The sequence below is a fragment of the Agelaius tricolor genome, unplaced genomic scaffold (genome assembly GCF_023055355.1).
Source record: "Agelaius tricolor isolate 1412-34295 unplaced genomic scaffold, bAgeTri1.0.p SCAF_10, whole genome shotgun sequence".
Classification (NCBI taxonomy): Eukaryota; Metazoa; Chordata; class Aves; order Passeriformes; family Icteridae; genus Agelaius; species Agelaius tricolor.
In genome coordinates, this window is record NW_027269270.1 from 34,731,769 (window position 1) to 35,018,713 (window position 286,945).

The window sequence follows — 286,945 nt, forward strand, 5'->3', positions numbered from 1 at the left end:
AACTGCACTGTCCTGCAACAGGAGCTAAAATCACACTCATCTGATTTGCTGTTTGCAGAATGAGTGTCTGGCAATGCAGAGGGGAAAAAAAACAAACAGGTTTTTTGGGAAAAGTTCTGAAAGAAAGCTCATGAACTGTGAGCAGGTTGTGTTTGCTCCAAAAGGATGTGATGAAAAACTGCTTTATTTCCCCACATCTCTGGGGGAAATGAGCTCCCTGTGGGAAGAGTTTGCAACACTCAGTGGTGACCCCAGAATGGAACCCAGGATGGACAACTGGGCCTGAATTTGGATAAGAAAATATTCCAGACTCTACCTCCAGGTTTGAGGAATGTGATGACACCTGTCCCAGACCCCTTGTTGTAGGTCACTTTTTCTATTTCTCCTCCTCCTTCTGCCTGCTCAGTTTTGTAGAAATACAGCTCAAGTTTGTCTCTCATCCATTCTTCAGGAATAGGAAGCTCAGGTATGTCTGAAACGTTGATCTTCTTTCCAGAGACAGTGATATGGAGCTAAAAATATCAAATTTTTGTGCACTTTGTGACTGAAAACACTGAAAAAAAAAGAACCTAAAGCTTTGAAAAAGCTCAGATTTTGAGAGTTGCATATTTCAGCTGTTTACCTCAAACTGGAATCCCATGTCGAGTTCAAAAGGCTTCACTGTCACATTTGCTGTTCTGTTGTCCAGGTTCACATAGTGCTTGCTCATCTTTGTCAGCTTCTGGGCAACTAAGGGAAATCAGATATGGAAAGCTTTGTTTAATCATTATAAATCCCAAATTATTCCCCAGTCTCTTAAAAAAAATCTCCCTTTGCATCAGCAAAGGAGAAATTAATAATAACTAGGCAACCAGATCCCAAGCATCCATGTCTACTTCCATAAAATCTCTGTGGTTTTATGTAGGCCAAATAATATAATAACAAAATATTATATCAATAATTTAAATAATAAATAATAAATAAGTTTAATAATAACAATGAACAATAAACAATGTTATTAAATAATATACAATAAATATAGCAAATATATTAATTAATTATACATATAAAAATAGATTTTGAGTGGGACTAGTAGAACTTTTAAGCTGATGAAAGATGCTCTTATTGTATAAAATATGATAAGATTTTTTTCCTGTCCCATTCAAAACACCCTTGGGGGAAAACCACACCACCACCAGGTGAAATACATCAGAGACATTAATTTTATAATTAAAATACACATCCTACCTTCTTCATCTTCAAAAGTCAGCAGTGCTTGGCTCTGGTTGAGTCTGAAGGGGGTTTTTGTGGCCACCCCAAAGACACAGTGGGTGTCCATATCCACATCTGCCCCACCATCCTTCATCTCTTTCAGGTGAGTGAACTTCAATTGCATTTCTGCCACCTTCTTTTTAATCTCCAACTTTAGAATTGACACAAGAGAAAGAAAACTTGTAAATTACCAATGTTATGAATATCTTTGATTCCACTGCCTTCCATTTCATCAATGTTTGCTTGTTTTCATTCCTCTCCCACTTCCAGTACCTCTTGGATTTATTTCCATATCCTCTCCCTGCTTCAAACTGGCTTGCCAGGAAAAGTAAGAAACTTTCAGCTTTATTTCATATTGAAATTATAGAGGTTCAAATGCTGGACAAGTGGCCCCAGCAGCCTTTAAGAGGGACAGATTCAGTGGGGAGGCTCAACTTCCCAGAGCAGCTGGGGCTGCCCCTGGATCCCTGGAAGTGTCCAAGGCCAGGCTGGATGGGGCTTGGGGATAGGGGAAGGTATCCCTGGGGTTGGAATGAGATGGGATTTAAGGGCACTTCCAACCCAAACCATTCTCTGAAAATAAAAATCTGCCCTCCTAAAAGACCAATTTCCAAATATTCCACCTCCTTTACCGGATTATCCTGGGAACTGTGTTCTTTCAGGTCTTCTTTGAGCTTTTCAATCTCCTTTTTCAGCTCAGTGTTTTCTTGCTTTAGCAGCAAGAATTCCTGCCACAGGCCAAAAAGATGAAATGCAAAATTAAACACTTAAATAAAGACAGAAATATATTTCAGCAACATCTGGGCAGTTTCTGCCATGCTGCTACTCTTCCCTCTTCATGTCCTTCTCCTTCCTCCTGTCTGCTCCATAATTCCTCCAGAACAAGGAATCCTGCTTGGACACAAAGCTCTGTGAGCAAATCCAGGATTTCCTGGACAGGGAATGTGAGAGGATGAGAAGGAAGCAGAGCAGATACTGTCAGCTCCAGCCAGCCACCATCACAGGGTGGCTCCTGGGAAGTCAGCAACCACTGCAGACACTTGGAGCATTTCCCATCAGCTGGAGGCCAAAGCCAGATGGTGACCATGACCTTTCCTGGCTACAAACCCAAACTTTTGTGATTACAGAACCAAAATCAGCTTCCACAAAATCTCCCCCCGACCTGAGTGTGTTTAAGCTATTAATTATAGTGTAATGGCTTGAAGCTGTAATTTCTCATCAGGGATCCACCAAAGCTCACTGGAAGCACCTCCCTGGCAGCCTGTGGAACGTTCTGCTGTTCCTGCACATGGAACATTGAGGGAATGAACCAAGGGGTTCTGCAGCCAAGCAGTTCTAGAAGGAAAAACCCTCTTCAGACAGGCCCTGGCTCTTGCCCAGCTCACTGGCACTTAAGAAATGCTGATCCTTTGGGTACTGTGACCTCTCATAGAACAGGGAGCTGGCAAAGCAGTGGAATCACCCCACTGGGCTTCATCCCCTTCACCCAGACCTGAAACTCATCCCAAGGGGAGAACCTTGCGAGAGGAAGATTGGTTTTGGCAGGTTTGTTTTTGTTTTGTCATCCCAAAACAGATTCCGTTTCTTGCACTGTCTCTTTTGCTGCCACTGAAAAACTGAAGTGCAGCAAAAAACCACGTGGAACATTTGACCAGTACAGCTGCACACTGGTAAAGCCAGGGAAACTGGGAATGTTGCTCCCATTTTCCCAGCCCCCAGCTCCCTCCCAGCCCTGCAAACAGCAGCAGCCCCCTCCACACCTCACAGCTGGTGATTCTCCCCTTCCTCTGCTTCTCCTGCTCCTTCAGCTCTGTCAGCTGCTTCTCTGCTCTGTCACACTCGGCCTCTGCTCTTGATTTGGAGGAAATGAGGTCAGCTTTTACCTTTTGAGCGTCTTCAACTCTTATCTGCCGAGCAAAAAGAAGATTTTCAATGTTTTAAAGGGTTATTTCTAGAGGAACAAACAAAACCTCGAGTAAGCCCTTTGCACTAAGTAATTTTTAACACTTTGGGTAAATATTCAACTTACAAGAGTGCCATCAACACAAGCACAAAGCTTGGAAGAACAGAACAAATTCAAGGTGTTATAAATGTGGGGGATTTGATCTGGTTTTAGAAGGATGCACCAGTCTTTGTATTTTAGCAAATTTCCATGATTCCATGTGCTTTACAGAACTTGCCTTCCATATCCTCAGCTCTTCCTTGAGGTTATCAATTTCTTCCAGGGATGCCCCAGGTGGAACAATGGGTACCATACTCTGCAGAGGGAAGAGGAACACATTGGTTTTCTCCTCCATTGGCCAACAACTGAGACACCCCAAACAATTCTAAAACAATCTTTAAAAAATTAAAAAGTTTAACCAAAAGAAATTTTAAAACATCATTATTCCCTTAGGTCAAATTGTTGAATTATTTTAATGGCTGGACAGGACAAAAATCAATGAAATTGCAAATTACTGGCCAGCCATTATTATTTGCTAATTATCTAGCTGCTAAAATGCACAGGTGAATATTCAGCTAAATAATGAATCAAGTTGTCTCCATGTTCTTCCACACAGAATGAAGCCCCTCAAACCCACAAATGTTTAACTCTGTGCTTTCTCAGCAGTTCCTCCAGGAGGAGGTGTCAATAAAAAGAAAAATAAAAGTGAAAATGGGATTTTAATCTTCCAAGCTCAGGGAGATTGGATAATAAAAGGTAGTATCAAGGAAGGTGATAAAAGAACCATTTCAGAATTGAAATTCAGGGCACAAGTTCACAGGGGCAGGGAAACTACAAAGCCCAAAGAGAGGGAAAATCTCTGTTCTGTTTTGTTTCTATGGCTGCAATGTTCTGCAGGAAAAAAAAAAATCAAAAAAGATCTGCTGAAATATTTTCTCCCTTTTTACTCAAGATTACAGAAAGCTTGAATGGGAACCATGAAATTTAGGCATAGCAAAAGATCTGAATTAGATAATCCATGGAAAAGATCTGAATTAGATGATCTTGCCAGTTCTCTTGATAATGCTGGGTATTTTCTAAAAATGACAAAATAGAAAGTATTTCTTCCAGTTTCAAATTAAGCAAGAGGGAAATACCCATCTGTGTCTTAGTTACAATGGGAAAAATACTCCTTTACTCCAGGGACTGAGTGCAGGAAATAAAAAGGATGCACGTGCCAACAGCTGGAAGATAATAACAAAAAGGATTTTTTACTAAAAGAATGGGTTCACACAGCAGTTTCCATCCTGAAAGAAGGAAAAAAATAACCAAGAAAACACAAGAAAGGCCAGGGAAAGTCCCATCCAAACCACTTGTGCACTGCTGGAGCTGAATCCCAGGAAAAGGGAAATTCCCCTAAAATCCTCCACAAAGACAGAGGAGCAAGAGAGGCAGGACAGAAAGTTCTGGGAGGATCTGTGATGCAGAACCCTGGGAATGGGATTCTCCCCATGGAAACAGGAGGTGGAAATGGGGAATGCCCCAAGTATTAAAGGGTGGAAGAAGGTGAGACAAGCAGGAGCAGAAGGGAGCACAAACCTTCAGTCAGAGATACAAAAGTCAAATACAGATTTCACTCCCAGGCAGCACATCAGGAAATACTTACAAAACCATTGTCTTGTAGAGGTAATGGAGGGCTGGTAAAATCCATGGAAACCTGAGGGACCAGGAAAAAAATGACAACATTGTGTGTATCGTTTGGGGAGTTTTTATGCAACAGAGTATCAGGAATACCAAAAGCTGTGCTAAGCTGGAAGAGTTTTTAAACACAAATGTGTAATTCCACAAGCAAAAATGACAGATACTGGATATCTGAAGCCTCCTTCCCTACAAGGAAATAAAAGCCAGAGGCAGATGTGAGGAATTCTGCAGCACACAACTCGATTTTGCTGCTCTGGTAGTTCTGTACTTCCCTTTAGGCCACTTCTGTGCTGTTACACACCTGGGAACAGCCTGTGTGTTCTGTGCTTGAGAGCCTGGAGAAAAAGGGACCTCAGAGAGGGCCTGAAGGGCTCCAGGAGAGCTGGAGAGGGACTGGGGACAAGGCATGGAGGGACAGGAGCCAGGGAATGGCTCCTACTGGGAAAGGGGAGATTTGGGTGGGATATTGGGAGGGAATTCCTGCTGGGAGGGTGGGGAGGAGCTGGAATGGATTGCCAGCTGCCCCTGGATCCCTGGCAGTGCCCAAGGCCAGGCTGGAGCACCCTGAGACAGTGGGAGTGTCCCTGTCCATGGCAGGGCTGGCACTGGATGGGTTTAAATGTCCCTTCCATCCCAAACCATTCTAGGATTCTACAAAACCTGCTTAACACAAATGGAAACACATTCACACAGCACATAATTTAAAATTTGGAATCCATTGCCACAGCATTTTGTGGACACAGATAAAAAGGGATTTGGGCAAGCTCCCAGGCCGCTGACCAGGAGGAGCTGCCAAGGTACAGAGGCTTCCAAGCCAATCTGTGGCTGCCAGGGCAAGGTTTGATCCTCTAAGGTTTAGCTTGTGTGAAAAATGCCTACTTTATGATTGGCTTTTCACAAATATTAAAATGAATATCATATGTGTTGTGTTAGAAAGTAATGCTGTATTAATTCTCTTAAGTAGTGTATTAAATGTAGTTTTAGGGTATAACAAAATGTTAAAATAGAAACTGTGCTATGTAGGATACTTTTTCTCTAAAGAAAGGACTCACACTGTGATAGCAGCCACGGGACACTTGAACCTTTCAGAGAAAGAGAATTTATTGCTCCATTATCAGGAGAAATGAATTCTTCCTGCCTTGCTCAGGCAAGATGACGCCTTTAGGATTATGAGGAAGAAGCTGACACTGCCCAGACAGAATCCTGAGTTTGAATGGAATTTATGCATCATGTATGAGATGTATGAATATGCAACAGGCTGTTGTTTATAAGGGTTAATCCTTTGTTAGCGTGTGTCCTTTTTCGGATTTATGCTGCCCAGAAAAAGGTACCCGGACGTCCATGACTCTTTGTTTCTATTGTCTCATATTCTCCTAATTCAAATTGTCCAAATTATTATTACTCTAACTGTATTACTATTTTTACAACCATTTTATTACTACTAAACTTCTAAAATTTTAAAAACAAGCGATTGGCGTTTTTCCACAGTTGGATACTCCACAGGCCTGACCTTGAAATCCCAGCGGGAGCAGCCCAAATTTCCGAGCCAAATTCCCAAACTCCCGAGTTCTGACCCTCTCACCTGGGAATCCTCACCTTGATTCTGAGGCGACACCACCTTCACTCAGAGGCTTGAAACTGAGGTGTTGGATCCCGGAATCCCTTTCTGGTTTGGATCGGGCAGCGAAAATTCAGAGACTTTTGTACAGTTTTCTGTGGGGGAAAAAAAGGAAAGTGAAAGCAGAAATGAACAACAGTTGTTCTCTGGTTTACCCCCGACTCCTCCAAGGGACCCGAGGCCTCCCTCACCGCTCGGCTCCGGGCACTGAGCTGGGGGGCACGGCCGGGACGGGCTGGGGGGCACGGCCAGGGCTGCCGCAGCTGCCGGCGGCTCCTCAAAACCTCCGGAGCCGGCCCGGGGCCGCCTTTCGCTTTCGCTTCCCACCCCGGGGGCAGGAAGGAAGGAAGGAGGGGCCGCGGCCCGGCCGGCCCCCTCACACACCGGGGAGCTGCCGGAGTTAAGGGAGGAGCTGCCCCTCAGCCGAATTCCGCTGAGGCTAACGGGCACAAATGTGGAGCAAACGGGGAAATCCCCGTTTTTCCCCCAGGAAGAGGCGGGGAAAGGGCGCTGGGGCAGCGCCCTAAGGGCGGGCGTGAGGGCGGCCATGGCCTCGCGGCGGAGCCGCTGCTCGCCCGTCCCGGCTGCGCCCAGCTGTGAAATCAAATAGCACAAACTTAGCGGACTCTGCTGAGTTTGGCTGTGTATTTATTTACTTGTAATTCTCTGGGATTACGTGGTGTAATATAAGGACTGTGGTTTCCTTCTGTGGCAAAAAGCATCCTGGACAGAAAGAGCCCTTGCGGATGGAGATGCCGCAGTCCAAGAAATTAACGCGTCGAAGAATTCTGGATAACCGAGTGTCGGCTTGTCACTGAAATTTGACCTCTAAAGAGGTTTCTGAGAAAAATCAACCCCCTTGGATTTCAGTGGTGTTGAGGAAGTGGTGTTAGTCGTGTTGAGGAAGAGAAAGCACTTGGTTCTCATCCAAGGGAGGGTAAAAGGCTGCAGAGGGACTGGGGACAAGGGCTGGAGGGACAGGACACAGGGAATCCCAGAGGGCAGGGACGGATGGGAGATTGGGAATTGGGAATTCCTGGCTGGGCTGGGATTCCCAGAGAAGCTGGGGCTGCCCCTGGATCTCTGGCAGTGCCCAGGGCCGGGCTGCATGGAGCTTGGAGCACCTGGGACAGTGGGAGGTGTCCCTGCCATGGCAGGGATAGAATGGGATCTTTAAGTCCCTTCCAATTCAAGCCATTCCATGATTCCACACAGACAACTAAAAGAAAGAGTCCATATCCTAGACGAAGAAGAAAAATGAAGTATATTACTTAGTATATTACTTGCAGGTTTCCTTTCAAACTAAGCTGACGGATCTTTTAGTGTGTTCCCCTCAAAATTGCAAACAGACTTGTACTCGTAGGCCGAAGGATTTTGTCTGGGTTGCAGTCAAACAGCGCGGACTGTTCACGAAATTAATCCTCAAAAATTCAAAATATGCCAAATAGTTGGTGCAAGTGTAAACGCTGACTTTGTCACTTTGCAGAAGTGGACTCTGCTTTTGGAGGAAAAGCAGACGGAGCTGGATAACAGCGGAGCTCCTTGGTGGAATTGGTTGGGCTCTGTGAGCACACTCGAGGAGGTCTGGCAGGAGCAGCCAGATTAAGGGCTTCAGAATTTTTGTTTTCACTGGCTCCACAAAGGGGATCTTGGATTGCCCCCTGCTTGGATAGTGATCACCTCATGCCACCAGATTCACTAGGAATTTTACCCACAGCGTGATTGTTATGGCAGCTTCAAAAGTCCTTATCTGTTTTTCCAGATAAGGGGATGAAACTCTGACCCTGCGCTTGAGGGTTTATTATTATTGTTTTTGTTATTATTTTCTGCCTTGACAATGGCTAATAATGTTTACTATTGCTTTATAAACACAAAGTTGGTTACCAATGAGTAAAAGGGAGAGGTTTGCTGGAGTAGCCAGGGAGGAGGAGGTGGTTCTGTTATGACCTAAGCCCTGCAGATTTTCAGATTCAAATGTCACAGTGGTGGGCTGCTCTCCAGTGACCGTGCTCATGTTGGGATCTGAAGGAGCTTTATTTCCCCGAACTCCAGGGAACGAGCAACGTCAGCCTGGTTTGGGATTTGAGCTGAACAATGTGTTTGTGCTTGTTTGGTAAAGGAAATTTATTGGAGATGCTGGCCTGGGCCAAGTTCCTGAACTGAAATGGGGTTGCCTTGGAGTTGATATCTTAGTGCATTTCTGGGTGTTGTGGATTTATGGTGTTAACCACATGTGGAGCAGAGTAAAGGGAAAAGTGTGGATTTCATAACTCTGAGGAGTTTTGCCAAAGGGGAAAATCGAGGAGTAAAATACAGCATGGAGTATAAGAAGCTTTACAACTCTCTGAGCTGCCTGCATTGATTCCAAACTTGCTCTTCAGGAGCCTGAAAAACTCTGGACGAGCCCAGGAAGCTGAACTGGAAACTTGAAACGAAAATCATGATCAGGACTCATCTGCAGCAAGAGATACTCTGATTAAGCTGGAGGAAGTTTCACAGCCACAAGGTACCTTTTGTTGGTGCCAAAACTGTTTCACAGTAGCTCAGTTAAGAATCTCATGGAGTTACCTCCAGAGGGAGAAAATTTGGGTTCTTCTAAAGTTACAACAGATTCAAAGAGGAAAGTAAATGGAAATTAGATGCCTGGGGATTAGTGGTGTCTTCCCTGCTCATCTCCAGGATGTTCAGTCCGGAAAATGGGCCTTTTTAAGTTTGTGGTGCTTTTGTATTTTATTAGTACCTGGGAAAAAGGAAATAAATGTCCATGTTCTTCTTTAAGGAGCTGCAGTTTTCACACAGGCAGGACAATCATGGTGACTGCTGCATCACCTCCCATCCTCAGGACTCCCAACTAAATTACTGAGAAAAAACCCTACAGACCTCAGGCAAGCAAAGAAATCTTTCTGTCCTTAGTGCTGTTCCAGCGTTGAGGAGCAGATTGGGATCATCCATTTATTGTGCTCTGTAGGTGATAACTTACCCTTCAAAAAGCAGCATGAAAATCCATCAGGACACGAGTTCTGGATCTCACTGCTGAGGCACCAAAATCTGGAGTTATCACACCTTGATGTCAACGGGACTCCAAAACCACATGGATCCTTCAAGAAGTTTCCAATCCTTCAGCTCCCTGTTTCTGCTGAGTGTTCATGCAGCCAGCCCAGGCTGGGAAATGAACCAGCCTCAAGGTTAACCCAGAATGGAGCTGGCTTTAGCTGGCTGGTTTCTCCACTCCAGCTCAGGGAGGGTGAAGGATAACTCAGTTCAGGGTGACAGGGCTTCAGTCTCCTCTGAGGAGGGACAGGGGACCCAGCCCAGGTTCCAGATTGTGTCTTATGGGGCCAACATTGGAGGCAGCACAAACCCAATCCTTTTTTCAACCCTTTTTATTTCTAGCAAGGCAAAGGAGGAAAACAGACCTGACAAGGAACACCCTGAGTTTAGGTGAATTTATTCTGCAAATTGCAATTGCCTTCCCAACCCAAGCAGGAGGATGAAATGAACGCTCTTTACCAATCTCTGTGGTTGCCAGGAAGGGTTCCAGCAGGAGCTGGGGGTGTTCCAGCTTCCCTGGGCTGTGTGCTTCCAGGGAAGCAGCGCTGTGAGGCAATGCCCTGGGCTAGGAATGAATCCCAGCTCTGCTGCTGAAAGCAAACAATGCAGAGGGAATCCTCTGAGATGCACATTGGATCCCGTTGCTGTTCTTTGGAAAATCACTGCATGTTAATGAAATAATGGATTAAACTCGCTGCAAATGGCACTGCTGGTGTTGCAGGGAGGATTAGTGGCTCACTGAGGCAGAATAAATTCCAAGTGCAGCCTGTTTTGTGCTGAGAAGATGGAAATGAGAGGGCAGGGAAAGCAGGAGAGCAGGTGTGGAGATGTGCCTGACAAAATTTTCATTCTGTGGGACACGGGGAATGGCTTCCCACTGCCAGAGGGGAAAGGATGGATGGGATATTGGGAATTGGGAATTCCTGGCTGCGAGGGAATTCCCAGAGAAGCTGTGGCTGCTCCTGGATCCCTGGAAGTGCCCAAGGCCAGGTTGGACAGGACTTGGAGCAGCCTGGGACAGTGGAAGGTGTCCCTGCCCATGGTCTTCAATGTCCCTTTCAACCCAAACTACTCTGGAATTCCATGATCCTATTAAAAAAAAAACAACACATTTTCTGTTTGTTGCCAAACTTTGTAGTCAGCAGGATTTCTGAAAGATTATAACTCTGAATGAAAACTACCAAGATAATATTTTTGGTAATATTTAAATAAGTGCCTCAGTCTCTAGAAATTATTTTTGAAAGCAGTTGTGACATTTACACCCCCCCTTTTTTTCCCCCAAAAATAATTTTATACAATCCATTCTTCTTGAAAGAAACATTCAGAGTGTCAAGCAAAGTCCTAAATGGAGAGCCATGGTGCAGCTGAGATGAATTAAAAAGCGAATATGTGCAAGATAAAACATGGGAATTGCTCGTGTAGATATTTCTAGGAAGGAGAGTAATCCCAGTGATCCAGAGCTTTGTCCTTGACACGTTCCTGGAAAAGCTCTGAGTGGTGAGGAAAGGTCATTTCTGAGAAGCTGCTAATGAGAGCTGGGTGTGCTGGTTCATTAACAGCCCTGGTTTAGTTCAGCCCATTCCCCAGTCCCGGCTAACCCTGGGGTCTCTCCCTGTATCCTGACATTCCAGACTCATCTCCCACCTTACCAGCCCTGACTGGTTCAGGGGATGCAGCTCCCAAGTTCTGGGGATGCAGCTCCTCCTTGCAGCTTCCCCTTTTCCCTGTTCTCTTTTCCCTTTCCCTTCTTAACCCTTTCCCTTTTAATTTTTTCCATTTTTTCCCAAAACAACCCAGAGCTGAACTGTTTTGGATGCACTCATATTTCACTTTCTCCCCTTCACTCATGTACATAAAGCACCTTATGAGCATAAAGCACCACCAGCTCTCAGCCCAGCTCATTTCCAAGTGTTACCAACTCCTAAAAACTGTTTTATTTTTACAGGATTTCTTTAAACTCTGTTTTTTTATGGCACTGATTCTGGCTGAAGATACTTTCCTGTGTCCAGCTCTAAAAGAAGTGGCTCCTAATCCTTGATTTTCTGGTTTAGATCTGACAAGTTTCACATTAATTCAACATTAAGTATCTACTCTGATGTTATTCACAGCCTTAAAATTCACTGAATGAATTTGTGTTTTTATTATTTCACCACACAAAACTGATTAAGTTTTAGGGAGGAGAAAACTTTTTAAAAAGTAGGGTAAAAAGCTGTTATGCAAAGAAAGAAGATATATTGAAATATATTGAATTCCTCAGGAATTACCTTTCCCAGGATGAGTGTGCTGGCAGGAGGAATCCTGCATCAAAGCCTCGGATATTCCACAGGCGGGAAATTTTGGTAAATTTGTATCACCAGCTTTTGGGGAAAGATGATTCATGGTGCTCTCATCGCCCTGCTCTAAATTTGGGATATTGATTTATTTAATGGGATGCAGCTGCTACTATTCAGGGAAGAGAGAGAATGGAGTTTCTGGGGTGACGCTGCCAGCTGGGGAGCTTTGGAAATCTGCTCAAGTTGGGCTGGGATTCCAGGAAAAAACCTGGATCTGGTCTGCAAACCACTGAATATCAAACTCCACACATGTTCCACCAGGATGGAAGCACGAACATGAAAAAAAATAGGAAAACTGGAATAAAACAGAAGGAAACAAAAATTAATGTAATTTTCATTAGGGTAGTCCATTGTGGCAATGATGTCAAGGAAAGCTTTGATGATCAGTTTTTCTGTGGCTGAATTTGAATGTTTTGAGGTCATGGGATCATAGAAAGGCTTGGGTTGGAAGGATCTCAAAGATCCTCTCGTTCCAAGATCCTGAATTCAGGCTGAAGTTCCCTCTGGCTTTTGGCCTGGATGCAAACCCCAGTTTGTCACTTGAGCCAGCCACACTGGGTTTGTGACAATGCAAAGTTTGCCTAAAATTGTAAACTCATGAATATCCATCTTTAAATGCAGTAATTCACACCCCACCGGGGCACTTTGGTGCTGCTTAAAAACTCCTCACACTGAGAAAAGAAATCCTTTTCACTTATTTTGTGAGAGCTGCAAGAATTCTTGTTTTACCTTTTCATCTTCAAGTGGCAAGAAATATAATTTTCCATTTATTATCCCGCTGATATTTTTTTTCCACAGTGCCTGGTGTGGTGTTTAATAATATTTACTCCTGGGCCAGATAAATATCAGAGGAATAATAACCAATTCTATTGTAAATAACAGGGAAGTTGTGTTTTGCATTCACAAATGAAGCCTCAGAATGACTGGGAATGTTTAAGAGCAATTAGTTGGGTTATTTTGGTCCATTTTTGACCCTTTGGATGTGGTGTTGATTTACAAGAACGTGAGTTCGTGGATGTATTTGTACAATGGAATTAATCTCACTGAAGGGGATTGGTTTGCCTTTGGAATTGTTATTTAGGAGTGAAGTGTTCTAATGGCTCTCAAGCTGGCAGATTAAGAGAAGCACAGTCAGAGCATGAAAAATAAAGACAAATTAATGTTGTAAAAATGAAATGTGATCAGTCACAGCCTGCCAAGTGTGTGAGCAAAGCAAAGGGGAATTCTAATAAATGTGTAAAGAGCAGGTTGAGGCCACAGTCGTGTAAAAATGACTTTAATGGAGTGATGTTACCATGGGATAGGCTATTCCATTTTATTTCATACTCAGAAAGACAGGAGAGAAAATAGACTTTAAAAAAGAAGTAAAGGAAGGGAAATTCCAACTCCATAAAAAACCCACGCACACCAGGATAATCTGGGAAGGAGACAGTGGCTCACAGGCACAGGAAATAAAGAAATATCTGAAGCACAGGATGATGAGAAGAGGAACGTGTGAGTTACCCACAGCAAATAATTTACTCGGTAAATCATCGGGCTGGAAAGCTGGGATCGCCTCCTTTGGAAGCCCAGACCTCCAGCAGGGCATTCCCTAGGGAAGATGCTGAGTGGGACCACCTAGAGGAGAAACTCCAAGCATTGTTTCAGAAGAAGATGGAATAATGCAGACTTCATGAGCCCATTTCCAGCCAAGTTGTGCAAGCAGCAATTTCCAGGATTAGGAGGCAACACCAGGAGCATGAGTTGGCACCACTGGATGCTGCAATCGCGGAATTCCGTGTGCGAGGCCACGCCAGAGACAGCAGCTGGCTCCTCCCGAGCCCATGGCTGTAAGGAAACCCACAGCCCAACCCTCCACAGGAGTTAGGCAATGCTGACAGAGATCACACTAAAATAAATAAAGAGTACCCCCCAAAAAAGCTGATAAAACCCTGAGTCATTAGGAAAAGACAGCAAGTTCATTTCCTCTGCAGCTGGAGCACACAGCTGGAGGGAGGAGAGAAATCCATGGGCAGGGGGTGGGAAATGAGTGTGCAGACATGAAGGGACATCCTAGGCAATGCTGCTGAGACCAATCCCAGTGTGTTACCACCAACTCCATCTCACTGGGATTCAGGAGGAATTCAAACTGCAAAGACATCAGTGTGTGAGCTTGATTTTTGTGGAGCTGGAGGTTCTGCCCTTGAGCTGACCTTGTACAAGGACAGATTCCTCCACCACCACCATAGCAGTGTCCAGGCTGATGAGATAATATCTGGATTTTCCCTGTGGAGGATCCCTTGATTTAGCCACAAACTTTGGAATAGCAGGGGAGCCTGGTGATGGCCGTGCTGGGAGACCAGGACGTGGCACAGGGAGGGTTTGTCCTAAACTGCGACCATCCTCTTCAATGAGTGTTGCAGACATGAAGGGACATCTTCAGCAATGCCTGCTGAGACCAATCCCAGTGTGTTACCCCCAACTCCATCTCGCTGGGATTCAGGAGGAATTTAAACTGCAAAGACATCAGTGTGTGAGCTTGATTTTTGTGGAGCTGGAGGTTCTGCCCTTGAGCTGACCTTGTACAAGGACAGATTCCACCACCACCATAGCAGTGTCCAGGCTGATGAGATAATATTTGGGTTATCCCTGTGGAGGATCCCTTGATTTAGCCACAAACTTTGGAATACCAGGGGAGCCTGGTGATGGCCGTGCTGGGAGACCAGGACATGGCACAGGGAGGGTTTGTCCTAAAATGAGTGTTGCAGACATGAAGGGACATCTTCAGCAATGCCTGCTGAGACCAATCCCAGTGCGTTACCACCAACTCCATCTCGCTGGGATTCAGGAGGAATTTAGCCTCAAACTGCAAAGACATCAGTGTGTGAGCTTGATTTTTGTGGAGCTGGAGGTTCTGCCCTTGAGCTGACCTTGTACAAGGACAGATTCCTCCACCACCACCATAGCAGTGTCCAGGCTGATGAGATAATATCTGGATTATCCCTGTGGAGAATCCCTGGGTTCAGCCACGAACTTTGGAATACCACACAAGGTGAGGAGTGAAGGAACCTGGTGATGATCTCCTGGAGGACCAGCCCAGGACATGGCCCAGGGAGGAGTTTGTCCTAATAATCCCCCTTTTCCAGACCTAGGTGACCATTGTCCAGCTGGGATTCCCAGTGTGGCTGGACACCTTGTCCCATGGTGGAAGAGGACAGCAGCTCTTAGCCTGCTTTTTGTGGAAGGAGCTGCTGGCTGTGCTGGAATTCTGCATCCCAAGGCGTTGGAAGGCGTTAGGCTCAAGGAATCCCGAGGAAAGAGAGAGCCTGAACAGGCAGCTCCTGGAGACTCAGGGATTCTCCCTTTTCCCTGCACTCCAGATCTTTCTGTGTTTTCCACAGCTGTGTTTTTATGGTTGGACTCGATGATCCTAAAGGTCTCTTCCAACCTTGGTGATTATGGATTCCTCTGGAAAAAACACCCAAGGAGTTCAGTGCCCTCCAGCTTTTCCAAAATGCAGACTTCAGGGAGGAATGATGGAATGTTGGGCTATCCAATTATATCCTGAGGCTAATAAATTCCCTTTTTAATCCATCTACCAGGAATATTGATAAGGAACAACACATCAAGAACACAGAACAGGAGACATTTGGATGATGGCTAAAAAGACCAATTTTTCCAAAGTATTCATGGACCTGTCTAAATTTTCTCAATTATCATTCCCAAAAATAGCATTTTCTCAATTCCTCATTCCCAAACTCATGGCAATATTTTGCTTCTGACTCCCAACCTGCCAATGCACAGCTTAGGGGATGAATGGAATTGTTATCATTCCTTTCTCAGAAGTAATTATTCCTTGCAGTTTATTTATGCCTTTGTTGGCACAAATAATTATCTCTACTATTTCACACATGGGAGGATTTCTTAGAATTCCCTATTTTTAAAGCTTGGGAGCTTATAGGAATATTGATTTCCCCAAACTCCTTGAACAGAGAGTATTTTTCCCAAAAATTATCTCCACGAGCTTGAATGCTCACCATTGCTTCAACTCCAACCTTCCTTTCAGCACTGTGAAAATAATTAATATAAAATGCTTTAAAAATTCCTGCAATGTAAATCCCAGATGTTTCATGCACGTCTGCCAGGCAGTAATATTTTTATTTGTATATATAAAAAAACATAATATATATTATATAAATATATATTACATTAGGCCTGCCAAGTCCCATTGGGTGCTTTCATTTTGGATGCATTTTCCTGCTTAAGGCATCTCCTTGTCAAAGTCATTTTAAGTGAAAGAGGTGCTTTCAAAACCTGACTTATTCCTAAAGGACATTTCTCCAGCAGCAAATAAATGTTTATAATATTATATATTTATAGATAGATGATATATAAAGAAAGAAATAATACATAATACATTTTGTGAAAGGACATAATTTTTAAATCTCTGATTCTTTGGTGTCTATTTAATACCCAAGGGACAAATCTCACATCTCCTACCTGTGCTGCCAAAGGCCTAAATCCTGTACATCTGACCCTTTGCATACATTAATTTTGCACTTGAACATTCATATTTTCATAAACCCCCCAAGCTGTTGCAGTTGGCTTTGCCCTGGCTGGAGCTGCGAGTTGTTTTTAGTTTTCAGTGTTTCTTGGCAATCCTTGGAGCCTGTTTGTCTTGGCACCCCCTACCCCATTACCTATTCCTCAGTACCACAGGCTCTGTTTACAGCATTTTGTCCTTTTTGACTGGATTTCTGCAGTTTTAAAATGGAAACACAGAAGGACATCCCCGAGCCATTTGTTAATTTTATATCTATTTTATATCTATCCAGTATATACATTTTAAATGTTGATAGGTTCGTCTCTTTTCTGGAGAGCAACTGTCACTATAGGACTTCAAATATTTGCACTTGGCAAAATTTCAGGTTTTTTATGAGTGAATCCATTCTTCTCTGCTCACATCTGCTCTTAATAATCCCAAATGTTTGGGGTTTGTTCAGCTTTCACATGAAGGTTTTTGTTTGCTTTTTCTAAACCAAAGCACCACTACACACAATGGTCCATTCTTGTCTCTCATTGATGTTGCTGATAAAAATGGGAACCGATTTCAAGGAGAATTCAACTGCAAGACAAAGGAGAGAAGGTTTAAAAATATTTAGTTCTGAGAGAAAATCCTCCCTGAAAGATTAACTTAACCCTGGGACAGTAAATAGCAACATCATTGGCCAAGAAGTTCTCACGTTATCAAATTCTTCTGAAATCGCATCATCTGGAGCCTATAAGGGACAGAAAAAGTTGGGAAATATCATTAAAAATTCTCCTGTCTTTCCTTAAGTACAACAAATGTGTGAAAAATTTAGAAATCTTGTGTCTAAACAACAAGATATCCGTAAATATTCATCGACAGGGCCCGGCCTTGGTTGGAGCTCTGTGTTCCCTTCTTGGCACGGCCCTTGCAGAAGTGTTGGAATCTGAAATGCAGGGAATTCTCAGAACTTGGGGTCTGTAAGGTAAAGTTCAGAATTAAACACAAAATTTGATCTGAAACTTTAGAAAAGGGCTTCTAAACTTAGAAGTGTTAGAAGTGAGAATGTGGATTTATGGTTTAAAACAAAAAACACGTTAAGAAGGAGAAAATTTAGAGTTTTAGAGAAAAAATAAAAAGTAGTTGTAAAAAAGAAGTTTAGAACGCAGCACTGTAGGTTTGTGTGTCATAACATGATTAAGAAAACTTACACTGTAGTATAAGTCTGTAAGATGAAATATTTAAACATTAAGTCAAAAACATAAATACCTTTGTTAGCAGTGGTTTATTGGTCAATAAACTTTTAAAAGGTCCTGTAATTAAGGTTCTTGTGACTTTCTGAGCTATGTGATAAAAATGTGAGCTGAACTTACTCTTCCTAGCTGTATAAAAGATTAAAAAAATAAATTGCATCATCTAAAAACTCAAAAGTGCCATCTCTAACTTAATTCAAAATTCCTTCTAAAATCCCCACGCAGAAGGAGGCAGGACACCTGGGAAAGGAGCAGGGACAGGAAGGAGAATGACCCCAGAGTCTGGAAAATATGAGCTGCAGCAAGGATGGAAAGAGCAGCCTGGTGGTTTTTAAGGACATCTAAAACATAAATACCTTTGTTAGCAGTGGTTTATTGGTCAATAAACTTTTAAAAGGTCCTGTAATTAAGGTTCTTGTGACTTTCTGAGCTATGTGATAAAAATGTGAGCTGAACTTACTCTTCCTAGCTGTATAAAAGATTAAAAAAATAAATTGCATCATCTAAAAACTCAAAAGTGCCGTCTCTAACTTAATTCAAAATTCCTTCTAAAATCCCCACGCAGAAGGAGGCAGGACACCTGGGAAAGGAGCAGGGACAGGAAGGAGAATGACCCCAGAGTCTGGAAAATATGAGCTGCAGCAAGGATGGAAAGAGCAGCCTGGTGGTTTTTAAGGACATCTAAAACAAGAGACAATTAAAGTTGCAACATAATTTTCCTGCTATGAAGAGGCACTAAAAAATGTGTTAAATTGCTAAAGGAAAAAAAGAAGAAATAAGCTGAAGTTGCAGCAGGACAGATTGAGTTAAAACCAGATGTTCTGGGGAAGGAAGGTTTGAGTATCCAGCAGGAATAATTCATGATTATTTCTGCCATTGATGTATATAATGATCATTATTAATAATGATGATATCATTATGAATGAATGAATGAATGAAGAATCATTATTTATAATGATTAATAATCATCATCATCATCATTATCAATAGTGATGATTATTTCTGCCACTTGGTTGGGATCTAAGGGTTCTGAAGTTCTCCAGGAGGTCCTGGGACAACCCTTGAACTTGAACCTCAGTTTATGGAAAAAAGTTTAAAATAAAATCAAATTGGTTTAAAATGGGATAAAGATAAGGGAGGTGGATGTGGCCTCTTTTTAAAGAACATCAAGTCCAAGTTCCTCCTCAAACATCCAGAATAAAACAGGTGTTCTTTTTGTTTGGCTGTTCTAAAACTTATCCCAACTTCTGGTTTGAAATTATCTTCAGCTTTTCAGCCTAAATTTAACTCTCAGTGGGATGGGATGGGATGGGATGGGATGGGATGGGATGGGATGGGATGGGATGGGATGGGATGGGATGGGGATGATTTTATTGTCAGGCTTTTCCCTCTTTTTAGGTTAAATAGCTCTTCCTCCATTCCCAGGTTTTCCCCCAAATAAATTCAAATAGTAAATTCAATTCACAGCAGCTATTTTTAGTTTTCTCCCACTCCCTCTTTCCCTGCACTCCTTTCCCTACACTTTCCTCCAAGTAATTTTTTCTGAATGAGATTACAGTTTCTTAAAAAAAAAATCCCAATGAAAGGCTTTTCACTGCATTCCTTCCATTTAAATCCATCATTTTTGGGATTGTTCTTGGGATCATTCTCAAGGCCATAAATGATGTAATTGTAATATCTTCTATACCACCAATGATAAGATATGAATACAAAATATTAATATAAAAGCTAAACTTTGTCTATAAATATTCTCCCTGTCTATACAAATAGGAGAAGAAAGAAAAGTTTAGGTGTTTGATATTTAAATGAATGCAAAGAGATTCATGACCCACATACACTTATTTTTTAAAAATTCCTTCTTCCTCAGTGGATGAAGGAATTAAACTTCATTCATTAAACTCCTCTGTGGTTTTTTCCTCTCTTTTGTCATTGTGGGTGTCACACCAGTTTGGAAATCATCAAGATGATTCCCAAAGGTGGTTTAGGGTGGTTTAGGGTGCTTTAGGGTGCTTTAGGGTGCTTTAGGATGGTTTAGGTGGTTTTGGGTGTTTTAGGATGGTTTAGGGCAGTTTAGGATGGTTTAGGATGATTTAGGTTACTCCCAAAGGTGGTTTAGGATGGTTTAGGGTGGTTTAGGGTGGTGCAGGATGGTTTAGGTGATTCCCAAAAATTATTTAGGGTTTACTCTGAGTGCTGGTGAAACCCAGAGAAAAACTTTCCAACTATTTCCTAATGAGGAAAGAGTTAAGGAAAGAGTTAAGGAAAGAGTTAAGAAATCCCACTGCAGTTTCTGTGAGATTTGTCTGGGATATATTTAAATGTGGGAAACTTGGAAGAGAGCTGAAGAATGTCAGCTGGATGCTGTGTCCAGCTGTGGAACGTCTTCCTGGTGGTGAGAGGCTCTGCTGGGGTTTGCAGGTAGAAAATTTCCTTTGCAGCTGCCTGGGGAGGGCAGGCCTGGAGGTGTAGAGCTCCTCCAGAACTTTACACCAATATTTACACTAAAAATTTTGGAAAGCAAATCAAATCAAAACAAATTTGATCCCATACCTTCCTGAAACACCCTTGGAACCCCAAGAATTAGAGCTCCTGGGTTCTGTGAAAATGCATTTTTGTGTTCATTTTAAATAGATCAGTCTAAAGCTTGGGATGTTTCTCCCTATCATCCTGTGTATAAAAATCAAACCTTTTGGTGCAATTCTTCTCCTGGCAGCCTTTCTAAATCCAGTAATGCCCCCCTGCAGCTGCCATCAGGAATGGTTTTAGTTTATAAAGATCAAGCCTGAGCCTTTAATTGCTAAGGTTTTTTAATTAAAAGATTCTTTTTAGTGTGGGTATGTATGTGGTAATTTTATAATAATTGTATTAATCATGATACCTTTCAATGTGTGCAGAGATTATTTATTAAGGCCATTAAACAAGGGGGTTTGGTGGAAAAGAGAATCCCCAAGGCTTTTCCCAGAAGGGAATATCCATCAATCCAACCCCCAGCAGCAGAGGTGTCCCTGCCCCAGCCCCTTCTGGCAGGGAACATTTTGTGTTCCCCAATCTCCTCACACCAACAACAGAAGAGAAGCCCTGAAAGTCCTTCAAGTCCCGTTTTTGCATTTTGGGGGAAAATTCTTCCTGGCAAGGGTGCCCAGGCCAGCAACGGAAAAGGAGCCCTGAAAGTCCTTCAAGTACCATTTTTGCATTTTGGGGGAAAAATTCTTCCTGGCAGGGGTGCCCAGGCCTTGGCAGGAGCTGCCCAGGGAGGTTTGCAGTGCCCATCCCTGGAGGTGTCCCAGGAATTCTGGAGGTGGCACTGAGGGCTCTGGGCTGGGGACAGGGTGGGCATGGCCACAGCTGGGATTCCCTGGGCTGGGAGGGATTTTCCAGCCTCAGAGATCCTGGGATTGTGTAGAGCAGAAAACAAGCACAGATGAAGCACCAGGCCTGGCTGCTCAGCACCCACCACTTGAGGGCTGGAGTGCTGAGGAACGTTCCTCAGTGGCACAAATCATCTGAGTGGGCACAGACACCTCCACCCTTCCCTTCCCTTTCCATCCATCCATCCATCATCCATCATCCATCCATCCATCCATCCATCATCCATCCATCCATCATCCATCCATCATCCATCCATCCATCCATCCATCCATCCATCCATCCATCCCATCCATCCATCCATCCATCATCCATCCATCCATCCATCCATCCATCATCCATCCATCCATCATCCATCCATCATCCATCCATCATCCATCCATCCATCATCCATCCATCCATCCATCCATCCATCATCCATCCATCCATCCATCCATCCATCCATCATCCATCCATCCATCCATCCATCCATCCATCATCCATCCATCATCCATCCATCCATCATCCATCCATCCATCCATCATCCATCCATCCATCCATCCATCCATCCATCATCCATCCATCCATCCATCCATCCATCCCTCCATCCATCCATCCATCCATCCATCCATCCATCCATCCATCATCCATCCATCCATCATCCATCCATCCATCCATCCATCCATCCATCCATCCATCCCATCCAGCTGGGTGTTGCCTGGTGATGAGCACAGCTCTGTGCACAGCCCCTGACTCAGGAGCTGTGTTATCACAACTGGAGGGCAGAGTTTTCCAAGGACAAAGGTTTCCAAGGACAAAGGTTTCCAAGGGCTGCTCACGAGCGTGGAGCCCAGACCATTTCCCACCCCCTGGTCTCCCGCATTCCCTCTCCCAGGCTGCAGGAGCAGCTGCAGGAGGCAGGGCAGCCAGGAGGAAGGCAGGCAGACAGCTGTCAGCCTGTGAATCAGCCCCTGCACCCGCTCTGGAGGAGAACTTTGGGCTCCCGCTGCAGAACAAAGAGCAGCTGCTTCTGACACTTGCAGCTTTCCTCTGATGAGGGAGTGGGATTTGCAATTGCAGATCCCGTGTAGGGAAAATGAACTCAAACAATCCGTGGAAAATATTCTCTCCTGCCTTCTCTTCATTGATCAGGTCACTGTGAAAATAGAGCCACTGAGAAAATGAATCCTCTAGGAGAATAAACCCTAATTTTCTGTAAAAGGAGAGCCAAAACCCTTCCTGATGGCAGCTGCAGGGGGGGCATTACTGGATTTCGAAAGGCTGCCAGGAGTAGAATTGCACCAAAAGGTTTGATTTTTATACACAGAGGGATTGGGAGAAACATCCCAAGCTTTAGACTGATTTATTTAAAATGAACACAAAAATCCATTTTTTACAGAACCCAGGAGCTCTAATTCTTGGGGTTCCAAGGGTGTTTCAGGAGGGTATGGGATTAAATGAGAATGAGAGGGAGTGTGTGGGATCCCTTGAAGGAGGGAATGAGGATTACAGGGGTGTGTGGGATCTCCTGAAGGAGGGAAAGTTGAAATGAGGATGAGGGGGATGTGTGGGATCTCCTGAAGGAGACAATGAGTGTTACAGGGGTGTGTGGGATTCCTTGAAGGAGAGAATGTTTCAATGGGGATCAGGAGTGTGTGGGATCTCCTGAAGGAGGGAATGTTGAAATGAGGATGAGGGGGATGTGTGGGATCTCCTGAAGGAGAGAATGCTGAAATTAAGATGAGGGGGAGTGTGTGGGACCTCCTCAAGGAGAGAATGTTTCAATGGGGATTAGAAGGAGTGTGTGGGATCTCCTGAAGGAGGGAATGAGGATTAGAGGGGGTGTGTGAGATCTCCTGGAGGAGGGAATGTTGAAATGAGGATGAGGGGGATGTGTGGGATCTCCTGAAGGAGGGAATGTTGAAATGAGGATGAGGGGGTGTGTGAGATCTCCTGGAGGACGGAATGTTGAAATGAGGATGAGGGGGAGTGTGTGGGATCTCCTGAAGGAGGGGATGTTGAAATGGGGACGAGGGGGAGTGTGTGGGATCCCGTGGCTGCTGTAAATGTAAGAGGACTGGAACAGTCCCGGCAGATAGGCGGGCTCCTGGTTTCATTGTGTGCGGTTTGAAGGCAGCGAGTGCTGAGGAAGGAGCAGAGCCTGGCTGGGGCAGTGTCTGTGTGTGCTGCAGCACTGAGGGACGGGATGGGGCGGGACGGGACGGGACGGGATGGGACGGGACGGGACGGGACGGGACGGGACGGGACGGGATGGGACGGGATGGGACGGGACGGGACGGGACGGGATGGTTTCTTGGCCAGGCTGGGAAGGAGCAGAGCTCGGCTGGGGCAGTGTCTGTGTGTGCTGCAGCACTGAGGGACGGGATGGTTTCTTGGCCAGGCTGGGAAGGAGCAGAGCCAGCCGTGAGTCACTGCAGCCACCACAGAGGTTGGGTAAGAAGCGCAGCAGCACAATTGGAGCAGCCCCGTGACCTCAGAGCCGAGCTCTGTATTTAAGATCTGGCTCGCAGATGTTGCAGGAGGCTGGGGCCGTGCGGAGCAGCTGCAGAGGCACAGCCAGCCCCGAGATGCTCGCACTGCTGCTCCTCTCTGCCCTGCTCTGGGACCGGGCTGCAGCCTGGGGCTTCAGGGATGGCGTGCTGCACAACTCCATCTGGCTAGGTAAGAAACCTGCCCCTCGTCACCCGGCCCGTGCTGCGGGCTCGCTGCGTTTGCCCGGCAGCGCAAAACTCAGCTGCGCATCCATACCAATATTTATCTGCACTGAAATTCATTGAAATAGCTTCATCTGAATAGCAACTGGCCCTTTTTACAACCTTACAATTTCACTGAACTGCAGGAAATGGTATTTATTTATTTTAGAAAGGTAATTATAAAACATATAATCTGAATGTATTTTCCTGCAGGAAGAGTTATTTATTTATTTTTAAAAAGTAATTATAAAATATATAATCTGAATGCATTTTCCTGCAGGAAAAGTTATTTATTTATTTTTAAAAAGTAATTATAGAATATATAATCTGAATGTATTTTCCTGCAGGAAAAGTTATTTATTTATTTTAAAAAGTAATTATAGAACATTTCATCTGAATGTATTTTCCTGCAGGAAGAGTTATTTATTTATTTTTAAAAAGTAATTATAAATATATACTCTGAATGTATTTTCCTGCAGGAAAAGTTATTTATTTATTTTAAAAGGTAATTATAGAACATATCATCTGAATGCATTTTCCTGCAGCGGGAGGTAAAGTGAAAACCGCGTTCATTAAATAACAGTGGCTTTGTTTTGAGGGAAAAGGAGCCTGAAAAGAAACATTTGCCAAAGGAATGAATTACTTTCTGCATGAACATACTTCCCATGCCTGGGGTCCAGCATGTGAAACTAAATGATGTGGAAATAACAGTGATAACATTTCCTGGCTCTCTGGAAGAGTGCAGAAACGGGGATGTTTGGGCTGTTCACGTCGTTTGGGGAAGGTTTCAAAAGGGCAAGACAAAAATGCTGTGGGAAGGTTTCTGGTACCTCCAGAGGGTCTCCAGAGCTCTGAGGGCTCTTTTATAGCTCGCTGTAATTATCCATTACAGCAGAGAGCGAACCCAGCCTAGAGCCCGCCAGAGGATGCCAAAATCAAGGCACGCAGCGAGCGCTCTGTTTTCCAGACAAATGCTTCCAAATCCCCCATCCCCACAGTGTGCTGTGGATTTCCCTGAGGATTTCCAGGAATCCCTGGAGCTGGCAGTGCTCAGGTGTCTCTTGAGCCACCACCACGTGGCTCCAGCCCCTCTCAGAGGAGTCTGCAAAGCCCCAGGAGCACAAACGAGGCACAGAAAGGATCCTTTTCCATTGGGCTGCTGTTTTGGTTTGGAAAGACAGGTGCCTGCTGAGGAAGGCAGGAGCTTCCCCTGAAATGGAGAATGTAACCCACCCCTCTCCAAATTGCTATAAATTTTAAATTAAGGGGCTCTCAGGCAAAAAATATGGGAGCAGGAAATAACAATAAGTAGTTATTAATAGTTATTGTTAGAAATAACAATATATAGTTATATAACTTATATATATGAAGTCATAAGTTCTTAAGAAATAACAAATAAGTTCTTTAATAGAGAAGAAAATAAAAGGACAAAATAAACAATGCAGTAAACTGAAAACAACACTGCCAGAGTCAGAACACAACCTGACACCCTGTGGGTCAGGGTGCTGGCAGCAGAACCATTGGAATTGTGGCTGCAGGGCTGGTTCTGCTGGAGCAGGGATCCTGTAGAATCCAATGGGAATTGTGGCTCAGCCCTCCTGCAGTGTCAGGGCTGGTTCTGCTGGAGCAGGGATCCTGGAGAAAGGTGCAGTCTCTTCCTCTGAAGATCCAGGGCAAGAGGCAGCTGCTGCTCCTCTGGGGAATCCAGTGCAGAAGCTGTGCTGGTGTCTCAAAATCTCCAGATTATATCCAGGCAGGAATGCTTGGCTGGTGTTCCAGAATCTCAGATTATATCCGGGTAGGAATGCTTGGCTGGTGTTCCAGAATCTCCAGATTATATCCGGGTAGGAATGCTTGGCTGGTGTTCCAGAATCTCCAGATTATATCCAGGCAGGAATGCTTGGCTGGTGTTCCAGAATCTCCAGATTATATCCAGGTAGGAATGCTTGGCTGGTGTTCCACAATCTCCAGATTATATCCAGTTAGGAATGCTTGGCTGGTGTTCCACAATCTCCAGATTATATCCAGGTAGGAATGCTTGGCTGCTGTTCCAGAATCTCCAGATTATATCCAGGCAGGAATGCTTGGCTGCTGTTCCAGAATCTCCAGATTATATCCGGGTAGGAATGCTTGGCTCCTCCCTCTGGGCTCACATCTCCCAATGGGATGCTGTAGTTGTTATCAGCCATGCAGGGACATTCCATGGCTGTTATCAGCAGGTGTCCCCCCAGAGGGAGGAGGGATTGTGGAAGAGATAAGGAAACTGCTCTTTTAATGGCTTCTCCTTCCCCCCAAAGCTCGGGCCCTGCCTGCTGTACCTCACAATTCCTGAGGCTGCTCAGGTGGGGAGGGCTCCAGGAAAGAGCAGCCTGGAAGCTCCAGGCTCCACCTCTGCTGGTCAGAAATTTGGGATAACAGCCATCATTTGAGCAGTTTCATGAATTTGAAGGCAAATCTTTTTAAATGCCTTAAAATGGAGCGACTGTGTGCTAATTGGAATGCATCATAAAATTCTGTTTGGCTACGCCTCTACGCATTTAGCAGGAGAGTAAACAAAAATAAACCAGGGGGTAAAAAACCTGATGGCTTTTGCTAAGTAAACAAACCAAAATAGAAATGCACCATCTTGTGTAAGTGCAGCAATAACATTGCTGAAATGAACCTCAGAGTGCAGTTAATTCAGTTACCAATGGAATTCAGTGACTCTGTATATAAATGAAGATAAAATTGGCAAATTCGCAGCCATCCAGTTCATGCTTCTTTGCATTTAAAATAAAATAACTTGAATAGTAAAGGAAGTCACCCCAACCTCAGCCTCCCCGTGCTTGAGCATCAGAGGAATAAAATCTGGGGATGCACAGTGACATCTGAGCTCTGCTTTTCTCCTCTTCTGATAAAGAGCCAAAACCAAAATTCAGGAAAATTTCCATTTTAGCTTTTTCCTCCGCAAACCCTTAGCATATATAAATATAATATTGATGTAATGTATAAACATATAATAAATATATAAAGATATAATATGTACATTTTATTTTATACATAATTATATGTACATAAGTATACATTAATATAAATAATTATGTACAAATATTTATATATAAATATATAATATATAGATAAATAATAAATTTATAATAAATATATAACATTATGTATATAATAGATATAAATATATAAAGATATTAAAATATTATATATATAATGTTTTAATATATGTTTTTATTTTATATATATATATATATATATATATATATATATATAAAAATCTTGAATTGCTGTCACTGGAAACACTCCTTTTACCTTTCACCTTTTTCCTTTTTCCTTGTCCCAAAGCCCCTCCTGCTCTTCAGGCAGTGCTGCTGCAGCTGCTCCTTGGGGATGTGTTCCTGGTGCCACTGGAATTTTGGTGCTGCTCCCTTTTGCCACCAGCCCATTGTGAGCAGGGGTTTTTTGCCAGCTGTGGGAGGGTTGGCACAGCCTTGCCCAGATTTGCTCCTGGGCTCATCCCAGTGCCAGTTCTCAGAGCTGTGGGGTTTTCCAGGCCAGCTGCTGCCCTCTGTTCACAATTCCAATTCCTTTCCCATTCCCACTCCCTGTCTCAGGGCGTTTAGGTGCTGCACCAACCCTGTTTGGTGAAGTTCTCTGAGCAGCAGACGCCCCTGCCAGGAGCTACGTGGCCACCCTCTGCTTAAAAGTGAAATATTCCTCTTTATCTAGCACTTACCAGGGGTCTCATGCATAGTGCAGGTCCTTTATTGGCCAAATTTCGTGCTGCCTGTGTTTGTGCAGCAGAGGCTGGCTGCACTTCAGCCCCTCCTGCTGCTGTGGGTGAGCTGAGGGTCACTGTCCTGGCAGGATCCCACTGTCCTTGGAGAAGTGGGACCCATGGCCCCATGGCACGTGCTTGTGCTTGCCAGAAAAATCAGCATTTCCTGCAGGTTCATCCTCAGAGCTCCATGAACAGCAATTCCTGTGCATTTTCCTGTCAGTGTGGGCATGGAAACACGTCCAGAGCCATAAATATGGAAATGAGGAGTTCACCCTGCTCTGACCCAGCTCTGTGGCTGATGCTGAGTTTGTCTCCCTGCACAGTGGAATTAAGGAGGGATGGGGGGGAATAGTGCCAGAGCAAGATCCCATCAGTTAATGGGGATTTTCTGTCAGTGTCACTGCCTGGGACACCCAGAGCTGGGGCAGGACTCTGTGGGGTCTGTTTTCCCAAGGCTGTTTTGCCATGTTGCAGAGGAATAAAAGGGATGGAGGCTGCTTGCTCCTCACAGGCTGCTGCTGCTGCTGCTGCTGCTGCTGCTGCTGCTGCTGCTGCTGCTGCTGCTGCTGCTGCTGCTGCTCTCAGCCTTGCAGACTCTGTGAAGGGCTGACCTTCCCAGAAATATATCCATTATTTGGCTTCTTTTCTTCCAAGGTCAGGATTAAATGTGTGAGATGGGATTTCTTGTTCGGACTCAGGTGTTTGTTGGTTCTTGTCTCTGTCACAGTCTCACAAACCCTGAGTTCTGCAGCACTTCACTCTGACACTCTAAAAATGGAGCCCTGTCTCTCTCTACAAGGCCTTTTAAGGATAATTAAGAAATGACACATCAATTATTTCCAATTTAACCCAATAACTAATCACTGATGTCCTGCAATGGGGACTTTTTTATCCAATTACACAAAACAACCCAAACCTGTGAAGAAGAAGGCGAAGAAGGAGCAGCCTCTGCCCTAAACCCTCCACCTTGCTCTCTATCTATTCCTGTACTCTAAACCCTTAAACTCTGAGTTTCCCCCCCTGTGATATCACACACTTCTATCCAAACTGCACACCCACAATCCCAGTTCCACCATTCCATTTTGGAAGCTTCCCCACGGCCCCAGGTCAATGCAGTGTTCTCCTGGGGGTCAGTGCCTGCCAGCACAGAAATCCAAAATTCCCAGCAGCCAACAGAAATATTCTGGAAAACCTGCTGCCTGTCCATAGTGACATTCCAGCAATAAGTGTGGGGAGGTACCTTTAGAGTGATAAGATCTGAAAATAACATTGCCAGGTGAAAAAATAACCAACTAAAATGGTGAGGTTTTAGTGGCAGCACTGAGAGCTCAGGGAATACAATCAGTGGTTTCCAATCCCCTTCCCATGCTCTGCAAGGATCAATGATGGGGATTCCAGGCTTCCAGGCCAATGATTGGTGTTCCTCATCCTCAGAACTAAGAACAAATTCTTGCAAAATTTAAAACTTTAAAAAGTTTAGAAAAAAATTTTGAACTTTCTGAAATTCTTCAGAACTTTTGTCCCCAGTCCTTGTCCCTCACACTGTGCTTTAAAATCACTGATGTGTTGAATTCTCTAAGAAAATCAACACAATTTTCTGTGCCTCAGACATTTCCAGGACCATTTCTTGCTGCCTTCTGCATATCCTTCCCCAGTCTGATAAACATGGCAAACATGGGGAAAAAATCATTCCAACTCTTTAAATTGTCATCTGAGAAATAGATTTATAGGAAATTAAATTATTTTTATAGTGTATTGTAATTAAAAAATAGTTATCTTGTAATTATAATAATGTGAATTATAACATCTGTGTTGTCTCACCCTTCTCATGAGACTGAAAACGGAATAAAAGTTTTTAAAACGCCTCTGAGTCAGAAAAGGGCCTAATCCAACAAGAGAGAGTAAAAGCATAATTTATACCTCGAGCAAACTATCAGCTTTTTTATCATCTGCACCTGTGAATGCCAACTTCCAGTTAAAATAGAAATATTTGCAGAGCCTGCAGGCAGGCCCAGCACTGAGCTGGCTCCTGGGGGACTCAGGGATTCCCCAGCCCTGCATTCCCAACCCTGCTCACACACACACTGAGCTGATTTATCTTGATTTCTCATGGGCTCAGCCATGACAGACTGCTGAGTGACTGAAAACTAATACTTCCTGTGAATAAATCAAAAGTTATGTTTCTGCTTTTTTCGCTCTGCGTGCTTTGAGCCGTGCAGATTTCCCAGTTCGCCAACCTTACCCAAATGTTTGGGTGACTTTGGCAATGCTTCAGGTTTAGATACCAAATGTTTGTCCAACACAGCCCCAAAAAAAACCATTTCCCACCTGCTTAAATGGTGTTCCAGTGGGTCTTTGACCAATCCCAAAAGATATTCAAAAAGCTGTAGCAGGCACATTTATGGGATCATCCCAAACCATCTTTGGATTCTGGTGGAGGCATGGGAACAGTGTGTTCCTCACCTTCCCAAGGCATCTTCTGGCCCTCAAGCTCTGGAGATCCCTGGCTCCATGTACACGACCTGTTGTGTCAAATTGAATTATCCAGGCAAAGATCCATCTTTAGTTATGGGTGTTACTCCCTTTCACAGTGTACTTAAAAATCAGGCCTCATGAATGAATTCCTATGAATAAATTCTTAGTTTAAAAGGAGTGCTTGTACCAGAACACGCCACAGTCCCCCAGCTGTGGGTTGTGAGGCTCCTTCAGGAAGGTTTTTCTGTGGAGGAGCTGTTATCCCATGCCAGTGACATTCCCAGGGACGCTCTCCCTCTCCTCAGACTGCTGTCAGCAATATCATTTATTTCTCTGGGCACAAAACCCACCCTGGCAAACATCATCCTGGGTCTATTAAGGGCTCTCACCATTCCCAACCACAATTCAGTGGCTTTTAAAAAACCCTCCCCTAAACCCAGCCAAAAGCACCAACCCCAAGCGTGTCCCTAGAAAATAGATTCTTTATTTTTATGCTGCAAATAACTACTGTAAAAATCCTGCTTTCCATCTTTTCTCAGCCACGTTGGCTGGGCAGAGCTGCAAACAGCCATTCCTCCCAGATTCTGCTAAATATAAGTGAGACCTAAACAAAAAACCCCTCAGATGAGATATGCAGATTGCTGCTGAGACAGATTTCCATACATATGGCACCAGACAAGCTCAACATGCAAAGATTGTAAAACTTGTAGCAGCACTGGCAGTTTCTAGGTTTCCTTGGAAAGCTGTTTTGTCTCGGGATTGCCACGGCAAAGTAAAAAATAATGAAGAAATTGCTTTAATTTTCCGTGCAGCAGAAATGTCAGCCAGCAATTGTTCTGGTCCTGCCCTTTGTGACACACGCTCGGATATTTTTATTTGACATTTTCCCCCCTTTAATTCCTGCCTCTCCTCTATCCAAGTAGCTGTGATTTCACTTCTCTGGAGGTTCAAAACAAGGCTCTGATTCATCTTGCAGAGGCTCTGGGAGTTCCAGCCAGAAGGATGCTGTGAGAGGGATCCAGGAGGATTCCCCTGGGTCAGGCAGGACACACAGGGCTGGGGCTGCTGGCTCCAAACTGTTCCCAAACCTCTGCCCCTGGAGCAGCCCGGGGGAGCCTCCCCAGCTCTTGTTGATTTTCTGTTCTTCACAAACTCTCCCAGCACTGACTGGCCCTGGCCTAAACTTCCCCCACCCCAAATCCTGGCTCTGGGTGTCACACACACCCCATGGGGGTCACACACACCCCTTGGGGGTCACACACATCCCTTTCTGGGCTACCTAAAAACAGAGGCCAGACAGAATTAAGGCAATAAAAAGCAGTTTATTTATTGAAGGCCTTCAGGTACGTTCAGGGCAGACAAAGCCCCCCAGGGGCTACACTCAAAATGGACAACTGGTCACAGGTTTCACACTTTTATAAGATTGGTCCATTTATATACTGGGGGTTGATCTGTTCCAATTCCAGCTTCAGGTCATAAAGTCATTTACCCCAAGTTTGCTGCCCCCAACTCACTTCTGTCTCCATCTCTCAGGGCCTGAGGCAGTGAGGTGTCCTTGATTCCCAGGCCTGGAGAGGAATTGTTGGTCTGACAAAACGGGAGAACAGCAGCTGACACTGGACATGGAGTTTCTACACTAAAGAATTGCAGGATTACAAATACATGAAAAATATAAAAGCTAAAATCCTAAGGCATCACATACATCCACCCCTCTGGGTGTCACACACATCCCTGTGGGGTCTGCAGGTCTGAGCTTTCCTGATGCTTCCTGTGTGGCACAGGTGAACGTTTCCCCTTCACCTGGGTTATAGATACAGGTGAAATTAAAATATTGGCTTTTTGCAATAATTAAAATAGATTGCATATGTATCGTGTTAAAGTAACTTGGTTATAAAGATGTAGGTTTTATTTCTGTTGTTGATTAAGCTTAGACATAAAGTTCTCAGAAGGCTGATACACTGTACTATACTATACTATACTATTTTATATTATATTATAACACATATTATAATATAATATATTATAATATTATATAACATATTATAGTATACTATAATATATATATATAATTATATAACATATATAACATACATAACATATTATAGTATATAATATGTTACATATTATATATATGTAACATATTATATATAACATATATAACATATATGTTATATAACATATTATAGTATACGATACTATATTATACTATATTCCTATACTAAAACTATACTAAAGAGAAAGGATACATCAGAAGGCTAGAAAAGAATGAACAATAAAAACCCAGACTCCTCAGAGAGTCACTCACAGCTGGCTTTGATTGGTCATTAAGTAAAAACAATGCACATGGAACCAATGAAACAATGACCAGTTGGCAAACAATGGCCAAACCACATTACAAAGCAGCAAAACACAGGAGCAGCAATCAGATAATCGTTGTTTTCATTCCTCTCCGAGGCTTCTCAGCTTCCCAGGAGAAAATTCTGGGCAAAGAGATTTTTCAGGAAATATCCGAAAATATTTTTTTTCAGAAAATATTGAGCGCATCCAGAGGAGGGCAACAAGGCTGGTGAGGGGCTTGGAACACAAACCCCGTGAGGAAGGTTTGAAGGAGCTGGGGCTGTTTAGCCTGGAGAAGAGGAGGCTCAGGGGTGCCCTCATTGCTCTCTACAATTCCTGAAGGGAGGCTGAGGACAGGTGGGGTTGGTCTCTGACAGAAGCAGAGGACACAGCCTCCAGCCACGGCAGGGAAGGGATGGGTTGGATTGTAGGAAAGATATTCTGTGCTGTTCCTGTGAGCCAGCAAAGGCCTCCTGAAGATAAAGGGAAGCCCCATATCTCTCCTGAGGAAGACACCAAGGCTGTCACCATGGAGAGGTGATGAAGGAGAGAAAGATAAAAGATACGGACTCCAGCTGGCTCACAGAATGATGTGGCTCCTTGGTCACCCACTGTCGGGTCCGTCTGTCTGTCTCTGCCCTGACATGGGCCGGGTGGTTCTTGGGTGGCACGCGATGCAAAGGACGAGTCTGGACTCTTCAGCTTTTCGATCTTCAGGTTGTTTATTGTTTCTTATCTACAGAATTTTCTGTCTGCCCAACAGAGGTCTGATCTGCAAGGCAGCCAAGGGCACTCTGACCACCCACGGGGCGGTCATGTCTTTTTATACTAAAATCTACGTACACAATATTTACCTTTATTTTCCAATACTTTTCACCCATGTTAGCAAGTGCACCTTCACCAGAAACCAATCCCCAAGTGCCAACATCACCACAGGAGATGGAGGACAAGAAGAAGAAAGAAGAAGGACAAGACACGCCCTGATCCCTCCATCTTGTCTCCATAACCCCCCTGTACCAAAAACCTTAAAGTCTGTATTTCACCCTCTAAATGTGTCTCTTTTACACCCTTCACTCTAAAGTGATTCTCTTGTCCTCAAACTGCTGTCACTTCTGTGGATGGATCAAAATCAAGCCACCAAACACTCTTGGCAACATTCCAGGATTTCCAAGACCCCCAAGGGTTCTCCTGGCATCTCTGGACATCGGGAACGATGTGCTGAGATCCCACAACCCACTGAGAACTTTGTTTCTTTCTTGTGACCAACGAGCAGTGAATGTGTCTGTTAAGTAAATGTGGATATCTTGAAAAGCTATAAAAGCAACGTGTTGCTATAACAAATCCCTCTTATGCACCCTTCTGATGGAGTCCTGGTACTTTGTACTGTGTCACGCTCTATAGTGACGTGGATATTAAGAAGAAATTTTTCACTGAAAGAATAATAAAGTACTGTGATAAGACCAGGATCTTCAGATTGGCCTTATCCCTGAGCACTGCAGGATGGTCAGGATAGCTCAGTCCCTGTGGGAGACAGAGTGCCCAAATCCCCCTCAGCTCTCAGCCGTGGCCACCCTTGGCAAGCTCAGTGATTCCAGCTCTTTAGTGATTCCAGCTCTTTAGTGATTCTCAGCTCTCTCAGTGATTCCAGCTCTTTAGTGATTCCCAGCTCTTTAGTGATTCCAGCTCTTTAGTGATTCTCAGCTCTCTCAGGATTCCAGCTCTTTAGTGATTCTCAGCTCTCTCAGTGATTCCAGCTCTTTAGTGATTCTCAGCTCTCTCAGGATTCCAGCTCTCTCAGGATTCCAGCTCTTTAGTGATTCCAGCTCTCTCAGGGTTCCAGCTCTCTCAGGATTCCAGCTCTCTCAGGATTCCAGCTCTCTCAGGATTCCAGCTCTTTAGTGATTCCAGCTCTCTCAGGATTCCAGCTCTTTAGTGATTCTCAGCTCTCTCAGGATTCCAGCTCTTTAGTGATTCCCAGCTCTTTAGTGATTCTCAGCTCTTTAGTGATTCCCAGCTCTCTCAGGATTCCAGCTCTTTAGTGATTCCAGCTCTCTCAGGATTCCAGCTCTTTAGTGATTCTCAGCTCTCTCAGGATTCCAGCTCTTTAGTGATTCCAGCTCTTTAGTGATTCTCAGCTCTTTAGTGATTCCCAGCTCTCTCAGGATTCCAGCTCTTTAGTGATTCTCAGCTCTCTCAGGATTCCAGCTCTTTGTTGCTCGCTGGGTCACCTTTGGCTGGGGCAGAAGCAGACGGGAGAGAGGAGAAGGAGAGGTCCTGGTGTTCCACAGCCATGGTTTATTGAGGGATCTCTGAAGGGTTCCATGACCGCTCTTCTCCTGCCAAATGGGCTAAACCAGCCCCTTTTTATAGGGTATAGGGGGATCCAAACTTGTCCAATAGTGAGGGTCAGGGAAAAGGTGACCTGTGGGGTTACAGAGATAAGCTATGGGGCGAGACAGAAGACAGGAGCTTATTTTGCTGTCTCATCATCACTCAGCAGTTCCTGCTGTTGAGTCTCAATCCTCCATGGAGCTCTGGCCAGCTCCATGGAGTCTGCTACAGTACTGGAATGCTCTTCCCAGGGAGGTGGTAGAATCACCACCTCTGGATGTGTTTTATAAAGGACTGGACACGGCACTTGGCGCTATAGTTGAGGTGTTTGGGCACAGGTTGGACTCGATCCTAGAGGTCTCGTCCAACCTCATTATTCTGTGTGATTCTGTGATTGTGTGATTCTGTGATTGTGTGATGGTCTGTGATTGTGTGATGGTGAGGCACAGGCGCTGGCTGACGCTGTGTCCCTGTCCCTGTCCCTGCAGAGCGGGCGGCCGGCGTGTACCACCGCGAGGCGCGCTCCGGCAAGTACCGGCTGACCTTCGCCGAGGCCAGGGCCGTGTGCGAGTACGAGGGAGGACACCTGGCCACGCTGCAGCAGCTGGAGGCAGCTCGGAAAATAGGTCTGGGGAAACACAGGGGCTGAGGGGGCTGGCTGGGGGTTGGCGTTTCTGTCCCGAGCTCTGGGGCTCGTTGGGAACTCCACGGGGTTTTGGTAAGGAGCAGGAGGAGTGCCAGGGTGTCCCCACCCTCCCAGCCAGGAGTTCCCAATGTCCCATCCATCCCTGCCCTCTGGCACTGGGAGCCATTCCCTGGCTCCTGTCCCTCCATGCCTTGTCCCCAGTCCCTCTCCAGCTCTCCTGGAGCCCCTTCAGGCCCTGCCAGGAGCTCTGAGCTCTGCCTGGAGCCTTCCCTTCTCCAGGGGAACATCCACAATTCCATGTGCAGCTCTGGTCCAGCATCAGGATTTGGGAGGCACCATGGGGAGAAGGCAGGGAGGGGTAAAAAAAGGAGATCTTTGGAACAATTATTTTGCTGCATTTTGTCTCCAGAGAGAATCTCCAGTTCTTGGGGCATCTCCATGGCCTCCTCAGGACTCACTCCAGAGCTTCTCTGTGCCAGGGCCCCACCACCCTCAGCCAGGAATTCCCAATTCCCAATGTCCCATCCATCCCTGCCCTCTGGCACTGGGAGCCATTCCCTGGCTCCTGTCCCTCCATCCCTTGTCCCCAGTCCCTCTCCAGCTCTCCTGGAGCCCCTTCAGGCCCTGCCAGGGGCTCTGAGCTCTGCCTGGATCCTTCCCTTCTCCAGGGGAACATTCCCAGCTCTCCCAGCCTGGCTCCAGCTCTGGGAGCATCTCCCTGACCTCCTCTGGACTTGCTCCAACCACTTTTATTTCCATCAAGATATTTTGTCTACAAGGGAATGAGTTCTGTGCTTGGTGTGAAAAGTGGAGCTGAGTGAGATCTCCCCTGCATTTCCAGCTGATTCCTAAGAAGTTCTTCATTCATTCAGAGCACTGGGAAAACAATGGAAAATATCCTCCACTCCAGACATTTTTTCACTCTGCTGTTGAGTCAGAAGCTGGCTCCCAGCAGCAGCACATGTGAAAAGGGTACTTTTGTTTCTTCTGAGGAGCTCTGAGCCCTAAGATGCCACAAATATGTTCCAGTTCCTCTCCATGAAAACATTGGATGGGTCTCTACAACATTGCATTCTTTGGCTGTTGGTGTTGAGTTCTCAGCCACAAAATGCATTAAGGGGATCTTTTTGTTTGGCAAGAAATCCCTGAGGCATTTCAGGTATTTAAATTTAAATTGAAAGTGTTTTAAGCAAACGCTTGGGGATTTTAGCTGTCTGTAGTATTATATTTATTTTTAGAACTTAATGCTGAGAACCCTTGAGATGGGATTGAGTAAATTTGTCTGACTTCAAAAGGGAAAGAGAGAACACCCTTGGAAAACCCATCCTATGGCTAATTTGATTACAAGTGCTGGTAGAGCGCTTAAACCTGACTGTGCAGTCCATCTGCATTCGATTTGGGGCTTCAGATGAAGAACCAGTAATCACATCGTGGAGAACACAATTCAATTTTACCCTCTGCATTTCAAATTATCCTCTCAACGTCCTGTTCCCCCCTGTAGCTCAGTTTCTATCAGGCCAATCACACCCAGGCTGTTGAGTCAGACTTGGTGCAATAAGGGCAGCCCAGGACTGAGCATTTTCTGCCTCCTTTGCTGCAGGTTTCCACGTGTGTGCTGCTGGCTGGATGGCCAAGGGCAGAGTTGGCTATCCCATAGTAAAAGCTGGAGCCAACTGCGGCTTTGGCAAGACTGGGATTGTTGATTATGGAATTCGCCTCAACAGGAGCGAGAGGTGGGACGCCTACTGCTACAACCCCAACGGTGAGGAGCAACCACAGGGCTGTCCTGCTGTCCTCTTCTGTCCTCTTTTCTCCTCCTTTGTCCTCTTTTGCATCTAGCCCAAAATTTCTCTGAATAATCTGAGGGCTTTCTGCCCATAATCTGAGGTATTCTGCCTGCAACAGGGTAAATTTAAGGTTAAACCTTCTTTTCTTTGGTCTGAGATGGAACAGCTCTGAAAATGAATGCCTTGCCTGGGACTGGCATTCTTAGGAGGATTGTCCTAGGGGGGAGCTGGGAGGAATTCCTAGGGAGGAATTGTTCCCTGGGAGGGTGGGAGGGTCTGGCACAGGGTGCCCTGGATCCCTGGCAGTGCCCCAGGACAGGTGGGATGGGGCTTGGAGCAGCCTGGGACAGTGGGAGATGTCCCTGCCATGGCAGGGGTGGATGGGATGAGTTTTAATGTCCCTTTCCATCCAAACCATCCTGTAACTCTGTGATTCTCTGAGTGGAACTCCCACCAGCAGCGCTCTGTGTGTAATTGGAGGAGGAGAAGCGGCTCTCCAGAGCAGATCAGAGTTCCAACAGGACTGACAAGAAGCCCAGCAGAGACATCTCCCCATCTCCTGCACGCTGCTCTGCAGGTGACTGCAGCACCCACGTGGGCACTTGGTGTCCCTTCAGCCAGAGGGGACAGGCAGAGGTGGCACCAGGCAGGGCAGCAAAGCTCAGCCTGGCCCCGCTGCTGCTCCCTGGCCTGGCAGAGCCAGGCTCAGGCTGGGCCATGACGTCTGCACAGCTGTGCACATTTTGTTTGTGCTCCCAGGGCTGGGGCTTGTTTATGTTCATCAAATAGCTCTGTGGGGTGGGGGCCCTGCCAGATGTTCCACACAGAGCTGAAGGGACACTCCTGCCCTCGGAATTTCGGCGTGGGACCGTTCCTTTGTCTGCTCTGGGCCACAGGGAATTGCTGTCCAGTTTGGTCAGAGCTCCAAAGGAAACCAGAGCTGCCAAAAGTGCAGAGCCACGAGCCTGCAGCACTACAGGGATTGGTGTCCAGGGGCTGTGCAGCCTGGCTGGGCTGTCAGGAAGGCGGGACATGAGCAGCTGGGGGGACAGGGACAAAGCCCTGGCAGAACTGAGCCCGTGCTCTGCTCCAGGAGGCCAAAGAGGGCAGGAGGAACTTGTGGAACTGTTGAGGTGTTTGAAGTGTTCATCCCACCCAGCAGTGATCATGAAATGATGGAATGGGCTGGCTTGAAAGGGACTTTAAAGCCCATCCAGTGCCACCCCTGCCATGGCAGGGACACCTCCCACTGTCCCAGGCTGCTCCAGCCTGGCCTTGGGCACTGCCAGGGATCCAGGGGCAGCCCCAGCTGCTCTGGGAATCCCAGCCCAGCCAGGAATTCCCAGTTCCCAATGTCCCATCCATCCCTGCCCTCTGGCACTGGCAGCCATTCCCTGGCTCCTGTCCCTCCATCCCTTGTCCCCAGTCCCTCTCCAGCTCTCCTGGAGCCCCTTCAGGCCCTGCCAGGGGCTCTGAGCTCTGCCTGGATCCTTCCCTTCTCCAGGGGAGCATTCCCAGCTCTCCCAGCCTGGCTCCAGAGGGGCTCCAGCCCTGCAGCAGCTCCTGGCTCCTCTGAACTCTCTCCAGCAGCTCCAGGTCTTTCTTGTGTTGCAGCCCCTGAGCTCTCCAGGTGCTGGGGTGGAGATGAGCTGGGAAGTTCTGGGCTTGTGGACAATGTACAAACTCAGGGGGTTAATGGGGTTAATCCATCTTATTGCTCCTAATTCCCGTGCCCTGAATCTCCTGACACAGCGCCTCCCTCTCCCCAGCTCTAAACTGGGATAAATCCTAAATTCAGGCAGGAATTCCCAGTTTGGTCAGCCCCACTGGCAGGGAGCTGGCAAAGTCCAAAAGGCCACTGGATCAAAGCAGGAGTGGTTTTATCCCAAAGGGGATGTGGAGCAGCAGGAACAGCAGGAGTACAACAGCAGGTCTGTGATCACGAGCTGGTTTTTGTTTGAGACACGCTTGCAAGGGGTTTTGAAGAGAGGATGAATGTGAGTGTCAGTGTGACTTGCAAGTACAGCTGTAAAGCTGGAGAGAGCCAGAAATCCCAAATGCATCTCACATAAAACACAGCTCTGGCCCCAAACCCACTGAAGGCAATGAAAGCTTTTCCTGTGAATTCAGTGAGGTTTGGATCACGCCTCTTGCTTCCAAAATATCTCCTTCCAAAATCTGGGTGTCTAGGTTTGAAAAGCCAGGTGTCTGCTAAGGAAGGCAGGAGCCTCCCCTGAAATGGAAAATGTAAACCCCCTCCCTCTGAATTATTGTAATTTTGAAATTAAGGGGGGCTCTCAGACAAAGTTATGGGAATAGGACTAACAGTTCTTTACTAGGAAAAATTAAAAATACAAATACAATTGTACAAAAAAAGAAAACAAAACATTGACAGAGTCAGAGCAGCCCCTGTCCCCTGTGTGTCAGGGGGTGGCACAGCCCCATCCCATGGGGGCTCAGCCCTCCTGCAGTGCCAGCTGTGGCTCTGCTGGAGCAGGGATCCTGCACAAGGGGGGAGTTTTCCTCTGCAGCTCCAGGGCTGCTGGAGATGGGCCTGGGCTCCTCTGGGAATGCAGGGCAGCAGAAGCTGCTCCTCTGGGAATGCAGGGCAGCAGAAGCTGCTCCTCTGGCAATACAGGGCAGCAGGAAGCTGCTCCTGTGGGAATGCAGGGCAGCAGAAGCTGCTCCTCTGGCAATGCAGGGCAGCAGAAGCTGCTCCTGTGGGAATGCAGGGCAGCACAAAGCTGCTCCTCTGGGAATGCAGGGCAGCAGGAAGCTGCTCCTCTGGCAATGCAGGGCAGCACAAAGCTGCTCCTCTGGGAATGCAGGAGAGCAGGAAGCTGCTCCTCTGGCAATGCAGGGCAGCACAAAGCTGCTCCTCTGGCCATGCAGGGCAGCAGAAGCTGCTCCTCTGGCAATGCAGGGCAGCAGAAGCTGCTCCTCTGGGAATGCAGTGGGCAGAGGCTGCTGTGCTGTCCCAAACCTCAGATTGGATCCAGGTAGGAATGCTTGGCTCCTCCCCTGGGCAGAGCATCTCCCAATGGGATGATGGAATTTTATCAGCCATGCAGGGACACTCACTGGCCATGGACAGAAGATAATTAATAATTAGTGGCCCATGAACAGCAGAGATCTCCTGGAGGGAGGATTGGCTGTGGGAGAGATAAAGAAAAACTGCCCAATGGACAGAGGATAACTGCCCCACCTCTGACAGATGGGGATCGGATACACCAAGTCATTAGTTACATCAAAATAGCTCATTATATTCATTGGACAAAGCAATAGCTTATTGTGTTTGATTGGTACAAAGCAATTAACATCAATAATTAATTGGCAGGAGTTTTCAACAAATTTTTAAGGCACGAGTGCTGCTCACTAAGGCTGCAAATATCCCTTATGTGTCTATTTTATCAGTTTCCATGCGAACAGCCTTGCTTTCTTCCTTGCTGTGGATAAATTCCTATTTTATTGATTTCTTCTGCTGCTAACTCAGTTGTTTGGCCTGCAGAGCAGCTGCTAAGCCTGTCCACAAGAATCTTTGTCACTCTGGATGTCCCCGTGTGATTCCCTTGGAAAATCTCCAGCTCCAAGTGTCTGAAGATTCAAACCACAGCCAGAATTAAAACTCCAACTCTCCCTGCTTTTACCTCCCCCTTAGGAAAAGAGTGTGGTGGAGTCTTCACGGATTCCAAACACGTTTTCAAGTCTCCAGGCTACCCGAACGAGTACGAGAACGAGCAAGTGTGCTACTGGCACATCCGGGTCAGGTACGGGCAGAGGATCCACCTGCAGTTCCTGGAGTTCGATGTGGAGGATGACACGGCCTGCCTGGCTGACTTCCTGGAGGTCTACGACAGCTATGATGATGTCAATGGATTTGTGGGCAGGTAAAGCACATTTGATATGCAAATTTATGGTAAATTGGTCCCCCCCTTCAGAAAAATGCTGTTGATTAATTATAAATTGTAACATTTTTGAGATACATGTAAAATGAATAATATATCATATATAATTTATAATATATAATGCATAAGATGTAATGCATTATATATTGTCTATTATATATAGTATATAGTATATCGTATATGGTATACTATAGTATATATGCCATATAATATATAGTATATTGTAATATATAATAATATACTATATATAATATATACTATATACTATACATACTATATATTACAATATACAATAATTATTAATACTATATTAATAGCATCGTATTGTTATTGCTATATTATTATTAATAATATATGATATAATAATGATGTAATAATAAAATAATATATATTATAGTATACTATATATTGTCATATATACTATATTATATATGGTATAATATATATACTGTATATATAGTATATATTATAATATATGCTATATATTATAATATGCAATAATTAATACTATATTACTGGTATTATATTATTATTTCTATATTATTATTAATTATACAATATATTATAGTATACTATATATTATCTATACTATATATTATAATATATTACATATTATATGGCATATATACTATAGTATACTATATGCTATATATACTATAGTATATTACATATTATATATGATACATATTATATATACTATAGTATATTATATACTATGTACTATAACATGTTACATACTATATACTATATATATATATTATATATACTATAGTGTACACTATATGCAATATATACTACAGTATATGACATTAATCACCAGCATTTCCTATTTTTCCAGGTTTTGTGGAGATGAGTTGCCAGATGACATCATTAGCACAGGTAAATTATTTGCACGCTTTGTGGGAACTGAAAAAACTTAAAACCAAAATATATGGGACAAAAAATTAAATGCCCAAGATATATCTGGAAAAAAACCCTGAAATTATTTTTTTTTTAATGGTAAAAAATTAAAATTAATTAATTAAATAAAGAAAATGAATACTGCCCTAAAATATTTCCCAAAAAAAACCAAAATAGATGTGAAAACAATTAGAAAACCCCCAAAATACACGTGAGACCCCCCCATTTTTCTGCCCCCCAGCCAATAAAATTTGATTTTTCCTGTTCAGGGAATGTGATGACGCTGAAGTTCCTGACGGACGCCTCGGTGACCGCAGGGGGGTTCCAGATCCGCTACTCCACCCTGGACACGCCTGCCCCGGCCAAAAATGCCTCAGCCCAGGGCAAAAGCACCTTCGTGGCTGGAAAATTTGGGATTATGTGAGCAGAACTCCAGGCACAGAAAGGGGCTCTAGACTGAACACTATTCAGATTTTTTTCTGACATTTTTTTCATCTCTTTCTGAGATTTTTTCATGTCTTTCTGAGATTTTTTCATTTCTCTTTCTGAGTTTTTCTCTTTGGCTTCTCTATGTTTTGGTAATAAACTACACTTAGGGAATAAATTATAAGATATACTTACATGGATAATAGAGAATTATTTTTAGAATACAAGTACTGTAAAAATCGGAAGAATTCATTGCCACCAAAGACTTAAAATTTATTTTTTTTCTGTATAAACTGCTCCTTCTCCTCATTTCTTGCACCACTTGAACAAACTTTTTGTGTGTCTGTCCTGATTATTTTTAAACTTAACAGGCTCTTCTCTCCTTATTTCCCTTGATTTCCACATATTTATTTTTTAGCCTGTTGCTTTTTTTCCTGTTCTTTACACATTATTGTTTTTTTAATTAACTGGTCTTCTTGAACTGGAAGGGCCTTCAGTGTAAGGTTATTTTGAAGACAAAAATTCATCTTGTGGATGGCCTGGCAGCCACCAGGTGAAGATTGGGAAGCAGCACAGAGAGCACAGGATCAGCTGGATCCACACTTCAATTTTCCTGTCAGATCCAGGGGTTCTGGCAGGGTTTCCTCATCCAGAGAACGAAGTCCTTTCAGAAAAATTAAAGGAATTACTTGGTAAAGAGAATAAAAGTGGTGAGAGGAAGCAGCAGGAGGAACTTCTCACCAAGCACGTTCAGAAGACACCATCGAGGTTCTGGACCTTGTTTACACGGGTTGGAGACTGCTCTAGTTGAAATTGCTGAATTTAAATCCTTTAAGACTGTTCTAGTTGAAATTACTGAATTTAAAATTCTTTAAGATTGTTCTAGCTGAAATTGCTGAATTTAAATCCTTTAAAACCGTTCTATGAATTTAAATCCTTTTAGACTGCTCTAGTTGAAATTGCTGAATTTAAAATCCATTCAGACTGTTCTAGTTGAAATTGCTGATTTTAAATCATTTCAGACTGTTCTAGTTGAAATGGCTGAATTTAAATCCTTTAAAACCGTTACCGTTCTATGAATTTAAATCCTTTTAGACTGTCCTAGTTGAAATTGTTGAATTTAAAATCCTTTAAGACTGTTCTATGAATTTAAAATATTTTCAGACTGTTCTAGTTTAAATTGCTGAATTTAAAATCCTTTAAGATTTTGAGTTGAAATTGCTGAATTTAAAATCCTTTCAGACTGTTCTAGTTTAAATTACTGAATTTAAAATAATTTCAGACTGTTCTAGTTTAAATTACCAAATTTAAAATCCTTTAAGACTGTTCTAGGTGAAATTGCTGAATTTAAATAATTTAAGACTTTTCTAGTTGAAATTGCTGAATTTAAAATCCTTTCAGACTGTTGAAATTGCTGATTTTAAATCCTTCTCCAAATGTTTTTACCTGAAGCAGCATTAAAGCTACCTCTGGTCTAATCCCACCAAGCTTGCAGTGAGTTATTTTTGTTTCTTGCATATGCAATTAATTGTATTAATTTAAAGGAGTAAATAAGTTTTGTTTCTGAGTGTTTTGTTGAGTCCAGCTCTGCTGAAATTTAATGCCCACTAAGAATTTTCCTGTGAATTCCATTTTGTTTGCAGCATTTGTATTCCTCATCACCTGAATTCATCAGGAATGGTTTTGTGGTGGAATCTGAAATGCAGGGAACTCTCAGATCTTTGGGCCTGGAAGCCAAAGTTCAGAATTAAACCCAGGGTTTGATCTGAGACCTTGGAAAAGGCTCCCAAACTCAGGTGCTAGAAGCGAGAATGTGAATTTATAGCATAAAGCAGAGACATGTTAAGCTAAGGAAAGTTTAGAGTTTTAGAGTTTAAGATATAGAGAAAATAAAAGCAGTTCCAGAGGTGAACAAGGAGTTTAGGATGCAGCACTGTGGGTTTGTGTGCCATAACACGATGGCTAAGAAAGCTCACACACGAGTCCATAAGATGAAATATTTAAAGATTGGGTCAAAACCATAAATATCCTTGTTGGCAGTGCTTTATTGGTCAATAGATCCTTTAAAAGTCCTGTGACTGAGGGTCTTGGGACCTTCTGGGCCATGCAGTGAAGATGTGAGCCCAACTCACCCTTCCTGCCTGTGTAGAAGAAAAATAAACCACATCATTTAAAAAACTCAGAGCTCCCATCTCTAACTCATTTGGAATTCCTTCACAAATCCCCATCGTTTGCACAAGGAAGATCTTAGCCCCATTTTTGCTTTATTTCTTCTAATTTATTTCATTTCTGAGCTTTTATTGTCATTTCACTGGGAATATAATTTGGCTGTACTGAAGAACAACATTGCAGCTCCTCTCCTGGTTATTTCCAACACTCTATTTGTGCTCCACGAAACGAGTTTGGTATCACCACATTTCTGGGATGTAACTGGATTTAAAATGTGCTTTTTAATCCTGCCACCTTGTGTTCACAGCGTCTGTTGTACAACAGCATTCCCATTTTCCAGGATCAGCCACAGCGCTCGTCCATAGGGAAGGGAATAAGGAAAAGCATGGGGAGAATATAAATATTTTATTTATGACCTCGGCGTGGGGCTTTTGTTGTTGTTGTTTCTTTAACCGGGAGGAGACAGGATGGATAGGGATGAGAAGCAGGGAACACCAGGACTCCCCATGGGATAATTTTTGGGGAAGAAACCCAGGGGATCCGGTTCCGCTAGGCATGGCCGGTGGCACAGGGACGCCCTGGAGGTGACAGAGCCTCAGCCATGCCCGGCTCTGTCCCGCAGCTCCAGGGCTTTCCAATTTTGGGTTCGGGATTTCCTATTTCACCCCAGGGCCCTCAGGGAATTCCGGCTTGTGCTCCCACGGAGCTGGAGTTCATTTCCAGTCATTAATTGGGGATTTGACCCCACGTGCTTCCTCCCGAGGGTCACCTCCGGCCTCGTGACCGGGGACAGGAGCCCGGGAACAGCCGGAGCTGTGGCGGGGCGTGTTTAGGTGGGAAATGAGGGAAAGGCTCTCCCCGCACAGCGTGGGCTGCCACTGACCAGGCTCTCCGCGGAACGGTCACGGCCCCGAGGCCGCCACAGCTCCGGGAGCGTTTGGACAGCGCTCTCAGGGTGGGATTGTCGGGAAGCGGCCATGGATGATCGCCCCTTTGCGCCGCTATTCCCGGATCCCGGCACCCGCGGGCCGCACCGCCCGCTCCGCCCGAGCGCCCTGAGCACCGCCCCGGCCCCGCCCCCCGAGCGGCCCCGCCCTTCCCGCCGCGCCTCCTCCAATCAGCGACGAGGGGCGGGGCTGCCGCGGGGCGCGGGAACCTCCGGGCCGCGCTCCCATTGGCCGGAGCCCGCGCGCCGCCGGGCCCGCCGCGCGCGCCGCCATCTTAGCGCGGGAGGCGCGCGGCGCTGAGGGGTGGCCGCGCCGGGGGGAGGCGGCGGAGGTGGTGGTGTCGCCATGAGCGCTCCCGGCCCCCATCCCGAGCCCGCCGCGCCCGGCCCCGAGCCCGAACCCGCCGCTCCCCAGCCCGCCGCCGGCTCCAGCCTCGGCCCGCTGCTCCACACGCTGGAAGACCCCGGCGCGCCGCTGGGAGAGCTGACGGACGCGCACCTCACCATCGTCAGGTGAGCGCGGGGGACGCGCACGCTGCCCGAGGGGAGCGGGCGGCCTGAGGGATCGGGGCGGGCGTGCGGAGCGAGAGAGCCGGGAGCGCCATCGGAGCGGGACCTGCCGGCCTGGCTGGGGCAGCGTGGCCGCGGGCAGACCGCGGGAGACATGCGGGGCTGGGGGGAGGGAGGAGGAAGGGAGAGAGGGAGGAGTGAGCGGAGGAAGAGGAGGGAGGAAGGAGCGCATGTCCGCAGGGTCTGCGCATCGCAGAGCCTCCCGACCCCCTTGGATTCCTGGGCCAGAGGTACGTTGGGAAATAAGAACTTTCTTGTAATGATAAAGCTTTGCGGCTTTATGATTGGAAGGGTGAAGTTTTTTAGTTGGCGTTTGCCGCGTTTTCACTGCATTTCTTTCTGGAAGGTGCTTCTTGCCCATGAGGTTGTGCCTTTACCTGCACCTGGCCGGTTTTACCATGTGCAAAGGCACGATCTCTTTCTCTCAGTTTCTCCCTTCGGTCCTGCAGTGAATTTAAAACTGTAGCTACTCACATGGCAGATTTTACAGGTTTCTAGAAATAACTGACAGCAAAAAACCCTCCTGATGTAAGTATTAAACATCAACAGGTTTCTTAGTTGCTGAACTCAGCACGGTTTGGGTTTTGCAGTGAGGAGCAACTGATGATTAACGTTTTATGGGCTAATTGCAGCTTTTCTGCAAGAATGTTCCTCACATACGTGCAAAGTCATCCTTGCTGCTTGTCAGACCAGGATTTTCCTGCATTCTGGAACTGCTTGTGAGGAAGGTGCTTTTGCAGCGAGTCATTTAAAGTTTGCCTGCTACATTTTAATGTTTTTATAGGAGCTGACCGAAAAATGAAAGCCCTTAACGTTTCCACGAGTGTTCTTTAGGCAGAAAAGGAGTCATTACTCACTTTGTGCAATATGCAGGATTTTGCTGCTGGCTCAGACCTTGTGCAGGCATTTCTGCTCTTCAGCTCCTTCAGAGTTTTGTTAATTGCCTTCAAGAACATGTGCTGCTGTGTATCAGAAATTTAAAATTGAGTCAGTTACAAGGTATTTAACCTGGAAATATTGTTTGTTTTCCCTCCTGCTCCTTGCAGTCGCTTGAGTGGTGAAGGAGGCAAAGCCTTCACTGCAGATTTCAGGAAACACTTCCCTCAACTCTGCAAGGTGTTCAAGGTATGGTTTTTACGCTCAGTTCTCTTACACTTCAGTGAACAAAGATATATTTTGGTGGGCAAGGTCAGTGGGCATTGAAAGACTCGAATTTCGGTTCATTTATAGAGTCACAGAATCATTAAGGTTGGAAAAAACCTCTGAGTCGTGGAATCCAACCCTTAATGAGAATGCAGGGTAGTGGCAGAGCAGGACAGGGGTTTTTGGGCCAAATAGATCTTCCTTGTGATGAGGAATTACTGCATTAAAAACCAAAATGCTGGGACTCGGATGTATTCAGGCAGCATCCTACAGTTCAATCTAATCTTCCAGCCAGGAGAGATAGTGTGTTGTGGCTGCCTTAGAAACATTTCACAATATGCAGAAAATGTCAAGGGTTTGTAAGCAGTAGTGTAAAGGTTGTTCTTAGCCATTTTTCCCTCTGTTTCAGAAGCCTAAAAACAATTGGAGAGTCAAGTGAGAGAACCTAACATACACAGCCAAAGTGAAAAACTTGGGATGTTTGGGATTTATTCCATTAAAGGTGTTTTTATTACAGAGAGCAAAGATGCCCTCAGCACCTCAAATTGTTTCACTGATTTGGTGTGTACAGAATTCAGGGAGGGTTTCCTGCCTAGGTGGGTTTTTCACTTTTTTGTTTGCTTTTTCCAGCTTCCCAGCAGTGTTGGTATTCAGACAATAAACTCAATATTTCTCAGTTACTTTTCTAACCTGAGATTCTGTGGATTTGGGTTGTGTTTTTCTTTTCCAGGCACACATTTCCAGTCCAAACTTGGAGCTCAGTAATGCAGCATTGCAGGCCTTGGGCTTCTGCACTTTTAATTCAAACAACACAGCTGAATTATCTGGTAAGCAAACAGAATGTGACTATAAATATACACATCAGAGCTCTTTCTTTATGCTTTTCTTAGCTTTTGTTTTAATTTTGGCCAGGTTCTGTCTGTAATATGAGCAGTGTGATCAGTTCATTAATTGCATCATGTTCACAAGTGGTGATGGTTTTTCATGGTGTTACACTAATTCTGTTTCACTAACTCCTGGTTTCATTAAATGCTTTGGTAGCAATTAGTACAGTAATTAGTTGTGTGGAATTAGTGATCAAAAAAAGATATTCTTGTGGGAAAAGAGTGAAGAACCTATTTGTAGGATTTCTGAGTGCACAGTAGAGCTTTTCCATATTTTCCAGCTTTTTTCTTGGAGATTTCTTTGTTCCATCAAATCATGGAGTGGTTTGAGTTGGAAGAGACCATTAAAGGTCACCTAGTCCAGCCCCAGCTATTTCAAATTAATCCAAAATCTTATGATCTGCATTCCTAGAAAGTGCTGAATCCCTTTGACAAAAGGTTTTGCTTTTGAGAGCTTGGGGCTTTGCCTCAAGGTAAAACCACAGGGTTTTGGTACCAGGGGAGAGGGCGTTTTTCCTGTTTGAAGTTGGTTTTTTTTGGTTCTTCTCCTCCACTTTTTCAGTGTCTTCTGCTTTCCTGTTGTGCAGAATTCCCCCTGATTTCCTGTGAGAGCAAGGCATTTCTAATAATGTCTGTCTGCTGTCTTTCTTTCCTCTCATTTTTTCGAACCAGTTGATAAATGACAATTTTATTGCAGAATGTCAGGCCCCAGAAGTCACAAAGCCCTGGAAACAATGGGGAGTTGGAAAGGGAGGGAGGACAAGCAGCTCCTGTACCTTTGAGTGTACTTGGACTGGGGGAGAGGAGTGAAAGTGTCCTTCCATTTCTGTGATTGTGAGATCATTCACCCACAAAGTGCGGATTTGCAATAAATCAGACTTTTACCCTTGAATTCCAAAGGAACACATGATTTCTCCATCTAAGTCCTGTATTAACCTTATTAATTTTAATATAATGACTTACAAATTTACCACCTTCAGTAACAAAAATTTACCACAAATTTAGTAACAAAAATTTTTATATAATGTAACAAAACATTTATATAATGACCTACAAATTTACCACCTTCAGTAACAAAATTTACCACAAATTCAGTAAGAAAAATTTACCTACAAATTTACCACCTTCAGCCTCTTGTAGGCTCTAAAATAGATTTATGTCAAGTTACGACCAAAGTGCTGCTAAATTCACTTAAAATCCGAGAAGTTTTGAATAATTGAATATTCATCTTTAGCTCAGGTGTATTTAACTGAAGCTGTCTTCTAATATTATGGGTTCTTAAAAAGGTAATACAGATGCACTGCTTTATTATATTAATTTCATTATTTTATTTATATATATATTTATATATAAATATATATTTTATATATATTTTCATATATAAATATATATTTTATATATATTTATATTATATATTTCTTATATATTTTAATATCTTCTATATGTATTTTTATATTTTTCTATATTTTATCTAGTAATATTTATTTTTATATTATTTATAGTATTTATATTATTTATTTTATTCTATTATATTATACTAATATTTATATTAATAAAGATATTAATAAAGAATATTAATAAAGAATATTAGTATATTAATTTGTATATTATTAGTGTTAATTCACAACATTTTCAGCTTTCTGGCTACTTTAGTAGGACAGAAACTGCTCCAAAGTGCTGTTTAAGGCAGTCAATCACTGGGACTTGCAGCTGAATGGATTCTGGGCAATGTAGGTGAGCAGAATGACCTGGGGTGTGAGGGTTTGTGTGCTCTGCTTGCAGGCACTGAGATGCAGGAGCTGCTGGCAGCAGTGAACAGCGTGGCTCTGAAATGCTCGGACAAGAACACTCGCACTCGGGCCCTTTGGGTCATCTCCAAGCAGGCATTTCCTCCTGAAGTTGTCAGAAAGGAGGTGAGTTTCTGCACTGCTCTTGTAGTGGCCTCCTTTCTCACAGAGAGGAGGCTTCAGAAATTGTTTTAAAGAGGGTGAGTTCCTTCATTTCTCATTTCGCTGCTGTCTTTTCCTAGGGAGAGGAGGCAAATTGGTTCTCACTCTGCACTCAGTAGCTTTTGAATCTGAATGTTATTTTGTTATTTCCCATCAAATCTGACAGCCAGCTATCAATTCTTGGAAAACCTGAGCCATGAATTAGTGCTCTCCTTGAGGGGAAAGCTGCAATGTGAGCAGTTCTATCAGAAAGCAATGAAATAGCACAGGGCAGAAAAGTTAGGAATATTCCAGTTTAAAACAACACCTGGCACAATCCTGGAAAATGAAATGTCACAGTTCCAGCTCCTCCTGGAATTCTTTGTATGCAGGTGCTCACTGTGCTGTTCTCCTGTTTCCTCAGGTGTCCAATATTCTCTGTACCCTGGAAACAATCCTGACTAAAGGAGAAGTTCAGTCTGTTGTGGTTGAATATGAAGCACTTAATGTCATTATACGGTGAGTGCTTGTGGGATCTCAGCACATCGTTCCCGATGTCCAGAGATGCTAAGAGAACCCTTGGGAGTCTCGAAAATCCTGGAATGTTGCCAAGAGTGTTTGGTGGCTTGATTTTGACCCATCCACAGAAGTAACAAGAGTTTGAGGACAAGAGAATCACTTTAGAGTAAAAGGTGTCAAACAGACACGTTTAGAGGGTGAGATATAAACTTTAAGGTTTTTGGTACAGGGGGGTTATGGAGACAAGATGGAGGGATCAGGGCGTGTCTCGTCCTTCTTCTTTCTTCTTCTTGTCCTCCATCTCCTGTGATGATGTTGGCACTTGGGGATTGGTTTATGGTGAAGGTGCACTTGCCAACATGGGTGAAAAGCATTGGGAAATAAAGGTAAATATTGTGTACGTAGATTTTAGTATAAAAAAACATGACTGACCCGTGGGTGGTCAGAGAGTGCCTGTGACTGCTTGCAGGTCAGACCTCTGTTGGGCAGACAGAAAATTTTGTAGATAAGAAATAATAAAGAACAAGTGCTCTGCAATATTCCATTGCCAGCCTTTATTTAAGGGGGGAAACTCTCAGGCAACACCCAAGTGGCACTGAATGTTCTAAAGACAAAAACTCTACAGCTCCTTGGGTTGTTAATTCTGTTCAGGGTTGTTTTCCTCCAGGGCTGCCCTGGTTTTCTCTGGGCTGGAGGCTGTTGCTGAGTGCTGTGGGTGGGATTTGGGATGGGAATGGTGCTGATAACACCAGGGCTGTTTTCGTTAGTGCTGAGCAGAGTTTGCTCTGAGTCAAGGACAAGGGGACACAGCTGATCCCAGCTGACCAGGGGATATTCCATGGAATTGTGCCCAGGGTGAGCTAGGGAGCTGCTGGGCTGTGCACCACTTGTTTTGTGTGTTATAATTAATTCAAACACTGCCTTCATCATAATGTCATCATTCTGAAGCAGAATTTTGACAATATTGCTTTCATTGTAGTGGCTCTTTGGGAATTATTTCCCACCTCTCACCTGTGCTTCCCAAGTCATGTTCTTACATTTTGTTTCCAGAACCTGCCTGCTTGAGAAATTCTCTGCCATTATTTGGGGGTTTATTCAGAGTTATCTCATTTAGAAATAACCCCTTGGCAACACATTCTAGTGCAATGGTTCCCATAACACTGTTGAAATTTCTGTCTAATTCCAAAAGTGACTTTTTAGGACCATCACTGTGAGCACATTGTTCTGGACAGCAGAACTGAAATATTCAAATTTTTATCTGTACTTAGAGCTAATTTAATTCCTGTACTAGTAAATACATTGAGCTTGTATCTTCACTCTTTTTGAAGCTTTCTCTTAGACTTTTGGCATCTGGTTTGAGCTGCAGATCCATTTAAAATAGTTCTTTTAAACAGTTCTTGTCCTCTGGCTTTAATAAAATGGCTTGAAAGGCAGAACTTTCCCTTAGTGCAGCAAATTCTCCATAATCTGCAGGGATGGGGATTTGATTTTCCTGGGGAAAAGGGGGACTTCAAAAAAATTCCAGGATTTCTGGATTCAAGCTAACTTGAATATCTGCCAGATATTCCCATTTTTGCACATTTTTGGTGTGGGTGTGCTGGTGGAAATGTGTGGAATTTTGTCATGCTGTGCTCTGACAGTTTGGGAATAGGAGGATGAAATCAGAGCTCTGACCAGCTCAGTGTTGATGGAGTTTGTCCAGAGCTGGCTTGGGATTTGTCCAGAAGCTTCTGGGAGTTGTTCCCAGCTGTGTGGGAGCTGCCTGGGAGCTCCCAGGGATTCTTCATGGCCAGACCTGTCCTGGGCTTTGTGCATTCCTGGCAGGCTCCTGTGCCCAGGTTGTTGGGATAACATGGAAAGCACAGCTCTGCAGTCAGGCTGTTGTGCTTTGGGAGAGGTTTGTGGGAAATAACACTTGAACTTTGCTGGTTTAGTACAATCTCAAAATAAAATTCATTAAAAAAATTTGGGATGGTTTGCTATAAATCCTGGATTGAATTAGAGCATTTATGGATGGAACAAAGATTGATACAAAGATAACTTGAGTGCCTGAGCTGCTGCTGGAGATCTGTAATCCCTCTTTTTTTGGGATTAAAAATTTTAATCCCAAAAATTTTTGGAATTTTAAAAATTTGGGATGGTTTCCTATAAATCCTGGATTGAATTAGAGCATTTATGGATGGTACAAAGATTGATACAAAGATAACTTAAATGCCTGAGCTGCTGCTGGAGATCTGTAATCCCTATTTTTTTGGGGATTAAAAATTGATTTTAAAGATTTGGAATGGTTTCCTATAAATCCTGGATTGAATTAGAGCATTTATGGATGATACAAAGATGGATACAAAGATAACTTAAATGCCTGAGCTGCTGCTGGTTTCCTATATATCCTGGATTGAATTAGAGCATTTATTGATCATACAAAGATTGATACAAAGATAACTTGAGTGCCTGAGCTGCTGCTGGAGATCTGTAATCCCTATTTTTTTGGGATTCAAAATTGATTTTAAAAATTTGGAATGGTTTCCTATGAATCCTGGATTGAGTTAGAGCATTTATTAATGGTACGAAGATTGATACAAAGATAACTTGAGTGCCTGAGCTGCTGCTGGAGATGTGTAATCCCTGTTTTTTTGGGGATTAAAAACTGATTTTAAAAATTTGGGATGGTTTCCTATAAATCCTGGATTGAAGTAGAGCTTTTATGGATGATACAAAGATAACTTGAGTTCCTGAGCTGCTGCTGGTTTCCTATAAATCCTGGATTGAATTAGAGCATTTATTGATGGTACAAAGATGGATACAAAGATAACTTGAGTTCCAGAGCTGCTGTTGGAGTTATGTAATCCCTCTTTCTTTTGGGTTTTTTTGGATCCAGGCTGATGGAGCAAGCCCCAGCCCAGATGGGAGAAGAGGCTGTGAGGTGGGCCAAGCTGATCATGCCCCTGGTTGTCCACTCAGCTCACAAGGTGCAGTTAAGAGGTGCCACTGCCCTGGAGATGGGGATGCCCCTGCTCCTGCAGAAGCAGCAGGAGGTGGCAGCTGTCACCGAGCACCTGATGACCACAGTGAGTGCCAGTGCTGGGCTCTTGGGGAGCATGAATTTCATTTTCTGTGCATTGATAGCAGTTTCTTCATCTCAGTGGGTTCAGTGGGAAAAAAATGGAAATGGAAATATTGACTGCAAAGCAGTGCCCAGCAACAAAGGGGATGGGAGACAGAATTTGGAAGCCTGAGTGTGGAGAGGGGGCAGAAAAGCAGGGGATGCTCAGCATTTTCCATGGCCTTTAGGGGTCCCCATCCTGTGCAGCAGCAGCCCCTGGGTGTCTTTGATGAAACTTTGCATGTTCCCCTTCACTTCCAGGACTGGCCTTGCTTGGCTCATTTATTTTGCCTTATTTTCTGCTGAAAAACCCAGAACCCAACCAAACAAGGTGTTTTTGGGAGCAGGGCATGTTTTGGCTTTAGAGCTGGAGGAAATGCAAATATTTGAAGAGATGAATTTTGCTCTGTTGGTTGCCTCTGTCAATAAGAGCCATAAATTTCAAGTGAAAAGGGACTCAGGTGGTGGCAAATGCTGTGTGGTACAGAATGGAATCCTTCTGATGTACAAACATCAGAAATGCTGCTCCACTTCCTCATGGCACCAAAAGCTGTGGATTTTGTTAAGCAAAACAAACTTGTGCTTAGTTTGGGTATATAAGTTATATCTATTTAATTGTAAAAAATATATTTCTATAATCTCAAATCTTGTCTGTTGGTTGTGTCCCCAGACATTGGTATGAGTGTGTCGTTTTTAGAATATTTTAAATCCATTTCTTGCAGAAATTCTGTTTTCTTTCTGCCTGCAGAAATTAATCTCCGAACTCCACAAATTGTTTTCTTCCAAAAACGAGACCTTCGTGTTAAAGCTGTGGCCCCTGTTTGTCAGATTGCTCGGCAAGGTGAGCAGAAATGGAATAAATCCTTGAGCAGAGGGGTTTGGAAGAGCAGGAATCCCTTTTAATGGTGACTTTCTTCCTGCTCAGACCCTGCATCGCAGCGGCAGCTTCATCAACTCCCTGCTGCAGCTGGAGGAGCTGGGCTTCCGCAGCGGCTCCCCCGTGGTGAAGAAAATTGCCTTCATTGCATGGAAGAGCCTCATTGATAACTTTGCTCTAAATCCAGGTAGCTTTCAAAAAAAAAAAAAAAAAAATATTTAGCCTGGTTTGTTTGTTTGTTTTAATCCAAGTCGTACATAGCTGGAGAAATACACATACTGGAATGAATGATAAATACGTTATGTGTGTTAATGCAGAACTGGAAAAAAGAATATATCTGTTAGATATTTGTAAAAAAAAATATATCTGTTAGATATTTGTATATCATCATCTTGCAGAAAAATTGATAGTCTGTGTGCATAACTAAAATTCAGATTTTTGTTGGTTTTTTTCCTTGTTTTTGTTTTTCTTTTCGAAGCAAGGTGATAGTTTGATCATTTGTTCTGTCCCAATTTTTCTGCTGGCAATGCTAGAAATAGGATAAAATCAGTAAATCGTGTTTTGTAGTGCTATAAATGATCCAAACAGCAGTGAAATAGAGAATAAAATATTCTGTATGTTTTATTTTGGATGGTGTGGTATAACTGGAGAAAGGCAACACCTCAGGATTCCAGAAGTGTTAAAAAAAAGTTGTTTTAAAAGTGTAACCTGAATCTGGACAAGTTTTTAGTCTACCTTGTGTCAAAATGCAATATTTTTTACCTTGATTGTGCTTCTCTGTTCTGAAGAGAAAACTCAGTGTTTGATTTTTCTGTCCCTGGAGCAGATGGGACCTAACAGAGCAGGCAAGAGGGAATTTCTTCTGTTTATCACAGAATCCCAGCGTGGGTCAGGTTGGGTCCAGCCTCCCTCCTGGAGTGGGGTCAGGTTGGAATGCAGAAAATTGAATTTCAGTCTTTGTATTGAAAAGAAATACTTGATTTTTTTCAGAGCTGTTTTAAGCAATAATTAGAGCAGTAAGAGAATTTAAAAGCTTGGTGTGGTTGAGTTTTGCAAATTACTGTTAATTGAATTTGAAGCTAAAAGATATCGGGGAAAAAAAACCCCAATGATTTAATCAAATTTTGCTGAGCTGTGGTTGAATAATCTGTGTTGTTTAAAATGCACCTTTTGGATCCCCCAGACATCCTGTGCAGTGCTAAGAGGCTGAAGCTGCTGATGCAGCCCCTGAGCTCCATCCACGTCAGGACAGAGGCTCTGGCCCTGACCAAGCTGGAGGTCTGGTGGTATTTGCTGATGAGACTGGGGCCTCACCTGCCCTCCAACTTTGAGCAGGTAACCCATGGGACAGCAATCCTCATCCCTGTGCAGCAAAATGTAAAATATTTCTGCTGCTTCCATTTCTGCTTTGTTTCTGAAATCAAACTCCCTCCTCCCTCAAGGAGCCAATTTGTGCTTGGGTGTGACTTACAGGTTGTGTAGAAGGGATATTTGGGACTCACAGCCCCAAAATTTTGGAGAGTCTGTGGCAATGTCCTTTAGCATCTCTGAAAACCTGCCCTGAGTGCAGTCATGGACTATAAATGTGTTAAATAAAGGCTCTTTTCTCCTTTAAATAAAGGCTCTCTCCTCCTTTCACCAAGGAGGTGTGGGCTTGGAAAAGGCTGCCACAGGAAAACTGGTGAAAGACCATAAATATTTGGGAAGATAGAAAGAAAAGTGGTGCAGGTGTTGCATTTCTAGTCACACTGTAAGTGGAGTGGGCCTGTTTCTATTCAACACCTGGACTCCATTAAATTAATCTTCAAGATTGGGAATAAAGGGAGGGAAAAGTATTTTCTTAGGCTTATTAAAATACACTGCATCCACCAGGAATTTTTGTTAGATTTAGACATTCTAATTCATTCTAAATACCCAGAAACTCTTGATTTGTGAGCAGCAGCCCAGTCTGTGCTGACTGCAATGAGGTTTTTGTGTCCCTTTGCAGGTCTGTGTCCCTCTAATCCAGAGTACCCTGAGTGTGGACCCTGCTGCCTTCCCAGGAACGCCCTCACGGCCCAACAACCCCAGCCTGGGCCCAGCAGCCCCTGGGCAGAAACCAGGTACTGAAACATCAACCTGTGGGAATTCCAGCTCCATTTCATGTGCAGGGACTCACCTCTTCTGTTTGTCATGTTCTGCTTTCCCATTTCTAATTCTTGCTCTTCAGAACACTGAGTTTGCTGCATGGTCACTGCATGATTCATATGGGGGAAAGTGAGGCTGTTGCAGTCACTGTTTAAAGTTTTTAAAGTTGTGCCAGTCACAGTTTGAGGACCAGTTTTAATGGCCTGAATTGTGTTCTCTGTTGCAAGGGAGCTCTGGTTTGCAATCCTCTTTTTTCATTTATATGTGCCCCTTTATTTCTGTAGCATTTTTAGTTTCTGCCTGAATAGTAGAAAACCTTGGGATGGTTTGGGTTGGAAAGAACCTTAAAGCTCATCCAGGGACATCTCCCACTGTCCCAGGCTGGCCTTGGGCACCTCAGGGATGGGCATCCCACTCTGCCAGCCAGGAATTCCTTCCCAATATCCCAGCTAACCCTGCTCAGGGCTGATGATCCATCAGGAATTTTAATGCTTTAACCACATGTGAAACCACCTCTAGTTTGCATTATTAACTTTATCCTGGACATCCCTTGGATAAAGGACATTATCCAAGAAAAGTCCAGAATATACTCAATAATGCAAACTTTTTTATTGAAAATCAAAATGCCACCTCTAAATATCCAATAGGGAACTCCTGGTTTTCCTTCCCTTTCTGGAAGCCTCCATGGCTTGTGCCATTCTGTTCTGCTCTCATCAGGAGCCACAGGGATCCTGGGTTTGGGGAGTTCCCTGTTCCAAAGAAAAGTTCATCTTGGTCGAAGTATTTTGCCAAGTTCTCTTAAATTTGTGTTCCAGGTGACAGAGTTGGCCAAAATATTTTGCCAAAACCTCTTAAATTTCTGTTCCAGGTGACAATTTCCAATGGAAGCTGTTTTGTAGCAGCAGATTTATACAACTGCTCAGTGGCTGTGTAAGCACAGCTTCCATGGAGATTTGTATTGCCAAAAACAAAAAATTTGGCATCCCAGAATTTACAATTTTGGGGCAGATATTTAAAAAACTGGGGAAAATATGGCAGTGATGGCAAACCCCAGTTAGCTGAGAATCCTGGCTGTCAGAGGTGCCTTCCAGCCAGCAGCACTCCGTGATTTGCCCTTTTCCTGGGGAATTGGGGCCTTTTCCCTGGAGTTTCTGTGATGTTCCCTGTCTGTGTGCCCTCCCTCAGGTCCTTTGCTGTTGGTGAGCCCAGGTACACCCAGGGTGGCCCTGAACAGCCCGGCAGGAGGGCAGCTCTTCCCTTCCATCCAGCTCCTGGCCATGGAGATGCTGCTCCACTTCCTCCTGGGACCGCAGGTCGTGGACTTTGCTAAGCACAACAAGCTCGTGCTTAGTCTAGGTAGATGAGTTTTCTATTTCTATTTACAAATATATGGTTTATAATTGCATATTTCCATTTACAAATATGATTTATATTATATATATTTATATTTACAAATATCTATATCTATTTCTATTTACAAATATATGGTTTATAATTGCATATTTCCATTTACAAATATGATTTATATTATATATATTTATATTTACAAATATCTATATCTATTTCTATTTACAAATATATGGTTTATAATTGCATATTTCCATTTACAAATATGATTTATAATTGCATATTCGTATTTACAAATATATGATTTATAATTGTCTATTTGTATTTACAAATATGATTTATAATTGGCTATTTCTATTTACAAATATATGATTTATAATTGTCTTTCTATTTACAAATATATGATTTATATTATATATTTATATTTACAAATATCTATATCTATTTCTATTTACAAATACATGATTTATAATTGCCTATTTATATTATTTATAATTGTCTATTTCTATTTGCAAATACATGATTTATAATTGCCTATTTCTATTTACAAATATATGATTTATAATTGCATATTTCTATTTACATATATATGATTTATAATTGTCTTTCTATTTACAAATATGTGATTTATATTATATATATTTATATTTACAAGTATCTATATCTATTTTTATTTACAAATATATGATTTATAATTGCCTATTTCTGTTTACAAATACATGATTTATAATTGCCTATTTCTGTTTACAAATACATGATTTATAATTGCCTATTTCTATTTACAAATACATGATTTATAATTGTCTATTTCTATTTATAAATACACAGTATATATTTATATCTATTTAACTGTAAAAACTATATTTGTGTCATCTCAAATCTCATCTGTTAGAATGAAATTATTTAAACTTATAACTGTTGTCAGTTTTTAGATATCCTTATGTTTAAAATGCTGTAAACACACAAAGAATTTATTATTTTTAAGGCTATTTTCCCAGTACACTGCAAAGTAAGAGGTTTATGGGATGTGTTTTTTTGTTCTTGTAGAGCCTCTGCAGTCCCCACTGATCAGTAGCCCTTCTTTTTTTTGTAAGCATGCCAGCACTCTGATAAATGCAGTTCAGGATGGCTTTCTTGCCATTGGAAAAGAAGTTCCTGGTAAGGATTCAGTGCTGACACTGAAACATTTTCTGGGGAATCAAGTGGGCGAGGGGAACATTAGAAATCAACATTTTCTGTGATGTCCTGATGTTAGCAAAAGTAGAACTGCTCTGACTTGCATTGAAATTTGAGTTCTGGCTTCAATCCAAATCTGTCTTTTTACACAATTGGTATTTTACTGCAGTTTTGTTGAATATTTTTATTGCAAACTGAGTAAAACCATTGTTGCCTTGCAGATTGTTTGCTGAACGTTATCTGGAAGGACATGAATGGATATGTAAAAACAGCAATTGAAGCAGGTAAAAAGGGGCATTTTCTTGGATTTGGCATTGCTCACCAGTCAGAGGTGGTTTATTTTTACACCAGACCAGAAATTGTTCATTGTCCATTGCTTGGGTTTAGTCTGAACCAATAATTCTGTTCTGTTTGAAAGCAATTTCAGAAGGAAAACAGCCCCTCCTCAAGTCTTGAGTATTGAGGAATGGAGACAAAAAAGCTTTTGACTCTTTTTTTCTTCATTGAAACTTTCATAGTAATCTGTAGAGTCTGCAGATGTACAAAAGTTGTTTCCTATTTGAAAAATATTCCTTATCCAAGGAAAGTCCAGAATATGCTCAATAATGCAAACTTTTAATTGAAAATAGAAGCATTCTTTGGGTGAATACAAAATTCCACAACTTTAATGTCTCAAAATTCAAATCCTTAATGAAAACAAAGGTGTTTCCATTTCTTAATTAAACTTTAAAGGATTTTTATTCTTTGTTATTTAATCCTTGAAAGGATTTTTATTGAAACTTTAGAATCTCATTTGTTATGACCTGAATCTCTGAAGGATTTGGTGAATTTTTCCAAATTTACACCGAATTTTTTTGCTTTTGCACTAAAAGTTTGATTGATGCTCAGACTGACCATGGTGTTCTGACTGGAAATGTTCTTTATTTTAGGAAATAAGAAGGAGAAGGGAGGCTCAGAAATCCTGACCATGTTGCTCCAGGCCTTAAAGAACATTGTGAGATCCAATGCTCTGCCTGTGCAGAGAGTCCTGGTGAGTTCTGCCTGAAAAGCACCTGCAGGGTGGCAGCAGAGCTGGGCCCATGGCTCTTCAAAAACCACCCTGGACACCTTCCTGAGGGGATTTTTTATTGCTTTTAACTGAAGGGAATTGTTTCACTTTGACTTTTTTTTTATTATTATTTTTTGTCATTTTTTGGTATTTCTTTCTAATTTTTGGGGGGTATTTTTGGTGAATTTTTTTTTTTTTTTGGTGAATTTTTTTTGGTGAATTTTTTTTTTTGGTGAATTTTTTTTTTGGTGAATTTTTTGTTTGCTTCATAAATATTTTTTATAATTTTTGTATTTTTTGCGGGCACTTGGGATTTTTTTGTATTTTTGGGGGGGTTGGTGTTTTTGGTTTTTTTTTGTTGTGGGTTTTGTGTGTTTCGTATTTTATTTGTGGGGTTTCGTATTTATTTGGGGGTTTTCGTATTTTATTTGTGGGGTTTCGTATTTATTTGGGGGTTTTCGTATTTTATTTGTGGGGTTTCGTATTTGTGGGGTTTCATATTTGTGGGGTTTTCGTATTTTATTTGTGGGGTTTTGTATTTGTGGATATTTGTATTTTATTTGTGGATATTCGTATTTTATTTGTGGGGTTTCGTATTTTATTGTGGGGTTTCGTCTTTTATTTGTGGGGTTTCGTATTTGTGGGGTTTTTGTATTTTATTTGTGGGATTTTTGTATTTTATTTGTGGGGTTTTTGTATTTTATTTGTGGGGTTTTTGTATTTTATTTGGGGTTTTTCGTATTTTATTTGGGGTTTTTCGTATTTTATTTGGGGTTTTTCGTATTTTATTTGTGGATTTTCGTCTTTTATTTGGGGTTTTTCGTCTTTTATTTGGGGTTTTCGTATTTTATTTGGGGGTTTTCGTGTTTTATTTGGGGGTTTTCGTCTTTTATTTGGGGGTTTTCGTGTTTTATTTGGGGGTTTTCGTCTTTTATTTGTGGGTTTTCGTCTTTTATTTGTGGGTTTTCGTCTTTTATTTGTGGGGTTTCGTATTTTATTTGTGGGGTTTCGTATTTTATTTGTGGGGTTTCGTATTTTATTTGTGGGGTTTCGTATTTTATTTGTGGGGTTTCGTATTTTATTTGTGGGGTTTTCGTATTTTATTTGTGGGGTTTCGTATTATTTGTGGGGTTTCATATTTTATTTGGGGGTTTTCATATTTTATTTGTGGGGTTTTGTATTTGTGGGGTTTCGTATTTTATTTCTGGATTTTCATATTTGTGGGTTTTGTATTTGATTTGTGGGGTTTTTGTATTTGATTTGTGGGGTTTTTGTATTTGATTTGTGGGGTTTTTGTATTTGATTTGTGGGGTTTTTGTATTTGATTTGTGGGGTTTCGTGTTTTATCTGGGGTTTTTCGTGTTTTATCTGGGGTTTTTCGTGTTTTATCTGGGGTTTTTCGTGTTTTATTTGTGGATTTTCGTGTTTTATTTGTGGGTTTTCGTGTTTTATTTGGGGCTTTTCATGTTTTATTTGGGGCTTTTCGTATTTTATTTGGGGTTTTTCGTATTTTTGGGGTTTTTCGTATTTTATTTGGGAGTTTTCGTATTTTATTTGTGGGGTTTCGTATTTTATTTGTGGGTTTTCGTATTTTATTTGTGGGGTTTCGTATTTTATTTGTGGGGTTTCGTATTTTATTTGTGGGGTTTTCGTATTTGATTTGTGGGGTTTTCGTATTTGAATTGTGGGCTTTTGTCTTTTATTTGTGGGCTTTTGTCTTTTATTTGTGGGGTTTCATATTTTATTTGGGGGTTTTCGTATTTTATTTGGGGGTTTTCGTATTTTATTTGTGGGGTTTCGTATTTTATTTGTGGGGTTTCGTATTTTATTTGTGGGGTTTCGTATTTTATTTGTGGGATTTTCGTATTTTATTTGTGGGATTTTCGTATTTTATTTGGGGGGTTTCGTATTTTATTTGTGGGGTTTTGTTTCGTATTTTATTTGTGGGGTTTTCGTATTTTATTTGTGGGGTTTTCGTATTTTATTTGTGGGGTTTTTGTATTTTATTCATAACTTTTCGTGGTTTTCTATTTTGGGGAGGTTTTTATATTTTTCTCTATTTTTTTTTTGTATTTATTTTTTTATATGTATTTTTTATATTTTTGGTGGAGGCATTTTGGGGAGGTTTTTTGGGCTTTATTTACATTTTATTTGTATTTAATGTATTTTGCTTAAAGGATTAGAACCCTCAGCAAAAACACATTTAAATGTATTATTTTTCTCTTCCCCTCCCCAGTCTCTCATTGACATCACAGTCAAGGAGTTGCCCCCAAAAGTGCTGGGATCCCCAGCTTACCAGGTTGCTGATATGGATCTTTTAAATGTAAGTCTGAATTCATTCTGGGACTTCTTTAAGCTTCTGGGAAGTCAAATTATTTCAAATTTCTCATAACTTTGTTTGCAGCCTCATTAATTGAACTGTGTCTCATTAATGAAATTACTGCAGGAAAAGGGCTGGTGTTGATTAGTGAATGCCATGTTCTGTGTGCTGCATCCAAAGATAATATTTATATATTTCAGCTTTGCCAATGCTGAGAGTACTCAACAAAACGTATTTAATATCTGCTAATTAAAACTTTAATGAGGAGCACACTCCTGCCTTCTCAGGCTGCTCCTCACTAAACAAAATTTCAGAATTTCCCACCAAATTCCAGAAGCATTTCAGCCTCTTTTCACAGCGTTTTGTGATTTTATATATATAATATATAAATATAATATAATATAATATAATATTATATTATATTATATTATATTATATTATATTATATTATATTATATTATATATATTTATATATATTTATATATATTATATAATATATATTATATATCATATATAATATAATATATAATATATTTTTAGATATTTATATATATTATATTATATAATATATAATATATTTACATATATATTTCTATATAATATATAATATATGATATATATATGTTATATATTATATATTATATAATATATATTTATATATATTTTTATATAATATATGTATTTATATATAATATATAATATGTATTATATAATATATATAATTATATTGCATAATATAATATATAATATATTTTATATAATATATGTATTTATATGTAATATATAATATATATTATATAATATATATAATTATATTACATAATATAATATATAATATATTTTATATAATATATGTATTTATATATACTATATATTATATAATATATATAATTATATTATATAATATAATTATATATTTATATATATTTATATATTTATATATAATATATTATATTATATATATATTATATATTTATATATAATATATATATAATCACAAAAAGCTGTGAAAAGAGGCTGAAATGCTTCTGAAGTTTGGTGGGAAATTCTGAAATTTTGTTTAGGGAGGAGCAGCCCGAGAAGGCAGGAGTGTGCTCCTCATTAAAGTTTTAATTAACAGATATTAAATACATTTTGTTGAGTACTCTCAACACTAACAAACCTGAAATATTTCTGGTAAATTTGACCAGAGGTTGCCCAAAAGATCTCTTGCTGTAAGCTGGAAATGAGCACCTCAGGTTTCCAGTTTTCCCTCTTGTTTTTATGTTCAAGTGTCAGAATTGACAATTTTGGACAACTTTTAATGACTCTGAATTTCTGGCTAATAGTAATACTAATAATGGTAATGAATTTCTAGCTAATAATAATAATAATTGTGATTTTCTGGCTGATGATAATAATAGTGAATTTCTGGCTAATAATAGTAGTGAATTTTTGGCTAATAAAAACGATAGTAATAGTGAATTTCTGGCTAATAAGAATAATAATTGTGAATTTCTGGCTAATAATAATAACAACAATAATAGTGAATTTCTGGTTAATAATAATAATAGTGAGTTTCTGGCTAAGAACAATACTAATAATAATAACAATAATAGTGAATTTCTGGCTAATAATAGTAGTGAATTTTTGGCTAATGATAATGATAATAATAGTGATTTTCTGGCTAATAATAATAATAACAATAACAGTGAATTTTTGGCTAATAGCAATAGCAGTGAATTTCTGGGTAATGATAATAATAGTGAATTTCTGGCTAATAATAGTAATAACAATAATAGTGTCTTTCTGGCTAATAAGAATAATAACAATAAAAGTGAATTTCTGGCTAACAGTAATAATAATTTTGAATTTCTGACTAATAAGAATAATAATAATTGTGACTTTCTGGTGAATAAGAATACTTGTGACCTGGCTAATAAGAATAACAATAATAGTGCATTTCTGGCTAATAAGAATAACAATAATAGTGAATTTCTGGCTAATAATAATCATAATAATTGTGAATTTCTGGCTTACAATAATAGTGCATTTCTGGCTAATAAGAATAACAATAATAGTGAATTTCTGGCTAATAATAATCATAATAATTGTGAATTTCTGGCTTACAATAATAGTGCATTTCTGGCTAATAAGAATAACAATAATAGTGAATTTCTGGCTAATAATAATCATAATAATTGTGAATTTCTGGCTTACAATAATAGTGCATTTCTGGCTAAGAATAACAATAATAGTGAATTTCTGGTAATAATAATCATAATAATTGTGAATTTCTGGCTTACAATAATAGTGCGTTTCTGGCTAAGAATAACAATAATAGTGAATTTCTGGTAATAATAATCATAATAATTGTGAATTTCTGGCTTATAATAATAGTGCGTTTCTGGCTAAGAAGAATAACAATAATAGTGAATTTCTGGTAATAATAATCATAATAATTGTGAATTTCTGGTTTACAATAATAGTGCATTTCTGGCTAAGAATAACAATAATAGTGAATTTCTGGTAATAATAATCATAATAATTGTGAATTTCTGGCTTACAATAATAGTGCGTTTCTGGCTAAGAAGAATAACAATAATAGTGAATTTCTGGCTAATAATAATCATAATAAGTGTGAATTTCTGGCTTACAATAATAGTGCGTTTCTGGCTAAGAAGAATAACAATAATAGTGAATTTTTGGTAATAGCAATAATAGTGAATTTTTGGTAATAGCAATAATAGTGAATTTTTGGTAATAGCAATAATAGTGAATTTTTGGTAATAATAATAACTCTGATTTTCTGGCTAATGATAATAAGAATAACTCTGAATTTCTGGCCAATGATAATAAGAATAACTCTGAATTTCTGGCTATTGATAATAAGAATAACTCTGAATTTCTGGCTAATGATAATAATAATAACTGAATTTCTGGCTAATGATAATAATAATAACTGAATTTCTGGCTATTGATAATAACAATAACTCTGAATTTCTGGCTATTGATAATAACAATAACTCTGAATTTCTGGCTATTGATAATAATTGTGACTCTGGCTCAGAGTGGAATGCAGCACAGAGACCCTGGTGGAGGTGAGGCAGCCATTGCATTTTCCCAGTGCTGTTTTAACCCCTTCCATTTGTGTTCCAAGGGCACTCCAGCTCTGTTCCTGATCCAGCTGCCCTTCCATAACAACCTCCTGGAAAGCTGTGTGGCAGATGAGAGGTACCTGCAGCCCTGAGCATCCCTCAGAAAACACCTCACCATTTTTATTTCTTTCCCCTCTCATTCCAGCTGGGGACAAAGCCAGCTCTGACCTGTGGCATTTCCTCCCCCAGGTTTTTTGGGATCCTGGAAGCTCTGGTGGGTTTTGCCCTGTCTGGGCCCACCTCTGCCCTGGCTTTCAGTGAGTCTGTGCTGTGTGTCATTGATCAGAGTGCAGGGCAGGTGGGCAACAAGGAGCACCTCTGCAGGATGTGGAGCATTGTTGTTAATCCTCTCACAGAGTGGATTAATCAGGTAATTCATTCATTCTTTCATTCATTCATTCATTCATCATGAATAAATCACTCTGCAGTGAATTTGGTTCTCCTCCCCATACCCACACCCCCACTGGAGCACTTTACTGAGCATTTAGCTGAATTTTTCAAGGAATTCCATGTCTTTGAAGTGATGCTGGAATTGGATAGCTTGGCATAATCCTGCTGGTGAAAACCATGGAAAGGTTCCCCCAGGAGCTGTTAATTTTTAAATACCATGGCTTGGTTTGCTTGGTGTGAAAATCAAATCAATCCCAGATTGGGATGTTCAGGATGTAATTAGACCAGAGTTCTACTCATGTGAGACATCTTTAGTGTAATGAAAGCCTTATAAATGATAATAGCTGTGAGATTTAGCACCTTATTTAGTGGAAATAAGGTGATTGCAATGTAGGAGTTACTGAATTAATTAATCTTCATTATTCATTAGATGTAAAAATCATAGAATTTATGAAGAAAGTTTTAGATGCTGTGACTATTTCCAGCAGCAGGGAATGGCTGGGACAGGGATGGAGGGGATATTGGGAATTGGGAATTCCTGCCTGGGAGGGTGGGGAAGGGCTGGGCTGGAATTCCCAGAGGAGCTTTGCCTTCCTGAAATCTGTGTTACTGACCAGCAAATGTGAAATTTGGTGTCCAGGAGGTAAAATGTCCATGGAGAGGAATTCCTGCTTCAAGTTCTGTTCTCCACATTTTCAGAGTGCTCAGTGAGGGAATGCTGTGGCCAAGCCAGGGCCTGATCCCAAACTGGAGCAACAAGAACTGACTTAAAAATTAATTACACCTCATTACCAACAGCCTGATTAACAACTATTTCCTTATGGTCCTTGGCTGTGGGGCCTTTTTGCCTCTCCATGCCTTGAACACCCCTGGCAGTGCCCAAGGCCAGGCTGGAGCAGCCTGGGATGGTGGGATGAGATCTGTGGGATGAGATCTGTGGGATGAGATCTGTGGGATGGTGGGGTGAGATCTGTGGGATGTGGGATGAGATCTGTGGGATGTGGGATGAGATCTGTGGGATGAGATCTGTGGGATGAGATCTGTGGGATGAGATCTGTGGGATGAGATCTGTGGGATGTGGGATGAGATCTGTGGGATGGTGGGATGAGATCTGTGGGATGTGGGATGAGATCTGTGGGATGTGGGATGAGATCTGTGGGATGTGGGATGAGATCTGTGGGATGGTGGGATGAGATCTGTGGGATGTGGGATGAGATCTGTGGGATGAGATCTGTGGGATGGTGGGATGAGATCTGTGGGATGTGGGATGAGATCTGTGGGGTTGGGATGAGATCTGTGGGATGTGAGATGAGATCTGTGGGGTTGGGATGAGATCTGTGGGATGTGGGATGAGATCTGTGGGATGGTGGGATGAGATCTGTGGGATGTGGGATGAGATCTGTGGGATGTGGGATGAGATCTGTGGGGTTGGGATGAGATCTGTGGGGTTGGAATGAGGTGAGGTTTAAGGTCCCTCCCAGGGTTCCCTGAGGTGGTCATCACTTACTGCAGCTGAAATGAGTGAGGAGCACAGCAGACATTCCTAGATCAGCTTTCTTGGAATATATTTTGGCTTTTAGAAACAGAGTTTTGTACCCTTTGCTAGCAGGATCCTCCTGAGCTCTTGAAAGAGCAGAATATCTGATTTCAAACTGTATTTAACCAGGAACAGCCCAATTTTGCAGCTTTAGCTTTGCTAAACATAATTTAGCAGATCTCTTTTAAATGAGATACAAAAACGTGTTGTAAATTCCAGTGTGGTGATTTCTGTAGCGTGGAGTGCTTTGGGTGAGACTTGAAGCTTTAAGAATTGGTTTTGCTGACTGGAGTTGCTAAAGAAATGAAAAAAGGGAGTAGAAATAAGTATAAAGCTTAAGTATTCAAATGTCCCAGTTTGGGACAAATTTGGGAGGCATCTTCCCCGTGGGGTCTCTTCTGAAATAGCAGATTTTAGCAGCTCCTCTCCCACAGGATAATCTGGGAGGTAATGGTGTTTGGGAGATAATCTCCTTGGAGAAGAGCAGAAAAAAATGTTCCTTTAACAAGCAAAGTATTCACAGGTGTGAGGAAATGAATCCTATTGACCCATAAAACTCTTTTCTTGTTGCAGAATAACGAGGTGAACCAGGGGGATGCCCTGGAACACAACTTCAGTGCTGTGTACAGTGCTTTGATGCTGCCAGTATCCCACATTTTCCCCTCTCAGGGATTCCCACAGGTAACAGCAAATGAATCAAATGAATCAAATTCAAATTCAAACCAATGTGGGATTTATCAAATCTCTGAACTCTGAGCTGACTTTGGGTTCAGTCAGCTGGGTTTGGGGTTCAGTACAACACCAGAGATTGAAAATACCAAACCTCCAAATTAAAACCTTAAAGAATCCCCTAGGTTTTGACAGCAGAAGGAAACACAAAGCAAGTTGTTCTCTGAGCACAGATATTGATATTTACCACCTTTCTCTGTCCAAGGCCACTCTGAAATCCTTGCTGCGCTCCTGGTCTGACCTGTACCGGGCTTTTGCTCGCTGTGCTGCTCTGGTGGCAACAGCAGAAGAAAACCTGTGCTGTGAGGAGCTTTGTGCCAAAATAATAGCTGGGCTAGAAGGTGAAACTCCAGTAGTGAGTATAAAACTGATCATTTAGCAGATCTCTTCCTAATTACATCTGAGAACGTGTGTATGAATTCTGATGTGTGATTTCTGCAGCATGGAGGGCTTGGGGGAGGCTTGGAGCTTTAAGAGTTCTCTTTTGCTGGCAGGAGTTGATAGAGAAATGAAAGAAATTGTAAATTTCTTTAATAATATTCAAATAGTTAAACAGATTTTCGCTTTATCTTCTAATTAATAATAATAATGATTACTGAGTGCCATTGTGGTGGTAAATGGAATTTGTCCAGCTGAAATGTGTTTATGAATACCACAAACCCACAGGCACTGCAGTTAGGAAGGAGAACATGGAACCATCAGCCTTGTACACCAAAATTTAAGGATTTTATTCCTAAAGCTGTGTAAAAAAGAAAGATTTTGAAAGAATCAGTGGTTTTGTTGCCTAAATTTCCTATTCCCAAACTCACACCACAAGAGGAGGGGGATGAACATTGAGTTTGGGATATAAAGTCCTTCATGCATAAAGGAAAAAATACTGTGAAAAAGACAAAAAAATGGCATTAAAAACCCTGGAATTGAGAGGACTGCATCATTGTAACTTACCTTGGATGCTGCTAAATAAATAAGTGATAAATATCACTTTTAAAAATCAGTAATTAAACTAAATTAATTAATCGGTAATTAAATCAATCAGTAATTAAACTAAACAAGACAATTTAAAAGTTAAAAAAATGGCATTAAAAAACCTGGAATTGAGAGGATGGCATCATTGTAACTTACCTTGGATGCTGCTAAATAAATAAGTGATAAATATCACTTTTAAAAATCAGTAATTAAACTAAATTAATTAATCAGTAATTAAATCAATCAGTAATTAAACTAAACAAGACAATTTGAAAGTTCAGTGGGAAGTTATATTGCAACTTCTTTTAGCTCACAATATCAGCGTTCCTTTTAAAGCAAGTTGGGCCTTATTTAGGAAAATTTGGATGGATTGAGAGGCTAAAAAACCAAATTTGATTATCTTTTTCTATGCACTCAAAATTAATTGTGCTTTTGGCTGTTAATGACAACTTAATTGTTGTGCCTGTAATGACTTTTGTGGCAACCAGGCTTTGTCCTTGAGCACACAGGGAGCCTTGAACCTTAACATTATTGATTGATCCTAAATGTGGATAAATGATTTGATAAATGATCAATTGAGAAATTTGAAAAACTGATCAACTTGATAAATGATTTTTAATTGATTTATCCTAAATGTGACCCCTTCTCCCAGCTGCCTGCCACTGTTGGCTGCTTTAGACACTGTTTATTTTAATTATTAGAATTAATAAGCCCATCCTCAGTGTAAATGTGTATTTAAAATGGAATTTTATCAGCCTCACCTGATCATGCAGAACAACTTCACCCCCCTTTAATTTAATTTAAAGTTTCTGTGCTGTCCTGCACACCAAGGGTGGTTTTTTCTGTCATTGTTGCTCTTCTGAGGATTGACTTCTGGTTTTGCTGCTTGGTTTCTCTTTTTCCTGCTTGATTTCTGGTTTTGCTGCTTGATTTTTATTTCTTCTGGTTTTTTTTTCTTTTTTTTGCTGACTGGTTTCTGTTTCTGTTTCCTGCTCAGGTGTTCTCCATGCTGGAAGGTCTCACCCACCTTGTGTCAGTCATGGTTGACTGCATCAACTTTGCACCCTATGGCACTAAATTCCAGCCCAAAAACAGATGTAAGGAAATAACTTCAATTTTGGGGGTTTTGTATGTGGCTTCAAGAGTTGGTTAAAAATTAGAGTTTAACAGAAGACATGGGGTCATTGTGTACAAAATATTCTTTGGTTTTTTTTTTTTCCTATTCCCACTTAAACTGTTAAAGCTGAAGAAATAATTTCCAAAAAAGCATAATTCAGTAAAAAAAGGAGTTAAAATTTACCTGCCCCATGGGAATTTGTTAGGGTGGTAAAATGCAGTGTTGGGCTGCTGGAGGAGTGAAATGGTGATGAGGGAATAACAGAATGTAAACTTCACTTGCAAATAAATAAACTAATTTAAAAAATCTACTCCTTCCCTCCTGTTCACTGTTCCAGGATTTGTGTGTCAGGTGCTATCTGAGGAGTGGATTTTTATTTTCAAGTAGGCATTCAAACCTTAAATAGTTCAAGTAAAAAATTTCAAGTTCATTAAAACCTCGAAAATTTCAAGCAGGCATTAAAACCTGCAGAGTCTGAGCAGCCAGAAATATAAATAAGAAGACTAGAAATCAGATAAAATTACACATTAGAATGTGGCTAAGTTGTTAAATCAATTTTTCAACTGTTTATATGTAGATGTAGTTTGGGAATCAGAGTCCTTCCTCTCTTGCAGCCTCAATGTTCAGCTGTCTTTTCATGTCGGTTAAGGGAAAAAATGCAGTTTGTAATTGAATTTTTGAACCTCAGCTCCCCAGACCCCCACGGACTGGGCTAAGAAGAAGAAGGAGCCCCTTGGCAAGCTGAGCTCTCTGCTGAAGCTGCTGCTGCTGCTGCTGAACTCCTTCCACGAGCTGAGCTGCACGGAGCAGCCGGCGGAGCCGCTGCTGGCGCTGGGGCTGGCGCTGCTGGCGGCCCTGCACGGCCTCGTCAGCCACATCTCACTGCCCTCCCTGCTGGGCACCGCCCTGGGCACCTTCTCCAGAGCCCTGGCACTGTTCTATGAGAAAACCAGGTCAGCACTTGGAGGGTGCTGGGAGCTTGGGCTGGGGAAACCCCAGAGTGGTGTGGGATGGGGTGAGGTGATGCCAGGAGGAGGCCAGGATCTGACTCCGTGTTTCACAAGGCTGATTGATTATTTCATTGTATATATAATATTGAAACTATACTAAAAGAATAGAAGAAAGGATTCCATCAGTAAGCTTGCAAGGAAAGGAATGGAATGATAATAAAATCTGGTGGCTGACCAGAGAGTCCGAGCCAGCTGGGCTGTGATTGGCCATTAATTAGAAACAACCACATGAGCCCAATCACAGATGCACCTGTTCCATCCCACAGCACAGATAACCATTGGTTATTTGCATTTTGTTCCTGTTGCATTCCACAGCACAGATAACCATTGGTTATTTACATTTTGTTCCTGTTCCCTCCCACAGCAGCAGATAACCATTGGTTACATTTTGTTCCTGTTCCATCCCACAGCACAGATAACCATTGGTTATTTACATTTTGTTCTGTTCCATCCCACAGCACAGATAACCATGGGTTATTTACATTTTGTTCTGTTCCACCCCACAGCACAGATAACCATTGGTTATTTACATTTTGTTCCTGTTGCATTCCCCAGCAGCAGATAACCATTGGTTATTTACATTTTGTTCTGTTCCATCCCACAGCACAGATAACCATTGGTTATTTACATTTTGTTCCTGTTCCATTCCCCAGCAGCAGATAACCATTGGTTATTTACATTTTGTTCTGTTCCATCCCACAGCACAGATAACCATTGGTTATTTACATTTTGTTCTGTTCCATCCCACAGCACAGATAACCATTGGTTATTTACATTTTGTTCCTGTTCCCTCCCACAGCAGCAGATAACCATTGGTTACATTTTGTTCCTGTTCCATCCCACAGCACAGATAACCATTGGTTATTTACATTTTGTTCCTGTTCCATCCCACAGCACAGATAACCATTGGTTATTTACATTTTGTTCCGGTTCCATCCCACAGCAGCAGATAACCATTGGTTATTTACATTTTGTTCCATCCCACAGCACAGATAACCATTGGTTATTTACATTTTGTTCCTGTTGCATCCCATAGCACAGATAACCATTGGGTACATTTTGTTCCTGTTCCATCCCACAGCACAGATAACCATTGGTTACATTTTGTTCCTGTTCCATCCCACAGCACAGATAACCATTGGTTATTTACATTTTGTTCCTGTTGCATCCCACAGCACAGATAACCATTGGTTATTTACATTTTGTTCCATCCCACAGCACAGATAACCATTGGTTATTTACATTTTGTTCCTGTTCCATCCCACAGCACAGATAACCATTGGGTACATTTTGTTCCTGAGGCCTCTCATCTTCTCAGGAGGAAAAATCCCTAAGGAAAGGATTTTCCATAAAATGTGTCAGTGACTGGAGCTCAGGTTTTGCAGGGTTGAAAAAAATTTCAAATTTTAATCTCTTCAGAGTGACTCTGTTGGCATCTCTGCCAGATTCCAACACCCTTTACCTTCCACACCCTGCAGTAAAGATATTTATTGATAAAAATAAAGAAAATTTTTTAGGAAAAAAGTTTTTGCATTAAATTTTCTAGGAAATCAGTGATAATTTCTTGATGTGCACCAAAATCCTGGAAGTTTTGAAGCAGAAGGAAATACTGGGAAAAACTTTGCTTGGTGCTTTTTTTTCCTGAGCATTGTGTTTTCCTTGCACTTATTCATAAAAACGGAAAACATTATTTCCTGAACATCATTTTTTTTAAAGATTTATTGCCAAAAAGGGAGAAGTTGGATAAATATTTTTGAAGAAAGACATGTGGCAGCAAATAAAAATTTGGGAACCCCTTCAGCTTGGAGATCACAGGCTTAGAAAATGAGTTAAAAATGGGGTTTGCTCACATTGTTCTGGCTAATTGTACCTAAGGATTTTTTGTACATGGAGTATATTTATTTACATGGAATATAATTACTTATGTATTTATTTATATATATTTATTTTTATATATAATATATATTTATATTTATGTAAATTTTATATTTTTATTTATATTTAGTTTATGGAACTGCTTAGTGGTACTTAAGCTTTTTAATGCCAATATTTCAGCTTTTTAATGCAAATGTGTTTAAGGAGAGCCTTTAGAGTGCAATTAGAAGTTCATTTATAAGAAAAGCTTTAATTTCAAATTTGTGCTAATTACCAACGACTTCTCCATTAATTCCTCCTGAAGTCAGCACATCAGTATCCATGGAATTTAAAGGATGCTCTGGGAAACTCCATCAGGAAATGGTTTAATCCCCAGCTGAGGCTCATTGCACAAAGTGATTCCATCAAGTTACTCACCAAACCCAGTATGCAGTGCTGGAATTGATTCCCTGTTACATTTTTATGCTTGGGAGAAATGAGAAAAATAGAAATGAATTGAATTTGTTTTTTGGCAGGCTCCCTGAGGCACCCAAAGTCTACAGCAACCTGAGCAACAAGGTAAATCTGCTACAGAAATCACTGGGGCTTGGGGCAGGTGGGGAACAGCAGAGTGCTGCCAGTTCTTCTGGAATAAAATAAAAAATGGCATGAGGGTAGAGATTGGATTTTAAAATTCTTAAAAAAATAATTTAAATTTAAATTCAATTATTTGAATTTAAAAAAAATTAAATTCTAGAAGTAAGGATTTGGGGCAGGTGGGGAACAGCAGAGTGCTGCCAGTTCTTCTGGAATAAAATAAAAAATGGCATGAGGGCAGAGATTGAATTTTAAAATTCTTTAAAAAATTAATTTAAATTTAAATTCAATTTTTTGAATTTAAAAAAATTTAAATTTAAATTCTAGAAGTAAGGATTTGGGGCAGGTGGGGAACAGCAGAGTGCTGCCAGTTCTTCTGGAATAAAATAAAAATTGGGATGAGGGCAGAGATTGAATTTTAAAATTCTTTAAAAAATTAATTTAATTTTTTTTTAAATTTAAAAAAATTAAAATTTAAATTCTAGAAGTAAGGATTTGGGGCAGGTGGGGAACAGCAGAGTGCTGCCAGTTCTTCTGCAATAAAATAATAAAATGGGATGAGGGTAGAGATTGAATTTTAAAATTCTTAAAAAAATTAATTTAAATTTAAATTCAATTTTTTGAATTTAAAAAAATTTAAATTTAAATTCTAGAAGTAAGGATTTGGGGCAGGTGGGGAACAGCAGAGTGCTGCCAGTTCTTCTGGAATAAAATAAAAATTGGGATGAGGGCAGAGATTGAATTTTAAAATTCTTTAAAAAATTAATTTAAATTTAAATTAAATTATTTGAATTTAAAAAAATTTAAATTCTAGAAGTAAGGATTTGGGGGAGATGGGGAATAGCAGAGTTCTGCCATTTCTTCTGTAATAAAAAATGGGATGAGTGTAGAGATTTAATTTTTAAATTCTTTTAAATTAAAAAAATTAAAAATTTAAATTCTAGAGGTAAGGAGATGGGGAATAGTGGAATTCTGCCAGTTCTTCTGTAATAAAATAAAAAATGGGATGAGGCTAGAGATATAATTTTGAAATTCTTTTAAATTAAAAAAATTAAAAATTTAAATTCTAGAAGTAAGGATTTGGGGGAGATGGGGAATAGCAGAGTTTTGCCATTTCTTCTGTAATAAAATAAAAAAATGGGATGAGGGTAGAGATTGAATTTTAAAATTCTTAAAAATTTAATTTAAATTTAAATTCAATTTTTTGAATTTAAAAAAATTTACATTTAAATTCTAGAAGTAAGGATTTGGGGCAGATGGGGAACAGCAGAGTGCTGCCAGTTCTTCTGGAATAAAATAATAAAATGGGATGAGGGCAGAGATTGAATTTTAAAATTCTTAAAAAAATTAATTTAAATTTTTTTTTAAATTTAAAAAAATTAAAATTTAAATTCTAGAAGTAAGGATTTGGGGCAGATGGGGAACAGCAGAGTGCTGCCAGTTCTTCTGGAATGAAATAAAAATTGGGATGAGGGCAGAGATTGAATTTTAAAATTCTTAAAAATTTAATTTAAATTTAAATTAATTTTTTCTAATTTAAAAAAATTAAAATTTAAATTCTAGAAGTAAGGATTTGGGGGAGATGGGGAACAATGGCATTCTGCCACTTCTTCTGTAATAAAAAAAAAGGGATGAGGGTAGAGATTTAATTTTAAAATTCTTAAAAAATTTCTTTAAATTTAAAAAATTTAAATTAAATTAAAATTTAAATTCTAGAAGTAAGGAGATGGGGAACAGCAGAATTCTGCCATTTCATCTGTAATAAAATAAAAAAATGGGATGAGGGTAGAGATTGAATTTTTAAATGTAATTTCAATTTAATTTCAATTTAATTTCAATTTTTTAATTTAAAAAAATGAAAATTTAAATTCTAGAAGTAAGGAGATGGGGAACAGCAGAGTTCTGCCATTTCTTCTGTAATAAAAAATGGGATGAGGGTAGAGATTTAATTTTGAAATTCTTTTAAATTTAAAGAATTAAAAATGTAAATTCTAGAAGTAAGGAGATGGGAAACAGTGGCATTCTGCCATTTGTTTTGTAATAAAAAAATGGGATGAGGGTAGAGATTTAATTTTGAAATTATTTTTAAATTAAAAAAATTAGAAATTTAAATTCTAGAAGTAAGGAGATGGGAAATTGCGGCATTCTGCCAGTTCTTCTATAATAAAATAAAAAATGGGATGAGGGTAGAGATTGAATTTTAAAATTCTTTAAAAAATTAAGTTAAATTTAAATTAAATTTTTTAAATTTAAAAAAATTAAAATTTAAATTCTAGAAGTAAGGATTTGGGGGAGATGGGGAATAGAGTTTTGCCATTTCTTCTGTAATAAAATGAAAAAATGGGATGAGGGTGGAGATTTTATTCTAAAATTCTTTTTAAATTAAAAAAATTAAAAATTTAAATTCTAGAAGTAAGGAGATGGGAAACAGCGGAATTCTGCCAGTTCTTCTGTAATAAAATAATACGGGATGAGGGTAGAGATTTAATTTTTAAATTCTTTTAAATTTAAAGAATTAAAAATTTAAATTCTAGAAGTAAGGATTTGGGGGAGATGCAGAACAGTAGAGTTCTGCCATTTCTTCTGTAATAAAAAATGGGATGAGGGTAGAGATTTAATTTTGAAATTCTTTTAAATTCAAAAAAGTAAAAATTTAAATTCTAGAAGTAAGGAAATGGGGAACAGCAGAGTGCTGCCAGTTCTTCTGTAATAAAATTAAAAATGGGATGAGGGTAGAGACTTAATTTTAAAATTCTTAAAATTAAAAAAATTAAAAATTTAAATTCTAGAAGTAAGGATTTGGGGGAGATGCAGAACAGCAGAATTCTGCCATTTCTTCTGTAATAAAAAATGGGATGAGGGTAGAGATTTAATTTTAAAATTCTTAAAAATTTAATTTAAATTTAAATTAATTTTTTTAATTTAAAAAAAATGAAAATTTAAATTCTAGAAGTAAGGATTTGGGGGAGATTGGAAGCAGCAGAGTTGTGCCATTTCTTCTGTAATGAAATAAAAAATGGGATGAGGCTAGAGATTGAATTTTTAAATGTAATTTCAATTTAATTTCAATTTAATTTCAATTTTTTTAATTTAAAAAAATGAAAATTTAAATTCTAGAAGTAAGGATTTGGGGGAGATGGGGAATAGCAGAGTTTTGCCATTTCTTCTGTAATAAAATAAAAGAATTGGATGAGGGTAGAGATTTAATTGTAAAATTCTTTTAAATTTAATTTTAAAAAATTAATTTTTTTAAATTAAAAAAAATTAAAATTTAAATTCTAGAAGTAAGGAAATGGGGAACAGTGGAATTCTGCCATTTCTTCTGTAATAAAATAAAAGAGATGAGGGTAGAGATTTTATTCTAAAATTCTTTTAAATTTAAAAAATTAAAAATTTAAATTCTAGAAGTAAGGATTTGGGGGAGATGGGGAACAGCAGAATTCTGCCATTTCTTCTGTAATAAAAAATGGGATGAGGGTAGAGATTTAATTTTAAAATTCTTGAAAATTTAATTTAAATTTAATTTAAAAAAATGAAAATGTAGATTCTAGAAGTGGGGAGCACTCAGCCCTGGGGCTTGGCTGTGGTGTGACATTTCGGGCTGTACAAACCCAGTAGGAAATCACCTCGTCCCTGCAACGTTCCACGTTGTAGCTGGGAGTTTGCATTGAGGCCGCTGTGCTCTGTCCTCCCCCAGCTGGAGAAGCTGCTGGCAGAGATCCTGCAGTGCCTGCAGTGCCACTGCCCGGGCTCCTGCGACTCGGAGCTGCTGCGGCAGCTGAGCCCCGTGCTGTGCGCCGCCTTCCAGCACCGGAGCAAGCAGATCCGCCAGCAGAGCGCCCAGCTCTGGAACTGCACCTTCGCCAAGGCCTCCGCCCTCGCCTACCCCGAGGAGCTCAAGTGAGAAGCAGCTTTTATTAAATATTAAACCCCAAATGTTTCGGGTGTGTCCTGCCTGGCTCTGTCTGGCCTCGCTGCTGGGCCAAAGGCGGCAGCTGTGGCGTTTTCACCCCAGAGATGCCTTTGGCCGGCTGGGCGCTCAGAACAAGTCCAGGCAAAATAGGAACTCAGTTTACCTTTGGTGGAAAAGGTTCAGGCAACGGTGAAGAGAAAAGGAGCGGGTTCTGCCGTGGAGCTTAGATCCAGAGTTTATTGTAGCATGGTAGATTTCTGAATGTGGTATCAGCTCCAGCCAGAGCTGGCAGAGACACGGCAGAGACCCCAACCCCATGGTCTCGTGTCCTTTTTAAGCCCCGGGGACAGGGGAGGGGAGGGACAGGTGAGGGCCAGCCAGGTGTGAGCAGGGAATGGGCCAGGGGATGTGGACACCAGGACAAACCAATGAGCCCAGGCCTGGGGGGCATCTGCCAATCACTCAATGCCTTGCTGGAAGGTGCCAGGCAGGAGGGCACAGGGGAGGGGGAAAGGTTGGCATCCTTGAGGGGGATGGCATAGGTGAGACAGGAAATGGCGACACACTGCAACAAGCTTTTTGTTCCTGACATCCCTCAGGCAGAGCTCACCCATTCTGCTTCCCTGGGCATGTTTGTGTGAGAGCTGCTGCTCTTTCTCTGCACCTTTCCCCCTCCCATCAATCCAAAATTGTGTTCTGTTGTTGGGCAGGTCTGTGTTAAGTCAAGCCAAAAAGAAAATCCCTCTGCTGCTGCCTGGTTTTGAAAGCATTGAGGTGTCTGAGGAGTGCAGCGGCCCCTTCTCTGACCTGGTAAATGTTTGGTTGGGATTTCATGGGAATTGCTCAGTTGGGATTCACTGACCTGCAGTGATTTCATGCTTAGGATGATAAACTCTGCTGGGTTAGCACTGGCAAAAGACTCACCTGGTTTTTACCACTTCCTACATTGTAAATTTAGAGTGCTAGGAATTTCTTTGAAAGAATTAATTGTTTAAGTTGTCCTCTGCACAGTTTAGAGGAAATTTGTGAGCGTGGGATGGTTTTATTCTAGAAATTACCACAGGGTGGGTTTGTGAGCCTGGAGCTCTTCCCACAGTGCATTCAGTGTGGTTTTGTCCGAGCAGATGGAGAATTCCCAGCTGGATGCAAAGATCAGTGGAATGGAGGTGAAGGTGGGACAGAAACGAGATTCAATCTTGGCACAGACAAGTGAAGCCAAAAGTGATGGCAAAGACAAGTCCAGCAACGGGCAAGCAACACCTGCCAAGGTAAAGTGATCCCAGAGAGGGGTCCTGCAATCCAATCCAGGATCTTCAGGACCAAATCAGCACTTTGGGGATGCTGAAATGTTTTCCTTTCCAGCTTGGTCTGCCCAGCAGAGTCAGGGTTAATATTCCTGTCAGAATTCTCTGCTGAGCTTTGGGGAGGGTGGCAGGAAAGAGCCCAAGTCCTCACTCTGTGGAGACTGTGACAGATTTGGGTTTTGGTGGGCTCTGGGGTGGGCAGATCTCTCACAGAGATAGGCCATGTCCTTCAGAAATTCCTGATTTCCAGTTCCTCTCCTGTTCCTAACCAAGCATTTGGGGTTTTTTATCTCTTTGCAGTTAAAACTAGAATTTCCATCTCCTAAGACAACAAGTGAGACGCTTCTGGAAGAGGAGAAATCTGTTGATTTTGTGTTTATTCCTCCAGAAACAAAACCAAGAATATTGACAGAACATCAGAAGGAAGTGCTTAGGTCCAAGAGGTCTGTCATTTATTGTTTTAAACTTATGTGAAATGTCATTCCTTGAGTGGCTGAGCCTGACTTAACTTCAGTTCCTATTTCTTACACCAACACAGGTCGTTGAGTCTTGTTCCTCCATACAAGTTATGAAGTTCAAAGCTAAGGGAGTTCCTTGATTTGCTGTTTTATAGCAACCAAATTATTCTTGCAATTGCATTTCCCCTTCTGGTTAAATACACTCCCTCTAGTCTGTTTGGAGTTTGGGAATTTGGAGTTCAGATTTTTACCTGGGGACTCAAGAGTGTGAAATCAAAGGTGTCATTTCTCATAAATCATGGAAATGAAAGGATTGGGTAAAACAATCTGAGGAAGGGATTTCTTGAGTCAGCAGCAGGTCAGGAATTAGGGTGTTCCCAAGGCTCATCTTGATGGCAGAAGAATCTTTAGAATGATCTGTTTTAATGAGAGAGGATGATATTGGTGTGTTTTCTGTGCTTAGGCAGCAGGAGCAGGACGTGAGGCAGGAACTCCTCTGGGTTGGGCTGAAGTCTGCAGAGTGGGATCCCAATCGCAGCTTTTATTCCCCAAAAATAAAGATTTAATGCAGCTGAAAAGAAAGGCCTTGAAATAAGGAGATAATAAATCCAAAGAGGAGTCTGACTGCTATTCCTGGTGTTGTTGCAGGGCTGACATTCCTGCCATGTACAACAACTTGGATGCTTCCCAGGACACCAGCACGTTTTCCCAGTACAGCCAGAGCCAGGAGGATTCTTTGTGAGTAGTTGTGGTTGTTGAAGGGTTCTCCTTTGGCAGGTTTAAGGGTGAGCCCAGTTGTGGTTGTTTAAGGGTTCTCCTTTGACAGCAACACTGATTTCAGTCATTCTCTTCTAGGGAAATGCCACCTGCAGTAGAAAATGCCAAAGAAGACCCTGCAAACCAACCTCAGGTAATTTCCCGTTGTCTGATAGTGACTAAAAGCAGTTTCTACCAAATGTGAAAGGTTTTGTGGTTTGTTTGCCATTCTCAACACCAAGTGAGAGAAATTTTAACACCATTGCAGTGCTGTGTTCTGCCTTATATCATTTATTCCTTTAGGATTATTTAGAATATCATTTAGGCCAAATCACTGTGTGTTTGATGTTGGAATGGGAGAATTTATGTGAGCAGTTTGTGATCACCCACGTGCCCGTGCTGCCACAGTATTTTACTGGGGTAAAGACTGTAATTCCTGAATTCCTTTTGGGGAGAACTTGCCTGAACAGCTGCTGTGCTAGCAGTCAGTCAGACCAGGTGAAATACAGCAAAACTTGAGCATTTTTGGAGTTCTTCATTTTGGGATTAAATGGTTTTAAAAAGTGTCTTTCATAGCTATCAAAGCCCAGATAATAAATCATTTGGTGGTTGGAAAAACCTCGTGAGTGTGCTGTTTTCTATTGCACCAGGACTGCAGTTGACTATTGTATAATATTATTGTATAATATTATTGAGTAATATTATTGTATAATATTATTGTATAATATTCATAGGACAGGTACAACTGTGTCCATTTGATCCCTGGGACAAACCTTTTGCTGTTGATGTTTTTGGGACAGGAGGAGAAGGTGGGCAGTGAAGGATGTCGCTCAGAGGAGAGCCCGGCCTGCACCAGCGCGGAGGAGACCAAAAACGAGAGCGCTGAGATGATCCCAGAGGAAACCTCCATTGGAGAGGCCTTGGAGACGAGTTCTGTGGAAGCAGCTCCCCAGGAGGCCTCAGCAGGGAAGGAGGACACCTCAGATGTCCCCAGCAGCTCAGCAGGGAAGGAGGACACCGCAGATGTCACCAGCAGCTCAGCCTCCAGTGACATCGTCTCTGGCACGCCCCAGCCCGTGAGCCGGCGCCAGTCCTTCATCACCCTGGAGAAATTCGGGGCTGCAGAGAGCCGGCCCTTCAGCCCAGCCCCTCTGAGCTCCGTGTCAGAGCTGGCTGGGACTCCTGCTGAGGCAGCACAGGAGAGCAGCAGTGACAGCAGGGCTGGAGCTAGAGCAGAGAAACCTGGAGAGGAGGACAAAAACCCTCCAAAAGCCGAGGGGGCCGCGCGCAGGATGACGCGCCGGCAGAGCAGGATGGAGCTGCAGGGCAGCAAACCCAAGGTGCAGGGCAGGCCAGAGGAGCCCCTGGCCCCTGAGAGCCTGGAGAGCGGTGCTGAGCTGGGCTCTGCAGTGCAGGACGTGGAGCACATCCTGCTCAGCCACTCCCAGGCTCTGCTCTCCACGGAGGCCGACATCCAGAGAGCCGAGGATGCCATCGCAGAAATGGAGAAGGCCCAGGGGCTGGACACGGACTCCAAAGAAAACACCCCCCCAGAGAGCAGCAGCTGCCCTGAGCAGGCCCCAGGGGAGGACAGCCAGGTGCCACAGGTGTCCCCTCAGCAGAAGCAGCTGAGACGTTCCTCCAGGAGACGCTCGGAGCCTGCGGAGAGCTCCTCGGGCAGCCAGGAGAGGGAGGATGGGCTCCCCAAGAGAGACAGGAGGAAAGAGGAGGAGAAAGCTGGGCAGAAGAAGCTGTCCCAGGGGAAAGCTGATGGGTCCCAAAAGCAGAAAGGAATTCCTGGGAAAGCCGCAGAGAACACAAAAGAGAGCAGCCAGCCTGAGAGAGTGGCAGAGGAGTGGAGCTCCAAGGACTCTCCTGCTCTCAGGGGCCTGGAGGAGGAGGGCAGCAGAGGGGGCAGGAGGGCAGAGGATGCCCCCAGGGCAGAGGGGGAAGGTCAGGGCAGCCTGAGCACAGCGGGGCAGAAGGTGGAGCGCCCACGGTACCACACCAGGAGATCTTCCCAGGGGTTACTGTCCAGCATAGAAAACTCTGAGGCTGACAGCTCTGAGGGCAGGGAGGAGAGCACCAAGAAGAAAAAACCCGTGAAAGTGAGGAGCAGGAGCAATTCTCTTGAAGGGAAATTGAAAGAGGGACAGGCAGGGAGCCAGAGCCCTGAGGGCTCTGCCCAGGGAAGTGAAACTAAGAGTGCACAGGAGGCCAGTAAAGCTGAGCCTGAGGTTGGCACAGGTGCTGCAGTGCCAGCTGAGCCAGGTGGCCTGGAAAAGCAGGAAATTGCTGCAGCTGCTGGGGAAGCTGTGGGCTCTGGCAGCTCTGAGCACCCAGGCGCTCTGCAGGACACCAGCGTGGAGCCAGGCAAGGGTGATGCACCCATGGAGTCACTGTGCAGCCCCTGCGTGTCTGAGCAGGATGGCAGAGCAGCAGAGGAGAGGCACAGCAGCACAGGGGACTCCTCTGTGCAAAGCCCCGAGTGCCACAACAAGAGAAGCAAAAGGGTGAAAAAAATCAAGAGCTGTGATTGCTGCTTCAAAAAGCCAAAGCAGCAGGTGACTGAATCGAAGCTCTCTGAGTCAAAAAAGGAGAAAGGCCCTGAGCTGGAGGAGCCTGAGATGACCCCAGCACAGAGCCCAGCTCAGAGCCCAGCTCAGAATGTTTCTGCTCCCTCAGATCTGGAGGAGAGCTTGGCCCTGGCTCCCTGTGGAATGAGCACCCCATTGCATCCTCCCGAGGAACCCAGCACCTTCAGCTTGGACAGGCAGGAAATGGATGTGGAAAACCTGCAGGGAAGCAGTGTGGGGGTGGAGGAGGAGAATCCAGAGGATCCAGAGGGTTCAGCACCTGAAATCACTGAATCCATGGAGGAAATAGAGGAACCTGCTGAGCAGAAGGAGCCCACAGAACAGGTTCTGCCTGAGAGTGTTCCTGAAGAGCCCAGGGAGAGCGGCCTGGACTCAGGGGACCAGGGGGAAGAACCAGCAGCTGCAGAAGAGGAGGAAATAAAGGAGAATGGGCAGCTGGAGGAGGAGCCTGAGGAGCTGGATGTTGACAGCAAACCTGAGGAAAAAGAGATGAAGGGGCTGGAAGGAAATCAGGAGGATAAAGGAGAAGCTGAGAACTCTGCTGGGGAAACTTGTGTTATTCCAGACCAAGAGATGAAGGAGGAATTGTTGGAAACTGAAATCAAAGTGCCTGAAAACGTGGCCTTGGCAGATCAGAGTGTGGATTCCCCCCTGAAGGTGGAAGGGGAGCCCCCAGTGCAGGTGGCTGAAAGCCCCACCAGCCTCCAGGCCCGCTGCACCTGGTCCCCCTCAGCCTCCCCATCCACCAGCATCCTCAAGAGAGGGGTCAAGAGGAGCCAGGAGGATGATTCCCTGTCACCTGCCAACAAGGTACTCCATGGGGATTGTGCTGCTCGCTGCAAAACTGGCACGGGGAGCTGAAATCATTCCCAATCTGTTGAGTTACTGGGGACTGGTGTGAGTAATCTTACAGGAATGCTGAGGTTTGGGTTTGCAATGTGCCAGATTTGCATTGTGAGGGGTTTATTTTGAAGCAGAGCACCCTGGGTCACTGCACAGGCAGGAGCAGCACGCTCAGGGTAGTACACAGAGAATCCTGAGGGAATTCTCACAGTCTGTCCTTGGCTCAGACATTCCCTGGGTCATTCAAGAACTTCACTGATTCCAAACTGATTTTGGTTTTTTTGTCTCCTCAGAGTGGCTTCCCCAGGCTGTGCTGGGTTGAGTTCCCACTCTAAAACCTCCTTCTCTCCTCCCCAGATCCGCCGAGTGTCTTTTGCAAACCCCATTTTCCAGGAGGGCCTGGCAGACGACATCGACAGGAGGAGTCCTGTCATCAGATCCCATTCCTCACCCTCCTCCAGGAGTCTTAAAATCCTCTCTAACATGCAGGTCAGGGTAAAGCCTGGAACAATGTTCTGTTGTATTTGTGTATTTATCATAAACAGCATGGCTTTAGTGCATGTTTGCAGTTGCTTACACACAGTTGTAAGGGCTGAGGAGCAGAAGTGTAAGAAACAAAACTGCTTTAGCCTGACTCATTCTGTTACTGTGAACTCCAGTGAACTCTGAGGTTTCAGGGGCTAAAATCTCACTATGAACTGAATTCCTGCTGTTAACTGAATTCCTACCATTGACTCAATTCCTACCACCCTGAGATGTTTTTTTCCTCTTTTTCTATCCAGCACATTACCACTCCAACCAAAGGATTTCTGTCCCCAGGATCTCGTACCCTTAAATTTAAGAGCTCAAAGAAGTGTTTAGTAAGAAGTGCTTTGGTTCATGTTTCTCTTCTATTTTTTTTCCCTGTATTCAGTGGGTGACAGTTAATTTAACACTTTGCCTGTGTTACCCCAGATCACAGAGATGGCCAAGGAGTCCCTGCCGTGCCTCTCGGAGTTTGTGTACCCTGCCTTGGCTGGCTGCAAGGCCCCTGTGGATGTCATTTTACCTCAGATCACATCCAACATCTGGTCAGTGGCTCCTTGCTTTTGGAGGTGACATTTCAGTAGAAACTGAGCTCTGACTGAGCCCACCAAACCACAATTTTAGCCTGAATTCTTTAAAGGGATTGGGGTTGGTTGGGTGTGGAAGAAGAGACTTGTGAATATTTTGGCATTCTTCAAGTACTTATTTGATGACTGGAAAGCTCCCCAGGGCTGGGGAGTTGGTGCAGGGCCAGGAGCTGGATTGATGAGCCTGTGGGTCCCCTCCAGCTGGGGATATTCCCTGCCTGTGTGCCAATAACCCCATTTTGCCTCCCCTGCTGCAGCGCCAGGGGCCTGGGGCAGCTCATCCGAGCCAAGAACATCAAGACCGTGGGAGACCTGAGCACTCTGACAGCTCTGGAGATCAAAACTCTCCCCATCCGCTCCCCCAAGGTCTCCAATGTCAAAAGAGCTCTGAAGGGATACCACGAGCAACAGGTAAAGTGGAATTCCAGCAGTGATCTCATTACTGCAGCAGGAATGGTGTCCTTTTTTCCTTCATTAAAAACAGCACTTTAAACCTAATCCCTGCCTGCCTCAGTACTGTTGAGTTTAAGATACAGATGACTTGGTTAAACTGTTATTATTAACAGGAAAAGTGATTGGATTTATTATGGGGCTAAAATATATCTTAACCCTGTAATTTATTTATATTTTTTTTTCAATCTGAAAATGTTTTCTCTCCCCAAAAAACGCCCAGGTGAAATCTCGAGTGTTGGAGGAAAGCACAGTGCCTGAAGATGCTGAGAAGCCTGGAAATGATGTGGAGGAGAAATCTCTGAGTGGAGAAGAGGAAAAACTTGCAGCAGGTACCTGCTGGTGGCTTTTTGCTTTGGGTTTGGAGGGTTCTGCTGTGCTGTCTTCATCCTCTCCCGCTGGGGACACCTCATCCTTTAGTTTTTATTTTGGGTTGAGTTTTCTCCTAACCCCGAGGAAGGGCAGGGTGTGCAGTGCCTCTCTGGGAATGTTTCCCACGGAATAAATGCATTGCAGGCTGCTCAGAGATGGGGTTTTGTACAGAAGCAGCTGGAATTCTGCTCAGCTCTCCCTGCACTTGTCTCCTTTCCCTCCCTGCAGATCTGCTGGACACAGGCAGCAGCAGCAGCAGTGGTGAGCAGCCCCCCATGGATCTGCTGGGGCAGGTGCAGGCCCTGGCAGCCCAGCTGAGCTGCCAGGATCTCCGTGCCTACTCTGGCAGGCAGCTCCTGGAGATGCAGGAGAAGCTGCTGGCCATGGCCTCGAGCATCACCAGGAGCCTGCAGGCCCAGGGCCCCGAGTAGCTGCCCCTGCTCAGGGAGGAGGAGCCGCTCCAGCACTGCCCCACGGGCCTTCCTTGCTGCTCCCTCACTGCTTCAGGCTGCTTCTTGGCTACAGGATATGTTCTTAACATCTTCATGGATTTATCATCTCTTTTTTTTTTTTTTTTTCTTTTTTCGGTTTTTTTTCCTTTTTATTATTTTTTCCTTTTTTTCCCTTTTTTTTCTGTTTTTTCCTTTTGTTTTTTCCTTTTTCCTTTTTTTTCCTTGTTTTTCCTTTTTTCCTTTTTTCTTTTTTTCCTTTTTTTTCCTTTTTTTCCTTTTTTCCTTTTTTCCTCTTTTTTCCTTTTATTTTTTCCTTTTTTCTTTTCCTTTTTTTTCCTTTTTTTCCTTTTTTTCCTTTTTCCTTTTTTCCCCGTTTTTCCTTTTTTTTCCTTTTTTTTTTCCTTTTTTTTTCCTTTTTTTTCCTTTTTTTTCCTTTTTTTTCCTTTTTTTTCCCTTTTTTTTTCCCTTTTTTTTCCTTTTTTCCTCCCCTTTTTTTTTTTTTTCCTTTTTCCATTTTACCTTTTTCCTTTTGCTGTTTTTTTTTTTTTTTTGTTTTGCCCTTTTTTTTGCCTTTTATTTCTTTGCCTTTATTCCCTGCTGGTTCCTCCCCCTCCCAGAGCTGTGGGGCTGTTTCCTCCCTGGCAGAGCTGTTCCTGTGGGATTGCTATGCATCTTTCTTTCGGGCCGTGAAAGAAAAACCTGACAAAGCCGTGCAATAGCAGAGACTGTGAAAAACCAAACCAACAGAGTAATTAAATTATTTTTTTCCAAACCCAAAGTGTTCTTACTGCTGCAGACTCTTGCTGAGAGGGGGCTGAGAGCTGCAGCTGCCCCTCCTGCCCCAGCTGCCTCCTCTGGAGCTCTGGCAGCGCCTGTGAGGTGAGCTGGGCTCAATTCCCTCCAGCAGGAGCCTGGGATTTGTACTGGATCTATTTTTCCATGTATTTTTGTACGACTCAAGCTCAGAGGAAATGTGCTTGCACGGGAGAGAGACTCTGCAGAGCCTCCCAGGCTGTGCCCTGGCCCTTGCTGGCAGCAGCTCTCCTGGTGGGAAGACTTTTCCGTGAGGAAATGATGGATTGGACAAGAGCTCTTTGTATATTGTGTACAGACTCACAGCAGATGTTGGGTAATAATTTATGGAGTTTTAATTGCATGGACTGCATTGCTGCTGCTTGGAGACCTTCAGCCAGAACTCCCAGGTTTTCCCTCTGGGATTCTGATCTGTATATATTGTACTGTAGCTATCCAGATGGGTGTTTATTGAAAGGAACTGCTGCAGGTGGTTTTCCAACTTTTACATGGGCAAATAAAAGAGCTGATAGTTCCCAGACTTGGTTGTGGCCTCGTGCTTTGGTGGCTTCTGGGCTTTTTCTCTCTCCAGCTTCCCCTCAGGTTTGGATTCCCGAGGCTGGGAGGGACCTTGGAATGTCACCGGTGCAGGTCCTTGAGGACAGGGTGGGATCTGGGCTGCCAAACTCTCAGTGTTTTTTGCCCTGTTTGTGTCTCATGGAGAAAAGGGACAGGGCAAACAGCCTGGAGCTACAAGGGGAAGAAGCTCTGTGGCTTTTTGTGGTTGTTTTGGTTCCAGATCTGCCTCCTTAGGAGAGTTCAGCTCTCCAGGTAAGGATGTTCCTGACCCATGGGACGGGTTTTGATCCCAACTCCCAGTGCTGGACCTGCCTTGGGAAGGTTGGGACATTTCCCTTCCAGGCTGCCCCTGCTGGGAATTCCCTCTGGACTCTGAATTCCTCAGGGGTGATGCTGCAACCCCTGCTGTTAACTTGGATTTAATCTATGGGAGATAGAATATCCAGGGGTTTTTATTCCCTTCTTTCCTGTGGAGTGGCTGCTGCCAAGTGCTGCGGTAGATGAAGCAAAAATTGATGTTCAGATATGGAATGACCCCAGCTCTGGGTCCTTTCCTTCCTCAGCAGTTTGTGGGGTGAATTCCCTTTTCCAGCACCACAGCACCCATCCATCCATACTGCAGAAACCTCAGCTTTATTCATCACTAATTTACAAGAAATCACAGCTTTTGCCCCCAGAACAGTTGCAGCAGAACACATTCATGAGAGCTCAGCAAGCAGGAGAGGGGTGCCTGCTTTTTCCCTCCCCAAATAAATCGGGTTGAAATCCAAAGCTTAAATGGAAAACCAAGTGAAGAGATTGAAACGTTTCAGAACAGCCCAGTAAAATTCTCTTTGTGGCAGAATGAATCATATAATGTGTGTGGTGGAATTGTGGAGCTGTTGTGTAGTGTCTTAGTGTGCGACGAAACGTTTGAAATCCCAGACAACAGCTGGGCCTGTTTGGCGCTGGGAGAAGGGCAGGATGTGCTTAGAGGCACTTTAGGAAACGTTGTGTGAAATACTCCAGGTGTGTTTTGCTCTGCAGTTGTTTCTGGTGTGGCTGAGAGGGGCAGGAGGGCTCACACGGCCTCCACGTAGTTGGCGGGCAGCATGCCGGTCTTGCCGGTTCTCTGCACGGTGCCGTACATCCAGCCCTCGTCGATGGCCTGCACGTTGACAATGGTGTCCCCGTCCTTGAAGGACACCTCGTCTGCGTCCGCCGCCGTGTAGTCGTACATGGCCCGGAACGTCTTCTGCAGGGACAGCAGGGACAGGGTCAGAGCCTTACAGGGACACAAGGGACACGGCCACACCCTGACAGAGATCAGAACTTCTGCAGGGACAGGAGGGACAGGGTCAGAGCCTTACAGGGACACAAGGGACACGGCCACACCCTGACAGAGATCAGAACTTCTTCTGAAGGGACACAAGGGACATGGCCACACCCTGACAGAGATCAGAACTTCTGCAGGGACAGGAGGGACATGGCCAGAGCCTGACATGGCTCAGAACCTCTTCTGAAGGGACACAAGGGACATGGTGACACCCCGACATGGGACAGAAGGGATGTGGTCACACGGTCACACCCTGACATGGCCGGGGCATCTTCTGCAGGGACACAGGACAGAAGGGACATGGTCACACTCTCACTTGGCCCAGAAAGGACACAAGGGACAGAAGGGACACGGTCACACCTTGACATGGGACAAAAGGGACATGGGCAAGCCCTGACATAGCCTGGAATGTTTTCTGCAGGGACGGAAGGGACACGGTCAGAGCTTTACAGGGGACACGATGTCTTCAGGGACACAAAGGGACGTGCTCAAACCCTGAAATGGCCTGGGATGTCTTCTGCAGGGACAGAAGGGACATGGTCAAACCCCAGGGGCTGGGATTGGTGTCATGGCAGGGTCTGGCTGCTCCTTCAAACCTGGCTGTGGATTCTCCTCCCTCCCTGAGCCCCTTGGGTGCCTGAGTGCCACAGCCCCGGGGGCTGCTGGTGGCACTGAGCCTGAGCAGTGTCCCCACAGCGGCCTTGGGCACCACCAGCTCCAAGTGTCACTTTCAAGTTGTTGCCTCCCAGCAGTTTTTGGGGACGATGCCATTCCCACTGTCCTTGACTCCAGAGGCAGTCCCTGAAGGAGCACTTCCTCCCACCCCTCACTTTTCAAGGGCTGAGGAGGAAGAAGAGCCCATTCCAGGTTTCCAAATGCCCATTCCAGGTTTCCAAATGCCCATTCCAAATTTCCAGGTGCTCATTCCAACTTTCCAGGCCCAGGGGAGGCTCTGTCCCCCTCAAGTCCCTGTCACACCTGGTTTCATACAGACGCTCAGCCCCATAGACTGGAATGCCACCAACTCGGTCTTGGATTAACACTATTAATAGTGTTAATTAATTATTAATCAGTGGCTGTGACCCCTCCAGGTGCCCCAGGGTTACTCACCCCAGCAGTGGAGGGGTGGGAAGGCACTGAGGACACCGTGGTTTGCTGGGTGGCCACTGAGGATGAGCGTTGCTGTGGCAGCTCAATGGTCTTGACCTGCTTGTAGCCCACTGCAGAGAGAGGGTGGGGTTATTATGGGATGGACAAAGATCATTGCGTAGGGCTTTTGTTATGGGATTGTGATGGAGGTAGTTGGGATAGAGATCATTGTGTGGGGTTTATGGGATTGTGATGGCGCTGATCTGGAGAAGGATCATTGTGTAGGGTTATTATGGGATTGTGATGGAGCTGGTTGAGATAGAAATCATTGTGTGGGATTATTATGGGATTGTGATGGAGCAGGCCTGGATAGAGATCATTGTGTGGGGATTATGGGATTGTGATGGAGCTGGTTGGGATAAAGATCAGGGATGTGTCATGGGGGTGGGTTAAGGTCAGTTTAAAACACATTTACGGCTGTTTCTTGTGTGCGACTCAGCATTTTGGAGCCGTGTTTTTCCCTGGCTGCCACGAGCAGTGGGGAGCCCGTGTGTCCCCCCGGGCTGGCTGTACCTGTGGCCGTGGTGGTGAAGAAGCCCCCGTTGCTGTAGTAGGACAGGCGCTGGTCGGTGCCCTCCGAGGGCTCGGATTTCTCGTCGGCCGCGCCGCTGATGCTCAGGGCGCTGGCGGAGCGCGAGTGCTCACGGCTGCGGCGCTGAGCCTGGACTGGGGGCACCGCGGGGACTGTCACCCTGGGGCTCACAGCCACCACCCTGGGGCTCACAGCCACCACCCCTGGGGCTCTCAGAGCCACCACCCTGGGGCTCCTGGAGCCACCACCCCTGGGGCTCAGAGCCACCAAACCCAGGGCTCACAGCCACCACCCTGGGGCTCCTGGGGCCACCACCCCTGGGGCTCAGAGCCACCACACCCAGGGCTCACAGCCACCACCCTGGGGCTCCTGGAGCCACCACCCCTGGGGCTCACAGCCACCACACCCAGGGCTCAGAGTCACCAAACCCAGGGCTCACAGCCACCACCCTGGGGATCCTGGAGTCACCACCCCTGGGGATCCTGGAGCCACCAAACCCAAGGCTCAGAGTCACCAAACCCAAGGCTCAGAGTCACCACCCTGGGGCTCTCAGAGCCACCAAACCCAGGGCTCAGAGTCACCACCCCTGGGGCACTTGGAGTCACCAGTCCCAGGGCTCTCAGAGTTACCAACCCTAGAGCTGAGTCCTCATAGAACCCAGCCCTGCTAAGCTCAACTTTTCCACAATCCCAGCGTACCATAGTGGGATTTCCCAGTGCTTTTTTTAAGCAGTCCATGCTGAAGTCCTGCTCTTCAATATTTACAGTATTTTATCCTTTCTCCAGCCTCTTTTCCCTCAGTTCCCGTAACTTACAAAATTTTTATTCTAATTATCCTGTGATTTTCTTCCTGACACAGCACAGGGCTATCCCCACGATTTTCTACCATCCAGGTATTTTTCCTCTCAGACAGGAAATAAAAAAAAAGGTCACTGAGAACAGCCTGCTCCGTAATTCCAAAAGGAAGCACAGGTTGTACCATGGCACCTGTGGATCATATAAACAATCCTCCTCCTGCCTCTGCTGGATCCTTTTACAAAAGGAAAATTAATAATGTATTTTTTGGCCATTAGTTACACTGGTGAGGAGCAGCTACAGCCAATTTCTCCTCTGCCCCCTGTGTCCTTGGGGTCTCAGCTCTGTTTGGCACCCAGACCCCACCCTTGCAGGAGTTCAATCCCATCTTGCCCCTGCAGCCCCTGGGACACACCTGAGATCATGTGCAGGCTCCGGGACTGGATGTTGTCCTCGGCGGGGTCGTAGTCGAAGACGGAGCCGGGGTTGGTTCTCCACACCCGGAGCCCTGCAGGAAAAGGGACATTTCCTGAGGAGAGGCTGAGCAGCACAGGACAGCAGGACAGGACGTGTGTCCTCCTCACACTGGGAGTGGCCAAGGCCGGGCTGGATGGGGCTTGGAGCTCCCTGGGATAGTGGAAGGTGTCCTGCTCATGGCAGGGTGAGACTGGATGGGCTTTAATGTCCCTGCACCCCAAACCAGTCTGGAATTCTTCGAAAAATCACCCTGCTTTTATAATTTAGTGCTTCTCAATTCTATAGCATAAATTTGGCTTTTTCACAATCAATCTACAGCAAAGTATTTCTCTAATAGATAGAGATGGAGTTCAAAATAGAAGAATCACAAATGCAATGTGACATTATCAAGGTGGGGACAGCAGGTCACAGGTCATTTACAGCTGCTGGCAGAGAATATTTCCAAAAAGGACTTGGATAGAACATCACCAAGTAATGATGACTGGAATTGATGTGGCTGAGCTTAAATGAGACCCCTCCTGTAGCAGATGTGCCCAGGTCTCCTGACCTGTGAGGTTCTCCTGGTCCTGGTCCACGCGCTTCCGCTCCATCTCCACCACCCTCCTCTGGATGCCCCTGTAGCTGATGTCACTGAAGTCCTGCATGTTCTTCTTCACGCGCTCCGTGATGGGGTCGGTCACCACGGGCGTGAAGCTCCCCTTGCTCTTCTCAAAGTCCTCGTGGTACTTCACCTGCAATTCCAAAGGATTGTGATTCCTGCTTCCCTCGGGGGCATTGCCAGCTCCTGAGCTTTGCCCTTCCCAACCCGAATCCCAGACTTGCTTTAGCATCAACGCCTTGAGTACCCAAAGCTGGTAGGACACGTCGTCCTTGCTACCAGGCAGGGTTAGTTTTATACTGAACTCCTTTTCTATTGAACTTCATATTGAACTCCTTTCCTACTGAACCCCCAGGGGAAGGCCACCTCTGGCAGAGCTCTTACAGTGGAGATGTGCTTCTGGGTCTCCCGCACGCGCCGCATCTCCGGCGTGTCCAGGACGTAGGCAGCTTTTCCTTGGACTTGCTTGCGGAAACTGTCAGAGTAAAGAACCTGCCAGGGGAGGAGAAGCACAGGAGTCACCCCTGGAGTCACCTCTGGAGCACCAGGCTGCCAAAGAAGGGCTAGTCCCAGATTTTTATACAATTTTTTTATAAGTGACTCTTACTGAAGAACCATAATTTTATATGTCACGGGGTACTACGGCCGTAACTTGAAATTTAACTGCTTAAAAACTCCCCAAGAGAACCCAATTCACCACAGAAATACTTGATTGCACCAGGAAGTTTTGAAGAATCCCACATCCTTCCAAACCTCTCCTGTCTGAGCGAGGGTTTCAGGGATGAAAAGTCCCTCTCCTGTGTTGCACCCACCGAGCTGATGTTCTCCTGGTTGCGTTTGGCTCTCTCCATCTCCGGGGTCAGCGGGGTCGGAGTTCCCTTGGCCATGTGCTCCTTGTACAGCACCTGCAGGGCACAAACACAGCTCAGGCTGGGAGAATTCCAGCTTTTCCAGGGACTGGGGTTAATGTTCAAGCAAACTCAGCCCTGCAGAGTGGAAAAGATCTCGGGAAACAAAGCAGCTGAAACGTTATTGGCAAAAGGTAAAAAAAAATAATTTAAAACATCAAAGGGAAAATAGGCAAAAATAAGGAAGACTGGGGAAATAAGGCTGAATTAGGTGGAGTTTGGCTGAGGATGGTTATTTTTGACACAAGGCGCTTGCGGTGCTCTCAGTACCGAGCTGATTTGTTCTTGGTTCCGCTTGACTCTCTCCATCTCCGGAGTGACCGGGCTGGGAGTGGCCTTCCCTAAACCTTCCCTGTATGCAACCTACAGACCACAGAGGAACTCAGTCACAGGGCAGAACTACACACCACACCTGGGTGTTACTGGGTTTGCACTCAACACCAGCCGTTAGGAGGAAAAAAAATAAAAAAAAATAATAATAATTAGGGAAAAATCGTATTAACAAGTTAAATGACAAAAAAAAATCCTTTCAAATTAGGAAAGGGTGGGGGAAAAAGTCAGGAAAAATCGTATTAACAAGTTAAATGACAAAAAGGATCCTTTAGAATTCCAGTACTTAAGAGGTGACTTTTGAAAGAAAAGATTAGAGGGTTAAATAAAACCAGGCAGAGTGAGGTTATTCAGAAGAGCTCCTGGCCCTCCTGGGGTGTTAAGCAGGGCGGTGCGAGGTCTGGGCAGGGTTTTCCTGCGGGAATACCGAGCTAATCTGCTCCTGGTTGCGTCTGACTCGCTCCATCTCGGGAGTGACGGGCGTGGGGGTCGCCTGCCCCACGTTCTCTTTGTACAACACCTGCGGGACAAACACGAGCCGGGCTCTCAAACAGCCCCGAAACACCGCGGCTCAACGCAAATTATTGCTTTGTTACCGGATTTCAAAACCTCAAACGTTTAGTGAGGAACAAGGAGGGGAAAAGTGGGATTTGGGGTGAAGGGCTCTATCCAGGTGGCTCCCGAGGCTCAGGAAGTGCCTCTGGCTCTAAAAAGCTGTGTCAGAAATGCTTTATCTGCTTTATTTAATCTGTATTTGGAGCAATTCCTGATCTGTTTAGGAGGGAGGTGGAAGTTTTGTTGCCACACTGCCCCAGTAATGATGTCAGGAATGGGTGCTTTTACCTGAAGTCAAATCCACCTGAAAATCCAATGGAAGGTGAAGCACTGAATACAGAGAGAAGCCTGAATATCCCTGGAAAACCTGGGCTAGTGAGAGGTAGGGGAATGAATGAGCTCTGTGTCCCTTCCAACCCAAACATTCCCTGATCCCCACCAAGGGATCTGAGCTCCTGAGATGGTCTGGATAGAACCCACAAATTCACAAACCAAGTTGTAAAAAAGGCCTAAAACTCTGGATCACACCGTTAACACCAAAGTAATTTGGGTTTAGAAAGAGCAATTAATGCGCAGGAAAAAAAGAAATCCATCTCTTTTTAAATTAAAACCAGCTCTGAGTGGGAGTTAGGCTGTTACTTGATTAAGTTGAAGCACAGAGGAAAGCAGGAATTTCTGGGAAGGTACCGAGCTAATGATCTCTTGATTGCGTTTGACTCTCTCCATCTCGGGGGTGATGGGGGTCGGGGTCACCTTCCCCACATTTTCCTTGTACAAAACCTACAGGATACAAGGGAGTACCCAAACATCATTGAAAAGGAAAAGAAAAACAACAAAAAAAGCCCAAAAAGCAGAACAAAGAGCTTGGGAGCCGTCCCACCGAGTTAGGGCTGGGGCATGGGGAGGAGTTGGAGCTTTGCCATTAATTAATCTGGGATGCAGGAATGGCGGCAAAGCACAGGGGGAGTAAGAAAGGGTTTAAAAAATTCAATCAGGACAACACCACCCATCCCAAAAAGGGATTTTTTGTTTTTTTCTATTAAAACCCTGCCTGGGGCAGCGTTCAAGGGAAGCCGGTGCGGTTTGTGTGTGCGCACGGGGCCTCGGGGCAGAGGCGTTTCAGGGGTTAATAAGCGCAGGTTGCTGAGGCTCCAGCCGGGTTAAACGCTCCGCTGCGGGTTTTGGGGACTTTTCCTGCCGCAAGTACCGAGCTAATGATCTCCTGGTTGCGTTTGACGCGCTCCATCTCGGGAGTGACGGGCGTGGGGGTGGCTTTCCCTATGTTCTCCTTGTACAACACCTGCGGGATGAGAGAAGCCGGAGAAAGGCACAGTCAGCACCAGCTCTCCCCACGCCTTCCTCGGCCCTCGGATTTAGTCCACAGGTGATTTTAGAGCAGGTCCTGGGCACTGGTTTAGTACTGGAGTAGTTTGGCAGCCTGGCTTGAACAGCTGCTGATAAATGGGGTAAGTACCAAAGAGCACAAAACCCCCCTGGAGGGGCTGAGCACGGCAGAAAACCCAATTAACTGCTAAAAGAAATTAGCAATTAAACCCAATTAAAAGAAATGGCAGCACTGCAGAGAAAAGGAGAGGAGAGGGTTTAGGATTAGAGCAGGACATTAAAATCACTCTTAAAACCAAGATCAACTGGCCCGAGTTAACATTCCAGCTGGAGAAAGCCACGAGTGAGGAGCGAGCTCTGCTCTGAGCTGCATTGTTTTGGGACAAATCCTTCTCCAAACGGTTAAAAAGGGCTTGGAAAGAGTTAAAAGCTTTCAGCTCTGGGTTTAAAGAGTTAAAGGGGAGTTTTGCTCTTGGCAAAGTACCGAGCTGCAAATCTCCTGGTTGCGTTTGACCCTCTCCATCTCGGGGGTGACAGGAGTGGGGGTCCCTGTCCCCACGCTCTCTTTGTACAACACCTGCACAACAAGAAACCATCCAAAGCCATCAGCACTCATCAAATCCAAATTTTCTTGTGGAATGGGAGCTTTTAAACCCCCACTGCAGCCTCCTGAGAAATCACACCCTCCCTCTTCCATGGTTAAAACAATGCATGAAGAATTTTAGATATAAAAGATATAAAACATAAAAAGGGAAGATGGAACAGGGAACAAAATGGTTAAAAACGTTAAGAATAATGTAAATACTTGTAAATAAATCCGAGCAACGTAAATATTTGTAAATAATTCCATCAGTGAAGAAGTGGGAGGTCAGTAACACAAGTAAGGAAGAGAGGATAGATTATGAGGATGTGTTTGTGGAGATGCGCTTGTGGTGTTCATGAGGATGTGTTTGTGAGGATGTGTTTGTGGGGATGTGTTTGTGGGGATTGTTTGTGGTGTTTGTGATGTTTGTGGGGATGTGTTTGTGGTGTTTGTAGGGATGTGTTTGTGGTCTTTGTAGGGATGTGTTTATGAGGATATGTTTGTGAGGATGTATTTGTGAGGGTGTGTTTGTGAGGATGTGTTTGTGGTGTTTGTGGGAATGTGTTTGTGGGGATGTATTTGTGGAGTTTGTGAGGATGTGTTTATTAGGATGTGTTTGTGGTATTTGTGGGGATATTTGTGAGGCTGTGTTTGTGGGGATGTGTTTGTGGTGTTTGTAGGGATGTGTTTGTGAGGATTGTTTATGGTGTGAGGATGTTTGCAGGGATGTGTTTGTGAGGATTATTTGTGGTGTTTGCAGGGATGTGTTTGTGGGGATGTGTTTGTGAGGATGCGTTTGAGGGATGTGTTTGTGAGGATGTTTGTGGGGATGTGTTTGCGGGGATGTGTTTGTGGTGATGTGTTTGTGAGGATGTTTGTGGGGATGTGTTTGAGGGATGTGTTTGTAGGGATGTGTTTGTAGTGATGTGTTTGTGAGGATGTTTGCAGGGATGTGTTTGCGGGGATGTGTTTGTGAGGATGTTTGCGGGGATGTGTTTGAGGGATGTGTTTGCGGGGATGTGTTTGCAGGGATGTGTTTGAGGGATGTGTTTGAGGGATGTGTTTGAGGGATGTGTTTGCGGGGATGTGTTTGTGAGGATTGTTAGTGGTGTTTGTGAGGATGTTTGTGGGGATGTGTTTGCGGGGATGTGTTTGAGGGATGTGTTTGTGAGGATGTTTGCAGGGATGTGTTTGTGGGGATGTGTTTGTGAGGATTGTTAGTGGTGTTTGTGAGGGTGTTTGTGAGGTTGTTTGTGGGGATGTGTTTGCGGGGATGTGTTTGCGGGGATGTGTTTGAGGGATGTGTTTGTGAGGATGTTTGCAGGGATGTGTTTGAGGGATGTGTTTGCGGGGATGTGTTTGTGGGGATGTGTTTGTGAGTTGATGAAGCAGGAGGAGGAGAGGAACTGTGTGTTTTAAGGGAGGTTAAGGAGCACAGTCAGAGGGAGCACTCCTGCTGCCCACGGTACCGAGCTGAGCTGCTCCTGGTTGCGCCTGACCCGCTCCAGCTCGGGGGTGACCGGGATGGGGGTGCCCGTGCCCAGCTCCTCCCGGTACAGAACCTGCGGGAAAACCGGGACAGAAATCCGGGATGGGAGGGAGGAAAGCTGGAATCCTGCTCCAAACAGCAGCGCCGCTCACGCCTGGACACAAAACCGGGCAGGAAAAGCTGTGAAAGCACCAAACAATCCCCAATAAAGCAGCTCTGGATCCTCTCCCAGCCCAGCACATCCCACCCAGGCACGGTTTGGTTCTCCAGGGTAAAATCAGGAAAATCGGGAAAATTCACTCCACGGAACAAAACTGAACGGGGATTACATAAGGAAAAGAGGGTGGGTTTTTAAGAGTTAAAAAAAAAATTAAAAGTGTTGGCACTAACTAAGGAAAGGGGGTGAGGTTTTATGAGTTAAAAAAAGGAATTGTGGTGAATAAATTAGGAAAACATGGTGGGTTTTTAGAGTTAAAAAAAAAGAATTGTCGGAATGAAATAAGGAAAGAGGGTTGGTTTTTATGAGTTCAAAAAACCCAGGATGGTTGGGGCTAAATAAAGGAAACAGCGTGGGTTTAAGAGTTTAAAAAAAAGAGGATTCTTGAGACTAAATAAGGAAAACAGGGTGGGTTTTTAGTCAAAAAACCAGGATTGTTGGGGCTAAATAAGGAAAATAGGGTGGATCTTAAGAGTTAAAAAAAGGGGGTTGTTTGGATTAATAAAGGAAATAGGGTGACTATTTTAGCATTAAAAAAGGGATTTCTGAGACGAATTAAGCAAAACGTTGTGGGTTTTTAAGACATAAAAAAATAGGCAATCACACTCCAAAAGGTGGGATTCAATTACTAAAATTATGTAATTAAAAATCAAGGGAATAAGAACAATGTAAGTAATAATTATAAAGGAAAAAAATTTCTGAGAGGGACCAGGATATTATTTTTTGGGTAAGTCAATTATAAGCAAACAAAAATATTGCTTTGTTGGTTAAAAAGCCTTTTAAAATCGATTAAAGGGGATGGGTTTTTTTGGCTTTTGTAATTCCAATCTACCGAGCTAATGTGTTCTTGATTGCGTTTGACCCTCTCAATCTCGGGGGTGACAGGGGTGGGGGTTCCTGTCCCCAGCTCCTCCTTGTACAACACCTGTGGGATGAGGGGCAAAAAACAGAATCAAAGCAGCACCAAAACCACCCCGAGCACCAGAGAGGGGCTGCTGACACAGCCTGGGGGGAAAAATCCCTTGGGATAAAAAACTCATTTAAACCCTGCTAGGACTGAGGCTGAAGGAGGGTGGATTTGGGTGGGATATTGGGGAAAAAATATATATATTTACATATAAATAATATTCTATATAATATATTATAAATAATTATATATCATATATAAAATGCATATTAATCAATTAATATATAATGCTATATTAAAAATCTATTATGTATTACATACATATTATTTCCAGTGCTCTCCTGGTTTTAGTGGCCCTTCCCTCACCTTTCCACACATTCCAACCCTCCCAGAACACTTCCAGTGCATCCCTGCCACATTTGCTACAGGAAAAGGCACCAAACCCACAGGAATAGGCTCCAAACCCAAAGGAAAAGGCTCAAACCCAAAGGAAAAGGCTCCAGACCCAAAGGAAAAGTTACCAAATCCAATGGAAAAAGGACCAAACCCAAAGGGAAAAGGCTCAAACCCAAAGGAACAGCACCAATCCCAAAGGAAAAGGCTCAATCCCAAGGCAGGAGGATGCAGGCACCAATCCCAGCTGATTTCCCATCCCACACCCATCACAGCCACAGCTTTGGATCACACAAGGAATAGTTTGGGTTTTATACATGGCAAAATCAGGGGAAATCAAAAATAATCAAGGATTGAAGTGATTAATGAAAGGAAAAGCAGATCACAAAAAATATGGCAGGAGAAAAATGGGAAGAAGGGATCCAAACTCATTAGTGATGGATCTAATCAACATAAGTCAGGGATTGCCGAGGGAAAAATGGCAGAACACAAGGGATGGGATGTTCTGGTGTCAATCAATTATTTTGGGGTTAAGATTTTTTTTAAATCGATTAAGAGGGATATTTTTTTGGCTTTTGGAATTCCAATCTACCGAGCTAATGTGTTCTTGATTGCGTTTGACCCTCTCAATCTCGGGGGTGACAGGGGTGGGGGTTCCTGTCCCCAGCTCCTCCTTGTACAACACCTGTGGGATGAGGGGCAAAAAACAGAATCAAAGCAGCACCAAAACCACCCAGAGAGCACCAGAGAGGGGCTGCTGACACAGCCTGGGGGAAAAATCCCTTGGGATAAAAAACTCATTTAAACCCTGCTATGTCTGAGGCTGAAGGAGGGTGGATTTAGGTGGGATATTGGGAAAAAATATATTTATATATAAATAATATTCTATATAATATAAAAAATTCTATATAGTATATAAAATGCATATTAATCAATTAATATAGAATTTTATATTTTAAACATTTAAAAATATATTTTGTATTACACACATATAATTTCTAGTCCTCTCTGGGTTTCAGTGGCCCTTCCCTCAACTTTCCACACATTCCAACACCCCCAGAACACTTCTAATGTATCCCTGCCACATTTGATAAAGGAAAAGGCACCAAACCCAAAGGCAAATTCACCAAACCCAAGGGAAAAGGCTCAAACCCAAAGGAAAAAGCTCCAACCCAAAGGAAAAGGCTCAATCCCAAGGCAGGAGGATGCAGGCACCAATCCCAGCTGATTTCCCATCCCACACCCATCACAGCCACAGATTTGGGTCACACAAGGAATAGTCTGGATTTTATACATGGGAAACCAGGGGAAATCAAAAATCATCAAGGATTGAAGTGATTAATGAAAGGAAAAGCAGATCACAAAAAGTATGGCAGGAGAAAAATGGGAAGAAGGGATCCAAACTCATTAGTGATGGATCTAATCAACATAAGTCAGGGATTGCCGAGGGAAAAATGGCAGAACACAAGGGATGGGATGCTCTTGTGTCAATCAATTATTTTGGGGTTAAGATTTTTTTTAAATCGATTAAGAGGGATTGTTTTTGGCTTTTGGAACTCAAATCTACCAAGCTAATGTGTTCTTGATTGCGTTTGACCCTCTCAATCTCGGGGGTGACAGGGGTGGGGGTTCCTGTCCCCAGCTCCTCCTTGTACAACACCTGTGGGATGAGGGGCAAAAAACAGAATCAAAGCAGCACCAAAACCACCCCGAGCACCAGAGAGGGGCTGCTGACACAGCCTGGGGGGAAAAATCCCTTGGGATAAAAAACTCATTTAAACCCTGCTAGGACTGAGGCTGAAGGAGGGTGGACTTGGGTGGGATATTGGGGAAAAATATATTTACATATAAATAATATTCTATATAATATATTATAAATAATTCTATATCATATATAAAATGCATATTAATCAATTAATATAGAATTTTATAATTTATATATTAAAAATCTATCATGTATTACATACATATTATTTCTAGTGCTCTACTTGTTTTACTTCCCTCACCTTTCCACACATTCCAACCCCCCCAGAACACTTCCAATGCATCCCTGCCACATTTGCTAAAGGAAAAGGCCCCAAACCCAAAGGCACAGTCACCAAACCCAAGGGAAAAGGCTCAAACCCAAGGGCAAAGTCACCAAACCCAAAGGAAAAGGCCCCAAACCCAAAGGCAAAGTCACCAAACCCAAAGGAAAAGGCTCAAATCCAAAGGTAAAGTCACCAAATCCAATGGAAAAGGCACCAAACCCAAAGGAAAATGCACCAAACCCAAAGGAAAAGGCTCCAAACCCAAAGGAAAATTCACCAAACACAAAGGAAAAGACTCAAACCCAAAGGAACAGCACCAATCCCAAAGGAAAAGGCTCAATCCCAAGGCAGGAGCGATGCAGGCACCAATCCCAGCTGATTTCCCATCCCACACCCATCACAGCCACAGATTTGGGTCAGAAAAGGAATAGTTTGGGTTTTATACATGGGAAACCAGGGGAAATCAAAAATAATCAAGGATTGAAGTGATTAATGAAAGGAAAAGCAGATCACAAAAAATATGGCAGGAGAAAGATGGGAAGAAAGGATCCAAAATCATTAGTGATGGATCTAATCAAAATAAATCAGGAATTACAGAGGAATAAATGGCAGAACACAAGGAAGGGGATCTTCTGGTGTCAATCAATTATTTTGGGGTTAAGATTTTTTTTAAATCGATTAAGAGGGATTTTTTTTTGGTTTTTGGAACTCAAATCTACCGAGCTAATGTGTTCTTGATTGCGTTTGACCCTCTCAATCTCGGGGGTGACAGGGGTGGGGGTTCCTCTCCCCAGCTCCTCCTTGTACAACACCTGTGGGGCAACAGGGCAGTCAAAAAGGGGGAAAAAGAAAAGAAAAAAATCTGCATTTGACGGAGGGAATTAATGGAATTTTATGCCCACTAAATGTACTAGAAAGCAGGAAAAATTAGGGAGCATAAATCAGTTATTAATTGTGATAAATTCAGCTGGGAATACAAATCCAACTGCCTGGGTAGGCTCCAGCAGAGGAATAAAGTATTATAGGAAGGGGATTCAGCAAATTATTTTTAAAAATAGGTTTAAAAATGCAAAATAGCTTAAAGTTCAGGGGAAAAAATAATGCACATGAAACATTGAGAGTTAAATTATAAGAAAAATATTTTTAAAAAAAAGTATATAAAATATGGTGCTAAAAACATAAGAGCAGAAAGGCAATTTTTTATGAGTTAATTTGAGGAGATTTAAAGTTTGAAGGTGTTAAATAGTTACAGAAATGGAGTTTTTCCCATAATGATAAAAAGATACCGAGCTAAAATTCTCCTGGTTACGTTTGACCCTCTCCATCTCAGGAGTGACAGGAACTGGGGTGCCAACCCCCAGCCCCTCCTTGTACAACACCTGTGGGCAGCAGGAGTGTGGAAATTAAAACAAAATACAAAATAAAATAAAATAAAATAAAATATAAAATAAAAAAATAAAATAATAAAAATGGAAGGAAAGGGGAGGACAGGGAGGTCAGGGAAGAGAGAGAGAGAGAGAAGAGAAATAATATTGTGAAACTGCAAAGTGTGGAAAAAAAAGAGTTTTGCTTTGGTCAAAGCTCAGCACAAAACCCTCAAGGAAAAGAACCAGGTGATGATGCTGTCACCTCAGCCAGGGCCAGAGCTGCTGGAATGTTCCAAGGCACCTGGAAATTCCCTGGCAAAGACTTTTCCCTACTCCAGCTCCAGATGTTCTGCCAGGATTGCAGCCAGGCTCAGATGCCTGTCCCTGTCCCAGGGATCTCTGCCAGGGCTGAACTCCAGGTGGGATTTGGGCAGAGTGACCCCAAGAGGTCACAAATTCAACCAGAACTGAGGAACAAAGTGGTGGCACGGTGCTATTCCGAGTGGATGTGTCGGGAGGGGGAATTCCAGACAGGAATTCACTCCTGCCGCACTTTTCCCATCTCTACTGGATGTTCCTGGTGTTCCTTCACTGCCATGAGCTGGGAATGCCACCTGAGCTCCTCACAAAGCCCTGGGGACACAGCAGAGCCCCAGCAGGACAGGGACAGGGACAGGGACAGGGACAGGGGCAGGGACAGACCTCTCACTGCTTCCAACCCAAAGCATTCCCTGTCCTGTGACTCAGGAAGGGCTGAGAGTCCATTTCCCTTTGGCAGGAGGTGCTGGAAGGGTGGGCTCTGCTCCTGAGGAGCAGTGACACCATTCCCACAGGGAATATGTCCTTGGGAAGCAAAGGAAGGCCCTGCTCCAGGGCTTTAATTCCTGGGGTTAAAATCTTCCATCTGGAGCAATGGCACAAGTCAACTCGAGGGGAAAATGGAAACTTGAGGATCCTGCCAGGGCTTCAGGGGGTTGATAAGGAAGGATTGCTCCCAAGGATGTGACATGGAGGAGTTACAGGGGCTGGGTGTGGGTTTGGAAGGGGAGCAGGGGTGCAGATCCCTCAGTACCGAGCTGATGTGCTCCTGGTTCCGTCGGACCCGCTCCATCTCCGGCGTCACCGGCGTGGCAGTGCCAGCCCCTAAACCCTCCTTGTACAACACCTGCGAGGGACAACAGCAGTGCCACAAAAACCCCACTCAGCACAGGCCAGACCCATCAGATCCCACTGTTACGGGATTGTGTTTAGAGTTAGGATCACTTGGGGTTCATCGCACGCTTGTTCCAGAGGCAGGGATTAAGGAAGAGGCTGTGGGGGATTATTCTGTGAATGGGTCACTGCAGAGAGGAGATAAAGGCTCGGGGCAAAACAAACGTGGGGAGAAACACCACAACTCCACAGGGATGTTCTGCTGCCCAGTTTAGCTCAGGAAATGCCAGGATTATTTTCAGGCAGGTTTGTTCTTAGAAGAAAAGCGCGTGAAGGTGTAAATCCCCCGAAAGCACAAACAGTGGAAGATCAATGAGTTAAAACCCAGCCGGGACTACGCCCCCGAGGAAAAACAAGGTTAGGGTGTTAGGAGCACAGGATTATAACAAGAGCCCGTTGTTATAAGTCCTGCAGGGTGGAAATACCGAGCTAATCTGCTCCTGGTTGCGTTTGACCCGCTCCATTTCTGGGGTCACGGGCGTGGGGGTGCCTGTGCCCAGCTCCTCCTTGTACAACACCTGTGGGACACAAGCAGGGTCAGAGCAGCCCTGGGACACCTCTGACCTGCTCACTGCCGTTGCAAACTGGGATTGTACACAAGGGAAAACACAATTCACACCCCTCAGGATCTTCCTCAGCACCAGCTCAGAGTAATTTCCCTTCAATTCTTCATTTAAAGGACACAAATTCAAATATTCTGCTGACCCCGCCCTGAGAGGGATATTTTACTTCTCATCTTAGTTCAGGAAATATGATAGAATTACTTTTTAGGCAGTCAGCATTTCTTTATAGGATTAATAAATAGCTTAGCCTTTTCTGGAATTGTTCAGTGTACAAAGACTTCATTGTGGGTTTTATTAATTTTCACATCTGTTTGTTTGCACCACTATTTTACTTTGGGTTAAACCTCTAGGAAACAAAAACAACTGAGTGCCATCACTCATGTTGTGAGGTTTAACTTAACCTGTAGTTATTTGATTTTTAAAAATGGTATTTTTCATGAAATGAGGTGTTTCTGGAATAACCCCAGAATGAGGGGGTTGAAATGAAATGAGGTGTTTCTGGAATAACACAAAAGGTGTTTCTGGAATTCCCCCCCCATGTGGGAATACCTGACAAGTGTATTGCTACATTTTGACTCACAGCTCCTCTTGCAAGTAGGAAAATCCTTGTACCAAAAGAAAACTTGCACCAAAACAAACTAACAAAAAAAAATTCACTCCTTTGTGTCATTGAAACAAAAAAAATCAATTACAGTGAAGGAAAATAACTTGTGGTGAAGGTTAGAAAAAATGAGGAATCATTTGGAAAAACAACTCAGATGTCCATAAGTGAGCTGTGAAATTTACACTTGACTGGATATGGGAAGATTTTGTTTTCCCTTGTAATTATAAGGGAATATATATATTATATATTTGTCACACAAAAAGGCTTCAAATGGGTTTTTCCCTCAAAGTTCTGTGATCCTGCTCCCTTTTTTCCCAGTCAAGCTTCAACACATAACCTGGGTCATTTTTTTTCCTAGCTCTGTGTTCAGAAAAGGCCACGGAAGAAACACAGGCAGCGACTGATGGGGATAATTCCTGTAAAACTCAGGCATTTCAATTTCCTGCTGCTGGCCACGGGGATTTGGGAGAGCTGGAGCTTTCTCAAGAGGAAAAGGCCCTGGAGAGGGCAGAGAGCAGGGAATTCCTGGGCTGATGTGCAAGGAACAGGGAATTCCAGGGAACAGGGACATTCCCGAGATGATGGGCAGGGAACAGGGACATTCCAGGGAACAGGGACATTCCTGAGCTGATGTGCTGGGGACAGGGACATTCCAGGGGACAGGGACATTCCCAAGATGATGGGCAGGGGACAGGGACATTCCAGGGAACAGGGACATTCCCAAGATGATGGGCAGGGGACAGGGACATTCCAGGGGACAGGGACATTCCCAAGATGATGGGCAGGGGACAGGGACATTCCAGGGAACAGGGACATTCCCAAGATGATGGGCAGGGGACAGGGACATTCCAGGGACAGGGACATTCCAGGGACAGGGACAGGGACATTAATTACCGAGCTGATGTGCTTCTGGGTCTCCTTGACGCGCTTCACCTCGGGCAGGTCGGGAATGGGAGTCCCTTTGCCGATGCTCTCCTTGTACTTCACCTGCCAAGGAACAGGAATTAGGGGAGGGAAAAGGATCTACGGGACAGCTTTCAAAGGTTCATAAAGAGATTTATCCTGATCTGTGCCGAGGGGAAGTTTAAAGGTCCTTTCCACCACTTTCCCCTCACCTTCCCAAGGGATGTGTGGCAAGGCAACTCAGCTGTTGAGTCACTGGGAATGGCACTGCAAGGGTTTTATAAAACCAGATAAATTCCTTTAAACCTGACACTATTTGGCCTTTCTACCAACCAAAGGAGAATTTGGGATGTGTAAGAATCATCACACAGCGTTTCAGCAGTGACAGTGCCATTGCATTTCTGCTTTGCTAACAACAAAAAAAGCCTTTCACAAGAACATTTTTAACATTTTCAACACATTCTGCATGAACAAACTAGCTGCAGTGTTAGTGCATGACACTAAATGATACCACCATTCAAAAATAAACATGGAGGAGGTTTAGGAGCTTTGAAATAAAAATAATAGGCAAAATAGAGGGCTGTGACCTTTTAGGTAACATCCAAGTTTGCCAGGACAAAACAAACCAAAAAATTCACCACCAGAAAATTCAGTCTGAGCAGGGTAAAACAGATTTTCCTGGGAGATGGTCCCACCCTGCAACAGGTTGTGGAATCTTCATCCTGTGGGATACTCAAAACTCAGCTCATCCTAAAGCTGAGCCACAGCTCAGCTAGATGGAATAGATTATTTCAACACTTCCCTTCCCACCTAAATATTTCTTATTTTCTGTCCAAACTATACCTGAGATAAGATCAAATTTACAGCAAGAGCTTTTGTGGTTTAGAAATGGGTTGTGAGTAAGAAATAGAATGTTAATCATTAGAGAGGTTACTGTTAAAGTAACAAGAATGGGCAAAAACTTCAAGAAAGTCCCCCTTGACTGGTTGGGTTATTGCCAAACCACTGTTAGCAAGATGTAAAGAAAAGAAAAATAGAAAAAAATATTATTTCAAGTTGAATTAGCAGCAGTAGAGTGAGTATTAAAAACCAATCCTTGTGTACCGAGCTGATATTATCCTGGGTTCGTTTAACTCTCTGCATCTCTGGGGTCTTTTCAATTGTGGTTCCAGTTCCAATATCTTCTTTATACAAAATCTTAACATTTAGAATGAAGACAACAAGGTTAAGCATCCAAAACACAACATTCTTGCTCCCAGACACTGAATTTGGACACAATGGAGCAGCTGAAAGCCCAGAGGATCCACTCTGGTCACTGCCTCTCTGAAGGTGTCCAAAGTGAGCACCATTTGGGGAAAAAAAGAGCTGATTTTTTATATTTAATGCTTTTTAAGTAGGAGATAATTTATACAATAAATCAAAATATCAAATATATTTCAGTAGAATATTCCTGGGCTAGTGGAAGGAATCCCTGCCCATGGCAGGATGGAAGATGAGCTTTAGGTCCCTTCCACCCATCCCATAATTCCATAATCAAAACATCTGTGGGCTAATTTTTGAATTGAAGATCATTATTTGCTCTTATTTGATTTATACAAATAATTTCCACTCTGTACTTGGTTGATGGTGCTGGAGGCAAAGTGCCACAGGAGACTTGATGGCAACAGGAACTGGGCAGCAACTCAGGCACACAGAGCACAAGGGGCAGCAGGACAGGGAGGGACTGGCACGGGAGCAGCACAAAGGAAAGGGACAATAATTGTATTCATTTCATGAGGGATTGTCTAACTCCATCACAGCTGTGCCTGTGAAAGAGGGCAATCACCCCACAAAAACAGCAGGAAAAACACTTTATAAAACCAGCTAAACCTACTGTAGGAGAAGCACCAAAAACCTGTAATTTTATTACAGATATTAAACTATATTTTTTGGGCTGAGGAGTGAAGACAGAGGTGACCATACCGAGCTGAAATTCTTCTGGTTTTCCTTCACCCTCAGGATTTCTGGGGTGTCCTGAACCACTGTGACTTTTCCTTTGCTGTTCTGTAGATCTGACTGATACTGAAGCTGTGAAAATGGAAAATGGGAAATGTTAATTCTATGCTGTACAAATTCCCTCACAGTTTTCTTCAAAAATGAGATAAATGTGGTTTTGGGTTTTTTTACTTATTTCTGGACATACATTGCTAAAGTTCTTCTGATTCTCTCGGACCCTCTGCATTTCTGGTGTGTCAGCCACAGGCACATAGTAGGGCATGCTCTTCTCTGCATCTTCCTTGTATTTTTTCTGATGGAAAACCCCAAATGGATTAAAATAGAAAACACAAAAGCAGCAAGAAACAAACTGGAGTTATTGATTGTTGAGTAGTGCCCATCTTTGTGGAAATGTGAGTTCTTCTCTGCCTGGGAGAAACTGAGATTATGCCTCTGTGCAAGATTTATTTTAGACAGCAGGTTATTGAGGAGTAGAAAATTAAGAAGAATCTGCTTAAAGAAGAATTAGCTTTGCAAAGCAAGAGAAATTATCATGTCACTTGACACAGCAGTAAAATTAATTTGATTATTGCAGTAGAATTCCAGAGCTCTGGAAAGATTTGTTCTGAAGGTTGTGGGAAGTGGTTATTTGGGTGTTTCATTAGTATTTCCTGGAGTTCCCACATGAGCAGGATTAATGGCTGCACTCAAGATACCTGGCTGGAAAGGTTCTTGACCTGCTGGGCATGAATAATCTCTGGAGTATCAACAACACTGGTGTAGTTGGCTTTCTCCATTTCTGCCAATTGTTTGTATTTGATCTGTCGGGCAAAGCTCACGTTTAGGGGCCTCTGCACAACAGCTCGCTCTGGGTTTACCCAGGAAAATCTGAATTTTCCTTCCTGAGGAGCTCAGAGGGTCAGGGTGGCACAGACCTGGCTGGCGATGTCGGTGGCGTTCCTGGCGCGCACGAAATCCGGCGTCTCCAGCGCCAGCTCGGTCAGGCCCTTCCCGCGGATCTCCTGCTCCAGGGCCCGCTTGTACTCCTTCTGCAGGGACACAGGGATGGGGAGGGCAAAGGGCTCAGGTCCACAGACACACTCCAGGAACAGGGCCAGCCCCAGCCAGGAACAGGGCCCATCCCAACCAGGAACAGGGCCCATCCCAACCAGGAACAGAGCCCATCCCAACCAGGAACAGAGCTAATCCCAACCAGGAACAGAGCCAATCCTAACCAGGAACAGAGCCAATCCCAAAGAGGAATAGTGCCCATCCTAACCAGGAACAGAGCCAATCCTAACCAGGAACAGAGCCCATCCCAACCAGGAACAGAGCCCATCCCAAAGAGGAACAGTGCCCATCCTAACCAGGAACAGAGCCAATCCCAAAGAGGAATAGTGCCCATCCCAAAGAGGAACAGTGCCCATCCCAAAGAGGAACAGAGCCCATCCTAACCAGGAACAGAGCCCATCCCAACCAGGAACAGAGCCAATCCCAAAGAGGAACAGTGCCCATCCTAACCAGGAACAGAGCCCATCCTAACCAGGAACAGTGCCCATCCCAAACCAGGACTAGCACAAATCACAAACCAGAAACAGAGCCAATCCCAAACCAGGAACAGTGCCCATCCCAACTAGGAACAGGGCCAGTCCCAACCAGGAACAGTGCCCATCCCAATCAGGAACATGGCAGGCATCCCAACAGGGCATGGCAGAGGGCTCAGATTCACAGCCACACACCAGGAACAGGGCCAGCCCCAGCCAGGAAGAGAGTTCATCCCAACCCAGGAACAGAGTTCATCCCAGCCCAGGAACAGAGCCAATCCCAAACCAGGAATACCACCAATCCCAACCAGGAACAGTGCCCATCCCAAAGAGGAATAGCACAAATCCCAAACCAGAAACAGAGCCAATCCCAAACCAGGAACAGAGCCCATCCCAACCAGAAACAGAGGCAATCCCAAACCAGGAATAGTGCCCATCCCAAACCAGGAATAGTGCCAGTCCCAAACCAGGAACAGTGCCAATCCTAAACCAGGAATACCTCTAATATCAACTCATAATCATGCACACAAATTATGTAATTTCAAGCTATTTCAGTTTGTGCTTCATTACTTAAGTCTTGGTTTAGTCCCTTGATTCATCAACTAATGAGTCCCTTGACTGACTGTTGATCCCAGCTCCTGTTTCCCATCTGAATTCCTAACAGTGACTGTGAACCCAGCAAAGAGCTCCCTTAAAAGTCCACTTTGATCCTTATTCCCTCATCCATGTTCTTTCCTGGCCTCTCAAGAGTTTCCAGGGAATTATGAAGTTCACACCAGTTGAAAGGCAGGAATGGATGGGAGACTGGGAAAGAATTCCTGGCTGGGATGAATTCCCAGAGCAGCTGTGGCTGCCCCTGGATCCCTGGCAGTGTTGCAGGCCAGGCTGGACCCTGGGGCTTGGAGCAGCCAGGGATGGCACAAGGTGTCCCTCCTAGGGCAGCTGGATATTCCATCCACTCAGGCATTTTCCAAGCAGCTCTCCCATACCTCGCTCAGGATTTGAGTAGCATTCTTGGCTCTCAGCATGTCTGGAGTCTCCTCTAAGGCTGTCAGTCCTTTCCCTTTGACTCCTTCCTCCAGATCCTTCCTGTACTCTTTCTGCAGGAGAAGGAGAAGGAAAAACACTGCAAAGCCAGACCAAAGGGAGTTTTACACTCTACCAACTTTGTTGCAAAAAACTTAAAGAAAATGAAAGAAAAAAAGAGTTCCAAAAGCTCCAAAAGAAAAGAAGAAAAAAAAAGAAATTTGAAAACCAAGAAAGAATATTGTACAGGGTTATGGAAGAAGTAGTCCAACAAAAGATAGGGATTATTGTGGAAGATAAATTGCCAAGGCACACACATATGGACCAGTTAGGCTGAGGGAAGTCAGAGAGGGGCAGCACATGGGAATACGGTTAAGGGACAAGGAAGAAATATCCATGGCAAATTAGCTGACAGCACAAAATGGATGTGAACATGCTCAGTGTGGGTGGGCAGGAGAGTGGGGGAGAAGAAGTGGGAGTGCTGGACGTGCTGCAGGAGGCAGAGGAAGGAAGCCCAGAGGAGCTGGTACCTCGCTCGCTATTTTGGTGGCGTATTTGACATGCAAGAGGGATGGTGTGACCTCCAGGCCAGTGAGGTTCCTGCCCTTCATGGACTCTTCAAAGTCCTTCTTATATTCTTTCTAATGAGAGCAAGAAGAAGAAGAAGGAAAAAAAAAAAAAAGAAAGAAAAAAAAAGGCAAAACAGCAAATATTTATTACAATATTTTCATTATGTGCAAAGTTGGGGATGTGTCAAAATCACTGGGTACAGCTAATGCTAAATCCTCTTTCTACTAAAACTTGTGAAGTAGATCATTACTTTCTATGGAAATAGGACCTGATCCAGCTTTTATTTTTTATATTTATACTCATTTATCTATGCAGAGAAAGCATTCAAAGGTACCACAAGGACTAATGGCCATACACAGCTGCTTTGCAGCCTCCACCTGGGCCAGAAGAGGAATAAGCTTCAAATAAACACAAAAAAACTGCTCAAGAAAAGAAAACGACAGGTCAGGGGAGAACCCCTGACAGCAGAGACACACAGGGAATAAAAGAATTTCTCAAAAATGGAGTTTTGAGGTGAAAAAAAAAAAAGAATAAGAACACTTTCTGTGTCCTGTGATAATACACAAACACTGTGTTGTATTGTAAAACCAAAATTAATTTTGTGCCACATTTCTTATTCAAAGACTTATTTAAGCTTCATTTACCAATAAAAAATTACAGATAAACTCATTTCATGACAGGAAAGTGCCATGAATGTTTAATGCAGCATTTAACAACCATCATAAAGAAATAGGAAATTACTATAATTTTCAGTCTATCAGCCTGCACAAGGTGCAAGCAGAATTGCCTGTTAAAACCCTAAGTTTAATATAAAAAAGAAATTTTAAAGCTTTTCAGCCTATCAGAACTGATTTTACCTCGCTCTGCATGAGCTGAGACTCCTTTGCAGTCAGGTATGTGGGAGTTTCAAAGTCCAACATGGGCTTTCCTTTTTCCTTCTCATATTTTTCTCTGTATTTCACCTGAGAAGAAAAGACAGAAAATCACCCTCCTAAATAATCAAAGACCTAATTAACTGAGTAGTATGTGCCTGCTATCAACAGTTGTGGGATAAAAATGAGATGTCTAATGCAGTTTGCCTTCCTGAAATCTGCGTTATTGATCAGCAGATGTAAAATTTGGTGTCCAGGAAGTAAAATGTCCATGGAGAGGATTCCTGCTTCAAGTTCTGTTCTCCACATTTTCAGAGTGCTCAGTGAGGGAATGCTGTGGCCAAGCCAGGGCCTGATCCCAAACTGGAGCAACAAGAACTGACTTAAAAATTAATTACACCTCATTACCAACAGCCTGATTAACAACCATTTCCTTATGGTCCTTGGCTCTGGGGCCTTTTTGCCTCTCCATGCCTTGAACACCCCTGGCAGTGCCCAAGGCCAGGCTGGAGCAGCCTGGGATGGTGGGAGGTGTCCCTGTCCAAGGCAGGGGTGGGTGTGATAATCCTAAATGTCCCAAACCCTTCTGGAATTCCGTGCCAAGCACCAGAACAATCAGCTGTGGCCCTTGGTGTTCTTGCAGTAATTCCTCTCTTGCTTTACAGCCAATAAATCCTGGGAACAGAGAGGATCAGAGACCAAATCAGACTGTGAATTTGTCTGGAGTGATCCACTGCTTTATTCCAGAGGGGAAAACTCCAGGCATTTTGATACTTTTGGTTAAAGGCATTTTGGATGCAGAGCTCTCCTTTGGATCATGGAATGGATGAAGCAGTTGGAAATCCGCTGTCAGAAACAACCCTAATTCCTTCAGTTCCCAGTTTCTGTGATTCCCAGGTCCTTTTTTCTCCAGAGATAAATCCCCCTGATAAATGTATTATCCTGTGTAAAAAGATCCATGCACAGCAGAGATGAGCAGCAGGATTGGCTCTGGAATGAAGGAATCACAGGGAGATTTTATCCGTGTATTTTATGTGTTCTGCACTTGGAAATGGGCAGGTTCTGCTCCCTGGATCCTTGCCCAGGGGTGCAGTGCTGGTGGGGCAGAGAGGCACAGGGAATGTCCCAGCCTGGAGGATTCACTGAGAGGATTTTGATGGAATTTGGAGCTCAGTGAGTTGGGATAAGGACAAACACACGTCCAACTTACGTGGCTCTGGAGCTCTGAGGCCTCCCTGAGATGAACCTGTTCAAGATTATCTGGCACCACATGGTAGTGACCCTTACTCTTCTCATATTGCTTCTTGTACTGGTACTGAAGGGAAGGTGTCAAAAATCATCTCAATAAAAAAAAAAAAACCCTCAGCAAATTTACTTCTTAGGTCCAATCAAAGCAACACTTCAACGGAATATCAGAGAGAAATTAGAAATGCAAGAAGTAAAACAAAACCCAAGAAGTTTAGAATTGATATTGGGGGTTAAAGATGTGAGGGAATAGTTATTTTTTTATGGTCATTTGGATTGCAACAAAGGTTTTGTCCAAACCAGGATTAAAAGAATAAAAAGAAAGAGGAGGAAACACAGTGGGTAATGAAAAGGCTGTACCAGGCAATAAAGGTTTTGCCTTTTCTCATTATCAATTATTTTGTTAGGCATAACTAGGTGGATTTACAATAGGGGAGTGTTAAACAAACATCCAGTAAAAGTAAAAAAAGTAAAGTAAAAACAAAATCCAGATAAAAACAACAAAAAAATTAAATATAGTAATCAGCAAAGAAAAAAGGAAAAAATAAAAAAAGGTATTTGTTAGTGTGGTGCAATCAGTTAAAAATGGGATCAAGAACCAATCCAGTAAAAATGATCAGAGGATTTACAAGATGAGCAGTTCTGCAGTCAGTTAAAATGGGATCAAGAGCCAACCCAGTGAAGATGATCAGTGTTTACAATATTAGCAGTGCTACAGGAGATGAGGATTCCCCGTCCCAGGGCACAGGCACGGGGCAGCCGCCGGTTAAGGAGGCACCATTGGGAAGCAGAGGAAGAGATCACTACCAGGTGATGCCCATGGAGGTGCCCCAGGGAGCAGCTGTTACAGGAGGAGTTAGCAGGGAATTCCCAAGGGAATTCCCACCCCGGGAGCTGTGGGATCACCGGGAGCTTACAGCACTGGCGAGCTGGCTCGTGCTCAGCACGTGGTTCATCAGCAGCGACTCCTTCATGTCCGTCACGGGCTTGTGCAGCTTCTTCAGGTCTGCCTTGTACTTCACCTGCAGGGAATAAGGGTCAAACCCATCAGGAGAGGGCCCTGCCGCTCCAGCCTGGCCTGGGGAGGTTCCAGCCACACAAAGGAGGGATTTGGGAAAGCAGGATGGGATCTCCTCCCAGGAAAAGCCAAAGTGAACGTACCTCGCTGGCCATGTTGTGGGCGTCCTTCAGGGTCTTGTAGATTTTGGCCTCCTTCAAATCGTATTTTGGCTTTTTACCCAACTCTTTGGCAAAGTTCTCCTTGTATTTCACCTAAAGAGAGAACAACCAGGTGTCACAGCTGCTCTGCAAGACTCACTCTGCAGAGGGGCCCCGTTTCGGTGGGGCTGGCTGGCAGAAGAAGGAAAGTGCAGGAACTTGAAGGTGTCCACCAGAAAAAGGATTATTTCAAAAATGACCTGACATGGAAAGAAAATCTACATTTACCTGATCTTTACAAGACACAACTTGCAATTTGTCAACCAGTGCAAAGGTCACACTTCCTCATTGTAAAAATAAAAGAGCCAAGAGAATTGTGTTGCCAAAATTCTGACCCTTGGAGGTGAAGAGTTTTTCACTTGATGGGAACAGTCCATTGATTTAAGATGTTTCACAGAGACAGATATAATAAGAGTAAAATACAAGAAAATTATATATATATTATATAATTATTATATATTATATATAAAGATAATAATGCAAGAGTATATGAAAGTGTGTTAAGAAGAAATTTTTATACACTTCTTGGAGAAATAAGAGCTTTAAAAAACCTCAAGACTTTAGAGCACTGAAGATATCAATACATCAAATATTTTTCTATCTATTGTTATGCACACAGTGTGTTCTGTCTGGATGGAAGGAGGACATTAATCACAAACAGAGCAGTGACACAATTAATTACTAATGATAAATAATAAATTAGCTTCTACAGGAGTTTTAGTAACACTTCCAAACCACATCAGTTGTAGCCAAGTCAAACACAGCACTGTGAGCCATCAGAATCCAGCAGATCCATCCTGGAGGCACAGGAATACTGACAGGAATGAGAGTTTATTAAACACAAAAGGAGAGTTGCTGGGAGATCAATGCAAAATCAAAAGCAAGCAAGCCAGACAGACAAAATCCCACTAAAAAACTCAAGTGGAGACACAAAGTGGACATGATGCTTTACAAAGTTTATGAGAAGAGATGTTCAGGAGAGAAAACAACAGCTAAAGATGATGCCAACCATTCTTTGCTCCCTCACTGCCCCTCCAGCAGCTCATTTTCCCTCAGCACCAAAATTATCTCAGCAAAGAATGTTTGAAAGACCAAGAGTGGAAAAAGAATGGAAAGCCAGGATCTCATCACTGGAGTGGAACAAACAGAACTTCTTCTTTTTCTTGTAGATGAGTTTAGAATCCTTGGTTCTCCTGATTTGATCCTTGGTTTTCCTGCAGACACCGTGGTGGACATTCCAACATCCAAATGTGGCAGCAGACTCAGCCAGACATGGAAAAAGCAAAATTCCTTTTTTTCACTTGGAAATACATGTGTAAAACTGAAATGGCACAGACCTGTCTGCTGCCACTCCCAAATGGGCAATCCAGGCTCTGGTTTTCTGTTTTCCAAAGGTTTTGTTGTTGGAAAAAGTCTAAGAAACAATAAACCTTCACACCAGTACAGGCTGCACTCCTCAGTGGGACTGATTCAGCCATTCAGACTGCTCTTCCATTAGGAAATTCCACCCAGTAAAATAATTTAATTAAAGTTTAAATTAAGTTTTAATAGAAGTTTGAAGAGTTAAAATGAAGTTCTGGTGACTATTCACTGAAAATTACCAGCACCATTGTTCAGGTTGGTCATACATACACCTCTACACATGTATTTCCCTGTGTTTTTTTTTCATTTTTGGACAATAACATCTCAAACTTTAAGTTTTTGGGTGAAAAAGGTGAGTTTTCACATTATGTGAATGCACTAAAACCTTCCATAAAACAACCTGGAAACTCCAAAATCATTATGAAGGGTAGAATGACATGTAAAGCTTCACATGGTGCTGCAGAATTGCAAGATCATTATGCCAGCAAGAGACAGATGCACAACAATGGCATTAAATGGCAGTTAATTAAAATTCTCTTACATGACTACTTAGCATATTTGCTTTCTTAAAGGTTCTCATCCAGGGGGTGTCATAGGAAGCAGCTCCGTGGCCTCTCATGTGTTGTTTGAGGTACTCTGCCTACAACCAGCAGCAAGAAAGCCAGGTCAGAAAGGCAAAAAATCCAGAATTCAAACTCAAAGAGGTGAGAAAGAACCAAGAGGGACTGAGGTCCTGGCACAAGATTCTTTTAAAGACACAAAGGAAAAAGAGAGTGGCTGAAAGAAATCATGGGTCCGTTCAAAGGATGGAAAATAAGAGTTGGGTAAAGGCTGGTTCTGGTAAAGCCAATACCCAAAAGAGCTAAAAGACAACAGGGCAAACACTTCAGCTTCAGCATTTATGTCACAGCATCACCTTAACAAGGTTTTATATCTCTATTAATAACAGTAGAAAAGTTTAACAAAGAAATACTTTGTACTGGTATTTGATTTTTACTTCCCCACATTCCCTTCCTTTCCATTCTCCCCCAATTTGGAAATAATCTCAATTATAATCATGACAACACTCTGTAAATAATTTTAAAGTCTCATTTCTCTCACTGCTTTGAGTTTCAGCAGGGTTTCATTTTGCCCTTACCTGGCTGGTCAGTTTGGACACCTCCTTGGCCAGCTCAATGTCTGGACGTCCCAGCATGGTCACACCCACACCTGCTGCTCCACGCTTCTTATATTCAATCTAATCAAAGAAATAAATCATTTAGGAGTCAGGAAACCCCCTTTTAATCATTCTGCTGGATTTTGTAATTAAATTAATGCTAAAAGATTATACAGAAGCCTTAAAACCACTCACATTGCTGATTAACTTGGCAGCCTGAGTTGCTTTCTTAATATCTGGTCGATCTGCTATAGGTGTGTAGTGGAGTTTGGATTTGGCATCTTTCTTGTATTCAATCTAATCCATGGAAGAAGACAGAGGAGAGAAAATTAATGAGAAAATTAAATTCATTAATTGGCAATACACCAATTAAGGGCAGAGCAACATTGCTGAGAAAGCTCATGGGTTTGTTTTGGGAATCAATTCACAAGGCATGGATCTGGAAATCTGGTTTTGCAAGTTGGCTACAAGTGAAGAAATAAATATGGGAAATTCTGTCTGTATTTGAAAGAATGAAAAAATTATTAGATGTGATTTCCACCAAATTACTTGAAATCCTACAATGGGATTTAAATACAAATCTCTTCTTTCAGTGCAATTTTATATTTGTACATTTATCTTTTAAAATTACACCAGAACATGGAAGCTGGGAGGAAAATCAGAAATCCATAAACTTGGGTTTTTCCAGCTGAATTTGCTACATAACCTACTAAATTAATGGAAAAAGAGGCAAACTTACTGTGCTCTGGTTTTTAGCCACTTCCATGGCATGTTTCACCTCAGGAGGCTCCAGCATGACAGAATAATTGGATTTGCCTTTCTCCTTCACAAACTTCTTCTTGTAGTTTGTCTGTCAAGAACAACAAGGGCCACGAGTGAGTTTTTAATGTCACACGGGGGGGAAATGCTACAGAAACTTGGAAAAAAAGCTCCTTGAAACTGCTGTAGGTGGATGAAGAGGAATCACCTCACTCCCAAAACGTCTTTTGGAGCTGGGATTAGAAAAGCTGAGCTTTGGAGATGCTGAGCTGAGTGTGAGCTCACCTCGCTGACGTTCTTGGTCACCTCCTTGACGTGGACAGTGTCCCTGGTCTCGGGCAGGGTGGTGAAGGAGCCATGGGGCAGCTGCTTCTTGCTCTGCTCTTTGTACTTGTTCTGCCAGCACAGGAGAAAGCCAGGTCAAAGCCAGCAGCTCCAGGATGGAACTCAATTCCATTAAATGAAGAAGGGAATGAATGTTTTACCTCAGACACCAGAGAGCTGACGTTCTTCGCCAGCAGGATCTGAGGGGTGTCTGGAACAACGTGGTAGGTCCCACGGGCTTTGTTGTGCTTCTCTTTGTATTTGATCTAGCAGGAAGGAAGATAGCAATTTAAATAATGTGCATTTTGTCTTCTAAAAAGCAATTAGTACAGTCATGTTTGCTTGTTAGTGCAAAACTTTGCAAAAAATCCCATATTTTGACATTTTACCACCTAATCCATACATTCCTATGGCTCTCACTTGGATTTTTTAATATACTGAATACTAATATACTGTTAGTAATTATGAAAGATATTTTGTGTTATTGTTAAAGGTATTTTGTGCTATTTTCTCCAGACACTTCCATTTAAATATCCATTAAAATAGGAATGCAGAGATGCACCTGAGTGTAAGGTCTAGGGGTGTTCATGCAATGTTAACTTTGAATATTAATTTAATCCATGAACAGTGGCTTCTACAAGACCAAATTTATTCAGTCAATTTGTTAATTAAATAAATCAAATAATGAAGTGAGACTGAGAACAACTGTCCAAAGCTTTGTTGCTAATCCAATTATATTTGCAAGAGAACAGTTTAGTAGTGAGTGAAGTGGTAGTAGTGAACTTGGAGAGGAAAGGTGAGCTCAGTGCTTACATCACTGGCCAGGATGGCATTATTGAGGGCCAACACTGTGTTTTTATCATCTGTGACAGAGAGTTTGCACCCCTTGAGGAATTCCCGGTCCAGTTTGTATTCGTACTGCAGGAAGAAAAAAGAAAAGATAAAGTAAGAGAGTCTCTGATCTTCTCCAATTTAAAAAATATTCTGAAGAGGAGAGATGGGGAAACGGAATATTCAGTGTATTTTGATTTTCTTACATCACTCTGCTGCAGAGAGGACTTGGCTGCTTGGACAAAGTCAGGCCTGTCAGCAATCAGGTGCCAGTGGGCTTTGGCTGCTTCGTATTTCTTCTTATAATCCAGCTGTGTCCAGGGAAAAACAAACAGGGAGAGTTCATGGGAAACTGGGGACTTTGCACACAACATACAGAGGCCAATTCTCTTTGGCCTGTGAGAAGAGGTAAGAAAATGTATCCACACCAGATTAGGGCTTCTCTGGGCCAGGCACAGCCCAGCCCAGCAGTTTTTCCACTGCTGGGTGGAGAAAGGAACATGAAGGTGGAGAGAGGGATGTGAAGGTGGAGAAAGGAATAAGAAGGACAGAAATGACATCCTGACTTTGGAGAACGGGAGAGTTTCAAATCCTTCCTAATGAAACGGGTGTTGGGCACCAATAACAAAAAAAGCCACATCTCCAAGAGCATCATCCCATGGAATTCCTGGCACAGTTGTGTCTCTGCCAGGAAAACAGGGGATAACTGGAAGAATGGGATGTGTGACATAAAAGAACCTCAAGGACAACTCACCAGAGTGAGCACTTGAGTATGAAATAAATAAATTAAAACACATTTTCTTCCAGCAGCATAAGGATTAGAAGCGATGCCCAAAAAAATTTGGTGGAATTTGATTTCTTGTGGAATAATTTCTTGTGGAAAATAATTCCTTGTGGCTTCCACTGCCAGCTCCCTCCAGAATAAAATTAAGCCATGATCAGGACAGAACTCACGTTGCTGTTCAGTTTGTAGGCGTGCCTGGGAGTTTTGATGTGAACTGAATCTGCCACGACGTTGCAGCGCGATTTGCTCCTCTCATACATTTCTTTGTATTTCAGCTGAAGAAAGACAAAGATGTAAAGATGTTTGCAAAGATGATATCAGCATCAACAAGAAAAGCATCCAAATATTGAAAAACTTAATTAAAATTGCTCCTGTCTGGATAAAATCTTAATAGGAGAAAATGACTGGAGGTGGCACTCCGGGCTCTGGGCTGGTGATGAGGGGGGAATTGGGCACAGCTTTAATTTCATGGTCTTGAAGGCTTTTCCAACCGAAATAATTCTGGGATTCCATGAAAAATAAATTCTGTTGATACAACTTGGTATCAAGCACCTGCCTGAAGGAGGGTTTTCTCCAGCAGCACTTCTCTTTACAGAGAAAATGTGGCAGTTTTAACTCACCATGAGGCACAGACTAAGATTAAACAAAATCTATTGATGACCAGTAATTCTGAATATTTCCAGATTTTTGCAGCCAAAAGCAATCCTTTGAAGAACCTTGTTTTCTGATAGTTACACTAACTGAAAACTCCTTCAGAGAATCTCAGCACTCAGTTTGGAGCTTAAAAATGTCCTTCAATTCACATCTCTGTCCCTCAATGGTACACTTTAGTATCTGGATAAAAATTATTAGTTTTTTCTCCTGGATTTACTAATTATGTAGAAATCCATGGAGCATCTGGATGAGATTCAGGCTACTTATTCTGACAGTACTACACTGAATTTCAGAAGTTTCAGTATCCTCATTTATGGATACCTAAGGAACAATGAAACAAAGGACAGAGAGAAAGGGTAGGAGAGGAACTAGGAGCAGGAGTCCTAAATTCTTTATTATTCTATCCACTCCCTCCTCCTTTCTCTCTCCATCTTACTTTTCTGTTGCCTCAGAATTAAAACATATTTATTTTAGAACAGAACATTTACCTTACATATTCACAGTATCCATATAAGAAATTAATAAACACAGCAATACATGAAATACTTTATTTAAGCCTCAAAAAAAAAAAGCCACTAGAGGAAGAAAAACCAGGAAAAAACCTCACAAAAGTAATGATTTAGAGACCACTTCCACCTTATGGCTTTTATTTCTAGTGAGGGGTGGTTTGTCCCAGCAAAAAAATCTTCCAAGAGCTCCAAAAGAAAATTCTATGTAAGAATTCCTGAAAACCTGGGTTTGGAAAGAGCCCTGAGTGCAGATAGAGTTTTCCAGGCCAATATGGTCTAAGAAGGTGATGATTTTCACTGACAGCGTCACACGGGGGTTACAAGCATTGGCTGCCAAGTTAAAAAGTGAATTTGGGTGTTTGTGTTGGCACAGAGGTTTCACTCACGTCACTGATCCTGTCCTTGACCTTGCGCACGTGCAGCAGCATCGGCGTGTCCTGGATGGTGGTGTAGCCCTTGGGCTTGGCTTTGTTGTACTCCAGCTTGTAAATAATCTGAAGGGACAAATTGGGGTTTGGGTTATTTCTTGGAATCCTTGGTGTCAGCTGGGAATTCCCTGGGGGTGACTGTCCCATTACAAGGTTCCACACTTACATCACTGATCTGCTTGTTGACCTTTGTGGTCCGCAAATACTCTGGAGTATCCAGAACTGTGGTGTATTTGTCTTTCTTCTTCTCATAGTCCTTCTTGTACTGAATCTGGAGATGGGGAAAAGCTCTAAGTTAACACACAGGGCAGGACAAATCCTCTTCCAGAGGTGGGATTATATCTATGGGTAAAATTGCAAAACCCTCCCACAAAGCCAAAGAAAGCAGAGCATGCACTGTAAGCTGAATTGCAAATCCCTTCCTTGCCCAGGAGGCTGCCTGTTTGTTTGTCTGAATCATTTTATCATTATTTCAAGCTAAAATCTCAAGGACTGAGCTAAAACAATCAATCCTTGCAGACCAGAGACTTTTGAATTTCATAATGGACAAAATTTCATTTTTAAATAGTCATATATGTTGAAATTTGGACTTGGTGATCTTGGAGGTCTTTTCCAACCTTAATGATTCTGTGATCAGAGTGAAGAGAAATGTAAATCATCTCACACAGCAGGAGTTAAAAACATTACCAAATATATCCCAATGCTAGGATATTTTCAAGGCTTTGGCAGCAGGATTTGTGCCTTGGTAATGATTTTCTTAAAGATCAGCTTGCCCTGCTCAGGCTTCTAAACCTTTTTTCACAGAGTTCACCAAGTGAGAACAGGTTCACCAAGGATGGGAATTCATTGTAGGCAGCCTCAAGGCAGCTGGAAAAGGTTAGAATAAATTTTTTAAAAAATAATTTTCATGCTCTACCCTTTATCAGAAAATAAACCCATGCATTTGAAATGGGGCAGACAAAATATGAAAAAATATGAACAGACAAAATATGAAAAATGATAAACAAGTAATCAATGGTAACACAGTGTGAACTCAGGGGGACATGCAGGTCAGACACTTCTTTTTTGAGTTCAAACATACTCAAAGTTACCTGCAAGGAGTTTTTAGTGGAAGAATATAAATCCACAGACAAATGGAACACCAATGTCTGAAAGACCTTCAGTAATTTATTACTGAAGACTGTCACTATTGGCACAGGCAATAACAAAGAATTACAATTCCCTCTGACAGAATTGTTTTCCTCTGCTGCATTTCCAGTCTATCATTTATATCCCAGTTCATGATCAGGAATGATTTTCCCCCTGCAAAGGGTGAGCTGACTGCCAGCAGCTGTGATTTCAGAGCAGAAATAACTGTTCTCTGTCTGACACCATTCTGGGCACAGTGGGAGATAAATGTTGGAATCTCCCTGGCAAATCCATCATGTCCTTCCTGAATTAAGGAACTGGGGTTATCAAAGGTGGCCAGGCCAAGAAATGGTGTCAGAATGAGAACTGGGTTAGGGAAATACCAGGAAGAGCTAACATCCAATATCTGAAATGTATGGAAAATTGCTTTTTTTATACAAATATGTGAAATTGATACCAACTGTTTATAATGAAAGGAGAAAACGGGGACAAGCTCAGAGTGAGCTGAGCCATGTCCAAGAGACAGCAAATATTGTTTCAGATATTCTGTTTTATTTTACCACAGCCAGCATTAAGCACATGGAGGAAGCTTTGGGGTCTGAAGTCCATGGAAATAGAGGGAGCAGTAAATTTGCCAAGTCCAAGCAGCTACAGTGGGATCTAAGGTGTCCTAGAGCAGCAGCTCTGCAGATTACCTGGCTCCACAGGTATGTGTTGTAGAGTGCTGTCAGCATGTCTGGCCTCAGAATTTCATTGCATCCGTGCTGCAGGAGCATCTTGGCAAAGGATTTATAGCTTTTCTGTCCATGCAAATGGCAACCAAGGACAAGAGAGACACATGAACAACATGAACAATGGCACAGCTCTAGATCCCAGGCACTTGGAGAGTGGAGAGATTTAGGCAAGGTGCTGTATGTATTCAGCCACATGTGCATACAATTCACATCTGGATAATTAACACTGCCAAGGGTAAATATTAACAAGTTTTCCTATTCTCACTTTAAGAAAGTTATGAATTTTTGGGGGGAGAGGAGAGTAAATTAGAGATTAAGGCAAATATGTCCCTGTTGCTTTATCTAGAAATGAGTAAGAAGAAAAGAGAGGTAATAAAACAACAAATGCTTGATTCTGCATTTTTTAAGACCTCTCCAGTGGCTTCAGGAGGGATGGGACTCCTGATGTCCATTGATGCACAGTAATGGAAGTACATACAGGACAGATGGACAGAGCAGCTCACACAAAAAGTGCCTCCTTTTTGGGTGGCAGGATGGAGATGGAATGAAGAGTGAAGAAACAGGACAAGAATCACAGGGCTGTGACAGTGCTGGGAGTGAGGGGGGCACTCAGAGCTGCTGCAGTGCCCCCACAGTACCTGACTGCTCAGGGTGCTGCCCCACTTGGCCAGCAGGTTCCTGGGATCATCCACAATAACGCTGTACCTATCTTTGAGCTTCTCATAGGCTGCTTTATATAATTTCTGCTCAGAATAGCACATACAGTGTAACAAGAGAGGGTTAAGATACAGAGAGATCACTGGTGTAACCTCTTTACAGGCTGGGGTTGAAGGGCATGTCCAAAAGAGAAAAATACATTAAGAAAAAAACAAACAAAAAAAACCAACCAAAAAACCCTCACAATCAAACAAACAAAAAAATTTAAAATAACAAAAAAACTCAAAAAAACAACCAAAAAACAAAAAAAACCCCAAACAAACAAAAAAAAAAAACCACAAAAAAACAACCACAAAAAGCCCCCCAAAAAAACATCAAAAAACCCCAAAGAAAAAACCCCCACAAAAACCCAAAAACAAAACAAAAAAATTTCCCAAAAATAAACAAAAAAAACCCCAAAATCCCCCAAAAACAAAAAACGCCAAACAAACAAAATACTAAAACAAAAAGAAACCCCAAAACCAAACCAAACCAAAAAACAAACCAAAGCAAAAAAAAAAAAAACTACCATAAAAAAGAGAAGAGGGAGAGAGGGAGAATATTTCCAAATGGTAATTGCATTTCTACATTGCCTCTGGAAGGCCTACAGGTTAAGGATGTCTCTATTCCACCCCTTCACTAAGCAATTTTATGACTGATTTTCTCCATGAAAAGCAACTGCAGAAGCAATTCTGTGTTGTAGATTCCTGAGTTGAGTCCAAAGAGAACACAATGAGATGTTATTAAAAAAACATCACTTATATAACAGAAGATATTTAGGTAAGCATTTCAATATATGGAGCTCCTATTCATAAAATTTCACCTGTTTATGTTTCTGATTGAAATTTTTCATTATTTACATTATGAACAATTATAAGACTGAACAATCTTCATAAAAATTCTGGTATTTGTTGTGAAACAGCTTCTCTTACCTAGAACAGGTAATACAGTAATGAACTTCCTGACAGGTAAAGATATAACACAATGGCTGGTGAAAAAGAATGAAATATTAAGATATAAACCTAAATATCTACTGAAAAGCATCAGATTTTGATGGGCTGTTCCAACTCTAAGCTGATTGGAAATCACCTTGAACGTGGTGTTTTCCATGGAATTCGTCCTGCCAGGAGAAATTTGAATTTTAAACCCAGGGGCATTCATTAATTATTAGGTTGTGACAATTGTTTCTTTAGCACTACAGGAGGAAAATAAGAAAAATTTGAGTTGTAGAGTGGAAAAATTCCAGGCAAAATCACTGAAATTAAACGAGTTGTGGAAACTTCAGACATAATTCTGTCTTGCTAACACCAATAAAGATTTTATCAATGTTTTAGGAAAGCAATTGGAATTCTGTCCACATCTTTTTGAGATGGAGACCAACACTCAGGGTTACTGTACCAGCAGCATTATTTAAATCAGCAAAGGAGAAATTCCTTTGCCACGAAAAATTAATGAACAGGGGCGGGGATTTCAGTTTCTAGGCTCTGCAAACCTGTTCTGTCCTAACACCCAGAATAACAACAACCTTGTCTTTCATGACTTTAGTCTGATCTCAAAGCATCCTTAAGCCTGATTTATAAGGAAGGAAAACCTTCAACTCTATATTTACTCACAGAGCAACTCCTTAAGGCTGAGCCTACAGAAATCTTTACTTACCATATCTGTCAGCTGAGTTGCATATTTAAAATGTTCATTGCTTGGAGAGTCAGCCACGTACTTGAACTTGGACTTGGTCTTCTCAAAATTCTCCTTGTACTTACACTGCAGCCAAAGAAAATCAAACACACAAAACCCAGCCCATGTTAGCCCAAACAAGGGTAAGGCAATGAAAATGTGATTTTAGAGAGAACTTGTGGCAAAAAAATTGGTGGAATTATTGCATTTGTGGGTTAACTTTTCTACCAACAACAAACAGTTGTAAATGGACAGCAAATGTCCAAAACCATTCAGCAAGAATTCAGTGTGTCACTCACCCCACTGTAGAGCACTTTATTCTTCTCTGCCAGGACAAAGCTTGGAGTATCCCACACATAGCAGCCAGTGCCTTTGAGCCATTCCAGGTCTTCCTTGTATTTAACCTTTAAAAAAGGAGTAAAAAACCTCAGTTTTAAGCAGATAATCAGTGCTGAAATGAACCTCAGCACAAGGTGTGGCAAAGAGAGTTACATCCATTATAAAATAAATTAGTTTCTCCTGTTTTTGTGATGGACTCAGTTTATTCACACACATAATCTATATCACATAAGCTGTTGCAGTTCCTGTGTGAATTAAAACTAAGGTACAGGGAAGGGGTTATTGTGTATGTACAAATATGTACAATTAAATTGTTGTTACAGGGCTAAACAAATTTAAGCAAATACAGAGGAAATTAATTAAGGCTGTCTGTTAATTTGACAAGGGGCTGTGCTGCAGTTTTAGCCACCAGATTCTGTCAGTTCCCAGGGCAAATTGCAAATCACTGAAATCCTTCAGTTGCTTTCCCTTTGTTAGGAAAGGAGGTTTGGGCTCATTTTGGAGACCACTTTGAACTTTGATTCTGGGCCATGCAGGAGCTGCTGGGACTCACATCACTGATGGCATCCGTGACCAGGCGGTGGTGGAAGTGCTCAGGGCGGTCTGGGATGGATCTCCAGATCCCCAGCTGGCTCATGTAATTCTCCTTATACTTCACCTACAGAGTAAGTGGAAGAATTAAGTAAAACAATCCAAGAGAACACTCCAGACAACACAAAAGTTTTATTTTTTTTCCCCCTGAAACAGCAGAACTAAAAGAGTGGAAATGAGATTAACTTGTAACAGCAACAGAAATCAATATTCCAGAGAAAGAGAGAAATCAACAGTGATAATGCTGATTTTTCCCTAATTATTTGACATATTGAAACAGAACAAAAGGCTAAGTGGCCTATTTTGGGTTATTAGGTGTCAAACACTAATTAGGAATGAAGATGTACATACACTGCTGATGTCATCAGTGACCTTCCTGTGGTAGACAATGTTCAGAGCATCCTTCACTGTGTGGTATTTGCCCTTGGTGTTCTCAAAGGTTTCTTTGTAGCGCAGCTGGGAAGGAAAAAAAAACCACCACAAAAGAAGGGATTAATGTGCCAGGGACTGTTTCAGTTAAATTTCTCACTCCTCAGGAATGATATCCAGAGATATGTTGCTGTCTGACATCCCAATGCAAGCCCTGAGGAATTTTAGGAGGCTGCAATTGCCTACAATCAGCCGTAATTTCACTGAGACTTGTGGTGAAAAGGACTGGGAATTTCATCCAATTCCCTTTCAGAGTGAGGAACAAACACCCCTGCATCACAGGAGTGCTCTCTAGAATAGTACAGGTGCCACTTCTGGCATAAAAATCTTCCCTGCCCTCCTCTAGAAGAAAGCAGGAAGATCATCCCAGACTTTCTCAGAGGAGAAATTCCCACATGCAGAAGAGCTGGGATGCTTCTTGGCAGTTTTTAAAAATCATTCTTAGAGCAGTAAGACTAATTAAACCCTAGAAAAAAGCACCAGCCCTGCACATGTCCTTTCACATCTCACTGGTTCTGAAATATATGGGAAAGCTCTCATAGATGAGCATTTTTAAATTGCCTTAAATCACAAATAACTATTCCATGCTTGAAAAAATCAATTTCATCTTAACAACCTCCTGTGCAGCAGCTCAGGTAATTTTTCTCTCTAATCTACTTCTGAATTTAAAAAATGAACACATTCCCAGTGACAGGGCAGTTTACTTCTAACACAAAACTGAGATGAAAAAGCTGATAAAAGTTATTTTATCCAGGGCCCAGCATCAATCACTTCACTCCCGCCTGCTCTATTTGGAGACTTGATGTGTAAACAAATTATTTTAAATCTGTTTTTACTTTGCTGTAGAGCCACATTTCAGTGCAATGGGAAATGAAAATGAATTATAAAAATTGGAAGAGGAAAAAAGGCATTGCAGTAGAATCAAATCAAAACTTAATAATGTTTCCTAATTTCAAATGTAAATGGACATGTAAACAAGGGGACTTCCTTGGTGGGGGACACTGAGATATTCTGTGCTTTGCATGTTTGCTCCCCACCGACTTTTCCAGTTCTTTCCATGGAGAATGCAAGGAAAGCAGCAGGGGGATGTTGCTGGAGCACTCACATCACTGGCATTCAGGTAGGCTCTCTTGGCTCTGATCAGCACTGGGGTGTCAGGGACAGGGGTGTATTTGTCCTTCATCTTCTCATACTGGGTTTTGTACTTTTTCTAAGAGAGACAGCAAGAGGGAAGAGTCATCATTGCAATTTTAGAAGCATTTGCCAACCTGCAAAAAAAGCTCATCTAATGAAATCCTAAAACACATTTTCAGAATGTTTTATTTCACCACAACTTACAAAGGAAATGTGGAATATAAGTATAAAAAAGCAAAAACTAAATGAAGGCACAGATTCGAACCTTGAAATTACCACTAAAATTAGAAATAAAACTTCTGAAGAGTTCAGCAGAGTGGCAGCAAATTAGAAAACAAGATTTTACCTCACTGATCATGTCCTTGACACTCCTGGCATGTGCAAAGGCTTGAGTCTGACCATCAGCATGATGGTGGGGTCTCTCCTTTGTGGCAAGTTCCACGTACAAGTACTGCAGCAAGAAGAAAATAATCAAAAAAACCCACACTTCTACTAAATTCTCTGAAATTCCACTAAAGCCTCTGAAAAACAGCTGTAAATTCACAATATAAACATGACCACCGATTTCTAGGAATTCTACATTGCTTGGAAAAGGCCTGGAAAGCTTTTGCTGTACTTTAACAATATATTAAGAAGGATTCCCTGATTGGCTTTCATATCAGCACAATTTTTTCACCTGGCTCTGTATTTTTTGTCCTGTCTTGGCTCTTATGAAGTCAGGTGTATCAAGGACGGACGTGTATTTTGTCTTCAGCTCATTGCCTGCAGCTCTGTAAACCAGCTGGAAAAAGATAGAGCCTGGAATTATTTCTTCTGCAATTGTTTAGAAGCTGCACAATCACAGCTTTGCATTTATAAAATCTCATCTATTCCAGTAAAAAAACACAGGGAGGGGTTAATTACAGCTACACCATTGTGCAGAAATAATGGAATTTACCTCACTCAGATGGGTTTTTAGCTCCTGCACTGCTCTGTATCCAGGAGTATCCAACACCACCTGGACTTTAGGCCACATTTTCTTGGCAGTACTTGTGTAGATATAATTAGACTGGAAAGGAAAAGCAGCATTAATAAAGGAAATTTTACAGCGCAACCCAACAGTGCTCTGAAACAACAGATTGGCTACACAGCACAAAATTCTCTCATTCTTTGCTCATTTTCATCTGTTTCACTTCACAGAAATAAATCCATTGCTGTCCTGCTCAGTTCCCAGGGGCAAACTCTTACCCAGAGCTTTCGGAGCTCGCGGGCACGGACCATGTCAGGAGTGTCATAGAGGAAGCAGCCCAAGCCCTGCAGCCACCTCAGGTCCTCTTTGTATTTAATCTACAAGAGAAATTCAAATCAATGCTCAACCTTCGGGATCAGTTCAACCTCCAGTCCTTAAAGGCAGTGAGAAAGCATTTTCTTTGTTACAGAACAGAAAGGAAGAGAGAGAAACCCAGCCCCACTCCCAGCAGAGGGGTTTGGAGCTCACTTACATCACTGCTGATGTCCCCAGCGTAGCGACAGTGCAGCACGTGAGGGGTGTAGGGCAGGGAGATCAGGTGGCCCTGCATCCTGAAGAAATCTGACTTGTAGATCAGCTGGAACACAAGGAACAAGACAGCATTTCAGCTCTTTGGTCAGGGGATAACGTCAGTTTCTTCAGTTGTTCTGTTAGGAAGGCACCTACATCGCTGACAGCCTCCTGGGTGGCTCTGACTTGGCGGATTTCAGGCGTGTCAGGGGTGGTGTGAATCTTGTCCTTGTTCTTGTGGTAGGTTGCCCTGTACAGCCTCTGTCACAAGAGACAACATTCTGCACTTGAACACAGCTCAAAACCTCGAGATGGCAAAGAAGTTCAGCACAGCGCAAGCACTTCTTACACAAATTACTGTTTTCTCCCCAGGCAAAGACTTCCCATTGATTTTCCCATTAAAATTCCCATTTCCCATAAAATTCCCATTTTCCCATTTTAGTTTTCAATAAATTCTGGAAATCTCAGACTCTAATCCTAAAAACATGTAAATACATATACTTAATTTTCATGCCATTAAAGCCAATGATCAAAGAAGTGAGCAAATATATATAAAACCTAAAACTATTGCAACCCCAAAATTTTATACAGATATAATAATTTCTATTCAACTTTAATCACAGCTAATAAAATCAGGCTGCGGTTATATATTCACATTTCATTGATCCAGTTTCAGCCTGGATCAATGATCCCTCACCATTCTTGATGGAATAAATAATTAAAAAAGCTTCTAAGAAGAGGGATCCTACAACTCAGCAGTCAATGTACTCTCATTATGAGCATTTTGGGCACTGCAAATACAACTGAAAGCAAATACATATATTTACTGTACCTCGTTAATGGCTTGATTGACTTTCCTCACATTTTCAAAGCCAACATCTTTAGGTCCCAGAGTGTAGCCCTTGGCTTTCATGTGTTCATAGGCTTCTTTGTATTTCAGCTATAAGAAGTACAAAACCACACAGAAACTAAATTTGATTATGATTCTGGCTACACTGCAGCTCTGACAGCAATTTATGCTCTATAAAGAGAAAGATTTTTAGAGATAAACAAGTGAGATGTAGCTGTATCACAGTTAAATACACCATGAGTCACAATTATTTCTCCCTTTATCAAACGGCCCCAAATTAATAATATAATAAATTTTTCTTGCATCTAATAAGGTATTTGCATAATGCTGAGGAAATTTCCGTTTTGACAGTAAATGCCCAAGCTGAGAGTCCCTTATCTGGGGCTGCTGATCATTGCCATGGTGTAGAAGGATGATTTGGGAGGATTTAGACCCTGACTTACGTCGCTGCCGATGTACTGGACGTGTTTGGCATGCTGGAAGTTGGGAGTGTCCGTGGGAAGGCTGTACCCAGTGGGCAGAGCATTCACACCAGCCCAGCGATACAAATTCTGCAAGAGCAGAGAGAAAGACTTTGTACAACTGTCAGCAATACTTGAGGGGAAAATCCCTCCATCCTGGAAACCTCTCCATCACAACAGGCAGAAGATTTCCCCCTTGCCTGGGGGGAAAACACATTAAAATGCATTTTTATAGCTTGAATGAAGATATTTTCCCATTTTCATTTCAGAGCAGCGACATGCAGCTTCACCTGAAAAGCTAAAAGCAGACAATTCGGTTTTTCAGTATCACAAACTCTGTGAAGCCCCAAGTTTTGTGCTTACCTCACTCTGTATTTTGTTTGCATTGTAGGCCCTCTCCAGATCCACTGTTTTATCAGTGGAGATCATCTTGCCTTGGACATTCTTCTTGTAATCCCCACGATAGACAGCCTGGGAAAGAGAAAAAGTCATATTTGTCACATTCTCTTACAGTATGTTTTGTTTGCATACAATGGGAATTGCTCCTAAAAAAACTGGATTAAAGTTTTTTGGCTCCAGGCAATTAATGATTTTAGTGTCTACAATGAGGTGTAGGTAAACAACAATTATTAAAATTATATTATTAAAAACACATTAAAAGTCCCATTTCTAAAGCTGGTGAGGTAACAGCATTTGGCTGGGAGGTGAGAGAAACACTTACTTCACTTAAATTCAAGGCACTGATCACATTCTGGACATAGACAGGAGTGTCCGTGACCACAGTGAAGTCCTTCTTCATTTTTTCTGCCTTAGATTTGTACTTAATCTGCAGAGAGAAAGCAAGAGCTGTAATTACTAGGGCTAGTAATTCTTAATTTAATTTATTGTATAATCATATTTACTATACTTACTATTTATTTCATCACTGAGCTATTTTATTAGTGAACCAGCATTGAAACAGAAAGCATATTGGAACTATGGCTTGTTATTTAATGAATCCTTCAATCAACAAGGATAAACAACATTTATTCCACTGCACCTGGAGTGGAGTAAAGCCACAGTGGAGTGAAAAAGAAGACTAAGAAGCAAACTCAGGGTTATCCACTCACATCACTGCGAAGGTCATAGGCTTGCTTGGCATGGAGGATTTCAGGAGTGTCCCAGACAAAGCAGCCAATGCCTTTCAGCCAGTTCAGATCATCCTTGTAGATCACCTAAGGAAGCAGAGAAGGAACCTGTAAGAATTCCATCAGGCTCTAATCCCTTATTTCTAAATCACTCCAAAACACAACTGTCAAATGATGGCAAGGACGGTTTCTACTACTTTCTTTTTTTTCCCTTGATTGTTTGTTTGAGAAAATCAAAACAATTCCTTCAGGAATTTAAATAATTTTTGATCAATTTGCTTCAATTTGGGCAATAACTTAAAAATCCAATGATTAAAAAAAAAAAAAACAACCAAAAACACCTGCTCATCCTACTGGGCTCTGATTTACTGCTAGATCCTACTCCTGGGCTGACCTGCTCAAGGCAAGTGTGTAGAAACTTTGTCCAACCAGGATTTCCTCAGACTTCCAAAGTTTCCATGCCTCATGCAACCAAATAAAGGACAGTTTACAGACAGGGTAGAACTGTAATGTTATGACCCAAATGTCTACACTATTAACACTGAAATTACTGAAACTGCTGCACAGAGATTTTGGACTCCTCATCCCTGGAAGTGTCCAAGACCACGCTGGACAGGGCTTGGAGCAACCTGGGCTAGTGGAAGGTGTTCCATGGCAGGGAGTGGAACTGGATGAGCTTTAAGGTCCTTTCCAACCCAAAACACTCTGTGATTTTCTGATTCTATTCAAATAAGCCCCATCTCAGTTACCCAATTATTGCCAAGTGTCACAAAAATTAAGTCAATGGTAACTTCAGAGCGCTCCAGCCGACATGATTGCTAAATCATTTCCTCCAACAGAGCACAAATGAAGGAACATTCTCAAAAGTGAGCCAGGCACAAGTGATTTGGGGACTTACATCACTGACTTGGTCGGTGACTCTTCTCACGTGGGTGTTGACCTGCAGGTCTGGCAGGCACAGCCAGTCGTGGAGCCGCGTGCGGTAATCGACCTCGCTGATCTTCTTCTGGGCGTCCTTGGCTGAGATGATGTCCACCATGTCTGGCACAATGTGCACCTTGGCTTTGGTCTTCTCATAGGCTTCTTTGTACAGGCGCTGTGGAGTTAAAGCAAAGCTTAATAAAGCTGGGTTGATAAATTTGGAGGAAATCATTGCAATTTTCATGGGATGTCAGTGGGACAGCAATGACTTTGGCCATGACTAAAATTTACATCTGGCCTGCTCTAAAAATACTTTGCAGAACCTCAACAAGGGAGGTAAAATGTGATTTGTTCAATTTTCATTGTGCTGGTGAGTTAAAAGAAGGCAGATGATGACTTTACCCATATTACAGTAAAGGTTTGCCCATGTGGGCAATGCAGTAATTGAGTTAAAACTTACATTAATGGTTGTATTCTAGAATTTAGCAAATACTGCACTCAGACAAATACACATGGGAATGGGATTTGTGGATCAAGGCATGGGGATTCCTTGAGTTCCTGCTTCTGAGATGAGCATGGCTTTATCAGGAAAACACACATCCAGAACCAACACTTACATCAATGTTGAGCTTCCCAACTCTGAGGCACCTTTCTGTGTTGGGATCATCCTCAACACCTCTGGGGAGGGTGTACAGGGCTTTGAACTTGTCATATTCCTCACGGTACTTGACCTGAGACAAGCACAGAAATGCAACAATTAACTGACTCCCATGAGTCACTTGTGGGTTTGGAACAAAATTCGTCAGCGTTAAGCAAAATGTTGAGTCCAACAGCTAGAGAAAGGCTTTAAAGCAGGATTTTCGTTTTCTGTTTTGTCTTAAATGGAGAAGAAAGAACATCATAACAATCTCATTGTAAAACAACAGCTGACTAGAGGGTTTTAAAAATAAATAGATTTAGAATAAGGCACTTATTTCTTGTTCCAGCTGTTTCATTTAAAGTGATCTGTGGAGTGGTCTCTCCTAATTATAACTTCAGTAAAGCATAAGATGTTTTCTATACCCAGTAAGCATCATTTAAAGATTTTTGGTGTTTTTCTGACCTGGATGCTCATGAAACTTAGACTAGAAAAACCCTAATATTTTTTGTTTGGATTACTATAAAAACTGACTTTTTTTCCATGACAAGAAGCCACAAAGGACTGTTACCCAAATGACCATCAGAGAAAAATCATTATCTACAGATACATATTATATCTCAATTAAAAAGAGAAGGAAAATCAAAGTTTAAAAAATATTTATATCTATAGTAGATGCAAGGCATGAAGGATTTAATTGTTAGAACTTTTTAAATCACTGCAGTGATTTAAAAAAAATGAAGAATTTAATTCACTTACAATGCTTGCATTGTGCTTCAGTTCTTTGGCACGTGCCAAGGCTACAGTGTCTGAGGGCAGTGCATAGCTGGTGGCCTTCACTTTATCCCAGGCCTTCTTGTAGAGATTCTGTGAGGAAACAGAAAGTTTGTGTGAGTGGAAAAAAATTCTTGTAAATACTTACCAACAACCAATAGGAATCAAAAGCCCTTCTGCTTTTATTTAGACACTACATGGTAAAGTATTGTAAAGAAGATATTAAGTGACACTTAATATCAAGTGCATGTAAAAGGTGATAAAAATCCTTTCTAACTATTCATGCCTGCTGTCATATGAGGTTTTAATTTTGTTCAGGTGCAATTTTATTCAGGAAATCTATTTATTAAGCCAGGTGTTTTGCCAAGACTGGCATTACAATTGGAAAATATGGCCCTTGCCTGAAATACAACATCTCCCCCAAGCCAAGTAGTGCAGAGGGTCAGCACTGGCTTTGAGAAACTCCTGGTTTGGATGTGTATCTTCAGACAATGAACAAACAAAATAGAACAAAAATCCACATTAAAGCTCCTTAAGAGAAAGAAAACTGTGCATAAACACTTACATCACTATAGAGGTGTTTCAAATTCTGAACTCTTTCTGAATCCACTGTCTCAGTCACAGTTGTGTATTTGTCCTTAGTTTTGTGGAATTCCTCCTTGTACTTCACCTGGAGGATGAAAGCTGGGTTTAGTGAATTGTTTCAATGCTCAGCAGGACAAACCTGAGCAGAAAAGGTGGGGATTCACCTCACTGGCGTTGGCAGCACTTTGCAGAGCAGTCACATAGACAGGGGTGTCTGTAACCACACTGAAGTTCTGGAAGTTCTCCTTCCCTGCAGAGGTGTATTTTATCTAAGGACACAAAATCAACAAAACACTTGTTAGTGCTGGAAATGACCTGGAAATCCCCTGCCAGCCTCCTTTAAAATCACATCTGGACAGCTGAAATCAAAGATTACAGCTCAGTTAAGAGCAACTCTGAAAGTGACAGATCATAAAATAGAAATACTTAATATACAGCCAGTATGGACTAAGGAATAATGAAATTAAAAAACACAGCTGTCTTTACATTCCCCTAAGTTTTCTCCTCCTCCAATAACACAGGTGATGTCTCTACAGAAGCAACTCCAAGACTGTATTTTCACAGTTTAAACAAAATATTTCTGATGTAACAGGAATTACTTCATTCAGCTCTAGACTAGGACGCATCAACCCCAGTGAATCGCAAATGGAAGAAAAAAACCCACATAAATATTTATTTATTTATTTAAGGAAGACTCACCTGGCTCTGCAGGTCATAGGATTTCTTAGCCTGTAGGATTTGTGGAGTATCCCAGACGTAACATCCAAGTCCCTTCAGCCAGTTTAAGTCATCTTTATACACAGACTACATGGAAGTGAACAGAACATTAGGTTAGGATGAAATTTGCCTTCTGCCAATTAAACAAAGGAATTCTGCATCCTACTAAGCCAGGCAATTCACAGACCCTCAGGCTTTATTGGGAACATTGGTTGGCCAAGCTGAGACAATACTGCCTGCAGAATATGAGCACCATCCTCTCACCTGTGGGCTCATACAACCCCAACAAACAAGAGGAATTCTTTTCCAGACCCACTGGATCCAGAAGGATTCTGGATGCTGTCCTGGCCCCTGTGCTAATTCCAGCATTCCCAATTACAATAGATAGGGATCACTGCAGTGATTGGTACTAAGAATCCAAGGCCACGGTTATTAATTCATATTAATGAATCAATTAATTCATCATAATTTAATTTGCAAACATGATTTTTGTTCAATTAATATTAAATTTAATATTAATTTAATATAATACTTAAATATTATGGAAGATACTTGGGAAAAATGATGGGAAAGGCTGCTCAAATGGGTTCAGTAAGCTCACATGAGTTTGGAAGAGTTTGGACAATGCCCTCAGGCTCCTGGTGGGATTTTTGGGGTGTGCTGGATGACCTTGATGAGTCCCTTCCAAGCCAGCCTAATCTATGGCACTGAGTAAAGGACAAACATACATCACTCAGGATCTCCTGGGCTCTCCTGGCGTGAATGACATCGTTCTCCTCCGGGGAGCAGCTCCACTGGTGGAAGTAGGTGCGGTACTCCAGGTCACTGAGGATGTACTGGCACTTCTTGGCCAGGACGTGGTTCATCATGTCAGCGGGGATATGGACATTCTTCTTGGTGTCTTCGTAGTTCTTTCTGTAGGCCAGCTGAAAAGCAAAGATTGGAGAAAAGGTGAGAGGAAATCAGAGTGTTTTCTATATAACTTTGGATTCTGGACTAAAAGGTGACAGCATAATCTGAGATGTGGTACCTGGATTTAGTAGTTAAGCTGCCATGGGATTCAACAGGATAGAAATCTTAACTTGGATATTAATCACCTTTTATTTTGACAAATTCCCAGAAGGACAACAATTACCTTCACTTGCAGTTTTAACAGCTGATGAGAAAACTAACAAGTCTTCAGGATTAAAAAACTCATGCTCCACACATGTTTTTCATCTAATTAAAGATAGAATATTTGGGATTACACTGATTTTAGGCCCTGCATGACACGTTGTATGTGCAGTGCTGACAACAGCAACACACCAAATGTGCATTTACTTTTCCAGCTCTTAAATTCCTATTTTAACTCAAAATCTACATTTTTATTTGTAAAGGAAATGAATCCCACATGGTATTTTTTACTGCTCAGATCCTTAGACTGAAACAGAAAAAGGGTTTTTTTTCCCTTACTGTAGTATTCCTAATAGCTGAACAAATCCCTTCTCAATCTCCTAAATAATTTTAAATTCAATTATTCAATGCACGTATAAAATAAGCATTCAGGAAACAAAACCATGTTGAAATAATTTTTACTGATATTATTGTGGATTTATGTTGAGGTTGGACTGGATCTTGGAAGTCTTTTCCAACCTTAATGATCCTGTGATTGTACAGTTCCATTAAACTTTGCACTATTTATGTTTAAGTAATAAAATAGTGAATTTCATCTGTGAAATAAATGGTGAAATAAATGAAAGGGAAAATATTCCAGACTTATTCATTCCTTACCGCGCTCCTCATTTTCTGGAATTCCAGGGAGTGAATGACACTGGGGAAATCACCAATATCCTTCCCAGCCAGGTAGTGGCCTTTCAGCTTCTGATATATTTCCTTGTATTTAAGCTGAAAAAAATATTCATGTGGAAATTTTAATGTTAATTCTAACAACATATTGGGGGGGGGAAAGGGAAAGAATGGGAAATCCCTCCTGACCTCACTGTTGATTTGGTTTGCATGTTTGGCTCCCACAAGTGGAACATATTTCTCATCCAGAGAGTATCCAATGGGCTTGCTCAGTTCCCAAGCCTTCTTGTAATGTTTCTAGACAAGAAAAAGCATACACAGATTTAATGAATAAATCAATTATATTTCCCATTTATGCCCACATGGGATATAACATGGAATACAGAATATTTTTACAGAGTGGTTCCCAATAAATTAAATGGAGAATGTGAATATTGAGCAGTCATTCAGTATAAGGCAAACAGGACAAGTGTTCACTTTAGGTAGCTACCTGAGCACAGACTTGAGCTGATTTCTGCTTTCTTTATTACATTTATACCAGAAGGGTAATAAAAATATCCAAAATACAGATATGAGCTCTGGTATAAAAGTACAGTATAGAATTGAGATTGATAATTTTATAGATTATCAAAATTGTGAAAAATCTTCAAGAAATATTGGTGTTTATTAAAGAAACATTAGTGTCAATGGCACTTTCCTAATACTTTTTTGTTAAATATTAAATATATTCACCTTCAGATTAAATTATGAAGTGCCTACTTATATGAATGTGTAATCGCTTATATTTTTAAAAAATAGAGGTTTCTCATTAAAATCAGTGAGAGTACTAAAAAGTAACTGCTTAATTATGTAAATAATCTACAGTTTTCATTTATTATAAAAGAAGTAAATGTAACATTTATCAGTTATCTCCAAAGATATTATTGGATGGAATTATATTTGTTTTTGTCACACTATTTTGACTTCCAAGCACCACACAGCTGTCCTTTGAGGTCACTTCAATAAAGAAAGAAATCATCCTGATTCCAGGATGATCCAAACAGGAAAGCTGAAGAAAAAAGGGTTTAAATAACCTCCCTAGTGCCACTGCTGAGAGTAGAACAGCTCCTCAAGTCCACCCCACATTTCAAAGGTTGATATTTATGGGATCTCACCTCACTATGGAGCAAGGCCATGTCTTTGGCGTGGTGCAGAGCAGGAGTATCATCAGACCCAATGTACTGGCCTTTCTCCTGGTTAAACGTTTCTTTGTATTTTAGCTACAAAAGAAATCAAACACAGTGTTAATTCCACAGGAGAAATACATTATTCCCAATAGTCTATCTATCAGTAGTAGATATTAATTTTCTCTTGTGTCATAATGCTGTGTAGGACATTCCAGCCACGGTAATACACAGGCAAATGTTACTGTGTCACCTCAAAATACACATGATATTCATGAAAAATTCAAGATACTGCTCAGCAAATACAGTTTAACAACACCAGGAATTCCATGAGCTGCTCATCAAGAACAGGACGCAGCTTTCTGCTAGAAAAATCTATGCAAACTCTAAGTCAGGGACATGCCATATTCTTCTACAGGAAAATGTTAAATTATTTGGACAGCAATACTGTGTTGTTCATTCATATCACTTCTTACTAAACTTGCTCACCCCAGGAAAGCCTGTTATTAATGAGGTGCACACACAAATATATAAGGTTAAAAATAGTATAGTTAGCAAAAGCAATTAAATCATCTCCTAATTCTTCTATATGAAATTTATTTTTTAAAAAGGTACATACATCACTCTGATTGACAGAGTTCATCTTTGCCAAAGTGATCTCAGGAGTGTCAACCACACTGGTGTATTTGGAAAAGTTATCCAGGGCTTCTTTTGTGTATGATCTCTGCAAAGAGGTGAAATAATGTCTTAAACACTGCATGAGAAAGAAGTGCCAGTTGTGGAACTGCTGAAATATTTTCTCTTACCTTGTTTATCAGTTCTTGTGCATTCTTAACCTTCTTATGCTCCACTGAATCGAGAGGGATCCAACCAATGCCACGGAGCCACTCCAAATCAGATCTGTAGATGTTCTAAACCAGAAAAACAATGCAAAAGAACAGAAATTACTGAGCTCAGGATGGATGATGTGCTGTGGGCAATATCCTTAGGCCAGACCATGTGGAAAGACCTCGCAGGGCTGCAACATCACTCACATCGCTCTGCAGGTCGTAGGCCTGCCGCGCGTGGATCACGTCATTCTGGTCGGGAAGGCAGGTCCACTGGTGCAGGTACTGCCTGTAGTCAACATCACTGACCAAGTTCTGGCCCTCCTTTGCTGCCACAACTGACATGGCATCTGAAGGTATGTGGATTTTGGACTTGGTTTTGTGGTAGTCTGATTTGTACAGCCTGTCGCTCTGGATCTCGCCCGCGTGCTCGTACCACACCAGCTTGGGGTCATCCCTCATCTTGGCAACTCCCACGTAGTGACCTCTCTGCTTGACATACTCAGCTTTGTATTTCAGCTGGTGGGAGAGGGGAGAAACACAGAGAAAATCAGCACTGGCTGTACCCACTCTGGTTTTAACCTGGGAACAGCTTCAGCTTTGTCAACACAAAGAGCAGATGAGACAGGGAGTTGTCAAATGCAGCCTAAGGTTTTCAGTACATGACCAGATAAAAATCTGGTCACAAACAAGATTATTACCTTGCATAAGCCTTCCAGTTAAAAATACAGTGGTTTTTTAGTCTAATATACACTAAATTTCCAGTAAAAGGTATTGTTAACACAAGAGAAAAGACTTGCTAGAAATGTTTTCTAACAAGCACATTTAGTCTCATTTTGGCAACAAATTATTTGAGATTGTCTGAACAGTGGATGCTTATTTACAATATTTACACCACACTGCTTTGACAAAATGTTTATTCCAAATAAGAGTCATGTAATAATTTCAAGATCCATTATGTAAATGTTAAAAATGAAAAGTGTGTACTGGCCTAGAGGTTTTGATATGCCAAAAAGTGAAGTTAGAGCCATATATGTTATAATCATAGTATCACTTCAAATTTTACACTTTTTTTTATTTAACACTTACAAAATATGGAAGTCCAGCTCAGTTGATTTTGAAAGGACTATTTCTGGAGAGAGGGAATGTGGAAGGAATCTGACCTTCAGCACTAATACCTCCAAATCCCATAATCAAAAGATAGCTGAATTATTTGGAGGACATCATGGAATTCATAGGCCATGAAAAGTCTGGATGTTACCCCAGATGGAATGTTTTTTAAGTCTGTTTGGGAATTTTCAAGGCCTTTAACATTTCAGGCTTCCAAGCACTCATCTTCCTAATGAGAAGAATCATTACCTCACTTTGGACATCACTCGAGTGCTTGGCATGAGAGATCTGCACCGTGTCAGGAGGCAGGAGGTAACCAGTGGCTTTTTCTTTCTCCCAACTTTCCTTGTACAAATTCTGTGGGAAATAAAAGTGATGAGTGATGGGAAATAAACGATAATGATTACTGTATGTACGTAATTTATTTAGAAGTATAAGGATAACAAATCCATCCTTCAGGTTGTTATCAATAAGGTATGTTTTTTAAATACCTAAAAAATGGGAGTAGAAGCTGTCAAGGAGAGATCACGCACCTGATTTAGAATTCTGGCTGCCTCTCGGGCCATGTCCAGCTGTGGTGTATCTGTGAGAGTATAATTTGTCTTGGCCTCATTCCATTCTTTGTGGTATTTAATCTAGGACACAGAAAGAAATTACTGCCTTGTAGCACCCCCATGGAACTGGGAAAACACCATAATCTCCAGACAAAATAACAAACCAACCCCTGAATTGGCAAGGCTAGTAGACAAAGCACATTAAATACAGAATCACAGAAGTCAAATGTAGCCCAGACACTGAGAGCAAACTTACATCACTGAGGATTTCAGTGCTATTCTTTGCTGTGACATAATCAACTCTGTCAGCCACGGGAGTGAACGGGAGAGTTTCAGCTTTTGTGCGGTACTTCCTCTGAACAAGAAAGACAAGAACAGATTACCCTTGAATATTTGATGCCTAATACAGCAATTCTGAATAGATATACAAGACAAGGAAGTTCTCATGGAGAAAAACCTCTCCATACACAATGAATGTTATGAAAATACTGCGGTTGCAGCATTTTTTTCAAATTTCCAAAATTTTTTTCAAATTTTTTATTTGAAAAAAACCCTTATTGTTTAAACCATTTAAAATACTTTGAGTGACAAATACCCCTGAAGAAAATTTTAGCATTGAAAAACATTTGATTACCTCACTCAGGAGATCTCCAGCATATTTGACATGCTTGACTCCAAGGGAATCATTTGGCAGCCATCCGATTCCCCGCAGCCATTCCAAATCAGCTTTATAAACAGCCTGGGAAAACAAAGGAGGGTCCATGCTCTTAGCAACACTTCCCTGGACAATCCAGCAAGATTCATAAATAACAGAATTTAATCCAGTAGTTAAAAGGGGAGCAGTAATTCCAACATGAGTACTACATCTAAATTTATCACCCTTCAACCATTTTATAAGTGGCTTACACTTTGCAGCTTTAACAAAGATCAAGGTGAGTTCCCTGAATTCAGGAACAGATTCCCACCCCTTAGAGCTGAAGCAGGATGAGAAGAGGCAATACAGGACTAAGTTAGGGGGTGTTTTCAGGTGAACTTACATCGCTCTGGAGGTCGTAGGCTTTCCTGGCATGAATGACATCGTTCTGGTCGGGGAGGCAGATCCACTGGTGCAGGTAGTGCCGGTAGTCGGTGTCACTCACCAGGGCCTGCCCGTGCTTGGCTGACACGATGGACATCATGTCCACTGGCAGGTGGCACTGGGTCTTCAGCTTGGCAAAGTACTTCTTGTACTCTCGTTCGCTCTGAACTTTGGCCACATCCAGGGCAAACTGGATTTTGGAATCTCCCTTTGCGTTCGGCACTCCCACGTAGTGTCCTTTCTGCTTCTCGTGCTCCAGCTTGTATTTGTACTGGGGGAAGAGCAGAGGTCACCATCAGTAACAGCTAGAAAGAGCTCTTGGAGCATGGGAGATGCCTCTTTTGGCACTTACATCACTGGCAATCTCTCTAGAAGCCTTGGCTGTCTTGATTGGAATTGCATCTGCTCTCAAATCGTAGTTCATCTTCAGCTCATCCCAAGCTCCTTTATATTGTTTCTGAAGAGACAGATAAAACATCACACACATGCTGAATGCTCTAGCATTTGCCATTACAGAAATAGAGTTTCCAGCCATTTATTTGCTGAAATACTATGAAATTTTTTGAGCAGTACTCCTGCTCCTAATCATAAATGCAGCTGCCTCTGAACTTGCAACACCAGTTGTGCAACCTATAAAGCACAAAAGGGTGTTTATAAAGGTGTAGAAAATATTTATATGCCTTGGATTGTCATCCATTTTAATAAAATATTCCCGCAGTGGCTCATGATATTAATAATTTTTAAATAGCTGAATGCAAATATTTATTTTAAAAGGGCTGAATATTTTAAGGATATTCAGTAGAGGGAAGGGAATGCCACAAGCCCTGTATGAGGACAAACTTCAATGAGATTCACAGAGATTCAACATCTTAGAATGATATAATCCACATACTATTTTAGAGAAAACAGAATGATAAACATACCTGGCTGTAATTAACAGCATTAGCCTTGGCTAGGTTGATTTCAGGGGTGTCTGGCATGATGTGGATCATAGTCTTGTCCTTTTCCCAGGCTTCTTTATATTTTTGCTGTTAAAACAGTCATTTAATAATATCATCAGACTTATGGAATTTCACTTATCAATAACATAAAATCCCATAAATCTCTCCTGGACTATCATCTCTAAAGAGTAAAACGTTTGGAAAAGCATTAAACTTAAAACACCACGGATCAGTTTTACATTTTAGCAGTGAGATTTCTCTTTAGCTGTAGTTTCTAGAGTGGAAGCAGCTTTGAGGAGGTTGGAACATACAGTGCTGATCTGTTCAGCGTTGGTTTTGGCCAGAACAACATCTGGGGAATCCACAACACTGGTGTACTTCACGCTGTCGATGGGGGTCCGATACACGTTGTCACTCAGGAGGTCCTGGGCATTCTTCACCCTCTTAATTTCTGGAGAGTCGTTGGGCAACCACCCAATTCCACGGAGCCACTCTAGGTCTGACCTGTACACAGCCTGGGTGAGATGGCCAGAAAACAAAAACATTGCTTAAAATTATTGTCTTAATAATTTTAAGCTATGCAAAGCAGATTATGTTTTATAAACCGAGCTAGAGTCAGATGAATCCTTTTTATAGACAGGAGATTTCAGTGTCATAAGTAAAATTAAAACTGGCCACAAGTTTTTAAGTGGTTCAGCTCTTAAATAACACATTCTAAACCTTGTAAGGAGAAACAACTGAAAGGACCTACAGTTAATGATGATGAATAATAAAAGCTTAGAAGACTCTTCCTGTCTCCTCCAAAACACTTATTCCTCTAGTAATTTCAGCAATTTACAAGTCCTAACAAAACCCCAAGCTGCCTACCAGGAAAACTGACAAACAGCAAGGAACAGGAACCTCATCTCCAAAGCTTGTAATTGAAACAGTGGAAGAGGAACTGATAAGCACCAAAGCCAGGTCAGGAAATCAACTGCACTGATCCTGCTTTGCATTCAGCCACTAAAACCTCTCACTGGCTACCTCACAGAGTTTTCTTCCAATTAAATAAATTTCCAAGCTTACTCAAGCAAACAGAAGTAACAAAAGCCACCTGATTCCAAGGCAGCTAACAGCTCTTATTCCTAAGTCCCATCAAAGCAAGAAAGACAAATCCTTCAGCTTCTCCAAATCAGATCTGTCCAAAAGCATTATGTAACACATTATCAACTAAAGTTTTACAATATTCAGAGATGAAACCAATGCTTTTTAAGGGTGCAAAAGAGCACATAATAGCAGTAACAAAAAACTGAAGAAAACAGTCTCAACATAAATTTGTTGTGACTGTATAGCATTGAACAATCAGAATAAGGCTATAATCTATTGAATAATAAAACTACACATCTCTGTGGGTACTCACATCACTCTGCAGGTCGTAGGCCTGCCGTGCGTGGATCACGTCATTCTGGTCAGGAAGGCAGGTCCACTGGTGCAGGTACTGCCTGTAGTCAACATCACTGACCAAGTTCTGGCACTCCTTGGCTGCCTGCACCGACAGGGCATCCACAGGGATGTGGATCTGGGTCTTGGAATCGTTGTAGGCCTTCTTGTAGAGGCGGTCATTCTGCAGGGCCATGGCGCGCGCGGCCTGCGCCAGCTTGGGGTCATCCTTGGCACTGGGGCACCCGATGTAGTGGCCTTTCTGCTTCTCGTGGGTTTCTTTGTACTTGTACTGGAAATGCAGAGAGAACAGAAGGCGTGTTGCTCACCTGGACACAGCCACCAGGCTCAGGCTGCCAGCCTGAGCTTCACTTATTCTGCTGAGACACAAGCAGCGCACGAAGAGAAGGCTGTACCTCACTGGCAATGTCTCTGGAGGCCTTGGCTTGTTTGATGGGAATGGCATCTGCTCTCAGGTCGTAGCCTTTCGCCTTGACCTCATCCCAGGCTTTCTGATAATGTTTCTGTAAAGAAAATTAATCACCTTTGTTAAACACAGTGAAATGCCTTCTCTAAAAACGTGCTTGCTGGGAATGATCAGCTTGGGAGCCCTGTTTGCTTCCTGTAACTGACAGAGTGACAATAATTATCCTGGCAAGTGTCTTAACAGAAAACTCATGACTTAAAGTAGGTGCAAGATTAAAACTCAAAAAGGCAGCAGAAATATTCCTGAAGACAGACCAATATGTCTGCAGATTCCAACAACTCTTCCATGGAATGTATTTGGCAGGTTTTGCCAAAAGGGAGCAGAAGTTGTGTGGAACTGTACACTGAGCTTGGGAGTTTGTTCATGAACACACAACCTGTTAATAGGCTGAGAGCTGATAAAAAGCCTCTGGATGTACTTTCCTGTTTACAAGCACATTAGATGGTGAGTTTGTGCACCACCATTTACAGCAAAAACTGGAAGAACAATTACCAGCCTTAATTTTCCAACACTTTACAAATATTTCATGCTATTCTCTTACATTGCTGATGTTGAGAGCATTGACTTTGGACTGCAGCATGACAGGAGTGTCTGAAGGGAGGGAAATCTGGGTCTTGTCTTTATCCCAGGCCTCACGATACAGACGCTGAGGAGAAAGGAAGAACAACGGCAATTCAGTACGGTGAGAACAAAAACACCAAGAGGAATTCTTCAGTAATTCCAATTTGCAAAACTTCATCATTCCCACCAGAGAAATTCTACTCTCCACCAGAAAGAAATCAAATGTGAAGGGGGAGCTTACATCACTGAGCTGCATGGCATTGGTCTTGGCCAGGACGACGTCTGGGGAGTCGGTGATGCTGGTGAACTTCAGCTGCTCCGGCCGCGTGCGGTACAGGCGGTCGTTGAGGATCTCCTGGGCCTTCTTGGCTTTGACCACATCCACAGACCCTTCTGTCAGCCAGCCAATGCCTCTCAGCCATTCCAGGTCGGACTTGTACACGTTCTACAAACAAACCAAGGGTTACTGGCACTGCAGAGGTAACTCTTAGCCCAGAGAGCTGGTGGGTTCAGTTTCTGGAGATGTTCAAGACCAGTCTGGATGAGGCTCTGAATGACCAGGTCTAGTGGAAGGTGTCCCTTGCCCATGGCAGGGGGATGGAATTAGATGGTCTTTCCCAACCCAAACAATTTTGGGATTCTGCAGCTCTAACTCTAAGTGGAAGAAGGTTTTTTATAAGCCTTTCCCCAACTTATTCTCCTACTCTTTACACAACAAGCAGCCAGTGATGCTCTGCTGTATCAGGTCCTTTCTGGACACACCACCCCTGATTTGCACAGAAACAATGATACTTTCAAGACACTGCATTCAAACCAGGGGCATGACCTGCAAGGAGACTGAAAGCAAACATTCTAGAGCAGACCAAGAAAACATGGCTTCCTTATGAACTGCCCCAAATATTTCTGGCACCCAGGCTGAAATCCTTCAGAAAGGATAAAATAAACATACCAGGACAGACCAGGCCAGACAGACCGATGAATGTGCATTTGAAAATATATCTGTCAGTCACTAACAAACAGAGCCTCACACAGCTGCCCTAAAGCTTTCCTACAGTGATTGTCACTCACGTCGCTCTGCAGGTCGTAGGCCTGCCGTGCGTGGATCACGTCATTCTGGTCAGGAAGGCAGGTCCACTGGTGCAGGTACTGCCTGTAGTCAACGTCACTGACCAAGTTCTGGCACTCCTTGGCTGCCTGCACCGACAGAGCATCCACAGGGATGTGGATCTGGGTCTTGGAATCGTTGTAGCCCTTCTTGTAGAGGCGGTCGTTCTGCAGGGCCATGGCGCGCGCGGCCTGCACCAGCTTGGGGTCATCCTTGGCACTGGGGCACCCGATGTAGTGGCCTTTCTGCTTCTCGTGGGTTTCTTTGTACTTGTACTGCAAATACAAAAAGAAGTGAATCTGGGATGAAGGTGCCATCGTATCCTATTGCTACTGATCACAAAAATGCATATTCTTGTTTTTAAGGGAACTGAAAATAAATGTAAAGCAATAACATACGTCACTCGCAATATCTCTTGATGCTTTTGCAGTTTTGATTGGAATTGCATCAGCTCTCATGTCATAACCCTTCTTTTTGGCCTCTTCCCAGGCTTGTACATAAAGTTTCTACATGAGAGAAGACAGAAAATGGCTTATGAATATTCTGAAAGATGGGATTTCTACATTTCATAATTGTCTCTAAAATTTTTCATGAATGTGTGATTCAGAACATCTTTATAATTAAAGAAATACTGACTTAACTCTGAATTTCCACTAGTTCAGTAAATGTTGAAAGTCCTTACTTTGCTAACGTTGGCTGCATTGGCCTTTGCTAGCAGAATGTCTGGTGTGTCAGGCATGACATGGATGGACTTCTTGTCTGCATCCCAGGCTTCTGTGTACAAGCGCTGCGAGAGAGGAAAACAGCCCTTTACAAACAGTTCTTTATGAAATTATTTTACAACTACAATTATTTTACAAACTGCTAGGGGTAGCTCCAGTAAGCTGTAATACCCTGACACAGCAAAATTTCTCTCTGAACAGCTCAAGAAGGAAAACTTTGTCCCTCCTCATTATTTCCCAGGTTAAGCTGGCACAGCAATTGACAGATTTTGGGTTGCGGAGAAACAGGAGGAAAAGTGTATTATTTATTCTGTATAATTTGTTTGATTATGTTTGTTATAAAGGAGGAGGTACTTAGTGACCTTCACCCTCCAGATCTATGTTGCACAAGTTTCACATCCAGAGAACTTCAGGTATTTCCTCATCACTTGTTCATCATGAAGTATTATATTTGGAAAAATCTGCAATTTAAGGGACTTTTGTCAGTAGATTTTTTACCAACTGCTCACTTCAGACAGAGCCCTGAGAGAACAGCTTTCCTGTACAGTGGCTGAATTTGGACATCAACTTTCTCTTGAATCCATATGTTTTTGGTTTTACTTTGTATTTTGAATTTTTCACCTCATGAACAAGTTCTATTAACTGGCAGTACCACCCTCACCTTGTTCATGATCTCAGCATTTTGCTTGGCTAAGACCATGGCCAAGGAATCCGTCACGCTGGTAAATTTGATTTTGTCTGCAGGCTGCCGATACTTCCTGTCACTGAGGATTTCTCCAGCTTTCTTGGCTTTCTCAACCTCCAAGGAGCCAATAGGAACCCATCCAATGCCTCTCAGCCATTCCAGGTCTGATTTGTAAACAGCCTGAAAAATTTTGAAAGTTTGTTATATATGGGCAAGTGTGATAAAATATTAAAATTAATTTAAACAAGCACATACAATATGAACAGCTGGGTATGTTTCTGAGGATATGGTTCTGAAAACAATTGTTTTTGAAAGTTAAGTGATTATTAAATAAGAGAAATAAAAGAGGTATTGGAGCACAATGCCAGTATCAGAGTAACACACAATTTATACCTCAGATTAAGGACTGGAAAAATAGGATTAAACATAAATTTGATGAAAGAATTGAAAGAATGAAAGAATGAAAACATTTCAAAAAGTCTGATACAAGCAACTAGAGGCTCATTATCCGTATTTTAAAAATTAGGTTGTGCAAGACTTAATTCTTTATTACTGAATTACTGTATTACAGAATTACTGTGTTACAGAAATGCTGCGTTACTAATTCAAGGATTTGCTCACATCACTCTGCAGGTCATAGGCTTGCTTGGCGTGGATCACGTCGTTCTGGTCAGGCAGGCAGATCCACTGGTGCAGGTAGTGCCGGTAGTCAACGTCGCTCACCAGCTCCTGGCATTTCTTGGCCAACACAATTCCAAGCATGTCCACAGGGCTGCTGAACCTTGTCTTGGACTTCTCAAAGTCCTTCTTGTACTCCCTGTCACTCTGGATCTTGGCCACGTGCATCGACCACATCATCTTGGGGTCATCCTCGATGTTCCTGGCCCCAATGTGGTGGCCCAGCTGCTTCCGATACCCTTCCTTGTACTTGTACTGCAGGAAAAAAAATCCATATATATATATATTCATATATTTTATCCTTTTCTAAGACAAAGCATTTAAATAGATTTCTTGGTAGAAAAACAAAGAGCACAAAAATCTGTTATCCTCTGTCTCTTAGTGATATTGCCTTATCCTTGAAACCTGTCCCAGTCATTGCAGATTTTTTTTCCTGATTTTCTGTTTTGTGTTTCAATGTGACACTGAAATAGAATTATTTCTTTCCTCCAGAAAAGATAAGCATTTAAACTTTCAGAATTTATTTACTTACATATCTCTTTTGGGGACCGATTTTAAAGGACTTCCTATTTTGAATCAGAAATTACCTCGACACACTCTAGCATAGACTTCTACATCTTTTTGTTCATTCTTCTTGAACATCCATGGATAGCAATGGCGAGCATATAAATAATCTTCATGTTATATATTTATTCATTACTCTGATACATAACTCATACAAAAAATACTGGCTATCCATTATTTTTTGTGCACTTAAGGCATGTGGTAGAATCACTATGACAGCAGATTTCTATGTTATCTATTTTGTGAAATGTGACATTAGCAAACAAGAGAAAAAAGATTCTTTTCCATTACCAAATCCATAGGGAAATGAGAACAAAGCCTCTCACCTCACTGGCAATCTCCCTGGAGGCTTTGGCAGACTGAATGGGAATGGCATCATAACGCAAATCATAGCCCTTCTTCTTTGACTCCTCCAAGGCCAGTTTGTACATTTTCTGTGAGAAAAAAAATCACAATCTAGTTTCAAAAAACAAAATTCAAAATTACATTTCTGTTCAGCATAACTGTGCAATACAACAAAGGAAGTTCCTAAACAATATTGTTCATCTTCAGACAATTTAAATACTGTTCTGTAAAAAAAGAAAAAAAAAACAGATTTCAAAGACCTTGTAATTTTATTGTAGATGTTTGGAAAGTGGAAATCATTTAGAGAAGGCAAAGACAGGAACATTTAAAAAGCTAAACTGCCTATTTCCACAACTTGCTGTAGAAATGATTTCTCATTTATGAGGGATAATTTATTTTAAAAGAAAATATATTTTTGTGGAATAACAACTCTGATTTCAGAACTGGAACCAGCCATATATGAAAATAACTAAACTGACAATATTTTAAAATTAATAAAAAATCAAAGGTGATGAAAGTGTACTTATGAAAAACTTATGAGAAACTGTCTCAGGTGTCCAGCTGCACTCACCTCGCTGTAGTTCACTCGGTTCTGTTTGGCCAGCAGGATTTCTGGGGTGTCAGGCATGACATGAATTGTGGTCTTGTCTTTGTTCCAAGCTTCAGTGTACAAACGCTAAGAAAGAAAACAGGAAGAGATTGATAGGGCATTCAAAACCAGGTTAATATTTCAATAAACATGGAAAACACATTAATTAAAATGATAGGAACCTGGTCCAGGGGAAATTGTCCCTTCCCATGGCAGGAGGTTGGAACAAAATGATCTTTAATGTCCCTTCTAACCCAAACCATATTATGACACTATAAAATACAGCAGGGATATACAGTTATGTGTTAATCTGGTAAAAGTAACATCAACAAAAGGAGAATTTATATGAGGGAGTTAAAAACATTAAGGAAACTGCCACATTGCTTCAGAATAATGAATAAACCAAAGAATTATTAGTGCCCAATGCACACACACACCAAGGAAAATATTTAAAATGAAAATGCAGAATATTACACAAATTTGAGTCTTCCATTACCTGACCTTAGAGTTTTGAGTGAAATAACAAGAGCACAATGACTGAAAATGCATCATGCTTGAACTGGAGCATTGCTTGTGCTCAGATCATTCCCAGACCTGCCTGCAGGGCTGAGGCAGACACCTCTGATGTGTCACCCAGAGGAATCAGAACTCACCTTGTTCATGATGTCTGCGTTCTGCTTGGCCAACACCATCTCCAGGGAATCCGTGACACTGGTGAACTTGATGGTGTCCGGATGCTGGCGGTAAATTTTGTCACTCAGGATCTCCCCTGCTCTCTTGGCTTTCTCAACTTCCAAGGAACCAATTGGGACCCAGCCAATGCCCCGCAGCCACTCCAGGTCAGATTTGTAGCAGTTCTGTTACAATAAACAAAATTACACAACTTATTTTAATAAAATAATCATTATAATGTATGTTACACAGTGCATCTTTCCAAAGGAAAAACACCTTCCTATCAGCTCTTCATTCAAACAAATTCAAAGATGTAAAGAAAATTGTGGAAAAAAATAACAGCATTTCACCTATATTAAGGGTGAAACCATTATCCAGCTTTCACAGAATGGTAAATGATAGATAGTCCAAATCCTGGAATTACAGGATTTCATTTAAATATCAGTTAGTTAGTATAACCTCTAGGAGATCTGAGCATCAATTAACTGTGAAATGTAAAAAGAAATCTCAAAACGTTGGTTCTACCACATCGGAACAAGATGGCCTGATACAATTATGTAAAATAAACTCATTTTTCAGCAAAAATCAAATGCCAGAGAACTCACATCACTCTGGAGCTCGTAGGCTTGCTTGGCGTGGATCACGTCGTTCTGGTCAGGCAGGCAGATCCACTGGTGCAGGTAGTGCCGGTAGTCAACGTCACTCACCAGCTCCTGGCATTTCTTGGCCAACACAATTCCAAGCATGTCCACGGGGCTGCTGAACCTTGTCTTGGACTTCTCAAAGTCCTTCTTGTACTCCCTGTCACTCTGGATCTTGGCCACATGCATTGACCACATCATCTTGGGGTCATCCTCGATGTTCCTGGCCCCAATGTGGTGGCCCAGCTGCTTCCGATACCCTTCCTTGTACTTGTACTGAAACAGAAGAGATTTAAAGTTACTTGGTGTATTGAAAAATTAATAAATAGTTCCAACAGTTTAACATACTCGTTAGTTTGTAAAGATAAAAATATTTTATAAGTCTTCCTACTCTGGGATTCATTTTCATGTAATAAGCTGTTTTATTAGATATAATTACCTAAGAGTTTTTATATAAAATGCTTTCAATTCACTAAAAGTTTAATGTCACATTCTAACTAGTTTGGTACTTCACATTCTTTTACTATTAAGATTAAATTGTAAATATTAACTTACTTAACAAACTTTTTATAAAACTCCTTGATGAAGACCATATGATTTTTCTCTTTATACAAAGAGTTGAAATATCCAACTTGTGAGTAAACAAGGAGCATAAAAATCTGTTATCCTTCATCTCTAAGTGATGCTGCCTTACCAGAAGCACATGCTATCATAGTCATTGCATACTTTATCCCAATTATTATGTTCAGACATCTTGAATTTCATTATGACACTTGAACAGAAATATTGTTTGAATCACCAATTAACCTGACAAACTCTACCATTGGTTCATTTGATCATGCTGCTTGAATATCCATGGACATCAATAGAAGTATTCCAGGGGGCATATCAAAAGCCTTCACATTATTTTATTTATTTATTTATTTATTTATTTATTTATTTTATTTATTTATTTGTTACAGTGATATATTCCTCATTATAAAAATATTGGCTCCCCCTTTCTTCCATGCACTAAAGGCAATGTAGTGGAATCATTACAAAGAATCACTATGAAAATATATTTCAATATTATCTATTCTATGAAGTACGAAGTAGCAAACCTTATGATTATTTTCCACTACCAGATGCATAGAGAAATGAGAACAAAGCCTCTCACCTCACTGGCAATCTCCCTGGAGGCTTTGGCAGACTGAATGGGAATGGCATCATAACGCAAATCATAGCCCTTCTTCTTGGACTCCTCCAAGGCCAGTTTGTACATTTTCTGTGAGAAAAAAAATCACAATCTAGTTTCAAAAACAAAATTGCATTTCAGTTGAGCACATCAGAGTATTGAAATCCCTAAACAATATTGTTGATTTTCATGCAACTTCAACATCTTCAGTCCAGCTCTACATTTACTAGAAAATAAAAGAATGCAGATTTCAAAGACCTTGTAATTTTTTTTGTAAATGCTTGGAAAATGGGAATCATTTAGGGAAAGCAAAGCAAAACTGGTTCTTTCCATACCTTGCTGTATAAATTATTTCTAATTTATAGGAGATAATATATTTCAATAACCTAATTAGATATCCAGGAGTTCAATTTCTGGAACAACTCTGATTTCAGACCTTTTGTGAAAATAAACAACCTGTCAATATTTTACCAGTAACTAAAAGTCAGGGATGAAAAAAGCATACTTGTCAGAAGTACAAGTGAATTGTCTCAGATTTCAGCTGCACTCACCTCACTGTAGTTCACTCGGTTCTGTTTGGCCAGCAGGATTTCTGGGGTGTCAGGCATGACATGAATTGTGGTCTTGTCTTTGTTCCAAGCTTCAGTGTACAAACGCTAAGAAAGAAAACAGGAAGAGATTGATAGGGCATTCAAAAACAGGTTAATATCTCAGTAATCAGGGAAAACATAGGCCATACCAGGTGAAAATATAGGAAATGTAACAGGGATAATCAGTTAGGTAATTAGGAAGAGATAGTATTAACAACAGGAGGATGGACTTACAGAAATGTAAGAACACTTAAAAAATGCCGCATTGATCAAAGAGAAGGAATAAACCAATGAGCATTGCTTGTGCTCAATCATTCCCAGACCTGCCTGCAGGGCTGAGGCAGACACCTCTGATGTGTCACCCAGAGGAATCAGGACTCACCTTGTTCATGGTGTCTGCGTTCTGCTTGGCCAACACCATCTCCAGGGAATCCGTGACACTGGTGAACTTGATGGTGTCCGGATGCTGGCGGTAAATTTTGTCACTCAGGATCTCCCCTGCTCTCTTGGCTTTCTCAACTTCCAAGGAACCAATTGGGACCCAGCCAATGCCCCGCAGCCACTCAAGGTCAGATTTGTAGCAGTTCTGTTAAAAAATAGAAAGAAATCACCCACACAAGTTATTCTATCAATAACAATAAGGCAACTTACATGGTGAATAGTTCACCAATAAGTAACCTCAATAGCAACAATTAATTTAAATAAATTCAAATTACAGGAGAAAATATAAAAAACAAGTGCATTTCCACTACATTAAGGGTGAAACCATTATCCAACTTTCACAGAATGGTAAATGATAGATAGCAGTTCTGGAGTTAGAGGATTTCATTGAAGCATCAATTAGTTAACACATCCTGTTGGAGAGTTCAGTTTCAATCAGCAACAAAATTTTAAAATAAATCTCAAAATGTTGGTTCTACCACACCAGAACAAGATGGCTTGATACAATTATGTAAAATATCAAATACATTCCTCAGCAAAACCTAAATGCCAGAGAACTCACATCACTCTGGAGCTCGTAGGCTTGCTTGGCGTGGATCACATCGTTCTGGTCAGGCAGGCAGATCCACTGGTGCAGGTAGTGCCGGTAGTCAACGTCGCTCACCAGCTCCTGGCATTTCTTGGCCAACACAATTCCAAGCATGTCCACAGGGCTGCTGAACCTTGTCTTGAACTTCTCAAAGTCCTTCTTGTACTCCCTGTCACTCTGGATCTTGGCCACATGCATTGACCACATCATCTTGGGGTCATCCTCAATGTTCCTGGCCCCAATGTGGTGGCCCAGCTGCTTCCGATACCCTTCCTTGTACTTGTACTGAAACACAAACCGAAATATTAGATTTTTGTATCACCTATAAATATCAGTTACTCATATTAAATTTTTCTAACAATAACCTTTCCAAACTTATCTATAACCTACCATTAAAAAAACCCCAAACAGTCAAATCAACTCTGATGCTAATAACATTCTAAAGTTTTTTGTTATTTGAGTTAGAACCCTAAACAGAATTGTTTTATCATTTTGCTTTTGAAGAAATGTGCTTTATTAAAATTAGTGAGAAAGAATCCTGGTCTTATTAAATGCATTTAATCCTTATTACATATAATGATAAACATACTGTAAATACTTATCTACACAAAAAGGGTTATGAGCTATACAGCTATCACAAAAGCAGCATTATATTGTTCTTATAATTATCAACACTCATTTTTTAAAACATACATGATAGTTTACTTGCAAACATCTATTAGTTAAGGTCACAGTTTAACTGCAGCGCCTTTTTCAGGATCCAGCTGACAATTGTCAGGTTGCAAAGGAGAGATGTCAACATAGAAGGAAACAAAAAGTTAGATTCTTACATCACTGGCGATTTGCCTGGATGCTTTGGCTGCTTGGATGGGGATGGCATCAGCTCTCAAATCATAGCCTTTCTTCTTTGAATCTTCCATGGCCTGTCTGTATTGTTTCTAGATGAAGAATTAAACAATGGGACTCATGTAAGTTCCATATGTTATATTCTATGCAAAACAGATTTCTCAGAAGTAGATCTAATAATTGTGTTTAGATTTATTATACACAGTTTTATCTACCTTTAACTCAAAACCTCAGATCAGTAGCTAATACAAATTCATGTCAAAGGAAGACCTTTGCTACATATATTGGTTAGTTAATTTTTATTTTACTCTTTTAAATAATGTAACATTGACTACAATTTAGAGCTAAACTTTTCTTCTATACAAATGGAGTAAAACTTACTTTTTAAAACCACTGATATGGCTTACTGATGTGAACATGTTTGCCTAAAATAATATTGAGCATTGGCATCACACCTTTTCAGAATTATGCTAGTAATTACATTTCTGGTATTAATTTTTGTCTTCCCAACATTATGCACACTGGCAGAAATGACTCCCCAAAAATTCAGTGGAAACACACAACTTGTGTGGAATTTATGGAATTTCTTCTCACCAGTGCTCATTGCTCTATGCATGCACTACTACAAATATACAAACAATGTTTTTCAAGTCACAATTTTTTGGATAAATATGGGAGTTACTTAGGGAAACTGATAGTGCCATCTCTAGAAGGTTTCCCAGAACATTCCTGATCCAGCCATGACACAGAGCAGTTGCATTTGGAGAGCTCCCACACTCACCAGACTGTAGTTCCTCTTGTTCTCTCTTGCCAGTGTGATTTCAGGCGTGTCAGGCATGATGTGGATTTGTGTCTTGTCTTTATCCCAGGCCTCAGTATACAAACGCTGCAGGAGAAACACAGCAGAGTATTTGGAGACATTCACAATTGATAAATAGTAATTATCAAAGAAGATATTATTAAATCAGCTCTTGATGAAAACAAGTTTCCCATCGATTACCAAAAATTGAACTTATAGCTTTAGAGCCTTACAGTGGTGAAATCTCACAGCACAGGCACAGGTCTGTGGTCCCAGTCCTGTCTCAGGGGTTTAGGCAGAGACTGTTGATGAGTACCTGATCAAATCCAGACTCACCTTGTTCATGTTGTCTGCGTTCTGCTTGGCCAACACCATTGGGAGAGAATCTGGGATGCTGGTGAACTTGATGGTGTCTGGATGCTGGCGGTAAATTTTGTCACTCAGGATCTCCCCTGCTCTCCTGGCTTTCTCAACTTCCAAGGAACCAATTGGGACCCAGCCAATGCCCCGCAGCCACTCAAGGTCAGATTTGTAGCAGTTCTGTTACAAAATATAAAGGCAGCAGTTAAAAATTTCCCCCTTTATATGTTAATCAGCATTTAAATATATTCAGATTCCCTACTATGAAGGATGATATGGAGCTAATTCTGATGTTTGGCTGTACATAAACTTTCATAACGGCCTTACATTCAGATTAATTCACTCCTCAAAATACAATGGCTTTGCTTGGAACAGGGGAAAAAAAACACAAAGTGAAAAGAGACTATATGAGAGCAACTATATGAGAGCAACTACTCTAGTTTATATTCTAAGGAAATTACAAACATTTCAGTAGTCCAGAGCTTATCAGCAAGTACTCACATCACTCTGGAGCTCATAGGCTTGCTTAGCATGGATCACGTCGTTCTGGTCAGGCAGACAAGTCCACTGGTGCAGGTAGTGCCGGTAATCGACATCACTGACCAGCTCCTGGCATTTCTTGGCCAACACCACTCCCAGCATGTCCACAGGGCTGCTGAACCTTGTCTTGAACTTCTCAAAGTCCTTCTTGTACTCCCTGTCACTCTGGATCTTGGCCACGTGCATCGACCACATCATCTTGGGGTCATCCTCAATGTTCCTGGCCCCAATGTGGTGGCCCAGCTGCTTCCGATACCCTTCCTTGTACTTGTACTAAAAGGACAAAAAAATGTTCACTGAGTGATAGTTTAGGGTTTTTATATGACCCCAGAAGCCCCTGGGACACCACCTCCAGAAAATGCAGCAGCTGAAGCCACAGAGATCTTAAAGAAAGAAAGGATTCAGTCCCAGTGTGTGCCACAAGGGCTGCTGTGCACTCACATCACTGGCGATGTCCCGCGAAGCTTTGGCAGACTTGATGGGAATGGCATCTGCCCGCATGTCGTAGCCCTTCTTCTTCTCCTCCTCCATCGCCTGCTTGTACAGTTTCTGGAACAGACACCACCACGCCCTCAGACAACGCTGCTGCCTGGACATGGCAGCAACTAGGGATGGACACTGCACCCCCAACAGCCACCCACCTCGCTGAAGTTCACTTTGTTCTGCTGCGCCAGCAGGATCCCAGGGGTGTCCGGCATGATGTGAATGCTGGTTTTGTCCTTCTCCCAGGCTGAGGTGTACGAGCGCTGGAAACAAGGAGCACAGAGGATGATAAGAACACACAGGTTTAGGGAAACAATGAGAACATCAGATCTGTGAACCAAAGGAAGGGGCCTGTACTTTGAACTGACCCAGAAACTCCTGCCCTTTCCCCAAACCTTTCTAATGCTTCACCCTTTTCTTTTCCACACTGTACCTCTTTACTACTCCAACCACGCAAACAAAAATTTAATCTCATATAAGGAATAGAAATCCATGAGGCAAGAGGGATTTCCTCCCCTTGCACAACCTGGGTGTTGGAAGGGCATAGAACAACATCTGGGAAATGAAGATGCTCATTTTCTTCAAGATGCAAACACAAGGAAATCTCACTTGGTCCATGATTTTGGAGTTGTGCTTTGCCAGCACCATGGGCATCGAGTCAGGAAGGCTGGTGAATTTGATGGTGTCTGGGTGCTGACGATACTTCTTGTCACTCAGGATCTCGCTCGCCCTCTTGTTCTTCTCAACATCCAGTGACCCAATTGGGGACCAGCCAATGCCCCTCAGCCACTGCAGGTCAGACTTGTACACGTTCTGGAAGGACAGGAGAGGAAACAATACAACTTAGCAAATTCCTCACTCCAAGCAACCTCATCTTCTACCACGGGAAGCTCCACTTAATGGAACATGTTCCACTAGGTCAACCCACCAGACTGTGCTACAAAAGTGACTCTGGATAAGCTCAGCTCCCAAAAACCTGTCCCTCTGCCCCTGCAATATCACAAGAGGCTATCAAGCAAACCACAAATCTTCTCCCTATACCTACTAGGTATTACTAGCAAGGACGAACACCATTTCTAAATCTGCATCTGGCAGAGACATTGGAGGAGCCTTTTATATCAGATCCTAAGGCTGTTCACACCATTCTTAGCTGCGCAATTTTTTACCTCTGCCAACTCTTGGCCCTCCAGAAAAAAAAAAGGATTTTAGTTCCTTTGACCTTCCCATACCACACAGACTTCCTCAAAAAGAAGAGACAACCCAAGGCTGTGACACAGCCAGTAAGGAACAACTCACATCACTCTGCAGGTCGTACACTGTCTTGGCATGGACAACATCGTTCTGGTCGGGCAGGCACGTCCAGCGGTGCAGAGGGTGCCGGTAATCGACATCACTGACCAGCTCCTGGCATTTCTTGGCCAACACAATTCCAAGCATGTCCACGGGGCTGCTGAAGTGTGTTTTGGACTTCTCAAAGGCTTTCTTGTACTCCCTGTCACTCTGGATCTTGGCCACGTGCATCGACCACATCATCTTGGGGTCATCCTCAATGTTCCTGGCCCCAATGTGGTGGCCCAGCTGCTTCCGATAGCCTTCCTTGTACTTGTACTAAAAGGACAAAAAAATGTTCACTGAGTGATAGTTTAGGGCTTTTATATGACCCCAGCAGCCCCTGGGACAGCACCTCCAGAAAATGCAGCAGCTGAAGCCACAAAGATCTTAAAGAAAGAAAGGAGTCAGCCGCAGTGTGTGCCACAAGGACTGCTGTGCACTCACATCACTGGCGATGTCCCGCGAAGCTTTGGCAGACTTGATGGGAATGGCATCTGCCCGCATGTCGTAGCCCTTCTTCTTCTCCTCCTCCATCGCCTGCTTGTACAGTTTCTGGAACAGACACCACCACGCCCTCAGACAACGCTGCTGCCTGGACATGGCAGCAACTAGGGATGGACACTGCACCCCCAACAGCCACCCACCTCGCTGAAGTTCACTTTGTTCTGCTGCGCCAGCAGGATCCCAGGGGTGTCCGGCATGATGTGAATGCTGGTTTTGTCCTTCTCCCAGGCTGAGATGTACGAGCGCTGGAAACAAGGAGCACAGAGGATGATAAGAACACACAGGTTTAGGGAAAGAAACTCAATGAGAACATCAGATCTGTGAACCAAAGCAAAAGGCCTCTACTTTGAACTGACTCAAGAGCTCCTGCCCTTTCCCCAAACCTTTCTAATGCTTCACCCTTTTCTTTTCCACACTGTACCTCTTTACTACTCCAACCACGCAAACAAAAATTTAATCTCATATAAGGAATACAAATCCATGAGGCAAGAAGGATTTTTTCCCCCTGCACAACCTGGGCGTGGAAGGGCATAGAACAACATCTGGAAAAGGAAGGTGCTCTTGGCCTTCAGGATGCAAACACAAGGAAATCTCACTTGGTCCATGATTTTGGAGTTGTGCTTTGCCAGCACCATGGGCATCGAGTCAGGAAGGCTGGTGAATTTGATGGTGTCTGGGTGCTGACGATACTTCTTGTCACTCAGGATTTCGCTCGCCCTCTTGTTCTTCTCAGCGTCCAGTGACCCAATTGGGGACCAGCCAATGCCCCTCAGCCACTGCAGGTCAGACTTGTACACGTTCTGGAAGGACAGGAGAGGAAACAATACAACTTAGCAAATTCCTCACTCCAAGCAACCTCATCTCCTACCACAGTATGCACTACCCAATGGAACACATTTCCCTGGGTCAACCCACCGGACACCAGCCCTGGGACTCCCATGAAGAGCAGCTCCCCACACCTGGCTTCCCACTCCTGCAACAGCACAAGTACCTGCCAAAGAATTCACCATCTCCCCCTCCATCTTCTCAGTATCCCCAGCAAAGACCTTCTGCATTTGACATTCTGCAGGTGGCAGAGGCATGAGAGGTGCCTTACATCACCCAAGACCCTCTGTACATGTACCTGCACCCAGAGCTTGCCACTGCCACTCTTGGTCCTCCAAAGGCAAATAGTTTGCCCTGTTGCCCTTCCCCTGCCTTACTGTACTGAAGGTCTCAGCCACAACTCTCCCCATAAAATGTTCATGGTAAGAAAGGATTCTTCTGTGGCCATGAAGCATGACTCCACAGAAACATCATCACTGACTGTCCACGTCAATAAGTGCCACAACACAATCTCAGTGCCTCAGAATCAGCCAAAAATTATTATTCCCACAAGGACCTCTTCCAGTAGAGGTACAGAACACAAGAGAGACTTGAGGTTGCAACACAGCCAGTAAAGAACAACTCACATCACTCTGCAGGTCGTACACTGTCTTGGCATGGACAACATCGTTCTGGTCTGGCAGGCACGTCCAGCGGTGCAGAGGGTGCCGGTAGTCAGCGTCGCTCACCAGCTCCTGGCATTTCTTGGCCAACACCACTCCCAGCATGTCCACAGGGCTGCTGAACCTTGTCTTGAACTTCTCAAAGTCCTTCTTGTACTCCCTGTCACTCTGGATCTTGGCCACGTGCATCGACCACATCATCTTGGGGTCATCCTCGATGTTCCTGGCCCCAATGTGGTGGCCCAGCTGCTTCCGATACCCTTCCTTGTACTTGTACTAAAAGGACATAAAAATGTTCACTGAGTGTTAGTGTAGGGTTTTTAATGTGGCCAAGACCCCACCAGTACCACCTCCAGAAAATGCAGCAGCTGAAGCACCAGAGATCTTAAAGAAAGAAAGGAGTCAGCCGCAGAGTGTGCCATGAGGGCTGCTGTGCACTCACATCACTGGCGATGTCCCGCGAAGCTTTGGCAGACTTGATGGGAATGGCATCTGCCCGCATGTCGTAGCCCTTCTTCTTCTCCTCCTCCATCGCCTGCTTGTACAGTTTCTGGAACAGACACCACCACGCCCTCAGACAACGCTGCTGCCTGGACATGGCAGCAACTAGGGATGGACACTGCACCCCCAACAGCCACCCACCTCGCTGAAGTTCACTTTGTTCTGCTGCGCCAGCAGGATCCCAGGGGTGTCCGGCATGATGTGAATGCTGGTTTTGTCCTTCTCCCAGGCTGAGGTGTACGAGCGCTGGGAAAGGAGGACAAGAGGAAACAAGAGCACACCGGTTTAGGGAAACAAATTCAATGAGCAAATCAGGTCCACGAACCAAAGGAAGGGGCCTGTATTTTTCACTGACCCAGAAACTCCTGCCCTTTCCCCAACCCTTTCTAATGCTTCAATCTTTTCCACACTGTACCTCAATAGAGCTCCAAAAGAGAGTTTTATCTCAAACAAGGAACATAAATCCTTAAGGTAAGAGGATGCAATATCCTCCTTGAAGAACCCAGTCTTTGGGAGGACATAGAACAACATCTGGGAAAGGAAGGTGCTCATTTTCTTCAAGATGTAAACACAAAGTAAACTCACTTGGTCCATGATTTTGGAGTTGTGCTTTGCCAGCACCATGGGCATTGAGTCAGGAAGGCTGGTGAATTTGATGGTGTCTGGGTGCTGACGATACTTCTTGTCACTCAGGATCTCACTCGCCCTCTTGTTCTTCTCAACGTCCAGTGATCCAATTGGGGACCAGCCAATGCCCCTCAGCCACTGCAGGTCAGACTTGTACACGTTCTGGAACCACAGGAGAGGAAAAAACTGCTCAGCAACCTCCTCACTCCAAGCAACCTCATCTTCTACCATGGGAAGCTCCACTTAATGGAACACATTTCCCTGGGTCAACCCACCAGCCAGTGGCTGCACCCATCTCCTAGGGGTCTTCATACAATTTTCATCTGCACCCAAGACTTGCCAACTCTTGGTTCTCCAGAAGATAAGGAATTTCAATCCGTTGCCCATCCCCTGACACATAGACCTCTCCTTCAAAACTAGAACAGAACCCAGGACAGACAACCCAAGACTGACACACAGCCAATAAGGAACAACTCACATCACTCTGCAGGTCGTACACTGTCTTGGCATGGACAACATCGTTCTGGTCCGGCAGGCACGTCCAGCGGTGCAGAGGGTGCCGGTAATCGACATCACTGACCAGCTCCTGGCATTTCTTGGCCAACACCACTCCCAGCATGTCCACAGGGCTGCTGAAGTGCGTTTTGGACTTCTCAAAGGCCTTCTTGTACTCCCTGTCACTCTGGATCTTGGCCACGTGCATCGACCACATCATCTTGGGGTCATCCTCGATGTTCCTGGCCCCAATGTGGTGGCCCAGCTGCTTCCGATAGCCTTCCTTGTACTTGTACTGCAGGAAAAAAACAGTATGCACTGAGTATTATTTTAGGTTTTTTCACATTCCTAGCCACCCCTGTGGCATCACCTCCAGCCAATTTATCAGCTGAAACCACAGAGAGTTTAGAATGTGAAAGTGTTCAGCTGATGACCTACAGTGTACAGCTAGAGAAGAATCCACACAATATCCTTCTGATAAAACTCACATTTTTCAAGATTCTCCCTGGCCTATATATTTAGAGCTACTGGTCAGTAACTGAGAGGAAGAAAACTCTCTAAATCATGAAAGCTATACCAAAAACCTGAAGTTCAATACCCCCTTCATAAAGAATCATTTACTGATCTTCATGCACAATGGCCAAATCAGGTCTTACTCAAACTACTGAGGGAATAAAATGTAACTACATAGAGACTTCTGGGAAAATTAAATAAAGACAGCAAACACATACAGCAATGCAATTTTGTATTAATACCTAAGAAAACAAAAAAATATGCTTTTCCTGCAGCTTTTATTTTTGAACGAAAACTTGGTTTGGGTTTTCTTTCCTCATGCACAGCTCAGCTGTGCAGCTGCAGAGTCAGGGCCATGCAGTCGTGCAGTGCTGAGGGCAGCCCAACACCTCAGAACTCCTGGCTGTTGCACAAAGAGATGCACTCACAATCCCAGGAGGAACCCTGCTTTGAGCTATAGCCATCACCCAACTCCCACAGCTACTCTTCCACACAACCTAGACCTTCCCTTGCAACAGTGCACATCCATAACTTGCAGGGACAGCTATAGGTGGACAGTGTGAACAAAAACTTTGATGGGCAACTGAAGGGCAGTGACAGGTAATGGATTTGTTGCCTCCATTTGGCTCAGTTGCAAACCCTGAGTTCAAATGCCAGCATGTGGCACCCGTGTGGCAGCGTGTGCCACAAGGGCTGCTGTGCACTCACATCACTGGCGATGTCCCGCGAAGCTTTGGCAGACTTGATGGGAATGGCATCTGCCCGCATGTCGTAGCCCTTCTTCTTCTCCTCCTCCATCGCCTGCTTGTACAGTTTCTGGAACAGACACCACCACGCCCTCAGACAACGCTGCTGCCTGGACATGGCAGCAACTAGGGATGGACACTGCACCCCCAACAGCCACCCACCTCGCTGAAGTTCACTTTGTTCTGCTGCGCCAGCAGGATCCCAGGGGTGTCCGGCATGATGTGAATGCTGGTTTTGTCCTTCTCCCAGGCTGAGGTGTACGAGCGCTGGAAACAAGGAGCACAGAGGATGATAAGAACACACAGGTTTAGGGAAACAAATTCAATGAGCAAATCAGGTCCATGAACCAAAGGAAGGGGCCTGAACTTTTCACTGACCCAGAAACTCCTGCCCTTTCTAATACTTCACCATTTTCCACACTGTACCCCATTATTGCTCCAATCACAAAAAAAAAAGAGTTTTGTCTCAAACAAGTAACATAAATCCCTGAGGCAAGAGGATGAAGCATCCCCTTGAAGAACCCAGGCCATGGAATGGCATAGAACAACATTCTGGGAAAGGAAGGTGCTCTTGGCCTTCAGGATGCAAACACAAGGAAAACTCACTTGGTCCATGATTTTGGAGTTGTGCTTTGCCAGCACCATGGGCATCGAGTCAGGAAGGCTGGTGAATTTGATGGTGTCTGGGTGCTGACGATACTTCTTGTCACTCAGGATCTCGCTCGCCCTCTTGTTCTTCTCAACATCCAGTGACCCAATTGGGGACCAGCCAATGCCCCTCAGCCACTGCAGGTCAGACTTGTACACGTTCTGGAAGGACAGGAAGGGAAAAACCCAGCTCAGCAACCTCCTCACTCCAAGAAATCCCAACTCCTACCAATGGATGTTCTCCTGAATGGAGCACATTCCACTGGATCAACCCATCAGCCACCCATTCAGTGTTTGGACCGATCCCCTGAGGCTCTCCACTGCCATCAGCATTTGTCTTTCCCAATTGCTGGTTCTCCATAAGAAAAAACTTGACTCCATTGCCCTTTCCCGGCCACACAGACCCCTCCTTCAAAACTAGAACAGAACGCAGGACAGACAACCCAAGGCTGTCACTCAGCCAGTAAAGAACAACTCACATCACTCTGCAGGTCGTACACTGTCTTGGCATGGACAACATCGTTCTGGTCCGGCAGGCACGTCCAGCGGTGCAGAAGGTGCCGATAATCAGCATCACTGACCAGCTCCTGGCATTTCTTGGCCAACACCACTCCCAGCATGTCCACAGGGCTGCTGAACCTTGTCTTGGACTTCTCAAAGTCCTTCTTGTACTCCCTGTCACTCTGGATCTTGGCCACATGCATCGACCACATCATCTTGGGGTCATCCTCGATGTTCCTGGCCCCAATGTGGTGGCCCAGCTGTTTTCTGTATGCGGTTTTGTATTTGTACTAATTGAACACAGAAACAACAATTAACACTTCTTTCCAAGCTGCCATTTCAGTTTCTCTGTTGTTAATACAGTAGTTAATCATTTTGAATCTAACACATTTTAACTTGCTTCTGTTTTTTCCCAAAGTTTTTAGCATTTGTTATAATGTACAGGAGATATTATGGGATTGTTCATGGCTATATACTACCATCATTATATTATTTTATTTTATTTTATTAGCTTTACAGCATTTAGAATTATACAAGCTTTGAGGCGGGCAGCAACACAACAATGTTAAAATTTTACATATCTCCTCCGGTTAAATAGAAACTACTTTTTTCCAGGATTATGTGCCCCCTCTGTGCCCCACTCTGATTTTCCCTCTGCAGACTCACCTCGCTGGCTATGTCTCGGGATGCCTTGGCTGCCTGGAGGGGGATGGCATCAGGAGGGAGGTCATAGCCTTTCTTCTTCAGCTCTTCATATCCTACCTTGTAAAGTTTCTGTTAGAGAAGGATTCAAAGGAATTAATGCAGATAAAAATCTCTAGAGTTTTCCAATGCTACAACCTTCCACCTCTGACTATTGAAGAGAAAACATGGGTTTCCAAACACAGTTTACTTAATTAAATTAAACTCCATACCTTTCTATTAATGACAGGTATTTTGTGCCCTTGGATATACAATATTTTAAAATTACAATTTAAATGTCTTCTGATTGTTTCATTGAAGATCAAGATTTTCTTTTAGCAAATACATTAATCTGAATTATTCCCAGAGCTTTCTGTAGAGGTGAGTAATACAACTCTGTGATTCTCTACACCCAGTTTCAAATGCAAACTTACATCACTTGTGTTAATCAAGTTTGATTTTGCCAACAAAATTTCAGGAGTATCAGGCATGATGTGAACCTTAGTCTTGTCCTTGTTCCAAGCTTCCCTGTAGAGTATCTGAAAGAGACAGAAACAAAAACCTAGTCTGATCCAAGTTTCACTTGCACAGCAGTAATTTCAGTTCACCTTTTCTCTAAATTAGCAAAGAAAAGACATACTAAGCAAGAATTAGGAATGTAAACAAAATAATATAGTAAAATCAAATAACACAATGACTTCTTACTGATATACAACGTTTTTTTCTTCTTTACATCCATGGAATGCCATGGAAACAGCATTAAAACAATATATTTACCTACTGCTTACTAGAGGTCTTATTTGCAGTTATACTGAGTAAATTATCAGCGCTCCAGATCTTCACCTTCTGAACAAGGTACGAAGAGCTGCGAGGCCCTGACTATAAACACCTACTATCTGGATACTTTAAGTGCATGTTCTGAACCAGAGATTCTTTTAAAAATGTATATTAACGTATTCATTTATTGAATCCCACGTTCTGTCTCTAGAGGCAACTTACATCACTCCTATTTTTGGCATTAGATTTTGCCAAAACAACATCCATGGCATCTGGGATACTTGTGAACTTAATCGTGTCTGGGTGCTGTCTGTACTTCTTGTCACTCAATATTTCAGAAGCTTTCTTGTTCTTTTCAGCTTCCAGAGATCCCAAAGGACTCCATCCAATGCCTCTGAGCCACTGCAGATCTGACTTATACAGGTTCTGTTAAGAGTGAAAATCAAAACCATAGCAGATTATTTCACTGTTCATTGATTAAACCCTATGAAAAGTCTAACTGGCAGTTTAGCTCCAATCTGATCTATACTGATATCAAAAGCGAGTCATCAAAGATACTTTCCAATCAGCAGTAATTATTTTCCATGGAAATAAGTGAATCAAACCCAGAGGGAGCTTACATCACTCTGCAGCTCGTTGACCCTCCTTGCCTCGGTGACATCGACCTGGTCTGGCAGACAAGTCCAGCGGTGCAGTATGTGTTTGTAGTCCACATCACTGACCAGCTCCTGACACTTCTTGGCCAGAAGAAAGCCCAGCATATCCACAGGCATATTGAACTTGGTCTTCCACTTTTCAAAGTCTTTCTTGTACTCCCTGTCACTCTGCATTTTAGCTACTTGCATGGACCACAACATCTTGGGGTCATCCTGCAGGCTGCGGAACCCGATGTGATGTCCCTGCTGCTTGCGGTATCCTTCTTTGTACTTGAACTGCAATGGCAAAGGCGGCACCACTCAAACCACAGTGACAAACGTGTAAGTGACAAAACGCCAATGTATTCCCTCATCTTAATGTTCCTCATGAAATTACACCTGGAAGTGTCCAAGGCCAGGTTGGGTGGGGCTTGGAGCAACCTGAGATAGCGGAGCGTGGCCCTGCCCACAGAAAGGGTGGAACTGAATAATCCTTAACGTCCCTTCCAACCCAAACCATTTTGTGATTCTGCAAATAAGCAACTTGTTATGGCACCTCATGTGAAGTTTTAGCAGGCCCTTGACTTATGTGCATGACTTGGTGTCAGTGAATACTCTCCCTGGGAAAGAGAGAGTCCTTGGAAAGGGAGAGAGCGTGGCAATAGGAATGGTCTCCAGTGCCATCTGACTCAGAACTCCCTAACACTGACACACTGAAATATTTTGATGAGTAACATCATCAACAATGAAAAATTATGAAATACAAAGATACCTAAGCACAGGAAACATTTCCCAATGATTAATAAAATCTCTTCTTGATTATACAGAGAATTAATAAATTCTCTATCCATAAAAATAAAAGAAATGCAGAAGTTGTATTTGTACCAAGTTACGGTAACAGCAGTCTGTGTGTCATCACATCTGTTTCAGAGATGTAATGAGGATTTCTCTGGATAGGCACTGGGCTCAGCTAACTGGACCAAATTTGCTGCTGCTCTGAAAACGAAGCAGCCCAAAGAGCAGAAAACTCCTCCCTTTTTATGACCAGCCATGAATGGACCAAACTTTGAACGTATTAAGATGCCATTAACCCTTGTTAAACTGGACAAAAACAGCTCAGGAAGGAGTTTTGTCAGTACTGTTGTTTTTGACTCCAAGCCACACCTTAGCAGAGAGGTGTATCTCAATTTACTGTGACTCTGTAGGTTATAATCACCAGGTCAGTGCATGTCACACTGAGTTAAAATGCTGCTTACATCACTTGCAATGTCCCTTGAAGCTTTGGCAGCTTTCACTGACATGGCTTCAGGTGTGAGGTCATAGCCTTTCTTTATCATTTCCTCCCAGCCAAGCTTGTAGAGTTTCTAAAATTGAAAACAATATTAATTAAAACCAGTAATATGTATGTTACCTGCTATTTAGATACACTAATGATCCAAATTCTGGTCACCTCACAGGCTTCAGTTATGAGAGAAGGGCTGCTAGAACGGGAACTGAGAAATAGGAAATTGATAAACACGGAATACTGGTCTTCCAAGGCTTAGGAGAGGGACTAAATAGTTTTTTCACTATTCAGCTTCCTACTATAGCTTATCTTGATTTGAAACCCATCTGGAAAATTTGAGACACATACATCTGAGATAACTGAACACTTTTTGATTGGCTTAACAAAATTATTATACGGTTTTCATGAAGCCATTTAACAGTCAAATCAGTTTGTGCACAGTTGATTTTTTTAATTACAGGCATTCTTAAGTCAAAGATTTGCCTCTGGGCAAAGCAAAACCTGAGTGTTTTCTACTGGCAAAATTGTCACTTTCTCCTATCTGAAAGCAGAGAGAAAAGCTGGAATCACTGCATCTACTTCCCATAGGTTAGGTTGAAAATATACAAAATTAACTTGTAATTTTATAGTAAAGAATTTTCAACATGACTGAATTCTATGCAAAGCATAGAGTATGGACTATGTACTTCCAGACTTCAAAAGCAGGACTTATATTCTCCACACATTAAAATGCAATTTAGTCTGTTAGTTTGCTAGCCTGAAGCTGGTACTTATTTAACTCTGAAAATATTACCCACATAAAATTCTTGCCTGTGTTCTTAAATCTCCAGTAGATATTAATTTAAAATGTTGATAAGATGCATCAAAATACTCTACCTGACTGTAGTTTGTCTTGTTCTGTTTGGCCTGTAGAATATCTGGTGTGTCTGGCATCACATGGACCTGAGTTTTATCCTTCTCCCAGGCCTCGGTATAAGCATGCTATGGACAGAAAGTTACATCAGATGTGTTAATATAAATGACAAAAGATGGTTCTTCCAGGGTTTTCACCTTTCCATTTGGATATGGATGAGTAAAAAGGCAAAGGTGCTGACTCAGATTTATTTTATGAATTAATGATCTAATCCAAAATCAGCTGAATTATTGTCCGGTCTTTCTTCTAATGAAACCAAGCTATCAAGATTTTCAGGACCACTCATTTTTATGTAAGAATGGGACGAATAGAGGTTTGAGAAAAATGAGAAAAGATTTCCTTAAGCAAAGCTGCTTCCTTGAGAAAAAAAGATGAAAAAAGAGGAACCTGTGACAGTTGTTTTTCCCAGAGGAACGCTGCCACTTATAGGTGTGACAGAGATTTACAGAGTGATTATTGGAATGGATGAGATGTGAATGCCTTGCCTGGCTTTTCCCCTAAATACTCACTTTGTTCATGATATTTGCATTTTGCTTGGCCAGGACCAGGTCCATGGCATCATTCTGTTTGGTGAAGCGGAACATGCTGGGGTGCTGGCGGTACTTCCGATCGCTCGCAATCTCCGTGGCTTTCTTGGACTTCTCCACATCCAGAGAACCAATGGGACTCCAACCAATCCCCCTGAACCACTCCTTGTAATCCTGCTTGTACTCATTCTGCCAAACAGGACACAAAAGCAAAGTTGACAATGTACAATCAGCTCATACAGAATAAACCAGTTCTTTCCAAAACACTGCCGTGATGGAAAAACAAAAGCCACAAAAAGGAGACAGCTCATAAAAAATAATCCTGTCCTTTCCAAACTGCAGCCACAATGTGAAAACAAAAGTCACAAGTAGAAAACTTACATCACTTTGGATCTGATTCATGTTTCTGTACAGCTCCAGACTCATTGCATCTGGCAGGAGCATGTACTGGTGGATCAGGCGTTTGTAGTTGGTGTTGGTGACACGGTCCTGGGCCTCCTTGGCTGCCACCACGCTGAGGGCATCAGAAGGTGTCTGGTAATGAGTCTTGCTCGCCTCATAGGCCTTCTTGTACTCCCTGTCCGACTGCATCTTGGCCACTTGCATGCAATGCACGAGTTTGGGATCATCCTGGAGGCTGCGGAAGCCAACGAGTTTCCCCTTGTCTTTCTCATACCCTATTTTGTATTTATACTGGAAGAGAACAGAAACAGAGACTTTGATCAATTTAGATTTGAAATTAAGGAAAAAATTCTTCGTTATGAGGATGCTGAGGCCCTGGCACAGGGGGCCCAGAGAAGCTGTGGCTGCCCCTGGATCCCTGGAAGTGACCAAGGCCAGTTGGAGCACCCTGGGATAGTGGAAGCTGTCCCTACCCATTTTTTCTCCCAAGAACTTACATCACTGGCAATATCCCTGGAAGCTTTGGCAGCTTTGACAGGAATAGCATCAGCCCTGAGATCATATCCTTTCTTCCTGGTTTCTTCAAATGAAGATCTGTACATTTTCTGCAACAGGAAAAATAAGCATCTTTTAAAAAAGCAAAAATTTACGTGTTTCCCACATGATAATATTGGTGAAAAAGTTACACCTATGAGGATGTCTTCTTAAAAAATAAAAAGAGATAAAAATGTCTATTTCTGCCCACATTGCAGATGTGCATAATTACAAGCAATACTTTATTTAGCATATGCAGATTTAACAAGTGTTTACCAAAACCAGTGCATAATGTCATCTTTTACCAAAAATACAGGTGCCACCTACATTTTGAACCTTGTACAAAACTTTGTGCATGGGGAAATAGAATAATCAATAATAAAATAATAAATACAGCAACAAGCATGAACAGTACTCGAAGTCTACTGTATTTTGTTAGCAACTGTTAAATTTTAATGGTCTGCATGAACACTTCACAACCTGACTGTAAACATGGCTTTTTCTTGGCAATTCTGGGTATCTAATTTTGGGGAAGGAAGCAGGGAAAAGGAAAATTAATAGGTTTTGTAAAATTACTACAGGTTAGCAAGGTGAGATTTTGCATGATCTCATCTCACTTATTCCTAATAAAAAAAATAAGAGCAAGGTCACAGCCCTACATACAAACAATACTCACTTCACTTAAATTGAATGCATTTGCTTTTGCTAAAACAATCTGTGGAATATCTGGGGTGATGTGAATTTTCTTTTTGTCTTCTTCCCAGGCTTGTTTGTACTTGTGCTGGAAGGATAAAAATAAATTAGAGATTTCAACACCTGTTGTTATTATTAAATAAAACAATTTAAAATACTATTTTCCACTTGAAATCCCAACTGCCTTGACAATGATGTGTTACTACCACCAGAGCAACATTTATCTTTTTATTTTAGCACTTTAAGCACATACATTAGCTACAAAATAAAATCATGTTTTCTAAAGCTCTGCATACAATAGCGTTGACTATTAAATCAGATGTAGATTGTTGCCCACTTCTGAAATGAATTCTGATGAGTCCTTTCTTACCTCATCCATGATTTTGGCATTATTTAAAGCCAAGACCATGTTCATGGAATCCATAGGAACAGAGTACTTCAACTTGTCTGGATGCTGGCGATATTTCTTCTCACTCACAATTTCCATGGCTTTTTTGTTCTTCTCAGCTTCCAGGGAGCCCAGTGGGAGCCACCCAACACCCTTCATAGTTTCATCATACTCTGCTTTGTATTGATTCTGCATGCAGAAAGTAGATAAAAAACAGTATGAAGCATAAAATAGTTCATGAATTTGGAAGTAGAAGATAAAATGTATTAAGGAAAAGTGAAGCTTTTCCTGTCTTGGTCTGGACAATAACTATTGCTCCTGAAGAGCCTGGCGGAGGAAATATTCATAAAATTGCTTATTTCTAAGCTCAAATTCATTAATGAAATATTTCAGAGACTAGGAAAAATAAAACTGCTGCAATTGTTTAAAAACTTGTATAATTTACTACATTTTCAGACACCTGGCCTAATGTGACTAACAAAATAATACTATTTATCTTACAGTGTTTTTTCATAAACTAAGCATCTTTCTACACAATGCAGAGGCTGAAGAACCTCTTACTTACATCACTTTGTAACTGCATCATGTTTTTGGCCAATTCAATGCTCATAGCATCTGGCAGCACATTGTAGGTGTGGATTAAGTTCTTGTAGTTTGCATTTGTAGCCACTTCCTGAGCTTTCTTGGCTGCCACCACACTGACCATGTCAACTGGAGTGTGGAAGTTAGTCTTGGCCTTCTCATAACCCTTTTTGTACTCCCTGTCAGACTGCATCTTGGCCACCTGCATGAAGTGCACCAGCTTGGGGTCGTCTTCCAGGCTGCGGAAGCCGATGTGCTTCCCTTTGGCCTTCTCATAGGCCAGTTTGTATTTATACTGAGACAGGAAAGAGAAAGAACAGCAAAAGCATCCGTTAAAAAATGAAACATTAAGCTCTGTTTTATCACTGAAAAAAACAGATCACAAGATCTCAGGTTCAGTCATCAAATTTAAATAAAGCCACGGAATGGTATGACACAACCAGACTCACATCGCTCGCAATGTCCCTGGAGCTCTTGGCTGCTTTTATTGGAATTGCATCTGGCTGCAAGTCATAACCCTTCTTCTTGTCCTCCTCCCATCCAGCTTTGTAAAGTTTCTAAGTTCAGATGAAAGAGAACAGGTGTCATGAAGGCAGAACTCTGAAGTTAAATATTTTCAAATGAGACGTTAAAATGACAGTGAGGCACTGGAGGCCCACGGTGAGCACAGCAACTCACATCACTCATGGTCATCTGGTTCACTTTGCACTGCAGGATTTCTGGGGTGTCTGGCATCACATGAATGCTGGTCTTCTCTTTGTTCCACTTATCTGTGTACAGCCTCTGCAATTACAAAGGAATTGTTAGCACTGAAAAGGTACTGAACTCATAAAATAAGAGTTTGCTTTTGTTCTGCTTGTTTGCTATAAATAGTAATTCCTAGAAATTTTATTAGCACCAGAAATAGCCTTCACAGAGCTGCTGAGGACCAACATTATCTTCCTCCTTTCTTTAATATTGTAAGAAATTTGCAAAGTATGTTTTGATAATTAATAAATATTGAAGCTGGAAATTTCCAATCTGTGTTTTTTCCCTGCATTAATGGGAAGCAGAATGCATTTTCACAGACATTCTTTCCATGGAAAACAAGGAATAAGGATCAGTGGTGTCCTGGATAACTAGAGACAAGTGTAAAAAACTCCACTTTCCAGGAAACTTGTACAAAATGAACAGAATTGCAGGTTTTCTGCAGTTCACTTATAGTGAATACGTCCTACAGAAAAAGGATTATCAAAGCACTCTAGATCCGGAGAAGAATTCTTTAATCTTTAGAAACAGAAAATGAAACTCCCTTAGTTATGAGCAGTCAGAGGCTCACCACGACCTCCCAGTGCCCAGTCTTAAGGAACTACCACACCCACTGGAAATTTTAATAATTGCAGTGGGAATGCACCTTGCCCCACAACTTTACAGGACAAAGACCCAAACTTTGGGTCAATCCAACAACTTCCCACCTTGTTCATGGTCTTGGCATTTTGCTTTGCCAGCACTTGGTCCATGGCATCTGTGGGGATGGAGAACTTGAGCTGGTCGGGATGCTGGCGGTATTTCTTCTCACTGAGAATCTCCGTGGCTTTCTTGGCCTTTTCTACGTCCAGTGACTGAATTGGGACCCAGCCAACTCCTTTCAGCCAGTTATTGAAGTCAGATTTGTAGAGATTCTTTTAAAAAATAAACAAGAAAAACACAGCGAGGCAAGAAAAATGAGTGTCTATGCACATAAAACAGGTAAAGCCTAAAAACTTCCCCTGGACATTCATTTTTTGAGAGGCAATTTAGATTTAATTAAAATTTAAGTATGATAGAGTCAGTACTTAAATAAAATCACAGTAATTAAAATCTTACTACAAAAATACATCAGTTAGTAAAACATGCTCATTTTCTGGGAATATGCCAAATATGGATAGATATTAAAAAAGTGATTACATGCTAGGTAAGTTTCCTAGAACTTAATTGCTGCACATAATTCGGATAATGTTTGGAAAATAAATGGCTCCAGACCAGTCACTTGCATCCCAACCCACTGTTAATCCAATATAATATATATTGGATTATATAAATTTATTTTTTAGCCTTAAAGCATCAATGATGTCACACAGTCACGACAAGAATTAAAAATGGAGCTGATTCTTGATGACATACATCACTCTGAAGCTGCATCACGTTTTTGGAGAGCTCCAGGTTCACAGCATCAGGCAGGAGGGTGTAATTGTGAATTGGCTGCTTGTAGCCAGTGTTTGTCACCGCTTCCTGGGCCTTCTTGGCAGCTGTCACGCTGAACATATCCAGAGGAGCGTGATATTTGGTCTTGGTGACTTCATAATCCTTCTTGTATTCCCGATCCGACTGGATTTTGGCCACGTTCATGTAGTGAACAAGTTTGGGATCATCCTGCAGGCTCCGGTACCCGACCTGTTTGCCTTTGTCTTTCTCATAGGATTCCTTGTACTTGTACTAGAGACAAAGGAAAAACAGCTTTACCCACTTGGGAAAGGGAAAACATACTCTGGATGGGTTTGGAACACTGAGTTTCAAAGTATTAATGCTGCAGTTCAACCTAGAACCTCGTAATTGGTGTTTACAACAGCACAGGATTATTTAGGTCAAAAATGAAGAGGACTATTGGATTTTTCAGCTTGCCTTGACACCTGGTACATATCTCAACCCACACCTGCAGCTACAAGCCCTCCCTCACCATTGTCATTGATGTAGGCTTGCAGCTCCCAGGGACATTCAGCTTTTAATTAAGACTGTGATGATAATAATAAATTACTGAACAATCACCAAACAATCCAATATCCCAATATTCAGTTGGGGATGTTTAAGAGAGGAATGAAGAGTCGCTTGTAACCTTTTGCTAAAGCAGGAATACAGGTCTCCAGCACAGGTAAATAATAATAAATAATGAAATGCAGGAGGGGTATGTGTTCCACTGGATGTAAATCCTACTTACATCACTTGCAATATTCCGAGAAGCTTTAGCAGCAATAATTGGAATGGCATCTGGCTTCAGATCATAGCCTTTGGCAAGGGTTTTCTTCCAGTCTGCTTTGTAGTTAGCCTTGGAGGAAAAAATGGGAGGAGTTTGCAGTGTCAGGAACAGCAATTCTAAGAAAGAGTTTAAGCCCATGTTCTTATTACAGGAATTAAAATACCCTGTTTTGTCCATGTAATCTCATGGAAAAATGTTAACCTGTACACAAACTACAGTTCTATTACAATAAATAAATCTACTCCAAAGATGATCATGAATGCCACAAGCATTTTTACACTTTTTATTTAGAACAACGCTATCAGTGGCATTTTTGGTCTTTCTTAAGCAAAACCCTTTTTCATTTGACTGAACTTTCAGCAATTTTTTCCTGTTAGCTTCAAACTCAGCCTTTGTGCTCCAAAGGAACTAGAGAAAACAGCCTAAATGGATTTTTTTATCAGTCTGGCTAGACTATTAAAATTCCAAGGCTGGTAAGGGAGATGTCCATTTTTATCTCATTCCTGGAAAGCTGATAATGCCACCAAAAAAATTAACATCACAAAGGCAATAAAAGTGATACCATCAGTGGAGAGCTTCATGGTGCTGAAATTCAAAATGTACTCACATCACTGATGTTGTAGGCATTTACTCGAGCCTGAATGAACTGGGGGACATCAGGAGGGAGGTGGTACTTGTGAATAATTTCTTCCCCTTTGGATTTATACAATATCTGCAAAGAAAAACAAAGGAAGATATTTAGCAGCCCAATTTATAGACTGTGAATTGAAAAACTATTTTAAAAAAGTCTGATTTCCAGGTGATGTTCTGCTGGAATAAAATTGTGAATACACACAGCCACCTACACAATTATTTCAGGAGTGCTCTTAAAGCTGGAGGATGAAGTGAAGGTGGGCACAGGGCAGAAATTTGGAATGTCAGAGTGTTACCAAAGTTTACTTACATCACTCAGCTGTTTGCTGTTGATCTCTGCTTGCTTTTGTACTGGAGAGTCAGTCACTGAAGTGAATTTGGTTTGATCAGGATGCTTTTTGTAGGTGTACTGAAAGAAGATTAAAAAAAATTTGTAGAAAACGCATATAAAGTATTTTCCAAGTGTTGATAAAATAAATAAAATTATTAATAAATTAAGTACTTTTAAGGTATTAATTTGAAAAAACATTGATTTAAGCAGGTGAATGCTTGAGGTTCACTCTTCATTTTGGTACTACTGCTCTCATTTTATGGGTTTACATGTTATAAAAAGCATTGTGCTATATCTGTTTTGATCACTAGATGTCACAAAAGGCCCTAAAATAGAGATGAAAATGTTTTTTTAAAAAAAAAACCACATATGGCAATGAGGCCAAACTGATAGCATCAATGATCAGAATCATTGATGTTACCAGGAACCTCTCAATTAATTTTTCTGTGGTGAACAACTGCTGCCCTGTACTCACATCTTTACATTGCTCCAACTTCTTGATTGCTTCATACTCTTGAGTTATGGTCTGAGGGAAGTAGCACTTTGTCTTTTCCTCCTCATAATCTGCTTTGTAATTTTTCTAGGAACAAGAGCAACATTCAGTAAGGAACCACAACCGAGCTTTGTCTGGACTGCCAGAGTGACGGGGAAAACAGAACGATTGCCACACTCACATCACTTTTCATAGCTTCAACCTTCATGCAGTGGATTTGATGTGGGTCCTCAAAGCTGCCCAAGTAGTGCCCCAAAATATTCTTCTGATATGCATCTTTATATTTAACCTGCCAAAATAACCATGAGTTGAGAGGCAAAAGGAATCAAGAGGTTAAGCACTGAAGGACAAGCCCCAAGTGAAACACCTACGTCACTGAAGTTCTTCAGAGCAGCATCAGTCTGGAATTTGGGTGTCTCACAGTAATTCATCTTGTTTCCTCTGGACTGCTCGTAGGCTTCTTTGTATAATTTCTGCAAATCAAATAATACCAGGTCACGCAGGAGATTTCACTGCAAGTCACCCCCACCACGTTAAAAATGACAAGAGGAAAACAGAGAAACAGTTCCAAAGAAAAGCTTTCTCACAGGACTGAGAAACAGATGGCACTGTATTCCTAGTGGTTTTCAAAAATCACTTTTTTTAGGTTTGTAAGGGAAGACAGAAAGGTCTGGCTAATGGTTTTTGGACTTCTGACACTGAGAAATATTCAATCTCTTCTCATACAAATAAAAGAGTAATTGAGAAGACCATTACAGTGAATAACCAGAATATAATATAAAAATATTATATAAAAGCACCACATGCATTACCATTATTAGCTGAAATTCCTTAAAACAGCAAGGGAAGAACTGTCCTCTTGTGATTCATTATCCACAAGGACCTCAATGAACTATCCACTAATTAGCCATCCATGTGCCACTGCTGTTGCTACACCCATCTGTGGACAATTCCTTCTTTACCTGAATTGTTCTGGCTGGTTCTATCTCATGACAAATATGGGTCTACAAAACTAAAAATACTACAAAGGAGAAGCTTTGTGAAGAAATGCAGAGTGTAGTTTATGGTACATGACTGAAAATGATGTAGCTGCACATTGATAATACTCACATCACTCAGAATATTTCCTGCAGTTTTTAATTGCTTCAGCAATGGGTTCTCTGTAGCAGGGAGCACATTATAATCTGAAATAGCCTTTTTCTTCTCATAGTCTGCTCTGTATTTGAACTTGAAAGAATAAAAATAAAAAAAAAGAGGTTTTAAAAATCAGTATTGAAAGCCAAATGCTCACTAACCTGTGTGATTGCCCAGAGCAGCTGTGGCTGCCCCATCCCTGGCAGTGTCCCAGGCACGGCTGGATGGGACTTGGAGCACCCTGGGACAGTGGAAGTTGTCCCTGGCCATGGCAGGGGTGGCACTGGGTGGCCTTTAAGGTCCCTTCCCACCCAAACCATCCTGTGATGTGAATAATTTCTATGATATAATCTTCAACTTTCCATGAAAAATGCCCCTGTTATTTAACTTATGGTGGCCAAGGACCATGAAAGGTCTTGCCAAAACAATGCCAGCACAAACCTGTGGGAGTTCAGAACTGTTCCCAGGCTGAGCAGGTGGCACTCAGCTCCCTCACCTTGCTGATGTTTTCTGAAGCTCGTTTGTTGGCTTCGTATTCTGGAGTTTCAGTCTGCATGAAGTAGATTTGGTCTTTCATGTTTTCAAAGTCTTCCTGGTATTTCCTCTGTTAGGAACAGGGACAGACAGAAAACAACACATTAATTACATTTAATTGTAAATTAGACACCTACAATAGGGATTATTTAGGAAATAAGCAGTGCCACAAATGCCTCAGCATTTCCAAATGAACATAAACAAGGATGAAACTGTTGAAGATTTTCTGCAGGATTCACTCACCATACTTAGATTTTCTGCATTCATTTTTGCAACTGCCACATCATAGCATGGAGTTTGACTCCACTTGCCTTTGATTTTGTTTTTATAGTCATCATGGTAAACAACCTATAAGGAAACAAAACAATAAAATTGAATTTCCAAGACACAGTTCCATTTTCACCTGACAGATTCATTTTCCAAAGCTGTCTTTTTAAAGCTGCTTCATATTTGATGCCTGCCTTATAACTATTTTAGCAGGTATGGTAAAAAACACCTTAAATATGATTTGGCCAAACCATTTCAGTGTTATTTCCCTTAGTACCTTCCCTGGCCTAAAAAGGATAAATAAATCATCTCTAACATATTCCTTTAGTTCTGTTTTCTCCCTGGTCACATAATATCAGGATATTGCCCATTAAGTCAGAATTTCCTGGGATTGCTGCTGGTTATAAGCAAACCCTTTTAATTACCTGGTATTTGTGATTTCCATTATTTATCCAAGCTCACAGAAAGCAAGTATTAAACGTTTAAAGAGTGTTTCTAGCAACAAAACACCTGCCTGAGTTTTTACTCAGTGTTCCAGGGGCATTTTCAGTCACAAGTGCATTACTTACCATAAAAATTAAAGTTACTCCAATGCTTTTTTAACATTGCTGAAGAACATATATGCCATAAATAATCTTTTTTTTTTTAAATCTATATTTTATAGTTTTGGAGATACCTACAAAGCCTATTATTCTATTAATTTCAAAGAATTATGGTACTGATCCTTTTTTTTACATATTGTAAAATTTTCTTGATGACAATTTAGCTTTTAAGCTATGGAAATATAAGATAAAAGAAAATTTATCAAAATTAATTATTGTACCTTACAAGCAGTTTCAAAGTAGTTTCTTCACCATGAGTGAATACTGCAATTCTCTAATGTTAAAATGTAGATAATTTTCAATACACAATAAAATATTTTTTTTTAAAAAGAAGAATAATAGCTAAATTCTGAATGGAATTAAAACCCTACATCTTGCATTACAAGATTATGCAACTTTTTCCCAGTTTCTCCAGCAAAAATTGGTGTTCCAGTGTGTTTTTCCTTTTCCTTAGGTGCCTTTTTGCCTCTCTGTCTGCAGGAGCGGGGTTTGGGCAGAGGTTCCACTCACATCACTCAGCTGCCGTGACACCTTCTTGGCCTGTTCCACATCAGGGGGGTCTGGCAGAGAGGTGAATTTTGCTTTCCTTTCATCGTGCCCCTTTTTGTAGACAATCTGAAAGGATGGAAGAAATAAACATTTATTTGAGGATCCCAGCATTGAACTCTGCTACCACCACATTAATAAAAGGAGTTCTGCCCACAGCCCCTGCAGCAGGAATTCTTTAATCTGTGTGGTACCACGGAACTTCTGAACCTCTGCAAAATTCACTGAAATATTCATGTGAGAGCAGCGACCCCCTGTTGAAGAGTTCTGTATATCTAAACATCAACAAATCCCAGTCCCACCAATTCCTGACTTTTCTTATCGCTGTTTTTGGCACATTTACAGACCCACAAGAGTGAACTGGACTTGGAGACAACCCTGAGAGTTTCTGCATTTGGGGAGTTACTCAAGGTCTTCTTGCTGATTTAATAAATCAATTCTTTTATTCATTCCTAACCCAGCATCAAATTGCCAATGGATTTATACTCCAATATGCTCTACTTTGTACTCTAGTATCAAGTACATATTTTTCTATGAAGTATCATTACTATCAGAGCTTACTTAACACACTTTTATTTTCTGTTCCACCGTGCAGCTTTTTATATCTAATCAAAGTCCATGGCAAGTCCCAGGTTACACCACAACCCAACAGCCTTTGGTACCCACATGCAAATCCCTGCTTTGATACTCACATCACTCAGAGTCTTCTGAGCCTGCGCCACCCTTCTGAGCTCTGGACTGTCATTGTAGGGATAAAACAATGTTTTGTCTGCATCCCAGTCTTCAGTATAGAGTTTCTACAAGAAAAATGCCAGAATGCTCATTATGAATTCATTTCTGGCTTTGAAAGCTCATTTTACTTCAGCTGCTTAGATCTGTGGTTAGCTTTCCTTACCTTGCTGAACATTGCTGTGTTTTTTATTGCGTTCACAAGCTCTGGAGCATCAGGGGGAAGCAGGTACTTGTCCTTATTCTCCTCCCAGTTCTGTTTATATAATACCTGGAAGGAAAGATCAGCAAGTTGGTCACTCTATCACTAAAAAAATATTTACTTCTGTAAATAAACTTTAATTTTTTTTTTTTAATCAAAGACTCAGAGCAGTAACATCTGAAGAGAGCAACTGGAAATATTTAACATTATATTTATATTTGCCTTACCAACTTCTCTGCTATCCCTCCTGTGTTTCTAAACTGTTGCATAAACGTTGTTTTGGCACCCTGAGCTCAAAACTTTGTTCTTGTCAGTAACCTCAGGATCCACCAGTGCTGGAAAGTCAGCAGTCACTCACCTTGCTCACTTGCTGTGACACTTTCTTGGCATGTTCTATATCCATGGCCTTTTCATCCACATGACAAATGGTTCTGGCAATTCCCCCAGCCATGCGGTATTTAACCTGGAGCACAACAAAACTCATTGATTCCACAGCAAAACTGACTCTGATGGGTTTTTTTTAAAAATCCAGAATAATGACATTTTCACCCTTCATATAAACAGCCAGAACCTGGATGAACCTAGAAATGCAGTTGCCACCCACCTCACTGAGCTGGTCCTGCACTTTCTTGATCCTCCGGATTTCTGGGGTATCGACTGTGGAAGCATAAGGCTTTCCTTTTTCTTTTCTGAATTTTTCCTTGTACTTGTTCTGGAAGAAAATAATGATAAAAAATAATTAAGACATATCCCTGAGCTCTGGCAGAACTGTATTAGCAATTATTCCCACATTTATCTGGTTAGGACAGGAATTTGGGACAGATTGTTCAATAATATAAACTAAAATTATTCAACTACATTTGCACCTCTGCTTATTTCAGCCAACTGAGTTTATTCCATCTGACACAACAAGAAAAAAATCCATCTCTAACTTGGATCACATCTAATTTATCATATTTTCCCCACGAGCTTAGTATTGATAAACCCAGATATCTACAATATAACAATCAAACAACCCCTGTAAAACATTTTTAAAGCTGGTGTTCCTCAAGAAATAAGAGGCATGGGACAACCAACCTCGCTGAATAAGTCCTTCATTTTATTGCTGTGTTCCAGGTAAGGTGTCAGAAACTTGGATGGGTCCACTTTTGTCCGGATTGTCTTCTTCCTGATGGGAGGGGCTGCATCCTCCACGGAGGGCTGGGTGTGCTCAGCTGTGTAGGTGGTGGTTGTGGTGGTCTCAGGGACTGAGTACTCTGTGCTGATGGTCTCAGTGATCTCAGTGACCACCTGGATATCAAAAAATTCGATAATCACTTGTTTTATAGCTGCAAAAGTTTGTTATCTTAAGTGTTTTTCACTGCCCTGAGCTGGGTGTGCTCTGCTGTGCAGGTGGTGGTTGTGGTGGGCTCAAGGACTGAGTATCATCTGTGCTGATGGTCTCAGTGACCACCTGGAGATTTAAAAAATTAAATAATCACTTGTTTTATAGCTGTAAAAGTTCATTAGGAGAAGAGTTTTCAGCACCCTGAGCTGGGTGTGCTCAGCTATGTGGGTGGTGGTCTCAAGGACTGAGTATCATCTGTGCTGATGGTCTCAGTGACCACCTGGAGATTTAAAAAAATTAAATAATCACTTGTTTTATAGCTGTAAAAGTTCATTAGGATAAGAGTTTTCACTGCCCTGAGCTGGGTGTGCTCAGCTGTGCAGGTGTCTGTGGTGGTCTCAAGGCCTTAGTAGTCTGTGCTGATGGTCTCAGTGACCACCTGGAGAGTTAAAAAATTTAATAACACTTGTTTAATAGCTGTTAAGGTTCATTAGGATGCATGTTTTTCACCCCCCTGAGATGGTGAAAGGGTGCTCTGCTCTCATCCAGATCCACATGGAGACAGAAAATCAGGGACACTTTTCCTACTGGGATCACCATTGTGCTCTGTATATATCACCCACCCTAAAAAAAAACCCACAAGGAATGAAATTCCCTGGCTGGTTCCTGCATCAAACTCATGGAATTATTCTCCAGAGGGTCTGGGAGAGTGGGGCTCCAGCTGCCTCTGCTTTTACATGAATAATTTCCAATCAGTTTAAATGTTTTATACACTTTCTTTTCAACATAGCCATGCTGCAAGCAGTAATTTTAATACTAAGATTCTAATGAAAAGCATCTAAAAGTAATTATCACAACTAGAAAACGTGCTCCAAAACCATCCAAATAAGTGTCAGGTTTTATTTTGTATCAATTAGCTTTATAAAAAATTGCCTTTATAAAGGAATTCATGAAGGTCAGAGTTCTGAGAGTTATTTGCATCAATGAGACAGAGCTGAAAATGTACCAAGAATTAATAACTTCTCTTTCTGCAGAAGCCCATGCCATAAAGAATATTTCATGGTAACACTGCAGAGAATTGGGTTATAGCTGTTTCAGAGGTAGAATTTCAAATTATGGCAATCACTCCTTGGTGATCCAAATATTTGTTACCAGTGACATGACGAAAAATCTGCAAAAGTGTAATTTTTCAGTGAAATTACACAAGGTGAAGGAAACAGAACTGATACATGTAAACTGATCTTAGATCATCACACAGCAGGGACTTGAAGCAAAAACAAAGCATTAAGCAGCAATTGTTCACTGGTATTTTGTGTTTAATGTGAAAAATTAAACTTCAGAATACAAAAGGCTGCTAATTTAGTGTTTCATGTTAATTACATGCATTTATGTGCTACATGCAGCATGACAGGGACCCTTACCTCATGTGGCTCACCCTCCTCAATAACTGTCTCCTCAATGTAGTACTTTGAAAAAAAAGAGAAAAAAACATCATTGTTAGGCCAGATCAGCAAACTGTAGCTTCTGTGAAGCTGTTTTAAAACACATTTCTGGAGAAACAGGATTTTAGTTCACAGGTGCTTATGGAGTCATTTGGTAACTCTGAATATCTGTTCAAATTTTGCATTAATGATTGGATTTTTATTCCATAAATTCCCCAACTAATAATCATCCAAATAATCAATGAAAGATTGTTATCTAATTTTACCCACAAGAGGATTTTCTGCCTCTTGTGGGTAAAACTAGATAACAGGGAAGGCATTGATGACCACATTAAAAGAATCAGCATTTAAACCCCAGGATTTTCCTGGTTTTTATTTGGTGATACTCTTGACTGCTGTCCTCAGGGCTGCTCCTGCAAGGACACAAATAATTTCTGGCTGCCAGTTAAACTTTGTTGCTGATCACAACTCTGAGCCTGCTGATTTTCCCCCCGTTTTACTGCCCATTATCCCCCCCTAATTTATAATCTCATAAATTTGGGGATAAAACCACAACGGGAGGTGTCCCTAGAGCAGACCAGGTACACAACCTTCACTGGTCTCCCTTTGTGCAGCAGCTGTGATTTCATTATAAAAATTAATGAGGTTCGTCAGCCACAGATTGCTCTTGATAACTCAGTGCTCACTTCTCCACATGACCTTCATGTGTTTAAAAATAGCTTCTGAAAGGGATTTGATCCACAGCCTTCCCAAAGAACAAAGTGAGGCTGACCAGCTTGTAGCTCCCTGGATCTTCCTTCTTGCCTTTCTTGAAGACCAAATCCATGAACATTGCCCATGGATGTAGGAATGGAGTTTGTAAGGTTTTAAATCTTTACGTTTCTGCCAAGTTTTCTGCTCCTGCTTCCACCTTCCATATATCTATTTTTCTTGTGTCATTTTCCTCAGTCAAGAGCTCTGTGTTCCTCCACTCCACCCTTCTGCTCTTTGATTTCTGCACTTTGGGCTGAGCTGTGTGCTCAAGGGAAATCATGCTAGAGGATCACCCAACGACCCTGGCTGCCTTTGCTGTTTCCCATGGGATTTTCCCCGAGCAGCCCCAATTCTGCTCTTCCAAACTCTGGGATAATTCCATTTATTTTGCTCACTGCTCCCTGTATCTTCAGCTCCATTGTCCCGTGGTCACTGCAGCCCTTGATCTTTGCATTTTCTACCAGTTCTGCCTTGTTTGTGAGCGCCACATCCAGTGGAGCATCTTTTCCAGCCGGGACAAGAGTTGGGAACGGATCTGGAGCCTCAAGAGCGCCTGAGGGAGCTGGGAATGGGCTCAGCCTGGAGAAAAGAAGGCTCAGGCGGGCCCTTCCGGCTCTGCACAACTCCCTGACAGGAGGTGCAGCCAGATCGGGCTTTGCTCCCAGAGAATAATCGACAGGACAATGGGAAACAGCCCCAGGTTGTGCCAGGGGAGGTTTTTGTTGAACAATTTTTTAAAACTTTATTTCCCGGCCGCCACTTCCCGGCCGCGGCCGCGCGGTGGCGCCGTCCCTCGGAAATGGCGGCCGCGCTGAGGGGACCGCCGGGGCCTGCGCCTCCCGCACCTGCCCCGCTCAGAAATGACGGGAAAAAAACTTTAAAAAACATTGCTGCACGAACAGCACCCGCTGTCTGCGGGGTGTGCTTCAACTACACTAAGAGTAAATGGAAAAATGCGGGTTTTATGTTGGAAAGTCTCCTCTGAGCGGTAATTGCTTGGGGTCACTTGCCACAGCTGTGGGAACGGAAAACCTTTTGAACCTAAAAAAATTGTCATTAAAATTTAAGCCCCTTTCTGAGAGCTTTTCCTCAAAGTTAGTTCAAGGGACCAAGCCGTACTTTCCAAGCTGTGATGTACTGGGCTGTTCTGAGGTGATTTCCATGCTGGGCCCACCTTTAACACCACCTTCCACAAACCTCCCACAAAACCTTCCTCAAAACCTTCCTCAAACTTTCTACAAAACCGTCCACAAACTTTCTACGAAACCTTTCACAAACTTCCTACAAAATCATCCACAAAAAACCTCCCATAATCTTTCTACAAAACTTTCCACAAAATCCTCTGCAAAACCTTCCACAAGCTTTCCACAAAACCTTCCACAAACCTCCCTGTGAAACCTTCCACAAGCTTTCCACAAAAACTTCCACAAACCCCCCTGTGAAACCTTCCACAAGCTTTCCACAAAAACTTCCACAAACCTCCCTGTGAAACCTTCCACAAGCTTTCTTCAAAACCTTCCGAAAAACCTCGAGTGACTCGGCAGCAAATGTTTGTAGCACTCACTGTGGATTTTTGCACATCCCAAGAGAGCTACAATGCCAAGTAATGGCTCATCATTCCAGAGAAAGTTTTAAAATAGCATTTTAAAATCTTTGGTGATGCCTTAGCCACTCAATATTCAACAATCATGTCCTTCTCTTTCAGAAGGTGAATTTCTGATAGGTTTAAATTCTTGGATTGATGCAGGAATTAAGAAAATTCTGGAAAGGCTTAAAATGGTACTGGATGCTGTTGTTCCTGTTTTATTTAGCATCTCACCACGAGTATCCCAAGGGAAGTGACTAAAGCAGTGTCTCCTCAGCCCAAGGGATGTGGTTACAGCAAGGTGGTCATTGAAAATTAAAAACAAAGGATGAAATGGGGCTGTGTGAACAAAAAGCCCAAAATACCATAACTCCTGCTGGAATAAATAAACAATGAGAGCAAATAAATATCCATTACAGAGAGCACACAATGCACAGGAAACATAAAGGCGATTACAAGTAATGTGGGAATAAGGAATTTAATGAAGGGTTGGTGTCATTGTAGCTAGGTAGTAAAATGTCTTTAAAATCGACTTTATGAGTGCTGACACCTATTTTGCAAAATGCATTTAACTACTCTGACTGGCAAATCATTTGGCTTTACTTCATTCACCATTTGAAATATATAAAGCTGGCAGTGCCCTCACACCACCTGAAATCAACAGTCCAGTGAACACAGTGTGGTGGCAATGAGTTGTAGGATGTTTACATTTATACCCCTCTTCTTTTCCTCAAACACCGAGTGATTTTTTTACAAGACTATCTATATTTCACAACACATAAGGTAATTTCAGAGTAGCAGCAATGCAACAAGTAAGACCACGCTGTTAATTTCGTGTACTGCTTCAATAACAGAGTCGTTCCCATGGCTCCTGCAGTAGGTTGCCCAGTTCCTGGGGAATTTTTTATTCAGTTTCCTGAGTTTAAATTACTTACTGGCAAATTAATGGAGACAGAATCATGGAATCACAGAATGCCTTGGGCTGGAAGGGACCTTAAAGATCCTCTATTCCACCCCCTACCATGGGCAGGGACGCTTCCCACTATCCCAAGGGGCTCCAACTGGCCTTGGACACTTCCAGGGATCCAGGACCAGCTACAGCTTCTCTGGGCACCCTGTGCCAGGGCCTGCCCACCTTCACAGGGAAGGATTCCTTCCTGATACCTAATTTAAATCTACCCTCTGTCAGCTTAAAGTCCTCCCCCTTGTCCTGTCCCTTAAACCTGACTCCATCTCTGCAATGTCTCAGGTGAAATTGGTTTGTGGTGGCACAAAGGTGCTGCATTTCTGCAGAGGCAGGGCTAGAAAGGGGCTTCCAAAGCCATCTTCGCCCATGGATTGGGTGACAGAGGGCAAGCCAGCAGGGAAAAGAGCTGGCCCAGTGCATCTATAATTACGCAGGGAGTAATCAGAAAACCTCGCACTGATGAGTGTGGGATGGTTCCAGTCCTTATTTAAACTGAGAAACTATGACAGGAACCAGGAGACTTTGCTCCTCCGAGAGCAACTGTTGTTGTTGTTGTTGTTGTTTTAGTGATGAAACCATTTAATAGATATCTAATCATCCCTAATCTCCAGAGAGCAAACAGCAACCTCTGCTCCTGAGCAGCATCTCAGTAAGGTGATTAATGCATTCAGTCACAAGGCAGGAAACAAACATTTCTACTCTCACATTTTCTTCTTACCTCCACAACTTCCTCATATTCTTCTTCCTCCATTCTGAGGGTTTGCTTCTGTCTCTCCCCCACTCACTGGTCACACAGCAGGTGAAAATGTGAATAAACAGTATTAGTCCATGACTGAAAGCACCATGAGAAGGTACAGGTAAAGCTCATAAAACACTTGGGGTCATGGTTAGTAACTAGTCAGACCCTAAATAAAGTTGGGATCTGGCATTACTTGGACTGTTATGGAAAAAACATTGGATTGAGTTTCAAACATACCGATATAAATTACAATTCTGGACAAATACCTCATTCCAGTTATAACACCAATACGGGATCCAATGAAAATAAAATAAAAACAATAAATAAAATAAAAGAGATAAAGATGAGATCTCTTGAAACATGATGTGATATTTTCATTACAACAGAATTATATGAAGCATTTTTCTTCTCTCTGTGACTATTCTACACAATTTCATTATATCATTCAAACTCCTGTTTGAGTGGGAGATTTATATTCTACTAATTTCATTCATAAGTAAGAGCATAATGTAGAAAAATATTGTAAATATTTTTTTCAGTGACCTTAGGTTAATGAGGCAATTTCTGTCTTCCCAGCATCAGCCTACAGAGATGCTCTGGGGTTGGGTTTTTTTTAAGCTCTTGTGGGCTTTTTCTCTCTGTTTCTTCAGACCTGGAAAAGATGAAAATCCATAGAGTTGGCTGAAGTACAAAGCACAGATTAGTGGCAGACCCTTTGAACTAATTAATTAACACACTGATTTCGCTGTGAGGCAAAGCTACAATTTTCCACCAGAGTCTGCAGCCCTGTTTCTAATGTTGGGAGGGGATGAGGCTTTGGAACAGCTGCTCCTGAGTCCAGGGATATTTGCCGTGTAAGCTAATCCTGCCAACTGACGGGGCACTTGGGCTGAGCTGGCTAAACTGCAATTCCTTCTGAGGCAAGGGAAGTCAAGTCATGCAGGTTAAATATAGGAACACAGAATACTGGCCCTTTTTAGTCCCAACAGGCTGAGAAAAATGGCCAAAAATTAGTTGGGAAAACCATGTTGATAACTATTAAAATAAGTTAAGAATAACTCAAATAACGAGGGACAAGTCACGTGAAGCATTAGGCAGAGGTGTATGAATAAGCTCGAGAGTGGGGTTTGCATATAAACACAACCTCTTCAACCTGTCACTGTTACAACCTTCAGCCACACTTCCAAACCCCATCCCAGGTCCTTTCCTCCTCCTCCAACCCACAGCCAGTTATTCAGACAGAAAAACTGACTTCCATGGGCAAAGCACAACAAGGATTCCCCAAAAAACTACAGGATGGGGAAGCAGCTCAAGATCCTCTTCTAAGGAGAAGAAGTGAAATGCATTTAAAATGTCCTTACCAGCGACATCCAGTAAATATCCTTTGGAGCAAAGGCTCTCCAGTCTTCCCTCCTGAGCAGCACTGGGCGAGAGCGAGGGGCTTTGGTGGCTCCTGGTGACGTGTGTGGCCCACACAGCCAATCTGGCTCCAGCCCGCTCGAGTTTCAGCCCTAAATATACCCGGTGACCCCGAGGGAGGGCACCTGTTCTCAGCAGCATCAGGGGCTGGGAGCTGGGCACCTCCGTGCTCCTCAGGAAACCCAAAACACACCAGAGCTCGCAGGGCTCGGGGAGGTGGAGCCCCAGGCAAACCCAAGGGGTGCTCCAATGGAATAAATCGTAATTAGCAGACATGATAATAACATTGAATTTCAGTTGATGGAGGCAATTTCATTCCTATGATGTGCCTGAATAAACACCATCCAAACTTAAGAACCTCTGCACTTGAGGAGTCCACACTGCAAACTAAACTTTAGTATAAACACGTCTTTAATTTCACCCCGTAAGGACACCTGAAGCGCTTTTTCACCTTGATGCAAATTGTGTGTCAATGCTTTTATCACTTATGAAATGTTTGCTAGCTGATCACACAGACCCAGGAACATGTGAAAAGCGACTGCTTGCAGGGAAGGAGCCCAACAAAGAGCCAACATCCCTGGTGAAGGAAGTCCAAGAAGAGTTGATAAACAGATTAAGTGACAGGGGAGCAACCCTGGTATTTTGGAAGGTCAGGAATGCCGTGATGTATGAAGCAGAAGCAGGGTGATGATAACAGATGTGACTTCTTGGGGGATGACTCGGCTGACAAACAGAGTTGACTTTGGTTCTTCAAGGAGGTGCATTCAAAAGCCAATATCAACAATGATCCCTTTCCACGTGCTAGATCACATCATTCAATAAATGGTTCTCAGGAGCCCTTGAGAGACATCTTTAACTCTTTCCAGAAGTTCATATTTATATCCAGATGAAATATCATATCTCATTCACTTCTGCCAAGTATTTTAGACTCTGCCCAGAGCTGCAAACCCCTCCCTGTCTCCTTTGGCCAAGCCATTTTCAATTACTCTGCATTTTGCTTTACTAAGCAGTCCTTCCCCTTTTAATGATTTCTGTTTATTTAACTTTCTTAACCTCTTTTGAAAATGCCTTGAAATTAGCACAGCATGTTGTTGGAGCCTCTGGAGAGCAACCTCAGCGTAGCCTGCTGCTCTCTGCTCCTGATCCTCTGTGTGTGCACTCCAGAAATAACTCAAAGGCCTCTTTTCCTCCCAAGAGCTGCTTCTCAATTGATTGGATGGCAAACATCTTCATTATCAATAACAAACCTTAATGGAGTGAAGGGCCAGCTTTCCTTATTGAACACATAATTCATTATTGTCATTCCTGCTCAATCCTGAAAGCTCCTGCAAAGAATTTCTCCCTCAGTGATACTGTGCAAGCCCTGTGTTCCTGGAACACACCTTCAGCTTTTACACTGCTGTTTGACATCTTGCTTAGAAAGACACAAAACAAGGCTGAAATTACACACAGGACAGCAGCACCACATTTTCTGCCAGTGAAATGCAGATGTCTTTAGTGTGGCACATCTTCAGGGCTGGAAAAAAGCATGGAATAACCCATGGAAATTACAGGAGGGGGCTGAGAACAAAAGGATTTTTGGTGAAATGAAAAGTTAGGCTGAACGTAAGATTTTTGTTCTGCCATCAGAGCAGGAAGAGGGGAGGAGGGTGCTCTTGGGTCACTTGAGAAAATATTTCAATTCCTGCATTTTGTGGCTTTGCTCCTTCAGCTCCAAATCTCAAGGAACAGCTGTGAGAAAGCTGTGGCCATTGTGTGGGCAAGGAGAATCCCAGGATCCCTGAGGCTGGAAAAGCCCTCCCAGCCCACTGAGTCCCAGCTGTGCCCAATGCCCACCCTGTCCCTAGCCCAGAGCCCTGAGTGCCACCTCCAGGAATTCCTGGGACACCTCCAGGGATGGGCACTGCAAACCTCCCTGTTCCTAACATGTATGAGGTAAAGGGAATACCAATGGTTGATCATTCCTTTTTTCTTTTAAATTGCTTTGTTGTGAAAATTTATGTCTGACTCTGATTTCTGATGGAATAGTCACAAAACCATAGAATCACTAATGCTGGAAAAGACCTCCAAGATCATCAAGTCCAGCTTTTGACTTTGTTGAGGAAATACTTGACTTTCTGGGGGACAAATATTTCAAAAGCATTAACTGTGCCCTAGGTGGAGCCTGGCAGCTCTGCCCCAGGTTAACACCCCAGGCTGGATTTATCCATGGCACATAAATGAGCACGTGCTCAGCAGTTCTGAGCTAAAGACAGCCAGCTGTAAAACTACTCGGGCAGAAAAAAAGGGTGGTTTTGCATTTCAATCACAAAGATCTAAAGCAAAAAATATTTTCTTGTACTTAACATATTTAAATATTGAGTTCAGTTAGTCCTGCTTATCCAACAGGAGCCACTCAGGGCATGGTGGATAAATGTCCTGACATCCCAGGTGCTATATTTAACCTCTGACATACCTGGACTTAACAAGCACTGTATCATTGGAAAAGGACATTTAAATACATATTTGTGCCACCATGTCTATTTTTAACCTACCACCAGTGAGTTCCTTCTCATTCTTTTCACCATTCCCCACAGCAAGGCTCCTCTGCCCTGGCACCTTTTGGTCTAATGCATGGAAATACTGTGGAGAGCATTTTTACCAAAAAAAAAAAAAATTAAAAAAAGAAATTAGGGTTTGGTTGGACCAATGCAAAGGATTGTCTCCAGATTAAATGCCCATCTATTTCTCCAACCCCTCCATTTTTACAGCTGGCCAGTATTTTTTCTTCTGGATGAAACCAGGCTGGGAGCACAGGCCTTGTCAGGGATTGGCTCTTGCCTTACAAACAAAAAGGTTTTTAGGAAAGAATACATATTCTAACAAGAATTCCACCTTTACTTCAGAGCTGCTCATCCTGTTTCTCAGAGTGTTAATAGAAAGTATTAGATCATGCCAAATAATATTCTTGGGGGCAGTGAATTAAAGTGCTGTGAGTAGATCTCCTCCAGTGTCTTGTCTCCAGGTTTATTTTTTGATGCTGATGGGCTGATATGGGGTGAGCAGCAGCACCAGGCAGTGGCTGTGTGGTGTGTAAACCAACCACTGACTGTGCTGCTGTGACTCAAAGTGACTTGGCTGGAAGAGGAGGAATGAAGGAATATTGATATGATTGATACGGAACCAAAATTCCTTTTTTGCTTCCCAACATTCCTGGACAGAGAAGGAACTGTGGCCTCACCCATCACATTGTTTGGGTATAGGCCCAACTTTTTAGTGTTGAAAGTGTCACACCAGAGTATTTCAAAGACTGAATCAAAAGATTATTCAAAGTGGGGGGAAAAAATACAAACAAACCCAAACTTAAAAGAAGAACAAGGTGCCAAATATTGGATGAAAATCATTGTAAGATTTGATAAAGCAAAGAGAAATGACATGGACAAACGCACCTCCAGCTGGTCGTAGAAACTTAAAATTTAGGCTAATATTTAAACCCCCAGCACTGAGGATATAAAATCAGAGTGTAAAAGATCCTGTATATCGACACAAGATATTCACGGGGGCCATTGGCACAAGGAGAGTTCTCACATGACAGCATCTGTCACAGCCTCCCCTGTTCTTTACTTGGGGCCTTTGAGAATCCTAAAAGAAAATATTTATCCACAAGATGATGTCAAACAGCCCAATTTATCTCCCCTGCTAATGTTCCCAAGACAGGCACAGGGTCTTAGGCACGGGTGCTCATCAGAAAGAAGATACAGCAAAGGCGAAGGTCCTCAAGAATTCAAAGCCAGCTCTGATTGTATTGATCAGATTTCCTAACGGGACGTGGTGAGGGAAGCTGAGATTCAGCACCCAACTCAACATATTCAGGTTTTGGAATATTAATATCAGTTCCTATAAACTAGGAAAGGAAGGTGAGGTTCTTCTCGAACCTTTTCTTCTTCCTGCTGTTTCTAAGGCAAATAAACTTTTATATTTTTAGAACAGAGGTACAAATATCAGCTGTAAATGCCAGTGAAAAGCCCTGATTGGCAGCCAGAGTTTCAGCTCTTACCCTGCCTCCCACACTTGTCCCTTTGGACAAGCCTCTGCCTCACTACCCTTCAATAAAATAACACAGCTCTTTTGTCTTTTAAAGATAAACTTTTACATTATTAGCACCGTTTTGCAAATCATTACAGCACCTACAGTGAGAGCTGTTACTGTATGAGCAGATTGATCTGTTTAGGGCTGTCCCGTCCATGAGGGTGTCAAGGCCAGGCTGGATGGGGCTGGGAGCAGCCTGGTTTGCTGCACCTGCTGCACTGAGGGTGCCTTCCCCTCCCCAGGGTGGGTTATTGCTGAGGAAACACAATTCCTCCTTGGAGCATTCCTTCTTGGAAGAAATCCCCTCTTGGGGCTCCCCGCAGGTGCCTGCACACGACTGTCCCACCTCAGCACTCCCAGTGCTGCTGCCATGAGGACACGTCCCGGTTTTCTCACAGAGTGCCGGCCTCAGATTTCAAACCTACTGGTTTCCATCTCCTGCCTCTTCCCCGGGCTCCTCACTGAACCCCTGGCACTGAATTTAGAGCAGAGTTGTTGTTTCTCACAGAACCAAGTTGAAACGATTTATGGAGAACCATAACCCAGGCCAGGTTCATTTCTATCCCAGAGAACACTCAGATAATTTCATTAGGCTTCACATTTCTACCAAAGCAGAAAGGTTTCACATGGGGTTCTACAGCCCTGCCAACTTTCCACATCACCAACAAAGGGGTGGATTAACACAGAGGCATTTCCTGCTGTAAATCCTCTGGGTAGAGAGACAGGGCTGAGCATTCCTTTTCAAACTGTGAGCAGACCATCTCCTTCATTCTGCAATCACCTCTGCTGCTTTTGCAGCTCAGCCACTGCCCTGATACTGCTGACAAATGTCCGTGCCCTGTGTGAGAACAGAGGGAAGGAATCCACTATTTACTCCCTAGGCCTCCATGCCTTTTTTCACCCAGGACATGCTTTCATTCCAAGAGGGAACAAACTCTGAACACAAAGGTGTGATTGAGGTAAAATTGTGACCGAGTCCTTTTCATCTTTTTCCTCCTTGGGCAAAAGAAGGAAAAGTGTTACTATTCCTCTTCCCCATTCCAAGGGTTTTCCAACTAGTGCAGGATTCCTTTGTGGAGTTTCCAGTGAAATGGAAAGTTTCCAGTTTTCCTCATGACCCTCCCTGCCTGGATCCCTGTCCCTCCAATCCCCTCTGACTCCCCTACACTGCAGAGCAGTTCCCACAGCCTATGGAAAATCAAACATGCAATTCATGGGCTGTGACAGGAATTGCCCAGAGATCACAGAAGCTGCTGCAAGAGAAGGTCAAGACTTAGATCAAAGCCCAGTGAATCTACTCAAGAAATCCCAGAATAACCAAATCTTCCCACTGATAGACAATCCATGCATCTTGAGTCTCCTCACTCTGCAGGATGCTGAACCACAGCTCATATGTCCAATGTCACAGCCTTTAGCAAACTGCAACCCATGTCTGAGATTTATTTTTAAAATATCCTCTCTCACTGTGCTGATTTAAAAGGAACATATTTATATGAAAGGTTCAAACACCTCTGACTGTAAAACAAGGGGGGAAAAGGCAACGTGCTTCACATTCCTGGCTGGCATTGCTGGGGTGGTATCTCATACCCTGAAATACAACCTGCAGCAGTCCATAAAATATTAAGAGTGCTGGCTGGCCGTGGCCAGGAATACTCTGCAGCAGCAGTTCCCAGGGGCAGAATGCTCTGTGAAAGGTCACCAACACAGCACTGAGGTCACCAGCACAACAGCCACCAGGAGTAATTCTTCTCTGCACTATTATTAACAGCACTGAGCAGCCACCAGGAATCTGCTGGGCTCCCACTGCTCTGCAAGGGCTCCAGACAATAAAACCCAGAAAATACAACTTTGTTACTGCACCAATAAAGGGACATTTATCACAGCAAGGAATGATAACATCATAAATTACCTCCCCTCACTCACCTGGCACTGGGCCATGCTCTCCTAGGAGACCTCTCCTCAATGGGACAACCTGCAGGAGCTCCTGAGCCAGCAGAAACTTCTGCAAACTGAACTGACCCCACTGGCATCCAGCAGTGACATGAACAGGGATAACTCACCTGAATAACTCACACCAGGACAGCTGCAGCCAGGCTGGGAGAGCTGGGAATGCTCCCCTGGAGAAGGGAAGGCTCCAGGCAGAGCCCAGAGCCCCTGGCAGGGCCTGAAGGGGCTCCAGGAGAGCTGGAGAGGGACTGGGGACAAGGGATGGAGGGACAGGAGCCAGGGAATGGCTCCCAGTGCCAGAGGGCAGGGATGGATGGGACACTGGGAATTGGGAATTCCTGGCTGGGATGGGATTCCCAGAGCAGCTGGGGCTGCCCTGGATCCCTGACAGTGCCCAAGGCCAGGCTGGAGCACCCTGGGATGGGGAAGGTGTCCCTGCCTGTGGGTGTTGAACCTGGGACAGTGGGAGGTGTCCCTGCCTGTGGATGTTGAAACTGGGAATCTTCAGGTCCCTGTGAACCATTCTGTGAGTCCCTGGCTCTGAGATGAGCTCCAGGCCTTTGCTAAGGAGAGTTGTGCTCCTGGCTCCCCCTCCCAGCAGAAAGGTTGGAGCTGCCCCCAGTGCTCCCCATCCCACACAGAGCTGCTCCCCTTGGTCTCCTCCATCTGTCCAAAGTGATCCAGGCTTCTTAATGCACTTTTTCTCTGCAACGAGGGGTCAAGGGGGAAGAAACCTTTATTCATGGAATAGTTTTCATTTCCAAGGGTCTGGCAGACTTTCAGCTCTTTGAAGGCCATTCCTGATGACTTCATGGGGCTTTTTATAAAGTGAGATAATGGCAGTGGAGGGACAGAAGCAGCTGCACAATTCCCTGGCTGGGGCAGAGATGGCCCAAGCACCACAGCCCTCAGCAAATCCATCACCCCATGGATGCCAGGAGCCAGATGCTCATGGACACGCTGGTTCCCAGGGCAGGAGCCCACTCACCTTCCATGTGGGAATGTCTTGTGACAGATCCCCAGCACATCCTCTGTGTCTGCTCCTCAGGGCTGCTGAAGGGTGGGATGGTTTAATGCAATAATTCCCTTCACAGCCTGAAAATTCAGTGTTCATCTAACACAGGTTACACCACGCTGAGCCTTCTCAGTGCTGGAGATTCCCTGGCAAGAGTAGCTTTGCTGAAAAGCACAATAAAGATTAAAACACAATCTAACTCTTGCAGAAGTGTTGTCAATCCACAGATTTCTGAGCCACAAACATGGAACAAATATTTTTGTGTACTGAATTTTTTTTGGCTGTAACACTGCAAATCAAGTAAATAATTTTCAGGTTTGAATGGAGTTGTTCCTACAATGACACAATTTTCCTGCTGTTGACAGCCAGCAAAACAATCTGTGCAAAAACAACCCATCCCTTCACCCCATGGAGAAATACCAGAAAACACAAAGATGTCAAATTTACCGAAGGTGGATTTTTTTAAAAAGCAGAAACAGGATAGACTAAGGCAAGACTAAAGCTAGATTGTCCCAGGCACGGCAGGAGCCCAGTGAAACAGCACAAAATTGCTGTGACTGTCTGTGATAAAAGCTCATCCTGAGAGATAAAAACGAACTTCAGGGGTTTACTGGTCTGTGAAACAGCTCATTAAATTCGGGCCCGGAGGGGGCTGAGGTTTAGCAGCACGTTCAGAGGAAGGATGATGGTCTGCAAAACCAGAGCCAGCACGGGAGAGCTGGACAGGGATGACCCCACAGCCGGGGAGCAGCAAGATGAGGAAATGGCCTCAAGCTGGGAGCGTCAGGCTGGAGAACGGGGAAAATTCCTTTGTTGGAATTCCTGTGCAGCCCAGACAGTGATGGAGGCCCCATTCCTGGAGGGATTCCACAGCCCTGTGGATGTGGCACTTGGGACATGGGGCAGGGGTGGCCTGGGCAGTGCTGGGGATGGTTGGACTGATGGTCCTGGAGGGTTTTCCCAACCCCAGTGATCCTGTGATTCCTTGCTCCACATTTCCCTTGTGTAACAGCAATTCTATGGCAATTAATTCCAAGTCATTGTGGTACTACAGGGAAGAAAGGGAGCAGGGGATTTCTTTTGGTGGCTTCAATGGCCTAAAGAATTTCATTCCCTTGGATAAAGCACAAGAAAACTCTTCATTTGAAGTATTTGCTATAAAGAGGAGGATCCTGCCCCCATCTGGCCTCCCTGGAAGGGAACAGCTGGAGCAAGAAATCCCAGATTCAAAGAGCTGCAAATCCTGCTTTGGAAGGGACTCAGGGATCATCCAGCCCAGCCCCTGGCCCTGCTGCACAGGACAGCCACAGGAATCCTTCCCAGCGTCTCTGGGAAGTGCTGGGATGGGAGCACTGAGTCCCCAGCCACTCTCTGAGCTCAGGAACTGACAGTAACCCCAGCTTTGGGTGCAGGTGGATGGCAGGGAAGTGGAGATCATTAGAACCTTCCTGGAGCAGCTCCAGCCCTGCCATCGCTTGGTTGGGATGCAGGTGGGTCCCACTGTGCTGTGTCCTGGGAATATCCACCCTGCCAGGGCGTGCCAAGGGAGCACAGTGCCCTCAGCAAAGCTGTGCCCACACCAGGAAACACAACAAGGATGGTTGAACTCCCTTTGCCTCCCTAAACCCCTGCCACCCCACAGGTTCCCTGTCACTGCCAGGCAGAGACACCTTCTGGCAAAAGGACCCAGCCTCAGAGCTGGGCCTCCTCCCCAGGGCTGGGAGGAGAAAAAAGGGGGGAAAACCCAATGGGCAAAATCCTGAGGGGCCTCTTGCTTACAGAGAAGCAGAAATAAGGTTCCATTTTAAATCTCCAAGTAGCTGAAGCCCAGATATCCCCCAAGCCCTTCCCCATCCCTGCTCCAGCCACCCTGTCATTCCTTCACTGGGCTCAGCCTGGAACAGTGCTGCTGCTGCTCCTAGCAGCAAAACCCTGCAAGAACGGCATTTTCCCTCCTTTTCTCTAAAGGAGACCTCACTTACCAACATGCACAATGCATACATTATCCCAGTGCTCTCTTGGAAATACCAGGAATGAATGGTCTCAACAGACGGTGGGAAAATTGCTGTGCCTGGATTGAGGCTGGCCCTGCCCACAGGATGGCAAAGAGGGGCTGTTCTCCCTGTCCCTGTCCCCAGGAACAGCCCACACTGCTGAACTCTGTCAGCACTGCAGGGTTTCATCCTGGAGGAAAGGAAGCTCAGGGGGGACCTCATTTTTATCCAAACTTACCTGAAAGGAGGGGGGTGCAGCCAGGTGGGGATCAGGGCCTGCTCCCAGGGAATGAGAGGGAGCAGCTTCAGGCTGTGCCAGGGGAGGGTGAAGTTGGATATTGGGGAAAATTTCTTCCTGGAAAGGGTTGTGCAGCCCTGGCACAGGTGGGGTGCCCATCCCTGTAGGACAATCCAGACATTGGGATTTCTCTGGAAGATTTGCACATCAAGGAAAATTCAGGACTTTCCTCCATTCAGCACCTAAACCTTGGCAGCACCTTTGGCATCCCAGGCATGGAGGATCTCCAGGAAATTCCCTGGCCAGCTCCACACAGACACTTTGGTTTATTTGTTGCTTACACAGCTCTGATTTCCCCTATTAACCCAGGTTTCAAAGCCAAACACACAAAAATGACACAACATCCGTGAGGATCCCACAGCACGAGGCCCTCCCTCAGAACTCTTCAACATTTACACTAAATCTTTATTTCTGTACAAAAATTTGGACAATTTTCATTGTTCCCAAGGAAATTTGCATGACCTTTTTGCATGACCCCATGACTTGCCTACATATATATACACACATATATTTGAAACAGAAAAAAACCCTTCCAGTTCTGAAGAATGAAGGTAAAAAAACATCAGAACTGAAAAATTAATGACAAGAATTAACTGTATTTATTGTCAATATTGTTGACTATTCTGTAGCTTTACATGTAGTTCATCCCCATATTATAATAAAAACATTCAGAATAACTCAATACAGACTGTGCAACAAGAGAGGAGTGACACAACCTGTAATTTAAAACGTGGTAATAGCATCAAGAAAGTATTAATTATTAAATTAATTAAAAAGTATTATTTAAAAAAAAACAATGAAGGAGAACTCAGCAGTCTTAACTTTCATACACTGAAAAAAAGAGCCAAAAAGTAACAGTTCTGTTCAAAAGCCTATTCACAGTTCCACACACCAGGCACAAAGGCCTAAGGAATGCACAGCTGGGCTAAACCAGACAAAAATAAAGTGTGAGAATGGTGGCTTCTCTTTTAATAACCTAATATTCAACTGGATTCCAAGGAAAACTAAGAGTAGTTTTCAGGAGTTACATCAAAGTCAAGGAACGATGGAGTTAAGAGGGGCAGGCAGGAAAAGACCTGGCTTTAAGGCAGCTCAGCATTCCTTCAGCCGCCACAAAAATGTCCCAGGAGAGCCATGGAATCACAGACTGGTTTGGGTTGGAAGGGACCCTAAAGATCATTTAATTCCAGCTCCCTGCCATGGCTGGGACACCTCCCACTGTCCCAGGCTGCTCCCAGCCCCAGTGTCCAGCCAGGGATCCAGGGCAGCCCCAGCAGCACCAGGGAGGAACTGCAGAGCCCACCCTGCTGGGAAAGGGTGTCCCAAAGGAAACAGCTCCAGCCAGCACAGCCAAAAGGGGAGGTGGGAGGATAAGGAATGTGCAAAGGCATTTTGGCATCTCCTACACCATCCCAACAGGGGGCTTGCTGCAATTCCTTATTCCCCAGAACTCCAAGAGCTCTGTGTGTTATTTACAGAGAGGTCACCCCATGGGATCACCCCATGGATGCAGCTGGAAGGGACCCAGGGAGGTCACCCCATGGGATCACCCCATGGATGCAGCTGGAAGGGACCCAGGGAGGTCATTCCATGGGATCACCCCATGGATGCAGCTGGAAGGGACCCAGGGAGCCCCAAGTGCCCACCCAGGGCTGGTGGGGCTGCAGAGCTGGGCAGGAACTCCCTTTCCAGAGCCAGGGATCACCAAGGCTGGAAAAGCCTTCCAAGGTCACCGAGTCCAAGCTGTCCCGACCCCCCTTGGCATCCAGCCCCGAGCACTGAGTGCCACATCCAGCCCATGAACACCAATCTGGGAATTTCATCTCCTAACTCAGCTTTGGCCCCATCTCTTTTGCTTTTTAAGAAGTTTCCTGCAGCCCCCAGCACTCACAGGTACCTGTGTGGGATATGTGGGTATGGAAGAGGGGCACAACCCTGGGATTCAGCATTTCTGACAGGAAAACAACATTTCACACTCATTTTAATTCCCATTCTTGACACCAACCAGCACAGACTTATCACCAAACTTGCCCCAAGCAAACCCTCCCCATCACAGACTGGGCAGAACAGCACATTTCACCCCAAAAACACCTAAACAGCCCCAAAAAGCAGGTCAGCAATCACATATTTGCTTGAAAACTTTCACTGCAACTCCCACACACAAAGTTTAATGCAAACAGGCACGTTTTTACAAGTGCTTTCAACTTAAAATCATAAATACTGGTAGGTTTTAAAGAATTAGCAATTGACATCATCCAGAAATGCATAAATATGATGGTACAGAGCTCCCCAGCCCAAATCTGTATTTGCTGCACTTCAACAAGAATTAAGAAAACAGAATGAGTTCCCTTCAGCCGCATGAAAAACAGAGTCTGAAAGTGGCAAAGGGGAAACAATTCAAGGAATGCTCTGATCACATTTCAGGGGGGAAAAAAAGTTGCTGAATAGAATCCTGGTTTTCCTTTACTATAATAAATAGCTCTATAAAATGTTTGGGCTAAATGACTTTAATACCCATGCGTGAGCGCAGCCCCAGGGCTGCTCCAGCTGGGAGCTGCCAGCCCTCCCGAGGCTTGGGATTAACGTGAAGCCATCATTTTAAACATTCGGAACTGGCATTTTCCTGCAGGCTCGGCGTTAGCCACGTCCTGGGGAAGGTGACAAAGTCTGGAGGGAGAGAAGCACAAAGTCCAGAGGAGATCCGAGGGAAGCCGAGCGCGCTGTGGGCTTTGCTGCGGGCACACGGGGCTGCTCCTCCCCTCTGGACACAGCAGCCCCTGCCTGGAGCCGCTTCTACCCGAGCATCGCGGGGTACAAACCTGCTCCCAGCCCAGCCCTGCACCCTGAGGCAGCTCCGAGGCTGCTGGAACATGCAGGGACGCCCGGCACGGGCACAGTGACACCGGGGCTGTCCCCATGCCTGGCTCACACAGCCCCATCCCACACCTACGGGCCCCCAGCCTGAGCTGGTTTTGGGTTTTAGCCTCTCCACAGAATCCAGCTTTTCTTGGCCCCCTGCTCAGTCAGACAAGGAGAGCACTGAGCTGAGGATGGCCAAGGAAGGATTCCCAGCCTCCCAGGTAAAGCAGCATTTTCTGGCTTCCTCCACTCTCAGCTGAGTTTTGTACACTTACAAACAGGAAAAGCTTAAAAACCCCACCCAGCTCTGTCCTTACCCAAAGTCTGGCTTAAAAGGCTCGGGGTGGTAAAGTGACTCCACTGTGGATAAAGCTACAACAGAAAAATTCACTGGTAAGGCCCTCTTAAGGCAAGGAGAGAATTCCTGCTCCTGATTCTCACACATGAAATAAAAAGCTACAGAGGCAGCCCCTTACAATTCATCATTTTTGGCCATTTAATGCATTCACCACTACAATATATTCAAGTCACATCTGGATTTATACCCAGGCCACATCTGGATTATCACATGAGTGCAAAGACATTTTCCTTCCTCAGTGCCACGGGATCAGCCCTGCCCTGCCCAGGGCTGCTCAGCACATTCAGCTCAATTAGCTGAAAGTTACTTTTCATACCTAATTAATCTGACAGTGACAACCTTCAGTGTTCCACCAGCCAGCATGGACGGAAGCACTGCCACCAGCAGCTTCCCAAGGCCAAGGATTCCTGGAATGAGTTATTTAAAGTCCCTTGACAGGAATTCCAGCCAATCAACCTGACACAAGGACAAATTCAGTATTTCCTGTCCCAAACTCAGTGATGCCTGATAAATGGAAAAGTGCTTGGAATGGCAGGGATAGGAGAACTGTAACCAATTTATCATAAATCCTCTTAAAACTTGGGTGTGGGGAGGGGAAAACCCACTCACTTCCACACACTGGGAGGCTTTTATAGATACATATCTCTATTCTAAGGGAATGGGAAATAAAGCTGATTATGGAATTAGATTTAGGCACTTGAGCTGCAGAGATGTGGAAGGTGCTGGTCAGGTGCATTTAGCATTCACACACCTACACAGTGCTCAGCAGAGCAGCTGCTCAGCCTCCCAAAAAGAAAAGATATTAAAAAATGAAGCTGTTCACATTCCCCAAGTTTATTTTCCACCTCTCCTCACAATTAAAGACCTGTATAATTCCCAGATGCCAGAAGCAGCATATTCCAGAGATGATTTACCAACCTGATGATCTTCTGAACCAAAAGAAACAGTTGAAATATCAGATTATTGAAATATGACCTTTTTCTTTGCTACTAAAATGTCATTTTTCAGCATTACTTCAAAAACCATTTTTAAGGCCCCTCCCTTTTGCTAAGAATGAATTTCATGGAGAACAAAGGCAAAGCTTGAGCTGCAGCTGGAAGCCAAGGCAGCAGAACCCCGAGGGTGAAACAGCAGCATCACCCACCAAGGTCAGAGCCAGGGCAAGGAACCCTGCCCTGCAATCCCCAGGGGGAGCAGCACCGAGGCAAAGCTCCCTGCGCTGGCTGTGGACAGAGCTGGGAGAAAAATGGCAATTCCCCTGCAGGGAAAAGAAAAACGCTGTCAACAAGGAGCACTCACACAGAACACAAAGGGGTTGAGAGATCAAAAGTTTGGCTGCTCCTCTCAGTGGCTAAATTTAGAACATTTCTGAGTTCACACACGTGCACTTCAAACACCATCACAGCAAATATTCCAGGTGAGAGTCTGGAAATGATCACAGAGTCTGGAATTGATCACATCAACCACTCCAGGTGAGTCTGGAAATGATCACAGAGTCTGGAATTGATCACAGAGTCTGGAACTGATCACAGCAACCACTCCAGGTGAGTCTGGGATTGATCACAGAGTCTGGGATTGATCACAGCAACCATTCCAGGTGAGTCTGGGATTGATCACAGAGTCTGGGATTGATCACAGAGTCTGGAACTGATCACAGCAACTATTCCAGGTGAGTCTGGGATTGTCACCTCTGCTGACCATCTCTACAGACTGAAAATCAGCATTTAAACCCCAAAAGCCCTGGACAACACCACAACGTGTCAGGAAACATCAGCCACGGCTGAATTCTGGCTACATTTGCCCTGAAGAACACAAAATAACACAGAAAGCTCACGGTGACCCAAGAGACGTTTGCAGTCAGGTTAACACTGGGTTGTTCACTGACCAACACCCAAGAACAATTGAATGTTGGCATCCCAAAGCCCCGAGGGCACAGAGAGCCCTGTCTGACAGCCAGTCCTGGGGTGTGCAGGCACTCCCAGGCCCTGCTGTGGTCACTGGGGAAACCAAGACAAGGTGAACCTCAGAGGCCACAGCAAGGGAAGTGGCACGGGGAGGGAAGAGTAAAACCAACCTAAGCCATGTGTAAACACAGAGTATCTGCTTGGAACACAAGCCACACCTGCATCATCGGACAGAGCTCCTGCAAATGCACCAGCAAGCAGCAGAAACCCCAGCACTGCTCCAGCACCAACAGCAGCAGCTCCTTTTCTCAGCAACCAGCCCCCAGCTCACCCAGCCTGCGTGGATTCAGCCCAGGGAAGACATAAGACTCAAAAACCAAACACTTGGGTTTAGAAGCAAGTCTGCTTTTTCTTTTTTTTAGACTAGAAAATGTACAATTCCATTTCATATGCAAGTGTGCACAGAGCTCGTTGCTTGTAGATACTGTCAGAGAAACTGAGAGAGTCTTTGCATTAAATTGTTAATTCTTCAAACATTGATACATTTTGCAATATACCAGTTAAATACCAAGATCTATGTGCATGCACTAGAGATATATGCATGTACACCTTAATGTTTAACAAAGACAGCAGATCCCCCAGCCAGGGAGCGTTGGAGATACCAAAAATAGATTAAAAAGTTAAATTCTCTACCTGCCTTTGTTAAATACAGACTTGGAGATTGCCTCCCCTCCTTTCCCCAGGATTCCCATGCTCCCAGGGATGCAGGTGGGAAGGAAGGCAGGAGCTGACCAGATTATCCCAGAACCAAAGAGAAGCACCTTAAAAAGTTCAAACTAAGCTTTAAAATGCCTTTTCCATCCTTACCAGGCACGGGGCTGAGAAAGGGAAGAACATTTTAAACACAGTTTTGTTTCATTTTGCTGAACTCCCAATGCATCTCCCACAGAAGAGCCTGACATTTCCAACCATGCCACTGCCTGGATCCTCTCAAGTGGGAATTCTGACCCCCCTGTGCCTGGGGCAGCCATCCCAGCAGGAGCTGCAGCAGGGAAAGGTGATCCTAATGTTGTTCCCACACTGCCTGGGGACCATGCAAGGGGGTTCTGCTCTCAAAAGGTTCTGCCCTGGAACTCGTGTGGGTCACTTGGAGCTTTTCAAGTAGTGTCATCTGCTTAGTCCCCATCCAGTCCCCTCCACTGCATATTGATGCATCTGCACATTTTAGTTTCTGCACATTTTATGTAGCAAAGAGAGTTTTTCCTCTGAAAAACGCTTCACTAGAGTCTGACTTGTACAATTCCAGTGACACTTTCAAACATACTTTTGTGCCTCTTCTTTGGTTAAGAAAAAGAAAAGATACTTTTCCCTTTTTGACAGCCAAAGGTATTTCTGCCAGACCTGAATCAACCAGCACAGCAGAGAAGGAAAGCAGTGGACAGGACCTGCAGCATCACCCAATCCAATGATGACCACAATAAAAGAGGAAAACCCATTTCATCTGCCATTCTTTGGCAAATTTGTTCTGTTTGCCAACCCTGGAATTCGAAGCTCAATCCATGTGCCTCAATCGATTCCAGCCTCCTCCCTAATCCAAGAATCATGTGGGAAAACAAGCAATGGGCTGAAGAGAGAGTTTGTTGGTCAGGTTGTGCAGAGCCAAGGTGTGATTGACGTTACGGCCGTACGGACACGGAGGGACGGGTGACACGGGGACGTGGCCGTGTCACAGATTAGCACTACTGCCAACATACTGATTCAGCTTTACACTGGTCTGAGCAGATTGCAATTCACCTAGGATTGAGGTATAAATATACACAAATATGTACAGTACACATACAGGGAAAGAGTTCTGCCTTTGTAACGTGGGCCACCTCAGAAACGCTGGAGAGCCGATGCCTACGCCAGTGATTTCCTGGGATAATGAACCAACAGCTCCCACTGGAGAGGGCTGCAATGGGATCAGAAAACTCTGCATTAAAAGCTCCTTCCCCTGTCTCCATCCTCCCCAGGCCCACGGCCGGGCTGTTCCGAGGGGCAGCTTGGAAAGGAGGTTGGTCACAGCTCTGAGCGCGTCCTCCGAGGAGCCCGACCCAACCCGGAGCCCCGAGTGCTCCTGTGCCTGCTCCCAGCTCCTGTCCGTGTGTCTGTCTGTCTGTCTGTGTCTGTGTGTGTGTGTGTGTGTGTGTGTGCAGCTATGTAGAAAATACAGTTGCCATCAGTTCAGTATAAATACATCCACCCCACCAATCTGCCACTGGAACAGCTCTGCTGCAGCAATGTCTGTGCAAAGAGGTCATTAAAAATCATCTGATCTTCAGCCGGGACATCATCCACTCCAGTCCTTGGCACAGCCTGGGGACACAAGACACAACATTTAGGGAATGCTGGCACTCCTCAGGGTAACTCCAAAGGTAACTCCATGCACCAGTTTAAACTCATCCCAAGAATTCCCAATCATTTCTGGAAACTCCTCACTCCCTGCATGGCACTTCCTAGATCTTATTATATCATCTATGGCCAGAGAATTCAGATCCCAGATCTTCAAGACATGAAGCTCTCTCTAATTAGGATCATTCTTAATAAACCACATTTCAGTCTGCCCCCACTTCATCCCACCCTCATTAAGCCCAAATCACATCAAGTCTTATCTCTGTGAGGTGACATAACGGATTTTATGTAGATTTGGTGTTCTGAGCCCAAAAATCTTTTAAGTATCAAGATTATGAAGCTGTGATGCCCTGGCACAGGTGCCCAGAGAAGCTGTGGCTGCCTCTGGATCCCTGGAATTGTCCTAGGCCAGGCTGGACAGGGCTGGGAGCAACCTGGGACAGTGGAAGGTGTCCCTGCCAAGGCAGGGCTGGGATGGGATGATTTTAAGGTCCTTTCCAACCCAAACCATTCTGGGATTCTGGACAGGGCAGGAATGTGTGTTAAAGCCAATACAACCCCAGAATAATTCCAGCTTCCTCTCCTGTGGACACAAATCCCTCTTACCCCTCTCCAGTGAGAGCACAGCAGGCCTGAATGTGCCACTGGTGATCCTTAATTGAAGTCAGCTTCAGGAACTGGGAGATCTCAGCTACTGTCATGCACTCCTTCACATCCTGCTTGTTAGCAAAGATCAGCAGCCCTGCTTTCTTCAAGTCCTGGGGAGAAAGGACAGGAGGTCATGACAGAGCAGAGCAGAGCAGCCCTTGGAGGCAGAGGAGGGGACACCAGAGCCCCAGCCAACAATGCTCCAGAGCAAAGTGCTGCAGGAGCTGCAGGAAATCCCCTGATCCAGCTCAGCAAACAGCCAATGCCTGCCATGGATGAGGAGTAAAAATCTCAGCACAACGTTTTGCTGTGCTCCATGAGGACCAGAGCCCTGTGCACCCCTGTACCTGAGTGTCACAGGCATCTTTCATGAAAAATCCTTTCCTTAGGATTTCTCCTCCTGAGAAGCTGAGAGGCCTCAGGAACAAAATGTACCCAATGGTTATCTGCTGCTGTGGGATGGAACAGGAACAAAATGTAACCAATGGTTATCTGCAGCTGTGGGATGCAACAGGAACAAAATGTAACCAATGGTTATCTGCTGCTGTGGGATGCAACAGGTGCATCTGGGATTGGGCTCATGGGGTTGTTTCTAATTTATGGCCAATCACAGCCCAGCTGTCCAGACTGTCTCAGTCAGTCACAAGCCTTTGTTATTCATTCTTTCCTTTTCTATTCTTAGCCAGCCTTCTGATGGAATCCTTTCTTCTATTCTTTTAGTATAGTTTTAATGTAATATATATCATAAAATAACCAATCAGCCTTGTGAAACATGGAGTCAGATCCTCATCTCTTCCCTCATCTTGGGACCCCTGTGAACACCACCACACCTGAGCAGCACTGACAATCTGAACAGTGACTCCAGGGATAAGCTTATTTTACCTCAAATTGCCTGGCATTACATGAAGGCACAGGTATATTATTGCAAATCTTTCCCTTGGAAAGCAAAAAGGTGTTCCCAGGAAGCCGGGCCAGCTCAAGCACTGAGCTGCCAATCAGGCACACTCCTGTTTGCAAGCAGCCAAATTAATTCCCAAATAATCAACTGCTCCAGAAAATAGCTGGAACTGAGCTGGACAACTCAATTTTGCCTTAACAGCAACTCCATGGAGCCGGCTAGGAGAAAGAAAAGGTTTTCAAGGAGCAAAGAAAAGCGATTTAAAATCAATATTTGACTTTCATTGCTGCTCTCTCCCAACGTCACAGCCACGTCTGGAGAGGGAGCCTGGGAACATCCTGCAGGGACACAAAGGGCACATTCACTGCTCCCAAATCGGCTCCACTCTGCCTGGAATTCCAGACCTTCCCTGCGGCAAAATCAGCTCGTTAACAACTTCATCTTCCTTGAGAGAGCAGGAAACAGAAGATGCAGGTTTTTGCAACAGCCTGAGGAGTCCAGCTCTGAAATCCCAACCCTGAACAGCACCACCAAACCACCCCCCCCCGTGCCACATTTAACATCCCACAGCCTCACCTGCTCTTTTAGAATTTATTTTATTAAAAAAAACTTAAATTAAACATCAAACATTTAAAAAACAAAACCAAGAAAATAAAACAAAACAAATAAAACCCACAAAAATATTAAAACTTGAAAGATCCTCTGCAAAGCCCTTGTTTTTCCTCAAAGGAAATCCATGGGAGGCTGTGCCCTTCCTGCAGGCTCCCAAACCGTGGCTATAGGTTAAATATAGATGGAATATTTTAGGCTATAATTCCATCATTTTTATGCATATTTTTTTTATTCTGACACTTAAATGTGGAAGCTCGGTGTCAGCTCACACACCCTGATCCAGTTTGCATTCAGGTCATGCCACAGATGCTGCCTGGCTTTTCCATCAGCCCAGCTCAGGTTTAGACCTGACCCAGGGCTCAAGTTTAAGGAGGCAATTAGCCCAATTAGTACAATTCAGCAATTCCCACTCTGGAATTCCAAACACCCCCAGAGCAGTGGCTGCTGCAGCCACGGGCTGCAATTCCTTCAGTTCCAGAGCTGGGTGCTCTAGCACACATTGTAAAGTGTTCTAAAACCTCAGGCAACCATGAAGATATAAGAAATAAGTATTAAATTATTGCAGGATAATTTTTTTATTATTTAAAGGCTCTAATTCAGGTATTAACATGGACTGAAGTCCAAAACCCACAGATGTCCCTGACAGGTCCCAGCTGTTGTTTCCCTGGAGCACCCTGACAGGCTACTTCTGTAATTCAGTATTCATGAACAGCTTTGCTGGGAGTTTCACAGAACACAGTGCAGCAGGGACAAGGCAGTTCAGGGTGTAGATCTGCTGCCCTTGGCGTGGATCAGCCAGATCATGAAAATAAATATTAAAATAAGTACTAAAACAAATGTTAAAATAAATATTAAAGACACAGGGTGCACTCACCTCGTGGGCTAACATTTTATACAGCTCTTCTTTAGTCACAGAAATTCTCTCTCTGTCTGTGCTGTCCACCACAACTATCACAAACTGCAAAAAGGGAGACTTATTAGGCAGAGAAACTCCTGCTGTTCCCACTCCCAGCCCATTATCCAGCTGGATTATCAGACCCCATCCCTGCTCCCAAACCCCCCTCCAGCACCAGTAATCCCAGTTATTCACTCTTGTGCTGTGCTCTGGGGACAAGGCAGCTCTGACACAACTTTTTACTTTCTGTTCTCCATTTTTCAGTGAAAAATTCATATTGAAAGCAAGAAAATTCTCTGTAATCCCAGATCTGGTTTTGTTCTTTTCTTGGTGTAGCTGAGGCACCACACAAAAATCCCTCAAATCATTTGTTGCAGTCTATTAAAACCAAGTGAATAATTTTTCTTTGTCTAGGTCAAGAACTAACATGCAAGTAGGTATTTGCATGGGATTTAAAAAGTCCTGAAGCTCCAAACTCCAAGAACACCCTCCCAGCTTCATTTAGGCTGGAAAGGAACTTTAAGGAATCACAGCACCTCATAAGGATGAACTGGAGAACAACGGTAATTATTGTGATAACTGCATTTACCCATACAAAATGTAATTAGTATAACATAAATATTTAAATATAAATTAAATATTGAAACATTTATACTATTGATATTCATATTATTTATAAATATAATATAGATATTTAAATTTTATTTGGTAACATATAGGAAACCTTGATTTAAAGCATTATTTTTATGAAGTTGTGTGCTTGATAATATTTATATGTATATATATGTGTATGTATATATATGTATGTATATATATGTATATATACACGTGTGTGTGTATGTATATGTATGTATGTATATATATATATATATACACATGTGTGTATGTATATATATGTATGTATGTATATGTATGTATGTATATATATGTATATATATACACACGTGTGTGTGTATGTATATGTATGTATGTATATGTATGTATGTATGTATATATATGTGTATACACGTGTGCGTGTACTGCAACTGCACCTCTGAAAACTCCTGGGGGTGTTTAGGCTGGTGATGACAGGAGCTTGTGAGGCAGAGCTGCCAAGGTTTTGGAGGGAACTTTGGGGCTGCCAGGCAGGTTTTGGAGCACCCACTGCAGGGAGAGTGAGCGTGCACACTGCATGGTGGGATGAGCCATTATTCCCAGCCACAGCAAGGTGGGATGAGCCATTATTCCCAGCCACAGCAAGGTGGGATGAGCCATTATTCCCAGCCACAGCAGGGTGGGATGAGCATTCCCAGACACAGCAAGGTGGGATGAGCCATTATTCCCAGACACAGCAAGGTGGGATGAGCCATTATTCCCAGACACAGCAGGGTGGGATGAGCCATTATTCCCAGCCACAGCAGGGTGGGATGAGCATTCCCAGACACAGCAAGGTGGGATGAGCATTCCCAGACACAGCAGGGTGGGATGGGCCATTATTCCCAGCCACAGCAAGGTGGGATGAGCCATTATTCCCAGCCACAGCAAGGTGGGATGAGCATTCCCAGCCACAGCAGGGTGGGATGAGCATCCCCAGAGAAGCAGAGCACGGAGGCAGCCCCAGAGGCAGAGAGCAGAGTGGCAGGGGCAGGCAGGCAGGGCTGTCACCTCGGTGTTGGTGTAGTAGGTGTTCCAGGAGGAGCGCAGGGACTCCTGCCCCCCGATGTCCCACATCAGGAAGCGCGTGTTGTTCACCACGATCTCCTCCACGTTGCTGCCGATGGTGGGAGAGGTGTGAACCACCTCGTTCATGGAGCTGCACGGGGAACAGGGAAAGGGACAGGACAGTCACCCAGAGGCACCCCTGGAACTGCACCCCACGGAGGGAACCTCAGCAAACACTCCCTGGGCAGCCAAGGCAAGGGGTGGTGGTGGAAGGTGCAGAAATGTAAATGAAAACAGCAATAAAAAGGACTCACTGAACTATGTAATAATCAAATTATAGAGCTGAGAGAGCACTTGTGAGCAAAATGTGTTATAATTAATTAAACCATGGAGCTGAGAGCATTTTTGCTTCAGAAGCTTTTGGGAGCGCTCAGCTTTTCTTTCTCCAGGCCCATTTTGGCTGAGATGGGACAGAGCAGTTGTTTTGCTTCAAGAATGTGGTGAAGCCACAAGATTTCCAAGGTTTCAGAAAAACAACAACTCATCCTCCAGCTCCACCAGAAACACTTCACCCACTCCATCCCGCTCTCCTGCCAGGGCAGGCCACTAAAACCAGACTTTCTTCACAATGCTTCTGTCCTAACTTCCTCCTCTTCTCCCCTCAGCACAGTCCATACACAACTTTTTGGAGACAAATGCAGCCATTAAATATTTCAAATGTACTGTTTAGAGATACTGAGTGTGACTTTGTCACTAAGAACATCAGTTTCACATCAAACAACCAAATGTGTGCTCTGGATGCTCTGAAAGTTCAGACTATTTAAACTCTACTGTAACAGGCAAAAAAATTAACAGTAGCTCCAAGGCAAACCATCTGTGTTCAAAAGAACTTAATTATTTTTTCTTCTGATCATCTTGATATGGCTTTTCATTTTGTATGAACCTTTTTGAAGTTGCAGCAGGGCTTTTAGTTACAGTGACAGCAATTTGAGACTTGTAATGCTGCTGGGATATTTCCTGAAGAGGATACAGAGAGCCAAGGAGATAAAGGGATGGTGCAGTGCTCTGAAAAACAATCCCAGTTACCCTGGGCCAGTGCAAGGAGAGCTGAGTATGAGAATGGGAGACAAGGAAGTGTCTGCAAGAGGAAAAATGGGATCTGCAAAGATGGGCTAGGGTCAAGGAGGAGTTAGGCAGGAGATTAGGGGAGCTGGGAAAGTCCTGTGGAGTCAAAGTGGGTACAAAGAAAAAGGAGACAGCCAGAGATCTGTATGATAGGGAAAAGAAAGCACTGAAACTGCAGAAATAAGGGGAAGAACTGCGAGACATTTGTGGAGGAAGTGGATTAAAAACCACCAAGGACGGCCCTCAGCTGCAGTTTCCAGTCTTAAGAAATACCTTTCACTCTCTTTGTGCTTTTTAACATCTCTCACTCCCTCTATAAATCACCATCACCTTCACCTTTCACTGTCCCTGCAGCATGGCAGGGCACCAGCAGCCAGAAATGTTTGGGGAAAGGCAAAGCAGGTCAGGATGTGACAAACCCCAACCACTTCCAGAAAGCCAATTTGAAATGTGGGCTTGGAGCAGCATGGCCACATCATTGAACAGGAATTATTTCTGACTCAGGAACACTCCTCAGTGGCACATGCTGCACGTGGGAAAGGGCCAATCTGTCCCCACACAAACAGACCTTGAGCTGCCTGTGCCACCCAGCAGCTTCTGAGCCTGTGGACAGATTGGTGTCCTCTATCAAACTGCAGCTGGGGAACTGAGATATGAAACTCATTTGAGCTCCATGTAAACCAGGAGCAAGGTTAATGCCAGGCAAACACAAATCAATGCTGCTGTGGAAAGCAAAGGTGCAGGACAGCAGGGAGGTGTTTGTGCTGGTCCAGCCTTCCTCCTTCATGGCATCCCACAAACAGCACCAAACTGATCTCAGCGCTGGGGACACAAGTCAGGGCAGGCAGAGGTGCTGTGCCACTCACAGAATGATCTGTCTGCTGTTCAAATCTCTGGCGTGGATCAGTTTTGCAACAGTGTCCCGTGGCCAGCACTCACTCCAATCATATTTTATGGGGCTGGCAGAGAGCCAAGGCTGTGACACCAAGGGTGGCTGGGAGTGCAGTGGTAACAGCAGGTGATGTGATCCAAACCCCCCAAACAAAACCTCCTTCATCCAGCAGAGCCCTTCCCAAACTGCAGGCACCCTCTGGCACCTGGAAAGCTCCGAGTGAAAGCACCCAGGGCCACGGAGCACACCTGGAAATGCCCCAAGTGTCCCCACAGGTGCTACTTACAATTGGTACAGAATGGTCGTTTTCCCTGCATTGTCCAGGCCCACAATGATCACCTTGTGCTCTGCAATGAAAACAGCACTGGTAAGTCACAGCTGCTGGGGCTGGATCAAAGTGAGTGCCACGTTTGCCTCTGGTTTCCTGAGCCAGCAGAGCCCAGCTCCAGGTGCCGTGGCCAGGTGTGTTTGTGGGCCAGCCCAGGAAGTTTCTGCGGGCAGGGAAGGGACTGGCACCTTCTCCCCCTCCACAGAACCATTCCTGAGAGATCTCAGAAGGATGTTTTCCATCCCTGACTGCCAGGGTCACGCTGGGATCCTCTCCCAAGCTCCTGCAGGCTTTTGCAGCCTGTATCACACTGCATCCCCCCAGCCACAACAGCTCTCAACTCCACTTTCCACTTTGCAGCTCTCAACTCCACTTTCTCTTCACCCAGGCAATCTCTTGATGTCTCTGCAAAGAGCAGGTAAAACCCAGCCAGGCTGGTGTGATTCCTGTGCCCCCCTTTCCTCCTGGGCAACAGATGTGCCCTCCAACATTTCACTGGACACATTCACCCAGTCTGGCCTTGGACAAGTCACCAGGTGCTCCACAACCCACCTCTGACATTTTGGAGCTCAATGCCCTGATCAATTCTTGCCTCCCTCTCCCTTCAGCACCTCCTCTCCTGTGCATCACAGAAGTGGCTGGGAACTCTACAACTGGTGGTGTCAAGCACATCCAAACTGATGACTTCCAGTTTGGGAGAGAACAGCCAGCTCTCAGCTCTGTTACACAACTTTCACTTGCACAACCAAGCAAGTCAAGCTTTTACAGTCAAGTAAAAGCTTGGTGAGAAGGGGGTTTCTCCCCTCCTCCCCTGTGTTCCTCAAGGGCAACAAAAAGCATTAAAACCAGACCCAAGGCTCAGACACTGAGATCAATCCCTGCCAGCAAACTGATTTATCCCACAGGAGAGGGAGGGGACAGGGGTCAGGTAAGTGGGGCTTTCTGGGGTTTGATTTTACCAATATTGTGTGGTTTTGCAGAGTTGTCTTTCATGCCCTCCAACACAAATTCCAGCTTTAGTAACTTTGCACAACTGCACAATATTGTAAAAGTGTCTGCTTACCTGACCCCACATAACTAGGAACTTTTGTTTCAGGTGGGATGCTGCCAGCATAGTGGATGTTAGGAAATCAGTTGGAACAGAAGGTCTGAGGTGGGGCTGGACGCTACAAGACAAAAATATTTTGCTGTATTTGCACTACACTTTAACGGGGACATAACTGGGACATTCAACCAGCAGGTGTGAGAGTATGAGCTTCACTCTAAATCAAATTCCAAGGACTTCAGAAACATGGAAAGAGCATCGGGAGGTGTTTTGTAGTTAAAGTTACAACTCTCATGAACACCTTGCTGGAAGGAGACAGGTGTTAAAAACCCCAGAATCCCGGAATGGTTTGGGTCGGAAGAAAAATCAAGGATTATCCAGTGCAACCCCCCTGCCATGGGCACGGACACCTTCCACCGTCCCAGGCTGCTCCAAGCCCTGTCCAACCTGGCCTGGGACACTTCCAGGCATCCAGGGGCAGCCACAACTGAAGCTATAAATAACATTTACTTCGTGAACGAGCCACTTATCGAGCATTGCCACTTAAACCCACACTATGCCGACAGCAGGACGAACCCACCCGCCACGCCGCGCCACGGCCGTGCTCCTCTGAGGAGCACACGTTAATAATTTAACAGGCGGCTGTCAGGAAATAAGCACTCCAGTAATTGAAAGAAGGTGGAAAAAAAAAAAAAGGTTAAAGCCCCCGACTTCCAGGAGCCCGTGCGGCCGCCCCGGAGCGGCTGTGGGTCCCTCCCGGATCCCCCCGGGCCTCACCCTGGTGGTTGAAGAGCCTCCATATCCTGGTGAAGAGGATCCCCATCCTCGGCCGGGCGCTCCGGGCCTCGCCGGCCGCGGCTCAGCGGGGCCGCGGGCGCTCAGGGCCCGGCGCAGCGCCCCGAGTGCCGGCTGGGGCCGCGCCGGGGCCGCTGCCGCTCGGACATCGCCGCGGGGTCGGGACGGGGCTCGGGACGGGGCTGGGGAGCGGCAGCGGCGGCAGAGGCGGCACCGGGAGCGGAGCAGCGCCCGCGGCCGCCTCACGGACGGGCCGGGCCGGGCCGGGCCGGGCGCGCTGCGCTGACGCGCGGGGGCGGCACCGTGGCCGCCATTACACGGCACCGCCTCAGCGCGCCCGGCTGAGCGGGGCGACCGCGCCGGGCTCCGTCAGACCCGCTGTCCTCAGTGCCAGAGCGCCGGGCTCCGTCAGACCCGCTGCCCTTAGTGCCTGAGCGCCGGGCTCCGTCAGACCCGCTGCCCTTAGTGCCTGAGCGCCGGGCTCCGCACACCCGCTGCCCTCAGTGCCAGAGCGCCGGGCTCCCGCACACCCGCTGTCCTCAGTGCCAGAGCGCCGGGCTCCGTCAGACCCGCTGTCCTCAGTGCCAGAGCGCCGGGCTCCGTCAGACCCGCTGCCCTCAGTGCCAGAGCGCCGGGCTCCCGCACACCCGCTGCCCTCGGAGCCTCTGCGGGCGACAGCGCCGGGCTCCCGCACACCCACTGCCCGCGGGGCCGAGAGCGCCGGGCTCCCGCACACCCAGTGCCCTCGGAACCTCTGCGGGGCGACAGCGCCGGGCTCCCGCACACCCAGTGCCCGCCGTGCCAGAGGCCGGGCTCCCGCACACCCACTGCCCGCCGTGCCTCTGCGGGGCCCGCAGCCCATCCCGGCCCTGCCCTGCCACGGGCACGTCCCGCTTCACAGCTGATCCCGGCAACCGGGCCAGGGCCTCGCCGCTCTCACTGCCAGGGATTTCTCTCCGGTACCGCATCGAAATCACCCCCTCCCTTCAGGTTTAAGCCGTTCCTCCCTCCGTGTGCTGTTCCTCCATCCCTTGTCCCCAGTCCCTCCTCTGGAGCCCCTTCAGGCCCTGCCAGGGGCTCTGAGCTCTGCCTGGAGCCTTCCCTTCTCCAGGGGAACATTCCCAGCTCTCCCAGCCTGGCTGCAGTTTATGGAGAAACCACGTTCACTTTGCCCTACTAAAACTTGGGTGTTCTGAGGAAAACTTGGGAATAACGTGGGCGAAGTTTCTCCCCAGGAGCTGCAGGTGAGTTTGCATGAGGGCACTTTTGGCACTGGAATGGACTCTAAGATCTGCCAAGAGCCTTCTCTTCCCTGAGATAAATTTCTCTCTGTCCAAACCCTCCACTGAGTTTAAATCTTCGTGGATTTGGAAATCCCAGACAATAATATTAGGTTGTGGCACAGCTGTGTTGCTGCCTGAGACAAGACATGGGGTATTTGTGCTCTCACTTGTCCTGGCCCTGACTGTAATAATTTGTGATGTGGGTACTGAATAGAGTAAGTTTTACATCTCTTGTGTCTCAGTATTCATTGAAACTAATAATAGAATAAAATCTTTTAAAACCTCTCAGTTACTCCATCTCTGTAAAAACGAAGAAGACCAACACCTGACACCCAACTCCTTCCCCTGCCATGTCAGGGACACCTTTAACTGTGCCAGGCTGCTCCAAGCCCCAGTGTCCAGCCTGGCATGGGACATGAAATCTCCTTCCTTATTCCACAGGTTTTTCATCTTTCCTCCGAGCAATTTTTATTCCTAAGCAACTTCTTGTGTTTAATTTTCCCTGCTGGTCTGGAACCAAAGCAGCAAGGCCAGAGTGATCTCCAGTCCTCTGTGTCCAGAGACTTCGGTGTTTCCTGTGGCTCTGGAGGGGAACTCATGGCCCTGAAGAGTTTAAGAAGAGAAATATCCTGGTAGCCCACTGTGCCATCCATCCCGCTGCCATCTGCACAGCTCTGGGTCCTGGCAGCGCGGGTGAGCTCCTCCGGTGTAAAACATTCCGCAAGTTCAGCATCCAGCCTGCAATGGCGTTAATTATTCATGAGCTGGCAATTATCCCCCTTTCTGCCGGTCCTCGGCTTGGAATTTCAGAAGCACTCGGCGTTCTTCTCTGTTCTCAGCTCTCCGGGGCTCGGGACAGGGTTCGGTGGCTGCACAGCTGTGGCAGAGCTACCAAAGTTCAATTAAACCGTTTATTCTGATTATTTAAATAAAAAGCTCAGAGGATTCCCCCCCGTGTCATTTGTTTGGGTTTTTTCCTAGGGCAGCCTGGCTGAACCCGGATCGTACTGCTGGTTTTTATGGGCTGAGCTGGGCTTCCCAGGGCTGCTGGAAGCTTTCTAGGAAAGCATTCCAGTGGGCAGGGCTGGTACAGCCTCGCAATTCCCTCCTGGAAATCTGGGAGGGATTTTCTCGGGTCGTGTACTGCAATTCCCCCCTGGAAGTCTGGGAGGGATTGTTCGGGTCGTGTACATTTTGTTCCAGCTGTAGCACAGACAGGGTCAGGGGGTCTGTGCTGGGGAAGTGCTTGGAATGCCGACAGAAGGATTTCACCATGGAAATGCTTCTGTGCAGGAAAAAACCCAGAGAGAATATGGGATGGCTGGGGTTGGAAAAGGCCTCCAAGATATCTGAGTCCAACCATTCCCAGCACTGCCCCGTGTCCCCACATCCACTTTGGAATCCCTGCAGGGATGGGGACTCCACCTGAGCACTTTTTCCTGATGGAATTTTCCCCAAAATCCACCCTGAGCTGTTCTGGGGCTCCAGCCCCTTCCCCAGGACACAGACAATTTAAGCAGCTTAAGAAATTTTAACCCCAAGGATCATACGAAAACACACAAAAGGCGTTTTTTTGCTCAGTTGTATTTATTTGAAAACCCTCCTGCTTTTCATCAACAGCTGAGATGAAAACTCATGCCTCAAGATCTGATTTTGAACACAGAGCCAAGAAAGTCTATTAAACAGAATTTTAAGAGCTGTAGATCTGCCTGAGGGTGCAGCTCACCTGGCCAAAGTGCTCCTGTCCCTCCAAGGCAACATTTGGGTGCTCACAGCATCTCTCTGAGGTTGCTGGTTCCTGTTTCTCCTCTTTGGGAAGAGGAGGCTGGAATCTTCCAATGCTTCTTCCAAGATTCCAATGGAATCTTCCAGAGGCAGCATCTTCCAATGCTTTCAGTTTTCCAAGACACCATAAATGGCTGGAGGTGGCACTCCGGTGGTGGGGATCAGTCACAGTTGGACTCGATGGCCTTGGAGATCTTTTCCAGCCTTCACCATTCTGTGATAAACTATTAATTATCTTATAATTATCCAATCCTTAATCCCTCCCATCATCCTGCCCCTTGTTTCTGCCTAGGAACCAGTCCAAGGAGATCCCACCAAGGACCAGCTCCAAACCCCTGACCATTCCCAAGAATCCTTCAAAGGAGCAGTTGGCTGCCAGTACCTCGTTCCCTGCTGGATCAGCAGGAATTATCTGTATTTTTGTACTTCTGGGTCACAGCTATTTAAGCTCGTTACAAAAATAAACATCATTTATTTCGCAGAGCAGATGCATCTCCTTCTTCAGAACCTCATTAAATTTTCCTAAAAACGCAACACGTGAGGCTGCTGCCAAAATCTATTGGCAAACAGCAAAAATGCCACAGGACTCCGGATTTCTCCTGAGCATCTTCCCAATCTTACTGCAGGACACAAAGACACTGGACAGACTTTTAAACGCTTGGTAGTTTTGTTCATTTATTGTAGAAAAGTTATTGTAATGCAGTTCATCTTTGTACATCTAAATTCCAGAAAACGAATCCATAGAAATGAGGATACTATGGGCATGCAGTCTGCATGATCCTGGTCACAAAAATAACACCACTTTTTTTTTTTTTAATTCTTTTTTTTTTTTTTTTCCCCAATTTTTGTAGTTTTCTTTGAAAGCCACTAAAAGCAGAGGGAGAGCAGAGCATGCACCACTGTACACATTGCATAGTATATGGTACCCACATGCCTGGTCAGGTGCTACACACACGGGGTCTAGAGGGCAAAACAAAGGGAAAATCAGCAGAAAACACAAATTTGGGGTGGCTCTGTCCCAGTAAAGGCAGTAATGTCTTCACCAGTGTGGCTCTGAACTGGCTCCCAGCGAGGCAGCGCTGCCAGGCTCTCCCTGGGAACCAGTCTGGCTGAGAACCAGAGATTTTGCAGGATGTGAGAAGCCCAAGGTCTGGAGTGCGCGGTTGGAATGGCAGATCCCAGCGTTCTCCCCGCTCTGCTTGCACACAATCTGCATTTGCTGGCCTGACTCTCCCTGTCTGCCCCAGGAGGGAATCAGTCAGGTGTGTCCAATCCCTCAACCTCACCTCCCTTCAGGCTGGCAGGGAATTCTTGGGAATTTGGGGTGCTGTGACTCTTCCCTCCCCACTCCGAGCTCTGTATCCACACAAACATTTCCTGGGAGCGTTTCATTCCCGACCTTGGGCTGCTGCTGGGTTCACCAGGCACATCCCAGATCTACACATTGGCCAAAATTAAAGTTATTCATGTGATTTCAGCTTCCAGGAGAAATCAGCAGAAATGAATGCAGTGGGCTTTGTGATTTGAAAAGGTTCTTTTTGTTGTCATTAATGAATTCATATGGAAGGGATACAAGTTACTGAAAAATCAATCCCATGTGCAAAATGCCAAAATCAACTGCTGAAGTATCAGGCAGCGAGTAAACAGATCAAAAATGCAATAAATCCACTGATGCTGGATCAGAAATCTCCCCCTTGGTTCCAAAACCACGATGCCAGCTGCAGGAGTGGAATTATTGTAAATTTGTGCTATTACAAATGTGCTTCTTTTCCCTTGCTCTGTTGTCACACCGCTGGCAGGAGGAGAACTCTGAGCTCTGTGGGTTCCCTGCTGCAGAGCAGATCCACCACGGGCATGTCCCAGGTAATTACAGCTCGGTTTTCAGGCAATATTGGTGAGGCAGGGGAGGATCAGGAGGTGCAGGCCTTGCTCTTGGACCAGACAGGACCTGGTGTCACTGCCAAGGAATCTGGGTTCCCAAAAACCATCCTGGGACCAAGCCAAGGCTGCTCCTTCCAAAGGAGTGAAGGAGTGACACTCATTAACATCTGAAATGATTCCACCTCCTCCCCAAACTCTCTGGATGGATCTAATCACAATATTTCTCCTGACTTCTTGAGTGGATTCCACACACACTGAAAGGAATCTGAACTTTCACTCCTAAGTAGCATTTTCACCTCTTTCTCTGAGTTAATTCCTTACAGATATTTTACAACTTGATTAAAATTTCCCTCTTTTTTTTTAAGGATACGCCTTTATTTTTCTATATAAAATAAACTGGGCTTAGTAACAACCTCACCAAGGTTATTCAAATGCCTCTTAAAATGACACCACACTCTCTTTTAGGATCATTTAAACTCCATTTCCCCAGAGTTAATCTTGGCTGTATTACAGGATCCTGCAGCCTTTGTAGGACTAATATTTGAAGGAATGAGAGGCAACTCCAACAAAATACATGGCAGCAGAATCCCATGGATCCAAACCTGGACTGGCACCAACAGGGGTAACAGAACCTGATGTTCAAATGCACATTTTTAGGAGCAAACCCAGGTTTGTATTAAATGGCCTTTTATAAAATATGCATCTGATTTTGTCATGTGTAGTCTCCAATTATTTTGCCTTAAAAAAAAAAATCAGGAATGTGGGATTAAGGGCAAGTTTCAGAAGTACTGAACCTGTGAAATAAAACACAGCAGAGGACACATTTAATGGATTATTAAAGAAAAAAGGAGTGTCAGAACCCCTGACTTACCCAACTCAGTGTGCTGTGAACAACAGGAATAACAATATTGTTTTAGAATGGTGAAGTCAGTAAAGACAGGAGAGTCTGCAAGCTCCAGGGAATTCTCTGGTGTTGAGACCAAACTGAATTCAGAAGATTTGGCATCAAACTGAAGTTACAAATATCAGCAGCTGTGAGTTGCACATCCCATGGGAGAAGTGTTTGGCATCAGGAAAAGAATCTGTACATGTTAAATCCAACTCCAGGGAGGAAGTATTTGAAGGTTAACAATTAGAATAATTGATTCCCAAACATAAGAATGTGCTGAATTTTCTCTTTAGAGATTGTTGTTATCACCTTGATTGGTTAAATCCTCGTCAATCCCAAAGTGTCTGAATGAGAAACTCAGATAACAACAAAAGATGAAAAACCTCCCTGTTTTATAAACATTTGTAAACCCCCTGTCCCTGCCAGAGCTCCCAACAGAGCTCTGGTCTTTAGTATTATTTTAACAACAAGAAATGACGTGAGGAATGGAGAATGAGGCTGGATGGCTTCAGTCAGGAACACATGAACTCCTCAACTTCAACCAAACCACAAGAGAGCTGCAAGCAGTGCTGGAATCCCACCAGGAATTCCCAATCCTGATCCCCAGCACAGCCTTCACTCCTTACCGTGTCCTGAACAGAAATCCCCTCTTCAAACAAACACTGCCCATAGGATCTGCAATAAATGAAGAGTCTGCCAGCCTGGCTGCTGTATCTGTACTTCAGGAATATCTCTTTTCACAGAATTCAACACCCCAGCAAGGAGGGAGACCTGCAGGGCCCCTGGCCCTTTGATGTCAATGGAATGGGCTCTGGGAGAAACTCAGGACAGCCAGGAGTCCAGGCAGCTTAACCCAGGCAATGAAGGACCTCAGGCCCATCCCTGGCTTCCCTCTCAAGTTTGTTTTTGTCAAACCCAAGTTGTGGCACTTGAGATGTTCAGGTGATGGATTGTGCAGAGTGTGGTGGCTGGGGATCCTTCCCTGGCCTGGGGTGACATGGAAGACTGAAAACAAGGCTCCAAAAGGCTCTAGGAAATCTCTGACTGCAAATACACAAATATGCAAATCTCCTCAAGCAGTTAATGAGCTGATCCCTAATCTAGTGCAGAATAAAGAGAAGCAGCTGCTGCCCAGGGTTCTACAGCTGCCCTGCACTCAGGACTTCAATGCACAAAAAGGAAAGCTCAGAGAAGAAGGGGCTGCCCAAGGCCTCCTTTCTCCCTTCTGTGTGCTGGACATGGAAAAAGGGCTGGAGAAGTTCCTGGAGGATGCTGCCCTGTGCTGCAGCACAGAATCCTGCAGGAGCTGCCAGGGCCAGGTCCTGCCACATCCCCTCAGCCTCAGAGCTCCTCTGGCACCTGCAGCCAGAGGGAATGGGGCAGGATCAGCTCTGGCAGATCCATCCACAACTCTGGCATTCCAGTGGATGCACAGATCTCCACATTTCCCTTGGCAACTGCTCCACTGGGATCGCCCAGTGGTGCTGCAGCTGCCTGTTAGGCAGTGGGGTCATTAAAATATTTAATTAATCAGGTGTCTGCCACCTCTTAATGCTGCTGGGGATGGTTTAGGTTTGGGTGCCCCACAAAGGACATGGATTGCTTTTCCCAGCAGCTTCAAGAGGATCATCAGACTTCAGGATGCTGGAAACACCAGTGGTCTTTGCCAGCTGGTCCAGGACGTAGAAGAAACCAGAATATTCCAGAAATTCCTGTAGTGCTACATGCTTTCAAAGCCTGGGCTCAGCAGGCTTTGGGAGGAAAACAAGCAAATAAAAAAGTTCATGATCCTTATTTTGGGAAGAACACAGTTGTGACGTGAACCTGCATAAACAAATGCAGGTTCAGCATCAGAACTGTGTCAGTTCCAGGGAATGTGTGCGGTGGGAATTTCGGGAGGCTCTGCTGGAAGATGTCAGTGGTTGTACAAAATGGGCAATGGGGCTCAACTTTCAATCCCATGGGATCTAAGGCTTCACAGATGGTGTAAAACACAAGGTCCAACCACAGAAATTCATCTATTGGAACGAACTCAAGACTCAGCAGGTGAAAGAAATGATTGGTAGGAAGTAAGGCAGCAATATCTCCAAGGATTTATCATAGCTCTTGGAATCCAAAGCTTGGAATCAGCTCCACGACTTCCCTGGGAGCAGATTTTTGTCTGATGTTCCCTTTTTATTGCAATCCTGACCGAGATGTTGTTTGAAAGGTTTGTCACTGATGGCTGGTGAAGCCCATTCCCTCCCCTTGGGTTTCATGGCTGGAATGGAGCTTCTGGAGGGTTCTTGTGCGCTGCTGGAATGGTCAGACATGGTCAGGCATTCCCAGGTGGGCTTGGGAAGATGGAACATGTGGGCAGCTACTGGGGGTACTGGGATGTAGGGACTTCACACACGGGGCCAGAAGAGGGGATTGCTTTCCATTTAAAAAGCAGGGTAAAAATGGGAGAAAAATCTGATGTCTCTATACTCCTGTTCCATTTTGGGACTTCTAGCTGTATTCAGGTAAAAGAGTGGGAAAAAATAAAGACAATTCCCGACCCCCAAGCACACGAACGATGGAGTTTGTTCCTTTCCCTGTCCCTACTTCCCGTCTCCTGTCGCAGCTCCTCCCTGCTGGTCCCAACAAAACTGCCAGGACTGGCTGAACTCAAGCATCATTTGGCTGCAACATTCATGCCAGGTCTAAAAATAATTTGGAACTGGAAAGTGTTTTGTAACTGCTGCAATAATTTGGGATATTTGGCACTCTCGAGAGTTTACATTTGGTTTGTCTGAAAAAGCCATTCTGGAAAGAAATTGTTAGAATAAATCCCTTTACTCCAACCTGAAATGGAAATTGAGCTCCCAGCAAACAAATACTGGAGCTGACTTTCTGACTTGCAGTGGTTTGTAATTTTCAGATTTTTCTGTGTTTGTTTTTTTCCCAACATGCTCACATCGACTTTCCAGTCAATTCACCCAAATTCCAACAGGAATTGGTTTATAAATTGGTTCCAACTGGAACTGGTCATTTGGAATTTCCAGCACAGGAAATTATTTTATAAGTGCCTCGATAAGTACCCAAAATTACAAACTGATGTGTCTAACACCTAAGGACGAGAAAAAAATATGGCTATAAATGCAAACGCTGTATTAAACCCAAAAATAATCCCAAAAACAACCTCTATGATCGGGCAGAAACGGAAGGGCCGGGCTGGGTTTTGCTGCCCCCTAATTAAACATCAATGACAGCAGGGTGCAACCGCGGTGTCGCGGTCACACCTGCCAAATGAACGCGATCGAATTGTTATTCCTAGCTACGTTATGGCGAGGTACCAGCGGGTGGATGCCGCTCCTCCCCAGTCCCAGCACTCAGAGCCGGTGCCGTGAGTCGTGGCTGTAGCCGCCGGGGGAGCCGCGGGCGCGGTGGGGTTTGTACGAGTCCTGGTAGGGGTCGGGGAACTCCTCTTCCACCAGAGGGTAATGCTCTCGGCTGTGCTGGGAACTGGAAGACAGGCGGTTCCTGCTCTTGCGAGCCCTCTCGTTGTTGTGGTAGTTCTCGTCGGAGCTCATGAGGCTGCGCCGCTCGAGGGGAGAGCTCTCGGCGGAGTGCGCGCCGTGCCGGCCGCGCTGGCTCTGCGGGGCCAGAGAAGCAGAGTTAGAGAGTGCCCGCAGCCCGGCCCTGCCCGGCCCGGCCCTCAGCAGCTCCGGCTCTCCCGTGCCAGCAGGGCCCGGCTGCTGCAGGGCCGGGAGCGGGCCGCCTCTGCTTCCTGGAGCTCCGAGCCCTGCTGAGTATTGCGCCGAGCATGAAAAGTGAGCTGATGTAGTCAGCATTTATCACTTTTCTCTGATCAGGAACAGAACATTCACGCTGCTACTCTGCTTAGGGAATGTCTAAGCGTCCATTTCTGTGGTTCTGGAAAACATCTGAAGATGTTTGATTGGGCTGTTTTTAAAGGTGCAGCTCTGGGCCTCATTTAAAACCCTTCCTATGACCAAACCATTGATGGTTAGCCAAGGGGAGGCTAAATTCATTGGATAAATAATAAATTCTTTCAACTGAAGCACAGTATTTAAATATGGGGACAGGAAATCCCTTCCTGAGATAACTTATTAATTAGAAGCCTTTGCTCTCCTCACGTTCCCATAATGACAATGCCCATCATTTGTCACATGAACAAAATTAGTTCATGGTTTTTTTGCCAGTTAATGGCACAGTGAAGAAATAGCCTAAAACAAGCACTTTGTTTGCTTTCACCACACATTAAACCTCTCAAGAGCATCAGCACCCATCTCTCGGGACAAACTCCGTGCTGAAGCTCCAGCCCCTGCTCCCTGGGATCTAAAACCTTCCTCCTGCTGCTACAGCCTGGCCACTGCTCCCTGAATAACTCCTGTCCAAGGCTGCTGTGGCTGGGGCAGGGATGGAGCAGGGCTGTGTGCTTACAGCTCAGGGCTGCTGCTGCTGCTGCTGCTGCCAGGGAGACTCTGCAACCTCAGCCCAGGTACTGGGGAGAACTCCTGCAGGGGATCCCCATTCAGAGCACCAGGTTTTACTGGGGATTGTGGCAAAGGGCTTCAGAGACTAAAGGCAGGCTGGAAGAGATGGGGGTGTCCACCTGGAGAAGGCTCCAGGCAGAGCTCAGAGCCCCTGGCAGGGCCTGAAGGGGCTCCAGGAGAGCTGGAGAGGGACTGGGGACAAGGGATGGAGGGACAGGAGCCAGGGAATGGCTGCCAGTGCCAGAGGGCAGGGATGGATGGGACATTGGGAACTGGGAATTCCTGGCTGGGAGGGTGGGCAGCCCTGGCACAGGTGCCCAGAGCAGCTGTGGCTGCCCCTGGATCCCTGAAGTGTCCAAGGCCAGGCTGGACATTGGGGTTTGGAGCAGCCTGGGACGGTGGGAGGTGTCCCTGTCCATGGATGGGGTTTGAGGTCCTGTCCAACCCAAACCATTCTGTGGTTCCTTGATTCCATGATGAATTATCCCTGTGTTTATCTGACACAAATGCAGTTTGGATGTATAATCCCCTCATCTATCATAGCTTTAACTCTTTGCTCACTCCTCTGCCTGAATCCCTGTGGGAATTCACCTCTGGGGCTGCAGGAACCTTCCCTGGCTGTGTGCTCACCCCAGGGCCGCTGCTGAGCTCCCCGGGTGGCAGCACGGGACACGCCTGGGCTGGGTACACCTGGCTCTCATAGCCCAGGTAACTTTTGGTCCTGCTGTGTGATTGGGATGACTGCCTGCAGGAATGGATCTGAAACCCCAATGCCCTGGAGCCTAAGGAACACATCTCCCCAAAACCTGAGCTACAGGATTTGAATCCAGGCACTGAAGTTAGGCTAGATGTGCTTAGAGCTAACCAGTCAGAGGGAAATGACTGGTGCCAAGGAGTTAGAGAATCCCAGGATGGTTTGGGTTGGAAGGGAAGTTGAGGATCACTTAATTCCTTCCCCTGCCATGGGCAGGGACATCTTCCACTGTCCCAGGCTGCTCCAAGCCCCATCCAGCCTGGCCTGGGACACTTCCAGGGATCCAGGGGCAGCCACAGCTTCTCAGAGCAATATTTTTCTAGGCAAAGATCATATTTACTCTTCCCCCTCAGCTCAGCACCGAGCTCTTCCTTTAAGGAAGGCAATTCCCTAGGATCAGGTGTGGCAGAGCCAGCACTGCCACCTGTGCCCTCTGTGACTGCTCTGGATCTGTGCCACAGAATGTGGCCCTCATGACCTCCGTGAGTCAGGAGTTCAGGCAGAACTTTCAGTTCTCAGTGAGCCAAAGTCCAGGCCACGGCCAGGTGGAAATGGGAGGCTCCCAAAGTGGAGCTGGTGAAGCAGGGACAGCCTGTCCCAGCACACTTCTATCAGGCTCATTGCTATGTAGCCTTTGGGCTTTTGCTTTTCAGTCCCTGAGGTACCAAGGGCAGAAAGAATATAAAACCTTCCTGCACCACAAGAACCTTTGCTAGTTTAATTAGCCTGAGTGCCTTTTAATTACCACACACATCATCACAGTGAAAGCTGATGCAAATCCTTCACAGGTTTGAATGGGCATAAAACCTCCTGGTGGGCAGCAGAGATGGTGGAGGTCCTTACTGTGAGATACCCATGGAAAACAGCAGGGCCTGAACCCTGGTGGCACAGAAAACCTGCAGCTCTGGTTGGGCATGGATCACTCCGGGAGAAATTTACCCCTCTGCAGAGCACCAGCACCATTGATCCCACCGAAACCCTTTGGAATTCGGGTGAAGTGGGGATTAAGTGATGCATACCTTCAGCCAGCCCACTGCACAGGGGTGATTTTCATCTTCAGTGTGAGTTTTCCCTAAGTAAATGGAGCAACATTTCACAGTTATTGCTGGTGTCCATTGATCAGAGAGAAATAAATGCCTGAAAAAAATTCTGTGGATACACCCAGTTCTCAAAATGAAACTGAAGAGGTGAAAGTTCTGCAGATGGTATTTTATTGGCATGAAGAGATGGAAAACTGAAATTTTAAGGCAAGTGGAAAATGGAAACAACAGTTTACATGTGCATGTTATTATTAGTAACAGAACAGTGCTTGTGCATTCAGCCACTCAGGAGACAGTGACTTGCTGGTCCCAATAAAACCAAGCAGGGCTTTAGAAAGGTGAGTGCAGGAATTAAGCACCTTCAGGGAAGTGCAGCTCACTCACAGCAAAGCCAGCTGGATGTTAACTGAAAACACCAAACAACAGTCATTTCCTCCAAAGCTGTTACCTGCTTCCAGACACTCCACAAGCAGAGCAGACATTTGTTACATTTGTCAGGTGAATTATTCATTAAACGTCATTTGTTCAGTTCTATTTCTGACGTACATTAGCAAGTGACACTCCTGGAGTCCCCGCACACACTGAAACTTGCAGGATTTAAAGCTCCCTGCAAATCCTGAGCCCCTCAAGCATCCCCAGAGTTATTAGCCCCAAACATTTCTGGTTTCAAACTTAATAAAGCACGTACTTCTCATTAAGGACTATTTACATGCCACGATTGAAGTGTCAAAGTTCAGCCGAGTCTGAGCTATCCCTGTGGAAAAAAAGGGTCACAATTTTTTTCAATGGGTAAAAAAAATAAAATAAAAAATAATGCCTTTTATTCACACTCAAAGAACAAGCTTTTCCACCCATAAGCCAACGTTTGGTGAAGTTATGAGGGTAGAATAAAAGGGATCATGACAGAGCTGCCTGCTGGCTAGGAAATGGTGTAGCTCCCACTAAAGGCCGAGCGTTCATTCCCAGAGGAGCTGCCTCCTCCCTGGCTGCACCCCCGGTGGCCGGCAGAGCCCCTGGCAGCCCGGGCAGCCCCAGGCGCTGCTCCTCCTGCCCCGGGGCCCGTTCCTACCTGCAGGCCGGAGATGGCGGCGGGGTACGGGGACAGCGCGGCCGGGGCCAGGCTCCTGCCCAGCAGGGGCGTCATGGGCGCGGCGCTGGACGTGTGCGTGGCTCTCCAGTACGCCTCCAGGTACTCGGCCAGGTGCTCGCACGCGTCCTCCAGCTGGTTCTCGTCCAGGATCACGTCGAACATGTCCTGGGCACAGGGACACAGCGCGGTCACGGCTGGGGACACGGGGGTGGCACACACACACTGGGGGGGCACACACTGGGGTGGCACACACTGGGGTGGCACACACACACTGGGGTGGCACACACACACTGGGGGTGGCACACACACACTGGGGGGGCACACACTGGGGAGGCACACACACACTGGGGTGGCACACACACACTGGGGGTGGCACACACACACTGGGGGTGGCACACACACACTGGGGTGGCACACACACACTGGGGAGGCACACACACACTGGGGTGGCACACACACACTGGGGTGGCACACACTGGGGTGGCACACACACACTGGGGGGGCACACACACACTGGGGTGGCACACACACACTGGGGTGGCACACGCTGGGGTGGCACACACTGGAGGTGACACACACTGGGGTGGCACACACACACTGGGGTGGCACACACACACTGGGGTGGCACACACTGGGGTGGCACACACACACTGGGGTGGCACACGCTGGGGTGACACACACACACTGGGGTGACACATACACACTGGGGTGGCACACACACACTGGGGTGGCACACACACGCTGGGGTGGCAGACACACGCTGGGGTGGCACACACACACTGGGGTGGCACACACACACTGGGGTGGCAGACACACGCTGGGGTGGCACACACACACTGGGGTGGCACACGCTGGGGTGGCACACACACGCTGGGGTGGCACACACACACTGGGGTGGCACACACACACTGGGGTGGCAGACACACGCTGGGGTGGCACACACACACTGGGGTGGCACACACACACTGGGGTGGCACACGCTGGGGTGGCACACACACGCTGGGGTGGCAGACACACACTGGGGTGGCACACACACACTGGCGTGGCAGACACACGCTGGGGTGGCACACACACACTGGGGTGGCACACGCTGGGGTGGCACACACTGGGGTGGCACACACTGGGGTGACACACACTGGGGTGGCACACGCTGGGGATGGCACACGCTGGGGTGGCACATACACACTGGGGTGGCACACACACACTGGGGGGGCACACACTGGGGTGGCACACACTGGGGGTGGCACACGCTGGGGTGGCACATGCTGGGGTGGCACACACACACTGGGGTGGCACACACACGCTGGGGTGGCACATACACACTGGGGTGGCACACACACACTGGGGTGGCACACACTGCCTGTCACAGCCAGCCTTGGAGCTGTTCAGGGAAGGGGAATCACGGCAGGGCAGAGGGGAGGGAGCTGGAGGCATGGAGGGGGCTTTCTGTAACAGCAGGGAGGGACAGGGGGCATGGATGCACACTGGAACACAGCAGGGAGGGAGGGGACATTCCCTCCCTCCCTGTGAGGAAATTCCTGCCTGGGAGGGAGGTGAGCCCCTGAGCAGCTCTGGCTGCCTCTGGATCCCTGGGTGTGTGACAGGACACAGCAGGGAGGGAGGGGACACTGCAGAGGAATTCCTGCCTGGAGGGAGGGTAGCCCCTGAGCAGCTGGGGCTGCCCCTGGATCCCTTGGAGTGTGATAGGGGGCATGGATGCACACTGGAACACAGCAGGGAGGGAGGTGAGCCCCTGAGCAGCTCTGGCTCCCCCTGGATCCCTGGGTGTGTGACAGGACACAGCAGGGAGGGAGGGGACACTGCAGAGGAATTCCTGCCTGGAGGGAGGTGAGCCCCTGAGCAGCTCTGGCTGCCCCTGGATCCCTGGGAGTGTGACAGGGGGCATGGATGCACACTGGAACACAGCAGGGAGGGAGGGGACACTGCAGAGGAATTCCTGCCTGGAGGGAGGTGAGGCCCTGAGCAGCTCTGGCTGCCCCTGGATCCCTGGGAGTGTCCATGTCCAAGGCCAGGCTGGACAGGGCTTGGAGCAGCCTGGGATAGTGGAGGATGTCCCTGCCCATAGCAGAGGAAGGAATTAGGTGATCCTCAACTTCCCCTCCAAGCCAAACCATTCCATGATTCTATGTCTAGTAAAGAAAATGGTACAAGTGGCTTTAGAAGGTGAGCAAGAGCCAGAGCCCTCAGGAGTCACTGGACACTGTCCCTGGGTGTTGCATGAGCCCTGCTTTGTTTCTGGGCACAAAACTCCTCAATTTCTTTCTTTCTTTCCAGTGCTGATGCCCCTGTAGCCATTCCCACAGCAGAGAAGGCAGCAGGCAGTCCTGACAGCAGCAGCATTCCTGCCTCAGGGAATTCTCCAGACACCTCCTCCATGTGCTGGCTGAAACCACCTCCATGCCTGCCTGTCCTCCAACCTGCCAGAACCAGCAGAGCCCCTCGAGAGAAACACAACCCTATTTTCAGCAGTTCAACTTCCTATCTCATCTCTAATCTTAACTTTGCAAAATACTGTGAGAACAGCACAGGAAATGGAAAATAAGTGCAGGTGCTGTGGGTGTAAAGGGCAACCAGCACCAACCACAGGCTGCTCTCTTCCACCTGTTTTTACAGCTCTCAGAATAAGATTTAACATGATAAAGCAGTTTTTCGTCTTTTTTCATTTATTCTCTCTTCCCAGCATGGTAGAGAAAAGTTTCCTCCTCTGCCAGCAAGGAGGAGTTTCCTTCTAATCAGAATATTCCTAACACTGCATCCCTTGGTCCAGTTCAGTGTTTATTGCTCTTCTTTTGCTCCTCTCTTTATTTACTGCTTTTACTCTTTTGCTATTCATCCACATGTTGATGCACCACACATTCCAGTCCATCACTCACTTGTGGAAGAAGTTATCAATTAAAACACACTTAAATTAGAAATTTTAAAAAATGTGGTTTGCTTGTGTATATTTTGCTTTGAAAAAGATTGAAATTAAACACTGCAATATTCCTGGGGTCCTGCAATATCCCTGGAGCCCTGCAGTGTTCCTGTGTCCTGCAATATTCCTGGAGCCCTGCAATATCCCTGGAGCCCTGCAATGTTCCTGGAGCCCTGCAATGTTCCTGTGTCCTGCAATGTCCCTGGAGCCCTGCAATATCCCTGGAGCCCTGCAATGTTCCTGTGTCCTGCAATATTCCTGGGGTCCTGCAATATTCCTGGAACCCTGCAATATCCCTAGAGCCCTGCAATGTCCCTGGAGCCCTGCAATGTCCCTGGAGCCCTGCAATATCCCTGGAGCCCTGCAATGTTCCTGGAGCCCTGCAGTGTTCCTGGAGCCCTGCAATGTTCCTGTGTCCTGCAATGTCCCTGGAGCCCTGCAATGTCCCTGGAGCCCTGCAATGTCCCTGGAGCCCTGCAATATCCCTGGAGCCCTGCAATGTTCCTGGAGCCCTGCAATGTTCCTGGAGCCCTGCAATATCCCTGGAGCCCTGCAATGTTCCTGGAGCCCTGCAATGTTCCTGGAGCCCTGCAATGTTCCTGTGTCCTGCACTGTTCCTGTGTCCTGCCCTGCAGTGTTCCTGGAGCCCTGCAGTATCCCTGGAGCCCTGCAATATCCCTGGAGCCCTGCAATATCCCTGGTGTCCTGCAATGTCCCTGGAGCCCTGCAATGTTCCTGGAGCCCTGCAATGTTCCTGTGTCCTGCAATGTCCCTGGAGCCCTGCAATGTTCCTGGAGCCCTGCAATATCCCTGGAGCCCTGCAATGTTCCTGGAGCCCTGCAATGTTCCTGTGTCCTGCAATGTCCCTGGAGCCCTGCAATGTTCCTGGAGCCCTGCAATGTTCCTGGAGCCCTGCAATATCCCTGGAGCCCTGCAATGTTCCTGGAGCCCTGCAATATCCCTGGAGCCCTGCAGTGTTCCTGGAGCCCTGCAATGTTCCTGTGTCCTGCAATGTCCCTGGAGCCCTGCAATACTCCTGGAGCCCTGCACTGTTCCTGTGTCCTGCAATATCCCTGGAGCCCTGAAGTGTTGCTGGAGCCCTGCAATGTTCCTGGAGCCCTGCAGTGTTCCTGGAGCCCTGCAATGTTCCTGGAGCCCTGCAATATTCCTGGAGCCCTGCAATGTTCCTGGAGCCCTGCAATGTTCCTGTGTCCTGCACTGTTCCTGTGTCCTGCAATGTCCCTGGAGCCCTGCAATATCCCTGGAGCCCTGCACTGTTCCTGTGTCCTGCCCTGCAGTGCCCAAGGCTGGCTCGAGCAGCATCAGGGGCAGATTAGCAAGGAATTAATAATGAAAGCAGTTCCTGAGCTCAAGTATGCCCAGCTATTTTTACAGCTATTTTTGCAGTGTCTAGACATGCAGCACCAGCTCATTCCTTATGGCTGGCTCTCAGCAGAGGAACAGAGTGAGGAGTGCATCCTGTGCAAGGACCTTTCCTTTAAACCAGCACTCCAGATTCTCCTCTTGCAGGAATCTGAGCTGCAAAAGGATGAGCAGGAGAGAGGGAGCAGTGCCTTTGCTCTCAGCAATGAACTTTTACTCAATTAAACCGTGGGCCAAACTTTAATTTCAAGCCAAGCCAGACTGTCAGCTCCCTGGGAGAGCTCCAAGTCAGCACTCACTTCCTGCCCATCACCAGTGCAAAGTGCTGAGCTGGTTTGTGAGCAGCTCCTGGGCAGGGCAGGCTGCACACAGCCTGGGAGCAGGGCTGGGTGCAAGGCTGAAAGCTGGCACTCTGACATTTGGAGAGGCTTTTCTGATCCAGGTGAGGCCTTCAGCACTGCAATGCAACTCCAGGACTGGTGCTGAGGCAGAGTTCAGTGAATCTGGGGATGGACAATCCCAGTGCACCCCATGTGGATTATTTCATGGAATTTAGGAATCCCACGAGTTGGAAGGGACCTAAAAACCATCTCATCCACCCCCTGCCATGGGCAGGGACACCTTCCACTGTCCCAGAGTGCTCCAAGCCCTGTCCAGCCTGGCCTGGGACACTGCCAGGGGATGGGGCAGCCACAGCTGCTCTGGTGCCTGCTCTCATTTCAGCTGATGCGAGCAAAGTGAAGCTGAGTAAGAGGAAATCACTGTAGAAAAGGCAAAAAAAGGCTGTGAAACTCCTAGGGTTCTGTGTGCAGGTGCCAGAGGAAACACCTTTCACACAGGACAATGTGCAGAGGGCTCTTCTGTGTGTGAGCTCAGGGCAAACACCACAAACAGGGGCAGCTGCACTCCAGCTCCTCAGATCAGCTTGGGAAGGGATGTGTTTTACAGGGATCAGAGCTGGGAAGGGATGTGTTTTACAGGGATCAGAGATGGGAAGGGATGTGTTTTACAGGGATCAGAGCTGGGAAGGGATGTGTTTTACAGGGATCAGCTTGGGAAGGGATGTGTTTTACAGGGATCAGAGATGGGAAGGGATGTGTTTTACAGGGATCAGGAGTTGGGAAGGGCAGGGATCAGGAGTTGGGAAGGGATGTGTTTTACAGGGATCAGAGATGGGAAGGGATGTGTTTAGGGGGATCAGGAGTTGGGAAGGGATGTGTTTTACAGGGTTGGGAAGGGATGTGTTTTACAGGGATCAGGGGATGGGAAGGGATGTGTTTAGGGGGATCAGGAGTTGGGAAGGGATGTGTTTTACAGGGATCAGAGCTGGGAAGGGATGTGTTTTACAGGGATCAGGAGCTGGGAAGGGCAGGGATCAGGAGTTGGGAAGAGATGTGTTTAGGGGGATCAGAGTTAGGAAGGGATGTGTTTTACAGGGATCAGAGTTAGGAAGGGATGTGTTTTACAGGGATCAGTTTGTTCTCCAGGACAGTTCCAGTTCTGGTTGGGTTAGTGGGACCTGGGTGGCTCACAGGAATAAGCCAGCAGCATTTTAAGAGATCACAGCTCAGTAAAATATTCCATGTGAGAAATGTAACACAGCTGAGCTCTGCAGAAGAACAGGCTGTCACTGCCCTGGTACCTCTGCACTCTGCACTCCCATCCCAACATCCCGCAGAGATCCCACAAAGCCACATCCAAGCCCATTTCCACTGCCTGTCCCAGAAACCAGGTGTGCCTTTCAAAACTAAAACCTGAAGTTTGAGCTGCCCTGTCCAAGCCCCTGCAGAGCCTCTCCCAGAGCCCTGCAGGCCCCTGCTCCATCAGCAGGAATTCAGCACTCCAGGAGAGGGGCAGGAGCTTTGATCAGGAGCTGGGAGAGCAGTGGCTGTGCTCTGCTGAGGGGATTGGATGGCCTGCAGGATCAGGGGCAGGGCTCACTCCCCTTTCCCTTTGCACACACTCCCTGTGCAGGGAGGGGAGGCCTCTACAAAGCCAGACTTTGTCCCTCTGGGAGCTGCAGCTCCACAGATGATGTAATTTGCTAATGCCCAGATTTGTTGTCCCCTCCACGTCACTCCTGGCCTGTCACCCTGCCAAAGACCAAAACAAACCCGGGGCAGGAGATAGGCAGGATGAAAGTCTGCAGCACTTTGTGCCTCACGAGTGCAGGGCCGTGTGAGCACCGCCAGGGAGTGATAATGGATGGATCAGCAGAATTCCACAAAGCAGGAGCTCTTCAGCCTCTCCTCTGTACTTACTGGTGGGCATTGTGCAAGTTTATCAGCTGCCACCAACTGGACGTTCAAGTGTTTGCTTTGTGACTTCCCTCTGGACTTGATCAGCCGCTGCAGAACCTGCCAGCAGGAAAGGGCAAAAGGTGAGTTTGAGGATCATTCATCTCCCTAAAGCTCAGCCTGGCCTCCCCCTGAGGGATTACCAAGGGCAGAAGCTCTCCATAAAGCGCTGCCCTTGAATATCCCAAACCTTTCTGATAACCCTTCTGAGAACTGGGAACATTTCCCTCTGGATCATGTTTGAGCCCTTGAAAAATTTCAAATGCATCTCTGCTTTATCCTCCTTTAAGTCCTAAGTTATTTGTGACAATAGAGAAGCATGAAAATTATATTTATAGAGAATTATCTGGATTGCTGGATGGACTGTAGCACACCAGCAGTGCTTTATGTCACTTTTTCTCCTTTTCAGGTACAGATTCCACACTGCCCATTCCCACCCTGCCCTCCAGCTCCCTCCTGGATTTTAAGGTGAGGAATTACCTTTGGAGAGGACACCTTCACATGGACAATGATTGGTGCTAGAGATGTCTTGATAAGCTGTGCAGGGTGGTTTATGGTGTCTGCATCCAGGACAACCAGCTGCAAGGACCTGGCCAGCTCAAAGATTCTTTCAATCTCACTCTGCACTTCAGCTGCAAAGGAAAACAAAGCAGGTGAAACCACTGGGATAAAAACCCTCACCCACCTACTGTCACAGACTCCACATGTGAATTGATGGCATTGCCATGAAATAACAAATAAATAAAACCTGTTACCTGTACCTCTAGTGCAAGCACTCGCTCAGGATGGCGGAGATTGGGAATTTGGGCTTTTTTTTTTTTTTACCAAACCCAACTCCTCTTAGGTCCTGGGAAGGTGTCCCAGAGAGCAGGATGCTGGAATACACATGATCCACAGAAATTTCCACCCTTGTGGAAGGAAGAATCACACAACCACAGAACCATCAAGGCTGGAAAACACCTCCAGGGTCATGGAGTCCAAATAAAAATTCCTCAGGCCACTGTTCCCCAGCAGTCCTGACACTGAGGAGAGGAGCAGGACCCAAAGCCTCACAGCCAGACTGCAAAATTCAGCTGTAACTGCTCAGAATTAAACACACAGCTGGTCCCAGGGTCAGGAATGACATTTCCTTGGCTGGACAAGTGAAAGCTCTTTGGCTCCTTGTATGTGGAATTAAAAGCATGGGGCTGGGAAGGAGGAGGAGCTGAGAGGCCAGCTCAGGATTGTGCAGTAAAATGCTGTAGACACATTTAAATCTGCACCACTGCTGGGATCTTGGGAATGGCTGGAGCTGAGCCAGGGGAGGCTCAGGGTGGATTTCAGGGCAAGGTTCAGGCACTGCCCAGGCTCCCCAGGGAATGGGCACATTCCCAACAGCTCCAGGAGGGTTGGGACAGCACTCCAGGGATGCCCAGGGTGGGATTTTGGGGTGTCTGTGCAGGGCCAGGGGCTGGATCCATGATGCTGTGGGTCCCTCCCAGCTCAGACTGGAAGGCTGGGATGGTGTCCTGTCCCCCTGTGTGTAAGCCCAGCCTAAGTGCAGCTGTGGCAGGGCCTTACCTAGGCTGGACCTGGTGTTGGAGCGCTCGATGATGGCCCTCTTGCTGGGGTTATTGAGCACAGACCTCTTGGCCAGGGAGATGTCAGCTGTCACTCTGGTTATGGATATCCTGGCAGGAGAGCACAGCACACACAAACACAGGAGTGGGATTTCCACAGGCACAGCCCATTCCAAAGGGCAAACCCAACCAAACACGCTCAGGCATGTTTGCAGATGAGTTATGGCATCATGAAAGAACAAATGAACACAAGTGCTGGGTGACTGGGATGTGTTTCCTATTCCCTGAGCCCTGGCATGGAGTTCCTGCTATCCTCCTTAGTGCATTAATTACCTTTCCTCCTCCCAGCTCACTCATCTCCTGCATGAATTTACACAGTGCCATAAATGCTGTGAGTTATGTGAGGCTTGGGGCACCCAGAGCAAGGGAGCTGCAATGAGGCAGCACTTCCTCTTCCCCAGAGTTACACCAGGAGTAAACCCAGCCCAGCTGACAGGGAGCTGTGCCAGGGGCTGGGTTGAGCAGGAGAAAAGGAACTGCAGCTCTCTGGGCTGCTTCAACTCAAGTTTAACTTCACTGCACCTCTTTAACTTAAGGCAGATGATTTATTTACTTCATCTGTCAGTGAGTTAGAAAGACACAAAATGTTACAAAGCAAAGAGCACACAATTCCTTCGAGTAAAATCCAATTAGGAGGCCTGGGATGAGCAAGGAGCCAGGAAAAAATGGAAAGAAAGCAAGCTGGGAATGACCAGCAGTTTTTGCACAGCACCCAAGATTTATGCAGCTCTAAGTGGAATTTTCAGCTTCAGGGTTAAAAAGAAGTGCAGTTATTTTTCTGTATAATACATAAATAAATGTACACAGTGGAGGCCAAAGGTAAAAACGAGTTTAAGATAGAAATGAATGGACTGTGGGCCTTGGGCTCAGTGTCCAGCAGGGGAGGTTGCAGTTACAAAGGTTTGCAGTTCCCTGGCAAAGCCAAGGGAACTCAGAGGCAGGGAAGGAGTCAGGTCTCTCTGATGCCTCTGGAAAGGCTCTTCCTTGGACACTCAGCTCCTTCCTTGGTAATGTGGACCTCTCCCAGAACTGCAGAAGAGACGGAAAGAAAGAAAGAAGAAAGAAAAGGGAGGGAGGGGAAAGACCACAAAGCCATAGAAGTTGGCAGAAGGACCAAGGAGCAGCTTTTTCCTGAGTTCCTCAGAGCTAAAATCAATGGTGCCAGGCTGCTGGTGGCACTGAGCTCTCCACTGCTGAAATTTCATACTCCCACCTGATCCAGCTGCCAATACTGCTGATGGAATTGGGACTTCCAGAAAATCACTTGAGCTGAGCAGCTCAGGACAGGCCAGGAGAGGAGAGACTTTGCACAGAAGTTGATCATTGAATGTTCTCTCTGAGCTGTTTAGGGATCAGTTCAGCACTGCCACCTCCTCACTCCTGAAATCCATAAATCCTGCTCCAGCTCTTCCACAGAACATCCTTTTGCCTGCCCTGGTGGTGTGGGTATTTCAAACCTGACTCAGTGTTATGTGTTACCAGAACAGCCTCTTTTCCCAGCTGGAATATCCTGAACTAACTGGGAAGGGCAGAACATCCCAAAGATGCAGCAGACACCCTCAGGGACTGAGGTGATGCCATGGACCAAGCCAGTGCTCCCAGCAAGGAAATCCCAATTATCCTCTACAGCTCACCAGGAAATGCTCCAGCTGAAGATGAACCCTCCTTACAATTCTTTTTGTGTGTTTGATTTCTCAGCATTTCCTTCTTCCAACCACCTTTTTCAGTATTTTTGCCTACTTGAGGCAGTCAAAGTAAAATCTCATATAAGGAATATTTTGGAGCTGATTTTTCTGAGGTGTTGGGAAGACACTGAGACAGAATTCTTGTGTTAAACTAAGAAATCCTAGCCCAGCCATGGCAGAAATGCAGACATGTGCACCCCTAGTAACACATGAGCTGTGTCCCACTCTTCAGTGGTGACACAAAGCCAGAAAATCAGCTTGGATCATGCAGCAAACCCTCTGGCATGAAAAATAAAATAAAATAATAGACTGAAATGTTAGTAACACATGGGCAAAGCAGCATGAGAAGGACAGAGTTTCTCACCTCCCATCAAACCTGTGCTTCAGGAAGTCAAAGAGAGCTTTCTGCATCATGTCTGTCACCTTGGCAGAGGGGAGAGGATTGAGCAGGGGGATGGACAGGGAGAGAAAGAAGCCAAAAGGAAGGAAAGAGGTGAGTAGAAGGCAGGGACACAGCCACCAATCCACACCCTTGCTGGGCAGACCCATCCCAGTGCCAGGTCCTGCCACCACAGCACTGGGCAATAAATCCCTGAGGTTTCCTGGCTTTTCCAAGTGCAGAGCTGCCCCTGGGTGTGCTCCTGTCCTGAGCTGCTCTGAGCCCTCCTCCTCAGCCCTCTCAGCATCCCAAAGCTGCACAGCAGGGCACAGCCACGGGGGATGTTTGCTGGGCACAGCACTCAGGCTCTGCATACACAACACTGGCACAGTGGCCTCCAGAGCTCAGGGATGCTCAGGGGTGGATCTGTCCTGCTGGGGCTGCTCTCACAGAGGGATGACAGCAAAAAGATGCCACGTTCCCACTGCTCAGCCCCCAGAGCTGCCATGCCTGCCCTCTGATTTACTGAGCAGCTCCTTGTCCCTTGCAGGACAGCTCAGGCTGACAATTATTATCTGCCAGGCCAGGCAGCAGCTTCATCAAAGCCCCCAGGCCTCTCTGCCAGTTTATTTCCCTCCTTCCAACTGATTCCTCCAGCATTTAGCCAGGAAAAAAACAGTCAAAATAAATTCCCCCAAGAAAGATCAAGTATTTTTGTTATTGAAATTAATATTCTGTGTTACCCTTTCCACAGATCTGTATGTTCAAGGTGTTGTGTTTGGTGTTGTTTTATTCAAAAAACGAGACAGGGTGGCAGATTTGAAGAGGTTTTTATGAACAAACAGCCTCTCTCCCCTCCAAACTCAAGAGGTAAATTGATCTGTGGTGCAGCACAGAGGGAATTTACTCCTGTCAAAAAACTTCCCCATCAAATTAAAAGGCAGAGAGCAGAACATGAAGTACCTGCTCTGCTGAGCTGCACCTTCAGTCACTCTCACATAAAAACAATGCCAGAACACTGCATTGTGCCAGGGCTGCCACCTCCCCAAAAGAACCATTCCAATATCTTTAATAATATCCTATCAATTACTGACAACATTAATTAAGCTTAATGAAGTATGTCTTTGATTTTATGTTCATTTAGTTCCTGGTTCAGCACTTCCCAGATGGTTGAGCTCCCTGAATTGCCCTGCTAAAAGTCTCTGCTTGTTTTAGCCCGTGGTAAATGCTCACTTGAACCTGCAGCAGCCCAAAACAAGGCTGTCCTGGTTATCTGGGCACATTATCCTGCCCACTCCCACCTGGGCAACCTTTTAGGAGGGTTCAAGGTTCCTTTGCAAAATATTTGAATTTATTAATAAAGTGAAAAAAGGAGATCAATAAGGAAGCTCCTTCCAATGTTTTGCTAATTAAGTTCAAAGCACGGGCTGGTTTGATGAACATTTTTCATGTGTAGAGTCCAGCTCATTAATTTGACTTCTTGCAGCAGACACAAATTCTCTTTTTTACTTGGTTTAACCAGGAATGAGTGCACTGCAAAGAATGGATTTGCACTGTGCTTAAAACAGTACAATTCAGAAGTAACCCTTAGCTCTTCCAGAACATTCTGGTAATTATTTAAGCTAAATCACTTGAAATTATCATAAACCACTTGCACTGAGCCGCACACACAGAATTACTGAGGGTGATGAGAGATAATGAAAGTTGAATTAATTGCAAACACCTCACTCCATACCTCATAGCCTTTGAGTGATGGGCCCACCAACACCACAGGTCTCATTGATGGCACTACATCATAGGGGGGAATATGTTCTGTCTGGAGGGAAAAAACAACCCTTCAGGTCATCAGGCAAACAAACCCACAGAGAAACCCTGGCAATGGTGAATTAGGAGGAAATAGAACGGAAACAAAAGCATTACTTACCACTTTTTGTTTCTGTTTTGCTAAAAGACCAAATGAGAACTTGGTTAAAACACACCCAGGCAAGCAGAAATCCCTTTGCCAAAGCACTTTGATTTCTGTCTGAGCACCTCCCTCTGCTCAGGCCTGACTAAACTGGGCAATCTGTGCATTAAACTGGGCATTCTATATATTAAACTGGGCAATCTGTGCATTAAACTGGGCAATCTGTGCATTAAACTGGGCAGTCTGCATTTAACTGTGCAATCTGTGCATTAAACTGGGCATTCTATATATTCAGCTGGGCAATTTCCATTAAACAGGGCAATCTGCATTAAACTGGGCATTCTATACATTAAACTGTGCAATCTGTGCATTAAACTGGGCATTCTATACATTAAACTGTGCATTTAACTGGGCAATCTGTGCATTAAAGGGGGCATTCTGTGCATTAAACTGGGGCAGCTGCCACTGCTCCCAAGGATTTTTCCCAGCCCTCAGCAACTCCAGCAGGCTGGGGAGAGTTGTCCTCCTCCCCTTTACATGCAAACACTTTGCTGGAAAACATCTCAGTAACTCAGCCAAGTGGACAACCTGCGTTTCTCATGTGGGGTTTCTAGACAGAATTATTAGCAAGGGTTTCCTTGAGTAAATCCTGTCTTACCTGTGGCTGTAGGTGTGGCTCGAAATGTGCCAGAGACCATCTCTCCAAGGCTTGAAGAAGAATTGCCACTGGATTTCCTGCAGCAGCAGAAAGACCCCCATTAACAGCAGGCACCCCAGAATGTGGGAGGTTCTGGGGAGGAATTGTCCCATGAGGAATCACAAGGTCATACCAACATAAATGACTCTAACTAAAAAAGCTAAATATGAACTTTTTTATCGTTATAATATGGAATTTTATCGTACAAATACAGGAGCATCTCACTGAACTCAGTAATTTCTCTGTATATTGAGACCCACTGGCTGCTCCTGAAGTTGTGTCAAAAATTAGAGAAGAAATTTGGATGCTGTTCAACCATTCTGAAAGCATTTCCCTGGTTTATCTCCCAGACCTTTTCCCAGGGATTTGCCATCTCCAGGTCTGGCAGGTGGAGGCTCAAAAACCTCAGGCTGGAAGATGAAGAATAAAGGATGGCAAAGCTGATCTTACAAAGTCTGGTTTGGGCCAATGTAGCCATGATATTTTCTGAAAAATCCTTTCCTTAGGAATTTTCCTCCTGAGAAGCTGAGAGGCCTCAGGAGCAAAATGTAACCAATGGTTATCTGCTACTGTGGGATGGAACAGGTGCATCTGGGATTGGGCTCATGGGGTTGTTTCTAATTAATGGCCAATCACAGCCCAGTTGTCTTGGACTCTCTGGTCAGTCACAAAATTTTATTATCATTCCATTCCTTTCCTTGCTAGCTTTCTGATGAAATCCTTTCTTCTATTCTTTTAGTATAGTTTTAATATATAATTTTCTTTTAATATAACATAGATCATAAAATAACAAATCAGCCTTCTGAAACATGGAGTCAAGATTCTCATCTCTTTCCTCATCGTGGGACCCCTGTGAACACCAGCACAGGCCAAACTGGAGAAAAAAGGAAAAATGTAAGAAAAACCCCATAACCTAAGAAAAGCTGGGAAAAAATCTGGGAGACTTTGAGCCCAAGTTGACTTAAGGCCACGGGCACACAAAGCTCTCAGGAACTCCTGTCATTACCCCTCACTGCTCTTTCCTGCAGTCAAACCCATTTCTGTATCTCATCACCAACATCTCCCGCTCTCCGTAAATCCGCCCTTCCAGCGGGAATCCCAAACCCAACAGCGCAAATGCCCTGCAATAAAGCAGCAGCAGCAGGTGACCTTTGGAAATCCTGCCTGGGCTGAGGAGGACTGGAGGTGCTTTGCAAAGGGCAGGCTGTGCTCACCCCCCGTGGAAGCGGCCTCTCTTCTGCTCCTGCTGGATGCGGATGTTCTCCAGGCGCAGCGGGCTCGGGATGAAGCCGATCTCGCAGCCCTCCTTCACCAGCCTCCCTATCCACCAGTCGTTGTTGTATTTCTGCAACACAGCGAGGCTCCTGCCCACTCCAGCTCCCACATTCCCTCCCTTTGGTGCCTCCTCTTGGAGGTTACAGCTCTTACAGCAGGCCAGGGTCATGGGTGACAGGGCCTGTCAGCCCCGGCTGCAGCCAAGCTGAAAACCCTTGAATTCTGGTTACAATGCATTATACACTTTTCTTTACATCTTAATATATAAGATGTATATAAGATGTATATAATATATAAGCATCTTAATACATAAGAACCAATCTATACCTTTACTTTTACCTACAGCCTATCATGACTGCTATCATTAACATATTATGGTCAATACTATCCAATCACATGAGTTAGTACGGTACAATTTAAGCTTAAAGTTGTTTTTCAGTTTTCTTGCAGTGGAAAATTCTTAAACCTTTTTTCTACTTGCTACATGGACATGTCTTGTTTGCCTGTGGTATCCTTCTGCTTGGCAAAAACATCCTTTTGTTTGTGGTCAGCTTATCCTTTGCTCTAAGTCATTAAAGTCCCTTTCCAACTTGACGTAACCTTTCCCTTCTTAGCTGTCCAGCAAGACTGGCTCAGCAATTCTCAATTTACACATCTATTATTTTTCTATATCAAAACTTGCTTCCATCTCTATTTCATCCTCAGGTCCTACATTCAGAGATCTTTCTGCCAAGCACACATATCTGTGAGACTTTCCTGTCCAACTTCCATCCTTCCCAACAGCTACCCACCCCCCTCAGCTCCACTCTGGATAATGAACCAGGCTCATGTGTGAGAGCACAGCACTGAGGCTGTTTCCCCTCATCCTGGCCCTTGCTGGTTTAATTTCGAGGTTGATTTAATGAGCAGAACTCATTTCTTTGAGCTGAGGCCACCAAACAACCTCCCAGCAGCAAACATAAAAATAACACCTCCAGCTTCCCATCAAATATTGCTTGTCATATTTAATGGTCTAGACAAAAGATCACCGCTTTCCCTCCTTCCTCTCCAGGTATTTGTAGGAATGTTATTAACAGGTTATGACAGATGAAGAGAAAAATTCACCTCTAGGAAGAAACTTCAATATACACCTAAAGCACAGCATTTTATCATTGACCTTTAGTAACATATATTCTCCTGCTTTATTGAAAGTCTGGTCTGTCCCTAATGATGGCAAAATGAAAAGCAGGATCCTGGTAGATATTGGAGTGGAAAAGGATTTGTTGTAGCTGCTGCCAGCAGAGCTTTTGAAGAAAAGTATCTGAAAAGCCTCTCCTCTGTTCTGCTTCATTAGGCAGCTCGGTGTTCAAAAGAAACATTGCTTTTCACAACTGACTCTGGAGTCATTAAGAGCAGCACGAGTGAATGGGTTTTGTTTGCTGCCTCGAGGAAAAAGCCATCACAGAGATCTCATCTTCGAGATCATCCCTGCTCCCGGCTCCACATTTGCAAGCACTTCAGCTCCTGCAGGAACACAGAAACACCCAGGCCCTGCTGTGAAAGGTGCAGCAGTGCCTGGTGATGGCTCTGAAACACAGAGACCCGGCCCTGAAAAATAAATGGGTTTTTATCAACCCAGATAGCTGAACATGAACCCAATCAGAAATATGAACATGTAATAAAAACTAAGGGAATGCAACCCTCATATGCTGAAAAACCTCTTTATCCTCTTTGATGTATTTAGGCAAGAGGTTCCATGATTTGATCATTCCAGCCAAGTATTTATTCCTCCTGTTGTTCTGACCTTGATTCATGCAGTGGCAGTAAGCAAAGCTTTATTTGAAGTATGTTAAGTTACAGAACCACTTCCAGTCTGTGAAGCAGACAAATCCTTCAGGATTCAGCATCCTGCTGCTGGAAATCAGTGAACTGAGAGGCTGTGGAGCCCCACCCCTGGCAGTGTCCCAGGCCAGGGCTTGGAGCAGCCTGGGACAGTGGGAGGTGTCCCTGCCCAGGGCAGGGGGTGGCACTGGATGGGCTTTAAGGTCCCTTCCAACCCAAACCAGTCTGACTCTACAAAACCTGAGTTCCAAGGGCACTGCCTGCTCCATTTTGGCTCCAAAGGCACAGCCTGACCATGGCAATCTTTCTTCATGGACCTCTGAGTGATGCCTCCAGACATGGGATCAGCACAGCCCCTCTAGAGAGGGACTGGGGACAAGGGATGGAGGGACAGCACACAGGGAATGGCTCCCAGTGCCAGAGGGCAGGCATGGATGGGATATTGGGAATTGGGAATTCCTGGCTGGGCTGGGATTCCCAGAGCAGCTGGGGCTGCCCCTGGATCCCGGGCAGTGCCCAAGGCCAGGCTGGACAGGGCTTGGAGCACCTGGGACAGTGGAAATGTCCCTGCCCATTTCAGGTCCCTGGGTTATGCTGAGAGCACCTGAACACACAAATGCCAAGGCTGCAGTGAGGAACACAGGATTTATCTGCATTGGGTCATCCCCTCCCCTCTGTCAGTCTGTGTGTGGGAGGAGCAGGCTCCCTCCCCTGGTTGCCATGCCCATGATTCCTTCTGCTCTGTCAGGAATTGTTGCCATTCCATCCTTTAAGCAGGCACACAATGTATAGTTTGGAGGAGACAGATGAGACATACAGGACACAGCCTCAAAATAGCAGCTCCTCACTCACTGCCTCTGCTCCATCCTGCCAGAGGGTGACCTGACTTTGTACCCAGCTCAGCAACATTCCAAAACCTGGAATCACTGAAAAAAACAAATCCTGCCAAGCCTTTCTGCAGCATGGGGAGCCATTCCCCAAATCCTGCTGAGCTCCAGCTCCAGGCAGCAATTCTGTGGATCCTGAGCTGTCCAACACCAGTACCCAGATGGTTTCCAGCTCAGTGGCACTGTGATCCTGGGGTTTTAGACCTTGGGAGACAACTCATGGAATGCCAAGACAAGGATTTGGGACACTTGTCTGCAAAGATGTACAGGGCAGCATGACAGGAGCTTGGAGTGTGCAACTCAATCAGTGTCCTGACAATGAAGGTGGCCACATCCAGGAAAACCAGGATTAAAAACTGGGAAAAGGGAATTTACTGCCTTTCCCTCTCATCAGAGAGAGGGGGTGTGAAGCAATTCCCTGTTCCAGCACCAGAGGAGGGGCAGCAGCAGGTGTTTTCCTCCTGAATGTGCTCTGTCTAAGGGAGATCAGTGCTCTGGAGTGATGATGAACACGTGTTCAAAGAAAGACACAGATGAGCACTGAACACCCCAAAATAAACCCAAAATGCAGAGATGAAAAAGTGCTTTTGCAAGCTGCAAGCCTCTGTACCAATCCACAGCACAACAGGGGGTTATGCAAATGTGGAGGGCTCACTTCAGATAAAAAATTGCATAAAATATGCTCAGCATGCAATAAAATGCAATTTTCTTTACCAAAGCCATACTCAGGGCTCATTTATTCCATTTTTTCCCTTATTTTTGCATCTGTCCTCTTCAGGATTTTCTTTGCTTACTGCATTATCCTAAGTGTTACTTCCTCTCTGGAAGGGAGCCTATCTGGTGCTTTTTTGAAGACCTCACATGACCTGGTGCTGCTCCATGGAATCCTTAGTGCTCCACGGAATCCCTTTCTCCTGCACCATCTCTGATCCATCACAAACTGGTTCTGATGAAAAGAATCTGAACCTTTAAAGGTGGGATGTATTTCCTATTCCCTGAGCCCTGGCATGGAGTTCCTGCTATTCCCCTTAGTGCATTCATTAACTTTCCTCCTCCAAGCTCACTCAAATAATAAAGGGTATTATTTCCTTCCTGAGTGATGAAATTCCAACCTGTTGGTAACACCAAATGTTGCAAAAGGGCGGGACAAGCACCCCAGGGTGCAGGAACTCCAGGAGGGATGAAGAACCAGCTCATCCTCTCTGTGCCCTCCTGGATATGGCTCAGCTGCTCAAACCAAAGCCCTTGGCCTGTAGAAAGAGTCCCTTTCCCATCCCCCTTTCCTGGGCTTTACCTCTTTAATGTGGAGGAAGTCCTTGGCATCGAAGGAGATGGCAGTGCTGGGGACAGGAACATCTTCATCCAGAGCCCCACAGTAACTCACGTTGGTCTTGACAGCAAATGCTACTGGTTTGGACTGCAAACAGAAAAAAAACACATCAAAAACACTGGGAACTTCTCATCTATAAAAAATCAGCCCTAATAATTTCACCCAGGCCAGCAGAGCTCAGCTCCTTGGAGAATATCCCCATTTAGAGGAGAATTTACACTAAATTCCCCAAACACCTTCTCTGCAGACCCTTTGACTCAGCATTTCAGGAGGAAGTGTGAATGTTACCAGCAGGCAGGAGGCACCTCTGTGACTCAGTGGGCAGAACACACCTTGGCCCTCTCCAGCTGGATGGCTGCTTGCTGCTCCCTTTCCTGGCGGATTGCTTCCCTGTCCTCTTCCAGAGAGACATCAGAGTCTGAGGGTCTGCTCGTGTACGAATCTGCTGAGCCCTGAAAGGAAAGCCAGCTCACTGGCAAAGCACAGGTGAGGAGCAGAAACCCCCTCCCAGTCCCATTTAAAAAGTACTTTAAGTGCAATTGGTTTCTTTGTGTTTTTGGAGTGATTTTTTACAAAGACAAAAATGCTGAGAAAACCTCTCTCCTTCACTTTCTTACTGACACAGTAAAATCCAGCTCAGCTCTGGGCACTGTCCAAAAGTCTTTATAATATTCATATCCTGTTTGACAGCCTCAGACTCAGGATTGTCAAGGGTTAGGTCACATCAAATATAATTAAGGAATTATAAAGCCTGGTTTGAATCATCCCTCCCCATGAATATGCTCTGTTGTGTAAGAGCTTTGTTCCCATTCACACAGAGGTTTCTTCTGGGCTTCCAGGGGGAAAAAGTGGTAAAGATGACATTATTAAAGCTGCTCAACAGCTCTGTACTGATATGACATGAAAGCAGCATGTTCAGGCAGCAGCAGAGAGCATCAGCCTGCAAGGGGGGGAAGAAGGTGCTGCCACAGTTGGATTTTTGCCATTTTTGGGACATTTTTCAGGATACCTGGCAAGCCCTGAAGTGTGGAGTGGCTCCTCTCTTTGTAGAGGCCAGCCTGACTCCAGCATCCCTCACACCTGATCTTTATGTGTGTGGGGCCAGTGGAAAAACAGAGCTTTAACCTTGTAAAACAGAGAAGATTTACTGCTGATCAATCTGTGGCTCTGTGTTCCAACAGAGCCACTCTACAGCATTATATCCTGATTCTTTTCTTTCCTACATTGTTTTATATCCTGCAGCACAGGCACTGTACAATTCAATATTCTTTCTGTCCATGTAAAGTCACATAATCTTAAATACTGCTGTGAACACGTGGCCATTGCTGTGGATCCACATCCATCCCTATGGATCCATGGCCATCCCTGTGGACCCCTGGGCACTGCTGTGGATCCATGTGCATCCCTGGGAATCACATCCATCCCTGGGAATCACATCCATCCTTATGGATCCATGGCCATCCCTGTGGACCCCTGGGCACTGCTGTGGATCCATGTGCATCCCTGTGGATCCATGTCCATCCCCGTGGATCCCTGGGCACTGCTGTGGATCCATGTGCATCCCTGTGGATCCATGTGCATCCCTGGGAATCACATCCATCCCTGGGAATCACATCCATCCCTATGGATCCATGGCCATCCCTGGGGACCCCTGGGCACTGCTGTGGATCCATGTGCATCCCTGTAGATCACATCCATCCCTGTGGATCACATCCATCCCTGTGAATCACATCCATCCCTATGGATCCATGGCCATCCCTGGGGACCCCTGGGCACTGCTGTGGATCCATGTGCATCCCTGGGAATCACATCCATCCCTGGGAATCACATCCATCCCTATGGATCCATGGCCATCCCTGGGGACCCCTGGGCACTGCTGTGGATCCCTGTGCACTGCTGTGGATCCCTGTGCATCCCTGTGAATCACATCCATCCCTATGGATCCATGTGCATCCCTGTGAATCACACCTATCCCTGTGGATCCCTGTCCACTGCTGTGGATCCCTGTGCACTGCTGTGGATCCATGTGCATCCCTGTGAATCACATCCATCCCTGTGGATCCACGTCCATCCCTGTGGATCCACGTCCATCCCTGTGGATCCACATCCATCCCTGTGGATCCATGTCCATCCCTGTGAATCCACATCCATCCCTGTGAATCCACGTCCATCCCTGTGGATCCACGTCCATCCCTGTGAATCACATCCATCCCTGTGGATCCACGTCCATCCCTGTGGATCCATGTCCATCCCTGTGAATCACATCCATCCCTGTGGATCCACGTCCATCCCTGTGGATCCACATCCATCCCTGTGGATCCATGTCCATCCCTGTGGATCCACATCCATCCCTGTGAATCCACGTCCATCCCTGTGAATCACATCCATCCCTATGGATCACATCCATCCCTGTGAATCACATCCATCCCTGTGAATCACATCCATCCCTGTGGATCACATCCATCCCTGTGGATCCATGTGCATCCCTGTGGATCCACATCCATCCCTGTGAATCACATCCATCCCTGTGAATCCATGTCCATCCCTGTGGATCCACATCCGTCCCTGTGGATCCATGTCCATCCCTGTGGATCCACATCCATCCCTGTGGATCCATGTGCATACCTGGGAATCCACATCCATCCCTGTGGATCCACGTCCATCCCTGTGGATCCACATCCATCCCCGTGGATCCACATCCATCAGGATTCTGCTGGCTCAGGACCACAGATGAGCCCGTGCTCTATCCTTGTTCCATACTCATTTGGGGAAAGGCAGATTCCTCCAGGCCAAAGCCAGTGGGATTTGCCAACAGGAGCTTCACCCCCAGCTGTGATTTTAAACACAGCAGAAAATTCCTTCCAGGACATCCTGCACCCAGGGAGAGCCGGGAGGGGCTGGGAAAGGCTGGGAAGATGCAGAGTTCAGGGTCCTGAGCTGGAACAAGTGCAGCATGGCCAGGCTGAGCAGTGGCATCAGGAGCTGGCAGCAGCTCAGCTCTTCCCAGCTTCCTTCTGCTCTTCCTTCTGCTTCCTCGGGGATGGAGCACAGAGCAGGGAACTGGGCAGCCACAGAGCTGGGCCAGGCCTTACCCAGACACCTCTCAGTGCCTGAGCCCCTTTCCATGGGGAAATTCCTGCTGTGCCCACCCTGAGCTGCCCTGGGCCAGCCTGAGGCCGTTCCCTCTGCTCCTGTCCCTGTGCCCTGGGAGCAGAGCCCGACCCCCCCGGCTGTGCCCTCCTGGCAGGGAATTCCAGAGAGGGAAAAGATCCCTGGGGATCCTCCTTGGCTCCAGCCTGAGCCCCTGCCCAGCTCCCTCAGGGATTCTGCAGCCCCTTCCCAGCTCCCTCAGGGATTCTGCAGCCCCTTCCCAGCTCCCTCAGGGATTCTGCAGCCCCTGCCCAGCTCCCTCAGGGATTCTGCAGCCCCTGCCCGGCTCCCTCAGGGATTCTGCAGCCCCTTCCCAGCTCCCTCAGGGATTCTCCAGCCCCTGCCCAGCTCCGTTCCCTTCCCCGGCCCCGCTCCAGCCCCTCAGGGTCTCCCTTGCCGTGAGGGGAAAAATCAAAAAGTGGGGGAAAATGTGAGAGGAAAAGAAGTGCGGGAAGTTTGGGGAAGGTTCCACTGCAGAGCTTTTCCCTTTGGATCCTCCTTTTCTCCAGGCCAAGCCCCTGCCCAGCTCCCTCAGGGATTCTGCAGCCCCTTCCCAGCTCTGTTCCCTTCCCTGGCCCCGCTCCAGCCCCTCAGGGTGCCTCTTGTCCCAGAGCTGTCCCTGGAGGTGCCCCAGCAGTGCCAGCACAGGGACGGGCACTGCCCTGGGGCTGTGTCACAGCGGGGCTGGCACAGCCCAGGGGCCTCTTGCCCAGCTGGGCACCCCTGGGGCACTGCTGGTCATTTACTCACTGAGCTCTGCTGTGCTCCAGCCCAGCTCAGGGAGGGGATTTAACCAGAGCAGAGCCCTGTGCTGGAGCACGGTGCCCACACTTTTTGTGCTGGTGTGTGTTGAGCAGTGATGTCTTTGCTGCTGTCAGGAGAGCAGGGGCTGAGGCAGAGCTGCTGCTCTCCGTGCCAGGCTGAGCGAGCGGTGCCCGTGTGCCAAGTGCCAGGCGTTGGTACAATCCCAGCCCCACGATCCCCGCTCTCCCAAGGCTCTCCCAGCAGCCAGTGCCTTCTCTGGAAGCTGCAGCCCCAGGACTGTGACTCACAGGGTGCTGAGCTGCAGCAGCACGCTGAAAACCAGGCACCCTTCTGCAAATAGCAGCAAGAGGGGCAGAAAAGGAGCCAAACTCGTACTGAATTTTGGGTTCTGTTTGAAATGTTTGATTGGAGATCAGGATTATTGCCAGAAATATTGTGGAATATTGACAGAATATTGCCCAACAATCCAACACAAACACTGCTGTCTGCTCAGCACCAAGTGCAGGCAGTTCTGCTCTTACAGCTCCTACTTGCTGAAACTGCAAGAGGGAATGAGAGATACAGAAAGAGGAAAGCCACTTCCCATCTTTTTTTGTATACCAAGATGTTCCTAAAGAGAGAATTTGTTAATGGAAAGGGTGCCACAGACATATTTTCTGAAAAATCCTTTCCTTAAGATTTTTTCTCCTGAGAAGTTAAAAAACCTCAAAACCAAAATATGAACAGTGATTGTCTGCTGCAGTAAAATGCAACAAGATCATCTTTGGATTGATCCATGTGGTTGTTTCTAATTAATGGCCAATCACAGCCCAGCTGTCTGGGCTCTCTCAGTCAGTCACAAACCTTTGTTATCATTCTTTTCCTATTCTTAGCTAGACTTCTGATAAAGGAAGTCTATTTCTTTTTCCTTTCTTCTGTTCTTTTAGTATAAATTTAATATAATTTATATTCTTCTATCCTTTTAGTATAAATTTAATATAATATATATATCATAAAATAATAAATCAAACCTTCTAAAACCTAAAGCCAACATTCTCCTCTCTTCCCTCACCCTAGAACCCCTGCACAAAAGGGTGGTCAGACACTGACAGAGGCTGTCCAGGGAAGGGTGGAGTTGCCATCCCTGAGGTGTCCAGGCAAGGACTGGATGTGGCTCTCAGTGCTCTGGGCTGGGGACAAGGGGAGGGTTTGGGCACAGCTGGGACTGGGTCTTGGAGGGCTTTTCCAACCTTGGTGATTCTGGGATTCTCTAAAAAGTTCCTTTAACTTCTTTATTTTCCCACTGCTTAGAGCAGCAGCCTGGGGATATCACCTGTGCCCACAGTTTCACACGTAACATTTGAGGACAAATCATCAATCCCACCCTTACCTAACCCCAATCCCACAACCCTCTGGGAGACAGAGGAACTTTGGCAAGTGGGGCCTCAGTGAGTTCAGGTGACACCAGATTTGGCAATTTGAAAGAAACAGGCTTTTCTAGATAATTACATTATTCAAGGCAATGAAAGACTTGTTGCTTACTTCACAGCCTTTATGCTTTGGGTCCCTGTGAATTCATTTTTTTGTGCAATTTATTATTTATTTTCTCCCTCTCTCATCGACTAATGTAATTTCAGCTTAGCTAAAAATGTGGAGGTTTGAAGCAATCCCAAAAATGCCAGGGTAAAGAGAAGGGTAAAGCAGAACAAACAGTGGGTCTGCTCATTTTTATTCTCCTGCCCACTGAGTGGTCTTGCACGTGAGGCTGCTGGGAGGATGTGCCAAGGTGGAAAGGGTGACACAACATTCCTGGTGAATGGGGATATCCCAGCATTTCAGGGAGGAGGAGGAGACTGAATCCTCTTCCTGGGCACTACAACATCCAGCCTTTGTGCTCACTGAAGGAATCATCAACCTTTAGCTGTTACAGCTGAAAAATAAACACTTACTGAGCTTGCAAAGAACTTTCCCCCAAGTGCCATAGCTCCACAGCTCTGCCTCCATCCCTAAGGAATGCTCTGTCCCACTGCTAGTGCAATTAAAGCAGCAATCCATTAGCATCTCCAATCAGCCAGGTGACAGGCAGCCTCTCCTGAAAAGATTTAGGGTGCTGTGGGTCCATCCCAACCTGGAGAGCTTTTGGGGCAACATCCCTGCTCACAGGGAGCTCCTGCCCTCCCCTGGCACTGCACTGGGCACACAGGGAGCTGTGCCAGCTCTGCTGGGACAGGGGGGATGGCAGTGCAGGGCTCAGAGCTCCCCCAGGCACCCAGGGACTGGGAATGTGGAGTTGGGAGGATATCCCAGCTGGGGACAGCACAGAATGCTTCACCCTCTGTCCCATCCTCTCACCTCCTCCCCAGCACCAACCCCAGCTGGCACCTCCCAGCTTCCCCACAGGTTTTTGGATACTCAGGGCAGGCTCATCCTGCAAGAGCCAGGAAGCCAAATTCCCACAGATCCCAAAGGTCCTGTCCTGATGCTGAACTCAGAGATTACCCAAGCAGCTGAACCAGAGGTCACTCTAAAGCTTTGAAATTGGTCAGGAGCTCAACTAAACATTTGAGCAGACATGGAATTGCAGACTGGTTTGGGTTGGAAGGGACCTTACAGCTCATCTCCTTCCAGGCCAGGGACACCTTCCACAAGCCCAGGTGCTCCAAGCCCCAGTGTCCAACCTGGCCTTGGGCACTGCCAGGGATCCAGGGGCAGCCACAGCTGCTCTGGGAAACCAGAGCCTCAGCACTTCCTAGAGAACAGTTCCTTCCCAGTGTCCCATCCATGCCTGCCCTCTGGCACTGGGAGCCATTCCCTGGCTCCTGTCCCTCCATGCCTTGTCCCCAGTCCCTCTCCAGCTCTCCTGGAGCCCCTTCAGGCCCTGCCAGGGGCTCTGAGGTCTCTCCAGAGCCTTCTCTCCCCCAGGCTGAACACCCCCAGCTCTCCCAGCCCTTTCCCTAGCAGGAAGCTTCCATCAGCCCATCGTCCCTTTCCCCCAAGACAAATCCATCACAAACTGGAGCCTGAGCTCAGCAAAAGCCCAAGTGTGCTCAGGCCTGTGCAAGCTCCTGGAGAATGGAGGCCACGTCCCTCCCTGATGAGTTGCCAGAGCTCCTGACACAGCACAAGGAGAGCAGACAGGCACAAGCATGGCTGCAGGGCCATATGCTGCCATATCCCATGGATGTTCCAGAAACCACTCAAAACACCCCACAAAACCCACAGGAGAGTTATTCTCTGGGGAAGCAGCTCACTCCCAGCCCCAACACAAAGATCTCCCTGGTCCAGGTGCACAGGAGCAGGTTTAACTCACAGGTTACTACCAGAAGTATGTCATGGAGATGGGGGGTCACAGAAAATAAGTACTGACTCATTTTCACCTGAAAACAAGAACCAGAAGTTGAGGACTTAAGAAACCTCCACATTTTAAATACCAGTGGCCACCACAGTTGGTGCTCACCTCATCCCAGCACTCAGGGTGGGCAGCTAAATTTAATTACTGGGCAGGTGATGTAATTAATTAAAAGGCAAACACAAACCAGTGGGGATCTCTTCCTTTGGCGTGAAAACCTCGCTGTGCTGCAATGGAAACCGGGGCCAGGAAAATCTGTGTGTGCCCAGCAAAATGCTGCAGAGTCCTGCCCAGGCTGGGGGAGCATTCCATGGGGGCTGCAGCAGGGACAGCACAGCATTATTCCCACCTGCAAAGGGGTGCACAGATCACACCTGCAGCGTGCTGGAATTCTTAACATCCCCCTCAAACTACAAAATCCATTCCAGCTCCTGCAGTGTTAAACAGGGAGGTGCAGGAGCAGAGAGGTTCAGTGGGACTTTTCCACAAATCCCCACGGGGATGTGGCACTGGGAGCCCAACCAGGACAAGGTTCAGTTCCCAAGGAAATGATTTTCTTGCTGAATCCCCAACACACACAAGGCAGCTGCACAACCGCTTGGCACCGAGTTGTGATTTCAGAATCAAATGCTCAGCAATTATTTCCTTCTATATGTTTGGTAAATTTAGTTAAGACAACTCATTAGGTGTCTCAGCAATTTGGAAATTACTAGGTAGTTAGAACATGGTTTTTTCTTTGGGAATACTAATTGTTAGAAAATAGGGCAATTCTTCCAACATTTCCTGATCTCTTTTTTTTTTACCCTGGATTTCAAATCTTGCAGTCTATCTCCTTTCTCCAGCTGCCTTCAGTTCGGCACAGATTGTGTTGCCACATTTAAGAAACAGAGTTTAAAAAAAATCCTGGTAATATATATCTCTATTTACTGCCAAAATACTCCCATCTCTTTTGGTAATGTTCAAATGAACATGCAAGGCACAAGATTTTGCTTAGCAGGCACTGCAGGTACACACAAAGCCTGAGGGAGTGGTTAGAGAACAGATGAGCTGCTCTGAACTTTTCCTTTTTGCAGGTGAAAAATCCAGATCTTCCTCCACAAAATAACACCCAAAGCTCCTTTCCTGCAGTCTCAGAGCCAAGGGACAGGTGAGGATCACAGCCAGAGGGACGGCCACAGGCTCAGGTGGTTCTCACCCAACAAAGTGATCCAAATTTGAACACACAAACCTTTCCAATCCCGTGGTTTTGTTCAGCCACAAAGCAGCAAAGATCTGCCTGGGAACGCTCTGATCTGTGCTTTATTCCAAATGCAGGTTGTGAGACCTGGGACTGAATCAACACCTGAACACCTCCAGCCTGAATTTTGCTTCACCCTCTGCAGCTGGTCCCTCTTTTTCAGGAAATCTATTCAGCAGTCCCAGGAGAGGAAAAAAAGGTGCTATTTTTCCATGATAAAAGGCTCCAAACTAAAGCTGACACGGCACAGAGACACTGCTTTATTTTTTCTAATTACTTCAGCTCTTGAAAGCATTGAATGATCTTCCCAAGGCTCTGGGGATGCTGCTGCTGTTGGGTTTGATGAAACCTGATAATAAAAGTGCACCTGGTATCCTAAATCAGCTCTCCTGTGAGGAGGATGCTCTGTGTCTGTCCCACATAACACGCTGGGAAGGCAAGAACATTCCATAAGTCTCCAGGAAGAAAAAAATAATTACAAATACTGCCCCCAAACGAAATTTAATCATCCTCCCAAGTACCAGGCATCTGTGGCTGCCATATGTGGTCTGCCACAGCATTCCCTCAGACATGCATGCTTCAGCCAGGAAGGGCTGGAATAACGTGGTGGGTTCCTAAACCACCCTCCAATCACCCTCCTGTGATGGGAGGGAGAGCTCCTGCTCAAAAAAATAATCACACCTCCAGCCAGCTCCCTGTTACTGCACCAGGGATGTTTAACCTGGGATCTGCACGAGGATCAGCTCCCATTGCTCCTCTTATTTCACTCTGTTCCAGTTTATCTCTATCTCCCTTTTGGTTTCATGTGGCTTAGCTTGGTTTGCTCTCCCTGGGGCTCTCCTGTCCCCAGGTCACCTTTGGGACAACCAGGATGTGCTGGAATCTGAAATGCAGGGAACTCTCAGAACTTTGGGTTTGTAAGACAAAGTCTAGAATTAAGCACAGGATTTGATCTGAGACCTTGGAAAAGGCTCCCAAACTCAGGTGCTAGAACTGAGAATGTGGATTTAAAGCAGAGACATATTAAGTTAGGAAGAGGAAAGTTTAAAGTTTTAGAATTTAGGATATAGAACAAATAAAAGCAGTTCCAGAGGTGAACAAGGAGTTTAGGATGCAGTACTGTGGGTTTGTGTGCCATAACATGATGGCTAAGAAAGCTCACACACGAGTCCATAAGATGAAATATTTAAAGATTGGGTCAAAACCATAAATATCCTTGTTGGCAGTGCTTTATTGGTCAATAGATCCTTTAAAAGTCCTGTAACTGAGGGTCTTGGGACCTTCTGGGCCATGCAGTGAAGATGTGAGCCCAACTCACCCTTCCTGCCTGTGTAGAACAAAAACAAACCACATCATTTAAAAAACTCAGAGCTCCCATCTCTCACTCATTTGGAATTCCTTCAAAATCCCCATAAGGATGACCTGTGCCAAGCTGGGGCTGCTCTCAGACACCACAGAATCCCAGAATCCCAGCCTGGTTTGAGCTGGGAGGGACCTTAAAGCTCATCCAGTGCCACCCTTGCCATGGCAGGGCCACCTCCCACTGCCCCAGGCTGCTCCAGCCTGGCCTTGGGCACTGCCAGGGATCCAGGGCAGCCCCAGCTGCTCTGGGAATCCCAGCCCAGCCAGGAATTCCCAATTCCCAATGTCCCATCCATCCCTGCCCTCTGGCACTGGGAGCCATTCCCTGGCTCCTGTCCCTCCATCCCTTGTCCCCAGTCCCCCCTTTACAATCCCCTTTAGGATACTGGAAGGCCACAGAGAGGTGTCCCCAAAGCCTTTTCTTCTCCAGGCTGAACAAAGGAAAAATTTCAGTTTATTCTCCTGGAAGACTGATCAGCAGCACCCATTCATTAACTGAAATGATTTTTCCACTTCCCAACAAATAAAACCAGCCCATCTCTTTCAAGCACACATGGAATACTTCATGTCCCTTCAGTCCCCCAAGCAGGGATGTGCAGCACAAGAACCTTCAGGGTATTCTACATGTGAGGAATGAAGTGGAATTTTCCTCAGGGCTGAGAAGAACCTTGCCACCTGTCTGCTTTCACTGCATGCTCTTCCTAATTCCAACAGCTAATTTCAAGAATATACATCTTTTTTTAAGGATTTTGATGATTACAGTGCCCTGATTTTCTTCTAGAGTGGTGTCACCACTTCCCACACCATCAGGCTTTACACAACCAAAATAACCCTGAATATTTATTTTACTTTTTTTTCAACAGAAGTGGTTTAGAACGTCACAGAATCAGACAGAACCAGACTCCCATCTTCAACAGAATTATAGGAAAATGACTTTGTTTCAAATGTTCATGCTGGGTAGTGAATGGGAAGGAATTGTGACATGCTGGGAGGGCATTGCTGAAATGAATTTCACACTGCTTAATTTAAGCCAAGCAACTGATGGAGCTTGGGCCTAAGCTGGGTATGTTGTGTTATGTTTTGTTTTTAATTAGCTCCTTCCTTCCAAAAGCTTCCAAAGCAGGAGGTTTAGAAGCTGCTTTAAACACTGATAAACGAGGCTTACAAACAGAGAATTTTAATTTTTGGTTTTTTACATTTTGTACTTTTTTATTTTATTTTTTTTCCCAAGGAGCCGCCATGATCTCTGCTTACTTTTCTTGCAGCAAATCCTGAAATCACTTGACTGCTGAACCTACAAGAAGCTCTTCTGGACTGCTAGGCATCTCTCAGGAAGAAAAAGCCCTAATTTTCCAAGTGCTGAGCAGGCTGCAAATAGCAACTGCTTCCCCCGAGCCCTTGCAATCCAAAAGCTCGACGTGCTGAGAGCAAAATCCAAGAGAAAGGACATTTTGCTGTCACCTGCTGAGGTAATATTTGAGTGACACTTTATGGCCCTTCATTGCTGTAATCAACCAGGGAGCCCAAGGACTTTCTAGGACTTTGCTGCCCACTGGGAATTCACAGGGATGGGGCTGGGAATTCAGTGGGGCCAATTCGAGCAGCTCTGGGAGCACTCTGAGCTCCCCCAAAACAGGTTGGTTTTTATCATTACTGCACAAAATGGGGGGAAATATCCCCCACTGATAATTCTGCTGTTCCCACATCTGCTCCTACTCGGGTATTGCTCCACACACTGAAAACACAACACTGTTGTGAGAGGGATTTGTTGTTATCAGTATTCCCAGGTGGTTTGTGAGGACCAACAGAACACAGGACAAACAACCAAGCAACTGTTATTTTGGGAAATGAGAAGCAGGAACAAAGAAATACCCAAGGTTTTCAAAAAATCTGGGGATGCCACTGGCAAAATAGTCTCTCCATGTATTCCCTGCTGGGATAAATGGGAAGGTAGTAATGATAGGTGGAAACACAAACCCACAAGGAGGGAACAGCCAGAACTTTGTGCTACATCTCAACTCCAGCCACTATAAATCTTTTTTTTTTTTTTTTTTACACAGTGTGAACGTATTTTCCCAAATTCTTATGACTTTCTGGTCATCAGGGCCCTCAAACCCAGCCCATTCTGGGATTTGGTGACTGACAGTAATTTAGAGAGTTAAACATTAAAAATTCAAAGACAATTTTTGAATTTTTTAATAACTGCCTCCAGTTTTATCTACAAAATGGATTCTTAATGAAATATCTTAGGAGAAACAATAGTTTAATATTCCTTCTTGCCAGCAACCAACAAGCATTCCCATAAAGAAAAAATCCTTTAGGAGTCACTATGTTACTCACAACCCTTTTGATCTGGCATAAGCAATAACTAAGAAAGACCCTGATGGTCTCATTTTGTGCAAAAACTCCTTCTCCATCACAGTTCTCATATGCACCAGTACACACAAATCTGCAGGAGCAAACAGGACAACTTTAATCACCTGGATATTGTTTTTTGCTGAAAGAAGGTAAAAAAGAGACTTGTCAGGAGAGGAATCTGTCAATCTCAACAAGATTTAAAGCCTTTAAAAAAGCTTTGCCATTATTGTGGGATACTGTAGCAGAGGTATATCCGCTCCAAAAGAAAATGTCAAAGGTTCTGCTGGTGCCCTATAAATCTGCACTGAAATGCAATCAAAAAGGCAGGGAATGGGGATGATGAGTGAAGTCAGAGCCTGGTCAAAGGTACAGCAAAACATGCAGAAGGAAGGAAAACCTTCCAAGATGAGCAGGCAGAGTAGAAAGGCCCCAAGTAAGGAACTCATCCCAAAACTGGAAGGTGGTGGCTGAGGTTACCGAGTGAGCTCTCCCTGGACAGGGAAGTGTCCCACTGACAAAGCCATTCCTTGCATTTCCAAAGAAAGAGAGGATGAGGGGGAAGGATGGCACTCACAAACCAGGCTGAGCTTCAGGAAGTTCCAAATCCCCTTTCTGCCCTGAACAAAGCAAAGCCCCCAGTACCAAGCTGCCGGTGCTGGCCAGAGCCCTCCCCTGGCGCTGCAGCTGCTGGAGCAGAGATTTCCTGTGTGACAATGTGACACGGATCCAGGCACACAACAGCGGGGCCTGGGGATGGACCAGGCACAGGTTATGTGCCAGTGGATCCCTGGCACTCCCTGCAGGACACAGATCACCGGGAGAGCTCCGTGCTCCACAAGAATTCCCTGCAAGCGCCGGTGCCCTGAGCTGCCGGCAGGAAGGAGAGGCTCCTGCTCAACTCGCATTTCTCTGGTGCCTTGGAGCACGAACTGTTATTATTTCCTCCTTTCCGTGCGTTTCCCATGCCAGGAGCTCTCTCCCTGGCAGCTGTAGTGCCGATGGCTCCTGTGGGATCAGGGCTGCGTTCAGCCGCAGTGGCTGCTGTGCACATCCCGCTTCCCCCGGCACAGAGCTGCAGGATGATCCAATTCCTGCCGCTCTGGAGCTGCTCCAGCGTGAGCAGGGCACAGCCCCGCGTGCTCCACTGCCACAGCATCCCCTCCCTGTGCCCAGCAGGCGGGAATGCTGCGGACACCGCAGGCGGCAGCGGCAGCAGTGCCGGGGAGGAGGAAGAGGAGGAGGAGGAGGTGCCACACCGGCCCCAGCAGCGCCTTCCGTCCCGCAGGGATGAGCATCCCCAGGGATGAGCCACTGCTTCTCCCCTGGGAACAGCCGGACCTTCCTGGGACACGGCAGGGGAGGGGACAATGCACCTGCCATCATCCCATGGATGTAACGACAAGGTCTGCTCGGGGTACCCAGACTCAGCTTCCAGCCCCAAAGAGGATTTTCCCCCAGCCCCACCAATGACACACAGCGCAGTGAAGGTACAAAATCCTGCTCGATCCCTCTCCTCGGAGGCAGAGGTCATCGTGTGCCTCCTTCCCAGGAACACTGCCCAGAGAAGCTGTGGCTGCCCCATCCCTGGAAGGGTGCAGGGCCAGGTTTGACAGTGGAAGGTGACCCTGCCCATGGCAGGGGTGGAAGGAGAAGAGCTCTGAGGTCCCTTCCAAGCCAGGCCATGCTATGATTCCTGCATTCCTATGAAGTTCCTGTCCCCTGCACATCTTTTCCAGCAGGGAAGGGCAGAGTGAGCACAGAGCGAGCACAGAGCACCACAGGCACAGCCAGGGTCTGAGCTGGCTCCTGACAGACACATTTGTGTCTGCATCTGCCTTGAGCTGCCCTGACACAGCCCCTTCCCCACCTCCATCCCAAAACGCGCACAGAGCTGCACGAGGCACGCTGCCGACACCCCCAAATTGGTGGAATAACTGAGAGGAAAAACGTGCTGAGCCCTGGGGAGGAGGAGCTGCTCCTCCTGCCCGTGCAGCCCGGCCAGCTCCCTTGGATCTGCTGGCAGGAAAGCGGGAGAGGAGCAGGAGGAGGCTCATTTCTCCCCCTGGCAGCACCTCTCAGCCAGGCTGTGAGGCAGCAGCACCATCACAGTGCTGGGCACAGGCACACAGGGACTTGCTCTAAGAGAAAGGAGTGAAACAAAATGAACACAAACCCCCCGAAGTCCCTCAGCTCCCCAGAGACTGCAGCAGGACCCAGGCAGGCAGCAGCCACTCGGGAAAGCACTTTGCTGACTGCCTTCCTCAAGTGCTGCGATGGGAGAAAGCTGCTTCAGCTCCCAGCTGCTGGCAAGTGGCTTCTTCTCCTTTCTTTATTTTTGCAAGTAATGCAGCAACTGCACTTGGGTGAAAAGGCAAAGGGAGGAATTATTTAACAGCTGAAAGAAACGTGCAGCCATCAGGACTTTTGGGCTGCACTTCATTGAAATACATCGGTGCAGCTCCTCTTAAAGCTACGTTTGGTTTTATCCCTCTGTTCAGTTCTGGCCCCACATTTCAGATTTAAAGGCACACATATTTCTCGTTTAGATTGCTTGGAAAATCTTCAGCAAAACCAGCCTGAAAAGCTGTGGTGCCTTTTGAGAGATCTGTTCACTGATCAGTTCTGAGCAAAACAGCACTGCAGTGTTTGTATTTATTTGCACTGTTGTGGTTGTTACACAGCTGGAGGATACAGGTGGGATTTCTTTACCTGTATGAGATCAGACCATCCAGAAGAAAGGCAGACAAGCTTTATGAATAATTACATGTTGTTGTGGAATGTAAAACATCCAATTCTGATACCAAAGAGATCTCATACATCTTTTATAAATTAAATTCTCGCTTGTGAAGGAAGACACAAAATATCTGTGCAAAGCTACATCCCTTTGAAGGCGCCTTCCCCCTCAGCAGGTACAGCCTGCGTGCAGAGAAGCTGAATAAGAAATCACAGGACAGAGCTTCCTCCTGCAGACAGCACAGAGTCTGTGGAATCTGATGGGTTTGTGTGCTGTATCCAGAGGCTGCTGACAGAAATTGTGGCTGTCCTGTCTCTGGAAGTGTCCAAGGGCAGGTTGGACGGGGCTCTGGGATGGTGGAAGGTATCCCTGCCCATGGAACTGGATGGGCTTCAAGGTCCCTTTCAACCCAAACCAATGTGGGATTCTAGGAAAACCAACCAAAAGGAAAGATTCCTATGTGGTATATTCCATACAGAGTAGGGAGGCTAAATATTTAACAAGGTTCTTTAATATTCTAACAGACAAAACATCTTCAGCATCAGCACTAAAAGGACATCCAATGGCAAGTCTGAAGGCCCAAGCCAACTCCTCAACACAACTTGCACTTAGCCACCAGCAGTGCATGAATTTTGAATGTGTAAGGGGAAACACTGCAGTGCGTGCCTCCTCTCCTCCCAGCCTCCCACTCACCCTGGGTGTTTACACTGATCTATTAAAGGGAAATATCACTTAATGCATTCTTGGAATGAATCTGCTCCAGGCAGAACACAGGAGCTACTCAGCCATGTACTCCTGCACTTACTAGCACTCTGCTCCTTGGGGCAGCAAGGAAACATCACAGACAGCTGTAATGGAAAAACAGAGGGGGTCAAAGTAGAACTCATTTGTCTGTTTTTCCATCTGTCAATACCCCCTTCATTTTCCAATAAGAGATCAATAACAAGTGCAGAGCTCCACCATTCCTGGTTTATGGTGTGCAAAAACATCTGGAGAACATTTTAACCAGAACAAGCACCACAGTGGGGATAGAGCTACTTCTCTTACTTGTAAGAAACTTTGGAAATAAGTATTCTTTGAAGCAGTTTTGTCTGTTCCAACAGACACTTCAGTGGCACATTTTAGCTCAAGCAACACTGCTTACAGAACATGAGCTGGCAGCTTGGCTGTGTCACACACTGGAGAAACCTGCCCTGATGAATCCAGCTGGACCTCGTGGGCAGGTGAGTGCAGCCACAGCTGCAGAACCCCAGCCACCTCCTCTGTGGTGTCCCCTGGACACTGATTTCCGTGGGATCTGTCACCCCTGGAGTGTGGCAGCTCTGTTCCTGAGCTTTATCACACAGGGGTCTCTCACAGCTGCCACAGGCTGGGCCAGGCTTTTTTTCCTTGGTGAGATTTTCCAGTTATTGGTCATAATTGAAACATCCCTGCCCAAGGGTGATGCTGGGGCTTGTTTTGTCAGGACCTGATGAGCTCAGCACTAATTGTCCTGGAACATAAACTTTTATCACGGTATCTCATGACCTATATATCACAGATTAACTGGTGATTTGTCAGAACACATCCTTTTCCCAAGCAAGAGAGAGACATTCTGCAGGGAATCCACCAACCTCAGTGGGAATGGGGGTTAAAATAATGCCAAGAAATTGTGCATGGAAAGGAGACATTTATAAAGTAGCAGCACAGGGGAGCAACCGTTAGAAACATGATGTTAATCTTATTCCAAGAGACTAAAGGCTGGGATGAAGTTTGAACTGCTAGGCCAGGGGTATTCAGGTTGTACCTGGCTCTGTGAACAGGAGAAGGGACAGGGAGGATGCCTTGGCCACCTGAGCCTAGAGCCTGTGCCATGAGGGCTGAGGGCTTGTTTCTGGCCACAAAGGACATTGCTGCTGCTGCTGGAAATGAAATCCTGCAGCCTCCTCCACACCGAGAGCACTGGCACAGCACCCACAGCAACACTTCCCAAGGGAACAGGACACCTCTGCCAGTGCCATCACTGACTGGGGTGCCATTCCAGCAAGGACACAGCCCCTGGGAGGAAGCAGAAAGCACCAATGAGCTGAGCAGAGTCCCTTTGCAGGGAAATGCCCCAGCACTGGGACAATCCAAGGGAGGACTCACGGGGAAAATGTATTTGGTATAAGCAGGATTCTCCCAGAACAGAAAGGCTTGTGAAGTTTTATATGAAGCATCAGCAGCTTGTTCAAACACCACTTCACCCCTCCAGTACTCAGCACCATGATAGGGAGTGGTTTTTCCTCATGATTTCTGCCTTGGTGCTGTAAAAATCAAATCCCTGCCAGGCTGCATTCCCCATGCTGGTGAAGCAGCACAACCAAATGGCTCAACTTCTGTAACTTATGGAGCCTTTGTCCTATGGGACTTTTTAGGGAGAGAAAACACAAGCAAACCAAACCAGAAGAGCAGCCCCTTGTCCTCCTCTCCCCTGCCCTGGTGAAAATCAAAACCCTCCTGAGGAGCAGAGCAGAGCCTGTGGCCACCACAGGTGCCCTTTCTGAGTCCTTTCCTCAGGACACTTCAAACCCCTTCTGAGAAGGCTTTAGAGAGAAGCAGCAAAAGCAGATTTACATCCTGTGCTGTGCATTCACAAATTCAGGCACTGCTGCCTTCCTCCAGCTCTCATGGCTGGCTCTGGCCAGTGGAATATCCTCCAAATCAAAAATCCAGTTTACTTGCTCAGAACCATGGGGCAGACAAAGCTGTGCCCCACACATTGCACGTGAGTGGATACTTATGCTGAGATATGAAAAGAAGGGAAGAACATGGCAAAAGAAGACACTAGAGCTGAAACCAGTTCACTGTTGGCATGAAAACCAGTGACAAAGCACTGTGGAAAAATACAAAGCAGGAGCTGAGGAGAGGCTGCAAGCAAATCCTGACACCACCTGTGATCCCTACGGAACTCAGCACCCCGCCAGCTAAATGACATTTTGGAATTAATCACTGGATTCCAAATGACCATGAGCAGTTGTCCTGTTTGTAGAGCAATCTGCATTTGGGTAAAGTGCTGATTTGGAAAATCAGGCTCTCCTATCTTTATAAATGCATGCTCCAAGGGAAAACATCCACCAGCTCAGGGTCTCCCAAGCAGAGCATGTTTTTGGGAGATAGGGAAGCAGGGCATGGCATCAACAAATCCTAGGCTAAGCTTCTTCCCTTGTTGTTTATTATTTCTATGATGTGCTCCTTCAGCACCAGGAGCCACACTGCTCCCTCCAATGCCCTTGAGCCCAGGGAGAGCTGCCTCCACTTCCCAGCAGCAGCATTTCCTCAAGCACCGGGCAATTTGGAGAGCAATCTGCAAGCCAGGAGCAGCACGGTGCTGAGAGGGCCCTGTGGCTGCACTCCACAGCCAGCCAGGAGCTCAGCAGGAAGAATCCAAAAGCAGGATAAAGCCACAGCTCATCACACACCTTGGTGCTCCATGTGAACTCACAGTTTGAGCAACCACACCCTGGACCATCAGCTTTTCTTGATTGATCCTTGAAGCTTTTCTTTTTTCTTTTTTTTTCCCCCATTTAATTTCAATGTGTTTCTGGTATTCCAGTATAAAAGAAGCACCTCTATGGAAACAGCAAGCAGCAATTTATAAAAATGACTTATGATTCTTCCTGAGTGTTTTATTTGACTACTATACTATCAAATCACAAAGTGGCATTTAAGGAACAGAAGATGTGAGTCACACAGAAAACCATCCTCACAAGAGCACAAAGCAAGGCAGGCATACCTAATGCTGTAGTAGTAGAACTTTGGATATTTTAGGAGGAAAATCTAAGCAAAACCACCCCAGCAAAGCCCCAAACAAACCACCTTGCAGCCTCTCAGGCAGCCCTTTCCACACAAGATAAATATCAGGCAGCTGATGATTCATTAGGCAAGGCAGTCTATTAGGGGCTAATAGAAACGAAAACAGATCTGAAACTGTCAAAAACACACAGAAGCTCTGGCCATGTAAAAGCCAAATTGCAATGAGAATCCAGGAGACATAATGGGCAGAGGATAAGGTCTTTTTGTTGGAAAATATTGATTGTTGTCCCAATCAAAGCAGAGCTTAGCACACATTTGAAAGGAAAAATCCTACATGAACAAGCAGCAAGCAGATAAGTGGTTAGGCAAAAGATCCTGACATCCCTCAGCCTTTTGGGATTCAACATTAGAAACTGCACTAATTGGAAGGGGCAAGTTCAGAACAGCCAAGCCCAAAGAGAAGCAAGAGAAGGGTGTCCACCAAACCAAGAGCACTGCAAACACCTCTCCCAGTTCACATTCCTATCCCTGGGAGGGTGGGCAGGCCCTGGCACCTGTGCCAGAGAAGCTGTGGCTGCCCCTGCATCCCTGGAAAAGTTCAAAGCCAGGCTGGACAGGCCTTGGAGCAGCCTGGGATCCTGGAAGGTGTCCCTGCCTGCAAAACCCATCAAGATGTGCAAAAAAACCATCAGATGTCAACTACCAACCTTCAGCTGGACAATCTCACAAGTGCCCTGTGGACATGACAAACCCAATAAACACTGACACCTTCCTATCCAAGCCACTGGAAGTCCCAGGTTTTATCTGGCAGCTGGATAAAGCCTCTGCTTGCTCTCAGCTGTCTGTTGTACAAAGATGTTCTACAGAATGAACTGGGTGCTGCAGAACCACTTTTAAATACACATTCTGATGGTTACTCAAACCCACAACAACTGAGGCATACAGAGCAAGCAAAGCCCACCTTTCCTCCCCCTTTAGCAATCACAGAGGCACCAGACACAAATCCAATCAATATTTGGATATGAACTTCCCTACCAAGGTTTGTTTTTCTATAATCACTTTTTCTGCTTGAGCAGCACACTCAGAGATCTCCCTGTCTCAGGTGCCTTGAGAAAAGTGCACGCTGGCAGCAGAAGGAATGGCAGTTTGAAGAGTAATGTCACTGAAAAAGCAGGGGACTACAGTGTCCTCACAACGCTGTGCTGACCATTCACACAGTGAACAGAATGGGCTTCCCCACTATTCCCATCACCTTTTTCCTAAAAATTCTCAGCAATGCTCTCAAGAATTGTATGGACTAACTGGAGACAAACCCTATTACAATGCAGCACCACACCCAGCCCTGCTCATGGCAAACTGGGACCAGTAATTACCTGGGTTTATCTCACTGGTGCTTAGTCCCTATAAACACCAAAGGAAAGAGGAAAGACCCCTTTCAGAATCTCAAATGCTTTTGTGGGCATGAATCCCACCACAGGTGTTTGTCTAACCCTTGGTGACAGAGTCTGAGCTTGCACAGAAGGGCATCACCCTGGCTTCATCAGTCCTGCTTCCCTGAGAGCCTGCTCTGTACCAGCAGGAGGAGAGAGGCTGTGGATGCAGGGATGGGAATTGCCAAGGGAAGCCAGGCAGGGTTAGATGCACATCAAACAACTGAAAGAGGTCGAGGAGAGAAGGAGCTTCTATGGCTCAGGAGAGGAGGATATGCTGGGGAAAGAGCAAGTAAGTCAAAGCAGTTACTGAAAAAATCTACTACAACAGGGATACACAGGGCAAGCAAAGCCACCCTTCCATCTCCTGTATGGGTCAGGGACACCACGTGGAAACCCAATCAATAGGAACCTCCCCTCCACAACCGCCGGTGGAAGACGAAGGCGTGAGAGAAATAAATGCCTTTGTAAATGGCTGGGACAGGAGGAGGCACAGCCGCCCCGCCTGGGAAGCACGGGATGACCGGTGGAAAGGCACGGGGCTGTCACCGGCGCCCGGGGCTGTCACCGGCGCCCGGGGCTGTCACCGGCTGCGCGCAGCGCTGGCACCGCGCCCTCCCTCCATTCCAGGCCCCTCCCGGCGCTGCCCTGCCCCTGGCTGCCCCCACGGCGGCCGTCACTGACCCCACAGCGGCCCCTCGCTGAGCCCACACCGGCCCCTCACTGACCCCACAGCGGCCCCTCGCTGACCCCACAGCGGCCCCTCAATGCCCCCTCACCGGCCCCTCACTGAGACCAGAGCGGCCCCTCACCGACCACACACCGGCCCCTCACTGACTCCACAGCAGCCCTCGCCGACCCTATAGCAGCCCCTCACTGCCCCCACAGTGGCCCCTCACTGGCCCCACAGCGGCCCCTTGCCGACCCCACAGCGGCCCCTCACTGGCCCCACAGCGGCCCCTCACTGGCCCCACAGCGGCCCCTCACTGGCCCTAGACCGTTCCTTCACTGACCCCACAGCGGCCCCTCGCTGCCCCCACAGCGGCCCCTCGCTGCCCCCACAGCGGCCCCTCACTGGCCCCCACTGACCCCACAGCGGCCCCTCACTGGCCCCCACTGACCCCACAGCGGCCCCTCGCCCACCCCACAGCGGCCCCTCGCCCACCCCACAGCGGCCCCTCGCCCACCCCACAGTGGCCCCTCGCCCACCCCAGACCGTTCCTTCCTTGACCCCATAGCAGCCCCTCACTGACCCCACAGCGGCCCTCGCTGACCCCACAGCGGCCCTCGCTGACCCCTCACCGACCCCACAGCGGCCCCTCGCTGACCCTATAGCAGCCCCTCACTGACCCCACAGCGGCCCTCACTGACCCCTCACCGGCCCCTCACTGACCCCACAGAGGCCCCTCACTGACCCCTCACCGGCCCCTCACTGGCCCCACAGCGGCAGCCCCCGCTCACTCCCTGCCGGCTGCAGAACCGAGCTGACCCCACACTGCCGCAGCTCCTCCCAGCTGCCCCATAAGGCAGCAAAGCAGCCCAGATAACCCAGATAAGGCAGCGAAGCAGCCCAGATAAGGCAGCGAAGCAGCCCAGATAAGGCCTCACGTGCTGACAGGCCTGCACCTGACACCCCGAGAGGCGAGGAAAGGTGCTTCACATGCTCAGGTGTTGCTCTGAAGGGAGAAATAGAAGCAAAGGAGCCAAAAGGGGCTGTTCTGATGGTTCTGCAGGTGCAAACACTGAGCCCAGCCAGGTGTTGTTCCTGGGGCTGCCATGGACTCTGCATCACAGGGGACTTGTTGCTAACTCCTGCAGAGAATTTTTTAATGAAATGCTGCCTTAATGGAAATGTAATTTCACAGAAGGAAAAAGTGATTTCTTGTGGGAAGGTTTCATTGAAGTTTGTTCCACCCTGAAAAGGGTGGAATCTTTCCCAAAATCCAAGAGAAACTCCAGACTGGCTATGGAGCAGCATCCCAGTCTCTCCCCACCACAGACACAAGACAGTGAGTTCCCAACTGTTAGAGGTAAAGCAAAATTCATTTATTATTTGCTTGCCCAGGGGATCTCGCTGCCTTAAGCCCCTGTGCTAACGGGCTTTTATATCCTCTTGTGATCAAAAATGTGAAATGCTTCCCTACAAGGCAAACAAGCTTTAATTCCCTAAAGGGTGACCCTGTTTAGAACTACCCAAAGAATTTTAAAAAAGGCCTAGAAATCAAAAAATCACAAGGCAGGACAACAAGCAAGGGAAAAATCTTCAGTGGGAAGATGTTTCTCCCTAGGGTGATGCCCTCTCCATCTTTCTGTGCTCCTGACAAGGACACCTGTCCCTGCAGAACTTGTTCACTTCCATATCCCTAATCCCATCTCTTTCCCTAAACGTGGAAAGGACTTTTTGCCTACAGTCACTGGGAGTTTTCCTCAGCTTCAGCAGTGTAATTTTCCTCCTCCAAAAAGCCTCACACCAGCTACTGCATCATCTACTTCACGTTAATCATCACAGCTGGAAATGGACTGTAATACCATGCACACACTCATTTCTTTATATATCCATCAATAAAAATGGTATTTTTGCTTGTTTTATATATGTACACACACAAACACATTATGATAAGAGATGCTGTTACAAAAATCATAGAAATACCTGTTCACTGTTAAGAAATGTTCATTGCTGAGCAGTGAATCAGGAGAGATTAGGTATAAATTTTACAGCACCTTTCCAAAAGTGAGCATGTTTACTGGGGATAAGTGCCACTCACTGCCCATTCACTTCTGCCTTTAATGCAATTAAAGCTGCATTCTGCACGCAGGGCTGGCTGTGTTTCACGAGGGCAAATGCCCACTTCAGGCAGACGCTCCCGTGCTAGTGACTCATGTGGCTGTGGTTTATTCCGTGCTGGAAGCGCTGCAATTAGCAGAGCCCTCCCTCCCGGCCCGCGGTGCTCCAGGGGAGGAAGGAGGATCCAAGCCGGGGCTGCTCCAGCTCTCCAGCTGCAGGATGAGCCTTCCAGGTCCTAAACCAGAACAATGCGGAGGCCCTGCTGTCATCTCGGCACGCTGCTCGCAGTTATTCGCTCTGCACCGCAGGGAACCAGAATTCCACCACGATTCCTTTCCCACCGTCTCGATCCTCTCCCTGGCTCCTCTCCGGCCAGAAAGTGGCACTCATGTGACCCATCCCCACTACCTGTTTGCCAGGATATTGGCTCAGCAGGCATTCCCAATCCCTGAGTCAGGAGCTAAAATAATAAGGTTTAATGTTTTAAGCAAGTGGTTCGGGAGCATAAAGCAAACAGACACTCGGGGGATTTTAACTGCTTTGTGCCTGAGCCTTTGGGGTTCATGGCCTTCAGTTTTTCCATACAACTGGGAGATCCACGCTGCTTTTAAGGTTTGGGGTGTTTTTATTGAGAAAAGGGAGGTTCTCACGTATTCCTGTGATTCTGGAAATTAGGTCTATTAAAAGCATTCTCAATTACAGAGAGGCTGTAAAACTGCAACAGCTGTAAAACTGCATTATCATAAACTGCTTAACAGAGTACTAGGGAATCTGGAAATGACTTCTTCATCCCAGTCCTTCCAAGTGGACATCTAAAGACCAAGTTCCTCTCATCCATAAACACAATTCTTCCAGCACAAACCCTAACCCAGAAATTTGTGCAACAGGTGCCATTAAAGCTGCTTTTCCCAAATAATTTTTGGAAGAGATCACCGGGGTTTGCTGAAATATGAACTAAACCACAAGAAATTCCACCTCACCATGAGAAAGGACTTCTTTCCATGGAGGGTGGCCAAGCACTGGAACTCTGTCCAGGGACGGTGTGGGGTCTCCACAGACATTCCAGACCCACCTTGATCCATTCCTCTGTCACCAACTCCAGGTAGCCCTGCCTTGGTAGGGGCTTGGACTGGGAGGTCTCCAGAGGTCCCTTCCAATCCCCTGGGATTCTGGGAATGCACAGAGTTGAGCATCTCAGAAGCACCTTTAAATCCAGCACACATTTACCTGCATTCTCTGATGAACTTTCATAAACGACACATTTCTTCTACACCAACCACTATCCAGCAACTCGGTTTTCTCAGCCCTAATTCTGCACTTTTAAGTTGCCTTCTTAAGAGCATAGTTAGACTTTGCTGAAAGACATTAAACCAGCACAAGGCAGAGTCGGGATGGAGAACAGCTCCCAAGGACTCACAATCTGCCTGGTTTACAGAAACATCCAGCTGGATCCCAAATCACATCCCTAGAGGAACCGACACACTCATCTGCACTCGGCCTGGCAGCTTGTGAGCAGCAGCAATGAGAGAGAACCCAAGGAAGAGTTAACCCACACATACCAAAAGAGCAAAAGGTCTAAATTGACCCAAAGCTTTCCTCATCCCTGGACGTGTCCAAGGCCAGGCTGGACAGAGCTTGGAGCAACCTGGGATTGTGGAAGGTCTCCCTGCCCATGAGATGAGCTTTAAACCCTTCCAACCCAAACCATTCCAGGCTTCTAAGCAGCAGAGTTTTGAAATAATTCCAATACCCAGTTCGGAAGGATTCCAATACACAGTAATTCCTCTCAACATGGTGCACTGCATTAATGACAATTTTGCCCGGTTGTTGTTCCTCTCTGCCTGAAATAAAGGGATGCTAAAACAAGTGAGGTAACACTCAAGAGGGATCGCACTTCCAGACCAACACTGACACAGGCAGGAAAAAATTCCTCATCCGAAGCCCTCCAGGACCCATCCATTCTCCTGAGGACACCACATCATACCATACATACGTCTGCATTGACGTACACTCTATATTATGTTGTTATCTATGTATTTTACGAGCTGTCCACAACGCCTTATGTAACGGATCCCTGTTTAATATGGAGCAGCGTGTCCATGGCCGCGGCAATCCCGGCCGATCCCCGGCGTGCCCAAAAACACCCAAAAACACCCACTCGGCCACCGGCGGGGAACGCTCCCGAACCGCGGCGTCCGACCGCGGCACCGGGGGCTCCGTGCTGCCAGAGACCCGTTTTGTGAGGGGTGCAGGGAGGGAGAATTCCCCAAGGAACCACGGCAGCCCGTCCCGGCATCTCTGGGGCAGCGCAGGGTCACCCCCCGGCGCCGCTCCCGCAGCACGGACACCCAGCCCGCCCGTGCGGGGCCCCCCGCCCCGCGCCCGCGGCACTCACCGCCTCCGAGTCTTCAAACCCATGCAGGTACAAGTTGTCGTACATGGAGAGCCGGTGCGGGGCCGGAGGGCCGGGGAGCGCGGCGGCGGAGCGCGGTGAGGCGGCGGGGCCGAGCTCCCTGAGCGCTGCGGCGGCGCCGCCTCCCGCCGGCGCCCCCCCGCCTGCCCCGCTGCTTCCCGCCCGCCGCGCCGCCGCCCCCCATTGGCGGAGCCGCGCCGCCGCCGCCGCGCCATTGGCTGGGACGCGCCGCCGCCGCCACGCCATTGGCTGGGACGCGCCGGCCGCGAGCGCCGCTGCGCGCTGGCGCCGCCTCACGGCGCCTCACGGGCTGATGGCGGCGGCCGCTGTGCCCCGGGGCGGCCAACACGGCGGAGGACACTTGCTTATTTGTAATAAAACTGGTTTACAATAAAACAATACTGTATAGTCTAGAGGCGACTGAGGAAGGATCTCATTAATGCATACAAATATCTCCAAAATACGCTGGCGCCAGGCTCCGTTCAGTGGTGTCAGTGACAGGTGGAGGAGCAATGGCCATAAAATAAAACAAAAGTCTCAGCTCGACATGAGGAAAAACATCTTTCCATGAGGGGAGCAGAGCACTGGAACCGCTGCCCAGGGAGGGCTGGAGTCTCCAGGTCATTCCCGACACCTGGACACATTCCTGTGTCACCTGCTCCAGGTCACCCTGGCTGGACTGGATGGTCTCCAGACGTCCCTTCCAGCCCAATCCTGTGATTTATTTACAATAAAATACAAGAGTTAATAAAATAAGATAATAAAATAATAAATCCAGGAGTTAAATACAGCCTTTCTTCTTCAAGACTCCAGAGAACAGCGGGTGGTTTCTAAAAAAACCATCCCTCCACCCTCCAACAATATTTGGGAACCCTGAAGCCACTAAGACTAAACAGTAAGAATTAACAGAGAACACACACACACAATGTCTGGAAACAAGAAAACCAAATCCTAACCACCAAGAATTAGAAGAACAGAAGTGTGAACCTGATTTACAACTAAATTAAGAAGCAAAATCTCTAAACAGGTTCCTCCTGGAGCTCTACAAATTAAACTTCTGGTGTAACACTACGTGATTAAAAAGTCAATAAATAATTAAACACTAATGACAGAACTGATTTACAATTTACTTCCTACTCTTATTAAAACAATTACTTAAAATCTCATCTTCATTGCAATCTGATCCACCACTGCAGTTTCACAAACGCTTCCTATTTGTGTTTTCCATTTGCTTCATTCACTTTTCCTTCCAAAAGCTTCCATCAATTCTGCAAAATTAACACTAATCCCATGGGAAGTGTCCAACAGACACCTGAAGCAAAGCCAACGGTGTTATTCTTGTGAATATTCCCATATTCACAGTTTCCTACAAATTCAATTGAAGATTTACCCCAAAGTTATGCTGTCTTATTCCCAATTTACTAATTCTGATGGAGGAGGATCTTAGCTTCTAAATAGTCCTTAAAATGTTCATGAAACTCCCAATCCAGGAGTTAATTTTTGCAGCCTGTTTTACAGACTTCTTGAAGATCTGTGATGTTCCAGATTGAAAGAATCAACTACAAGAATCATTTGGTCAGCTCAAATTTAAAAAAAAATGCTGTGAAATCACAAGATGAAGGGAAAGAAGTGAACTTCACATAGATTTGTAATAAAACATTTCAGAAATCAGGGGAATCAGATTTGATTTCCAGTCCTTACATTTCACACTGTCCTTTTTAAGACACAGAAGTTATTAAAAATACATATTTAATGACTCAACTCAAAAGGCTCCTAAAAGATGCTATAAAAATACAACTCCCTGTATTACAGAGGAATTCTAAATCAAAGACTGTTTTGAATATTATGAGGTAATTTATCCAAGAAACACACACTGAGGTGAGGGAAGAAGACACCCAGCTCTTTAAAGTTGACTGGGAAGTGATATAAATATAATAAATGTGCTGAGGGAACAGGGGGCTGAATGGAGCTGATATTATCCTGCAGGGAATTAGGGAATTCCACTGTTCAGGCCACTGGCCAGCACTACAGGAATGACCTGCTGAAAACATGCAATGGCTAAAGAACTGAAATGAGCCTTGGTGAAGTCTAAGCTTTGAAAAATGTCATTTTTTGAACGGCTTCAGTTACTGCATTATTCCTTTTTTTAAATAGCATTCATTGGTGATGTTAATTGGAGCCCACAACTCCACGTTTCCAAGGGCACAGGAGATTTTGAAAGAGATGTAAACAAAGGCCACGACTCATCCAAAACTTTTAATGCCCAACAAACACTGAGGATATAACCCAGTGTAAAATATCTTCAGGCTGGAGGTGGGGGAAAGAGAAGAGCTCAGAAGCCAGAATATTTGAGTATCCACAGCCCTCCAAAAATACTTGGCTTCCTCCAAATACTCTGCTGCCATTAGAGATTATTCACATCGTCTTTATTTTTAATTAGAGTACAAAGGAAATCTCTCTGAGACGTGCATCCATCTATCCCAAAATACCCATTATTTAGTCAGTCCTGAGCTACCCAAATGTGGGAGCACTGGGGTGTTTTTTTCCGAGGGCGTGAATACAGAACCAGAGAAAATTTTATTTCCAGCCCGATCTAATGATTCCTCAATCAAATGACAGCACTTGTGTGGTTCTTTCAGGAGCTGGAGCAATGAACTATTTGCATAAACACACTGAAGAGCTGCTGGAATAAATAAATGTGCAGGATCCAGATTGCCGAGGCGAGGGAACGCCTCGGCACCGCACTGCGCCAACCGGGATGGGAGTCAGCAACTTCTCCTTCTCCCCACTCCTGCAAATCCCTTCTTCCACCTGGGATCTCACCGAGGGGAGCAGCAGCACTGCCTCCCTTCCTGCTGCTCTGGGGGAGCCACAGCAATATTAAACCTGAAGCAGCAAAACCCCAACACAGCCACGTTCTTGACAGCCTCTCCCTGCTCTCACATGGTCCTGGATTCCTGACATTACTCAGGGATAATGAGGCAAAACCCCCCCAGAAGGCCAAGGCACATTAGCAAGGAGCATTAGTGGTTGCATTAAGAGCAGCCTTGGATATGGATCTGCTCCTTCCAGCACACACAGGGCTCCAAAACCCACAGTCCCCATCAGCATCCTCCCCATCAAACACAAACTTTGGGTTTCATCTTGCCCCGCCTGGACTCTGGGGTCTGCTGGGGAAAATTGCTCTCCCCTATGGAAAGCTGCTCTTGTAGATGATGAAGAGCCCATCCCTGTGCTCTTCATCAGCAAAAGAGCCCAGGGATGGATTTCAGAGATAGAAAGGGAAAGGACCATCCAAAACCAATCAGCATCCTCCCCATCAAACACAAACTTTGGGTTTCATCTTGCCCCACCTGGATTATAGGCCCTGCTGAGGAAAATTGCTCTCCCCTGTGGAAAGCTGCTCTTGTTGCCATCAGCAGAAGAGCTCAGGGATGGATTTCAGTGATGGAAAGGGAAAGGACCATCAGCAGTCTCCAGCAATCCACCTTGCCTCCATCTGTGGGAAGGAGGCCAGTTCCTCACTCTCCTAAATTACTTGGCACGGCCCCACTCCTTGCCCCTTCTCCCTCTAAAGCAATTTCCCTGCCTCTCTCCCTCCTCCTCTGTTTTATAATAGAGATTAGATAAGAACCTGGTGCAGTGACAGCAGCTTCTGCCCTGGGTGGAGGCACAGCCAGGAGAACCTCCTGAGATCCCCTCTAACCCTGTTTTCCAGCAGAATGGGATTCGTGGCACTTGGAAGTCCTTGAAGCCAGCAGAGGAATAGGGATTTATTTCTCTTCCAAAAGATTGTGCTGTTTGGGATATATCCTGGCACAGAGGATTCAGTGAATTTCAGGGTTTTATTTGAACAGACTGGGTGGACGGCGTGCTTTAATCCTTGGAATTTCAAGTAATAAATTAGTCTGGTCTAATTTGACAGTTCTGGAGGAAGCGAGGTGCCACCTATCCTAAAACACATTTATCTGACACTGTTATGTAAAGGCTGCTATAATTAAAGAGTGTGAAGACTCGGTTGTCACTTCCTCTTGGTTGGAAGCACCTCCAGTGAGAGGTAACTGGGCTACATTTGTAGGTACCCTCTATATTTAACGAGCTGTGAAATGCCTCTTTCCCAGGCACTGTGGAGACCTGCAGGAAGCCATGGCCTTCCAGAGGGTTTTTCACAGGGAAGGGAGGATGATCCCAGCTCCTGAGGCAGGCAGGGTGTGCTCCAAGGGTTTAACAGCTCCAGCCAACTCCAAATGTGGCTTCCACTGGAGAACAGGACTGAGCGGAGCAAATCCCAAATGGTCTGGAGAACAGCCCTGTGTGAGCACAGGGATCCCTCTGGAAGATGGGGAGCTTGGAATGGAGGATCCATGGGCAGTCACAGGGATATCCACGGACACTGATCCCTCTGGAACACGAGGAGCTTGGAATGGAGGATCCATGGGCAGTCACAGGGATATCCATGGACACCAACCCCTCTGGAAGATGGGGAGATGGGGAGCTTGGAATGGAGGGTCTGCAGGATCCATGGGCAGTCACAGGGATATCCATGGACACCAACCCCTCTGGAAGATGGGGAGCTTGGAATGGAGGATCCATGGGCAGTCACAGGGATATATCCATGGACACTGATCCCTCTGGAAGATGGGGAGCTTGGAATGGAGGATCCATGGGCAGTCACAGGGATATCCATGGACACTGATCCCTCTGGAAGATGGGGAGCTTGGAATGGAGGATCCATGGGCAGTCACAGGGATATATCCATGGACACCAACCCCTCTGGAAGATGGGGAGCTTGGAATGGAGGATCCATGGGCAGTCACAGGGATATCCATGGACACTGATCCCTCTGGAAGATGGGGAGCTTGGAATGGAGGATCCATGGGCAGTCACAGGGATATCCATGGACACTGATCCCTCTGGAAGATGGGGAGATGGGGAGCTTGGAATGGAGGGTCTGCAGGATCCATGGGCAGTCACAGGGATATATCCATGGACACCAACCCCTCTGGAAGATGGGGAGCTTGGAATGGAGGGTCTGCAGGATCCATGGGCAGTCACAGGGATATATCCATGGACACCAACCCCTCTGGAAGATGGGGAGATGGGGAGCTTGGAATGGAGGGTCTGCAGGATCCATGGGCAGTCACAGGGATATATCCATGGACATTGATCCCTCTGGAAGATGGGGAGATGGGGAGCTTGGAATGAAGGGTCTGCAGGATCCATGGGCAGTCACAGGGATATATCCATGGACACCCACCCGTCCAGCAGCTCCCAGGCTGCTGGGAAGGTCCAAAACATCGAGTCACAGCCCAGGCACCACCCCAAAAAGCCAGAGTGGATTTGTGGCTGGAATTGTGTCAGATTTCCTTGCTGGAAGGGAGATGGGAGGAGTTCTGTTTTTTTAGGGAAGATCCATGTTTTTATCTGCCCTGCCAAAAACCATCTGGGCCAAAGGATTAAGCACTTGTTTTATTCCTTATTTTAAGCTCCTCTGCTTTCCTTATGAATGCTAATCAATCTCCTTAGCTGCCATAAGTGCTGATGCTGAGTTTCTGTGCAACACTTCAGCCTGCAACTGTTGGGATGATGGGAAACGCTCTCTAAAAGCCAATTACAAACTTGATGGGAAGCTGCTGCTGTTTTACCCGAGCAGGGAAAGGCACCAGGGCATCCTGGAAACCCCATCAATGGTGGAACACACCCACCAGGGCTGCAGTCATCCCCCTGGGACTGGGAACAGCCAAGCTGCAGGGAGAAGGGGCACTGAAGTGTGCTGGGAATGCCAGGACATCCCATGACTGAAGATCCAACCTCTACAGAGCAAGGAACTGAAAGGTTTTCCAGTCTCACAACAGGCAAACAGCCCAGAGAGCTCCTGGTCAGTGTTAATTTCCCAGATGCATTTAAATATTTGCAGTTTTATCAGTGCACGCTCATGAAAAGGTTGCTTGAAATGTATTTTTGATAAATTACGATTATCATGTAATAGTTCTTTGGAGAAAACAAAGCCTTGAGTGAGCAAAAAGACAACTCTGCAAGCTACAATGAAATTCCAGCTTCTGTAAAATACAGGATCTCATGCAGATATTTTTTTCTTCAGCTAAACTAGTAAAACGACATGTTTTATTTTGTTTTTAGGCTCAAGGAGTAGGGCAAAGGGTGTCTTTAAAAGAGTCAGGCACAGAGCTTTAAAATCCCAGTGCTAAGAAGAATTTGCTGCTCTTGTTAAGAGGTTAAAAGAATAAATAAATATTTTTAAAAATGGGCAGACACAGCTCAACTTCATTCCCAGTTTGCTGCTTCCCCTTGGGACTTTACAGGGATGCCTTGATGAGGCTGCTGATTTTACTGCCTCTCCCTCTGCTTTATATTCCAATTACCACAGGCTGCAACACAGCACTTGGAATTCCATGGCAGGGGATGAGAGGAAACTCCTCAGTTCCCTGCAGTAGATTTCCATGACTCCTGTCCAAGTGGAGAAACTGATCCAGAGATAACAGATCAATGAAGGAGGAACCACTTGTCCAATCTGATTTCTTGAAATATTTAGCCAGAGTACTTGGGAGCTGAGTTGAGAAGAACAAATATTCCTGGCTTTAGCTCTGCATATTTAAGTGAGCTGTGCTCCTTCCTGCAGAGTCTCTGGGAGACCTCTCCTTATGTACCTGCTGAAAGGATGGCTCTGGGATGTTCTCACCATCCAGGAGCACAACACACAAGCTGTGGAAAAATCCTCTAAATGATGACTCTTCATCCTCCTCACAGCACTGCCTTGGAACATGGAACAATCCCATTTGCTGCTTCTCCCAGCTTTCACAGAGATGGGCTAACTGAGAGGTGCTTTCAAAGATTTTATTCTGTTTTCAGTCTTGATGAAGGGCGAGACACAAGAGATGTGAAACCCAGCACCATTCCATCGGAAGCCACCCTATTTCCTGGTTACAGTCCCTTAGAAATGTTTTGTAGCCTGTCAGCTTTTGCCACATGATGCTTCTATTAACCACCTATATTTTTTCTAACACTAATCACCTATATTTTTGCCCCACATGGTCCTGCTACAATGCATCTTTCCCAGTTCTAATGCTCTAAAATATCTCTTTTGAAAGGCCATATTTTGAAACTTGTTAAAACTTGTAAAACCCCTATTTCTGTATTTCTAATGTTCCTCCACTGGAGATGTTTATTTCCTTTCACTGGAAATTCTTGAAGGAAGATTTCTAGGAGAAGGACTCAGTGTCACCCTGATTTTTTAAGATTTTCTGAGCCTTCTGATGTTTACATTCTTGTAATGAACTTTCTCACACACTTTATGTAAATAACTCATTGTTTTGCATTCTTTCATGGAGGAGGAGAAATCTGATGGGCTGTTGGTTTGTCCAGTGTCATTGGAGAGGTGCCATTGTCACCCTCCAATCCACTGGTGCTTTTGGAAATCCATAAATGTTGGAGTCAGAAATTTAAAAGCTCTCTTTTACCTTGAAAAGAGCAGCGTGTCCATGTTGTGTTATTTCATGTCCTACAGTGACAGACTCAGCGAGCTGGGACGGCTCACAACAATCACCCAAAAGCCAGAACACCCCCCTGTTGCTCCCTCTGCAGGGACACCTGGGCCAGGCCTGCTCCAGGGACAGCAGTGACTCGGGACAGGACAAGGATTTGGGGATCCCCAGGCACTGCATCCCCCCCAGAGCCAGGAGGGAATGGATTTGGGATGAATGGAGCCACCCCTGTTCTGCTCAGGGTGAGGAACACCAGGCGCTGAGAAAGGACTGGAAATACCTCCTGCCTTTGCCTTGCTAAGGAGAAACTTATCATTCCAAAGGTCCTGCAGCAGCAGAGCCCATCCTTGTGCTACAGATCTGTAGAATCAGATCTGGTTTCACAGAAATCCCAAAATCATAGAATCCCACAATGGTTTGGGATGGAAGTTCACAGAATCCCCAAATCCCAGCATCCCAGACTGGTTTGGGTTGGAAGGGACCTTAAAGCCCATCCCATTCCATCCCACCCCTGCCATGGGCACAGACACCTTCCACAAACCAGGTTGCTCCAAGCCCCAGAAACTTGATTAAATCAGGTCATTTCTGATGCTCTGAACACTTATAAAATGTTAATATTTTCCCTCTGACTCTTCCATGCAGGTTCAGACCTGATTTTTTTCCTTAATCTCTCAAACCCTGCTTTAAAAAAAGACCAGAATCATTAGTTTATTCCAGGCTTCTACAACATCCCTACAGAGATTACTTGAAAACCCCCAAACTCTAAATAAACTGCTGAAAGTTCTGTCCTAGATCTAAAACTGCCTATGAGACAGGAAACAGAAATTAGGAATAAATAAGAAAGCATTAATATTCAGTGCCCCCCCAAATTAATACTTTAATTAGGAAAATAATATTAAGTATAAATTAATATTTTATGCATCAGATTAATATTTTAATTAAGAAAATAATTAACTTCCTAATTAATATTTTAATTAGGAAAGCATTAATATTTTCTGTGCCCCCCAAAAAGTTTGGGGACTTTTATTTCCACTGTATTTCAAGTGAGAATTGGAATTCACTTGAGAGCAAAAAATGGAAAAATTCAGCCTGAGCAGCTCAGCCTGACAAGAGTTACAAGCAGAAAACAGAATATTCTAATTGGGAGTGTGGAGAATAATAACTAATGGCAGCTCTGCCATCCCTGCCTATAATCATGATGAGCAATAGAGGAGCAGATCAGAACCTCATGTTCTCAGCATTTAATTCAGTGTCCAGATGAGGGAGCACGGAATTAAAAGGTGATAGAACTCAAAATTCATAAAAGGACTTATTTATCCCAAATGGAGAAAAAGCTCAGGCTCTGTTAGAATGAAGAACTTGGAAGCTCATCCTGAAAAAAAGATTTGCCATAAATTGGAATATTACACCTGCTTAGCAAAATTTAGGGTTAAAGGCAAAGCTTTGACTTCAGCCTTGATCCCTTGCCAGGAACAGGTTTAGCAAGGGACCTAAAGTTGGCTTTTTTTTTAATATCTGTTTTCCTCTGCATTTTATTCCCCAAAATATCTGCTGTGATGGGCAGAATAACAGCTTAAACACACAATAATTCACTGAATTCTGCTTTGTCCAGCACCCTGGCCAGCCAAGGGAAACCCAAACCTTTTGGGCTAGACCAGAGCCTTGAAGCAGAATTTTCAGATACAGCGATGCAGTGATGAAAAATTTGGTTTGTTCCAGTTCAGGCTAGAAATAAAAGGGCTCATTATTGCAGTTAAATATTATATTCATGTAAAATACGTCAAATGTCTTAGTAGGGAATATTGCTGCCACCTCTTGGTTCAGCAGGATGGAAATAGCAGGGTAAGATCAACCAGAGAGCTGCAGGTGGAGCTTTCCTGGGTGTTTTCTCCAGTCAGAAATGTGGCTCTTGGAAACCTGGAAACTCCCAGGTGGGTTTAGGATGGCTTTCCAAACCCACCTGGGAATGGGAAACTCTGAGATCACCCCTGTTGATCTTGAGTGAAGGAAAATTGGCTGGGCATGGAGGGAGTTTGGAGGGGAAAAAAGCCATAATTTGACTTCACTGTTCAAATCCTCCTTGGAGCTGCACCAATGGCCACCAGAAAGGTGAAATTCCCAACAAATGGAAATCCAGCAGGCACCACCAGTGTCCCTTTCTCCTCATCCATGTCCCACTGGGACTGGTTTCCCCAGGATGTGCCCAGGCTCCAAGGCTCCTCGTGGCCTGGCAGAGTCAGGAATTGTCATTGTTGCTTTAGAATGAAGGGATGGGATTATTTTCAGGCTAAGAAGGATCCATTACTCAGATAAACATCAGTCTCAGGGGCTGGGAGATTTTAGAGGAGCGAGCAGTTGGCCATAGCTCAAGAGCAGTCACAAGTTCTTCTTTACAAGACAATATAAAACTTTCTAAATTAACAGACAGCTGCCACAGAATTTATTTTGCTTTTCTAACCTATCACCTTTACTTACTTCTGCTGCACTGTGGATACTTTTGTCCAATGCCTTCTGTCTCACGTACACACAGATGCTTCAGTTATAACTTCTAAACTCTGTTCCTGTTATAACTTCTAAACTCTGTTTCTATTGTAATTTCTAAACTCTCATCTTTCTTCATACAGCCCCACCCCTACCCTATAAACCCTTCACCATCTTACCCAGTACAGTTTCTCACTTATTTAAAGCATATTCTTACAACTATAGAAACAGAAGTTTATGATGTTTCTGCTAAATGTCTGTGTGCTGTGTTTTTACATCAAAGCTCCCAGGGCTGCAGACCAACCCCTCCTGTGTCTGTGGAAGTTTCTGTTTTCCTGATCCCCACAAGGAATGCCTGACCCCAAACCTTCCCTGTCTTGCAGCAGCAAAGCCCTCTGCTCTTTCTCACTCCCTCCAGACTGAGTTTCTGGCAAAGCTGTTCCAGTGGAAGATTCTGAGCCTTTGGTTCTGCCTCCTGTCCACCAGCTGAGTCAGATTTTGGGTATCCCAGGGGGCAGGAGAGGGACCCCATCCCACCCCTCTGCTCTGTTTCACCCCTTCCCAAGCATCCAGAGCTCTCCCCACCTCCAGCTGGGCTCCCTTTGCTCCCCACTGGATCCCATCCCAGCCCAGGGCATGGAAGGAGGGCACTGCAGGAGGGAAGGCACAGGGAAGGCTGCAGCTCCAGGCCAACCCCAAAGCACACACAGCCACCACTGAAAACCTGCAGAGAAACTGGAGCCCCACAGCCACACCTGGAATGGGCTGCAGCAAAAGGAACTGGGGCAAGTCCTCGGTGAGAAATCCATAAATAGCCCTGATCCTGCCTCATGGGAAAGTGTGGAAGGGCCAAATGCTCTTAATCAGAGGTGAGGTGACCCCCCAAAGGCTGGATGTCCTTCAGGCTGGACTCACACACTCCCAGAGCCACGGGATTTAACCACAGCAGCCTTACAGACTTAGTCATGGGGAAAAAATAAAAAGAAAAGGGTTTTTATTAAACGTCTTGAGTACTTTTCATAGTAGCAGGAAGCAGGCATGAAGGATTTCACAGGTTCTTTTGTCCCTGGGCTCATTCCTGCCCACACACTTGCGTGCCCACTCTCCCCACGGAGCTGGAGAGCCCTGAGCTCCTCCTCGTGCAGATAATTTGGGTTTATTCATCTTCTGCAGAGCCCACCTAAACCCTGGGGGTGTGAGTGGGTGGGGAGGGCAGAGGTGACAGAGGAACGGAGCTGAATTGTGCTCAGAACTGGGAATATCCAGCTCTTGACAGGGCTGATACATCCAGGAAAACATTTCCTTAAAACACCAAATGGCTCTAATTGAAAGCAGACTCTTAAATGCCTTTATCTTCAATGAGCAGGTACGAAGGGGTAATGAGAATATTCCTCCTCTCCCTGCCGAGCACTGACAGACAATAGCTCCAAAATTCCTTCCCAACATCCATAATGCAGATTAAACCTCAGCTTTAGGAACCTGAGGAGCCATTTCCAGACAAAGCTGTTGTGTTGCAAGACTCACAGGCGTCGTTTTCCTACCACAAAAAACCCCAGCAAAACAACCCAAAAGCAATGTCTGATTCCAGAATCCTCCTCACAGTAATTTCCAGTGCATCCAATCAATTCATAAATCCCAAAAATACATTTAATGAATGGAATGAACACGTTATGGCCACTTGTGGCCCAGCAATGCTTCACACACGGTGGCATTTCCTTATTTCAAATGAGCTGGTTGAAGTCCAACACCTGAAAGAAGTGCCAATTAATGGAGGTGCATTAATTAGCAGCTCTGGAGACCTGGACTCTGATTTGCAGCACTCCTGAACAGACAACGTGGGCAAGACAAGCAGGCTGGTGAGCCCAGGCTGGACTGGGGCCAGAAACCCCAAAAATGAACCCAAAACACGACAAGCTGTGGTCTGGGTGACAACACAGAACTGCCAACCTGCTTCTGCTCTTACAGAACACCACAAATCACACAAAATGAACTCCCAGGAGGAGGAAATGGCACCACACAACGTGGGAAAGGCCAGCCCTGTGCTCCCCTGTGTCCTGCACTGAGCCAGGCTGTGCTGGTGCTCACAGGGGTCCCAGGATGAGGGAAGAGATGAGAATCTTGACTCCATGTTCCAGGAGGCTGATTTGTTATTTTATTCTATATATTAACATGATTATCATAATATTAATATTTTATATATATATATATATATATATAAAATATTAAAAGAAAATTATATACTAAAACTGTACTAAAAGAATAGAAGAGAGGATTTCATCAGAAGGCTTGAAAGGAAAGGAAAAGAATGATAATAAAATCTTGTGGCTGACCAGAGTCCCAACACAGCTGGACTGTGATTGGCCATCAAGTAGAAACAACTCACATGGAGCAATCAAAGATGCCTCTGTTGCATTCCACAGCAGCAGATAATTATTGATTTCCTTTTCCTCTGAGGCTTCTCAGGAGAAACAATCCTAGCAAAGGATTTTTCAGAAAATATGTCAGTGACACCAGCCCAAGGGAGGAGAGGATTCCAAGGATCCCTCCAAACAGGAGCACCACATGGTTTGGGTAAGTGGGGAAGGGGAGGCAAAGCAGCTCCCACATCAGGGGTTTGGGCAGAGGGAAACCTCCTGAACTCCAGTTCCAGCTCCGTATCCAGCCTTAGAGATGTGAGGAAAAAGGGAATTATCAAACACTGCTGGTATTTTACAGCTCCATTTCAACCTCACTGACATTCCCAGAAAACCTGGGGACTCCCCATCCCTGGCAGTGCCCAAGGCCAGGCAGGACAGGGCTTGGAGCAGCCTGGGATGGTGGAAAGTGTCCTTGCCATGGCAGGGATGGGATGGGATGGGATGGGATGGGATGGGATGGGATGGGATGGGATGGGGTTTAAGGTCCTTTCCAGCCCAAACTGTTCTGGGATTCTCAGGCATTTGGATTGTTGGGGTGTCTGTGCAGGAGGCAGATCAATGATCCTATGGGTCCCTGTTGGAATCTGAAATGCAGGGAACTCTCAGAACTTTGGGCCTGGAAGCCAAAGTTCAGAATTAAACACAGGGCTTGATCTGAGACCTTGGAAAAGGCTCCCAAACTTAGGTGCTAGAACTGAGAATGTGGATTTATAGCATAAAGCAGAGACATGTTAAGCTAAGGAAAGTTTAGAGCTTTAGAGTTTAAGATCTAGAGAAAATAAAAGCAGTTCCAGAGGTGAACAAGGAGTTTAGGATGCAGCACTGTGGGTTTGTGTGCCATAACACGATGGCTAAGAAAGCTCACACACGAGTCCATAAGATGAAATATTTAAAGATTGGGTCAAAACCATAAATATCCTTGTTGGCAGTGCTTTATCGGTCAATAGATCCTTAAAAAGTCCTGTGACTGAGGGTCTTGGGACCTTCTGGGCCATGCAGTGAAGATGTGAGCCCAACTCACCCTTCCTGCCTGTGTAGAAGAAGAACGAATCATATAATCTAAAAACCTCAGAGCTCTTGTGTCTAATTCATTCAAAATTCCCACATGTCCCTTTCCCTGTGGATATTCTGTGATTCCCTCTCCAGCAGCAGCTCTCCTGCACCATTCCCTGCTGGCTCTGCACAGATCAGCCAAAGCTGCTTGGACAGATCTGTGGCAGAGCCTTTTCCCAACTCCTGGGATCCCATGGACAGCCAGGACTGCCAGCACTCCCTTCCCCTGCAGCTCCCCAGGGTGACTCAGAGCACAGAGCTCACATTTATACTCATATTTATACACCAGTGATGTGCAAATCTGCACAGCATGACAAAGTCCTTCAGCTTTAGCACCAGGGTAACACCGAATGCCTCCCTCAACACTTCCATTTCTGGAGACAGAGGAGCATCAGATATCAATCAATCAATCAATCAATCAATCAATCCCAGCTTTCATTCAGAAGCTTCTCCAGCATAATTGGGGAAAACAAAATTCTCTTTGATTTCAATAAAATCGCAGCTACAAATTTCAACAATCACAGCTAAATCATTTAAAAATGAATATACACAGGGAGAAAGTGGCTCCAAAGCAGTTGGTTTGGGAACAAATGAGGGCAGCTTTTACTCCTGAGGGTTGGAACATTGTCCAGGGAAGGGAATGGGGCTGGGAAGGGGCTGGAGAATCCCTGAGGGAGCTGGGAAGGGGCTCAGGCTGGAGCAAAGGAGGATCCAGGAGGGAAAAGCTCTGCAGCAGAGCCCTCCATAAACTTCCCACACTTTTTTTTCCCCTCACGTTTTCTCCCACTTTTTGGTTTTCTCCTCACGGCAAGGGAGACCCTGAGGGGCTGGAGCAGGGCCAGGGAAGGGAACAGAGCTGGGAAGGGGCTGGAGAATCCCTGAGGGAGCCGGGCAGGGGCTGCAGAATCCCTGAGGGAGCTGGGCAGGGGCTGCAGAATCCCTGAGGGAGCTGGGCAGGGGCTGCAGAATCCCTGAGGGAGCTGGGCAGGGGCTGCAGAATCCCTGAGGGAGCTGGGAAGGGGCTGCAGAATCCCTGAGGGAGCTGGGAAGGGGCTGCAGAATCCCTGAGGGAGCTGGGCAGGGGCTCAGGCTGGAGCCAAGGAGGATCCCCAGGGATCTTTTCCCTCTCTGGAATTCCCTGCCAGGAGGGCACAGCCGGGGGGTCGGGCTCTGCTCCCAGGGCACAGGGACAGGAGCAGAGGGAACGGCCTCAGGCTGGCCCAGGGCAGCTCAGGGTGGATTTTGGGGCAATTCCTGCAGGAAAAGGTGCTCAGGTGGAGCCCCCACCCCTGCAGGGATTTCAGGGCCCTGTAGATGTGGCACTTGGGGACAGGGGCAGTGCTGGCAGTGCTGAGGGAATGGTTGGACTCAATGATCTCCGGGAACTTTTCCAACCCTAATGATTCCAGGATAATTCCTAATAATCAGTTCCCAAATTCCATCCCACCCTCCCAGATCCCCCCACCCCAGTGTCCTGAGCCCAGAGCCCCAGCTCTGCCTTCCAGAAACACCTGAAAATATCCTGCCCTTCCCACCTGGAAATCCTGCCTGCCACAGCCACTTGTCCTCCCTCACTAATTGCTGCAGGGAAAGCCCAAATCCTGTGGCACAGTTGTTGGGTATCCCAGGAGAGACTCCCGGAGCCACAGCATCTCCTCCCTTCCCTGGAGGATTCCCCTGGTCCCACCAGAGCTGCCACCAGCCAGGGGAATGTCTCCATTTTAAGGGTTTCTCTCCCAAAATCTATAGCATGGATCAGTTAATCAGGGATGAGCCTTCTGGATTTCTCATGCTAAGTGGCCTTGGACTGCTATTTTCCATGTGGGTTTCTATGGCAATCGGCAGAACCCGGAATAAATTTGTTTTGTCATAATTGCTGCACAATTCTGGGCAAAGGGAATAAATAAATATTCTCTTACTATTTCTCCCAGCTTGACTCAGGAGCTGGAGCTTTCCTGAAGCTCCTGATTTAGTGAACAAACCCCAAAATCACCAAATATGACGAATTTCAGCAATTATGGTTATTTAGGATAACCAAACCTGAGCCCTGCCAGCGTGTGGGAGTGTTTATTAGTGTCTCAGTGACTCAGAATTGTTCCATCTTTAGAGCTTTTCCCAGATTTTCCCCGTGCTCCACGACGTGAGGGGGAGAGAGCAGAGATTTGACATCAGCAGAACGTTTTTAGGGCTCTGAGGAGACAAACCAAAGGCTGAGCCAGCTCTGAAATTCCCCCCAGCACTCCCAGTTCCCCCAGTCTGGGATCAGGAGAGTAGACAGCCCTACCCCACATTCCCAGGAGATTTATTAGAAATCATAAATTAAATTTAAAATTTATTTATTTATTTATTTATTTATTTATTTATTTAATTTATTATTTAATTTTTTTATTTATTTATTTGTTTGTTTGTTTGTTTTGTTTTATTTATTTAATTATTAATCTATAAAGTCACCATAGAAAAGATCTTGGGGGACCTTTTCCTCTGCTGGTTTCCATGTGCAAGTTCCCAAGCAAACTTGGATTTAAAAAAAAAAATTGAATATATAAAGATAAATAATATAAAATAGAACATAATTATATAA

General features: G+C 44.7%; 6 protein-coding genes across 12 annotated transcripts in view; 2 read left to right on the forward strand and 4 right to left on the reverse strand.

The window, feature by feature from the left end:
• The window catches only part of NMI (N-myc and STAT interactor), a 9,197-nt gene extending 2,355 nt beyond the window's left edge, over positions 1-6,842 (reverse strand). Inside the window, exons 1-9 of one of the 2 annotated variants that reach the window (XM_071435508.1) lie at positions 6,683-6,842; positions 6,470-6,586; positions 4,839-4,889; positions 3,432-3,509; positions 3,012-3,158; positions 1,884-1,979; positions 1,228-1,402; positions 623-729; positions 317-512 (exon numbers count right to left, since the gene is read on the reverse strand). In XM_071435508.1, coding sequence (XP_071291609.1) covers positions 317-512; positions 623-729; positions 1,228-1,402; positions 1,884-1,979; positions 3,012-3,158; positions 3,432-3,509; positions 4,839-4,883 — 844 coding nt within the window. In that variant the 5' untranslated portion in view covers positions 4,884-4,889; positions 6,470-6,586; positions 6,683-6,842. Of the gene's footprint in view, positions 1-316; positions 513-622; positions 730-1,227; positions 1,403-1,883; positions 1,980-3,011; positions 3,159-3,431; positions 3,510-4,838; positions 4,890-6,455; positions 6,587-6,682 lie in introns of both variants that reach the window. The other variant, XM_071435509.1, reaches the window with a different exon arrangement.
• Positions 6,843-23,469: 16,627 nt separating this feature from the next.
• TNFAIP6 (TNF alpha induced protein 6) lies at positions 23,470-43,837 on the forward strand. The gene is made up of 6 exons (XM_071434265.1): positions 23,470-23,662; positions 35,095-35,232; positions 36,853-37,014; positions 40,698-40,926; positions 41,783-41,823; positions 42,114-43,837. The coding sequence occupies exons 1-6, from the start codon at positions 23,512-23,514 to the stop codon at positions 42,266-42,268; spliced, it is 876 nt and encodes a 291-aa protein (XP_071290366.1). The 5' UTR covers positions 23,470-23,511; the 3' UTR covers positions 42,269-43,837.
• A 1,774-nt stretch (positions 43,838-45,611) lies between these two features.
• On the forward strand, positions 45,612-86,106 carry RIF1 (replication timing regulatory factor 1). Its single transcript, XM_071435511.1, has 35 exons — positions 45,612-45,898; positions 47,002-47,080; positions 47,829-47,925; positions 49,765-49,895; positions 50,335-50,429; positions 53,308-53,497; positions 54,281-54,373; positions 54,458-54,596; positions 55,593-55,744; positions 56,397-56,511; positions 57,722-57,892; positions 58,931-59,041; positions 59,281-59,343; positions 59,989-60,089; positions 62,344-62,430; positions 65,567-65,640; positions 65,754-65,934; positions 68,065-68,172; positions 68,426-68,575; positions 70,184-70,283; positions 70,992-71,256; positions 73,704-73,746; positions 77,462-77,664; positions 78,388-78,487; positions 78,802-78,945; positions 79,282-79,424; positions 80,088-80,177; positions 80,295-80,349; positions 80,996-83,602; positions 83,993-84,124; positions 84,418-84,495; positions 84,590-84,705; positions 85,005-85,158; positions 85,421-85,529; positions 85,798-86,106. The coding sequence occupies exons 1-35, from the start codon at positions 45,732-45,734 to the stop codon at positions 85,998-86,000; spliced, it is 6,846 nt and encodes a 2,281-aa protein (XP_071291612.1). The 5' UTR covers positions 45,612-45,731; the 3' UTR covers positions 86,001-86,106.
• A 1,922-nt stretch (positions 86,107-88,028) lies between these two features.
• On the reverse strand, positions 88,029-187,041 carry NEB (nebulin). Its single transcript, XM_071434221.1, has 148 exons — positions 187,009-187,041; positions 182,965-183,009; positions 181,294-181,506; positions 180,821-180,928; positions 180,575-180,679; positions 180,181-180,285; positions 179,978-180,082; positions 179,250-179,354; positions 178,114-178,218; positions 177,833-177,940; positions 177,313-177,468; positions 176,574-176,675; positions 176,384-176,491; positions 176,185-176,289; positions 175,689-175,787; positions 175,353-175,457; positions 174,707-174,814; positions 173,896-174,207; positions 173,208-173,414; positions 172,432-172,536; positions 172,203-172,310; positions 171,737-172,048; positions 171,154-171,360; positions 170,767-170,871; positions 170,054-170,161; positions 169,536-169,847; positions 169,137-169,343; positions 168,591-168,695; positions 167,686-167,793; positions 166,415-166,726; positions 166,017-166,220; positions 165,452-165,556; positions 165,003-165,110; positions 164,315-164,626; positions 163,794-163,997; positions 163,350-163,454; positions 163,150-163,257; positions 161,912-162,223; positions 161,392-161,595; positions 160,948-161,052; positions 160,748-160,855; positions 160,270-160,581; positions 159,415-159,618; positions 158,959-159,063; positions 158,759-158,866; positions 158,279-158,590; positions 157,592-157,795; positions 157,141-157,245; positions 156,941-157,048; positions 156,461-156,772; positions 155,936-156,139; positions 155,582-155,686; positions 154,785-154,892; positions 153,928-154,239; positions 153,307-153,510; positions 152,886-152,990; positions 152,317-152,424; positions 151,125-151,436; positions 150,501-150,704; positions 149,830-149,934; positions 149,240-149,347; positions 148,293-148,604; positions 147,648-147,851; positions 146,947-147,051; positions 146,663-146,770; positions 146,228-146,539; positions 145,401-145,604; positions 145,140-145,244; positions 144,528-144,635; positions 144,092-144,403; positions 143,004-143,207; positions 142,675-142,779; positions 142,104-142,208; positions 141,711-142,022; positions 141,308-141,412; positions 140,930-141,028; positions 140,653-140,754; positions 140,369-140,476; positions 139,217-139,528; positions 138,989-139,093; positions 138,802-138,906; positions 138,174-138,278; positions 137,209-137,316; positions 137,005-137,118; positions 135,963-136,160; positions 135,217-135,321; positions 134,682-134,786; positions 134,498-134,602; positions 133,918-134,025; positions 133,139-133,252; positions 132,499-132,696; positions 131,583-131,687; positions 131,195-131,299; positions 130,837-130,944; positions 130,456-130,563; positions 129,995-130,102; positions 129,319-129,423; positions 129,125-129,229; positions 128,871-128,969; positions 128,581-128,691; positions 128,320-128,424; positions 127,990-128,094; positions 127,615-127,719; positions 126,432-126,536; positions 126,043-126,147; positions 125,450-125,554; positions 125,133-125,237; positions 123,419-123,523; positions 121,085-121,189; positions 120,877-120,984; positions 119,498-119,602; positions 118,750-118,854; positions 118,526-118,630; positions 117,874-117,978; positions 117,674-117,784; positions 117,369-117,479; positions 116,825-116,926; positions 116,612-116,710; positions 116,015-116,113; positions 114,055-114,165; positions 113,811-113,915; positions 112,859-112,963; positions 111,634-111,738; positions 110,737-110,847; positions 110,170-110,280; positions 108,572-108,685; positions 107,845-107,949; positions 107,625-107,729; positions 106,767-106,859; positions 105,654-105,746; positions 104,018-104,110; positions 103,453-103,545; positions 102,300-102,392; positions 99,576-99,668; positions 98,516-98,608; positions 97,447-97,539; positions 95,879-95,971; positions 95,258-95,350; positions 94,738-94,830; positions 93,923-94,015; positions 93,436-93,528; positions 93,070-93,162; positions 92,642-92,749; positions 92,207-92,390; positions 91,598-91,690; positions 90,370-90,522; positions 89,818-89,927; positions 88,029-88,626 (listed from the first exon to the last, which is right to left on the reverse strand). Exons 1-148 carry the CDS (start codon positions 187,039-187,041, stop codon positions 88,453-88,455), a joined length of 20,580 nt encoding a protein of 6,859 aa, XP_071290322.1. The 3' UTR covers positions 88,029-88,452.
• A 12,875-nt stretch (positions 187,042-199,916) lies between these two features.
• Positions 199,917-214,495, reverse strand: ARL5A (ARF like GTPase 5A). 2 transcript variants are annotated; one of them, XM_071435512.1, is made up of 6 exons: positions 214,144-214,495; positions 212,280-212,340; positions 209,980-210,127; positions 208,315-208,398; positions 205,889-206,040; positions 199,917-205,246 (listed from the first exon to the last, which is right to left on the reverse strand). In XM_071435512.1, the coding sequence occupies exons 1-6, from the start codon at positions 214,187-214,189 to the stop codon at positions 205,198-205,200; spliced, it is 540 nt and encodes a 179-aa protein (XP_071291613.1). In that variant the 5' UTR covers positions 214,190-214,495; the 3' UTR covers positions 199,917-205,197. The 2 variants fall into 2 exon arrangements, with proteins under 2 accessions (XP_071291613.1, XP_071291614.1); XM_071435513.1 differs by lacking the exon at positions 214,144-214,495 and adding an exon at positions 213,385-213,468.
• Positions 214,496-217,877: 3,382 nt separating this feature from the next.
• CACNB4 (calcium voltage-gated channel auxiliary subunit beta 4) overlaps positions 217,878-286,945 on the reverse strand; it is an 86,855-nt gene continuing 17,787 nt past the window's right edge. Inside the window, exons 1-13 of one of the 5 annotated variants that reach the window (XM_071435517.1) lie at positions 270,897-271,057; positions 245,911-246,030; positions 245,543-245,665; positions 241,480-241,610; positions 240,227-240,303; positions 239,587-239,606; positions 239,398-239,478; positions 237,648-237,706; positions 235,540-235,649; positions 234,460-234,611; positions 233,944-234,039; positions 227,344-227,529; positions 217,878-223,616 (exon numbers count right to left, since the gene is read on the reverse strand). In XM_071435517.1, coding sequence (XP_071291618.1) covers positions 223,353-223,616; positions 227,344-227,529; positions 233,944-234,039; positions 234,460-234,611; positions 235,540-235,649; positions 237,648-237,706; positions 239,398-239,478; positions 239,587-239,606; positions 240,227-240,303; positions 241,480-241,610; positions 245,543-245,665; positions 245,911-246,030; positions 270,897-270,941 — 1,464 coding nt within the window. In that variant the 5' untranslated portion in view covers positions 270,942-271,057 and the 3' untranslated portion in view covers positions 217,878-223,352. Of the gene's footprint in view, positions 223,617-226,253; positions 226,307-226,428; positions 227,029-227,343; positions 227,530-233,943; positions 234,040-234,459; positions 234,612-235,539; positions 235,650-237,647; positions 237,707-239,397; positions 239,479-239,586; positions 239,607-240,226; positions 240,304-241,479; positions 241,611-245,542; positions 245,666-245,910; positions 246,031-270,896; positions 271,058-286,945 lie in introns of those variants that run through there. The other 4 variants (XM_071435518.1, XR_011680455.1, XM_071435516.1 and 1 more) reach the window with 4 other exon arrangements.

Coding starts and splice junctions, on each gene's coding strand:
- TNFAIP6 (XM_071434265.1), top strand. CDS start 23,512: ATGTTGCAGGAGGCTGGGGCCGTGCGGAGCAGCTGCAGAGGCACAGCC. Junction 35,233..36,852: donor GGAGGCAGCTCGGAAAATAG/GTCTGGGGAAAC, acceptor CCTTTGCTGCAG/GTTTCCACGTGTGTGCTGCT. Junction 37,015..40,697: donor CTACTGCTACAACCCCAACG/GTGAGGAGCAAC, acceptor CCTCCCCCTTAG/GAAAAGAGTGTGGTGGAGTC.
- ARL5A (XM_071435512.1), bottom strand. CDS start 214,189: ATGGGGATCCTCTTCACCAGGATATGGAGGCTCTTCAACCACCAGG. Junction 212,341..214,143: donor GAGGCTCTTCAACCACCAGG/GTGAGGCCCGGG, acceptor TTTTCATTGCAG/AGCACAAGGTGATCATTGTG. Junction 205,247..205,888: donor TGTGCTCTCACTGGAGAGGG/GTAAGAGGGATT, acceptor TTGTGTCCCCAG/GCTGTGCCAAGGACTGGAGT.
- NEB (XM_071434221.1), bottom strand. CDS start 187,041: ATGGAGGAAGAAGAATATGAGGAAGTTGTGGAG. Junction 142,023..142,103: donor CTAGAGAGATTGCCAGTGAT/GTAAGTGCCAAA, acceptor CTCTTCCCCCAG/TACAAATACAAGCTGGAGCA. Junction 133,253..133,917: donor TGAAGCACAATGCAAGCATT/GTAAGTGAATTA, acceptor TGCTTGTCTCAG/GTCAAGTACCGTGAGGAATA.
- RIF1 (XM_071435511.1), top strand. CDS start 45,732: ATGAGCGCTCCCGGCCCCCATCCCGAGCCCGCCGCGCCCGGCCCCGAG. Junction 54,374..54,457: donor TTGTCAGATTGCTCGGCAAG/GTGAGCAGAAAT, acceptor CTTCCTGCTCAG/ACCCTGCATCGCAGCGGCAG. Junction 65,935..68,064: donor TCACAGAGTGGATTAATCAG/GTAATTCATTCA, acceptor TTCTTGTTGCAG/AATAACGAGGTGAACCAGGG.